This window comes from Patella vulgata, chromosome 2 (genome assembly GCF_932274485.2).
Source record: "Patella vulgata chromosome 2, xgPatVulg1.2, whole genome shotgun sequence".
NCBI classification, from domain to species: Eukaryota; Metazoa; Mollusca; class Gastropoda; family Patellidae; genus Patella; species Patella vulgata.
In genome coordinates, this window is record NC_065880.2 from 27800067 (window position 1) to 28088424 (window position 288358).

At 35.9% G+C, this 288358-nt stretch overlaps 16 protein-coding genes and 1 long non-coding RNA gene across 31 annotated transcripts; 10 read left to right on the forward strand and 7 right to left on the reverse strand.

Moving 5' to 3' along the window:
- Positions 1-1738: 1738 nt before the first annotated feature.
- On the reverse strand, positions 1739-10915 carry LOC126809825 (putative carbonic anhydrase 1). Its single transcript, XM_050534613.2, has 8 exons — positions 9649-10915; positions 6802-6987; positions 5763-5929; positions 5412-5504; positions 4450-4534; positions 3835-3969; positions 2629-2783; positions 1739-2327 (listed from the first exon to the last, which is right to left on the reverse strand). The coding sequence occupies exons 1-8, from the start codon at positions 10475-10477 to the stop codon at positions 2208-2210; spliced, it is 1770 nt and encodes a 589-aa protein (XP_050390570.1). The 5' UTR covers positions 10478-10915; the 3' UTR covers positions 1739-2207.
- Positions 10916-18822: 7907 nt separating this feature from the next.
- Positions 18823-23281, forward strand: LOC126811543 (uncharacterized). The gene is made up of 4 exons (XM_050537229.2): positions 18823-18966; positions 19965-20192; positions 21119-21265; positions 22086-23281. The coding sequence occupies exons 2-4, from the start codon at positions 19976-19978 to the stop codon at positions 22253-22255; spliced, it is 534 nt and encodes a 177-aa protein (XP_050393186.1). The 5' UTR covers positions 18823-18966; positions 19965-19975; the 3' UTR covers positions 22256-23281.
- A 2361-nt stretch (positions 23282-25642) lies between these two features.
- On the reverse strand, positions 25643-33819 carry LOC126812322 (uncharacterized). 2 transcript variants are annotated; one of them, XM_050538664.1, is made up of 3 exons: positions 33691-33819; positions 27076-28513; positions 25643-26682 (listed from the first exon to the last, which is right to left on the reverse strand). In XM_050538664.1, exons 1-3 carry the CDS (start codon positions 33700-33702, stop codon positions 26237-26239), a joined length of 1896 nt encoding a protein of 631 aa, XP_050394621.1. In that variant the 5' UTR covers positions 33703-33819; the 3' UTR covers positions 25643-26236. The 2 variants fall into 2 exon arrangements, with proteins under 2 accessions (XP_050394621.1, XP_050394622.1); XM_050538665.2 differs by having other exon boundaries at positions 33705-33784.
- A 4847-nt stretch (positions 33820-38666) lies between these two features.
- LOC126812320 (thioredoxin domain-containing protein 15) lies at positions 38667-50987 on the reverse strand. Of its 2 annotated transcripts, none has more exons than XM_050538661.2 (4): positions 50837-50987; positions 45765-46542; positions 42940-43070; positions 38667-41375 (listed from the first exon to the last, which is right to left on the reverse strand). In XM_050538661.2, exons 1-4 carry the CDS (start codon positions 50895-50897, stop codon positions 41164-41166), a joined length of 1182 nt encoding a protein of 393 aa, XP_050394618.1. In that variant the 5' UTR covers positions 50898-50987; the 3' UTR covers positions 38667-41163. The 2 variants fall into 2 exon arrangements, with proteins under 2 accessions (XP_050394618.1, XP_050394619.1); XM_050538662.2 differs by lacking the exon at positions 50837-50987 and adding an exon at positions 49213-49762.
- Positions 50988-51028: 41 nt separating this feature from the next.
- Positions 51029-53447, forward strand: LOC126812321 (elongation of very long chain fatty acids protein 6). The gene has a single exon (XM_050538663.2). The coding sequence runs from the start codon at positions 51129-51131 to the stop codon at positions 51948-51950; it is 822 nt and encodes a 273-aa protein (XP_050394620.1). The 5' UTR covers positions 51029-51128; the 3' UTR covers positions 51951-53447.
- A 9154-nt stretch (positions 53448-62601) lies between these two features.
- LOC126812319 (arsenite methyltransferase) lies at positions 62602-80065 on the reverse strand. 5 transcript variants are annotated; one of them, XM_050538655.2, is made up of 11 exons: positions 79917-80042; positions 79347-79494; positions 73929-74103; positions 71676-71826; positions 70884-71020; positions 68091-68160; positions 67516-67597; positions 66535-66666; positions 64609-64748; positions 63177-63266; positions 62602-62727 (listed from the first exon to the last, which is right to left on the reverse strand). In XM_050538655.2, exons 2-11 carry the CDS (start codon positions 79366-79368, stop codon positions 62650-62652), a joined length of 1077 nt encoding a protein of 358 aa, XP_050394612.1. In that variant the 5' UTR covers positions 79369-79494; positions 79917-80042; the 3' UTR covers positions 62602-62649. The 5 variants fall into 5 exon arrangements, with proteins under 5 accessions (XP_050394612.1, XP_050394614.1, XP_050394613.1 ...); XM_050538657.1 differs by lacking the exon at positions 79347-79494 and having other exon boundaries at positions 79917-80065; XM_050538656.2 differs by lacking the exons at positions 79347-79494; positions 79917-80042 and adding an exon at positions 78118-78328.
- Positions 80066-81991: 1926 nt separating this feature from the next.
- On the reverse strand, positions 81992-88279 carry LOC126811477 (elongation of very long chain fatty acids protein 1). Of its 4 annotated transcripts, XM_050537120.2 has the most exons (6): positions 88246-88279; positions 85954-86116; positions 85564-85680; positions 85103-85235; positions 84418-84565; positions 81992-83566 (listed from the first exon to the last, which is right to left on the reverse strand). In XM_050537120.2, the coding sequence occupies exons 5-6, from the start codon at positions 84556-84558 to the stop codon at positions 83003-83005; spliced, it is 705 nt and encodes a 234-aa protein (XP_050393077.1). In that variant the 5' UTR covers positions 84559-84565; positions 85103-85235; positions 85564-85680; positions 85954-86116; positions 88246-88279; the 3' UTR covers positions 81992-83002. The 4 variants fall into 4 exon arrangements, with proteins under 4 accessions (XP_050393077.1, XP_050393078.1, XP_050393079.1 ...); XM_050537121.2 differs by lacking the exon at positions 85103-85235; XM_050537122.2 differs by lacking the exons at positions 85954-86116; positions 88246-88279 and having other exon boundaries at positions 85564-85758.
- A 41-nt stretch (positions 88280-88320) lies between these two features.
- On the forward strand, positions 88321-110714 carry LOC126812262 (general vesicular transport factor p115). Of its 4 annotated transcripts, none has more exons than XM_050538553.2 (22): positions 88321-88432; positions 89894-89980; positions 90192-90256; positions 91135-91315; positions 91585-91743; positions 92803-92923; positions 93635-93825; positions 97838-97913; positions 98450-98514; positions 99298-99386; positions 100062-100216; positions 100481-100686; positions 101479-101589; positions 102277-102398; positions 102886-103067; positions 103599-103717; positions 104314-104452; positions 104602-104723; positions 105441-105650; positions 106714-106881; positions 107140-107305; positions 107790-110714. In XM_050538553.2, exons 1-22 carry the CDS (start codon positions 88355-88357, stop codon positions 107849-107851), a joined length of 2874 nt encoding a protein of 957 aa, XP_050394510.1. In that variant the 5' UTR covers positions 88321-88354; the 3' UTR covers positions 107852-110714. The 4 variants fall into 4 exon arrangements, with proteins under 4 accessions (XP_050394510.1, XP_050394508.1, XP_050394512.1 ...); XM_050538551.2 differs by having other exon boundaries at positions 107140-107301; positions 107783-110714; XM_050538555.2 differs by having other exon boundaries at positions 88321-88420.
- Positions 110715-112131: 1417 nt separating this feature from the next.
- On the reverse strand, positions 112132-120154 carry LOC126812261 (UPF0602 protein C4orf47 homolog). Of its 2 annotated transcripts, none has more exons than XM_050538549.2 (7): positions 119788-120154; positions 116977-117196; positions 116211-116348; positions 115065-115140; positions 114323-114505; positions 113739-113914; positions 112132-113047 (listed from the first exon to the last, which is right to left on the reverse strand). In XM_050538549.2, the coding sequence occupies exons 1-7, from the start codon at positions 119876-119878 to the stop codon at positions 113005-113007; spliced, it is 927 nt and encodes a 308-aa protein (XP_050394506.1). In that variant the 5' UTR covers positions 119879-120154; the 3' UTR covers positions 112132-113004. The 2 variants fall into 2 exon arrangements, with proteins under 2 accessions (XP_050394506.1, XP_050394507.1); XM_050538550.2 differs by lacking the exon at positions 115065-115140 and adding an exon at positions 115711-115786.
- A 66-nt stretch (positions 120155-120220) lies between these two features.
- LOC126812260 (double-strand break repair protein MRE11) lies at positions 120221-129205 on the forward strand. Its single transcript, XM_050538548.2, has 7 exons — positions 120221-120368; positions 123225-124264; positions 124824-124920; positions 125787-125890; positions 126522-126613; positions 127006-127541; positions 128351-129205. The coding sequence occupies exons 2-7, from the start codon at positions 123235-123237 to the stop codon at positions 128520-128522; spliced, it is 2031 nt and encodes a 676-aa protein (XP_050394505.1). The 5' UTR covers positions 120221-120368; positions 123225-123234; the 3' UTR covers positions 128523-129205.
- Positions 129206-133746: 4541 nt separating this feature from the next.
- Positions 133747-157912, reverse strand: LOC126812257 (ubiquitin carboxyl-terminal hydrolase 7). Of its 2 annotated transcripts, none has more exons than XM_050538545.2 (32): positions 157753-157912; positions 155606-155701; positions 154744-154846; positions 154210-154302; positions 153506-153579; positions 152945-153009; positions 152273-152361; positions 151716-151824; positions 150714-150844; positions 150408-150462; positions 150119-150199; positions 149529-149702; positions 147633-147742; positions 146920-147073; positions 146510-146654; positions 145751-145820; positions 144759-144890; positions 144141-144204; positions 143547-143648; positions 142839-142938; positions 142375-142467; positions 141399-141466; positions 140590-140744; positions 140109-140276; positions 139887-139995; positions 139381-139458; positions 138354-138460; positions 137906-138074; positions 136863-136910; positions 136014-136085; positions 135194-135296; positions 133747-134660 (listed from the first exon to the last, which is right to left on the reverse strand). In XM_050538545.2, exons 1-32 carry the CDS (start codon positions 157778-157780, stop codon positions 134554-134556), a joined length of 3252 nt encoding a protein of 1083 aa, XP_050394502.1. In that variant the 5' UTR covers positions 157781-157912; the 3' UTR covers positions 133747-134553. The 2 variants fall into 2 exon arrangements, with proteins under 2 accessions (XP_050394502.1, XP_050394501.1); XM_050538544.2 differs by lacking the exon at positions 157753-157912 and adding an exon at positions 157390-157713.
- Positions 157895-166069, forward strand: LOC126812258 (HUWE1-associated protein modifying stress responses). The gene is made up of 4 exons (XM_050538546.2): positions 157895-158261; positions 160728-160799; positions 161255-161548; positions 162797-166069. Exons 1-4 carry the CDS (start codon positions 158066-158068, stop codon positions 162997-162999), a joined length of 765 nt encoding a protein of 254 aa, XP_050394503.1. The 5' UTR covers positions 157895-158065; the 3' UTR covers positions 163000-166069.
- A 3041-nt stretch (positions 166070-169110) lies between these two features.
- Positions 169111-203612, forward strand: LOC126811548 (pre-mRNA splicing regulator USH1G). Its single transcript, XM_050537233.2, has 3 exons — positions 169111-169657; positions 200807-201032; positions 202331-203612. The coding sequence occupies exons 1-3, from the start codon at positions 169488-169490 to the stop codon at positions 203369-203371; spliced, it is 1437 nt and encodes a 478-aa protein (XP_050393190.1). The 5' UTR covers positions 169111-169487; the 3' UTR covers positions 203372-203612.
- Positions 203613-205774: 2162 nt separating this feature from the next.
- LOC126810332 (uncharacterized) lies at positions 205775-208604 on the forward strand. Its single transcript, XM_050535330.2, has 4 exons — positions 205775-206316; positions 206960-207055; positions 207574-207770; positions 208488-208604. The coding sequence occupies exons 1-4, from the start codon at positions 205959-205961 to the stop codon at positions 208566-208568; spliced, it is 732 nt and encodes a 243-aa protein (XP_050391287.1). The 5' UTR covers positions 205775-205958; the 3' UTR covers positions 208569-208604.
- A 17457-nt stretch (positions 208605-226061) lies between these two features.
- On the forward strand, positions 226062-233348 carry LOC126810342 (uncharacterized). The gene is made up of 5 exons (XR_007675180.2): positions 226062-226163; positions 227741-227950; positions 229377-229520; positions 231453-231685; positions 232417-233348. It is a non-coding gene; the product is annotated as an uncharacterized LOC126810342 (long non-coding RNA).
- Positions 233349-239787: 6439 nt separating this feature from the next.
- Positions 239788-241307, forward strand: LOC126809624 (N-sulphoglucosamine sulphohydrolase-like). Its single transcript, XM_050534293.1, has one exon. The coding sequence runs from the start codon at positions 239796-239798 to the stop codon at positions 241305-241307; it is 1512 nt and encodes a 503-aa protein (XP_050390250.1). The 5' UTR covers positions 239788-239795.
- A 5310-nt stretch (positions 241308-246617) lies between these two features.
- On the forward strand, positions 246618-276335 carry LOC126809623 (low-density lipoprotein receptor-related protein 8). The gene is made up of 19 exons (XM_050534292.2): positions 246618-246705; positions 248616-248696; positions 249288-249720; positions 250163-250375; positions 251572-251690; positions 255257-255393; positions 255628-255769; positions 256036-256179; positions 258205-258270; positions 259819-259996; positions 260542-260754; positions 261495-261613; positions 265851-265992; positions 266144-266287; positions 269635-269802; positions 271881-272103; positions 273084-273296; positions 274628-274746; positions 276157-276335. Exons 12-19 carry the CDS (start codon positions 261551-261553, stop codon positions 276333-276335), a joined length of 1251 nt encoding a protein of 416 aa, XP_050390249.2. The 5' UTR covers positions 246618-246705; positions 248616-248696; positions 249288-249720; positions 250163-250375; positions 251572-251690; positions 255257-255393; positions 255628-255769; positions 256036-256179; positions 258205-258270; positions 259819-259996; positions 260542-260754; positions 261495-261550.
- The last annotated feature ends 12023 nt before the right edge of the window (positions 276336-288358 follow it).

The window sequence follows — 288358 nt, forward strand, 5'->3', positions numbered from 1 at the left end:
AAACCGTGTCTAATAGTTCGTTCCGTGTAAACGTTGGCCTCAGGTCCGGTTGTTGGAAACATTTCGCCCAATTTCCCCAAATTGGGCCCCGCGCTAGAAAGGGGACTCATAGCTCACCAACTTAAAAAAATTTCTAGGCTATCTGGCAGCAGGGCTGCAATTGTGAAGTTCTGCATAGTTGGCCTTAAATATGAATGTAATACTATGGTCTTAGCGACCATATTGTATCTTTAACTAATTATTTGGTTCACACTTTCTATAATCAAATCACACGTACTCAAATGGATTGAGTGATGTATTTATATATAGAAAACAGTGATATTTTGGTAAAATATCTATCAAATAGTATCTTGTTGATGACATGTGTTTGGTGGACCAAATAAGGTAATATTCCCCTCCTGGCTTTTGGAGTATGGGGATGTTTATTTCATATTTGGGAAGGAAATTAACGCCAAGGTCAGTCTATGACGTAAAGAAATTAGTGGGTGTAGTTATATTTACGATGACGAAAGAAACACAACAGAGAAGTCCGGTATTTCTACATGAAAGGGTACAGGCTTAGTTAAAGTTATTCACATCCTGCAATGTATTCATATCCTGTAACTTCGGGCCCCGCATTTTCTACAACCAACCCTGGTTGGCCTGAATGTAAAAGACCCCCTGCAGTTGGAGTTCGAAATCAGAGTAGCCCGTAAAACCGCTCTTCTGGCTAAAGTTCATTAGTCCGGCCGGTTGGTGCAGAAAAGTAGGATGTTAAACCTGTTTTTATTTCAGTTTCGCTGTCGTGTAATTGTGCTTCTATAAAATAATATGACCCTAATAAAACAAAATCATATAGAGGTTTACATCAAATAACACGGCCATCAAAAAATATGTCATTTTGTTTTCCGCGCTACTGCCGTGTTAACGATTTAATGTCCTTTTTATGATGACATTTATTAACTGATACACATCGTGATATTAAAAGTCACGTGATTTACACTTTATAGACAGACAGCAGTTTAGTTTGATGTCTGGGTATTTATATTTACGAATTGTCCAATAATACTTCTGCTACTTTTCTAATCAAATTCGTGATCGAATGAAATGGGTTTAACATTCCTACTTTTCTGTACGGACACTGGGCTAATAAAGGCTGGCTAAGGGGTAAGTTTTGGCCGGGGCCGGGGAGCGGCGCTACGACCTACTCTTATTACGAATTCCAACTGTCAGTTTGTACACAGATCTAGTCAACAGAGGTTATAATGCAGTTTTCATCTTCATTACGTCATAAACATATTGCCCAACTAGTGACAAACACATACCGTGGCTTAGATATGCTACAGATATTCAACAGAGCTCAAAATGTGCCCCCCCTCCCCCGTCCAACATAAAGTACCTCCGATCTTAAAGGGCAACCAGATTCAAAGTCCCCAGATACAATAAATAGCTACTAGGGGAATGTGCCAAAGTAACTGGTGTTCCTGAGCATGTACTGCTATGGAGTGGGGCCATCAGCATCACCTTAACCCCGTTTGTTTTCCCCGGTTACTCTGGTGTCCTGCCACTTAGAAAGACCCCTATATTGAAATTATTTTAAAAAATAAATGTATCCCGGATTGGATACTGTCGAGTTGACGTTAAACTCAATTTTCATCCGACTTCCGGTATATATAATAAAAGTTTGGTGGGTCAGTCTTTATATATATATTATAATTATATACAAACAATCTATACACATTTTTTTACATACAGAAAGACCACGTCATACTAGGATATTTTTTTTTGATTTTAGAATCATTCACTTCTTGAGTGAAGCATGAAACTTTGTACAGGGGTACTATGATACCTATTGATCATAACAAATGGGTCATCGCCGCCATTCTTAGAATTGTGACGCCGTATCAAAAATCGAAGCCCGCCCGGCAATAGAACAGGCATATCGATCTTACTCGAATTGGTGGGGACTTTTGTTTCAATACCGTCATAGAAAGAACAAGAAGAAGAGTATCAAGTGCATTGGTATTATTTCAAATTGCGCCACTATTTACAACTAACAGGCACAATGCGTTGTACCAGGATTTCAGAAGGTGAAATCACATCAAATTAGACTTAATTTCACAAGTATGTTTTGGTTTTACTTATTTTATGATTAAATTATCAATAAACAAGATGAAATCTGATTGCGACTTAGTAAATACACACTCGTTATAAATTACAGCTGGCACCTAATTAAATACAACCCGTCTGATGTGTCGTCTTCCTGATTTCTGTAACGGTCTTATATTACCGTGCGTTGAAATAGTTTCTCCACTAATCCGAGATTCCATTAGCGAAAAGTATTCCAGCTGAAACAACAAAAAATAATATCTTTTCTCGCACTCTATACACCATTCCATTAAGCTTATATTTTTTTTTATTCCAGGCGGCTTTTTATTGTTATATTAATTTTAAAGGGCCAATCTCGATTATAGTTTGGATAATAAAACTGTTTAATTTTGTGTTAAAAGCTTTTAAAATCCCCTTCCTTAGGGTCGAGCAACTAAGACATGCAATATACGTAATATATTTTCAAACAACTTAAACCCGTCTGGAAATGGATACGGGTGTCCCAAACTGTAATGTACGGTGTCTGGATGGTAAACTTACGTAAATTGGATCTATTTTTGTTGGGCTTTCTGCAACTAACCAGATGACAGCTTCTGAACATGGTGGTACTGTCAAGCTTCCTTCATAGTATAAATATCGTGGTATTATAGGTAATAGTTTACCTGGATTAAGATGTATGTCTGTAACAACATTACCTACAACAAAAATAATATATTCTATATCATTGAACATTACCTACAACAAAAATAATATGTTCTATACTGTGATGATATAAAAATAATGACTTGGGTTAAAAATAATCAAAACAACACATCAGATCAATTAATTCAATACTTTATTTTGACCTAAATAATAGAGGCTTAGCTCGTTAACTTAATGGCTTTGTTTAGGAAGGAACATGTTTGGTAATTGGGCCAGAAAAGTATTTTTAGACTATTCCTTCCTAGATCATCAAAACCTCACCGTAAAAGTGTCATTTGCCCTTGTCATTTAATGAATATTGTGTTATTCTTTATTAATACGCTCTATTTTTAACACTGGCAGTTGAAATAGTTAGGATCCGCCCTTGTTTTATATACATGTGTATTACTAGTGAAAAATTGTGATGTTACCATGCATCAACACCCAGCGTCCCTGTCTACCATAATCGAAGTAAAATTTGTTTCAACAGACATTATTAAATCTGATAATTTTTAAAGATGCATTGGGTAAGAATAGCTAAATCTGCCTTTTGCGGGTCTTTAGTTTGGCTTCAAAGCTTACATAAATTATTATCTAAATATTTAAACATTTATCTACATGACAAGCCTATAGTCCACTCTTTAGACTATCGGGTAGCGGATATGTAAAGGAAACACGGTCGACATTTAATGATATCAAGTTCCATTATTACGTTAATAAACAAGCTATACCACATCTTGTCAAAATTTCAAACAGTGATAACTTCGCTCAGAACAAAGTAATTTGAATGAAATTTTCAATATATTCAGTTTGCATTATCTATTTTTGATCTATTATAGCAAGAACAGCCGGATCTTTATATAAAGTTTAAATAATGCATCTTTAATTAGCAAAGGGCACCAATACTGTAACACCTCCGTGTGCGTCATAAGCCCCGGAAATAAACCCGGGACGGAAGGGCGTATTGAGTAATCGATTTCCCTATTTCTTACTTAAATTCAAAGTTGACGTTTCCAATGTCAAGAAGACAGTGCATATTCCATTACTGTATATCTAAATACCTACCACACGCCGTTCGAGATGCAAATGTTGCACAGTTTTCACTGATTCTGTTACTTCTAATTGGTAGACATTTTGTATCAACCATACCATGTAATTTTAATAAAGCTACTCTGTTATTCTCTAAACTACAAGAATTTTCTAAAAAAAATAAAAATGAAATAAACAATGCACAGACTAATTTTAACAAAAAAACTCAACAAATTTATAAACAAAATTAAAACAAAACAAAATCCCCACAAATTTAGAACTATACTATCAATTCTTGTGAGGCCAAAGGACTGCAGTTCTTGTGAGGTCAGGCAATTGTCAGTTCTTGTGGGGTAAGAGGACTAGCAGTTCTTTTGAGGTCAGATAACTGTCAGTTCTTGTGGGGTAAGAGGACCAGCAGTTCTTTTGAGGTTAGATAACTGTCCGTACTTGTGGAGTAAGATGACTATAGCAGTTCTTCTGAGGTTAGAGAAATGTCAGTTCTTGTGGGGTAAGAGGACTTGACTAGCAGTTCTTGTGAGAAACATCTTAATTAGTGAGGCAGCGCCATACTTAACGAGGTCATACTTACTCACACGCTTCTATGACCAAATTGATCAAAAGTTATGTTTAATTGTACTAGATTCTTACCTCGTCCTGAAGCTGTGTATGGTATCACCTTAGAGACCTGACTAAGGATTTTATCAAAAGCACTATCCGTGTTTCCTTCAGTTGTCTATAAAACAAAGTACAAGATATACATTCAGCTATATATGTATGCGTTAAAGGAGAAGTGGTATGAGGTGTTTTTATGAACTAGATTTCATTTGAAATTAAATTGGATTGGGGAACAGGCCATGCCTATGTAGACCCCTCTCAAGTATTTACTTAAAAAAAGCTTAGGATAATTATATGGATATATACACCAAGATGATACATACACACACATAGAGAAACATAACTTATAATTATAAAACTAAATATTTAAAACGCAAACTAACATCTGAAACAAAAACTAATATGTGAAATAAAAACTCATATTTGAAACAAAACCCCATATTTGAAACAAACACATAACCATCGCCGTTTCGTTGATTATTATTTTGGACTATTCCCCCAGTTTTAATTTATGGCTGATTGGTGGTCTGAGGCCAGTGAGATCACTCAAAGCATAATATATGGCATATGCCCGCCTTTGTTATCTCAGTCGGTAGAGACCAGGTGAACGTTAAACCCAATTTCATTTTATTTTCATTTCGTTCCTGCTCCCCTTAGTCCAGACGGTGCAGAAAAGGTCAAAGTCTCCGCCAATTCGAGAACGGTATACATTGACCTCGTTTTTTTTTTGTGTCCCTTCCGAACGAATGTTACTACTATATTATTTGTTTTGTCATTCCCACCGTCAAGCACCACTGGTAAGGGGAAACCAGATGGAAATTTAATCCCGGAGAACCTTGTCCTGGATAGATGGTTGGCGCCTCCTGGAGCGATTCATTTACGTCATACAGCATAAGTTTGGGATGGAGCCATCGTTGTTCCTGATACACGGTACAAGGTGTTTTAGTAGTTTCTTTAACTAGAAATAAGATAATGCCTAATAGCCTTACACTTACCGATAAGAATACGGCCATTATAAGAATCCCATCTTCATGTAAACTGGCCTCTTGTAGATTGGAATAATCAGCATGATGATGTACTAGTTGGGCCTTAAAAGTAAATAATCAAGTTCATAATGCATTATAATGTAAAAGAAAGCCGCCACTCGTCAGGCAATATCCCATTAATCCACGGTAAATGTACTCATAGTGATTATTTAACATTTAATTAAAGTTAATATATCAACGGTTGATATTTTTCCGGCATGGATTGGATTCAATCGGATTAAAAATATTTTACTCATCTCTTATAGGTGACAATCGCATGTTTATATCGTCTGAGTAGAATGGTGAAAGGCCTATACATACCTCTGCATCAAAAGATCTCCCGTCAACTAAATGCTCTGTTTGTTTAAGACCACCTTTCTTGCCAAAATGGAAATTGATACTATCTAAAACGTAACCTTTTAGGTTCTGTGTTGGAGCTCCTTGAAGTACTGGTTTAGTACCCGTCACTGTAAATGTGGGATACACGCCTGCATAAAGGACAATATAATACAAATAGTAGTGAATATTTGAAATACTATTAATGAGGTATAGTATACTAGTTACGAATTTAAATGAAATGAAATGTGGTTTAACGTCCTACTATTCTGCACCGACTGGGCTAATGAAGATGGACATACGTCATGCAGTGTGCTGTGATGGAACTTTTGCCCGGAGCGGCACTACGGCCTATCATTATTTCGAATTCCAACTAACAAGCTTCTTTTACGTGTACACCAATGTGTACACGAGATCTTTGTTTTTAGTCCAATCCCAGCGACTGTACTATACGTTTCTTTGTGGCAATACTTTTACGAGTTTCAAGTGGCCTTGGATAAACATGTGCTCAGGAAGCCATCTGATTTAAGTTGTGCCACTGTCTAGCCGTACCAATGCAGATCGAAACTCCAGTTTGTTACAAAAATGATTTAATAAAGAAAGTGGAGATTCGTGAATATTGGAATATGGTCAATTCAGGGCGCTGAGCAGAATTAAGACAAAATAGCTAGAGCCTCTAAGCCCCTTATCAACATTTAAATTCACAACGAGAAAAGACCATATATCCCTTGATTGATTTGTTTAGTTACTTCCTTCAGTTGTAAATTGTTTTTGAATCCCTGAAAGAGATTTGAACTGAAAACTGGGAATAAGTCATACTCTCGAGCAATGTTAATGAGAAGTATCAACTTATCGGCTATTGAACATCAGCAAGACATTAATCATTTTGATAGCACATTTTGATTGTTTTCTTTGGTCTGTAAGGTTCGCTAGTCGACTTATCCAAATAGATGATATCTTCTGTATTATTAACCACTGCTTCAAAAATATGAGACCTATATACCACAGTCGTTATTATACGCACCGTTGTTTTCTAAGTAACCTGTTATAGATAGGCTATCATAGGTGAGAGTCCTACCCATTTCTTCTATTTTGCCTGGTACTCGAATATTGATGGGAGACTGGAAATTTCCGCCCCTGTTACAGCATCGATTAAGAGGATAACCATTTACTAAAAGATTATTATCAATCCCAGACCAACATGATGGTTCTAAAACAAACATAAAGTAACAATGTTATCAATCCCAGCCCAGCATGATGGTTCTAAAACAAAAGTACAGTAACAATATTATAAATCCCAGTCCAGCATGATGGTTCTAAAACAAAAGTACAGTAACAATATTATAAATCCCAGCCCAGCATAATGGCTCTAAAACAACAGTACAGTAACAATATTATAAATCCCAGTCCAGCATGATGGTTCTAAAACAAAAGTACAGTAACAATATTATAAATCCCAGTCCAGCATGATGGTTCTAAAACAAAAGTACAGTAACAATATTATGAATCCCAGTCCAGCATGATGGTTCTAAAACAAAATTACAGTAACAATATTATAAATCACAGTCCAATAATCTTAACGACTTAAAATGGACCAGCTCACGTTAATGTGTATATTAATGGTTAAACGATAAAATCCCCCTGTCATGTCGAAATAAGAGTAGGTCGTCCTCTTTATCCCGGTTGATACTGTTAAATAGTCATAAAAAGAGAGGCAAACATGTCTATACAATCGAATCAAATTAGGATTTAAATCGTACAATCTATCAAATCACCAGAAAACAGTGGAAAAATCAGAGCAGCAAGAGTATCTTCCCACAGAAAAAGTAAAACTAGATCAGAACATACCCCCCCCCCCCCAAAAAAAAAAAACAACCTATAAAACCGTTTCTTTGCTACAATAACGTTTATGATCAAAGCAATTATAAATGTGTAACTAGAACTGCGATGCAGTAATGACGGGTTTCACCGGTGCCACGTTACCCTAAACATATGTCACTTCCGGTACCATTAAACAGGTTTCCACCTCATCATTGCACACATCAAATAAAATGGACGCCGAATCAACCAAATCCAGCAATATCAATTCATTTTATATATTTGTTACATGTAAGTGTACAGTACTTCCGGTGATAATGAAAATATTCAATTAGTTTTATGAAATCAGAAATGGCATAAGGCATCACATGGTGACAATTTTATGTAAATCGAATAATAATTGCCACTTTTATAGAACAAAAACCTTAAAAAGTGACTTGTAGAAAACCGTCAATTGCTCTGCAACCATACAAGTTAGAAACCATTTTCTGGAATCTGTATGATCGTATGGGTTTATTCTATTTGTTGATTGGAATCAAATATCATAATTTTAAAAACATAACAACTCAGACTCATTTGAATAAAATATCTGTTTTGAAAGCTAAAAATACAGTTTTTGCCAAAATGACGTTACTTCCGGTGATAATGAAAATCTTAAATTACTTGTATGAAATCGTAAATGGCATTAGGTATCACATAGTGAAAATTTCATGAAAATCGAATAATAATTGACACTTTTATGGACAAAAAACCTTGAAAAGTGACCTGTTGAAAATTACCTATTTCTCTACAACTGAACAAGTTAGAAACCATTTTGTGATACCTATATGATCGTATGGGTTCATTCTATTAGTTGATTAGAATCAAATATCAAAATATTAAACAAACAACAAATACGACTCATTTCAATAAATTATTTGTTTCTAAGGCTATAAATACAGTTTTTACCCAAATTTCGTCATTTCCGGTGACATGGAAAATGTTAAATTGAGTTGAACTAGTCACAATTGACATTACGCATCAAATGGTGTCACTTTTATGAAAATCCAATAATAATTGACTCTTTTACAGACACAATAGCGTAAAGAGTGACTCATGCAAAATTGACCATTTCTCGGCAACTGCTCATATTACAAACTAATTTTGAGATAGATTCTCTTCGTATGGATTAATGCTACAAGTTTATGAAAGTTGCGAAGAAATATTTTAAAATATGAAAAGCCTGAATGGGTTGTAAATAGCTCATTTTTTCACCTTTTTTCACCTTTACAGGGCACACACTTTCAGTCATACCAGATTTGAAAAAAATAATATTTGCTTTCAAAAAGTGGTACCGAACTGTCAAAATTGTAGTTTTTGCTAAATTTACGTCACTTCCGTTGCCGAAAGGTAACTTTACCGGTAACAAAAAAAATGACATTTTGGATTACGGAGCATATGAACTTTGTTTTATACAAATCGAGCAATAAATAATTAATCCAGGACTGAAAAACTGAATTAGCCAATGGGAGTCAAGGAAATTTACGATGACAAAAAATGGTGTCATTTTTGGTCAAATCAGATGACTCTTTAACCCTGGGTAAAATACCACATTAAAATATTCATGAATAAAAAAGTTTTTTGTAAAAATTTAAATTTTCAAAATTTGGCGCCTAATATCTCCGACGATTCGTGGAAAATCAAAAATCTAAAGAACCGTGGCTATGTGCCTTGTCTCTGGCTATGTCAAAATGTATCCAATGTTAAAATCCGACGATTATTGTTAATATTACGGCAATATTTCAAAAATCGACAAATTCGACGATTTCGGACATTTCGCATTGTCGCAGAACGTTCGAAATAGCTTTAATCTCCAAGTCACACCCACTTTTCCAGTAAAACCGAAGACATCGAATCAATCCGACAAGTAGTTTCTGAGATACAATCAAATTGGAAAAAAAAAATAATAATAATAAGAAGAATAATAATAAGAATAATTTTAACAAAAACAATAGTATTTCACACAAGCTACGCAGTGTGAAACCCTAACTAACGATATTTAAGGTAGACTTACTGAGACCAGAGAAAGGGTTGTACTGGAAGCAGGATTTTCCGGTATCGGTACACAACAGCCGGTTACTTGTAGTCTCGTCATCAATATCTGAGTTAAAAGTGGAATTGACATTAGAAGTAACTTTGAACAGCTCGCTAGTTGCATTGCTGTCGGTCCTAACAATTGTTGGATTCTCCATCTCTTTGATGAGATTTCCGATGGGATCGTCAGCAAATGGATTGTTATTATAAATTGCCACAATACTATCAACGCTGATTGGTAGCGGTTTATTAACCGGGTTATCAATACGATCTTTGTCGTAAATGACTGTACCTTCCGCCACATCAATAATCATTGTTGGGTGGTTTTCAGTATCCTTTGGGAGAAATATGGGATTCGGGGAGTTTTCTAAAGCAATACTGCTGAGATTTAAAATTATAGATGTCAGGTCTTCTGTTTCAGATTGAGGATCATAAAGTATTATATTTGGACCACTATCACCACCGGGATACTCTGGTGCAGGACGGCTAACACTATCAATCGTTTCCCTATCAGAGTCGTCATCTAAATCAAATCTAAAAAGCTTTCGATAAGCGACTGTAATATCATCTTCACCATCATCGACATCTTCACCATCATCTTCATTCTCGTCTTCTTCATCGGTCTTTGTACTACTGATAACAGGATCCGTAGCACCCGCACCAGGGTAAGTCACGGTATCACCGGTGCTAGGGACAGTCACAGTATCACCGGCATCTGGGACAGCCACCTCATTACCGTTTCCAGGCATAGTCACGGTATCACTGATAACAGGGTTAGTCACGGCATCACCGGCATCAGGGACAGCCATGGCATGACCGTTACCAGGCACAGTCACGGTATCACTGACAACAGGGGTAGTCACGGCATCACCAGCATCAGGGGCAGACTCGACTTCACCATTACTAGGCGAAGTCACGGTATCACTGATAACATTTGAAGTCACGGCATCACCAGCATCAGGTGCAGCCACGGCATCCCCGTTACTCGGCGAAGTCACGGTATTACTGATAACAGGGGCGGTCACGGTATCACCGACATTAGGGACAACCACGGCATCACCGTTACCAGGTATAGTCACGGTATCACTGACAACAGGGATAGTCACGGTATCGCCGACATTAGGGACAACCACGGCATCACCGTTACCATGTACAGTCACGGTATCACTGACAACAGGGACAGTCACGGTATCGCCGATAAAAGGGGCATCATCATCATCATCATCATCATCGTCGTCGTCGTCATCATCATCATCATCATCATCATCATCATCATCATCATCAGAAGAAGAAGAAGAACCATATATTGACTTCACAACAAGGCTGTCGTCGGCATTTTTATAATTCGAAAATATTTCCTCACTACTTTCTTCGCTACTTGAACTCTCATCACTACCATCATCGCCTGATGTTGAAAATATATGAGCTGAGATAAGCAGCGCCAAGACAAGGAATCGTAAATAACTCATTGTCTTAACAGCTATAATTACCTAACGATACGAAATAGCTGGCCGTTGGCCGCACCAAGCAGTTGGTTGTTGAACAAATGAGAAAATGAATATGTCTTATTTTACTTTACATTAAATATACATGTAAATCACTACGTCGCCTGAGGATACGGATATAAATACAAGATATACGGTTATCGTACTCCAATTCTATTTACCGATAAATGTGCACGAATCTATTGGCGGGTCTACATTTTTTCGGCACTGAAGCTCGAAATGTTGGGGGGGGGGGAAGCTTAGCTGTAAGTATCGATGTCTACGTAACAATTCAATGGTAACTTAATTCCAAAATACTGATTCTACCTGGGACATTTCCCGGATACCCAGTTATGGTGCAGTATCTGCTGGTCCCTAGTCAGTGTTGTAAGGGAAGGGAGAGGGGTTTAATATAGGCTATGTCTGTTCCGCAATCCCTATTCAGATACAAATCTGAATAAAAATATTGCTTATAAAAAACTGTCGTAACGGAGCCCATCAATATATAGGCTATGTGGCCTAAAGTCGCTTTTGAGGCCCAGGGCTCCGAAATTAGGGACTCTGAAATTTGAAATTGAAACTGCGTTACTTTCATAGTACATCCGCACCTGCATGAACAAAAATTTATTTTGTACGTCATATGCGAACATAAACATATCAATGTATGTAAGAATGGTAATCTTCATACCATTTTAAACAATATTTTCTTTGGCCACAAATATGGATATGAAAGGGATACGCTGTCTAAAATTTATTGCTAAAATGACATACTCTTTGAATTCAGTCAGTAAGATCGTGTTAATTGTAGCTATAAATCATTGTAAATTGGACTGAATTTTTACTGTTGAGAACAAAACATCACATTACCCATGTCAATATAGAAAAGTAGCGCGTTGATTTAAACACAGGGGTTAATTAATTTTTAAGGGTGTCTATCAGAATTACGGCATAAATTTCAATATGCAAAGTCTGTTTTATTGTCGGCATGCTAACGACATTAATAGGATTTTCGTCAAGCGTTGTCTATGATATTTTGGATTTCTGCACCTATAAATTTTGAATTCAAAATGACATTTCTTCTCTTTGTATTTTTTGAAAAAAATAAATGGGAATTTAAAAGGCACGACAGGTGGTATTTACGTAACATATGAAATAAATTTATGTTATAGATATAGAAATAAAATAACTATATGTTTGTCTCAAAATGGGAGCTAAGGTGACCCATGCAGTGGGTAAGGCACTGGCCCACTAACTAGGAGGGTCCGGGATTCGATTCCGGTAATTTAATTTGATTAGATTTCTCTAGTCCCTCTGTATAAGGAGCCGCGGTGGCTCAGTGGGTAAAAGCACTGGCTTGCTAACTTGGAGGTTCCAGGTTCGACATAGTCGGTCGGATGAGACGGAAAAGCGAGATATCGTGTGCATATTGGTGTTGGAATTCGCCATACAGAAGGCCGTGGCACATTGCATGGATTGTTTCCGCCTTCGTTGGCTAGGAAGTCCCAGAAAAGTACGACGTTAAACCCCATTTCATTCCATTTCTCTCAGTGTAAGCATGTAAAGTACACCGCTTTATAAACAGCAATTTGACAAATTGTCACCTTTAAGTGAAAACAAGACTGATAAAAGATTTATGACAAAACTATGTTTTAACATATAATTTTAAATCCATGTTTAGAACAATTAATTTCTCAATTTCAAGTACTCTTCCCATGCATGCCATTCTAATTCTTGTTATTTTCTCCACACCCTATTATTATAAAATTATTTCACAGTGCATTGAGAACTGTGCTAATAGTTGAACCCGAACAGCCATATTTAAAAGACAAATTCAACAGTGCTGTAGGATCACACAAGACATAAATTTTAAATCCAAATATTGATGTAAATGTGTAGTAATATCGGATTTCCTTGTGTTTGTTTTCTTCGTGATCGTAATATATAACACTACAGGTTAAATGGTTCCTACAACTTTATTGTTAAGCTGGAATGGCTTCGAAGGTTCCGTCGTTCTCAATAAATAATAGCTGCTCGGAATACCTGGGTGAGCTCTGACCAGTCTCGCTTAACATCCTCCTTTATAGTCCCCACATTTCTGCACGTCCTAGATTGACCTTGACGTTAATTTCCACCCCAAATATGGAATAAACTTCTATCAACCATAGGTCAATAAACAGATAGAATTTGATAGATATTTTGACAATGGTTAGGATTTTATCAAAACATCACTGTTTTTTATATATAAATATATCATTCGCGTGTACGTGTGATTTGACCTTATAGAAAGAGTGAAGCAACAATTTTTCAAAGACCCAATATTGTCTTAAGGACCAAAGTGTTACAAATGGAAGAAAGAAAATTGCAATTTGTTTCGGATTGCCTCTGCTGTCACAGTTGTCGGTAATAAGGTGTGTTATTTTTAATTTGCTTTTCTATCCGCTTACGATGACGTAATAACACACACACAAGTTTCGCCTTATCTTGTTAAATCAATACTTTTCATTCAATGATATTTTTAATTTGCTTCTTACCAGGTTACTGATGCTGGTATACTTATTCTACTGTTGGCCTACTACGATATGAAAAAGAAAAAAATAGAAACAAACTTGAACCGTCACTATTTAGGGTGATCCGTGAATCCTGGACAATGTTCGCGTGTTTTACACGATAGATTGTTACCAACAAGAAATAGGGCTATCGACGACAAATAATTCTTGGAGCGCGTAAGACTTATTGAAACTTAAACATCTATCAGACCATGCTGTACACACTGTCCAGCAAAAACACAAAACAACACCTCAAATGAGTGATATAGGCTACGGCTACAGAATTCGTAAAATAAAATTTGACGAAATACCCGACTAACCCGAATGTCAAGATGGATACACAACCGCCAACTGTGAATCTGTTGCAGACGTCATTTTCACAGATAAATCTCACTGACAAGTGGTAGGCCTAGCACCCTATACCCATTAAACAGATACATCCCACCAATAGTTCCTGAAGTGAAAGAGTAAATACATCATATCTCCTACACGACATCCGTCTCATAGATGAAGCTGTCTGGGAAGTGGTATCAATTCCTGAAAGAGTGAATACCCCCTACCGACAAGTTGTATCAGGAGTCACAGGATTAACGACACTTTACCTTGTACACGACATACATCTCATAAATGACGGCGACTGGGAAGTGGTACCAGGGAGTCCCTGATTGAAAAGAACAAGGATGGAGTTAAACGTTTCAACAAATACACAAATACTTCGGCCATTTTCAATCAGACATACGATTAATTTTATTTACCATGGTCACATGTACGACTAATGCAGGCGCGGATCCGTGGGGGGGGGGGTGCACACCAGGCGCACGCCCCCCCCCCATTTTTTTGCGGTAGCGAACAATCTTTTACCCCAAAATATATTCTCGTGGGAAAGGAGAATAAAAGTACTTAAAAATGGTAGTGATCCCCGTTGTCCATGGAAATCGTAATTTACTCCGAAACGAGCCGGTTGGTGACTTGGTTGATTGCCCGTCATTTCTTACTCCCAAGTGGGGGAAGCACGCCCCCCCCCCTTCTGAAAATCCTGGATCCGCCCCTGGACTAATGGGCCTCGGGCCTCGGCTATTCCGCAACTATTACATTCATAACATTCATACCTCTCTATTATTTAATAACGATGTTTCGGAACACATACAGGTCACGTTTTCAAGTTAATGATAAATATCCATCTAGTCAGTCTATGCATAGTTTGGCTTACACCAAACTAATTATTAACCAGAAGAAACCATTAAAAAATTAAAGCAACCAAAATTAAAGAATTAACTATTGCATTGTCGGTCCTGCATCATTCTCCGGACAAGTGGGAACCGGGTAAAACAATAGGATTACCTGCGAAGTATTTTTAAATTCGGTAGTAATAAAAATATCCTGCGATTTTTAACGATACAAATCATAAACTAAATTTGTTGTAATAATACAAGTTAAAATATTCTACATTACAACAGTTTTATTGTTATATAAATGTATTTATTATCTGCATAACATGTTTATTTTTATCATTATACGTCACTATTGCTATTTTACTACGCTCCTGTTCCCCTTTATAAACGTTTGATGCGGTGTAAGGATGGTAGAACGGTCAGAGTTGTTGTGATGATAATTATTCTGGGATGTTCAGGGCGTTTCCCCTGAGATCCCCCCCCCCCCCAATGTTAACTGGGGGCAAATAGGTAGCATATCGGCGCGCTTCATTGCACATCAGACGTGTTCGCCACTGTTCCATAACGTAACCACACTTTTGATCAGACTTCAGTTGTAATTCTTACGGAAGCAGTTTGGGCCACTTGCGCACCTTGGTTGCTGTCGGTATTTGCGCATATCGGATCGTAACGTCCTGAATTATGCCCCCTGATTGTACGAAAAATCGTGTTTTTAGCTTGTGGTTCCTCTAGAGGTCACAATTATTATCTGATTTACAAAAACGTTCGAATATATCACTGTTACACCGTAATGTTGGTTGAGTTAGAATTTCGTGAAAATCGTACCCAAACCACGTCAGAGAGAGGATCACGAGAAACTTTCTCGCCCACGCCACGATCGAACCTTGCATCCTTTCCACTGAGCCACTGTGGCTCCACATTGTGGTTATAGGACGATGTTTATTTAACATTTTATCTCCCGTACAAAAATTGATTTATATCAAACTAAATATCATGACTCCCATCGAAGGCTAATAGGAATTAAAAAACCCATAATAAAGTGCTGAATTTGTGTTGATTTAATTTTTATTTCTATCAGCCCGTCTTTATTAGCCCGGTCGGTACAGAACAATAGGACGTTAAACCCCATTTCATTTCATATTTTATCAGTGATTTGACCAGCTTTAATTATTTCTAAAGGTTGAACGGAAGTTGACTTAATTACTAATTTTAGAATCATGGTTCATCTATATGGACGTGAAATTTTGAACAAAGATAGAATGTCATTCGACAAAACAAATCTTTCAACGATAGATTGTCCGTCAGTAGCGCTTATAAAACCGACCGATGATACGAGACTGTATATTTCACAGCAAAACAATGATTATTCGTACTCGACGAAAAATCGTTGACAAAATAATCTTCGTCGTGCGCAAGACTTTAGCTCATTATAATAATAATATATGTCAGCTTTTGTTAGATGTTTTTATATAGAGCCATTTATATACTGGTAAATAGATTATTCCTATATAATGATTATATCGTGTATTATCTATATAAATAGTAACCTTTGTGTTCGTGTTAACATAAAAAATAAAAACATGCTTTTTTCATTAACTCATATAATCGTTTTTCACAATTAAAAGATTATCCTCTATACGGCAATCATTTATAGAACTGATTCAAGCAATTCATATAAATCAACCAAGGTCAATTGTACCTTTAAAGGAACTGTCCCACATAGGCTAATGAAGACGGGCATATGCCATAAAGTGTGCTATATGAGGGAATTTTTGTTCGGACAAGGACATCTACGCCTATTAATCTTAGAAATCAAACTTGACTAACTTATTTCTTTCCTTGCATCTGGCTTTGTGTTTTGTTGGGTAGTGGTGTATATTCTAAACCTTGATATTTTTACTAAAATGTCGCGATACAGTTCTTGATGTTGGTCGATAAGAGCCACAAAGATGCTGTAAATCAAATCTCGTATTGAATGACGTAGCACCTGGTAATATCTATTGAAAAGCAATTGTTAAATTGCATAATAAAGGAAGGTACACACAACAAAATGAAATATATTTGATAAATGTGCTGAATAAATTAATGTTCTAAAAAGCGTGATTTGAATGTTTTCATTTGTCACTTCCGTCCAGTATTTACATACATATATATATATATATATATATATGTATATGGAATTGGAAAATTCACCGATTTATGCTGCTCGCTGTATATGCAAAAAGCCCGCCGCCATTTTGTTGTGTAAGAAAAATTAATGATAGGCCTGTACATTATGCAAGAGCTAAATCTGCCTATTGCAGGTCATTCTTTAGACTTGAAATGCTGTCTAAATTATAAATTAGACATTAATTAACTTATCCAGACCATAATCAACCCTCGATGTCATCGCTAGCCTGTGATGTTTATTGGATTAGTTTCCGATTTGCTGTTCGACTTCCATTCATGATTTAATCATGAAATGGATAATCGAGACTATGTTTTTTATTGTACCGACTTTAGTAATGATGATCAAGGCTAGCCCGAAAATTCAATCGCTAAAATCTCGATTCAGAGTTGATCCATTTGACTGAAATTTTCAGCAAATTCCCTTTATATTATCTAGTTTTTATAGTGAGAACTGCCAGCTCTTTATCTAATATCCCATAATGTATCTTTAAATGTTAAATATTCAATATTAATATTAGCGTGGATTAAGTTGTGCGAAATTTGATATTTTCGCGACAACTGCTAATGGCGCATCGTTACTTTAACATATTATACGTAAAGAAGAATTAATTGTTTGTCCCACCATCACTACTTAAAATAACACGTCAAATAAACTTGATTCAACACTTGATATGGACCTTAGTCAAAGACGTGTAGCACCTTTAACTTTCTGTCTTTAACTCATGGAGGATTTGTTTGGACCCACCCCTACCGCCCTTACACTTTCCCGGCTATTCCCATTACGTATTCCGATAGCCACGAAAACATTACATGTATATTCTAACTCGATATTAACGTAAAGGGTCGCCCTCTTTATACCTATTCTATATTGTGGCGGATTTGTTTGGACCCCCCACCCCCGCCTTTCCCTTTTCGCGATTTCTATAATATTTCGATAGTCACCAATTAATGTTGGTGTTAATTTGAAGGGTTAACGTCTTTAAAGGTATTATATATATTGAAATATAAACAGTATAACTGTACATACCAAGTATAATTTATGACTGTACCATGACAACCAGCCGCCATTCAATGTAAACAATCATAGATTTTATAGGAACGGCTTTCTATACGACTATTGACGTCTTCATCGATACACTAAATCACGCTCGATTAGTTTATGTGGACGACTTTCTACGCCAAAGTTTAAATTTAAATAAATCGATTCCCCTTTTCCCTTATGTACAAAAATTCATTATATTTTTTTTTTGCCGGTGAAACGAGATATTTTTTTTTCTCTCGCCACAATTCTAATTGTTAACAATATCCAATTAAAATGACAATATTACATTATGTGATAGAAATGGTTTAATTGCAGTTTCCAAATACAAGTGCAAATCTAACAAAATGTACACAAACATCCAAAGATGAATATGAATGCCCAATTATAGTTTCAGAGCATGCCGAATTGCCATTTGTAATCTTTGTGGCGGAGACTGTCGTAACTTTCAACAAATAAATAAAATCCTCTCTCTGATCTCGCGGCAGTCATTTTTTTTTACGAACTTTTTCTTTGGAACTGATGTCTTCTCTTAATCTAATGTAACATGTCTCTGTATTCATATCAGTGAGCTGAGAATCGTCCTTGTCTGCATTATCACTTCGGTAAAAGTGGACGTTAAATAAAGCTAATTCACACACACTGCTTTCCTTACTTGCCGTCATTTCCGATGAAAAAAAATGTAAGCAATCGAAAGTATCGAGATTTTGGCGTTTGATGTTTTCCGTACAGCAGAGTCAACAACGAATAACATTGGCGACAAAATGTGCTTAATATTATTACATGTTTACATCACGTGATAAGAAGAAGAGTTGATACGATATCATAATACGTTAAAGATCGCCCGTTAATCCGGGAACATGGTGGATATCAGTCGATAACTCTCAGGTTAGTTTTAAGTATAGTATTTTATGATTCGGAAGAATTGATTCGTGTGTCCGCCAGGTGATGGGGTGACTTGGGTGTCATTTAGTCAAGAGTGTACGTGACAAGGAGTACAGTCACTAGCCAAACCTCGTGGGTGTTCCCCGGTTCCCTTCCCTTGCTCCCCCCTCTCTCTCTCCCTCTCTCTCTCCACGTGTTATTTTAGAAAAACAGCATCGATAGGTTATTATTTATTTCGTATGGCCATATTATAGTATAGTATAGGTTTTAACATTTCGTTTAAAAACATATTGGCGCATTATGGACAAAGAATTGTGGCGTCATAACACAAATCGAAATCCGTCAATCGGTGCACAATTGTCAAAGGAACAAGCATGTCAAGTTGTCAAGTTAGGCCAAGTTACAGGATAACACCTTTTGGATTATCGTTTATTTGAAGTAGTTACTGTAAGAAGGCGGAACTCGTTACGTGTCTGAGAAGAACTGATCGTAAGAAGCGCCAGGATATTGCAGAATGTGACCGACAGAAAAAGATGTTATAGATATCCGTATGCTACATATCAATTTAAAAATAAAATAATGTCATACAAAATGGATAGAATTATGAATGAAAACTATATAGCTAACATTGACCGACATGGAAGAACTATAGCTTACATTGACAGGAAAGAAGCCTTGACAGTTGGAATTCGAAATAAGAGTAGACCGTATAGCACCACTTTTCTGGTAAAATTCCCCCCTTTTCACACTCCATGTACATGGCCTACGTCGGTTATCCCAGTCCGTGCAGAACAGAAACACTTTAAACGCCATTTCATTTCACCATAATTCTATTAGTAAGTGCTGGAGAACCACAGTACACGCATAACAAAATCGATAAGACAAACCTGCGGATACCGATAAGTAAGAAAGCATATTATTAAACGCCTAATGGATGTGTCAGTATTTGCCACAATGCTGGTATATTATATATACATGTATATCTAAACTTTATCTTTCAGGTTTGGAAATCATGGCGATGTGTAGCGATTCTAGTGGCTGGGCCAAGGCAGCACTGGTAACTCTTATAATAGGCCTGGTTTTACACATAGCTGGTTGGGCCACGTTAAATTGGATGGCCTACAGCACGACAGGCAATGTGTTAACGTACGAGATTGGATTATGGCAGATGACGTCATGCAATGATGGCGATTGTAAAACAGTTAGCCTACCAGAATCTTTCGTTACGGGTAATTAAAGAAAAAAATATGATTTTACAGTTTCGTTCTATTTATTTTTCTGATTTTTTTGTTTTTTTTGTTTTTTGTTGTTTTTTTTTTGTTTGGAGTACACGTCAAAACTAAACTGAAACGAAATTGACATTTTATTTTATACAAACTGACACATTTGCAATGAGTTTAGTTCAAATGGTGAAATGTTAAACCCAGTGGTGTTGAGTTGTGGTAACGCCGTCCCCTTACAATTCTCTAATGTATGGAATTTTAATTCTTTAACAATTTCAGTTATTGCTTCCACTTTTGTAGCATCGTCGTATACATGTTTTCAAGTTAATTCAAACCGGGATCATGGGACCCGGAGCTATATATAACAGTGATTCAAAGAAATGAGCGCAATTCATATTAATTCTCATGTAAGGAATTTTGAAGCAACGGTCCCTAATAAGTATAGCCATCTGATATGTAGGCTATCTATATATTATTTATGTTAAACAAAGATGGAAATAAAAGATCGAAGACATTCTCCGAAGAACAATCATTATATTGCCACAATAAGCAAAAATATATGAGCACTTTGTATTTTTTTAAAATTATTTTTGAATACATGTTTTAGTTAAAAATTCATTCCCATGATGGTATTTATAAAAGTATGGTATATTTGGTATACTTGTATATGGAAAGTAAAGATATATAATATTACTAGAAAAATATTAGATTCCCCGTTAAAAAAATTACGGCTCGGGTAGTTCATTTGGATAAAATTGTTTTCAGATAGATTTGGAGCAAAATTATGGTAGATAAAATAGTTTTAATATGTTTTAGTCGGTGAGATGATATCTTTAAATTTTATGAATTACCAGTACCTTCTTCAGTCATTTGAATTGATAGGAGGAATCTTATTTATGATCTTTAAATAAAAGTTAAAATTATATTTACAGGGTTATTTCAAGGAGTTCGTGCTATGGAGACATTGACATTTATTGGTCTATTTTTTACGACTATCCTGTCTGCGGTTTATGTTATGGTTGACGCAGCTCGTACTAGAAAAGTTGCTGTTGCTTTGCTCGCCCTTTGTATTGTTGTTGGTAGGTATTGTGGGAGAAATATTATATATTATTAGCGGCCCAAAATAAACCCATGATCTATATCTGCGAAATGTTGGTTTAAGAAGGCGGGGGCTAATGTTTAGATTCTTAAACTGACATTAATTTTGTGGGTAGGGTGCGTTAACAATTAAAGGATGGGAGACTCTTTTCCTTGGCACGACACTTGACTAAATGATATACTTACATGTATATAGAGGCTGCTGGAAGAGAACTAATTGGGGTAACCATAATGTTATGGTACATTTCATAATGTACTTGTGGGTACGGCTCTTTAGACGTTGTAGCAAACCACCGCTCTTTGACACACAAAACAACCCTAATTCATTGTGTGGCCAACATAATACATTTCAATTATTTACTTGCGGCTAAGCTTTTGTAGACGTGGGAGGTAGGCCTAACAACTAAACCCCTTGTCACTCCCTTGAGATGTTTATCATTATTAGAACAGACCAACTATATGATCATCTCCATTTTAATCAGGAGGGGGTGGGGTGGCCGAATGGTTATTGCGTCAGTGTTGCATCATACGGCCTATCATTGAGTCAACTGGCATGGTTTCGATTCCCCGGTTGTAGGTGACAAGGAGTAGGGTCGCCTGTCCATCCTCGTGGGGTTTCTCCGGGTCCTCCGGTTTCCTCCCACTGCTAAAGACCTCTACGTGCAAGCGAATTATTGAAAAAAAATTGAACCATGTGTTAGTCCCGAAATGACATGATTTATGTCGAGTGGACGTTAAACCCTCCCTCTCTCTCTCTCTCTTTCTCTCTCCATTTTAATCTTAATATAATTTCTGTTTCAGCCGTATGTTCATTTATTGGGATGATTTTGTTTTTGGCTTATTTTCCTGATCCTTATGTGGTGTCATATTCTATGGGACTGACTATTCTCGCCTTGTTGTTATTGCTCGTATCCGGGGCTTTTATGATTCCTGACGTCACAGATTTTAGAGAAAAGGAGCCGTTTTATTAAAAGACAAATTTTGTCATTGGTGACATGATCAAAACTATAATCTATTGATAGATAATGTTCTTTTACATGAAAAAAGAAAACAAAAGATATACTAAATAATAATCAGTTTCATTTCGTTTGTTTGTAGTTGTGCCACAGTGTTGTGTAAAAATAAGAAATTTAAACGAAACGGAATTGTTTTATAATTTTTAATAAGAAGCGGTTATTTAACAGATCTGAACGTCTTTGATTTAGAACGAAATAAATTGTTGTGTACAATTTTAATTACTGAAGAGAGAAGCGCTGTTCGGTTATATTTTGACATTCAGGTCACAAATTGTCGACTGTTGAACACACCATCCGTCAATTTTTAGTTCACAACATACCGACAGCAAATGAGGTTTTCCATTCATTAAAAATTCAGACGTGACACCGTCCCTTGATGTACGCGTAACATTTTTTCAAATTATAGTAGGGGGTAACGTGTTTAGCCAAACTTACATTATTTATACAGGATTGTGGAAATATTGCTATTTTCAGTTATTTAAAGACGCCGTACACTATCAATATATTATTTATGTCTCACTCCCGACCTTTAAATCACGTAGAAAGCAAATCAACATACTTACATTTTTCATCAAAACGACAGCGGTCGTCTCCCTTTACCCTTTACCTGAGCTGTTTATTATTTATCACCTGAGTAATGCAATATAAACTGGAATGGGGTTTAATGTCCCACTTTTCTGCACCGACTGGTCTAATGAAGACGGACATACGACCTACTCTTATTTCGAATTTCAACTGTCAAGGATTCTTTAACGTGCACGCGAATGATTTTTCGTCCATTCCGAACGACTATACGTTGTTCAGTAAAAAAAATAACTATGTACGTAAACATTAATATAGGGGAAAGCAATAAACCATGACAGCTTGTATATTTACTGTAATAAGTATGTAAGTTGTAAATATAATTAAACTTTTATTGTCCAGCCATAAAATAACCAAGTGTATCTTAAATATAAATCATATTGATTTTTTTACCAGGAACTTGTTGTTCTTTCTTCTTGTTATTGGAGGTGACGCTCTTCGGAAAGAGCCCCCGTCAATTTAAGTGCGGTTGATATGAAACTTGCCATGCTTTTGCATCGACTAACGGATTTCGATTTTTGACATGACGTCACAATTCAAAGATGGCTCTGGTGATGATGTCACACTTGGTTCCTGGTACCTGTTATTTATTTGTTGGTTGTTTTTATATTATTTTGTTTATGGGTTCATAAATAAATGTTTGCTATCAATTGAATAATTAAAATTTAATATCAAAGTCAAAATATCAATGGTAAATAACCTTTAGGCTTTGATTCATTCGGATTGAAAAGAGGTTCATCAAAGGATTTACCAGAACAGAAGTTTATTTACAACTAAGATCATATAAATGACATATGAGTGATAGGTTATTTACATATTTACAAGATGAAGGTAACTGCGTCATTGTAATACCTCAAATGGCGGCCAGTGACCTTAATATCTTGACAGCAGAAGGGGGTGAAACTTAAAGGGGCACATGTAAGTTTAGATAAATGAAATGAAATGAGGTTTACGTCCTACTGTTCTGCTCCGACACTGACGACACTACGGCCTACTCTTATATCGAATTCCAATTGCCAAGGGATCTTTGTCGTACAAGCCAATGTGTACACGACCTCGCTTTTTCGTCCCATCCAAACGAGGAGAAACCACGCTGCAATATCCCAATGAACTTTCTAGGCCAACACCGGAAGCGACCCCGCGACCCCCAGCCCAGTGAGTCAGCGTCTTAATCACTTAGCCATCGTGGCTACGTAAGATTTGGGTAAAGAGCTGATAGTTCTCGTAATAACAGTTAAAACTAGATAATGAAAAGAGAATATGTTGAAATTCAGTCAAATTACTTCAGTCTGAGCCGAGTTATCGCCGTAAGAAGAACAGCGTAGTCTCGATTGGCATTGCTACCGAATTGTTAAGATAATGAACAAAGTCTCCATTTTTAAATTAAATCATTTCAATCGTTTTTAAATCTGTTGAAAATCCCGAGCATCGAAAGTTGGTTATGGTCTTGCTCATTTAATTTATATAAAATTTAAGGCATAAAGAAAGACCTCCAATAGGAAGATTTAGCGCCTGTATAATGCCTGTTTAAGAAGATGTAAGTTGGATTCTACCTTCTTATTGATGTAGAAAATAGGCTGGTGCAACACTCGGAAAGGGGAGGGGTTGTGGTGCCGCAGTGAGTAAGGAGGTTACAGGTTCTGATCGTTTCCAGGTGTTCTGCCATTGCCTGTCTGGAAAGGAACATCGGCTAGTTATTCGCCTGGGACAAAAAACAAAAAAAAAACAAAAACAAAAACAAAAAAAAACCCAAAAAACGTTGTTGTGCACGGTGCACGTAAAATAAAATTGACAGGTGGAAATCGAATTAGATAGATAGAAATTCAAATTTATTTCAATAGGTCGATTTCGCTGAAAGGTCTTTAGCTGCAGGAGGAAACTAGAGGACCCATAGAAAACCAACGCGGTTGAGCAGGCGACCTTACTCCTTGTCGCAAATTCAAATTCATTTCGCTTAAAGTCGAATTCGCTTAAATGTCTTTAGCTGCAGGAGGAAACCAGAGGACCCATAGGAAACCAACGAGGTTGGGCAGGCGACATTATTCTTTGTCGCATAGTAACGAGGAATCGAAACCTCGCCAGTTGACTCAATGATAGACCTGGTGATTTCAGGAAATCGAAATAAGATAAGCCGGAGTTAACTCAATTTCATTTAAAAGTGTAGTCAAGTTACGAATCAATGTCGGGTGTTTATTGAAATTAACGACGAGAGACTCTTGAACGATATATATATGTTAGGGGAAGGTTTACCGTAAGTCTAACGGTTGACCCCATGCCATATATACACCAAGTCAAAATAAGCCGGCGTTAACTCAATTTCATTTAAAAGTGTAGTCAAGTTACGAATCAATGTCGGGTGTTTATTGAAATTAACGACGAGAGGCTCTTGAACGATATATATATGTTAGGGGAAGGTTTACCGTAAGTCTAACGGTTGACCCCATGCCATATATACACCAAGTCAAAGGTTCCAAGCCAATAACCTCACCAACATTTGATTCTGCGTACCACACCAATTTCAGTTTCGCTAGAATATGATATTTGAACACGGACGTGTGCAAGTGTTATTAAAGTTGAGTAAAGTTAGTAACGTTTACCAACAATAAAACCAATGCATTTAATATAATCTAATAAATTTATCAATAGAAAGATAACTAGATTATTTTATCTACACCATGTTTTATATATTGGTATAACAATGTTATAATATCAGCTAATAGATTAGGTACATACTTAATAAACCATATCCACACGTATAAATAATTTACGAGTTATTTCCCTTTATTTATTATAATCAACCTTACACAGAAAGCCGGAGCGTTGTGGAGCTCGCAGAATATAAGCGTAGGATTACCTGTTTGGAAGCCGGCTGTGGGCAAACGCATCGAAGGCGCCAGGCGCACCACCGAGGGGTCTGGGAGACCCGGCTTGAAAATTTTGAAAACTAGACGGCCGCAAATACGTTTCATTGATGTTCAAAGCCTTTGAGTACAGCAACTAAAAAGTGTTCCAACGGAAATCCCACTCGGTGGCCAATTAACCTGAATTCCAGAAATCAGGCTGTTACTGCTGGGACTCGGCTTATAGCTGGGATAAATGGCGGTCACTTTGCTAAAACACAGAAACTGAGATTTCACACAACATATGGTATACCAAATACATGTACTACGTTTTAGTGTTACTGATGGGATTTTATGAAAGCAAACAAATGGAAAATCAAAAACCAGACGCATACTGGAATATTGTGGTAATATTATTGGTAATGTTCTCGCCCCCGTTTTTCTTAAAACGTGTTGTACAGCATCATGGGTTTATACTTTACTATTATAAAGGCTATAATATCTAACAAAAATGTCAATAGAACTCTGCCACAGAATTCTCTCTTAATTCAAATTTTAATTTTCCCGCTGCCCTGAGTCGGTCAAATAGTTCAACTTGTTTTAGATAGGGGATAAGTTCCGGATCACGTGATGGTGCCATGTCCTCTAAGTCCTTTTCACTGATACTTTGATCAGGAATGTCAAGCTCCGCATTCACCATTTTCAAAATATCAAATCGCCGAATTTTCCTTAATCCCACTTTTAGGTCTTCGACCTTTGCTCTCGTGTGATGTCGCTGCCATCTATCCAATGCGTGTCTTGCGAGAAGTTCATCGCGATCACGTGATTCGTTAATTTGAGCGATATCTCGTTCTATGGTGTGATAACCTCGTTCTGGGTGGAATAGTAAATTTCTGTATAATTTCATCCAATCTTTCTCTATATTGTCAGATATTATCTCACATATTCTATACAGTGGTCCTGAAATTTAAAATAAATTAAAGCAAAATAACTAATATAATGTCTCGTCAACACAATACTTCGGTCATTTTTATACAAACATGTGGCAGTTTTACGTTTACAAGTCTACCACAGGTAGCTAACGTAGTAGTGGTGGTGGTTCTAGAATAAGGCCGTGCTGAGTAGTAGACATACAGTAGTGGTGAGCGGAGCTAGAGAAGGAAGACTGGGTGAGTTATAGACCTAAAGTAGTTGTGGAAGTCCGGGGTGGTGCTAGAGGAAGGTCGGTGGGTATTAGACCTAAAGTGGTGGTGGGGGCTGCTGGAGGAAAGTCGGTATGGGTATTAGGCCTAAAGTAGGACGGGTAATGTAGTGTTTGATTGATTAAGGTGAAAAATGACAGGCATCACTTACGAGAGCTATTTAATGATCCTTTGTCTCTATCAGATTTGGGACCAAATGGTATACTGTAGTAGAGTTTCTCGGCTGAATCATTCGTGTTTTTACACAGACTGATTCTACGAGCAACTTCCACTGCACGTGTAGCTTCTTCATAAAAGTCCTCGGCCTGTCTCTTCTCAAATTCAGCTTCTTTTAACTGTCTTGCTAAAGCCTTGCACTCTGCCGCGAGTTTGTCACGGGTGGCTTTCTTGTTCGTAAGCCATTGTATCTTGTACCGAATTCCAGACAGTTGTCTTTGATAAATTGGTAATTTGTCTTTTAAGTCTCTTAGATCATCAACAATTTCCTCGTAATATTCTGGTAGAAATTTGTCCGATTGGCTTTCTCTCTTTATCTGCACCATCTTTTTCTCTTTAAACTCGATCTCTATGTCGAGTTCGCGTATTTTGACAACGAGTTCTGATTCTTCTTCTTTTAATGGTTCCAGTTTATCCTCCAAACTTCTACTCTCGTTCGTAAGTTTCTGCAAATCCGCTTCCGATTGACTAAGTTTAAATGTCAAGGAATGATATCTGTCTTTCGCGTCACGAAGAGTTTTCGTTCTTTCCTCTTTTGCACGTTCCAAATCACGCGCATCAGCTCTGACGTATGATCCATAATTCTCATCTGTTTTCATCCACGACGTCATTAAAAGAAGGGCAGCTCGTATATTAGAAATGGCGTCTGCGAAGAGCACGAGGAAAAGGACATTGCAACAATCTGTGGATTCTGCAAATTCTCGAACTTGGGGACAAAGATGGGAAGTATCTAAAGATATTTTTTCATTGCCTTTAAATCTCATAAAACCGGTTTTAGCATTCGACATGTGGTTTTTGATCTCTTGACGCCATTTTCCTATTTGGACCTCAAAGTTGGCGGCTGACCCGATATATCCATCCGATGTGCGATTATAGAAACTTATACAATATTTATCTAAATTGACTAAAAGTTTTTCACACGAATCCACGATGTCAGATAATTTACCTGGAAGAAATGACTGAAGCTTAAGGTAAACTTCCTTCAATAAAATTAAGTCAGATTTATTTGGGCGGTATTGTTTTGGTTTGCTGGCTCGAAAGAAGGCTTCATCGATATTTGAAGCTTTGTTGAGATCAAACACTAATACTGCCCTCATTACAGATTTAATTGGTCGAAGGTACGTTTCGATTTCATCGTGTATAGTTTTGTCGGTTCCGTAATATAACCTCTCTAGTCGAATCAATCGTTTCGTCAGCATTTTAATCTCTGACCTCATCATCTTTCTGACATCACGAATATTACGTGGTGGTGAAGCCTCGAGATGGTTTATGCCTCGTGCTTTCGATTTAATGGTGGAGAGTCGCCTTGGTGACATACGAAATCCCGCCTTCCCTATCAATGTGGGCATTCTGTAGTCGGTCACGGGATTCAACTGAAAAGAAAAAATCAAACAAAAAGGTATACCGTTATTCTATTTATTTAAAAATAAAATATAATATTTAAAAACGAAATGAAATGAAATGAAATGGGGTTTAACGTCCTACTGTTCTTCTCCTAAACTGGGCTAATGAAGACGGGCAGTGGCACTACGGCCTACTTTTATATCGAATTCCAACTGCCAAGGTATCTTTTACGTGCACACCAATGTGTACATGGGATCTCAGTTTTTCGTCCCATCCGAACGACTAGACAGCTGTCCTTGTCAGGCCCTCCGTCCTACATCACTGACAAGGGGAAACCACGCTGGAAAATCGGGATGAACTCTCTCGGCCAATGCAGGGATCGAACACCCGACCTCCAGGCTAGCGAACCAGCGTCTTACCTACTTAGCCACGTGATCCCATATTTAAAAACACGGATTCACCCAAATCAGTGAGGGTTATAATGTATCCCTCTCTTTAAGTCAGATAATAATAATTTCGAGACTTATTAATAACACGATAGTCACGGTGGCTCGACGGGTCTTGCTTGAGAAGGTTCCTAACTTTCCCCCGTCAGGGGTGCAGGGGCAAGGAATCGGTACAAAGGGGTGTCGCTCGTGTTTAGTCCACAATTGGCAGCATTTTAAAGATCCTCTGACAGAATTCGAAATACGAGTAAAGACAAGGTTAAAGTGTCCCTTATAATACACAACATGGCGTATGACCGTCTTCGTCATCCCAGTTGGCACAGAAAAGTAAGACGTTAAACCTCATTTTGTTTCATTTAGTATTAACACAAATAAGTGTATAACACACAGAATGAAATGTTGGCGGGACTTTAACGGGATTTCAGTTCAATATGTTTTTTAAAAATGCATTTACAAACATATCTGTGGTATGATCATTTTTACGTTTGTTATGATATGAAAAAAATATAACTATGCCAATTAATGTATAAAAGAGCTGTGGGGTTCAAGGGGGTTTATACTGGCTAATTGAAAGCACGAATAAATATCGATAAAGGCTTAAATTGATCGTTCTATTCACTGGTGTCAATTTACTCTTGATTTCAATACTAACAATTAGGCCATGTCTACATAATTCCGTGAGATTATCAAAATAATATTAAGTTAATAAGATATGAAATCAAATAAACGGATTGTCAATAATAATATAAGAGGTCAAGTCCGGCCGATTGAAAAAAAATCAATCAGGATAATACTTTCTGAAAAGAGAAAAATTGTTGGATTTTCAACGGGCAAGGTTAAGCGTATGCCATTGAAATGTAATATACTTCATGAAAAGAGGGGGAAATGCTGGATTTTAAATCAGTATAGGGTCAAATCCATATCATTGAAATGATATACATAAAGAATAATGAAATTCAGTTTTAACTATAATTTGAATAGTGATGTGTATGTAATTGCCTCGATTAATCAGAGGTGAGATACACCCTAATTAGCCTTCGCCCTGTGATTGTGAAAGTCTTATGTATGAATTGCGCGCTTTTTAACTTGAGCGCTATGCCGGAACATTCTCATTTTATGAAGATGTCTTAGCCGTTGGCAAACTATGATATATATATTTATATATTTATACTTATTTCAAACTGAATGGAAGGGGACCCGTTTGAAACTTGTCAAGCTAGACAAAGGTTGGTCCTAATCGTTCTAAAGAGTCTCGGTAGTCAAACGATAAGGTACTGGTCTCTCGACTAGAATGTCTCGGTGTCGAGACGTACCATCCAAAGTTTTCTCGCCCGCTGTTCACTTGCCTAGTCGTTCGGATGGTATGAAAACCCGCGATCCATTCGTATACTTATTGATTTCCTCGTCAAGGAATCCGGAGCATTTGAAATCCGAAAAAATGAAATGGGGTTTAACGTCTTACTTTTCTGTACCGACCGGGTAATGAAGACGGTATACACCATGCAGTGTGCTATGAGGGAAATTTACCGGAGAGCGGCCCTAAGGTCTACTCTTATATAGAATTCCAACTGCGGGATCTTTTACGTGCACGCTAATATGTACACGGGGAATCTGATTTCCTCCCATCCGGACGACTAGGTAATGTTCTTACCAGGCCATCCGTCCTGCACCAGTGACAAGGGGGAAACCAAGCCGGAAAATACCGAGGAACTTTCTCTGTCAAAACCGGTAGCGAGCTGAGTCCTCCGGGCATGCGAGTCAGCGTCTTACTCACTAAGACACCACGGCTCTACAATTAGAAAAAGAGCAACTGGAAACGCCGTTGTCCGAGTACGGGTAACCATAGAACGTAAATGAAAATTGCCATACTATGTTAGTCTCAACACGTATTGTGTTGATGAGTCTTTAAACCCCATTCCATACCTAATCCATCAAGATAACCATTATAAAATCTGGATATTCCGGACTATCAACTTAGGTGGATTGTAATTGACGTTATAGTAATGTGTTTAAATATTTGTTCAACATTTTGTATGACAAATAAAGCAATAGCAAATATCAAAGTCCAAATTTGATTTACACAATCTTTATCAATAGAAATATAGCTAAAGAAACGTGAAATTCTGCCGGGCCAACTCAGTCCTAATAGCAATCAAAACGAACCGGAAAATTTCCATTTAAAATTATTTGATTTGATTTGGGCTAATTTATACTTAATACTTTTCGTTTATTATTCCGTTCCGAACGAAGAGGGGGGTGGGGGCGGGGGGTGGAGGGTGTACTGAATAGGTTTCCATCTGTCCTTCCGTCCCACTATCTTTTCCAGATCGTATCTCATAAATCGTTCTCATTTTAGTTTTGTCGTTACTTTAGCTGTTTATGAGTTTTGATTTATTACATAATATCTCTTACAAATGAAATGACATCATGACTTATTTCCTTGGTTCAACATAACCAAAGTAGAGCCTGTAAAGCCTGTGTACGTAAGCTCCTGCGAATGAAAAACTTTTAAAATAATTTAAAGACATACTCTAAGATTGATCAAAGATTGCAATAATAGCTAATCTATATTAAAAATTCAACAGTCTATTTAAAGGGCCATTTGATGGGGCTTTGGACATCATTACCGGTCTGAATAAAATAAGCCTGGGGTTTTATTTTTCATGCGATATTAAAGATTCATTACTGTAAGATTTAGATAAAGGGGTGGTCGTTTTTGTTATAATAGATAATGAAAATTAATATACTGAAAAAGTCAGTCAAATTACTTTATTCTGAGCGAAGCTATGAGTGTCTGAAGTTTACACTGGATAGTCTCGATTATCAAGTATCATTGCTAAGATAATAAACAATGTCATGATTATCCATTGTATCATTAAATTATTATTATATTGTGAGGCAGTTCTAATAGGTAAATCCAGCACTGAACATGGACCTTTAAATTTATATAAACTGTTTGGAAAACGTGATGATTATATATGTTGTTAATAAAGGAAGATAATACCGTGTATAGGTCAATAGATAAACTAAATAGAATTGTAGTACATTATACGAAACTTATGATATGTGTTTACACTACAATTAGCTCCGCTTGATAATAGACACGAAGCTAGTTGACCAACATTTTAATTCCAATTTCCACGATTTTAATCGAAAACACTAAGTATACTTCGAGAATTTTGAAAAGTAATTTATTCCGCGTCTATTTACATAATATTTATGTAATGAAATTGAACATGGTTATTTAGTCGTTAGGTGTATGAAAGGGATTAGAACCGCATAATTTATCAATATGTCGGCCATTCAGGACAGAGATCTATTCTCAAAGTTGATAGGTCTCTGTGTACAGAATGGCTGTACATATCACAACAGTTTTATAATTTGCTGAATGTATATATATACAATGTACTTCAACTGTATCTTGCTTATCTTAAAAAGGTTATAGATTTTATTTAGTATGTCAATGTATTGGTTTTAAATCCAACCTTATCTATGTGGATAGTGTAAGAGTCAAATAAATCGGGATTTAATTAATTTAATAAATTTAAAATAAATCGTTGCCTAGCTTTGTATCATTATTTTGAAGTTTATAATTTATCTACCTAATAGATGCATGTTATAAATAGCTGTATCGTTATGTATCTTTATGAAAACCATTTTATGTATTAGAAAAACTCAAACTGTTCGGCGATAGGACATGTGATTGATAAGTCATCTGAATGGCACGGTAAACTGTTTGTCAAGGACTTCTTGGAGAGTGAGCCATGTGCAAAAGGGTATGTTTCCTGTGCGCAGAGCAAAACGAGGCTAAAATGTTTTGGATTTTGCCCAACTAAACCACAAAATAAAACCCAGAGGAAAATAGGTCTTTGCCCTAATAGATTTATAACAAATACTTTTTTTTATGTTTTCTTTTATATTTACTTTTAATTCTTACTGGATTAAGTACATACAGTACATTTGAACTAAAATACACTCAACCCACAAGACATTTGAACGAAAATTCATTTAATTGATGTAAAAGTTGACTGACAGGACATTTGAACGAAAATACATTTGGCCGGCAAGAATTTGCACAGCAATATATTTGAACGTTTGGGGATTTGTACAAAGAAAATTGACCGGCATGGTATTTAGTCACGCGTTATTAATTTAGAAATTTTAAAATAAAATATATCTCAAATTGTGTTCCGTTATGACACAGATCCGATTTCATTTATAAGCCTATTTGTCTGGATCGCCGGAGACGCTTTCTAATTGATTGTAAAAACCGTTCAAAAATACCACAGTTACACCATTACGGCTGAGTTCAAATTCAAGGTTCACTTCTATATTAAATTCAGGTCTTTTCATACTGTATCTAACTGAATAGTTACTTGCGTGCAATAACCTGGAGAAAAGAGAACGTGTGGCCAAATTAGTGGGGGGGGGGGCAAGCCTCTTTAGCCCCACTGCATTCCGCCGGGCCTGGGAACAGGCGTAACAACCTGGCTATCTGTATTAATGTATGTTTTGTTAAAATGGTATTGATTTAGCCGATATTTTTCGGAAATGAAATGTGGTTTAACTTTCTAATTTTCGGCAACAACCGGGTTATATGAAGACTGGTATATTTGTGCTGTGGGGAAAATTTCGCCAGGACAGCGTCATTTTCGCTTACTCTTCATCGAATATAGTTTTATGGACCTTTAAAAACCATTAAAAAACACCCTCTTCCCCTCGCTGAAATAATAAAAAATGTACCAAAGTAAGCCACTTACCCTTAAAGACATACCTAAATCGTTAATTTCCCAATATTCTCAAACACAATAATACCATCGGTTTAAAGATACAAGACTCGCTCTCTATAACAACGATACCTCAAAATTAATCGTCGTTAATATTCTGGTCAATATACACGTACAATTATATATGTATAAATAATAATAAACACGCGGCTCTTTGACAACCAAACTCGCCCAGTCATTCGTTGTCTATTATTGAGAAAGGAGATAGGTCAATATTCATTTTGTATGAATTACATACATAGGTTCATATCGTATGCTTTATAGTCTGGAGACTATAACAATAATGTATATTTTCATAGCATAATGCTAACCCATTCATAAAATGGGGTTTAACGCACCAACGCAACTAATGAAATGAAGTGAAATGAATGTCGTATTTTACTTCACCGAGCTAATCAAGACGGGCATAAGCCACGTCGTCTGCTACAAGGGATATTTTGCCCGGACATCAGTGCTATGAAATACTCTTATTTCGAATTCCAACTGCCCATGGCTCTTTAACGTGTACCCGGTTTTTCGTCTCATCAGAAACACTAGACATGTATCTAACCTGGGACCCCCTGTTTAGTGAGCCAGCGCCTTACTTACTGAGCCGCCCAGCAACGGGTCTACACTATGCACTGTGCTGTGAGTGGAAATAAATTAATTTCTTTAAAAGTGCGGAACCAACGGTGTCTCGAAGAATAAGGCTTCCAACTGGTCAGTGATGCCGAACGGAGGGTCTAGTTAGAATACAATCAAGGTGGGAACGACGCTGTCCGGGCCAAATATCCCCATGGCAAACTGTATGTTCATCTTTTTTAGCCCCGTTGGTGTTGAACAGTAAAGCACTAAACCCCATTTCATTTCATTTAAATTCATTTCATTCAAAAAAAAAAAAAGAAGGAAAAAAAAAGACGCTGGATCGCTACTGTTGACCGAGAAAGTTCATCGGACTTTCCGGCATGGTTTCCCCTTTTCAGTGGTGAGGTAGGTATTCTAAAGGGTAGGTCGTATAGTGCCGTTGTCTGGGCAAAATTTCCCCATAGCACATCGTATGACGTTCCCGTCTTCATTAACCCAGTCTGCGCAGAAAAGTAGGGCGTTAGAACCCATTTTATTCTCCAAATCCCCCGGTAAAAATGTTTGAGGATCCGCGGAATATATTGTCTACATATATGTATTCTCTATGTATGTGAAAACAATCAATACAATTCAATAGGATTATATGACCGTATAATAATGTATATTCATGTCTAAGATATATGATTTCGTGGTACATTATACGAGTTGTAATATGAACAATAGAAACTCTACTAACGTACAATAACATAGTATTTTCTTTTCAATATAATAAAATATAATGTGACTAGTGTATAAGTTTATAAATCATAGCATTCTTGCATGCGATACATTTTATTTAGAAGCCGGCGTTAAAAATACATTTAAAGCTATTTATTCTAAAATATATCTACTTTAGGGTATATTACGTGTATTGGGATTACAATTACAAAGGCTTGGGTAAAAAGGGTACAGTTTTATTTTACTCTAGGTAACTCTAATCCCAACGTTTGATCTCAAATAAAGGGAGATAATTACAGCTTCAATTTTTTTTATGTGTGTAGCTACAAAACACAAGCAGTTTCAGACAACACTAGTGTTACCGGGGTAAAAAAAAAACATATCTACATAGATTCCGCTTACACCGCTTCGATATTTTAGTGACATAAGAATTTAACCTATTATATTCTAAATTATTTGTGTTTTGTGTAAAACTTTTAAGGCTGTTATCCGCACATAAATAATATTTTTTTTAAAAATAAGCTAACACTTAACACCTTAACTACGTACGATAAAGTGTTAACTCTTAAGGTAGAGTGTCCTATTGCAGCGGCCCGTGTAAAAGAGGGAAAACCTGTTTGAACTGAGATCAGTATGTGTAATTAAAAGTAAAAACAATGCGATAAAGTCAAAACAAATGAGGTAGTGTTAAGTTTCGTGGCAAAAAATTAAACAAAAGAAACATACGACAGAAATGAGCGTATAAAGTTATTAAATTCAACATTTTCGGCAACAATCATCCAAGCATAGATAGAATATCCAAATTTTTCTTTTGTACACCTTTTCCTGGCGACATACGGTTGGTAGATTTTAACCAATCAGACGATAGGATACCCATTATGCTTGGTCTTTCATCTATATCCGGGTTCAACATTTGGATTATTAAACTCTGGCAATCGGGGTCAACTATGTCTTTAACTTGGATAGGAACTGTAATGCTATGAGCCATTTGTTTATTCACCATACTTTTCAAATCTGATTCATCAAATGGCATCGATCCACAAACCATAATATATAAAATACAGCCTAAACCCCAGATATCATTCAAAATAGGATCATAAGGTACTCCGCACAGCAGTTCTGGTGATGCGTACGCGGTACTTCCGCAAAATGTTTTACTCAGCGTTCTGCTAGTTGTGTCGATTTCCCGTGCAAACCCAAAATCACTAACCATAACGCTACCATCATCTTTGAGCAAAATATTTTCACACTTCAAATCTCTGTGAGCAATTCCTATACTGTGAAGATACTGCACCGCTTCAGCAATTTGTCTGAACATGCTTTGCGCGTGCCCATTGGACAATGCTCCGTTATTTTGTATAAATTCTAAGAGATCGCCAATCTGCGCATAATCCATGATAATTATAGTGACGTACGGGAGAATAATTATCTCTCTGTATTCGGTAATGTTCGGATGACTCAGTTGTAAGCTAGTCGCCAATTCTTTTGGTAAAAACCTCTCTGAATAGCATTTATACTTTTTTCTATCTATTATTTTGGCAGCAAATTCTTTTCCGTCCGAAATTCGTTGGACCAATCGAACTTTTGAGTAGCTCCCCCTTCCAATCTCGTGCTCCAATTTATATCCCTTGTCAGCAAATATCTTCTCCTTGTCGTAAGCGGACTTCAATTTCAACGGTTTAGCTTTGTTGAGATCTTCAGTACAATTCCTAACATACTTTTTACTTTGCTGTCTAATCCGACTGGTTGAAGCAATATTGGGATTTAAATTCGAAAATGCTTTTACACCTTCACTCTGGGTATCTTCTTTGTCTTTTTCTCGGAACACCAGTCCAATTTCAGATTCTGTTTTTCGGCATCTTCGGACTCGCCCCGATCTTCTGATTGGCAGCGATCTGTGGAGATTGTTAAAGAACTTTTTAACACTACCTAATACTTTATCAGCTGTGGTTGGTTGTTGTCGCAGTGTGCGGTAATTGTTTAATACATCCCAGCTGAACACAGGGGGTCTCATTGATATGAGCCCCTGCCGTTTCTTTCTTTTATAATCTAGGACCAAAACTACTTAGCAATGATTGTTACGACATAGATAATATATGATGTCATAATACCCTGACGTTTTTGATTCGAAATTAAAAGTTACTCTTTTCTCATTAGAAATGAAATGGGGTTTAACAATAAAATCCTACTTTTATAAAGCAGAAGAGCTAATGAAGACGGCCACACGCCATGCTACGAAGAAATTTTGCCTGGGCAGCGGCATTTCCGCCTACTCTCCATCGAATTCCACACGTCAAGGGTTCTTTTACAAGCCACGGGACCTTGATTTTTTTCCCATCAAAATTTTAAATTGATGAATTGATTAGAAATTGGATACCAGAAAATAAATCGAAATGACGAAGAAACAGGAAAGTATCATGTTACCTTATCACAACAATGTGACAACGTGAACGTCTCGGAAATTTTCCTAACGGGAATTTCTCAAAGGGGGGAGGGGGGAAGGGGATGATTAAAACCGGACCACGCAACCCCCTACCTCAACTACCCACACACCTCTCAAGACATTCCGACTTTTTTTTTTGTAAGACCTGAGATTCTGACTTTTAACCTTTGCAGATTGTTTGGTTCGAAAATAACCCGTTCTGAAAGTCCAGGGCCCTGTTTCTCGAAATCTGAACTAAAGATAAAATACAAATTTTAGTAGATACTTCAATTTTGACTGGCTAAGCACTAAAATCAATCTAATATTATCCTATCAAATTACTAAAATTTGGATTTTATGTTAGTTAAAATTTCGTGAAACAGGTCCCCGACGGTTAATTCGCTTATATCTATGAATGTTGAGCTGAAGATGGTATCTATCCTAGATTATGTTTAACCGTCTAAAGAACATTTTCAGTTATAATTTGTGCATTTATAAGACACTAAAACAGATAGGACAACAAATGAAGTATATAGTTAGCCTCTAAAACAGTGGTCCTCCACCTTTTTCCACTTGTGGACCACAAGGCATATTTTACAAATTTCCGAGGACCACCAGACATTTAGATTTACTCTCTTCAGTCTTCGGGCAGATTTCATGTATAAAAGGCACGAGGACATAGAGTGCATCCATAACCTTTCTCATATGTCATTGATAAACACCAGACATGAAATATTTTGGTACCATCGTACATTGCTTTTTCTCCCCAACAACATTCAGCCTTATTTGATGGTAGATTCCTTATTATATGCACAGGGGCGGCGGAGCAACCAGAATCTTGCCAAGAGTATCCAGGGATAATATTTGGGGGCCATTTCTAGTGATTCTATGTTCCTACAATATTTCCGACAAAATGATTTTGAAGACATCGCTACTGAAATTCATTGTCTGATACCGATACCAACATTTGGCTATCGTTTTTCTCCCGATCCCCTATCTCTCCGCACCCCCCACCCTCGAGGACCTTTTGTAAAGTGATTAAGGGCGATGATTCTTTGAAATCGATAGGATTTTTTGTCTAATGAACTTAATAACCAGTATAAATTTTAGATTATAACTTTAGCCTCTAGAGCATTCATATTTCCATGTGGGCCTAAAATACAAGGGATGTATCACCAGTGTTTGAGACTAGCAACAAATAGATTCATACTGTAGGTAGACTGAACTCCATCAACACAAAATATAATCAAGTATTCAATCCAATTTTAATTAACATATTTATGTCATACTCATTTATACATTTACAAATGTACATGTAAATTAATTATACCATTCAAGGAACCATTATTTCAAACATTATTATATTCCATTATATGTAAATTATACCTTTCAATCAACACAACCTTCACATTAACAACAGGTTTATTTTATTTTTCATTTTACTCATTACATGATTATTAATTTAAAACATGTAATTATTACATTCCATTAACACTCCTCTAGAACTCTTTCTATGGAATTTAATCTATATTAAGTGCAGGAGACCATACATTAAGAGAAACCCAAAGGACAAACCAGGATATGTGCAAGTAATAAACAAAAGTAATATCAAATCGGGTGATTGGACTTTGCCTTAATTAGAAGGTAGGACTCATTCCCAAAGCAATGGCTATGAACATTAAGAGTTTATTTTAAATGGTGACATTTGATAGCTTGGCAACTGTTTTTATTGGTCTACTTAGTTAACAAAATAGTTTATACATCCTCTGGTGTTTTTACTTTTATTGACCATATATCTGTTATACATCACACAGACAGTAGTTAAACTTTAAGATAGGTTGCCAGACAATGAAACATGTGATAGAGAGAGAGAAATGGGGTTTAACGTCCACTCGACACAAACTATTTTATTTCAATAATTCACTTGTGTGTAGGGGTTTTTAGCAGTGGGAGGACCCGGAGAAAATCCACGTACAACCGAGGAATCGAAACCACACACCAGTTGAATGACAGACTTTATAGTACAGCGCGCACATGCTAGCCATACAGCCATCCAACCCCCCCCCCTCCCCCACGAAACATATGCCCAAAGCAGCTAAATCATCCACAAATTTATTATTTAGTAGATAATGGGGGCATTTACAAGACACTGATATCAATTTCATACATAGATCGGATGATAACTTTTGTTGAAATAGTATTCACAAGATTCTACAAAGTGAAACAAGGACCACAACTCTAGAAGTAATTAAAAGAAATTCCTAAAATTCGATAGGCTTTTTCGTTTCACTTACATGTATTTAAATATTGCATATAAAGTTGATACAGATTAAATGATGTCTTTTGTTAGAGAGTCCACAAGGTTTCAAAAAGTGAAACAAGGGACAAAAGTCTAGAAGCAATTAACGGAAATTCCTGAAATTCGAGGATTCTTTGTTTCACTAATTTAAATAAATCATATAAATTTCAAACAGATTGGCTGATAACTGATAAAATACATATGATGAACTCCGGCATACAGCAAACAGTGGGTTATGAAGGAAATTTTGCCAGTACAGTGGCGCTATGGGCTACTCTTATTTCGAATTCTAACTGTCAAGGGTTATTTTACGTGCACACCAATGTTTACATGGGACCACTATTTTTTTGTCTGATTTGAACACTGACCCACCACAGCTTCCCTTGTTATGTTGGTATAGGATCCAACTTAACATTGATGCCAGACTTTATTATCCATGACTTAGAAATTGACAACTCAGCCACCCTGCACTATTTTTTCTGTCTGCCATTCTGTTTCAGAGCATTCAGCTACTCTGCACCCCTTTCCCTCTACCATTCAGACCACTGAGCCACCCTCGCAACCATCCATCTACAATTTAGACAACTGAGCCACCCTCGCAACCATCCATCTACAATTTAGACAACTGAGCCACCCTCGCAACCATTAATCTACAATTTAGACCACTGAGCCACCCTCAAAACCACCCATCTACAATTTAGACAACTGAGCCATCCTCGCAACCATCCATTAACAATTTAGACCACTGAGCCACCCTCAAAACCATCCATCTACAATTTAAACCACTGAGCCACCCTCGATGTAGTGATTCACTAATAAATGAATGCCCAAACTGCTTATTCTAAATACATGAATAGATAATGTAAATTTTGAAATGTTAAATTTTATCACATTATAACTAGACATTAGGCCTTGAAATAACAGTTATACCAGAAGTTGTACCTGGCAAATATAAATTTATGTACTAAAAATATTGGTAAAAACATAAAAATAAGACCAGAATGATAGGCACCAGGAGAACTGTGTCTGACAAATCCAGAATTTGTGCCTGAGATTGTCTGTGATAGTTGCCCTATTTCAAGGCTTGGGCCCTAGTAGTGTATCACAATTTTTTGATTAACTCATTTTTCTTGAAATTCCTTCTATGTACATGTACTTCTTGGATCACCATGGTAGTTCTCCATTATTCCACCACTGTATCTACAAAACTACAGCCATATTGAATCATCATTTTCAAATTTAGAAATAGCACAACTCTTCTCCACAGCAATCACTGATAATAGGTTCATTGCTTTTCCTCCACTATTCCAACATGAGTCGACGACAATGATAGTCATATTAGATCATCATTCCCTTGTTCCTTAAAAATTTCGGAGGATCTACTCCAGTCACAGCCATGATTGATAATTGGTTTGTTGGTCTTTTGAAATTGTGAAGGCCACAACTATTCAATATGTTGATGTTCTTGCCATAAAGTACGAACTTTGTCTATAGCACCTTGTCCGTATCGACTGTTAATAAAAAGATGACTTGTACATAATAATATAAATATCCAGGCACACCATAATAAATAATCGGATTCAACAGTTGGTATACTACTTAATGGTCCTATAAAATCTTCTTCTTCTACTTCTATAGATGAATTAGCTTCTAAACCTGTAACAAAACAATTACATAATAAAAATACCAGTCAGACCAAACCAATTTATTTTTTAGCTCTTCAGGGTCTTGATCAATAAATAACCCATTCAATTCTTGTGTGCAATGTTTGGTAATATTTTCAAAACTTATAAGGGTCAATCTCGATTATATTTTGGAGAATAAAACTGCTTAATTTTGTGTTAAAAGCCCTAAAAATCCTTTACCTTAGGCCTGAGCAACTAACTCAATATACGTGATACGTTTTCAAACAACTTAAACCTGTAAGTTTTCAAACAACTGGAAATGGAGACCGGTGGCCCAGCTGTATTATAGAGTGTCTGGATAAACCGAGACTTATTTTACCAAAATAATGTTTAGGTGAAATTTAGCTTTCGTTATCCAAGTACAGCACATGGGTTATGCCCAGACCTCTGAAGAAACGGCAAAAGATTATCAGGTCACTCACCGAAAAAATTAACCCGAAATCTTAAAAGGGTTACATGTCTGGATAAATGGTTTTGACGTTCACGTCCAAACGACTCAATATTTTGAGCTGTACTTTCGAGACAAGGTAAATACAATATTCCTCTATAGTTTGGCACTTAAATTTCATACGTACACTGACTTTTATTTCTGAGACTCTGTTAAAATCGGGATGGTCCCTTTAAATATTTAGATCTAAAAGTACTTTTTTTTAATCTAAATTAGTTTGGATTTTTTTTTTAAGACTGTAGAATTTTAACAGGTTTTTACAGAACAGAAATTCAAATTGGTGTGGCTTGTTATGTAATTTTTATGCCATTAGTTGATTAGAGTCTTCATATAGATATATGTAGATAATTAGCCACTTGAGTCCCATTTCAAACTTAAAATACAGGAACGAAGAAGAAATGAGAGAGAGAGAGAGAGAGAGAGTTTGTGCGCACATGCTAACCATTCAGCCATACCCGCCCCCCTGGAAGAAATAAGAAGTGTCACACAATTACAACTGTCCCTGAGAACCCAGAACATAATGTGTTATCTGGTATAAGTCTGGCCTATTCAAGCACGGAGCTGCAGTGACTTGATGAGTAGGACTTTGGCTCATTAACCGGAATGTTCGATTTGAGTGTTGGCAAAGAAAAAGAAAGGTTCTAAGATTTTCCATTCTGGTTACCCCTTGTCAGTGGTTTAGGACTGAGGGACTAGCAAGGCAAAACATCTATTAGGATTAGTCGTGAGAGAGAGACTAACAAATGGTTCACTTCTATTTCAATAAATCGCTTGCACGTAGGGGTCTTTAGCACTATTAGCAGTGGGAGGCAACCAGAGAACCCAGAGAAAACCCACAAGGTTGGATATTACATGGAAATATTTGTAATCATTTGGATGGGAAAGACAAACTGCAGCCCGATGTATACCATGAACACTATGTTAAAGATCCCCTGACTGTACGCATTGTAAAATTCCATTCATATCATACTGCATGGCGTATCCCCATCTTCATTTGCCCAGTCAGTGTAGAAAAGTAAGATGTTAACCCCATTTCATTCATTCAATTCATTTATTACTAAATACATAATAAGATAAGCTATCATACCTGTAACATTAGTGACAAATTCAACAAGTTGTTGAAAACTTCTGTTGGTCTGATTGAATCGAACAGCTGATCTAGACTGATGAAACACCATTATATTAGGTACAGCTACTGTCCCAAACCTCGCATTTAAACTGAAATAAAAAACTTGAAATTATCAATCTAGTTTAAAGACAGATTGCCAGGAAACAAAATATACACCCGCAACAGCTAAGTCTGTCAAGCAATCCATAAGGTTGGCACATTTCTATTTTTTTGTAGGTACTGGATCATTTACATGTACAATACACAAAACTGGTTGGGGGCAACAACCCATGAAGTAATTATCAAAAATATTCAAAATTTAAAGGCTTCTTTCCGGGAGTAACTTAAATCAAAGCGGTAAATAGATTGCAACTAAGCTGTTCGATTTGAAAATCAATAGGATTCTCTGTCACATAATATAAACAATGTGCAGAAATTTCAAAACAATCAGAGGATATATCAAGGATAATAACTATGACTCATGAGAATAAACACTGCCGTATGAATTTCAAGTCAAACAGATGATAAATTTAGCCTGTTGTATTCCCACAAGGAATTGTGGACCCTGCTTCCGAACAGACAGACAAAGGTGGCGAAATGTACAACAACTTTTCGATGTGGGAGTAAAAAAAAAAAATCCTTTAAAACTGGGGCCTATTTCACTAAATTTTAACCAAGATAAAATCCAAATTTTAGTAATTTGATTGGATAATATTAGATTGATTTTAGTGCTTAGCCAATCAAAATTGAAGTATATGTATCTACTAAAATTTGGATGTTATCTTTAGTTAAGATTTCGAGAAACAGGACCCTGAGTTACAATGCTCGATTATTGCCTTGATATAGAATTTTAAGAGAAAGAAATGATTGAATGTACAGGCTTCCTCATGTATCATATAACTTGTCGGATGACATGTTTACACAGTCTGCTGACAAAGTTAATAATTTTTTTAAAACAGAAATATACATGAGCGCATGTACAACATGTTTTATCAAAGTTATAATAAATCAAACATATCTAGACCCACAGTTACAAGATTTTAAAAAACGTGCCTTCATGTACATTATATTGATTATAAATACACTAGGATATGTAATGTAATAAAATCTGGATAATTAGGAAAATGAAATTGTTTAATAATAACTGTTTGAAATAGAATCAATGAAACCATGTGTAGCTGTGGGTACTTCTATTCTATCTACTGGTAACAGGTGGCTGGCTCAACCCTTCATATTTTATGTCAACTCAGCAGGTATAGTCCGCTATATGTTTAAATGTAAATTAAATAATTAAATCAACTCAGTATGAATAATAATTATTGTCTGTTTGTGTAGTTTTGGTTGTTTTTGTTTGACGACCTCGCCAATCTTAAGAATACAGTATAGTATACAGTACTGAGTATACACTATAAATTGTAACAACAAACCTGGCTTCTTTTCTTAAACATACCGGCAAGAAAAATATCAAATATATGGCATTTTATACCCCTCCAAATTTTGATTTGATATAGAGCTATTAATAAGTCGCTGCTGGTTTGTATTTGAAGATAAATAGTTAAATCTTTTATTTTTTAATTAGCTTATTACTACCCTTACTGTAAATTTATACTAATCAACACCAGTCCCAGATTGATTTTCGTAATAATAATAATAATAATGAGGTTTTATATAGCATCTTCTCCATGTTGACACATGCTCAAAAAGCTTTTAGTAATGGCTCTACTGGTAAAACTGTCGAAACAGGAAAGTCTTTAATGCGGATTTCAATTGAATTAAAGTCTGTTGATTCTTGATCTGTTGTGGAAGTTCTTTCCATAATCTAGGACCAGCTGAACTGAAAGACCTATACCCATACACAATAGATAACCCTATTATTGATAACCCAATTGAATGATAATTAACTGAGTATGTGGATTAGAAAATATATTGTGACGTGGAAAAAAGTTATCACCAGATTCAAAGTTTAATCGCCAAAATTATATTTTTATCGCAATTGGCCGAAATGGTGATTGACAGTGTAAACATTGATATAAAGCATCCAGCAATCAAATCAAATACTCATTATCAAACTTTGTCAAGGTGTTGATGCAAGAAACTACACACACAGTTAGGGGGGTTGGATGGCTGAATGGTTAGCGTGCACGCGCTGTATCATAAAGTCTGTCATCGAGTCGACTGGCGTGGTTTCGAATCCCCGGTTGTGCGTGGCAAGGAGTAGGGTCGCCTGTCCAACCTCGTGGGTTTTCTCCGGGTCCTCCAGTTTCCTCCCACTGCTAAAGACCCCTACGCGCAAGCGAATTATGTAAATAAAATTAAAACCATATGTTAGTCCCGAAATGACCTAGTTTGTGTCGAGTGGACGTTAAACCCCATTTCTCTCTCTCTCTCTCACACACAAAGTTTCATCTCTATCACTCAATTAGAAACAAAAATCACAATTATCATGTCCCAAAGCATTGACAAAACAAACTGCTTATCTCGGCTTAGTGTAAGCAGGCAATGCTCACTATCAAACTCAAGTCAATATCTTCGCTTAATGAACATTACACAAAAAGAAGCAGAGCGATTTTGTTCCATACAATGTGATGGAGAGAGAGAGAAATGGGGTTTAACTTTTAACGTCCACTAAACATAAACTAGGTCATTTTGGGACTAACATATGGTTCAATTTTATTTCAATAATTTGCATGCGCGTAGGGGTCTTTAGCAGTGAGAGGAAACCGGAGGAAACCCACAAAGTTGGACAGACAACCCTTGCTTTCTTTGAAAGGCTGGGGACAATTTTGTACAGTTAATAAACATACTTGCTAAAATGAATAGCATCCACTGCTAATACATCTAGTTGTTTAAATGCTCGTCCCACTGCATTAAACTGGGCAGCTGTCTTCGCACAAAAGGGACACCAGGGGGCATAAAACATGATTAAAACACAATCCGTAGAATTGTTATTTTTATCAAAGCTTAAGAAGTCCAGCAGTGTGGTACTGTTAACAATACGAACTACAGCCGTAGTATTCTCAGTGACATTTCTTCCAGTACAATTAAACTTCATCTTTTTTGATGTATCTGTGATATTTTTTATGTCCTCCATGTGTGTTTCATTTGTCTGCTTGACTGTGGTAATCTGCGTGCTGTTTGATAATTCAGTTTCATTTTTATCTTTACCCAAATTCAGCCCTTCTTGAAATTCTTGTAAAACAGGATTCAACCATTTTTTAATAAAATTAGTTAATGAGAATACTTCTGGATTATTCTGGGTGGTGCCTTTTTCCTCGGATAAAACAGATTCAGATTGATCACCCAGAATTCTGACTTCCTCCGACATTTCTGTCTGATCATTTTCTGATTTACTTTCTTTTTTAGTGAATGTCTGAGTTTCACTTTTAACAATGTCATCTTTGTTGGCAGAATCGCTACTGTACGTCACTTCCTGATTGTCAAAGGTTTTATCTGTCACATGATGTATTTCTTCTGTGTCTTGAACAGAGAATGAACCTCCGTCAACTCCTTGGCTGCCTTCAACCATTTCACAGCTGACTGATTGTAGTAGACAAGCACACATCATCCACACCAACATCTTATCTGGAAAACAAATATGATTTGATACAATAAACCAATAATTTTATTCATTTAAAGGAGGAGTCACGGTGGCAAAGTGGGTAAGACGCTGGCTCGCTAGCCCGGAAGTTGCGTGTTCGATTCCTGTATTGGCCGAGAAAGTTCATCAGGATATTCCGGCGTGGTTTCTGCTTGTCAGTGGTGCAGGACGGAGGGCCTGACGAGGACAGCTGTCTAGTCGTTCGGATGGCACAAAATAAACGAGGACCAGTGTATGCATTGGTGTGCATGTAAAAGATCTCCTGGCAGTTGGAATTCGATATAAGAGTAGGCCATAGTGCCGCTGACTGGGCAAAATTTCCCTCATAGCACACTGTACTGGAAGTGAAAGCTGCCATTTAGTGCGAGTCATCGTGTCTTGGCAAGTAAGGCGCTGGGTCACTATTACATGAGGTCTCAGAGGTTTTTACGATTGGTTACCCCTAGCCAGTGATGCCCAATGGATGACCACCCAAGGAAATATGTACACTCATTCAGACAGGACAAAAAACTGTGGTCCACTTGGGTACTCATTGGCAGTTTCAATTTGATGTCGAGTACACACACTGGTTGGGGTAAGCCTGTCTTCCCTGACCCCGGGTGCTTCAGAAAAGTAGGTCATTGAACCCTATTTCATTTTATTTCTACCATAGAGTATTGACAATGGCTATTGATATCACACTAAGACTTGTGTGGTCGACATTTTGATTTGACCTTCAACTTTCTCTATAATCTATGCTTCTAGCACTTTACACCTCAGCCATGTGATGTCTCTCTTTATCCAATCTTTGACTAGTGATAAGTGATTGTCGTAATTATCACGTCATTCATACAATAGGATTTGATAAACGAATTACGTTACTCACTCCAGGTACCCCGATTATACGGAACTGAAAGTTTCAGATAAGTTGTTTGGAGTGGGTACATGCTCAATGTTGGTGTCTAAATTGTGTAGGGCCTAACCTAATATTATTAGCTGACATCCTGTGAAATGTCTGACTGCACATTTAAAAATATTGTTTATATAATACAGAGAAGTACTCAAGTAGTATTCCTGCGTGTTGTTTTATCTTTTTTACTTTATCTAAGTCCATCAATTGCCCTAATTTAAATATAACACATGACGTCAGCATGTAGAGCAGAGTAATATTGACTATTGATTTCAAATTATTTAAAAGTCTCTGTGCGTTACTTGCACTTTTCGTATTGGAAATATATTTTAAATATATTTGATTATTTAATATTTAATAAAGACAACATGGATTTAATCTGTTTAAAAAGAGGCCCATCAATCATTTGTAGCGAAGATTACACAAGGCCCTGGTTTTTGATTACATCACGTTTAGTAAATGAAACAGAAAGTCACAAATGAACAGTATTGATTGATATTCCTTTCAGAGATTAAACATTCAGAATATTGTAGGTTGCAACTATTGCAAAGGATTCACAATCCTTCAAATGACATTTGGAGAGTTTAACTTTATTTTTCAATTAATTTCTGATCACCCTGCATGTATTTATAATACAGTATATCTAGAAGACAAAAGGGAAAAAATGAAACAAATTTACTTACGACTATTAGGTCCATATTTTCGAAAGTGAATTAATGCTAATCAGACTCAGAGATTTAATCTCTGATTTTCTGAAAAGTCCTATTTTTAATGCCGATTAAATTTTAAACGAAGATTTTTGTAAGCTTTGATTAGCCAAATCATTGAGTTAATCACTGTTCAAGAATACCATAATAAATAAACTAGCTAGTTACAGATTACACCTAATTACCAATTATTTTCGACACGGTTCGTAAATATGGGCCTTACTAGTTACTATCGGCAATAAGGCACCAGTCACAGACTTTGTCAAGTACAAATAAGTAAGCTTATACAAGCCTGGTCGTAAGGCACCTGTTATAGACTTCGTCAAGATGCAAATTAGAAGCAAATTACAACATATATATTTTACTGAATAATAAAACATTGTGTGTGATTATTTGTGTCTGCCACTCAGTGACAAAGTCTGTCCTGTGACAGGCATCTTCGCTAGCCAAGGCTTACGATTCACTTCCCTTCTCTTCACCCTCGGCAGATCCCGAATACATTTTGAGGATTCATGGTTTAAGATTTCATTGGTTACAGCTATCAGTAGCTGTATCCAATCAGAAGACATATTACGCAGAGCACATGTATATTGGCGAAATGTAAACAAACATGGCAGTGGACATGTCGCCAATATACATGTGCTCTGCGTAATATGTCTTCTGATTGGATACAGCTACTGTCGCCTCTGCCACGAAATATTGCCTAAACGACACAGAAGAACCATTTTCGGAGATATGTGAAGCGTTGGGTTATATTCCCCAAATTCACATACCAATTTTTCTGTACTGGGTACGGCCATTTTCAACTCTCCAACATACGTATAACAAAACGATTCTGATTGGCTAGCGATGACGTCTATGTAAGGGGTACAACTGCGATATATCACCAAGTGGCATTGTGTGCAAACTCCAAAATGTATTCGAGATCTGCCAAGGGTGAAGAGAAGAAAATTGAATCGTAACCCTTGGCTTGCGAAGATGTGTGACAGGTGCCTTCTACTCTAGTCTGTCCAGACTTGACTATCACGACAGTAACATGCAAATGCACTTGGTCCAACCTTTGAATGTGCAGGTTTTTTTTTATCTTTGGCTGGTGTACAGTTGTTGATGATGCAAATGTAATTACTTTAGTACGGATGTCTGATAATCATAAAGGCTAGTCCTCATTGTTATTGTATCCCTATTGCCTACCAGGGCTGCCGACAACCAGTATCGCAGCGCAATTTGCGATACATATTTTGTCCGTTGCTAATCAAAAATTAAAATCTAAAGTTTTTGATTCGCAGTAACTGCGAATCATTAATATGCCTGTCATTTTGGATATTGACACAAGGATAATCCACATTTGAAGACTAGAAGGCTTTCTGAACACTTTCAACGTGTATAAAATGTTGAATAAAATTTTATAAACAAAACTGAATTCTCCGTGTGACATTTTTTTCTCGAACTACCCAGACACAATTCATTATACGGTACTATATAATACAGGGACATAACTCTATGAATAGGGACTATTAAACCGGAAATAGGGAATCAAGTAGTACCACTCACGTTGCGAGACATCAAGTAATTATATTATATTCATTTTGAAAGAAATAAAGCCAGTGTATCCCCCACAAATTGTAAATAAAATATAAAAAAATAAATATATGTTAACGTATTGTAAAATGATAAATCAAAGTAAAAATTCCCGTAAAATATCGCGTGTGTCTAGTTAATCGAGGTGCGCCCGATTGAACAAAAATAGCAATACACGATAAAAACCAGACGAAATCGTTTTCTAACGAAGATTTCTAACGTAACAAAAAATAACAATTAAAATGATTGGGGCCTTGGAAGTCACTGTTAAGAATTGGATTCAGACATAAGACCTAACTAAATGTCTACATCACATTCACAAACTGTCACAAGTACTTGTGGCAGTGCTAAAAAAATCTAAGAATAGTAAGAATGGAATCTAATCATATTTGTTATGAACTAAAGTAATATCTTGTTATTTAGGTTTTTATGTTGAAACTGAAAAACTGCTAATCAATTTTTAAATTTGCTAATCAAATTTGGCAAAATTGGACTTTTTGATTGTGAAAAATTACCGACAGCCCTGTTGCCTACACATGTAATATGATTAATATAACACTTTACACCACCTCAGTTCTCAGGCTATTTTGGAATTCTTACCATCTATTTTTCACACTGAAAATATTGTTCAATTATTATAAATTTGTGTCATGTATGTCGAGAAATGAATTATTAACTTTTGTGCTGTACTCTAGTGACTAGTCTCTCTCTACAACACAGCGAAAAATTAGACCGTAAAGATTCCAAAATAGCCTTAAAACTTAGAACCAAGGTGGTGTAAAGCGTTATTTTCATATTACAGGTGTTTAAAGCCTTTATCAGACATCGTTACTAAATTAACTAATGTAAAACTAAAAAAAAGGTGAATATTTTTTCTGCCGTGTATCTGTTGAGCTACTGGGTCTGGAAACGAACGTCTATTTCAGTGTCAATATTTGTTATTTGGAGTTATTCCCCTTGAATATATCGATTAAGTTGTAGAATAAAATTAGTTGTGTATTTCGGTTTAACTCGAGGGTTATATCTGTCGAAAGATGTCGATTTGTCTTCGGACCGCATCCGTGACTTAAAATGCAAATGTCATATAACTAATTACGGCCTCACCTATTCGCCCTAACAAAAACTGACCATGCTTTTGACAATCACTACATAACTGAGAAGCCATAATGAAGCCATCCAGTTCCGCTAAATCCCACGTGCCTTTTAAGTGACAAGCGATTTGATTGGCTTATCGGCCTCAGTTCATAGATCTAACCAATCAAATTTCCTAACATTTCATCTGACCGGCCTGTCTGACATGCCTTCTGATAAAATTAGACTTTAACGCGAAGCCGGCGAAGGGTCGATTGACAGAGCAGGAACGTTCTTTCGGTAAGTGGAATTAAAAGGGAGCAAGATGGAAATGGATCCAACGGTGGACGTGTCAGGCGTGGCTCATAATTATTCTTTTATGTTCCACTTCGAGAGGAATTGGGAAGAATCGACGTTTTGGAAATATATGATCGAACGATGGACCGACAGCTTTCTCTATTCGGTCATATACGTTGTGCTAATCTTTGGTGGACGACAAATTATGAAGCGACGCCCAAAATTCGATCTTCGAACGGCCCTTGCCATGTGGAGCGGAACTCTAGCTGTGTTCAGTATAGCCGGTGCCGTGCGCACCTTACCTGAACTTGTATCATCAATCAAGAACAACGGAATGCAATATTCGATATGCGTTCCTACATATTTCAATGGCGTGACTAGTTTTTGGGCGTTTATGTTTACCGTTTCTAAGGTGTACGAACTCGGAGATACAATATTTATTGTTCTAAGAAAACAGCAACTGATATTTTTACATTGGTACCACCATATTACTGTTCTGTGTTACGTTTGGTATAGTTATACAGACCACACCGCACCAGGGCGATGGTTTATGGTCATGAACTACACGGTTCATGCTGTCATGTACACCTATTATGCAATGCGAGCTTTGAAAATTCACGTTCCTAAACAAATAAATATGCTTATAACTTCCATGCAACTTATGCAGATGATAATGGGCTGTATTATCAATTATATGATATATAATATTAAGAACAAGGGTGAATTTTGTCAACAAACGTACACCAATCTACGATATTCAACGATGATGTACTTCAGCTATTTCATACTGTTCGCACATTTTTTCTACAATAGTTATTTAACACCGAAGAACGTTAAGAAGGGGCAGTAATAAATTAGCCTTGAGGTTGAGTGAATACATTAAGTAGACTACTAAAAGGAGGCTTGCCAGATAGGCCAAGGCTAGTTACTATTGCGAGTTAGCAAAATTTGTTCAAAATATGTGATTAAGTTATTGATCGTAGCCAAATTGCTTTCAAACTCAGGTTTCAAAAGGTGTTTAAAAAAGTGGTATAAGGCCATATTCTTCTGTTCAAGTGACATTCAAAAAAAAAAAAAAAGTAGCCAAGATCCAGTGGTTGTTACTAATAAGAAGTGTGTGTTGACTCACAAAGACAGAATGATTCCCTTTGGACTAATGAAAATTGATTAACGATCAATATTGTAATAGTGCTTTTTTTCTGTTGCGGTTTCAATATTAATAAGTACACAAAATTGTCCCATTCAAACTCTTCACGTGTCATTGATTCCCATAAGCTTACTGATTCGAGATATGACAATTAAACCCCCACGCTTCATAAACTGAACACAAGACTGGTTTTGGTGGAAATATGAATAACTAATCATCAATTCATTCGCAGGATAACCAAGAAATGTATTATTTCATTATTTACTTTTATCTTTTCGAGGTGACTGACTTACGGTATATTTCTTTATCTGTGTATTGGACCAGTAGTACAGTGGACCCGTCGTTAACGAACATTCCTTTTCTCCGAATATCAAGTTACTCCATCCAGCATTGCAGACTAGTAAGTGTAGAAGACCAGCACGACGCGTCAAGAGAAACCCAGAAGACAAATCCGCAATTAAAATAACATCACATACGGACAATAAAGTAATGAACAACAAAAGTTTTTAAGTACTGTAAAATCAGGTGAATGAATCGGGGGTCCGACCGTCAAAACGAAAACTAAACCGACAAGGGAGACAATCCACGAAAAACGGAGACGATTAAATAAACAAAATCGGATCCGATCCCCAAATTGAATAATTTTGGTGCATGCCATGAAGGGATGTGTGTTTACAAGATATCTCAATGCTAGAACAATGACGAAACAGATTTAGAGCTATTTAATTTTTAAACAGGTATTCAAAAGGGAGGACAAATGTGTATGGGAGAATAGTATATGTGCGAAGAATTGTTTGGGGAAAAAAGAATGCGGTATTGAACTGCAGACCAGATTTTGACCCCAGGTCATATTTCACGTGTTATATTACAGACGGTGATATGATTATCGTTAACTGATATGATCACTGAGTCGGGTTACCTGTACTAGGGTAAACGATACCAATAAATATATAACCTACCTTCATGATAAAGTCCCTAAAATGAAATAATTATAAATTAGTAGATGTACGCCCTTTAAAAAAATAAATAAATAAAAAATGGACCAAAAATGTACAGGTATTCGGATTAACGCGCACAAAGGATTATATACAGGCGATATTTTTTCTCCCCGACTGTTGAATAGTCCTTTTCTGCAGGCAAATCTACAGCTCAATAGATTGTCAGTGACCTGCTTCATTTGTGCAGTTGTTGCCAATGATAGATTCAATGAAGCCTTAAAGGTACATTATGTATGATTTAGAAAAGATGGCCGTTCTTTCTAGAAAATAATTCAAAAATAGATAATGCAAATTGAATATATTGAAGTTATTGGTGGTTTAAGATGTAGCAAGCATTGTTTATTATCGTAGCAACGGTTGTTGACAATCGAGACTTAGTATCGATTATCCAGTTTATCATTAAATTTTTAAATCGTGCGGTGGCTAATCATGTGAATAATGTTTGAATAATAGTTTGAAGCCAAAATAAAGACCTGCAGTATGCAGTTTAGTTCTTGCATAATACATCTTTAAGTTAAAGGACAATATTGGTGCCAGTCATTATCACATATGATAGAGCTGGTTAAACACATTCCAAATATAATTTTAACACAGAGATCATTGCTACGATAGCTGAGTAATACAGGTTTCCTGATTCGGAAGTGACGAACGCCAAAGGAAACACGAGTCATGCCTCTATATAACTGACTGATGTGACGAGTGATAACAGATACACGGCCGAATTTCTGCTCACTAATAATTCCTTCGAAGACCAAAAGTTGTTATACGGGACTGTAAGAGGATACGAGAAAAATAGAAATAGTCCGTACATACCCTTGTTTATATTCATTCTGTTTTTCTTTCGTGTTCTCTTATCTAGTGGCAGTCAATTCTTTTTATGAATTGTCAGATATCCTCTCACAGTCTCACACAACAACTTTTGGTCTTGGAACGAATTATTAGTGAGCAGAAATTCGCCCATGTATCTGTTATCACTCGTCACTGCAGTCAGTTATATAGAGGGATGCCTCGTGTTTTCCTTTGGAGTTCGTCACTTCCGATTCAAGAAACCTGTATTACTCAGGTATCGTCGCAATGATCTGTGTTAAAATTATATTTGGAACGTGTTTAATTAGTTCTATCACATATGTGATAATGACTGACACCAATATTGTCCTTTAAGTTATTTTAAACACGTGCCATAACGTCTTGTCAATCTCTCGGGGTAGATTTGCCGAATGATTATTCATACCCCCCCCCCCCCCCCAAAAAAAAAAAATCTCCGTCAGATAATCCTTTGTGTACGTTGACTTTTAGTGTATTAATGTGTTTAGATTGAATGAAATTTGTTGCACTCATGTTTTGTTTTGGTACATTGTTGTTATAAGAGAATGCTGTAGTTTTAATTTATTGTTAATGTTACGTTTTTCTGTAAATCTTGTACACAAACAATATTTGAATTGTGAAAATTTGTTTAATGTCAGTGAAGTCAATAATCAGGAGCCATGTTTGCGAAAAGTAATTTCATTGGCCAAGAGCTCAAATTTGTTCTAAATTTCCAGCCAGTGAAAAGGCCAAATCCTTAAAATATTTGCCTACACTGTTTAAAAGAACAAAAAAATATTTTAAATGCACATTTAACATTATTAAATGAACAAAACTGCCCAAATATAATGTAAAACTGTTTTATCTTCCCAAATGTAAAACTTATATGGAGACGTCAGTGTATAACTGCTCAATTAATATGATTTAATATGCAATGTTTTCAAGATAATGTTAGTACTATCTTTATGAACAGGTACAAAAATGGAACCAAATACCCATGGGATTATTGGAGTCATTTTTAAAACGTAATTATAACTACCCTGCCTCGTTTACGATACCCGTCGCCACATGATAAAGGTACTTAGAAACATCCTGCCAACCATTATACCAACAAGCTTTTTTAAACTATTTACGTATTACTAGTAAAGTCCTATAGTCATTTTGCCATGCGTAAGGCACATTAATTGTTATCTTTATATTATGATATATAAGCTTTTATACGGTAGTTTCACAACAACAATTTTAAGAGTCGGGTGTCAATTACGTTTCTCTTATTTTATCCCGACGTTATGGGAAGGGGTATTGAAATGGGCTTGATCCGACCTTCTGTCCCGTTTGGTGTCTATAGAAACATTGTACACACATCAACATGTTAAATTACGGTACTTGTCTTTTGCTAATTAGACATTTCATAGTTAAATATGCGCAAATGACTCAATAAAATTAAAGTATATCATGTTAGTCCTGAAATAGTGTTTAGCGGATTCTAATCCCCATTTCTCTTTCCCTCGATGGAAGATAAACTTATGTACCGAAACGTGATATATTGATGATTGAAGCTTCCCTGCATGTCTTGGTTCTTTAAAGTTTGCTTCCACTATAGTGATATCGCAGACAAGAATTAGGAGGACGATAGAAGATCTGCTCTTGCCTTCATAAACTTACATGGATGACTTCAGTTTGTACAGTTTGCCTATCGATTTTCAGTGTTATTGACATTTATCATTTATTAAATATGCATAAAGATTCTGGGTCACAAATACTTTAAGTGGCTGTATAAATGACATTCGAAATTGCAGAGTAAAATTATTTAATAAAATGAACTGAGTATACACAGGACACAATTCTATGGAATGCAATTACTGACTGGACTGTATACAACCCTGACGTATATTTATACTTCGTTTCGATTTATTTTCGTTCCTTTTTTTTTAACTTCTCACTTTATCATCCCTTGGTAAGGAGTACACTTTTTGTGCAGTGGTGTATTTCAACATCGAGATCTCGTCGAAATTATCCCGTTGGTAATACTGAAAGAAGGCGGGCAAACGATTGCTATTGTATGGCGTTGTTAAGTGTCCCGTTTGAGATGCCAGAGAAAATAATATTATCCCCAGTTTTACTGCTTTAAGAATGAAATCCTCCTTTTGTTGACCATGATAATTAATTATATACGGTATTATTTCGTTGTGTGATCTGTTATGAATTTTTATGTTTATAAATAATTAATGCTTCATTCTGTTCCATGGGGTTTTTATTTTATAGGGCAGGGGGTTATTTATTTAGGAAGAAAATATGTAAAAGTTCAACGTTGGATGCAGCATGTAGCCCATGGCTTGTTACATATCATTTTATAGGTATGATTGGTCTCTATGTGAATTGTATGACGATTTCTTTAATTTATTTTGATTATAAATTTTTGAAATGTTTCAATTATACATGTCGGTACCATATTATTTAAATGTTTTAGTCGACATATTCCACTGCGCATTAAAAATTAAAACTTTTATTCCAATCTCTTTCAACTCGGTGAATTGTACTGATTTTTTGATCTAATATTATAGAATGTATTTATATACTCAAATTTCATCCATTGTTTATTTATGTGTTTGTGAAGTAAGCTTAATAAACATTTTATGGTTAAAAAAAATGTATAAGCTGTGGAGATTTTCGTCGATCGGTACGCATTTATTAGCGTTGTTGGTGCAGAAAAGTAGGACGTTAAACACCAGATCATTTCGTTAAAAAAAAAGAAACAGATGTCCGGTGGGCTGGAACCTTTGTTTCGACCTTATGAAGAAAAAATTTGGTTCTTTTAATATATTATGTTCGTATACGTTAGCGACCCCTGGTACTGAGTTGGTCGTTACTCGAAGTGGGTTATTTAAAACAGCTTGCTCGAATTTTGGATAATTATGTGAATCTATATTAAGTATGAATTGAATATAATATGTAAATTTATATTAATTTTAATGTTTTTGTTAAAGCGCTATTGCCTCTATAAAGTTTAATTTTTTGATATTTATTTTATGAAAGGGGACTAATGGCCCTGTAAGACTATAACTTGCTTCTTTAAAATATTCATATGTCGAAACGTCATACTTCTTATTTATAATAAACCAGTGATTGTTTCCCCAATATTGTTCAGTTAAACACACTGCATGGAACTTAATTTTTATGTTCCGTTTATTGATTTAAAAAAAAAAATCAAGAAAAAGCACTTTGCAAACCATTATGGTTTTTGCATTAATTAGACTGTATGGCTTGATATATCTACTAAAATATGTAATTTTGGTAATCAACCAGTAAACATTTTTGTCTGGTATATCAATACCATACATCTTTTAGCGTCGCAAAAATACATTAAATGTTAATTGATAAATGAAGATGAATAATCTGATGTAGACTGACGGTGTTATACAAATGAGTAGTTTGATTGATTTGATAATAATGTTTATGTCCATCTGGACATACATCTGATCAAATACGATGGTTCAAAAATGCCTGTTTGTACGGTTTTGACAGAATAGTTAATTCGCGTTATATACGTATATTGAGGAGCCACGGTGGTCAATGGCGGTTGGTGCTCACTTACTAAAGAGGAAGTCCCAAGTTCGATTCTGGTGATCCCCTTAATTTTCCTGTCAAGTATTCCCCATTTCGGAGTAGCAAGTCGTTCGGTGGTACAAAAAACGAGTGCCATCCATATGGGTGTACACTTGGAATCCGACGAAGAATGGACGGAAAAGCAGCTGTCTTTGCAAATTTCCCTCCGCACACACTGCGTGGCGCATGCCTGTCTTCGTTAGCCTGGTTTCACATTAGTATTCTGAATAGTCTTGGTTTTGCGAGAATATTTCACGGATAACTTCATTTCTGAAATTGGTAACCAGCTTAATACGCTTGAAATAATCTTCGCACCGCTTCAATTTCTAAATGTACTTGCTCAGTTGTACCTTTTTTGATGTATATATGCGTATTGGCCGACACGTGTTTACGTCAGCCCTGTGTTCGACGAGTGCCAGGTAAAACCTAGCTAGAAGAATGCGGAAGTTTGTTTTGGAGTTTGTTGCTGTGTATTCATAAGTGTTCAGAAGTGAGTTTATAGTCATTATATTTCATATCGTATGTACTTTTTATATGTGTCCTGTTTATTTAAGCGTATCCAATGCTAATCTATTAACCGGTGTCAATTTTCGATCTCGTATTCCGTTGATTATTTATATCGACAAATTTTGTATACACACACGTTTTAACACCTACAATAAAGTTGAATCGTTAGGTAACTTTAGCTTACACACTGGGTGGGAAACAAGACCCATTTTTCAAGATCATATTGTACGGTCTTTTTAGTTTAATATATTTGTAACACCAATGACGTAATATGCAGGACAGGGATAGTGTTGATATTGTTTATTTTTATAAAATTTAAAAACACCCCCCACCCGCTTCACCGCCAAACTCTATTTCACGCCTATTCTGTATCTATTTAATGTAAAACTTATTTATTTCGTGTCGACGAATATCTGGACTTTTTGTTAATAAACATATCTTTGTAAAATAAGTGTTGTTACTTTGTATACGTCCAGATTGTCATTACTCCTGTCTGTTTGCCACCCCCACACCCCCACCCCCCTTGTCTTGAATGTAAACAAAATGGATTAGAACACTTTCGAGATTTTAAAATTTAACGATAATATGGATAGCCGAGATTTAGTCAGGTTTGTCGAATACGTATTATGCCGTCGCCCCTGTCCATCCTTACGTCTGTGGACACTCTACACGTCACAATTTTTATCCGATTTTGATGAAACTTGAAAGGTAAGTATCGGACCTACGGGATTATAGCCCCTGGTCGTACGAAAGATCACGTTTTTAGTTTGTGGACACTATAGATGTAAGAATTTTTATCCCATTCTGATGAAACTTAAAATGTATGTTTATAAGCCAAAGATCCCGGCTCTTTTCGATAATGGCGCATATCGGACCGTAACTTTCGGGATTATGACCGTGATTGTTCGAAAATTCGCTCTTTTAGCTTGTGGACCATGTAGAGGTCACAAGTTTTATTGTCCCCCGTCTTTCGAAGAAAGCACGGGACTATTAAAATGGGTATGTCCGTCCGTCACACTTTTTGGGAAACAATAACCCTCCTAATTGAGCTAGAACGTTCAAACTTGGTGTAGGTGTTTATTAGGTGAATGCCTTGAAGATGCGCATTTTCTGCTTAGGGTAAGCAGGGATAAGCAATTTGATTGGTCGAGACTTTGGAACACGATAACTTTGGTTCTATTGTGTGAGAGCGATAAAACTTCCGAGTATAGATTTATTATATCAATACCTTGACAAAGTTCGATAATGAGCATTTTTTCTGCTTGGGGTAAGCACAGCGATAATCAGTTTGAATGGTCGAGACATTGGAACATAACAACTCTCCTTCTCCTTGGTGTAGGTGTTCATTAGGTGAATGCCGTGATGGAGTTCGAAGATGAGCAATTTCTGCTTAGGGAAAGCAGAGATAAGCAATTTGATTAGTTGATGCTTTGGGACACGATAACTTCGATAACTTGGTGTATAGTTCCATCAAGTTCGATGAGCATTTTCAGCTCAGGGTAAGCAGAGCGATAAGCAATTTGATTGTTTGAGACTTTGAAGCGCAACAAATTGAGTTATAGTGACGCATTTTCTACTTAAGCAAAGTAGAGACTTCAATCTAATTGGCCTAGACTTGAAACACAATAACTCTCCTTCTGCTCCTGGATGAACTTTCTCGGTCAATACAGGGAACGAACACCCGACCTCCAGGCTAGTGAGCCAGCGCCTTACCCACTTAGCCACCGTGATCCCCGATTAGGAAAAAGCTCGCAAACTGGGGCCGGTTAACTTATAACGACTCTCGGATTAACTATAATCAGTCCGTTAGCTAACGGATAATGAAATTGACTTTCCAGCAACAAAAAGTTAAACGGATCGTTAATTCGTTTACAAACGACACGTTAGCAAGATAACGATCCGTTAGAGTTTGCACAACCGGGCCCTAGACATTAACACCACAATTCCTCAACCAGCGGTAAAGTTCTTTGCCCATAAATTTCGAGATAATGAACGTAATGGGCTTTAGTGAATACTACTTAATGCCAGGTTTTTAAACAACCCGCCATGATACAAGTTCTGATGGTAGCCGAGTTCACTCTATAGACATTGGCCTGCGCGTAAATAAGCCGTTCACAGTTTGAACGTCACTATCAATGCCAAATTCTTCACCACCTCGCCATACACCCGTAACCGCAGAATTCAAAATTACCATTGGGTCCACGAGGCATTAAACCCCATTCTATCCCACTATAATATATCCCGACCATGAATCGTTCTAAATTCCACAAGGGACTAGTAGTAACGTCTGTGTTGGCAATGTAAAGGCCTACGTAGTTGTATCTGTCTTTTCTTACTGGGGCTCGTTAAAAAAAAAACGAAAAAGAATCACAGAAGTCCGTAGTTTAAAATGTTTCTATTTCAAGCCTTTGTGTGCGTGACGCAAGATAATGATGAGTTATCTTGAAACCCAGCACGCTATCAAACAATAGGTTTTGAATTGAACGATAATACCATTAAGGTGAACCAGAAATATACAATGTAGAACTATATACATGATGATCAATAATAAATCAAGACGTCGACATAATATATCATTATCACATTTAACATTTGAACACTGTATACATAGCCTGTATGTGTATAAATCAACAGATCAACACGATCATACAGGTAATGGTAGATTATAATAACTGGCGTGGATGCAGAGAGGGTATATGAGTCCCCCACCACCCATTCTTTTTACTTACAATATTTGTGGTAAGCTTTCACGATGTAAGAGGAAGATAGAGAGCCCCCCCCCCTCCATTCTTTTTAATTACTATTTCGTGGATTAGATGTTAATAATATGATTTGACTGTCTTCGATTCGACCATATATATGCCAAATCTCTGCAAACCCTATCACTTATACATGTATTATACTTTTCAATGTAATTATTATCTTAAGAAAAATATTACACTTTCCTAGAATATTCGTGACTGTCGAAACAGTGAGATTTGAGGTTTGGCTAAAACTTGGGACGTGGGCCGATCATCATGTAATGGTTATCTAAGAAAAAAAAAACATTACCAAGTTTGAAAGAAGTTAAATTGTCTTTTTACATACTACCTTTGCTCGACCTTTACACAAGCAGTGCCGAAAATATTTTAGTACTGAGTTACCAATATATTATGTAAAATGTTATAAATGAAATGAAATGGGGTTTAACGTCCTACTTTTCAACACCGACTGGGCTAATGAAGACGAGCATACGCCATACACTGTGACATGTGGGAAATTGTGCCCGGAAAGCGGCACTACGGCCTACTGTCAAGGATTCTTTTACGTGCTCGCCTAATGTGCACGGAGCCTCGTTTTTTTTTTGTCCGAACCGTGCGAAGGACATTCTTCCTTGTCAGGACCTCCGTCCTGACGTCGGTAAATCCAGCGTCTTACTCACTGAGCCACATCGACTCCATTATAAAATATTATAAAACCTCAAAAAGTACATCATCACAATCTTTTATTATAATTAAACACGAAAAAAGAAGTATATTTGTATGTTTCAAGCTTCATTGAACTACAATAAGTTTATTTGGCTGGGTCAGCCTGGTTGACAGAAAGGTAGTCTTGGTCCTCCAGAACCCCCCAATCTTCAACGTAATATTCGTAGAATATTAAATATTATATTTTGTCGAAATGATAGAGACCATAAGAAAGGTCACGACGTATGGGTTATACACATATATTTCAAGTTTAAACCAAATCGAATAAAAATTGTGACCTCTACAGTGTTCACAATCTAAAAACGTGATTTTTCGTACAATCAAGGGCCATAATCCATGAAGTTACAGTCCGATACATGCCAAGTTTCGTTGAAATCGGATAAAAATTGTGACCTCTAGAGTGTTCACAAACAATTGTGGGCGGACGGACGGACGGGCGGACAGGGGCGACGAAAATATACGTCCACATGAAAATGTGGGCGTATAAAAAATGAAATGGTGTTTAATGGCACCCCAGCTCCAAATTAAATACAGACATTTGATATGTTTGTAATAAGAATGATAAGCGTGCACGTTTCATAATAAAAGAAAGCTAAGGCAGGGTCTCTTTTTAACTAGTAAACTACGTTACAATACAACCACGGAACCTAGAGTGATGAGCAAATTATCCACACTAGGTTACACAAGTGTAGTGCTTAAAATCAGCATGGATGTATGTTTTATATCGATCTGATGAAGATGTAATATGATCAATGATTTCAAAACGGTGTGATTTTTTTTACTGAAAATGCTTTGTCTCGTCAACCTCTCAGACATGTGCCAAACAGTACGAAATAATGACCGTTTTTCAAAATTTTCTCCGCCGGGGGAGGGGAGGGGTGGAGATTGTAACATAGTTGAAATCCTTTAAAAGAGGCCCTGTTATTAAGTATTAGTATTAGGTCCATGCTTAAATGTTTATAACAAGAATATTTGTTTTATTTTTTTTTTTTTTTAAACAAATGGGCGATAACTCTGTTTTTACTCCACACTGTAGGCATCAACGGGTCGGTTTCCTCCCGCATCCAGTTCATCCAAGTAATCAAATGGGTTTATTACCTTTAAAAAAATGGTGGTAGAAAATGTTATTATGTCGAATTAAGACGATTCTTCAGAACTTTACAATTGTTATTGTCAAACAATTTGACGAAGACCGTAACTAATGGAATATAACAGAACACGGTTTTTATGGGATATACAATCACTAGTTTTATTCTATAAGCACGACGTTTCAACAAGTATCCTCTTATCGTTATCAAGCCTTACGTCCCATCCAAATGATTAAACACTGGAAAATAGTTATAGTTGAAGTTAGTTATGTCATCCTTCAATGTTATATTTTGACTACGAGCACGTAAATTGAATACGCTCAAATAAAATAATAATAATAATCGTTTTCTATAGCGCTGAACATTCAGTCAGTCTGACTGCGCATATATCGCTGAACGTTGTTTACATATTTTCCAACTACATGTTATACAAAAATAACGACAAAATAATAAAGTTACCTGATTTTGAATGATTTTAAAGTTGTCTTTAAATCGACTGGTTGTTATTATTGTAGCGACTGTTCCATCAACTGGTCTTAATTCACCTTTCTGGAATAATTAACACATGAAGGTACGGACGGGTTGCAGTTATTTTATATACTATAGGCGAGCATATAGGCGTGGGAGCATGATGAATTGGGAGGGGTGGGGCGCACAAATACCCGACAATATTACCCGTTTCGAAGGCGGTTGACCGCGAAGGGTCCTCGCCCAGTATTTTCTTTAATTAGACGGCCGCAAATATGTTTTACTATACTGTTATGACCTGTGTGTACAACAGCTAAAAACTGGTCCAACCGACATCCCACTATATGGCCATCACGAATTCCAGACTTACTTTAGCCAACCAAGCAGCTGTATATTTATTTCGTGACGGCTAGAGGGGGACAGCTTCCAACAAATTTGGCCTACTAATCAGCAATTTGTTTTTCCTAGGCTGAACATTTTTTACGACAAGACTATATATTGTTTTGACGATTGAGCCTGCCCGGTTATTTTTGACCTTGCCACCACCCCCATCTTCTACGCGTATGAATGCGGTGAAGGAGAATTTGACATGGCCAATGGCGTGTGCTATCGTTCTTAAAATCCAAATGTCAAGTGTAGAAATGGTACCTCAGCTCTCGACTAAACTAAACCTGTAGCTTTAAAATCGTTATCCCCGGATCCCTCAACTGACCCATGCCTGTATTAGATATTTATCTATTAATCTGTCCATCATAGTCATCAGAGTCAGAAAATGTAGGTTCAAAAATAAGCGCCATGCAAACCTGGGAGAGAGAGAAAGAATTGCTGTAAACAGAAGAACATGTTGGACTAGTAATTCTCTCCAAAATTTCAGCAAATTACTCCTAGTCCTGTTTATACATCGGTCATTATGAAACTAAAATACGGTTATTTTGGTTTCTGTGTTTAGGTGTGCGTTGTTTACATTTCATCGTATTCCAACTGTCAACATGCACGCCACTGACAATGTGAAACATCTTACTTGTTAGTCCCACAAGGGCTACAGCACCGGGTTAAGATCCCGGGTTCTATTTTAACTAAGATAAAATCCAAATTTTAATAATTTGATTGGATAATATTAGGTTGATTTTAGTGCTTAGCCAATCAAAATTGAAGTATCTACTAAAATTTGGATTTTATCTTTAGTTAAGATTTCGAGAAACAGGGCCCTGAGACCTTCTAGTCAAGAGTCCAATGTTCCTTACCCTGTGTAAGCTTTAAAAATTAATTTGGAGATTAAATAGACCATTAGACGTAATGGCAGTATTCTTTCATTACTAACAGTACTCCCCATAAAATATTCGTAAAATGTATCCTCTAGTCAAAATTTGGACCTCGGACCTTAAAGGGTTAATGCTACCTTTAGGTGTGGTGAATTAATTACCTTAAAGATATTTCTAACATCCAATCTGAAGGCACTTTCACAACCGGGTATATCACCTTGATATTGCAGTATGGCAGATGTGGAAGTCTTGTCTGGTAGTTTAAACAACCTATATGTGGCTGATAAAAACCTTGCGTCACCTGAAAAATTTACATAACCATTCAAGGAATGGACTATTTTTTTATATCGTTTATCATATTTAGTTAAAAGATAGCCACGCAAAGCGCGTAAATACGCCCACACAGTATCTATGTCTCGACAGCCACTTATCAAAAAGGAAACTTGGATGTTGAACAGATTTGATAAGGATCCATTTCGCCTTCAAGAAATCCTATCGCTATCGAAAACTGCAGACTATAGGGTGTGTTCCCGCTATGCCAGCAGACTGTTAATCCTTTAATTGATCTTAAAACTATACTCTGTTTAAAAGTAGTCACTCAAAAACTGTTCTCTAGTGTTCAGTGTAGGGCGGTTTGCTGATTATATGACGGAGCAGTGGGTTGATAACAATCGCCGTAAAGTGTGGAACCATTTTGAAACAGGGCCCCGTACTACCAACCACGTAGAAGATTGGCATTCTAAGTTAAATAAACTGACAGCATGCCATCCTAATATTTACAAGTTCATTAACTTAATAAAACAAGAACAATCTTATGTCGAAATCACCATTTCATAGATATTATTTGGTGGTATATACCAAAAGGCCTCGAGTTAAGAAATATCGACAAGTTGATACAAGAAATGACCATTTGAAAACACAGTTATTAAATGGCACTTTAAGTGTAAATCAGTATGGAACAAATATTTCCTTTTTAGTGGGGCTGTAAAATGATTGTTATGTTGTAAGGTATTTATTTATAAATTATATAATGCTATTTAATAAAAGTTAAATGTGTAAATTGTAAATTATATAATGCTATTTAATAAAAGTTAAATGTGTAAATTGTAATGCATTTTTATATGTGTAAATTATTTAATGTTATTTAATAAATGTTAAATTTGTTAAAATCAATAAATTTTTATGTGTAAATTATTTAATGTTATTTAATAAAAGTTAAATTTGTTAAAATCAGTACAGTTTAATTCTTAAAAAAGATATGGACTATAGTTTATAACACCATTGTTCTAGGATTGACTCTGGATTAGCGGCAAACTTTGACATCAAAGCCTGCCGGCAAAGTGGGAACACCCCGACTATATCGCGTTCACAGGGTTTTTGGAAATGGAGAGGGGGGTGGGGAGGGGGGGCAAGTCCGGATTGGAAGGTCACGCATCGATGAATTGTTTGTAGGGTTCGACCTTTCATGATCACAGTGCTTCACACCCGATTCGAAACAAATCTATTAAAGACTGTATAGCCTCTTTCACATAGCCTCTATTAAGGTTTCGGGGAAAGCTGAATATAGATAGGGTTCGTCTTCTCACGACCCCAATACTTCTCACCAAATTTGAAAAGTCGTTGAATGGTGAATATCGATAGGGTTCGTCCGTTTATGACTACCTTCCCCAAAAAGTTGAAATGAATCCGTTTAACACTATAGTTTCTATCGCGTTCACAAAATTTCTGCATAGGGGGAAGGGGGGGGGGTAATTCTGGTTCGAAATAACTAAGGCAATCCAGCGGCTGCTTTTTAATTTTGACATCTTTATTTGTTTGAAATAATTAGAAAAGGAAATAAATCTAGTGGAAATCAGTTTTAATACAACCATATTGTGAGATTGTCACGTCATCAATATGAAAGACATAGCTCCTTACAAACCCAATGGTCGAAAGGTAGGACGTCAGATCCTATTTTATTTCATTTAAATAAGTCAGTAACCTCTTTTACCCGAATGGACTAGTTTTGTATTTGGCCAGTCAAAGTTGGGCTTCGATAATATCTTTTCACTTTTCACTCTATAAATAGTCTAAGTAAAAATACTAACCCAACAAATCTTTGTACTGTTTATTACAAATCGGAACGGGAGCAACCTCCACCAATCTCGGTTCACTGAATCCAATTTCTTTTGCCATATCAAATAACTTTTTCCACCACAATGTTCCCGCTATACACTGACCTAAAACATATTATAAGTAAACATTTTTATTAAAACAGATTCAAAATGTTGATAAAAGAATATAGAGAACATTTTTTGGGATTAATAAAGCGAACAAAATGATGATGATGTACGACTATATCGGCCATTCCCTCTGAAAGGATAATAATCCCTAGCGGAGAGGAAAGTAGCCACATACCACTATTTAGTACATGTATATAAAAGGCGAAAAGATGTAAAATTCTTGATTTTCTGATTAAATGTCGGTTGACAGAATACGAAATAAAATGAAATGGTCTTGGGTTTTTAAAACGTTTTACTTTTCTGCACTAAATGGGATAATGACGTATGGAGTAATTTTGCCCTCACGGCGCTTCCGGCTGTCAATGTCATACGCGGGAACTTGGGTCTCGTTCTATCGGAATAACAAGATGATTTTTCTTTTTAGGACCCCAAGCTGACAAGCGGGATTCAGATTTCCTCAGCCAAAAACCAGGATTGAAATCGGGAACGTCATGCAGCGTCATGATTACCAAGCAATCGTAATTCTTCTTCCGTAGGTCCGGGGCTCGAACCGGGTGTTGGCCTAGAAAGTTCCACAGGTTTATCCGTCGCGATTTCTCCTTGTCAGTAGTGCAGGACGAACGGCCTGGCAAGGATCGGCGTCTAGTAGCTAGAATGGGACTGGCGTGCCGTAAAAAGAACCCTTTATAGTTGGAATCTGAAATAAGAGATGGCCGCAGCGTAGCTGTCCGAGCAAAGATTCGACACACTGTATGGCGTATTCTTCAAAAGCCCGATTGGAGCAGAAAAGTTGGACGTTAAACCCCATTTCATTTCGTTATGGGCAGAGCTGTATGGCCAACTTACCCCATAGATGTTGATTTTTACGAACGTCATCTGATAATTCGGTTGAACAATACACATCAGAAAAATACAATTCACCTCCAGTCTAAAATATATAAAAAGTTTTTTGAACACATTCCCATATTGAACTACCCTGATGTAATTTTGAAAAATCCATTTCATATATAGGGTGAAGTCCACCTCTTCCTGCAATTCGACAGGTTAAAATATTATGACATACACGTCGGATACATTGACTGCTTTGGCCGGTACTTTTGTACGTCATTGCCAGTGGGCTATTTATAAAGCGTTCTGTTGATTCTCATACATCTTAAATCTTTATACAATATTCTCTATCGAAGCTTACATAGTCAAAGTATCGTTGACTTGTTTAAAAAAAGAAAAAGTACAGTCCCTAAACGTGTTAACTACCGCTCCGTTCGGTCTTGTATTTTCAAATAACCCCTTTCCATATTTTTACACGAAAATAACACATATCTTTGATACTCATTGCATAATAAATATCGCATTAGTGTGTCGATAGCAATTTTACCATATATGTTAAATATATAAACACAATCTATAATATCATATCGCACCTTCAAAACTCGATAAGCTTCGGCTAAAACGGCTTTCTTATCTGGAGTTAGGTTAATAACCCCGTTAGATCTGCAACATAAATAAAGAAAATTAGATTGAAGGTCGTTCATTTATCTGAGATTAGGTCATTAAGACGTGTACGTGTAGATCTGTAACATAATTAAAGAACTTGCATTTATCTGCATTTAAGGGTATTTTTTGCGCCCAACGGGCTAATGAAAACGAGCATACGCCATGCAATGTGCTTTGGGGGACACTTTGCTCTGACAGCCGTGATTTCCAACCACTAGAGGATCTTTAGGATGCTGCTAATGTTCTACACAGGACTACAGGTTTTCTTTACGCCTTTCATTGCCCGGCCACACGTCATGCACCACTGGTAAGCAAAGCCCTGTATAGGGAAAGTTACGACAACTCATTAAATTACAGGCGCCATTTTGGGTCCCAACTATGACGCCACAAAAACTATGACGTCATGGCGTCATATAGCTTTACTTAACCAAACGTTTTAATTTATCCTAAAAAAATTGCAAAAGAAACCAATGCAGTTTTGTTTAATGATAATATGTCAGACAAAGTCATACTCAAAATCGGCCATGGCAAAATTACACGATTAACATAATTCAATTTGGCGTTCTTCAGCAATTATCGAGAGCGCTATATCGTAATCAGTGTCTTTCAGTGGTGGAAGGATAAATAATTTATTTTTAAACTCCTCAAACACAGAGTGGTTATGCAAGCGAAGTGTGTCGAAAAATCGAATTTGACAAACATCAATTTAAAAATGTATTTTTCATTTGATGGCGGGCATTTCTTTCAAAATGGTGGAATTTTCATTAATTTTCATTTCTTTCCGTTGGGTATGACTTGTAATATGTGGTATATTAATCCCGAAATGACATGGTTGCTCTTAAATGAATATATTGTTAAAGCGCTTTAAACATCTAGATGCAATAGACAAGGTGTAGAAAATTCTAGCTACATTGAAATGTTGGCAATAAAGATCGAATCATAGTTTTAGTTATACACTGTTAACCACCCGTAGATGTTATAAATCACATAATTTATTCAGCTCGACGCAAGATTTAAAATGGATAGATTCGTTTCGTTTAACTATATCATGCATATATAGGACCTTTCGGTTGAATCATATCATAGGAATATCTTATTTGCATAGTTTTACGTATTTGTCGACATTTAGGTGTACGTGTTCTATTGTTATATTTATAGCCTATACATTTTCTTGTTTCACTTGACTAAACAAAGCATTGTGTAGGAATGTAGGCTTTTATAGATTGAACAAAAAGCTGATAAATGTTGAGATGTGTGGAACATGCTCGGGGCGATTTGTAAAATATCTCAGGCACGATATATTCTTCAAAAAAAGTAGGGGATATTAAAATGCAAATACCTATGCAGGTTGTAATATGATAAATAGTCATGGACACTTGACATGCTTTGAGAGTATGTTCACAGATGAAGAACTTATCGCCCCAACAGAACCACTGAGCTGCACATGCGACACGCAATAGCGCCATACATGTCAAATTTGACACTTCAAGGAAGGGCTAATGAAAACTGCCGCGTGCTGGTTTATCTATCCATGTTTGCTTTCCTATCGGTTCTTGCATAAGATTTACTGTTTAGCGTATCTTTGCTAAACGTGTGTTACGTTTAATTTGATCGGGAGACATGTTCGTCGACGTCAACGTCAACCGACAACACTGCAATAATTGACCGTGACACTGCAAGAGAAGAGGAGTGGGTCAGATTGACCCAAATCGTGATTGAACGGTTGATTAGGAGCATGCCACGACGAATTGCTGAATGTCTGAGGATTGGTGGAGCAATTACTCATTATTAAGACCAAAAATCAAAAACGTCCATTTTCATTTTTGACGGTGTATCTATTTGCAAATGAAATGGGGCGGTCAGATAAGCCGCCCATATTAAATGTTTATATTCATGTGTAGGGAATTGGCCTGTTATTAACATACACTGGTTACTTCTAATAAAAACAGCAGTGCATTTCCGCAGTTTTGTATTGTTTCTGAATATCCCCTACTTTTTTTGAAGAGTATATATTTGATACTAGTTGAGCATCAGAACAACATGATTATTTCATTGGAAATGGGCGCAAATACCCAAAGGTGTCGGACAAACTCTAAAGCAACTGCGTCTCCTTCCTTGGGCCCCTTCAATGTATGTCTACCTGTGGAATAACAGGTACATTATTTGTATCTGTTAAATTTGTGAGGTTTATATATTAGATTAATATTATTATTTACTCATGGGCGGGGAGAGATAACGTCTTAACCCAAACAAATTGCAAAAGACCACAGGAAGTTTCGTAGAGCGATATCTCGTCTCACATGTCACTGATGAAACCTATGCCCGAAACACATGTTACGCTAGACACCTTTTATTTAAAGGAGCTAAATCGCTAATATTTGGGACTTACAAATTGACACAAATGGGTCGCAACGTATATAATAATGTAATATGAATGTAAATAAACTGATTTACATTCAATCGTTTCCGTTTTTACTCTAATTTCAAAGCAGTTATGTTCGGCGAAATACGCCAGAAGTCTCAATCCAATGGCAGTCACTAGCATCTGGTTATTCCAGTCTACAGGTTTTTTTTAAGCCTGTATCCCCCTGAATAAGCCACCATGGCTCCGGCCAATAAAATAGCCAGATCGCCTTGACCAATAAAGAATTAATACTGATGTTTGCAGCTACGAAGATAATGTATGATTATGGTGTATGACATGAAATACAGCAACTTACACGAGGACGTCACACGAATCTCCACCAATACCTATCTCTCCTAGTTTTTCTATATAACCAAGTTTAAACTCCATGTTCGTTTTCTCTATACCATATTTCTCTTTATGATAATCTATATATTCGTTTGCTACCTTAACCTACAAAATAAATACAAACATTATTTAATTGACCATGATCTTAATATTGTGGAGGTTTTTTTTGTTTCTTTTGTTTTTTCCCCCAACCCGAACTAGAGGCTTTTCAAGAAACTGACCTCCCTTCCTGCATCACTGACAAGGGGAAGCCACACTGGTAAGTCCCGCGGAACTTTCACAGCCAACTCTGAATTTGAACCCCTGGGTCCCTCTGATTAGCGAACAAGTGCGTTAACCGAACCACAATTTCGTATAGAGCACATTATAGTCTGGGTGATCAAGCCTTGTTTTTTAAATCATTTATTTTTATCCGGTGCAGAACGGAGGGATATTGAAATTGGCTCCGTCTGTCTGGGCATATCTCATAAACTGTTCAAGATATCTTTATGAAACTTTATGCACACATAAACATGTTAGGGAGTTGTGTTTTTTCCTGTTTAGAAATTTCTCCTTTTTAATAATATTTTTTGTGTTTCCATGTAAACTAATTAACTTAGTTTTTGGCATACATGTCGATTACAATATTTTCTTGTATTTAGGACAAGTAGCCCTATCTGAATAATACAAAAGGAACAAGTTATTCCAGCCATGTTTACGCAGATTAGGGCTTACATTTGACAACGCAGGGTGTATTTTGATGAAATGTATAGAAACTAACCAAATCTTCTGTCATATCAATCCCTGTAACATGACCATTTGGACCAATCAGTGAGCTGATAACAAATGATTCGCGCCCAGAACCGCATCCTAAATCCAAAACATTTTGACCCTGTAATTTTTCTGGAACAGCAACACCGCAACCGTAAAATCTATAAAAAGAAAATATATGCAACATCTATCATGAAACCGATGTTAGATCAGGTGAACAAACCGACTAACCAAATTTTCGGTATTGGTTTCCAGCGCTTAGTTTGGTGGTGAATTATGGGAATTTAAAACCCATGGAATAAGACTGACTGAAATAAATTACCGTGTTAGCCTCAAAATGACCAAAGTGGCGTGTTCACGAAAGTTCTTTCAAATTTCAAGGCAAATTTTGTATTTATTTAGGGAGAAAATGAACAATTTTAAAATATGTGTATGGACTATTGCGACATGATACACGTAACCATTGAAAGTTAAGGACATAGACCCCTACCCATCACCTTAATCGTGTCAAGGTAGTGCGACTCCCGCCATGTTGTGGAATGGAAGATAAGATAGACAAGCCAACAGTGAGGCTGATCTCCCCCGCCGGAATGACAAAATGAAAAGGTCAGGTGACACATAATAATTAATCTCACATTTATTTTTTTCAAAAGTATCAAGCAATGAAACTGATTATCAACTATACACTAAGTTCCATCACTCTCTATCAGATAGAATTAAAGTTAACTTGTCCCAAAGCATCGAAGAATGAAATTGCTAAGCTCAGCTTAGCTTTAGCTCGAAATGTGTTAATCATTGAACTCAGTCAAGACATTCACCTAACGAACATCTACATCAAGTTTAAACATTCTACCTCAATTAAAAGCAGAACTGTTACGTTCCAAAGTCTTGACCAATCAACTTGCTTATCGCTCTTTAGCCTGAGCAGAAACTTCTAATAATGAAATCTATACTCGGAGTTTCATCACTCGCACTTAATTATAACCAAAGTTATCGTGCCCCAAAGCATCAACCAATCAGATTGCTTAGCTCTGCTAACAGTAAGCAGACCATGTTTATCATCGAACACCACCAAGGCATTGGCCTAATAAACACCTGCGCCAAGTTTGTACATTCTAGCTCAATTAGACGGAGTTATTGAGTTCTAATGTCTCGGCCAATCAAATTGCTTATCGCTCTGCTAACCCTGGAGCAGAGAATGCTCATGATCGAACTTAGTCAAAGTATTGATGTAATGAAACTATACATCAAATTTCATCACTCTCACTTAATTAGAACTAAAGTTATAATGTCCCAAAGCATCAACCAATCCAATTACTTATCTCTGCTTACCCTAAGCAGAAAATGCTCATCTTCAAACTCCATCAAGGCACTGACTTAATAAACACCTACACCAAGTTTGAACATTCCAGCTCAATTAGAAGAGAGTTATTGTGTCCCAAAAAATGTGACGGACAGACAGACAGGCGGAAAGACAGCCAGACAGACAGACGGACGAACCCATTTTAATAGTCCCCTGCTTTCTTCGAAAGGTGGGGGACAAATATATTTTATCGCATTATTACTTCCATCATGGCCACCATACAAAATTTTATATTTTAAGCCAGAGTTGATCATATAATTATAATATAACATTTAGGACAATCATGTGTACAGTTTATATAACAAGTCGGTGGTCACATATGTATACATGTAAACATTAACAGATTGGAAATCAATATAGAACTTAGCTGTGCTACTTGTCTTATCCACCGCTATACAGTGGAACACTGAAATCGTACGCTTATCTTACCGACAGAAATATCAAGTTGCCGTTGGATTTTAATAAATGTATGAATTTATGTGGCAAGTTTCACCTTTATTTCAAAGGGGGTTGGTTTATTAGTAAGAAAGTAACATTTTTGTCGTCAAGTCCTTAGAACGATCCACTACCGTGGTTGGAGCAAGACGGAAGACATCACTTGTGGAACCATTTCTATATAGAGCTATACACATGTAGAATTATCTTAACCAGCCTAGAAAGTAAACAAACAATAGCTATCTCGATAATTCACTACAATCATCACTATAAATGATGTAATAAACGTTTGTATTGAACCGGAGGGTTCAGAATGATTTATAGCAGTTGGTGCTCTTTCTTGAAGACATGAAACTCGTCGATGCACCGGAGTTTGCCACATTACATAAGTATTAATTAATATATCAATAAAATGTTGCTGTACAACAGATAGACCATGCACAGGCGTTTCATTTTATAGCCTACCTTTTGGTGATTTCTGGGTGAACAAGACTTAAAGCCTCTTTGATTTTATTGTCAAGTGTTCCACTGTAACCATATTTGAACTCAGAACCAGACTGCGACCATGCATTGTAAATATCCTTGACTGTGTTCAGAGTACAGGCTTCCGTTTCACAACTACTCATCTTCTGATTTAAAACTAAAATAAAAATAAAAAAGTCTGATATCTTCAATATTGTTGAAGGTACGTGTATATAAGCACCCGGAAATTATTCGTTGCATATGTAGTGCGGTCCTTCTGCACTTACTATTTGATATACATGTACAGTTGTACATGTAGTATACTGTTTGTATGAATGTATTGAGTTGTCTATGTAATATGTATTATTGAATGTATATGACTATGTCTAAGTGTATATGTATGCATGCTGTCCTCCATGGACGTTTTGATGCAATAAACTCTTATCTAAGTAGTCTCGGTCACCCAGAACCTCCTAGTCTTCAACTTTTTTTGGGTGATAGAGACTATAGTCCAAGTAACTAACTTCTACGTGATTTGTTAAGCATAGATTCAACAATCTAATTACAAGTGAAGAGAATTTCAGTCAAATTACTTAAATCATTAACTGCCAATTGTTTTAAAATCCATCGAAAATTAAAGCCTAAAGAAAGACCCGCATTAGGCCGATTTAGCTCGTGAATGATGCCTCTATAAAAGAAGATCCCCACAAAATTTGCATTAGATGCCCAAGTCGCCCACATTCAGAGAAAGATCTTTAGTAGAGTAGAAAAAGTCGGAACCTGGCATAAATGCATAGTACGGAATTCGTATATATTATAATGGAGGGAGGACCCGGACAAAAACCCTATATATAATTATTCCTTGTCACATCGAAGCTGGGAATCGACACCACGTCAGCTGACTCAATGACAGATCTTATAATCTATTGATATTGATAAGAGTACTCGTTACGCCGAAGATAAAAAGCTTTTCGTACACCAACCTTTAGAAATTCAAATGGTATTTAATGATGCAGATATAACAACCGGATGTTACTTGACAAATGACTCCCATTATCATTTTAGATCTAGGTCACATATATAAAATTGTTTATTTATATGTTGAATTTGTTGTTTCGTGACAATCTATCTACGTCCATAATTAACAGCGATTAAGCCCGACGGGACTTTCATGTCCCATCATAAAGTGAATACAATGTTGCAATGCATATGTGTATTATGGTCAGTATTTCATTATAAGTTAGTTTTAGGTAGGTCTAAGGTCGGGTTAAAGTAGTGCAGTCTTAGTGCAAAAAATATTGTAGAGTGGCATTTCAATGTCAAACAAAAAAAAACGGTGATCTTTTTTATAAGAAAATGTTTGTGCATGTTTGAAGATACGGAGAAAGTTCTAAGTAAGTAAAATGATTGTGAATTTTTTTCATGACACTTTATCCAAATCAAAACCCTTTCATAAAGTTTATATAAAAAATGGGCAATATTTGCATTTACTGTCGTATATTTTTTCAGTGGGACGTATCAGTCCCGTCAGGCAGATTGTACACCCAGGGACTCTGAAGTGCCAATGCGTTTTTTCCAAATTTATATGACTTTTCCTTTGCGAATTGATTAAAGCGGAAATTGCAAATTTTCTAAGAAAGTCAAAACGTAATTATTTCTATGTCTTTTGCTCAATAGGTTGTCAACTCACAATTATACGATCATAGGTGTCATTCTCACACTTAAGATTCATTTACACAGGAAATAATAACACAATTACCTCCCTTGTTTTCTATTCTCCACCATGGAGTAGCGATATTCAAACGTTTGAAAATGAAGAGGAAAATGATATTTTTGCCAATTTCTCAGCTGGCAATAGTGAATTATAGGATTAGTAGGATTATTCTTTAACAAGGTAGGACTGTTTATGGATATCATCTATATTCAGGCTTTATTTTAATAAATTTTAAAAATATAACTTAAAAATTTGCAATTTCCGCTTTAATATGCCGTCTAAATTTATCCTTTTATAACATGACAAGGAAATTTAAATAACAAATGGTCTGCGAAATGATATATGTTTTCATAAAATCGTGGCCAATGTGGGGTTTGTTCTAAGAAAAACATCAAATCTCGCCCTCAGAGTAAATGCGTTATATGTAATGTATTCTTATGCTGTAATAAATGAAGAAATTGTTTTCTAGATTTTCATGGTGCGGTTGGAAATAAACTATACATTTGAATTTCAAGTTAAAATTGTTCACGCCTTTAGTTGAATAAATTTAACTATGGATTATTGTTTCAAATTGTTGAGAAATTACAGTTTTCTTTGTTTGAGTTGTCTGTTTAGTGTTGTGGATTAAAGTTATGATGAAAATACAGATTTCAAGAATAATTTAAACTTTTTTGTCTTTTTTGTATTGAAAATAATTTACCCCTATGCCACCTGTCGGGATGTTCAGGTCCCACCCCCACCCGCTTCAGCAAAATTTGTAAAACTTAAAAATAATTTTGTGGATACCCTAACCAAACCCCAATCATCTATAAAATATCATGAAGCAAGAAATTATTTCAAAACTTAACCACCTGGGCCCGAAAGGGTTAAGACCCATAAAGTCACTAAAAGATTTTGGGTCAAAATATAAATAATAAAAAGAACATAAATAAACCGTCAAGAACTGCTTTTTTTAAAAAGTTTTATACACGTCATTATTCATTGCGACAAAGCAAGTAACAGTAGACAAAAACAGTAAAAAAACTAATTAAAAGTTCTTAATTAATTTTTATATATTTAAAATTTGTTATGTAACAAAGCTGAAATTATGTGGTGCTCCCCTTCCCTTGCCCCCATGATTTCTATACATTCAGGATGTTCGTCCAACTAATATTCTACGTTCTGACAACTGGAATGTTGCCATACATGTTACAACCATTCATGGTCTCACAACTGGAATGTTGCTATAGATGTTACAACTAACTATTCATGATGTCGATAAAGTCGCAATCATATAGATTTTGGGGTAATACATAGTTCATCACAATTAAAATATTTTACATTTGGATGGCTGAAGTAATTGGGTACCACAGACCGTCATTTATTGGTCTGAGGGGATCGCCTGGTTGGAAAACACTCATAAATTCGGCATTTTTTTAGTGTGTGTGTGTGTGTGGGTGTGTGTGTGTGTGTGTGTGGGGGGGGGGGGGTATAGACTATTCGTCTACACGTGTTTACGTCCGCTTTAATAACGGTAAACTCAGCTTGAAGAATGCCAATGTTTTGGGGTTATAATATGAATTAACTTTTAAAGATCTTTATTATAACAATAGTCATTTCTTAACCTTGTACCAACATATTTACACTTTGATACAAGTGTTCCAGTGAATCTTTTTATACATTTGAATAACATTATTTAATATTAGTTAAAGTATTATATATAGGAATTGACCTATGTCCGAATTAATTTGAATAATCTTTTACATTTTAACTGTTTGATTTTATACTTAAAGATGCATTATGTAAGATTTAGATAAAGAGCTGGCACTTCTCGCTATAACAGTTAAAAAAATAGATAATGAAAAGGGAAATGTTGAAAATGTCAGTCAAATTATTTTATTCTGAGCCAAGGTAGGGCTCTTTGGAGAATAGAGTAGTAACAGTAACCAAATCAACGATTAAATAAACATGTTCGAGTCTCGTAATGGCTGATCATTTCAAACGTATATTGTGTATGTTTTAATTGAAAAATTCTACTTGAAAATAGTGTCGAATTATTATAAATGTGTGTCAGCTGTTACAAGAAATGATTCCTTTGGCAACATTGTCGGTAAGATCCCAAAAACACCTTAGACCAGAGGTGGGGATGAGCGGTTTATTTTCATATTGCAGCTATATATAGTTCGAAGGGATAGAAACTGTCAGTGGCCATCGTCCGATCAGAGACAGTTCCTAAAGGATATGGTGTGTGTGGGTGTGTGTGTGTGATAGCTTTATTCAACGCCCGCTTCCACCGAGGTGATGTCGCATAAGGTCCATGGTTTATATATTATACTGTATATGCTGTAAGGGAAATGTACAATACCTGGTATACTAGGTGTTATAATAACGGTTTTGTCTGCCAGCTTTATGATAAAAACCGTTCACACCACGTTTTAAGCAAAAAATCTCAAATACTAGTATCTTTTCATAAAATCAATAAAGACAATGATTACTTACAGATTTCTAAATGTAAAAGGTCTTCGTTGTCTTCTTAAATCACAATATATAGTAACGGTTTCAAGTCTGGTTATAGTGTCTCCAGTAACCCGTGGCTCACTGTGATGTTTGCTTGACAAAGTAACCTATATATATTATGCACCTCCAATGAGTAAAAGTGCTGGTATAATAGTGTTGCTCCGACAGTTTGTTTTATAGACACATCCAATATTGTTGTTTGGACGATCATGATGACTTGTGAATTTTGTGAATGGCTAGTAGTAAGTGTTAGAAAATTCGGGAATAATAAATTGATATATGTCAGCTTTCGTGACTAAATAGGTCATCACTGAGAAGATAAGGTTATCTTAACATTTTAATTTGACAGTTGAGGGTTCAAGGTGACAGAGACCCTTAAGAGACCAAATATAGCTGTGGTTTACGTGTGTTTAAAATTTGCAGCTTTTGACAGATTCAATTATTGCCTGTGAGAACGGGATGATTAGTTGTGAATCAAGATTTTACTGCAAGTGGGTCACTTTTCAGAAATTTGGGAAATCGTCCCCCTCGAAAAATTTGGAAAAAATATATGCTATTGTACATGCAAAAACTAAAAACTGCAAAATTTGTGATCTGTAGCTTGAAAATGGAGTGAGATACGGGCATTTGAGTTTCATGAGTTATCAGCCACCGTAAAAAGATTTAAATTACCAAGATATATTAAACTAGGGGGATGGTTAGCGTATATAATAGAATAAAATATGTAGCAATAAAAATATATACAAAACTTTAAATATATACATAATATTTCACAATTAATGTTGTATGTATAGTTATAATTTAATGCATCACAGTCATATCGGATTTCCAACTTTTAGTGGATCTTTGACGTTCTACTAATAATATACATAATACACGACCCTCCGTCGGAATGTGTAAAATATCTTTCATGAACGTCAACCTCTTGTCGCGTTTGCTGACGCCAAAAAAAGATCTAAGGAGTGACTGGAGTGTTGACCGGTTTCACAATCGTTGAGCTTCTAAGTTTGTACTTTGACAACACGTCAACTGAACACCTCCCTCGCTCGTCCTGTGGGTAATGAAAATAACCGACATGCAGCTACCTTTAAATAACCAAGAAGTGGTCAGAATGGATTCGCGTCTACACACACACACACACACGGATGGCAGAAGTTTGAGACTGGTACGACGGGCTTCGGAATATACACCACTGAATCAAACTGACTGACCCGCATATGCCTGTGACATCATTCTGTAATTTACACGATCTTGTTGTTGAGATTTCCAGTCAAGAGCGAACAACTTTCGCTAAACATTGCCACTGCCCACTGGGCCTTTTGAAGTTTTGTTCTGACTTGGGTGTTCAAGTTACTCAACCTGCAATGTGTTGTTTCAGCTCGTGCAAAGGTGATGATTTGAGGAAAAGTCGGTGTTCAATTAGATGAACACAAACCCCGATATATATACTAACCGGTGATTGTGGAAAATAGACATAATGCATTTTCTATTAGTAATAACAAGAAATAAACACCATGTTGATTAAAACAGATAAATACATGTAGTTAACAAAATATAAATATTGATGGAAATAGCGAAATCTTTCTGTTCTCATATCTCTTTGTCGGGAATGCCGGAAATAAGAATGTCACAAACTGTTTAGCTGTAACAAATTACACTTTAGGTTTATTCTCGAAAAATTGGCAAGAAAGGGGTCAAATATTTATTGCCGCGCTTAGTTCAGCGACAAACTCGTGTACCCCACCCCCACCCCCTTTCAAAATTTCCGCCCCTGATCATACCTGTAAAATCCCCAAGTTAGTTACAAAGCTTGCCCCATACTCCTCGCTGTGTTTCGTTTGGTTAGACCTAATCCCACTTAAAACTGCTGTAATGGAAGCAAATTTCTGTTCCAAATTATGACTGGTCAATAGTCCGATTAACAACCAATAGCTAACTGCGTAACAATATCATTAAGCTTTAAACAGAACTCCAAATTGGACCAAATATGTTTACATAACGTTACGTCACGATTTTATTACGGCCAATTAACCAGTGCATTGCAGAATATTGTGGAAAAACTAATTGCGTGACAAACGAGGTTATCAAAACAAATACAATGTAAACATTACTGTTTGGAGACGAACAATACTTACACCGTTTTTTATACCTTAAATCACTGTCCAAAGTTTTAGGGAAGACCCCAGGTTGAACAAAGGGCTGTCATGTGCCTGTACTTAGGATTGGTTTGATTGAATGGAAAGAATAGACACACTCCCTCAAAAGCTCAAGTATCAGAAGCCAATCCAGCTATGGCCAGAGAGGGATTTCTCGGGCCATTGCTTCAGGAATATGCAAACGTCCAGACCTTCATATCGTAACGTGGTCGAACAAAAATCCCTCGTTCATAAACTGAGTTCCAATAACATGCCATGGCTACTATAGGGTTCTCAATCTACTCTACCCAGATGGATTCTTGTGTGAGGTTTGCAGTGCCGGATGAAGACACATTGGGGACCTGGGCCACTTAAACATACTTTATGCAAGAGTTAAATCTGCCTATTGCAGGTCTTTCTTTAGGCCTGAAATGTTATCTAAATTATTAATTAGACATTAATTAACAGGCCATTATCAACTCTGGATGGCATCAGATTTCTCCGATATAAAATAGATTAGAAAGGTTCAGCCATATTTTGATTTAATTTAAAAATGGAGGAGCAAGACTTAGCTTCGAACAACCAGTACGGTGGTTGAAATTATTGCACACATCTTGTCAAACCTTCAAAGGCTAATATAGTCGCTCACAATAGAGTAATTTGAATGAAAATTTCAAATTATTCATTTTACATTATCTATTTTTAAGCTATTATAGTAAGAATGGCTAGCCCTTAAAGGTCACCGGAAAAGGTTCATAAATTTTTTAAATAATGCAAGTAATTATGTCAACATATCCTTTCCATAAGTATAACACGAACCCGAATGTCAATATTACCTGCAACAGGTAAATTTCAACGTTAGCAATTTCCGCCATTCTCTGTGGGTAGTCGTAACTTTCCGTAAATTTGACGTCATTTTAGTCCTTCTGCTCATATTCTAGTCTATATTTCTATGTGCAGAAGGACTAAAATGACGTCACGGATTGCTTATTAACGGAAAGTTCCGACTACCGACGGAGAACGGCGGAAATTACTAATGTTGAAATTTACCTGTTGCAGGTATTATTGACGTTCGGGCTCGGGTTATACTTATGGAAAGGATATGTTGACATAATAACTTGCATTATTTTAAAAAAAATTGATGCTTTTCCGGTGACCTTTAATCTAAATCTTACATAATGTATCTTTTAGTAAATTGGGGTCCCTGGCCAGTCCTCCTCCCAAAAGTAGTTTTATATTGGGAATTGACTTTACCCATTGACTTCAATGTTAAATGGCTGTAACATCACAGACTGTAGCTATTTGCTCAACATTCCGTTGGTTCCAATCTTTATAGGCACAGTGGGGACGACATTTGGCAATCTCCTCATCATAATTTTGTAGAGGATTGACCGTTTTGTTATTTTGCTACGAGATTTGATGTTGACTGGGGTCAAAATCTCACTTCCGACACAATGATTGCTCTGCAGAAAGACACTTTAAACCCCCTATCCCTCCGCTGTAATATCGTCAGTATTACCCAAAACTGCAACGAAATTGCAAATTTGATCCCTTTTCTCTAATTCTAGTCCAAAAAGTCAACCAAAAAATGCAGGAAGAGGGGAGAAAAAATTAAGGAAAAAATTGTCTATTTATAACTCGCACTACTAGTCTGAGTCCATATAAACAAAGTTTGGAACACTTCAATTTTGCACACATTTATAAATTATAGAAAACCGGACTTGTCTCTTCAGACTTTACTGTGCTAAATTGAACAGTTGATATTTATTACACATATCCTTTTTTTTAAAATAGCATATACAAAAACTTTCACAAATACATTATGATCTAAAACCAAAATTATGAATATTAAAAAATAGTTAATAACAAATTGTTAGAAAGAAATAAAGACAAATTTATCAACAACATTTGGTTTGATTATGCATAGATAATTGAACTAAATAGAATACATTTTTCTTCAAAATAAATATATAAAAACAGCATTTTAGAAAATGTTCATCTGATCATGTGAGCTAATTCCTGAGAAGATCGATCAACATCAGGATCCACTTTTATGTTTGTGATTTCTGCGTATTGTGTCGTGTCCGTAAATTTATCTTGTGTACTTATTTGTGTGTGGTGCAGTCCCCCTGTACTTATTATATATTAGTATATCTAGTTGATTTTGAGACTAACATATAGTAACCCTAGTTTCAACAATTTTGCATGATTTTTAGGAGTAAAAAAATGGAGAATCCTGGAAAGGCAGGTGATCCTGCTCCTCCTACTGGTCATCTTCTACAACTGGAAGACAAAAACTGTAAGCACATGTTCGCACCTATTTATTTAACCTTGGAGGCCAAACTGTCAGTCCACAACTGCAACTGTAAAACTAAGACAACAAGCATTGTAAGTCAACCAAATGACCAGAATGTTTCTTATTATACAGTGGTAAAAATAGTTTAAGCAGCAGAGGCATAGGACTCGCAATTCGAATGTCTTGGATTTGAATCCCGATGTGGGTCGAGAATATCTACTGGGGGACTGTCCATGTACACATTGGAGTGCATGTAAAAAACAATTGAAAGCCGAAATTTGATGAGTATTCAATGGATTTTAAATTCACATAAAAAAGAAAACATATTGAGCTTTTCAATGTAAAAGGTTTAAAATACAAAACAGTAATCTCTAAAATTAAAGGTTCATAAAATATAAAAATAAAATTTGAAAAATAAAATATATGAAAATTTGAGCTATTTTAATTTTAATTTAGGTTTTTTGACATACGCATGATAATAGAAGTTTGAAAATAATACCATCATGGTGGAGTTATAAAATATACTATATATACAATAATGACCATTTGCATAACCATAAAAGGCAAGGACAAATCCAAAAACAAACTGAAGGATTTGAATTTGTGTCACTTGTTTTTTCCACTGTGGTGGGTTTTGAGGTCTAAGGGCAGATAATCCATAATACAGATATAAAACAACATGAACAAAGCTGTTTAGAGCAAGAATTGAGGCAATAGCTGGCCAATAGTAACTATTGTATGCAATGTTGCTAAGCAGTAGCATACTAGAATGATGGTAAACATGAAGAAATGAAATTTGACGACTTCTGTGCCGCAAAATCATAAATACTGTATCCAGTAATTCTACATTCTTCGTTGTCCAGTACAACCAAAAACACAACTTGAGAAAAGATGATGGCGTTTTGCTGTAGATTGAGCCACTGAGATAAACACCGTACAGGAAGCCACATAATGTAATTAAACTAACTAAACAACATCCAAAATTATGAAGAATCAAAAACTGAAATATAAAAAAACCATTGTCATATAATAATAAGGTACAGAGAAATGATATAAAATGGGATTTAACATCCAACTTTTCTGCTCCAACCAGGATAATGAAAAATTATGCTACATGTATGAGGAAGTTTGCTCAGTGGCTTTTCTGTCTACTCTTTGTTGAATTTGAACTGTCAAGGATTCTTATAAATGAACACCAATGTTAACCTCGAACCTAGGGTTTTTGTCCCATCCGAATGACTATAGATACTGTTCCTTGCCAGATCCTATGTCCTGCACTACTGACAAGGGTAAACCCGAGGAAATGAAATGAAATGAAATGGGGTTTAACGTCCTACTGTTCTGCTCCTATACTGGGCTAATGAAGACGGGCATAAGCCATACAGTGTGCTATGAGGGAATTTTTGCCCGGGCACCGGCACTATCGCCTACTCTTATATCGAATTCCAACTGCCAGGGGATCTTTTACGTGCATTCCAATATATACACGGGACCTCGGTTTTTCGTCTCATCTGAAGGACTAGTCAGCTGTCCTTGTCAGGCCCTCCTAAACCCGAGAACTTTCTTGGCCAACACCAGGATGGAACCAATGACCTCCTGGCTAGTGCCCCTTAATCACTACAGTGTATGTATCTATTTACACCACCAAAAGGCAATTATGCATACTGATATCTTGAAATAACCATGACAGGTAACTCATACTTCCACTTTTAATCCCATCCAAAAGACTAGGACACTTTCCTCGTTACCCTTGCTTGCACAACAGTTCACATGTGATGTCTGTGCATGCAAATATCTGAAGATTTTTCTCGGTCAACGTGTTCAAAATAAACGTATTGAAGGTTTACTTACTGGACGTAAATTTAAACGTGAGGTATATTTCTGCCACAATCCTGACAGGGCAATAATCAACAAATAACCACAGAATACTGGAAACGACTGTAAACTTGTTATATAATAAATCAGCCATAATATAGTTAAATACGACACCATCTTAACACTGTAAAATAAACAATATACATATAGAAATAAAATGAAATGGGGTTTAATGTCTTACTTTTCTACACCGACAAGCATACACCAACAGTGTGCTATGAGCAAAATTTTGTCCATGGCCTAGGTATTATTATTTCAAGGGTTCTTTTATGTGCACGCCATGTTTAAACAGGACCTCTGATTTAATCACATCCGAACGGCTAGATTTTGTTTCCTCTGTCCTGCACCAATTACAAAGGGAAACAACACTGGAATATACACACATGATGAAATGAGGAGATATTTTGTCCAGACAGTGTCACCACAACCTTCTTTTACATGCATGCCAACCCGTAAACAGGACCTCAATATTTTGTCCCATACGGATGAATAGGTATTGTCCTTGCCGGGCAATATGTCCTGCACCCACTGGCAAGGGTGAAACCATGCTGGAAAATTCTGAGGAACTTTCTCAAACAACATGCAAATATACACCGAATTTCATAAGAGTTATCATGTCCCATGGCATCGACAAATCACATTCCAAGCAGAAAATTCTCACCTAATAAACACATACACCAAGTCTAGCTCAATTAGAAGCAGATATCTTGACTGATGGACAGACAAATGCACTCATTTTGATAGCCCACAGTTTTCTTCGGAAGGGCGGGGGACAATAAGACACCATCTGAACACTTAAAAAATACCAAACAACATACATATAACCAGTAATATACATAAAGGGGAGGTATGTGGGGGAAATATTTTGTACAATGGAGACTCCACCGATGTGGATAAGATTAGCTAAAAGGGAAAAGATTTAACAATTTTGTTGTTTTTTGGGGGAAATTATTTGAACATTGATAGATCTAATATCTTCATATATCCAAGTGCATATTCAAAATTTTGACTGCATCATTCCAAGTTGATCAAGTGCACATACTCAAAATTTTGACTACACCCATCTAACAATTTTGACTACATCCATCCAAGTGCATCAAAAGAATATACACATGTACTTACCATTTGACTTGTTTGGATCTAAAAAAGTGGACCCCTATATCCTTTTTACAACTGTTCTTAACAGTATAAATATAAAACACTATTTGAAGACAGTGCAATGGTACAAGATAACACAGACTAAAAGAAACAAAACAGTAGTGATTTATCCCTTGCTACTATAGAAGTCTACTCTTGACACCAATGTTCTATTGTCAATCTATAAATACCTCGTTAGATAAAAAGGTCAGAATTACTATCAAGGTACCAAGCTTATCTTTATGAATTGAAAATACATTTACATTTGTATTCTTAAAATAAATTATATGCAATTCAGACTCAGATTTAGTATGCACTGTCATAAGAAAAAACATAATAAAAAATTATCATACAAAAATAATTATCAATACTGACCCGAAATAAATGCTTCACTGATCATGAGTCAGCTATTATAAGTAAATAGGATATGTATACTTTATACAGGTCAGCCTACAAAATATTTACTTAGGTCACAATAAGGAGATTTGTAAATAAATGTAGGTTATCCATGGACATTCTCTCCTGTACCATAATGTATCTGAAATCAGAAAAAAAAATAATTTAAAGGAGTAGCCATAGTGATAGAGACATTACTGCACACAATTAAAGTCTCTGTGGGAATTTGCATTTTATGAAAAATATCAAATACTCCAAGACTTTATCCATTTAATTTATAAAATAAAATCTAAATATCAACGCTTGATAATATCCCAGTTTGGGTCCAATCTGATTAAGAAAAGGCCCATCAAAAAAATCAGTGAAACTCATAGTTGAGAATCAATCAATCATATATATCGTATTGAACAGAAGTGAACAATTTTTGGACAAATATTCCTTTCAGAGATTCAACTTCTACAATATTTTAGTTTGCTATCGATTAACAATCTCTCAAATGAGACGTTAAACTCAAGTAGGCCTACATCAAAGATCTGCTTAAGACAATGATGAGTTTGCACATTTATAACATTTTAATTGGGTATTGACATGTATTCTGTTGTCAATCATAAATTTGGTCAACTATTGGACCCCCCCCCCCTTTTTTTTCATTTGACAGTAAGTATGATATATTGTGCAGGAAAATCAAACTATTGTATTCAAAATTCCACAATAAATTAATATTAATAAGTTTATTAATAATTAGCCAGTATGCTGTACTGCTGTACTAGTGTATGATTTACAGCATCCATACAATCATAATAAGAGTGATGAACATGTTGTATTATTCAGTTACTTTAAAGAATTAAGAAATGAAATACATGTATAATGGAGTTCAACTTCTTACTTTTCTGCACCAAATCGGCTAATGAAAACTGGCATAAGCCATGCGATGTGATACATGTATGACGGAAATTTTGCTCTACTGGGGGCGCTATAATGCCTACTCCTATTTACAACTGTCAGAATATTAGTAATGTATATTATTAATATATAAACTGATATAGTGAATATTGCATATTTAATGTTTGGTTTATTACACATACATTTTTACACTGAGTTACATGTACTGTTTCAAATTATTTCATTTCATGTAGTATGTATTATTATTCAAGTTCTTTTCTTAAAACTTCATCAGTGTGTATAGATTAAACTGTGTACATAATTTGAGATCTGCCCATCCCAGTGCATAGTAGCTATACACATTAGCTGATAGCCTACTGGTTTTCAAGAAAAAACATAAGAATGGAGTTTAAAATCTTGTTAACAGAATACTTTGAACTGTCAGTCCTTTTGAGAATAATATACAGTGCATCTACATGTATGTGTGCAATGTTAGAGAGGGGAATTTTGCCTGGACAACAGCATGACCACCTACACTGTAGTGTAGGCAAAATTACATGTAGGCCTAATCGGAGCCACGATGAAGTATATAAGTAGGCGCAAGTATATTCGTGATTTTCTGGCATGGTTTTCCTATGTGAGTGATGCAGGACGGAGAGTTTAACAAGGACAGTTCGGAGTTCACAGTTGTCTAGTCATTTAGATGGGACATTTTTTAGATCCCTTGACAGTTGGAATTCCAGTAAGTATCATTTGCCGTTGTCTGGGCAAAATTACCATCATTGCTTGCACACTTTGTGTATGGCATAATGTCTGTCTTCCGTTATCCCAGTCGGAGTAGGCCTATTTATTTGAAGTATTATTTAATTTCATTTACAATTAGTCTACATGTCATAACATAGGCCGTTGGTCGGGTGGCTGAATGGTTAGCGTGCGCGCGCTGTATCATACAGTCTGTCATTGAATCGACTGGCGTGGTTTCGAATCCCCGGTTGTACGTGACAAGGAGTAGGGTCGCCTGTCCAACCTCGTGGGTTTTCTCCGGGTCCTCCGGTTTCCTCCCACTGCTAAAGACCTCTACGCGCAAGCGAATTATTGAAATAAAATTAAACCATATGTTAGTCCCGAAATGACCTAGTTTGTGTCGAGTGGACGTTAAACCCCATTTCTCTCTCTCTCTCTCATATAGGCCGACACATAATCATATGATACGGACGTCTTTACTAGGCTGCATTGTTACATTGGGCGTGTCTGTCGGGACATGACATTCTTGATTTTATGTTTCATGGAATTCGGTTATTGGGCTGTAGAAACCTATTTTATTTTAATTAGCAGTTAATCACTACGCCCAATACTTCCAATATGAATTGATGATGTAATTTTGTTTACCTTTTCGCGGAAGTCGTGAAGAAGCCGGTGAGAGGGCGCTGTTTTTATTATGCCACGTCATATGCGCATGCTCGTGATTAAAACTTCCGTTCGACACGAAAGCAGAAAGATGGACTACTTGAGGAATATTATGGGGGCCCCTCAAGGGGGTGTCCAGCCTACTGGAGCAGAAACGGTATCATATAATGTGTGCAAAAATTAATAGACAATCTAATGACAATGCTTGAAATAAATCGTGTCCTCAAAATCTATGACAATGTCATTAAAACATCACTTGGTCTAGTGATAGATTGCATAATTTTGCATTTTATTTCACTTTTCATTTCTCAATTTAACAAATAGATCTAAATGTTGTGATTGTGAATGAAAAATTTGTGACATAATGCTCATACCGATAATCAAACTCGCTAGACAGCACATGAGAGGCAGGATAAAGCAATGTCTTTAATAGGCCATGGAGTAGACTCAGTAGAGCCTAGTTAGAGGGCTAGAAATATGGGAAGTTGAACATGTCTGTAATAACACAACACTCACACTCACTGTCAACACATATTATTATATTAATTAGTCGGCTGAAAGGTCTGTCTAATTCCTCACATGGATTTATAATTTTGGTTGTCCAGTTATCATGAGGCTTACTTATAATAGTGCATCAGAAGAAGGGAAAGTGGAGGAGACTAGCGCTGTCAAAACAATCTAAACTAAATGCAACTCACAACATGCATTATATGACACAATATATTTCCTTCAAAAATTATGTTCTATGGTATATATCCCAGGGTTGTGGGAGCATATTATAAGAGGTCGGGTGCTCGATCCCTGGATTGGTTGAGAAAGTTCATCCAGATTTTCTGGCGTGGTTCCCCCTTGTCAGTGATGCAGAACGGAGGGCTGGACAAGGACAGCTGTCTAGTTGTTTGGATGGGACGGAAATCAAGGTCTCGCGTACACATAAAAGATCCCTTGACAGTTGGAATTCAATATAAAAGTAGACCCTAGTTCCGCTGTCCGTGCAAAATTTGCCGCATAGCACACAGTATGGCATATGCCCGTCTTCATTAGCCCAGTTCAGAGTAGAACAGTAGACGTTAAACCCCATTTCATTTCAGCATATTATAAGTTATTAACACTTTTAATCAAAGACACATGCAAATTATTCAAATCTCTAAACTTTTATATTGTGGACGTTATCTTGTTTGTTGATGCTTTAAATTAATGCACAATACTGCAATGACAGTCACTCGGATTGTCACGTCTGCAAACAGGAAATTTACCAAAACCTACCAATAAAATACAAAGTCCTACAATATCATTGGAATGGTCTAATGCATGCGCTTCAGATCATAACGTCTCTCATGGAATCAAGTGGAATGGTTTTTGATTCCCAGCTTGTACATGTACATATATGTTGCAAGGGGTATGATCACATGTCAAAACTTGTGGTTTTTATCTGGGTCCTCTGGTTTCCTCCCACTACTAACTTAGACCCCTATGCACACGCGAACTATTGAAATAAATTAGAGCATATGTTAGTCCTGAAATGACCTGGTTTGTGTTGAGTGGACGCTAAATCCCATTTCTCTATCTTGCTCCTTATTATTTTCCAACATACATGTATTTATGACGATGAGCTAATATTGTATTTTAGGTTGAACGTTTAGTTGACAGAACTCAGTCTTCTACTTTATTAGATGATAGAAGAGATGCCGTTCGGGGGCTAAAAGCTCTTTCAAAGGTTTGTAAGCAAGAAAATGTATTATGCCTAGGGTTCTTAAAATATTTGATTTAATTAGATCACTATTAATTTTGTACCATACAAATTTATGTAAGTTAACGAACAACATCTTAGTAGTGGATGTAAATAATATGAAAATGAACAATTTATTATTTTACCATTCAACATTTCTTGACTTTTTAGCCTTTTTTTTTTTTTTTTTTTTTTTTAGAAATATCGATTAGAAGTTGGAACACAAGCTATGGATTGTTTGACAAAAGTTTTAGAAACTGACAGGTAAGTGAAGTATATAAATAACATATTTATTATACTGCAACAGAATCCAACATTATGTTATGCTGGGTTTATGCAGTATATATAGTATCAGAACATATTAAGATAATCATCGGAAGACAATCTGATTAAAACACAGATCCTATTACATTTTTTTTTTATAGTTCAAAATTTCGTTTTACTTGTCTTTACTACACTAGGATCTGGAAGAGTTGTTATATTTCCGGCGTTCTGGTTGAAGTGAAGGATTAGCCAATGAAACGGCCTGTTACGGCGAGTTCTTGGCGTGCGATGCACTAACTGTGGGTATACCACTAGAAACGTCAACGCTGATTGATTAATCAATGCCTGATGACCCCTGACACGACCTTCCAGTACAACCGGTCAGATCTTCATGCAGTGTAGGCCATCGAAAGTATAAAAAAAACGAAATAAAATATAGATCTGAATTTTAATCAGATTGATCAGAAGACTTCTATGGAAGACCATTTGTATTATTATGCTGTGATCCTCGTAGGCTCTTTTGCAAACCTGTAGCAAGGTTGGCTAAGTTGGCTCACTAACGAGGAAGTCCCAGCTTTGATCTCGGTGTTGGCCAAGGAATTTCTTCTGTATTTTTCAGAATGAAGAGCCTGGTAAGTTCAGCTGAGACTGAAAACCAAGGTCCTGTGTACATCTTAGCGTGGACATAAAACCTCCCGTGCCATTTGGAATTCGTTGAAGAATAAGTGAAAACGCTACTGTCTGTGCAACATTTCCCTCTTACCACACTAGTTTGCGTATGCCTGTTTTCAAATAAACAACTATTAACAAATAAGTTTGGGTCCTTGTGTTGTTTTGATTTAATTTGCTTATTGAATTGTATTTTATTATATATATAGAGGAGATGCTGAGATAATGGGATTAGCTTTAGATACATTGTGTAATGTTATGTCCGATGAACCAACAGAGGAAGAAGATTTAAACCCAGTTAATGAGATGAATGGAGATCTTGGTGCAAACTTTACAGAAATATACATCAAGAATCCAGAAAATGTTTCTCTGTTACTGTCATTATTAGAGGTATTAATTCAGAACGTACTTTATGTGTGAGAAGTCTTTTAGCTGAGTGACCCTTTGATAAAATAAAAAAACAAAAATAAAAACCTCACTCCTTCATCAGATTTTTGGTAAAGATTGTCTGAGAACCAGATTAATCTTTTTGTATGGTCTTGTTTAATAAATTTGAATTATTTATTTAGGTTTGCATGGATTGCTCTTAGAAATATATGATGTTTATGTGTAATATGCTAAAGTCTAACTAAAAAGTTTATTATTTTTTTTTTTCAAAGGAATATGACTTCCATGTAAGATGGCCTACAGTGAAGTTATTGACAATATTATTGACTAATAAAGGAAAGGGGATACAAGAATGTATTTTAGTCAGCCCGATGGGGGTATCCAAATTAATGGACTTATTATCAGATAGTAGAGAAATTATTAGAAATGATGTAAGTAAGAAAAAATTTGTAGCCACAGAATAACTGTTAAATTTACAGTTAATTACTAGAAATTGTACATGTATTTTACACCCAAACCACAAGGAAGCAAATTAATATGAACTGCTTTTGATTTTGTAGTCTATTCTTAATGCCTTTAAATTGTACAATATATTTGCAGTAAAGACTGTTCAGACCAAATTTAGAGTTATAAAACCACTCTAAAGTACTTTTATTGGAAAAACATTTTGGTCAAAAAATTATTCAAATCAGTTAATGCAAACATAGGCATTTGACTACAGAGTTCTGACGTCGGTAAGCAAGCAAGTGAAGGGCATGTCTTAAAACTGACTGCTGATGTGGTCAACACTTCATTTCTTTCTTGATTTATCCCTAATATTCCACCTCGTGGAATCAACAGAGTTATTGTCTGGATGTCCAACGCCTTCACTGCAAGGGGTTAAGTTATGGTCATTTTAAGTGTACATTGCTTTCCCACCTCAATGTTAACTCTATTAGATAATTATGGTAAGAATAAATGTGTTATCTTTCATATACCATCTTCAATAGAAGGCTTTAACTCTGTACGTCGTATCAAGCCCTTCAGGTAATACTCTGCATATTTCGGCACTAATTGCGATTGGGTACAAGCCCAGCTTGAGAGCTTATCAGATTCCTCGATCATCTGATCATCGCGAATACCAAGTCTCACACTTTCTAGCTAAATTGTCTACCTGTGATAATCGAGTTGCAAATGTCAAGGTTTCCGTGGTGGATGCTATGTTTGATTTGAGTGTGTTTGTGTCACAACCTCTGATTGGATGCGGCTGTTCACTTGTCTTCGGTAAAGATAAATAACGTAGCTATAATTTCTGGAATTTCTGACTGCTATAGCAACATAGTGCATATTTATGACGTTTCAAATATATTTGAAGGATCAGGTTGTTATGGCTTTAATCACATTAGCCTTTGCGTGAATACTGTGATGTACACTAGTACTAGAAAATTTCTACTAGAATTTATTTCTCATATCCATTGTGCCAAAATCATAAATATTTGTACATTTTTCAGGCATTATTGTTATTAATCCAGTTAACTAAAGGCAATGCTAATATACAGAAGATTGTAGCATTTGAAAATGCGTTTGAAAGATTGTTAGATATTATACAAGATGAGGGTAATAGTGATGGTGGTAAGTTTTAAACTTAAATACCATTAAGGAATTTAAAGTTTATTACAAATTGTTCGCTGAATCTCATCTTTCATGGTAGATTTCGTAATCTAAAGCAGCGGTTCCCAAACCATTTTACACAGGTGGATTGAACCCTTAGGACATTTTACGAATCTTAGAGAATCCCTTCAGATTTCATATATATGGGACATTAGGACCACTTTACACATAAATCTTTGATAAACCCTATCATGTGTGTCAGGCAGCCTTATGTTGGATCAATTCTCACTCAACTTTGTCTAGGTCTGCACACGATTCAACATCAGCATGTGTGAGTATATTCAATATGTGTCTCCATGAACTTCTTAAACCAAAACATCTGTTGGACGTTGTCACAGGTTTCCAACGAGAGTGGAGAAGGATCCCATAAGCAGTCATTTATGTCCTAATCTCTTTCATGTGGCAACGTTGCGAGGGGTGTGTCATTAACTAGAGGTAAACACACATGTTACTGACTTTGGATTTTTGACCCTTGTGTCTGTGTTTCACTGTAAAGTAAACTTGTTATGGTCTCCATGCGCTGTTGTTGATTTTCTTGTGTCGTGCCTACAGTCATGCCAAAAATCACATTTCAACTGCATTATGTTTCGGTAACACCTTCAGTCAATTCAGTTGTTCATTTCCATTACATTTAGTATATCAGAAATATATTTGTATATTTGTATTTTTCAGGTATAGTTGTTGAAGATTGTCTGTTATTATTATTAAATCTATTAAAGAATAACTCGTCAAACCAAAACTTCTTTAAAGAAGGCAGCTATATACAGAAGATAACCCCTTATTTTGATTTGAACTCTGACCCACAGAGGTCACAGGGTGGTTGGTCAGCTCAGAAAGTTACCAATCTTCACCTCATGTTACAAGTGAGTGCGAGTGTGTGCGTAGGCATGTGTTCATAAAGATAGGCATGTCATAAAAAGATTGCATTCATCTTATTCTACCACAAGGCAATATGTCTTGGATGGAAGGTGCGTAGTATTGCTGGGGTGGAGGGTGGAGGGTGTAGGGTACTATTGTCAGTATTAATTCATATTTCTGTTTTTGCCAGGAAGGTTTTTGCCGTCTGTAAATGTAATGCAATAAAATGACTAATATTTAAAAAAAAAAAAGTTTACATATCAGAGAAAAAAGTTAAATTTGAAAGATTCACTATTTCGAAAAAAAAAAAAAAGATGCAAAAATTATTTGAATGAACATAGTATGTGATGGTATCATGTAAGAATGCAATCTTTTTGATATTCCTCGAATTGAACTATTTACTAACACGCATCATAACTGTCAGAATTTGGGTGGAGCAAGTCAAATATATATTATTTACATTCTGAGTAATCGACTGAGTTTTAGCTATTGTTTTATCTTTGTAAATTCTGAGTTACTAACGAATATAGCCTAAAGTTTATTTCCTTCTTGAGATTATTCTGGTCCGTAAGATAATACCAGAGGATATAGCAAATATGTATTAGTATGTGCATGTACGTATAATGTTGGTTTCATGACAGAGATAGCACATAGGTATTTAGTACACAGAGGTGAATTGACAACAGACATAGCAAATAGATATTTTTTACATAATGTTTGACGACAAACATAGCAAAAAATATTTAGTATACAAGGTTGGTGTGACGACAGACATAGCAAAAAGGTATTTAGTATACAAGGGTGGTGTGACGACAGACATAGCAAAAAAGGTATTTAGTATACAAGGTTGGTTTGACAACAGGCATAGCAAAAGGTATTTAGTATACAAGGGTGGTGTGACGACAGACATAGCAAATAAATATTTAGTATACAAGGGTAGTTTGACGACAGACATAGCAATTAAGTATTTAGTACATAATGTTGGTTTGACAACAGACATAGCAATTAAATATTTAGTATACAAGAGTGGTTTGATGACATAGCAAATAGCTACTTAGTATAGATATGTGTATGTCTACTGATGATATGGAGCAGGTTGAAGGCAAGTTCCCTAAGATTGCAGATAGACTGCATTGTCCAACATGTCCACAAGGATTTCACAATAGTTAAAACTCAGCATTACTCAGAATATAGATTTCTGGGTTTGGGGCATGATAATGGGTGTGGTTTTTAAATTTAATTTTCCCCGGGTTATAGGGTATTGCTATTGTAATTTTCTTTATTTGGGAATGGAAAATGTTTTTGATTTTTTGATTTACGTGTGCGTAATGATGCATGAGAGTATGTTTTATATAAAGTTAAAATGATGAAAAGCTTCCAATGGGAATAGTTGCTTAGCTTGTTTCCATTATTCAGTATTTGTGCAGTACCCAATAGCCACATAGGGTGCTGCAGCAAGTTTATTTTATGCAGGGAGGTAAACAAAGGGAGTAGAAACTCGTTAATTATCCCTTTACTTATTTTATCTTTGTTTGGTCTCTAGATGTTTAACGTAACGTTTCGATACAAATATAAAGAGACGGGACGATGATAAAATTGGTTTTCTGATATCAGGGGCTACTTCCTTTATTTATCTCACCTAGATGTGTTAAATTTAATGGAATGTTACATAATTTTTGAGAATATATATTATTTTTGAAGCTGAAGAAAGTATGATATAAGCAAATTGATATCTTAATCATTTTACCAATTATGTTATAGATATGGGAGTTATAAGACTTTTTGTATTCAGAACATAATTCTTTTCAAAGTTAAAACAATCACTGTTAATGACAGAGCCTTCTGTGAATATATTTGTAGAAATTGCTTGAATCAAACTTCCAAAAATATTAGAATGAAATTGTTAATTAAATGATAATTTATTTTGGTATGAAGTTAAATGAATTTTGTATGCTTGTGATTTTAAAAGTGTGATTATATTTTGAATTTTGTTTTAAAATTTTAACGTTTCTTGGACAAGTTTAATTTTGGTTTTGTATTTAAATTGATGTCTTTGCATGCAGTGCAACAATTTTTATTTTTGTCCTAATTTTATCAGAGACACATACAGATTATTATAAATATGAAATTTTTAAATATGACACAGAAAAAAAGAATATAAAATCATAATCCTAAATTACATAGATTAGTTTCAGTGAACATGAATGTGAAATATCATGATTTCATCTCTTGTCGTCTATTAAAATTATAAAAAGCATCATCCATTATAAATTTAAGTGAGCACCAACTTGGACAGATTTATCTTTACCTATTCGTAAAACAATCATCTTTTCATTAATTCATATTTTATACACTCTTTTCTTTACTTTTCTTTCCTTCTACATAAAGAGCTTATTGTTTGGAGTCTTAATTGCATATTGAGCTTATTGCATCATATTAACCTTATCAGATGTATGTTTTACTTGATTGCTTATTGAGCTTACATTTCTTTATCACTGGCTTTAGGAAATGACTGCTGAACATGGTTCTCTTACTAAATACATTAATATCTTGTTTAATTCTCAATATATATGATGGCTAAAAGTATGTATAATCAAGTATGGTGGCTAAAAGCATAGTCTGCTTGTCTAATTCCTTTTGTTAAATGGTTATTTCCTGCATGAAAAGATACAATTAATAAGATACAATTAATTTGTATCAGTAGTTTCCCCATTAAAAGTGACACTGTGAGTTATTGCTTTCATTTAAACAATATTTAAGCTTAGTGCATACGGGCAAATTCCTTAGACAATTTTTAAGCCATTTTTAGGTGCTCCCTAGAATAAATCACCACTAATGACAGAGGATATCAAATTTGCCCAATATCAAAAAAGTTTAGACATTCAGCATTAGAAAAATTGCTCATCGTTTTGGAAATGTACTGCTTACAATCGTTATCTTGTGATGCAAGTTTTTGTTTGACCGATTTAAATATAAACCAGCATACATTTGCGAGAATCAGTGTCACTGAAATTATTTTTCTCACATTTATTTGCCCTTGCTTTAGTTTCCACCACGGTAAAGATCATTTTGTTCACCCTGTTTTAGCATGTTCCTTTTTTTCCAGTTTCATTTTTGTTTTTCATAAAGAATCATATTTCACGTTCCACTTAAATTCTGACCCACCCGCTGGTAGCATGGGTTGCTTGGTAACATCTAAGTTGCCAAGGTGATGAGTTGTGCCTAATGTTTGCATTGCTATGACAACCACTAACCATAGCTAATATAACCACATATTACTAATTATGTTAATATTATGCACAGCTAGTTACTTCATTGCTCTGACAAAATGCATTTTCACTAAATTTCACCATATGTTATGAAATGAACTGTCTTATTTTTCATCAAAAGTTAACATCAAAATTAATTTTGAAAGAAATTGGGTATTATATTAATTATAATTACTTCATTGTCTGTGTTGCTCTCCCTCCTGTTCTCTGAGCTGTGATTGCCGTTTGATTAGGACACTGAGCTGATTTCTTAGAATGTCTTGAGTAAATCCCAATATTGGCTTAGTTGAATATTCAAAATAACAGATTTATATAGCTTGATTCCGACTTGTGTTGGTCTAAATAAACAATGTTCCTGTGTAAAAGATTTTTCGTCAATTGAAATCAAAAAAGTCAAATTCCCTTGACTCTGGGATTAATCGATCATTTCAATCCATTCACTGCATAATTTTGAATCATAATGTATAGGAAATATCAAGGTTATTTTCACATAAAAAGTCAGACTACTTTCACAGCATTCCTTAAAATTCTTAGAATCTTTTTGTACTTGCATCATCAACAAATTACTTTGATTCAAACTTCTATTTCAAAGTGTGATCTGAAAACCTGTTTCTGTTTGCAAAACTTCAGTACAAAACTTTTGTTCCACACAGGCATACAAAGTTCAGTTATATTTGAGCTAGATGCATAATCTTAGAATTTTATGTTTTGAATTATCATGATTTATTGTTTGATTGTATAAAAACAGTTGGTTAGAACTATGGTTTCCCCTAACAACGCTCAACAGCAGACAACTTCCTGTCAGAAATCTCTTAATTATTGTGGTAAGTTTTTTCATCATACCCATTGTACACTTTAATCAAAGATTCCTGACAGTTGCAATTTTATTGATTCACTTTGTGTGTGAAAAATTACAGATTCCTGGAATTTTTATCATTTTTCAGATTTTAATTGTAGGTCATAAACTGGTTACAGAAACGGCTTCTGAGTGCCTAGGGATTCTTGTAGTCATGCATTAAGGGCACTTGAGCCTGGACTAGAATGTTCCTGGTTCAGTTCCCGGCATGGACTGAGAAGAACCTTCCAAATGTTTGAAGATAACTGAAGTATTGTGTTGACAATATGTTATGTTTCATTCCGCAGAAACAATTGAAAATTTCTTCCATGAAAATGCTTATCTGATGAAAGATTTGCCCATCTCGGGACGAGATTTGCTAAAAATCATGACTAAGAGTAGACGCTACCCTTCTAGTAATTTATATAATTGGTAAAAAAAAGTGTGCCTTATGTACTGAATAATACAGTATGTGTATATCTTTGTTGAAGACTATGCACTGGTTAAGACCTCTTTGTTTCCTAGGTTTACTACAGAAGTTATGTTCTATTTTAATGGCTAGTGGTGTTCCAGCAGATGTCCTTACAGAGGTACAGTATAACAATTCTATCTCAGAAGGGGGTTGGGTGGCCGAATGGTTAGCACGTGCGTGCTGTATCATACGGCCTGTCATTGAGTCAACTGGCGTGGTTTCGAATCCCTGGTTGTACGTGACAAGGAGTAGGGCCGACTGTCCAACCTCGTGGGTTTTCTCCGGGTCCTCCGGTTTCCTCCCACTGCTAAAAGACCCCTACGCGCAAGCGAATTATTGAAATAAAATTAAACGATATGTTAGTCCCGAAATGACCTACTTTGTGTCGAGTGGACATTAATCCCCATTTCTCTCTCTCTATCTCAGAATTCTTTTCCAAATTTGAAAAATCTTAAAGGCACAACAAGGCAGGTATACTGTTTTAATGTAAAAGCCTGTTTTTAAATGCACATGAAGAATATTCAAGCAGAATTATTAATACTATATTTAGCTAAGACACATATAATAAAGATTATAGTGTGAAACTAATATATGGTAAACATTGAATGACCAAAACAATATGAATCAATTTGAATTATATTTTTCAACCATGATTGTTTTTAATAGAAGTACTTTTGGTTGTGTAAACTATAATCTTTATTCTGGCATATTTAACTTGTTTAATTGATATTGGTTTACCATGTAATATTTGGTCTAGAATTTAAAATTTACAAATTTTACTCTGTAAAGAGGAATTCACCAATTACCCTCTGTATATGATATTTCTAAATGAATTTTGTATGCTTGCTATTTTGAAGTATGTGATTGGGTTTTTCATTGGCATTTTCAATTCTTATTCCAGACGATAAATACTGTATCCGAAGCAATACGCGGAAATCCAACCAACCAGGAATATTTTGCCTCAGTTTTAGCTCCCTCCAATCCTCCCAGGTTCGTTATGTCACATTATTTTTTGACACAATATAGCAAGCAATACATATATAATATTTTTAGAGTAAAACTATGATTTAAAGGTAGCATAAATATTTCACTACACAAAGATATGTACTGCTATCCTGCAAATTACCTTTATCAATTAAGAGTACAATTCATATTGATTGATTTTAGGTTTTCAATGAATCACTTGATGAATCGTTTAATTAGTATTTCTATAAAAAATTATTGCCCCTGACTGTTGACTAAAGGATATTGTAACAAAAATATGAGATTTAATGATTCTAAATGTCTAAACATGCACCCTCTGGTTTTGAACAATTCACAGCAAACTAATATAGTTCCTTTTGTATTAAAATGCAAAAAAAAAAAAATCTTTATGAATGATATTCATAATGAAAATTCACAAATAGTTAACATTGCACTATGCATAGATACTGTAAAAGGTTAGATTTTATTAATAAATTAAAGCTGATATTATAACTTGACCCATTATCCTTCTAACCGTTGTTATGGAACTTTTCAGTGACAGAGACAATAAGCAATAGGCCTTTATATCTTGCACAGTTTGTTCCCAATTTTACTGATAAGGCTGCTATAAATATTGATTAGGCCTATTAAGAAGTTGTCAGTTGTATAAAAAAAACTTGTTATGATAATTGTGTATTACAGGCCAGCTATTGTTGTATTGTTGATGTCCATGGTTAATGAGAAACAGCCATTTGTCCTGCGTTGTGCCGTTTTATATTGTTTTCAATCTTTTCTGTATAAAAATGAAGTGGGTCAATCCCAGATTGTACAAACTCTTTTACCTACAACAGCAGACGGTGAGTAGTATTATCAGTTCACTATTTATAGGCTATATCAGCATAATAGAATACCTCTAGACAAACAAAGACCAATTACAATACAGGAAAGCTGGACTTCAAATCACTGACAAAACAAACCATACAGTAATATATTATAGCACAGACAATGTGAATTTATAATACGATATTGCATAAAAAGTGAAATCCACTATAGATATAGAAAAATGACGGAAAATATAACCTTCAATAAATTATAGATCAAATATTTTTGGATCTTTTCAGTCAATACAATAACAGCTGGTCAGTTGTTATGTGGTGGGTTATTTAGTAGTGATTCTCTATCCAATTGGTTCGCAGCAGTAGCCATGTTACATGCTATATTAGAGAACAGAACACAGAAAGAACAGTTATTACGTGTACAGTTAGCAACAAGTCTTGGTAATCCACCAGTTTCACTATTACAACAATGTTGTAATATTTTAGCACAGGTAATCTTTATTTATTATAGTCTTCAATCGCCGCTTCAAAATATTTTTAGGGGAGCAAGGGTTCTGTATATGTAAGTGGGAAGTTGACATTGGTGTAGGCATGATTTTTTACAGTAACAATGTCAACAAACCCCTCAATCGATACCAGATTTAACTGTTTAAATGACCCAGAGGTTTGACGCCATATGTCATAAAAACCATGTCATAATTGTAATCTGTGATTAGGACAACATTTTTGTTTAGGCCTAGACAATATCACCGTTTTGTTATAATTTTTCAAGAAGAAACAGTACGATTTTTAACTGTCAAACAGGAAGTAAACAAAGGAGTGAATGTCGCCTGTTTATAAGGGAAGTAACTCTGATTATGCTAGGAATGTTGCATTTGGCTAACCTGTTTTGTCGATAAAAGTCAACGCGGATACTCAACGGTAACGTTATAGGTGTCAACGAAAGTCGACATGGGTCAGCCAAGAATTGATTAAATATGATTATTTCAGGGTGGTAAAATACAAACAAGTATATGTTTATTAATGTACTGTTTCGTAATCGAACACATTAATATAAATCAACAGTTTTATGGAAAACAATTACTGCATTATTATCAAGAGCTACAGTTTGACAATACATTTATTGTAGAAATTGAGCACTAACTAAGATGCAGTAAATGCTCTCCTTGAAGCTTTTGTGATTTATTTTACAAGATATGTTAATGTTGTTTATATAAACAGGGTGGTAAATTAATGTGGTTTATATAAACAGGGTGGTAAATTATTGTTGTTTATAATTACAGGGTGGTAAATTACAGACACGTATAGGTTTATTGATGTTGATGTGTGGTTGGTTAAGTGATTGTTCAATAGCAGTAACACATTTTCTATCTAACACAGCTAATGTGCCTTTTGTATCCTTTCAAATAAATCTGGTTTTGAGGCCTGTTTCCATTTGCAATGATTATAGCTTCTAATCATGTTTTATTGTTATTCACATCTTCATTAGCCCAGTTCGGAGCAGAACAGTAGGATGTTAAACCCCATTTCATTTCATTTTATCGTTATCAGTTAAAACTCAATGAGTAGAATGGATTAATTATGGATGTTGGTCAGTTTCTTTGAATGATCAAAAATCCTGGAACATAATGTTGAATGGCAGGACTGGTACAGCTTTAGAAGTATTATTAACCATAGATTGTGGTGATCATATTGTTTCGTCAAAGTCTTAGATTTTAGATATTACCCTTGTTAATCTCATATAGACTGACATGTTGAACACCATTTCTTTAAATTTGCTGTATATTTTGGGAGCCTTGTTAGCTCAATGAGTAAAGTACTGGCTCACTATGTTTGATCCGGGTGTTGACTGAAAAAGTACCACAGGGTTTTCCAGCATGGTTACATTAGTGCAGCAAGGAAGTGTTTCTTGTTGTTGGGATTGGAAAACACGTTGACATGCGCGTAAAAGAAGCCTTTATACCACTAGTTGGAGTGAAATTAAAAATGGGCCGTAGCGCCACTGCCCAGGAAAAATGTCCCCCATAGCACACTGCATGGCACATGATTTGTGTATATTTGACCTTAACAGTAATGTATAGTTAATATCACAAGTGTCGGCATCAGAAGGTGATGAACAGGAATTATTAGTACAAGGTTTATGTGCGTTTTTATTAGGAATATGTATGTTATATAATGATGATCAGTCAGATACATTTACCAAGTAAGTCCAATACTTTATTCTTATTGATGCAAATCATGGGTTTATTGACCAGATTTTGTTACTTGCTCTTGCACTGTGACCCGGGTATTTTTTAATCTTGTGTATCTAGCATTAATTTCGTTCACATTGGCTTAATATCAAGTCTTTGTTTAAAAATTCGTAAAAATCGTTTTAAATCACCAAAAATCATCTAATTTGTACTTGTGTCCAGTTTAAAGCTGACCATTCAATTTTGATAATGAATGTCCAATATACAAGGGTTTACTTTCTTGATCACTGTTAAAAAATAAACAAAAGGAGGATATCGTGCAGAAAATACCTCAACCACGACAGCAAAAACATGCTCACACTATATTGGGACCGTCTGAGCTTTGCCTTGACTGAATATCGTGTCATTTTAAGTAATAGTCAAAAAAGATGTGGGCTGATTATTAGGTCAATTATTTTATTTGACAATTAGATAATAATGTTGTATTTTTATTTTCAGAGCCTCATTAAAACAAGTTATAGAGAACAGAATTGGTTTAGAAACTTTTAACGATAAATTATCACAGATATTAAAAAATGAAAGTTATACCCGTGCAGCAAAAAAACCTAACCTACATTATAAACAGTCCAGTGAAGTTATATTTGATTACGCTTTTACCAGAATATTTAAAACATTAGAAAGTAAGAACATGTATTTAGTGATTTTAAGTCTATTTTTATCGTTTAGATTTTTGATGAATGAAAAAAAACTTTCTAGTATTAAAATGGCCGAAATCTAGGGGACTCAGTAAGACACTGGCATGCTGACAGGTGTTAGCTAAAATAGTTTGTTGTAATTTTTCCATGTGGTTTCTGCTGGTCATTGGTGCAAATAACTCAATGTTTAATAAAGAGGCCTCCCACTATTCCCTCCTTTGAAAACTTATTAGAGGTGACATGGTGGTTTTTGCTTTTGCTCACACCTGGTGTTGGTCGATAATGTTCTTCAAGATTTTCCAACTTGGCTTCTTCGTCGTAGTGGTGCAGGACGAGGGTCTAGCAAAGAAAAGCATCTAATTGTTTGGATGGGACACCTGTGTACTTATTGGCATGCAAAATATCCTCATGACGTCTTAGCCATGAAGAAGAGAAAAACAAAACCTCACTTCATTTAAAACTTATCAGTTTGCATTGTTTATAAGATATAATGCTTGATGTCAACTTGTTTTTTAGATGAAGTATTAAAATCTGTATCCTATGATGAGAATTCACCAGATCATAAGAAGAAACTTGCTAGTCTTAAAGAACATGAGAGTATTGTAGATCAATATAAAGAATTTATTAAAGAACAGGTATAACTTTCATCCATTCATAAAAACATCTCTTACTGACTGATAGTGTCAGTTATATGACAAACATACCATTTTTTACTGACTGATAGTGTCAGTCATATGACAAACATACCATCTCTTACTGACTGATAGTGTCAGTTTTATGACAAACATACCATCTCTTACTGACTGATAGTGTCAGTTTTATGACAAACATACCATCTCTGGCTGACTGATAGTGTCAGTTATCTGACAAACATACCAACGCTTGGTGGCTGATAGTGTCAGTCATATGATAACCATGTTTTGGGGGCAGGGGCGGAAATGTGCTGCTGACTTTTGTGCTGCATACTTTTATCCTATATAGAGATCAGCAGCACACAAAAGTCTGAGATTTAATGAATATTTAATAGGTTCTGCACACATAAGTGAGTGTTCACAGTTGTGTGGCTCTGTGACTATGGTGCTGGCTTGCTAACAGAAGATCTTGGGTCCGATCCCATTGTTACCTAAGAACCAGTCTCTGGATTTTCCTGCTTGGTTTCACTTTGTCACTAAAATATCCTGTCTGTTTTTTTAAAAGATTTTAAGATTGATAATTTTTTTTTGATTGTCAGGATGCGAGATTAAATGCCGCTAATCAAGAATTAGAATCACTTAACTCAACACATACAGAAACACTCAAACAAATAGAAGAATTCAAAAATACTGTACAACAACTAAAAGACCAAAATGCTTTATTAAAAGTTCAAAAAGGTAAGAGCCTTCTTCATTATGTCAAAAAGTTGATATATATAATTAAAAGTCATTCATAATATCACATGTACATTAACACTTAATAACAGATATGTTATGAATTTTAAGATAATGGTATTGTTCAGTTTTTGTGTTGTGTTATTTTACAGGTGCTAGAGGATCCCCATCATTACCAGAATCGACAACCGATGACACAACATCTTTACTCTCAAAAGAAATTGAGAATTTAAAATCAGAATTAAATGATAAAAATAAACAAATTGATAAATTAGTAAGTTTAATTATATTGCTCTGTGGGGGTAGTTCTCTCGTTCACCATGGATGACATGGATTAAAATCTATTGAATCTAAAAACCATATGTGAGATAGGCCTTGTTTTATATGGGATGTAACTCCCAAAGACTCCATGAAAGAACAAAGGGGAGGGAAGTCTTCCATGAAAGTTGGCATTACTATATGACAATATAGATCTTCTGATGTATATATATATCAAGTAAAACATTAACCCCATTTCATTTATATTTATGTATCTGTTTTTAATAAGGTACAGCTCTTTGAATCTGTTGTCCAAGGTGACATTAGTCCTTGGCGACGGATATCCAGTGACAGTTATTTTAATTGTGCACTTCTAATTTCTAACTTTATAGATGTTTTATTAAAGTGATACATATATATTTAGTCAGTATATAACTTGAATATATAAGAGTTGAAACCCCTGATCATCATTTGAGGTATTTTATTGTGAAATGTGAATCTATAAAGGAAATATTAGTTCAATACTGGTTAAATTCTGTTCAGTAGTTATAAAGATGTGATGAATTGGAAATTTTGCAACATTTGTTATCGTCGGCAGTCGTTCTAATCAAGCCAGGCCACTTACTTATAATAGAATTAAATTCAAGCCTGTACATTACTACCTTTGATATATTTTGGTTATGTTTTCTTAATGTAACTTTTCTATAATGTCGTCATTTAATCTGTATTTCAGAAAAATGATCTCACACAAGCAGAAGTACAAATTTTATCGCAGGAAAATGGCGACGAAAATAAAGAGAATAATCCAAATGAAGCAGCCGTTGTTCAAGCTACATTACAGAAAATGAACACAGATTTAGAAAGGTCGTTAGCTGATCGTGATAATGAGATATCTAGACTACAAGATTTGTTACAGGGCTGTAAAAAGGAAGTAGAACAAATAGTAAGTTTTAGTCCAAATTACTGGATTTCATATTCATGTCAGGACTTCACAAGATCGAATCTCTAGTGTAAAGATGGTGGTTTTGTAATCAAGGATGATTTGTGGGTGGACGGATGTTTCGGCCAGTGGACATTTCGGCCTAGGATAGTTCGGCTAGTGGACATTTCTGCCAATTTTACAATGGCACTCAGTATTTGTATGCAGTTTTGTGTCATCCAGGGTCGTGTATCAGGAGTTTTTGTTCCATTAGTGTACATACTTTTACAAAGAAAGTCTCAGACAACTTATGAATTAATGTTTCATTTGTTAGAGAAGCATGGTTGTGACCCATTAACTGTTATAATAGACTTTGAAGGGTCTGTAGATATTGCTCTTCATGCGGTGTATGGACCACAAGTACAGATTCAGTACTGTTTTTATCACCTTACTCAATCAACCTGGAGACACATCCAGCCACTAGGACTTGCAAACATGTACAAAAATGACGATTTCGAACAAACAAACAAAAAAAACAACCCAAAATACACAGCAAAGAAAAGATCTGTAAGGGAAAACCAACAAATAAATCTGGCTGAAATGTCCTCATTCTAAAAAAAAAAATAGTGTACGAAATGTCCTAGGCCGAAATGTCCACTGTCCGAAACGTCCTACATTCGATTTGTCGGTCTGTCGTCCAGTTATCAGTCAGTTTCAAATATACCTGAGGTGGAAGGGGAGTGAAGGTAATTTTAGGATTACATGTGAGCTTTAGATCATAAGGTCTGTCCTTGAGTCAAATGGCGTGGTTTTGATTCCCAGGTTTGTTCTTGGCAAAGAGTAGAGTAGTCATGCCCAGTATCTTCCACTACAAAAAAGACCCCTGAATATAGACCATTTATTGAAATTACAAATGAACAATTTTGTGTTGAGTGGACTTTGAACCCATTTCCGCCTCGCTCTCATTACAAACTGAACATTCTTTCAGAATTCTATGTTAAGGAGAGTATCACTAATTAATCCACAGTTTCGTATTTTCATGTGAGTGAATTTATATTATGATTTGACATGTTACCTATTTTAACAGAGAAGTCAACAATCACAAGGTAACAATATAACTACAGATGGTGATTCACAACAAAAACTTCAATCATTAAAAGATGAACTTAAAAAAATAACAGAAGAAAAAACATCGCTACAAGACAGAGTGACAAAATCTAACGAAGAAAATTTAAAAACGCTGGATAGAATACGAGTAAGTAATTGTATTTTACTTACAGGGAGCCGTTGTGGATCAGTGGGTATGGTGCTGGCTCACTAACCAGGAGATTCCAAGATATCTTTATGAAGATTTTGTACACAGATCAACCTATTATAGTAGTTAATTTGTTTGCTAATAAGAAATTTGACTCAGCTTTTGGTATTAAAAGGTGTGGGATATTGATAACTTACTTTTATATAAAATTCTTTATTATTAAATATAGTAATGATAAATATTGTTTGATTATTATAGAAATTAGAAACAGAAAAAGAAGAGATATTAGTGGAGAAACGAAATGTTGAGGAAGAATTAGATGTATTAAAGAAAGAACAAGATGATTTATTGGTATTATTAGCTGATCAAGAAGCTAAAATAGATAAATATAAAACCATGTTAAAAGATCTAGGTCAAGATGTAAGTAATATTTATTACTTCAATTGGTTAGATATCTTAGTTGACGTGGGTGAAAGTAGACACTTGGTTAGATATCCTAGGTGATGTGGGTGAAAGTAGACACTTGGTTAGATATCCTAGGTGATGTGGGTGAAAGTAGACACTTGGTTAGATATCCTACGTGATGTGGGTGAAAGTAGACACTTGGTTAGATATCCTACGTGATGTGGGTGAAAGTAGACACTTGGTTAGATATCCTAGGTGACGTGGGTGGAAGTAGACACTTGGTTAGATATCCTGGGTGAGGTGGGTGAAAGTAGACACTAGGTTAGATATCCTAGGAGAGGTTTCCTGCCGCTACTACAGACCCCTCTCTCCCTTCTAAAGTGTCCTGGGCACAAGTAAATCAATTGTATAAAGTTATTTTAGGCTTGAAATAAACTAAGTGTGTTCAGTGGATGTTAGAACTCATTTCATTGAATCAGTGTTACTTTTATTCCAGGTTAAAGATGATGATGATGATGATGATGATTTGGATGATGATGATGATGATGATGATGGGGATGATTAAGAAATATCAAATACTTGCTAGTAAACCAATTATTTATTAAATGGAATTATTTGGTTGATTCGGGATGAACATGAATACACAGGGTTAATCACAATATACCAAAATCATTCAATGCTAAGTCGGTGATTTTATAGTTGTGATAGGTTGAACGATGTTAAAGAGGGTACAGAGGTATTCCGTAAAGTTGAATACCTTCTTTATTGGACTTTTATAAATAAAATCCTATGGTAGAATGAAGATGGGAACATGCATTTTGATAAACATATGAAAATTATTGTAGATAAAAATCATCATGAAGCAGTTTGCGCTTTTTGTGAATCCATTTTGTAGGGAGAGATCATTCACCATCACTTCAACTCTGTGTGCCTATAGAACATCAATGATTTTTTAGCATTATTGTTGAATTTATTTTGAAGGTTGTTTTTTGTAATGGTTTGTTTTTACTGTAAAATTAAATATAGAAAGACCTTCATGAAGAAATGACTAGCTTGTACCTAAAATATAGCATAGCATAATTGTTATTATGGCGGTGCTAAATCATTAAATGTCAGTCACTGTAAGGTCTTTAATTCTATATTTATCTTTTGTTCCGTCATGTTTGGGTCTTCGGGAGTAGAAGTCAGAGCTTGAGAGATAGCAATTTACTCATGTATGCAAGATTATTAGTTAAAATTTCAAAATAGAGAATTAAATAGTGTTGTTATGTTTGATTTGTGTGGTTTAGTTTTCTTTTTATTTTGTTAACTTATATTTTGACAATTGTCCACTTGTTTATGGTTAAACTTTTGTTTTAGCACAGACAATACTATTACTGTGTATTCTTATTAATATGAATATTCATGACCTTTGAATAAATGAATAATAATGAGTTGCATGTGTGGACAGCCGCAGACTTTTTTTTGTCTTGGTAAAGCATGTAGTTGTCTTCTGTATATCTGAAGTGATAACATTTAATGGGGTATGTGGAATGCTAACATATTTTTCACCCAGTTCCTGTGAAGTGTCCGTGATACTTGCCAAGTTATCTCTGATTGCCCAAAATTGTCCCGAGATTCTAATTACACTATTTTTTCTGTTGGGACTGACGGTACTTTGTTCTCCCGCCCGCATGTCACTTGTTTGAAATTCTGTTAATTCAAAGCATTCTAGAACCAAAGTTGAGTTGTCCCACTGTTTATTTTTAGTACAGTACTTTGTTTTAGAAGGACACAAGTCAAATTTTTTGAGACTTTAGACGAGACTTTACTTTAGTTAAATATGATTAGAATTGTTTGTTTGTGTTATTTTTGTGTGTGAAGCTTTTATAAAAGCACCTGTTGTAGTTTAATTAGTAATTAGATGTAAATATTCCATATGCTATGGTAGAAAAATATTTTCCTTATAATTTAATGGTTAGAAGAATGTTGCTGTTTTAAAACACTTTAGCACTTGGTACATGTAAATATTGACTACCGTTATATTCATACTGGTAGATCCCAGGATAGCCGATATCTTCTGAAACTACTGCTCCCTGTACCGCTTCAAACGCCTAAAAGGAGTAATATGAATAGCTCTCTGTATTGTAGAACTGTATACTAGTTTAAGTACTTGTTTTAGGTGTCCCAAGTGTTAAAGGGGGTTAAATATGTTGTTTTGTATATTGGTGTAAATAAGTGTGGTGTTAATTCATACTTGATGACCTTTGTTTAAACCGAGTAAAATCTGGGTATATAATAAGATGTCATAAGTTAGTAATATAAAATATATTATGTAAGAAGTTATTTATCTCATTGTTTGATAATGTAAATAAACCTAATGTTATGTTAAACATTCATTTGTTAGCATTTAAAACCCATTGAATTAAGCTAGACATAAATATAAAAGGCTAAGTCATGTCGATTTTGAGCTCTTCTGGGTCTTGAATGAGGTTTTGTTCAAAATTTCAGTTTTAAAAATTAGAACTAAGAGTGTTTGAGAAAAGCATCCAAATACTTTTTTTTTTTAAATTATTTTTATCCCTAAGAAATAGGAAGCAAAATTTTAGGCGTTTCTGAAGAATTTTAAATTGGTACAACAAGTAATGGTCAATAGATTTCTACTTATACCTATATGAGGGAAAATATGTATATATGATACATTATCAATATCTGAAGACACCTATAGAGGGCAGATAGCTAGCCAATATGATTTAATGTATGTCAGAATGACGTAAAGTGGAGAATTTTTTTTACCTGGTCATATTTTTTATTTATTTATGTATATAAAAATATTACCAGAATATAGTGCAGTATTTTATGTGGTCTTACTGAGAAAGTCTATTGTCAAAATTGTTTGGGAATTCCAGCCTCCCCAAGACCTGGCAATAGATTCTACCAGTTATATTATGTCTATCATCACCTTTTTGAAGCATAGATTCATCTAATATTTTGATTCAGAATTGAATATTTTTATCACAGAACACTGTAATATACAGGATTGAATTTTGTCAATCAAGTGTATAATATCTTTGATTTGTGTTAACATGAGTTGAATACTAAATTTTCTAACTTGTTGTTTATTATTATAATAATATTCTTCAACATCTGATTGTTTCAAGTCGCACAAGTATCAGTTGTTTCATAAAGATATATCACAGCAAATGTTATTTGTTTGAAGAAGATGAAACAGAATTCTATCAAATTTATTCATAGAACATAGATTTAATCCTTAAGGTTGCAAAAATACAAGTAGAGTATATTGGATTTGGTACTCTTCACCTTCCATTTCACATTTGATATAAGGGACTAAAATCAGTCTGCCATTAGTTTAATGTATATATGTAGCTACTAATTTTATTATAAAGATGGATACATTATAAATAAAGATTATTTTCTATTGATAACAATTAGTTATTTTTAGCCCATTGGACCAGCGTCCTCAAAATACTTGTGTGGATACCAGGCGTAAACAGGTGTATAGGGTGTGATATATTGAATAATATTAGAGGGTATAGCGTGAAGGTGAATATCTCTTTTATTGGACTTGACGAATAGAAATACTATGTCGGAATGAAGATGAATACTAAAGAACTGTCACGGGACATAGGATTTAGATGTAGATTTGTTTTGAATTTAAAGAGCTACCTTAGGCCTAAGATGATAATATCACTGCTTGTTTCAGTCTTCCACTTTACAGTAATTGTTTATGAATTCAGTGCAGACCCTTATGCTCTTTCAAGAAGTTTCCTTAAACAATTTCTGATCGAAAAATCTGAGGAATTAATTGACAGAAATTTTACACAAGGTGGGGGGAAGCAGGGAGAGGATTTGTCACATTTTAGTGAGATTAAGAGATAATTTTTCTTCTACCAGGTTGTTATTAGTTATTGAGGTAGCTGCAGTGACTCAGTGAGTAAGGCACTGGCTTACTAATCGGGAGGTCCAGGATTCGATACTGGTGTTGGTTGAGAAAGATCTCCAGGATTATCCAGTGTGGTTTCCCCTTGCCAGAAGGGGGGCCTGGCATGGATAGTGTGTAGTTATTTGGATAAAATGAAAAACAAGGTCCCATGTACATAAAAGACACATGACAGTTGGAATTTGATATAAAAGTAAGCCGTAGTGCCACTGTCCGGGCATAATTTCTGTAATAGAACACTGTATGGCATTAACCCAGTCAGAGCAGAAAAAGCAAGACATTCGTTCAACCATTTCATTTCTTTGCCAGGTTATCTTGTAACCATCTGTCAGTAAATAAAAAAACCAGATATATATTTATTTACATTACCACACCATGTGAATAGTTTATTATATAAATATATATATTATATACCTAGTATATAAAAAATCATTGATACAAATAAGTTGGATTTTTTAAAAATACTTCTTTGGAATTAATATAAGCGGGATTTAATAATGCTGTTGATTTTAATATTTTACCATATAAATAACTGCAATTAGTGCCATGGGAATGATGACCACACCTTTTATACTTCTGTCTTATAAAGTCTGGTTTCACAATAACAGAATTTTCTTGGAAAAAAATTATATTGAGAATGTAAATTATTGTACAGATATTGTGTCGAAGCCTAGAAAACCAGATTGAAATTTTATACAAAATGTTAATATCTCAAAATCAGGTCATCGAAAATATATACGAAAATATGAGAAACAATGTAGTAGTTTATATTTAACACAAAATAGTATATAGTAGACCAAACAGTATTCTAATTGTTTGAGAAGACTGAAGACAGTGTATAGTGGATGCTATCATACTTTAAATAATTACTAAAACAAGTATATTAGATATGACAACATTAGATATTACAATGAATTATATTGGCAATGTACATTAATTCCCAGTGATGTGTGTATATAAATTTATATATTTTCTGTACAAAACAATTATATATTTACATATACACAACCAACATAATATATTACAAAAGTAACAATACATCACAAAAGTGACACAACACAAAAGTAACATAATAGTTGAAAACCCCAGATAAAATACACAGCTTGAACAATAATGGGAAAGCTAAAAACTCTTTATGAATTATGAATTACATTGTGTATCTCCTATTATTATTATGATTTACCATATGTTAAAGACATTTAAGATATTACTGTAAAGTGAAAATAAAAATTACTGCATGTATCAGTCTGTTGAAACAGGCATATATCCATTTGAAATTCATCTTTTGGGGGTTTTTTTACCAATAATTTCAGACACCCTGAACCAACATATCTTGAAGCAATAATATGATGGGGGTGCTCGATAGTATGAAACAGTACATGCGCTGTAGCCCAAAATCAACATTTTCTTGATTGTTACAATTTTTGAGAGCATTAAATTGAGTATCTCCCATGCTTACATGTAGTCAACAATTTTAATCCATTTTCAATAAATTCCATACATTCGTTGTTATAACCTTCAGTTAATTAAACATAGCCTTGGTTATTCTTTTTATTAAGCTCCTTTATAACTTCAATAGCAAGCCTTAATATAGGATAGTCTATTCCTTTTATTATTAGTACCGGGTATTAATTTTCTTCAGTAATATTATAAAGCTATATTCTTATGTTAAAAGAAAAATAAATGAATATATAAAAATGAATCTTCATGATTTTGATGATTTAAAAGTTTTTTTCAATATCAATATAAATATTTTAAATTTTTTAGCAGTAGGCCTATTAAACAACTGTCATCGATCTGAAGTTTTGTATATTGATCGTTCTGAAAATAATAAAAAAACTAAGTTAATTTAAATTGATGGCAAACAATAAGTCAATATTTCTGTCAAACAATGAAACGGTAAGTCAATATTTCAGTCAAACAATAAGTCATTATTTCAGTCAAAGTGTATGTCAATATTTCAGTCAAATAATAAGTTGAGATTTCAATTAAAAAATTAATTAACATTTCAAAGAAGTAATAAACATTTCAATCAAACAATAAGTAAATATTTCAGTCCAGCAAAAAGTCAAGATTTCATTCAAACAATAAGTTGATATTTCAATTAAACAATAAACAAAGATTTCAGTCAATCATTTAAACATAGATTTAATTAAACAATAGGTCATCAAAGATTTAGTGAAAATGCAAAGCATGTTTTGAGAATAGTATTCTTTATGGTTAAGTGGGTTGAGCGATTAATTCTGATCTCTAGAATTCCAACACTACCTGTATGTACAAGTGAGAATCAGGCTCATTTAGGCTTGTCTGAGATTTGAACACAGGACATTTGGATAAAGACTAGTTCAATGGTGAGGATGACAGTTCTCATGATTACTTCCGTGAGATGGAGAGACCAACATATGTGACATAGAGATGGACAGACAAGTGCATGTGATAGTGTGGCAAGCAGGCAGCTTCCACACAAGTAAGAAACCCTGGATGTGAAATGAAAAGAAGTAAAAATCTTTACCTTATAACATTTTGGTTAATAATAGAATTACATGGTGTAGATTTTGGTCCCTGTGATGGGGAGAATGTTTTACCACTTTTATTGACCACATGTATTGGTCGTTTATATTTCACGTTGTATGCATCAGACGAATGGGATGGATATGGATCAAATGTTCCAATCTTGGCACCAGCAGGCTGAAAAATTAAATTTATATAAATTACTGGTTCAGAATACATCATACAGTTAAAGTTTATGTGCAATTTCCCTGATTTGATATAATAATGTGTGCAAAGAGTAAATATTGATACAATTGCTAAATTGGTAATATCATCTTTTTAAGCCCAATCCCTAAACAACTAAATTGGTAATATCATCTTTTACCTCATTCCCTATACAATTGCTAAATTGACAATATCAGTTTTAAGTAAATTTACTATACAACTGCTAAATCAATATAGATATTATTTAAGCCCATTCACTATACAACTCCTAAATTATCAATTTTTATTTTATGCCCATAAATTAATATTAATAATATCAGCTTTATGTCCATTCTCTATACAACTACTAAGATAATTTCAGCTTTAAGTCAATTCTCTTACCTTTTTACCCGGAGAGCTTGGTTTAAATGGTTTAAGATCACGTTTCCCAGCAGATGAAACTTTACGTAATGGTGGAAGATTTTTATCAGATTTATATGGATTGTGATCAAAGTAGGCTTGTGGATGCATGTTTAGTTTAAAGGAGCCACCTTTCACAGATTTTCGATGAATTTCAATTTCTTTCTGTGAAGATAAAAGAAGACAATTCATTTTAAATTGTTCTAAAAGATGTTAATAACATAATTTTATGCTTTTAAATATTAAAGCCGCGGATCGTCTTTTCAGGAAATATGAATCCCTTTTTATTACAAATTGTGAAATTTGAATATCTAAAAGGAATATCAGTCCAAAAATGGTTCAATTCTGCTCACTATTTACAAAGATGTGAAAATCTAGCAACATTCAGCATCCTCTACAGACAATATAAAAAAGCCAGCCCCACCTGTAAATGTTGGGTAAAATGTTTGGATAGACTTAGTTTTAATCAGAATGAATCCCAGCAAGGATTTTATATAATTTTATAATCAATTTAAACACTTTTTAGCATGGATTAAGCCATGAAAAATTAGACATTGTCTAAAAAATTCATGATCAGGATCAGCAGCTTTAATAATCATGTGTGTGCAATAAATGGAATAAAACTTCACACTAATAATTGTTTACTGGTAATTAATAATAATGAATACTTAATTCAAATTGGTCTACTCTACTGTATATTTTAGTTTTATTTCAATTTTCAAACCTTTAATAATTCTCTAGCTCTATCATAGTTTTCACTTTTATATGGTGGATACCCACTGAGTGTTACACCAATATAGCTAAAACAAACACATGCCAAAATTTCAACAAAATGTTAATCAAACAAATTAATAAACAAACAAAACAAGTACTAAAAACTGGACTCTTTGTGTTTTTTTGTAATTTAAAATAAAGGAAGAAAATGGTAGACTAAAAAATTCATACGTATATTTGCTTTATTTCTTAAGATTTTTTAAAAAAAAATATGATAAATTAATTTACAGAATGTGCTTTCATGACATGACTTTTGACAGATTATTTAATTTACATTAACATATTGGTGCATTTTAGAATCCTGAGTCCAGTTTTTAAATTATTAATAGTTTTAAACATTACATGTATTTGCAATCTGATTATAAACATGTCAGATCTCTCTCTCTCTCTCTTGACATCAGGCCAACCTGACGTAATCCAGCTGCTTGTGTTCAAAGGGTTATATTAAAAAAACATTAACTGTTTAACTGTTAATATGAACAAAACATGTCAATAACAAGTAAAATAGAAAAGAGTTAATTTTAAAAATCAATTATGTATGTTAAGTTAGTTTGTAACAGAACAATCAACAAACAACTCTCAGCTCATGAACGCACCCTGGCTTTTTCACGATCATTTCCGTAAGATTCACTCATATTGTTAGGATATTTTCCTAAAGTAACTCCTACATATCTGAAAATGAAGACAGGTTATACCAAAAGAAATTAAAAGATATAAAAAGAAGGAAATAAAAAATCCCAAAATAATAATGTCTGACACATCAGGTAATTCTGTTTATTAAACTAATAAGCTTATCTTAGAAATAATAACCATTTTTTCAGCATCAAAGTAAACAAGAAAATATCAACATCCCATACCCATGTAGGCCTATACCAAAAACTAAGCGAAATTTCTTTCCAAGGAAATATAAAAATGATCAAATCTGATAAATCAATAATTAGCAAAAGGAACAACTACTCTAGATTGACGTGTGTACATGGTTTTATAAAGATATCTTGAACAGTTTAGAAGATATGCTCAGGAAACAAAACTAGGTGCAGCCATTTCGCTATATTCCTTTAACTACATTCAGCACATGATAATAATAAAAGCGTACCCAAAACCTGTTCCTTTCTTTCCAGGGTTTGTGAGAATATTTTTTCCTGGTGCTTTATATCCTTTTCCAGAAGCCGATGCTGGACTAAAAGCTGACACATTTCCTCCAAATGTTCCAAAATGACTTCCTAATCCAGACCTGTCAAAAGGAAAAAAAGATTTACATGTGTAAGTAATGTGATCCACAAAATCTAACTCTTATACATCCAAGCCACAATTGGTTTGGTATTGATAAATTGTGTTTTTTCAATATATTTATTGATAATGATATCTTCAAATAAATGTTCAGCACAAAGTTAAAAATGTCAGTTACTAGTTCATGTTAAATCATTATATTGCCAGCTAGTCCTGTCTGTTCTAGACACCATCTAAAAAAACCCATTTTTTTAGGTACTCTTAGAAGCTAGTACTGGGTATTGCCACTGCAGTCACGATATGAGATTGCGATTCAGGTTCTACAATATGATTCATACCATGATTCATAACAAGATCAATATTTACCAAGAAAACAACAGGATAAATGAATAATTGATATTTTTAGTCCTGTTGATGTTGAAGACCAAAATGAGGAACAAAACAATTAAAGTGTATACCTATGGATAATGTGTGACATGGATAATTAAGAGTGACAGTTTACTTACTGAAGCGACAAAAACAACAAAAAAGAATCGTGAAAAATTAATTCAGCATCTCACGATTCAATACGCAAAAAGTGAGAAGGTGAATCTTGATACAACGATTCAAGGATACAATCATATAAAACTTACGGTTTCTTATCACCATTACTTGGTAGAAATGCTTTTGATATATTTTTCTTTGATTCATCCATTCTATTAACTCTTCTCATCTTAATAGGATCACTGTATGATTCCCCTTCCAATACTCTGTTAAATTTATCACTAAAATATCCACCTTGTAAGGCTGATTTGATTTTCTCACCACCAGGTAACATCTGTCTACCTTTTGAGCTGGCATCATTGAAACTGACTGAAATAAGCAAAAATAAAAAGATTTATAAATATAATGTAGGACAAAGTAATCTCGTACCATTTCTGTAACATGGTACCAGTATATTTGATGGTTGACTTTAATTTATCAAACACAAAATCTCAACAGTTACTGGAGTGGTATAATTTTCAACATTGACAGTTTGCTATCCCGCAAAACTAATCAACATATAAAATCAAATTGTTTTATTTTTGACTCTAATAATTTATCTAGTCAGCTAATCAAAGTGGTCTAGCCTACTGTCTGAACCGGCATAAATTTTCAATGGATTTCTTCTATTATGGCTTAATTATGGCTATTAAAAACTTGCCTATGTGTTTGAAATCACCTCTCATTAAATAAAATCCATTGTACACCTAAATATCTCAACGATTAAAAGTTCTCTCATGAAAAAATTGAACTCATCACCAATTTAGACATCGAGATATAGGCCTACAACCGGGGTTTGCCAGGCAAGACACATTTTGCAAGAGATGGATAGAGAACACGCTAGAAAAAAAATGCAAATTTTTCATACATTCGGGGCCATAAAGATATCTTTTGAGTTTTATAAAAATCTGACATTTAGAGGGTCCACAACCTTCGTATTACATACAAGTCTTGTACACAATTTGCGTACAAGGAACAGTCATTTTAACGGGCAGTTACCGTCTAATTTTTAAGAAATTCAAACTCAATCATCATCAGGGTGTAACAATGAAATGCTTATTTAAACGATTTTTAAAATCGGACCAAAATTGCTATCTCTAGAGGATCACCAAGCTAAAATCACGATTTTTTCGTACTATCAGGGTCCATAATCTAGGAAGTTACGGTCCATTATGCGCGAATATTCTATATTTCAAGTTTCGTCAAAATCGGATAAAAATTGTGACCTGTAGAGTGTCCACAAACAAATTGTGGATAGACGGACGGGGGACGAAAATATACATCCACATAAAATTGTGGAGTATAAAAGTTACTTATCGGGATAGATCATTTAAGACAGGGGGTGGCAGCAAGTCTTGTCTATCGTAACGGTGTCTGGCTCTTTTACGACATTTCAAACTTTGTGTATGAATAAGCTATTGCTCTAGGACCCAGTAATGAATTTACTAATGAATTTAAAAATATAAATACACCTGTAGTCTGTTATTTTGTTTCTGTCTTGTATTAATTATTTGATTAGAGAGTTGGATGGGATTATTTCTTTTACACACAGGTGCAGAACAAAAAGAAGGACATTCGTTTTACGGGCCTTAAATCTCACCCTTGAATATCTTTAATATTTCTTGATGAACTTAAGCAGTCCTGTCATTTAAATTAACCTTGACAATCTGCTGTAGCTGAGGTAAATCCATAAATGCCGATGTATTTTACATTTTCCTTGGCAAAATAAAAAGCTGAGGCCATTGAATATGTATATAACAATATTTACAGTCCATTTTATTTTATACCAAAAATTATAATCAATAAATCATACTGCCCATCGGTTTAATTATCGACAGATAGTTCCATTTCTTTCTATTTCTCTTATGTTATTTCCGTTATGCAAAAACTATTCAAAATTTTATAATCGTGCGTCTCACATGACATATGCAATGTTGTGATAAACACTGTCGAAAATACAAGCAAATTGACTTTTCAAGAGATAATTTTTTTTTTGTTGGGATATTTAATTGTGCAATGGATTTTATTCAACGGGAGGTGATTTCAAATATGTAGGCAAGCTTTTAATAACAATTACTAAGTAGTTTGTTCACAATCAAAGAAATCTGTTTAAAATTTACGACGGTTCAGACAGAAACCTTTTAAAGGAGCTAAAATCGCTATGAATATTTGGGACCTAGAAATTGACACAAATGGGTCGCAATGCATATAATAATGTAATATGAATGTATAAACTGATTTACATTCAATTGTTTCTGTTTTTTTACTCTAATTTCAAAATACGGCAAAAGTCTCAATCAAATGGCAATCTCTATAGTGTTTGGTTATTCCGGTGTACACCAGGCGATAGTATTTATTGCGCATGCTCACCAGATAAGAATATGTGTCACCGTTTGACATGACTTGTGGAATATGTCTAGCCTCTTTCTTCGAGTCCCTTGTTAAGGTTACAAATTGCGCTAAAAGGGGTGCCAGTTAAATCGTCCACAAGCAAAGTCGTCCACAGTTAAGTTGTCCATGTCGTTTGGATTAAAAAAATCGTATTTCTACATCCCGAAATCAAATTAAATCGTGTGGATGAGTCAACCAATGCCGGGTGGACAACTCCACCAACAAGTGTGGACGACTTTGCTTATGGACGACTTGTTGACTGGCATTCACTGAAATGAAATGCATTTATGGTACACTGGTGTGCCACTGGTAAAAGGTTATTTTAATTTGTCTTAAATATTGGATATCAGAAGCCCATTTTTTCTCGGTAAGGTCACAACATCAATGTTGATTTAAATTGACAAATAATTCATGTTTTCAATGTTGAAGACTTTGAATCATATTGAGTTCAGTTAGGTATAGAGATTTTGGCTAGCTACCGCCACCGGTACTTTAATTATATATATAAAGAGGAATGAAATAAGTCATACTTCCTGGGGCCTTGTATTTGTCACCAATCGTCACATATCCCATTTCTTGGAACAGACCAACTCTCTCCATATCAGATTTTCGGTCACCCATCTTGCTGTTTTGCTACAACAACAGTTACTCAGGCTAAACAATTTATCAAGAACTTGCACCCCCAACGCGAAAATTAACACAAGATTTTCTCCGAACTCAGAAATAAATCCTTAAGAATATCTTCAGGTTCCGTTGGTAAGTTATCAACCTGTAAGTAAACAACTGTAAATGAGTTGATATCTAAAAACAAAACCGTTATACACCGTAAACAAACAATCTAAACTACAACAAGTTGACAAATTGACAAGCTTTAGCCTTCCATATTGTTGCCATAATTACTATGGTGATCATTCAACACGCATGCACATCCGGAAGTTGACAAACACTTCCGGTTGTCCTGAAATCTCTCCCGCGGTTATGATTTTTTTTACAGTTCGTTATTTAAAACAAGCAAAATTACAGAATTATGAAAAAAAATAGACATTAAACATTTACTAGCATTTTGGGCGACAACTGATTTATTCAAATAAACAACTGTCACAACATAAAGGTAGGTGGGATTTACCGAATCGGCTGAAATTTCGTGGGAGTTACTCGCTTATGCATCATCTCCCATTCACTTCAGGATACATACTGAATCAAAAGTGAAAGTAAATCCCAGTAGTTTCATTTCTTTGTCATAGAAAGAACGAATACAATAAATCAGTTAAAATATATTTGAAAAACTATTTTAATGCACATATTTCTGTGAGCACAAAAGATCCACTGTCGGCTATTAAAAGTAATATTTTTAACTTTTTTACTGATTTTTGCTCATTTGGCAAGGTGTTTGGTTGGCCAGCTTTAAAATATGTCCAGCACTCAGATTATCTGTATGACATTTCAGACTGAGGACCTTTGGGACTCGGGGAAATATGTCAACGTTTTGGACTCAGGCAGGTGACGTATCGGACTTGGGAATAAGTTGAAAGATATGGTTGAACATAAAAGTCAAATCAGTTATAACTAAAACTGCGATGCAGTGATGACGGGTTTCACCGATGCTACGTTACCCTTGAACTGATGTCACTTCCCGTACTAATGGAAACGTTAAATCCTAATAAGCCAAAAAACGATTACGGGTTCCGGTATATAAAAATAATACGTGCAGGTAAAATATACTATTGGTCATCAGTATAGGTTAATCACATACTGTATAGACCTAGAAATGGTTCCACTACTGATGTCTTCCGCCTTACTCCAGCCACAGTAGTGGCTCGTCCTACAGAGTTCCTTTGCGCAAGTTTTTTAGTGAAATCACTACAAAAAGGTTACTGGCCTATAGCTCCCTTGATTTACACATAAACTGACCCAAAACAGTACTGCACCTAGCTTAACATATAATAAATCATTTCCTATTGAAATAAAGGTGAAGCCTTACCGCATAATTATATGATTTGATGAAACCCAACTGCTACGCGAAATTTCAACTGGCTGGTGTCATGGCGGCTTGTGTAAAACGTCATTACAAGAAACATCGCTATGCAAATGTAGAACGCATAAACACAAAGAAAAACTGTTCGGTAACTATTTTAGTGGTCCAGTCTTCACTATTTGTCATAGAATTACTTATTCCAATACAAACTGTAATGATATGTGTTGACAATTGTATAGACCTACATAAGGAACAGCAATATTTACAATGTTGAATGTTTACGAAAAGAAATTATTTTTGAATTTCGACCTTTTTCCGAAATGGCACTATTCGGAACTTTGCAAGTTTAACTATTTAAGTCTGTGAGCTTGTCGGAATATACCACATAAACCTATCAAATGTGGTATCCTGATTTTACAACTTACGACTTGTACTGTTATATCAGCCTATTCTTGTACCACGTTTTTATCCATCACATGTTGTACTTATATCTCAGCCATATATATTCTATTAAACCACATTTTTACTTATTATTGTTGAGGGTTATGGGGACTCCCCAAGAAAACTTTGAAACTGAAATCCCACACTATGACCACCAGGATTGTAGATTATGGAGAAAGGGTACAAAAATGAAACGCCAAACATTTCACATTTAAGGTCCATGTATTCTAAGCGCGAACATGAACACGACCATACTCACCACTATGACTTTCATACTGAAATCAGCGATATGTTCAGCAACTTGAAAGTGGTCCAATATAGCCTGTAGTTTATTATACCAATAAATCTAAACAAATAAATGTAAAGAAATTATGATTCCCGAAAAATTTATGAAACAAATAAATGATCGATGCCTGTAGTGTAAAATGTCGCACACAGCCGAGTGGCACATGACAAAATGTTTTAATTCATAATCAAATGCAGTACAAATTCACTGTGTTCCAATTACGTACAAGAAAATGGAACTGTTTTATTATACATAAAAGTCATCAGATTTCGGCCCTTTATTTTGCCGACTGGAAAGCAAAATATTTTTTTCCCCAATTAAATTACCCGGTAAATAACATTCTTTTCCACTTTACCTGTCTGCCACAAAAAATTTGATTGCACGATAGTATGCCTATACTCTTGGATTTGTTGTAGTATTAGCCTTATATTGTATTATTCTACTTGCACCCATCAAACGTGGTACTGATGGAGAGTGATGAAACTTAGTGTATAGTTTTACTACTTCTAGTTCTACTAGGAATTTCAAAACGACTGAGTTTGATTGTGAACATTTTAAGCTTAGACAATCTGATTAAAACACAGGTCCTGTTTCATTTCGATTTTTTATAGTTCAGAATTTTGTTTTGCATGTCTTTACTACGCTAGGATCTGGAATAATTGTTATATAACCCGCATTCTGGATGATATAGGGGATTAGCCAATGAAACAATCTGTTGCGGTGAGTTTTGTGAGGTGCATGGAACTGTGGGTAACCCACTAGAAACATCAACGCTGATTGGTTAATCAAATGCCTGACGTCATAGGGTCAAAAGCCGCTTGTATGACCTCTGATGCGACGTCTCAGTACAACAGGTCAGATCTTCATGTAGTAGAGGTCATCGAAAGTATAAAAAAAAACGAAACGAAATATAGAACTGTATTTAAATCAGATTAATTCTTTGACTATGTATAGATAATCAGTTTGATTGCTCGATACTTTTGAAATTGATAAATGTGCAATTAATTGATATGTGTGATCTATTTATTTTGGGATTTTGGCGGTGGACATCAGCCTCACTGTTGGCTTGTTTTATATCATCCGGGGTTTTATTATCTCAGTCATAGCTGACCATTGTGAAGTTACTTTAGATAATCCATCTTGGGTTTAAGTCTACCCCTTAATATTGGGCGAATGGCTGTATAAAATACTACCTGGTCATATATCCATCAACCCTGCTTAGGCCTAATAAATTATTGTAATGAATATTTGGTTATGTTTTACAGATTAACAAAGATGGCTCCCCCACAGGAAGATGAAAACACACTGAAAATTCTCCTAGCAACAGATATTCACCTGGGTTACATGGAAAAAGATCCAATTAGAGGCAATGATTCACTTGTAGCATTTGAAGAAATTCTTGAAATTGCAAAGAAAAAAGAAGTTGATTTCATTTTACTCGGTGGAGATTTATACCATGACAATAAACCTAGCAGACGGACATTACACGGCAGTATGGCTTTATTACGACGTTATTGTATGGGGGACAAACCGATTCAGTACGAATTTCTCAGTGACCAGTCAGTTAATTTTTCACATTGTCAGTTTCCTCTCTTGAATTACGAAGATCAAAATTACAATGTTTCTATGCCAGTGTTTTCTATACATGGTAACCATGACGATCCCACCGGTACAGGCAATTTGTGTTCTTTAGATCTTCTTCATTCAGCAGGACTTGTTAACTATTTCGGCAAAACATCATCACTAGAAAAAATCCAGTTATCTCCCTTACTACTGGAGAAAGGAACGACTAAACTTGCACTGTATGGACTTGGATCAGTCAGAGATGAAAGACTGCACCGAATGTTCGTGCATAAAAATATTGCAATGCTTCGACCAAAAGAAAACAAAGATGACTGGTTTAACATTTTTGTTATTCATCAAAATCGATCGAAACATTCCGCAACCAATTATATTCCTGAACAATTCTTGGACGACTTTCTTGACCTTGTGTTTTGGGGTCATGAACACGAATGCAGAATCGATCCTGAGTGGAATGGAAATCAAAATTTTTATGTTACTCAGCCTGGAAGTAGCATTGCTACATCGTTAAGTGAGGGCGAGTCTGCTACGAAACATGTTGGTTTGTTAATGATTCGTGGTAAAGATTTTAAAATGACTAAAATCCCTCTAGAGACAGTACGACAGTTCTATATAGAAGATATTGTATTGAGTGAAACTACGTTAAGTCCTGATGATCATGATGTCAGTAAAAAGGTTGAAGCTTATTGTCAACAAAAAGTTGAAAATCTTTTACAAAAAGCAGGTATTCTATGTTAAAATGAATTTTAAAAAAAAAAAAATACCCATCGGTATATTCTGAATGTTTGGAAGTGGATGTCGGACAGCTAAGAGGCATTTTTTCAAATGAAAAAAAGAGCCTAATGATTTCACTGTCATATGTCATGATTTGACCGATGATACTTCTGAATGCTCACTCCAGTTTACGAAGTGAAATAAAATGGGGTTTTCTTCATCAATGCAGTGTGCTATGGAGGGCAAGTTTGCCTTGATAGCAGTGCTACAGCCTCCTCTAACTATGATTACAAACTGAAAGAAGATATTTAACATGCATCCTGTCAGTGGCTGTCACCCTCTGTCTTGCTTTCTTTTGGCCAACGCCAGTATCAATGTAGGGACATGCTGGTGAATCCCAGAGCCTTGTGCCTCCCAGATTACAACAGGTGTCATGTGAATGTAACTCAATGGAGTCAATACCAATAGATAAATGTATGGTATATATAGATTGTCTATAGAAGTAAGCCTATCTTATTATAATATAAACTGATCTGGTAATGAATAAATGATTTTATTTCTGTCAACAGAAGCTGAACACACTGGTAATGCTAAGCAACCTGATAAACCTTTAATCAGAATACGAGTTGATTACGCTGGTGGATTTGAACCTTTTAGTGTTTACAGGTAAGATGAAAATTCAGCTATTGAATTTCATGTAATATTAGTTACCAGTACTGTATTTAAGTTGGGGTTGAGTGGCTGAATGGTCTAAGGCGCTCTAGTTCTTAAGAGCCTGTTCTGTCATTAAGTCAAGCGAAGTGGTTGTGATTTCCAGCTTGTACATTTATTTGACAATGAATAAGGTCGTCTATCCATTTCTCACTATGTTAATACAATATTGACCTAATGGACATCAAACCCCATTTCTCTTTCTGGCCCACAATTAGTCTATATTGTGGAAACTTAAGACTACCATACTTTATTACAAGGAATTAATGCTACTTTATAAGCGGTACCTGGTAATAAAAATCATATACGTAAACAGAACATATCTCAAACTTTGATTAAGGAAATAGACCTTTAATGTCCTACTTTTTTGTACCAAAAAAAGCTAATAATGAAGACAGGCCTACCCCATGTTATGAGTAGTATGAGGGAAAGTTTGGCCAGACAGCTGTGTTTCGACCAACTCTTCTTCGATTTCCAACTACCAAGGATTCTTTTATGTGAACGCCAATATGTACACAGGGCCTTAAATTTTTGTCCCACTCGACCGGCAAGGGGAAACAAGGCTTGAAAATGTCAAGAAACTTTCTCGTCCAATACCAGAACCTTAACCTGGACCTCCTGCCTAGTGAGTGAGTGCCATACTCAAACCGTAGTAAAGTAGCTCGATTTGGATTAAGGAAATACTGTGTTACTGAATCATTTGGATCAGTACCTGAAAGTATATGCGTTCATATACATTGTGCCAAGAGTTTCATTATCTTCAGTTATATTGTTTTGTCTATGGTATAACCTCAGTGCGAATATATTTGCATATATTTCAGATTTGGTCAGAAGTTTGTAGATCGTGTAGCTAATCCTAAAGATGTTGTATTGTTCCAGAGAAAAAGGGTAAATACAGCTAAAAAGGAGGAAGGGGGAGAAGGGGGTAAGCTTGTATTGTTTTGTTTATTCATGGCCTACATTAATGGTGGATGGTAGACTAAAATATCAGTTATACCCAATCCTGAGTTGATTTGTTCATTTACTTATATTGTAAGGACTAAATAATTTTATGACCTGTTTTTTTTTTGTAGATGGTTGAATTATCAACACTAGACTTTGAATTTATATTACCTAAAAGTCTGTGTCATTTCTTGTAACTGTTAGGAACCTTAGGAGCCATGAGTGAGTATGGCGCTGGCTCACTAACCAGGAGGCTCAGTTCAATCTTGGTCCAAAAATACAGTAAACTGTGTCATTTCCTGTAACTGTTAGTAGCCATGAGTAAGTGTGGCGCTGGCTTACGAACCAGGAGATCTCAGTTGGATCTCACTTTTGGCCCAAAAAGTTCCTAAGGATTTCCAAGAGGGCCTGCTAACTAAAAGCATCCTGTTTTTCAGATGGTACCAAAAATGGCTGCATGTTAAAGATCCTCTGACATTGGAAATCGAAATAAGAGTAAGCCATAGTGCTACCCTCAGGGAAAAAATTTCTTTTATAGCACTCAGCATGGCATATGGCTGTTTTCATCTTGGACTTGGTTAAAGACATTAATCTTGCATTATTTATGATTTTAGATGCTGAATTGTTAGCCAATATTAAACCTCAGTCGTTAGATAGTGCTAGAGTAGAAGATATGGTTCGTGAATATTTTAATAAAGTTGATGGTGTAAGTTAGAGAGTTTATACCTTCCTTACTTTAGGTGCCCACTGTAGTCAAGTGGTAATAGTAATCCCAATGGGAGCATGGAAGAACTATCCAGATCTTTCAAGACCAGTACTCATTTATCAGATAGCACTTGTGGGACTGATAAAAAGAGCTTGTCTTTTATTTTAGACATTAACATGCATGTAAAAAAACCTTGACCATTGGAATTCGAAGAAGTGTAGGTGGAAACATCCAGTCCAATTTCTGCCTCTCGATATAACAATGAAAATAAAAATAACCATATGTTACTCTCAAAATGATTGTTTTGAAAAAGACATAAAATCTGATCCAATTATACTTTAACACATTTACAGATATTACATTTTTGTAATGCACTATTATATTATTTGCAGGCAAATCAACTTCAAGTTTTAACAGAGAAAGGAATGGGTGATGCTATTAAGGAATATGTTGATAAAGAGGAGAGAGAGGCCATATCTGAACTTGTCAAATATCAAATTGGAAAAACGCAGAAATATCTGAAAGATAGAAACGCACCAGAGGAGATAATCGACGTAGAAATTTGTCGATTTAAAGAAGAACGTAAACAAAAGAAACAAGAAGATGAAGAAATACAAGAAGCTCTTAAAATCGCGATAAGCAAACGAGAATCGCAAAATTCCACAGGTTACCAGGATGATGAAAATAATGATTCGATAATGGATTCAGATGAAAGTGAAAGTTCCTCTGTGTCATCAACAAGTCGTGGCCGAGGAAGGGGTCGAGGGTCAAGAGCAAGAGGGACATCAAATCAGAGTACAAGAGGTCGTGGTAGTCGAGGAGGTAGAGGAAAGAAAGCAGCTGTAGTTGTTGAGAATAATAACACTATAATGAATTCATTCTCTCGAGCCTCATCACAAAGAGCTGGTGCCAAAGCAGTAAAATATAAGTAAGTCATTGTTTTGTTTTATTCTGTTTCCATATATTTTCTGTTAGCCATCGTTGTCCTGAGTTCGAACAGTCTAGTTGTTTGGATAACATGAAAAACCGAGGGGCCATGTACACGGCTGACAGTTGAAATTCGACAAAGAGTAGGTCGAAATGCCGCTGTCCGGACACAATTTCCCTCATAGCACACCCAGGTCTTCATTAGCCCTGTTGGCGAAGAAAAGGAGGGTTTGAAGCCCAAAACCATTTTCAGATATTTTGAAGTGAAAACCTTGATTGACACCTAAATGACCTTGTTTTACTCTGACTAGAACATCTTATACCACTCATCAGTTTTAATTAGGCAACTCATGGACTGCTACCGTTTTAACAGTTTCCTATGACTTTCTAAATTTTAGATGTTGGTATGCCGAATGTGATGCAGAGAGAGAGAGAAATGGGGTTTAACCGTGTTTAACGTCCACTCGACACAAACTAGGTCATTTCGGGACTAACATATGGTTCAATTTTATTTCCATAATTCGTTTGTGCATAGGGGTCTTTAGCAGTGGGAGGAAACCGGAGGACCCGGAGTAAACCCACGAGGTTGGACAGGCAACTGATGCAGAGAGAGGGGTATAGAGCACCTGATACCACTTCTTGTTTGAGTCACATATACATAGTAGCTAATAACTTTTATTTGTACTTCTGTGTTGATAAAGATTTTTATTTATAACCAGTATGCTTATGTATACGGTTTTTATTGTATGGTTGGTCTCGGACCATTATATATTGAATAAACATATTATTTTTATGAATTTTATTTTACAGAGATTCAGGATCGGAGCCAGATGATGATACGTTTAATATTCCCTCCTCTAGTCGTAAACGTAAAAACACAAGTCCTGCTACATCTGCAGCTAGAACTAAAACCAAGAAACCTGTTACTTCTGATTCTGACAGTGATGAGGAATTATTCTCGTCTAGCAAAAGACGAAGATAAAAAAATTGTGATTAAAAATATTGTTTGTTGATTGTAAATCATAAACAAAATTCGTGTTAGCTTGCTACAAATTTATGATGAAAAATCTAGTTAGGCCGTGTTGAATTGATTCCTTGTTTCTACTCGCCCGCGCGCTTAGGTCGAGGACCCCGAAAATCGTGCGCTTGCGTTTTTAACACAAAAAAAAAAATTCAAAAAATCTAAATAAAATTCTACCAAACATCAGAAGTCAATTCTCGTTGTTTATTCCTCGTTACGAACTAAATAAGTAAGTGCAGGGGGCCGCACTACACGCAAAACAAAAATCTACAAGATAAACCTGCGGACAAGACAGAAAATAGGCATTGCACCGAATAAACAAATATCAAATCAAGTGAATGGTTCCGGTTGATAATACACATGTAGGGGCCCGCATACTATGGAATAAGTTACACTGTATATGATTGGATGAATTCCGCAAAATGGCGCGTGTAGCAGTCATTTCGGCTAATGAGAAAGCATATTATAAACTGTAAGACAATCGCTAATATTCAACCGCGAACCTGAATAATCAATTTTTTCATTGGCTAAAATTATAACACATGTCATTATTATTCAAGTATTACCCAATCATATCTTGTGTAATAAATAACGCACGCCTTACAAAATGGTGAGCTATGCCGGTACATAGGTAAATTCGCGTACCGGTCGGCCTAATTTATTGATGTTCAAGGAAATAATAGTGGCCCCGTTCGTTCGTTTCTGGAGTTTAACGAACGAACGAACAAACGGGACCACTATTATTTCCTTGAACATCAATAAATAAATTAGGCCAACCGGTACGCGAATTTACTTATCTCGACTCGACTTCGGTGGTTATTCCCAGCACTTTCACGTTCGATGATATTATCGAAACCATCTATAACTCAACAAGCAAATCAAATATCGTCTAACTGGAATGTTTCCATTGTATTTTAACACAAGAATACGGAAAATTTATATCAAAATATGGTTATTTCATTTTTTAAAAAGTTAAACAAAGAAGCCACTTGTTACCAAATTTTAGTTTGTTATTAAATTTATTTAATTAAATATTATCTGTGTTTTTATTCTAACCAATAATATAACTAGATTATTTATAATATTATTAAAAATGGTACATAACCCTCAGACTATATAGGTATTATGCCAGACCACTTTGTGTTTTGAAACCCACTTTGTGTTGTGTTTACCGCACTACCGCTCATGATTGCCAGAGTGGTGGCAGGAGAAACAAGGAATCAATTCAACACGGCCTTAATATCAATATGACATTTATTGAATTAAATTAAGTGAGTGCTATAAATAACTCTGTTCAAACAGCTTCTAAATACTACTGTAGAGAATTGGAATGTCTGTAATTAACAGGAAATAGAGCCCTGTTGTCAGTGGTGCAGGACGGTAGGCCTGGCAAGGAAAAGGATCTACGGGTTGTTGTTAGGATGGTACGAAAAACCAAGGTGTAATTGTTCGCGAGGACTTAAACAACCCTTGACAGTTAAATTTTCCCCCATAGCACACTGCATGGCATGTGCCCCATTTCATCTCAAAATACCATGATAGAGAATTTAGTGAATGCATCAAGTTTGATACAATGAAGTTATGATTGATGTGATCAGTGAATACGTATGATATTTAATATAACACATCAGTAGGATTTCACTTGATAGGATATTGATTGAAAAAGGTTAGAAATTCAGCTTGGTATTATTCATGTCTTGAAAGGTCCTTTTTGAGTTATGCCCCTTCGTTGCTAAACCTTGTTACACTCTAGATTCTAAAAATGATGATCATCTCTTTAGATAAGATTAGGTTGTTGAGTTGCTGATCTAACTGACTATGGTTATGTAAATAACTGTCAGTAAACTATATGGCCATGCAAATATAGAATTCTGGTTCCTAGATAATCGTTACCAAAGAATGGGCTTGGGTGGTTTCATTTTGGCAAAGATAAAAATCTTACTTGCTTGTCCTTTGTGACTAAATAACTAACCCTACATTTCAATGGTCTAGGCTTATGTTAGAATCTGTTAAATAAAATACAAATGGAGAGGAATTCCCTTTACTACTACTTCAATTCTTTGCAAACTGAGCTGGACTTTTAATCCCCAATTCACAGCCTTTCATGACAAGAATCAGCTTGAAGAAGCTCACAGGAAACCAGGGGTTGGTTTAAACCAGAGTCGAATTTGTTTAAAAAAAAACTGTAGGATTCAATACTTTGCAAACCGAGCTGGAATTTTGATCCCCAATTCACAGTCTTTCATGACGAAAATCAGTTTAAGGAAGCTCACAGGAAACCAGAGGGTTGTTTTAAACACGAGTCGAATTTGTTTAAATAAAAATGGGACACCCAGCTCCTTTCAGGTGACTGATTTGCATCTGAGAACTAGAATAGATTTAAAAGGCCTAATGTTATTGTTTTGTATGTATATTAAATATACAGTGTTCTTTCTGTTTGTTACAGTTCATTCACTTTATTACACAATAAATTTTTTTTAATAATTTTTGTTTCAGTTTTATCAGAAATTAACCTTATGGGAAGAGCTTGGGTTGCTCAAGTAACTTTGTCCAAAATATCCCCCTGAATTTCCAATATTTTAAATGAATGTGTATGGCCTTACTAAGTAAAAGTAAGTTTGATTATCCATGGACCTTAATCCATGCTAAAAAGTACTCAAATTGTTATATAACATAAATATCAATGGTAGCTAATCTTCCGGCTTGTTTTGGTCAGATTACAATGACACCCTGTCAAAAGATTACAGGGGGCACTGGCTTAAACATGCATTATGCAAGAGCAAAATCTGCTTATTACAAGTCTTTCTTTAGGCCATAAAGTCTTTCTTTCTTTAGACCATAATAAACTCTTGATGTTAAGGCTAGCCTTCGATATTGGCTGGATTAGATTCCTGTATGCCGCTAAAGGCTGTTGATAATTAAATTAAAAAAAGTAGATAATCGAGACTTGCTGTTTATATTAATGATTTTAGTAATGATGACCGAGACTATGCCAAAATTTCACAAGCTTCTTTCTCGGCTCATGGTGGATCAATTTGACTGAAATTTTCAGCAAATTACCTTTACACTATCTAGTTTTTAACTATTATAGCGAGAACTGCCATCTCGTTATCTTATCTCCCATAATGTATCTTTAAGGCTTTAAGTAATATCTCATTTATATCTGCTGTAAATGATGCCAAATGTTTGCAAGGGATTCCTCCATTCTTCAAATACATTTTAAGACAATAGTAGGTTACATTTAAAAGATCGACTGGGCTGTAGCACAATCTGGTGCTGTGTTATCTAGGTTTAACATAGCCATTATCTGTTAACTTCTTCCTCTGATGCAGATCTATGTGAATAGTGACCTCAGTGGTTTGAGGCTAGCCGATCTCGTCATTAGCTTATCCGGATTCATCTGCACATGTAATACTTGTATTATCATACACACATCCTTGTATTCCAGTGGTATCGTTCCGTTCTACTCCACTAACTGAGGATGTCATACATATTGATCTTTAATTTCTTTGATATTGGTGGAAATTTGAAATGTTGGGAGTGGTATCGTAGATTTACTCCCATTTTCATTTCATTTGAGAATTAAGCTTGCAAAGAAAAATTTTACAGTTTTGTGTCTTTATCAATTATCTGGAGTATTTGGAAATTGAAATACATTTAAGTTTAGCATAACCTTTTTGATTAGCATGAAAAAGTATTCATATGATGAAGTTTAAGTAAATGTTTGAAAAAGACAGATATGCCTGCCAAGGTTGTGATATAACTGATTTTGAGTTCCAGACGCAATGGAACAGAACCATTTTCCTAATCTAGATTAGTTGTATCTTACAAAATGTCATTTTTATACACCCACATTGAAATGTGGTTGTATATTGTTGTAGGTCTGGCGTCCACAATTGCTTGTGGAAGCTCTATAGGCTAAAGTTAATATCCGATTGACTTTAAATTTATACACAGTGTTTAAGGTCATGAGACGAGGAAGCCTATTGATTTTCAGCGATTTTCGATAATTACTGCCAGAGTTATGGCCATTGATCACTTTTAAAAATCTTGTGGACGCTCTAGAGGTCAAAGTTAATATCCAATTGACTTCAAATTTATACACAGTGTTTAAGGTCATGAGACGAAGACGTCTATTGATTTTCAGCGATTTCCGATAAATACTGTTAGAGTTATGGCCCTTGATCACTTTGAAAAATCTTGTGGACGCTCTAGAGGCTAAAGTTAATATCCGATTGACTTTAAATTTATACAGTGTTTAAGGTCATGAGACGAAGAAGCCAATTGATTTTCAGTGATTTCCGATAATTACTGCCAGAGTTATGGCCCTTGATCACTTTGAAAAATCTTGTAGACGCTCTAGAGGCTAAAGTGAATATCCGATTGACTTTTAATTGATACACAGTGTTTAAGGTCATAAGACGAGGAATCCTATTGATTTTCAGTGATTTCCGATAATTTTTGCAAGAGTTATGGCCCATGATCACTTTGAAAAATCTTGTAGACGCTCTAGAGGCTAAAGTGAATATCCGATTGACTTTTAATTGATACACAGTGTTTAAGGTCATAAGACGAAGAATCCTATTGATTTTCAGTGATTTCCGATAATTTTTGCAAGAGTTATGGCCCATGATCACTTTGAAAAATCTTGTGGACGCTCTAGAGGATAAAGTTAATATCCGATTGACTTTAAATTGATACATTGTTTAAGGTCTTGAGACGAACATGTATATTGATTTTCAATGAATCTTTATGACTTGAACAGGTAAATCCATGATGTTAAAAGTTTCGTATACTAAACGTTAGCATGGGGCAGAACTTTATAAAAACTAAACAAATTCTAATGGTTTTCTGATAATTAGTTAATGAGTTGTTACTTTTAATCAGATTTTGATGTATTATAGATGTTTCATTACTGAAAAAAGTAAAAATATGCGACAACTCTTGTTGACTACCCGGACGATATAGCTGGTGTGGGCGTATGTTTCGTTGCCTGGCAACCTATCTTTAACTTTGTGAAGGACATGTATTAAAAATAAAACTGAAAAAAGACAAATCTGTACCATACAAAATGACACACACCTGAAGAATTATGCCAGACAAAGCTTTAATTCGTACCTGACAAGGTCTGTGACAAGTGCCTAATTTCCAGGCCGGCTGATAATCAAATAACACATTAAAAATATTGAATTTAACTTTTTATTTTGAACTAAATCAAAGAGGTCCAGCGTCTTAAAGTAACCAACCTCTGTTGGATAAACTCACTTTGTCTGTTAAAAGAGACAAAATAAGATCCATCTAGTGATGGTGGAATACACAGTTATTTTATTCTTTTTTTTTTGTACAATAAAAACTGTCGATAATGACAGAACACTTAAATATAAACATAACATACAGAATGCCAGTTTTCATGCACCGTAAACATAAAAGTCACATTATAAACATCTGCACAATTTTAACCATAGAAACTCACTTATGTGGTAGGTACACGTTATATTGGTTTACTAGGAGTTGGCCAGCCGTTAAATATAGATCAATCAAATGTCTTGATACCAACTTCTAAATAATATCATTATCACACAACACAAGTTGATTGATTGGCTGTTTCTCAATTGATGAAAAAAGTTTAAAATTACTCAAACAACAGTTGATTGGTCGTCTCTCAATTGATCAAAAACGTTTAGAATTATTCAAATACGTGTGATATATTAAATGCTTCAGAACTGACGAGAACCTGTGAAGAATAACAGTGTTGATGGCAGGTGTTGTTTAAAGTCATTCTCTTAGGTAGGATTTGCTGCGTTCTGGTGGTGCTTGATAATTGGTTGCTCGACCTTATCTAGCTTTTCACCGATTGGTTTATTATTAGTCACAGTAACCAGGAGATGATTGACGGGTATCTTTTGTTTTATTTTTTAAAATTAAATGTGAACAGCAGCAATTCAAAGTAAAACGCAAAGAGAGCACTTATAATATTATTGGTCGATAATTTTCAATTGTGGATTTTGATGGCCTTTTCCTGGTAATTGTAGCGAGTTCGTTTAGGCATTTTATTAACGTGATCTAAACCCAACCATGGACGGGCCTGCATGCCACCTCCTGAAAAAAAAAAAAGAAAATAAAATCAAATTAAAGCCATACAAAAAAAAGTCAATTACAATTTTCCAGTGGAACTTACGACCATCAATAATATGTATGAAGAATCAGTTAATAAACTTACTTCCCTTTAAAAGGAAAATAAGTGGGCTGTTTTTGTTTTTTTAAATTTTTTTATTAAAATAACAGGCCATGCAGTCCTTATAAAAGGGATGCGTTACTTGGAGGGTTTAAATTAGGTTTTATTAATGTTATAATTAACCACCTAACGGGTACCGATAGCGCTAACTAACGGTCCACTGTCTATTAACAGGTTTTTATCGGTCACTTCATAGGGTTTAAATTTGTTTCGGATTGTTGGCCTTAAAGATCTGCTTCCATTGTGGCTGATATTCTGACAATGGTTTAAATTTGATTTTACAGGTTTGTATTCATCACTCTATTGAGTTTAAACTGATGACAGTTTTTATTTGACATTGTCTTAGGTTTATTGAGTTTTCATCCCGGGAAGTTTTTAAACTGAGGGAGGTTTTTACCTGGCATAGTATGGGGTTTAAATTGACTAAGATTAACCCGGAGATCTGATTCATCTTCTGGTAAATAGTCTTGTTTACCCAGCATTACAATAGCAAACTTATACTGAAATATATAAAATATCATTAGTATAATATAATGGCAAATAAAAGATATTACATTCTGACAAGAAAAAAATCTTAAATATCACAATTATTACACAGTTTGGACAGAGAAAACATCCATTCAACGGAAGTAGTAATTTGGTGGGTGGGTGGGGGGGGGGGGAATAACAAGGTGTATTTTTATATCATAAAAGTCACTTTAGTGGAGGGCAAATATCAAATAAAACTGGCAAGGTTAAACAGACGACTATTCCTAATCCATTACAATTTTGGAATGAAACTTGGGGTATAACAGCTTTATACTCTTTGACCAAACTCCTGATAGTTTCATATTTCAATTTTCATTAATAAACTTGAATACAGCCCCAATGTATATTCAGTCACAGTGGCTTGGAAAACATGGCACTAGTTCATTAACAAGGAGGTACCTGGTTCAATCCCTGTGTTGGCTGAGAAAGTTCCTCAGAATTTCCTAGCATGGTTTCTTCCTTGGCAATCGTGCAGGAGAGAGGGCCTGGGCACAAAAAAAAGTGTTCAGTCATTGGGTTGGTAGAAAAAAACAAGATCCAGTATTGATATTAGCAGCACATCTAAGCTTCCCTGACAATTGGAAACAGAAATAAGACTAGGCCACAGTGTTATCCGAGCAAAACTTTTCTCATAGCACACTGCATGGTGTATATCCAGCTTCATTAGCCAACTTCACTACTAAAATTACCTTTTCAAATTCTTTTTCTGGTACATCTAATTTCTTCTGTATTCTTTCTTTAACTGCTGTGAATGGTTCATTCTGTCAAAAACACAAGAATAATGATGGGCCAATTAATTAACATTCATTTGTATACCCATATAATCTGTATGTATGTCTATATTGTCACCCATGTCCGTATTTCACATTTTTTAAATACTAAATGCTCTACTAGACACAGTTTATGACTTTTTATTCAAATTTCCGAGTTGGGCATCGTTTTGACATATGGTTATTCCCCAGCCAACAAAACCATGTGAACACTCAACTGGTCAAAGATTCTACTAATTTGCTGGGATGGTTTAGTACATCTTTCGCAGGAAACCTTCTGATCATTTCCTAAACCTAGGATGATAGATGGTTAGTCCAGAACATCCCGAATTGACATATTTCCAATAGACATGGAATTGAGACCGGACACAGAGTAGACCCATGATGTAATTAACACAGTTGGCTGAGATATTTTCTTATGCAGACGGGGCATTGTCACTCTTTTGTGGGATTGATAGAATTTAATTCTGAAACATCAATTGAGTATCCCCCTAGTAAACACTTCCGTCAATGAAATCAATTCAATGGAGTTATTGCTCCTTTGACTTAAGATTACAATTTTTGTGATGACCTTTAAAAAGCTGGTGGTGGACTTATATCTTATGGTAGACAATATTGTGTTCCTTATATAAGCTCTAACATATGCATTGAAAGAGACGGACTAGATCTTGACACAAACCTGGGAACAATTTTCGTTTTCCAGTATGGGAAGTTGGGTTATAATGCAAGAGTGACACAAGGTTAGAATTAAAAACTGGTTGTACTTACATTTTTTATTTTCAATAAGAAAGGTATTCCAAACGTTGAGTAAATTTCCTGAAATCAAAATAAAATTTTTATATGTAGTGTACCAATGCATTGTATCATATTGTGACACCTGTGCAGGGATGCCAACAACCAGTATCGCAGCACAATTTGCAATACATATTTTGTCCGTTGCTAATCAAAAATTAAAATCTAACATTTTTGATTCGCAGTAACTGCGAATCATTATAATGCCTGCCATTTTGGATATTGACTCAAAGATTTATCCACATTTTGAAGACTATGAGGCTTTCTCAAAATTTTCAATGTGTATAAAATATCAAATAAAATTTTATAAACGAAACTGAATTCTCTGTGTGACATTTTCTTCTCAAACTACCCAGACACAATTCATTATACTATATAATACAGGGACATAACTCTATGAATAGGGACTATTAAACCGGAAATAGGGAATCAAGTAGTATATCAGTATTCATTTTGAAAGCAGTAAATCCAGTGTATCCCCCACTTATTGTAAATAAAATATAAATAAATAAATAAATAAATACATGTTAACGTATTGTAAAATGATAAATCAAAGTATTGAACAAAAATTGTAATACATGATAAAAAGCAAACAAAATTGTTTTCTAACGAAGATTTCTAACGTAACGAAGAAATAACAATTAAAATGCGTGGGGCATTGGAAGACACTGCCAAGAATTGGCTTCAGACATAAGACTTAACCAAAAGTCTACATCACATTCACAAACTGTCAAAACTACATGTGGCATTCCCCCAAAAAATCGAAGAATGAAATCTAATCATAATTAAAGTAATATCTAGTTATTTAGGTTGTTTTATGTTGAAACTGAAAAACTGCTAATCAAGTTTTAAATTTGCTAATCAAATTTGGCAAAATTGGACTTTTTGATTAGCAGTGCTGCTAATCAACTGTGAAAAATTACCGACAGCCTTGCACCTGTGCTGTATTGTTCCATCTGTTACAGTATACTATCATCTGAAGTAATATAACTATTTAGATGGAATGTAAATGAACAAACCTTTTGAAAATGAGCTACTGGTATAAGAAGTTCATCATCCGATAAATTATCTTCATCTTTAGGGATTTCTTCAATACGATATGTTTTAGTTCCTGCTGGGTTAAAACTTTCTAATGCTACATCCTCTTTCTGTACAGCCAATATTTTGTAACTTATAATATCTAATAATCTAGAAGAAAAACAGAAAACTTGTAAACTACAATACTATGAAAGCTGAATCTCTAAAAGCAATATCATTTGAATGGATCAGTCGTCCTGTTCGGAATTTACAAAGACATTTTGTATTATCTGTAGAGATATAAACAAGCCTGAGCCACATAAGTGCTGGGTAAAACCATTTGATGGTCATATTCATTGACAAAATATCTTGATAATCAAAGGCAAGCCAAACATGACAAATTTTGAAGTGAAAGATCTGGGATGCTCACCTCATTTTCGAACTACTAACCTTAGTTTCCCTGAGCCATGTTCTTTGGACAATTCTACCTGTTTCTTTGCTTCCTCTAATAAATCACTAACTCGACCATTTTTGTTTGGATATAACACCAACTCTTGCTGTAATATAAGTTTAGTTTTATTAGCAACATGGATAAATGTTTTGTGGCAACAGAGAATTTTTTCCTACTGCTATGTATTATTCAAGCAACAAACATACGGAACTGTTTCCATCAGATGACTGTCTTCATTGAGAAACATGCTGCGAACAGCATTGTTGATTCCGGTTTGTATATCACTAACAGTTTGACATCAACACATACTGATTCAAACTACAGTTATACCTAAATATTGAAATTCGCGAAATGAAATGAAATGGGGTTTAACGTCCTACTTTTCTGCTCCTAAACTGGGCTATTGAAGACGGGCATACGCCATACAGTGTGCTATGAGGGAAATTTTGCCCGGGCAGCAGCACTACGGCCTACTTTTATATCAAATTCCAACTGCCAAGGGATCTTTTACGTGCACGCCAATGTGTACACAGGACCTCGGTTTTTCGTCCAATCCTGCATCACTGACAAGGGAAAACCCCACTGGAAAATCTAAATGAACTTTCTCTGCTAATGCAGGGATCGAACACCCGACCTCCAGGCTAGCGAGCCAGCGTCTTACCCACTTAACCATGTGATCCCCATAAATAGTAGTAGTATTAAAATTCATATAAATTCTATTTATGCAATCATAAATCCAAATTAAAGAGATTTATATGGCACTGACAACATTCTCATGATAACTATACACACATTCTTGCCTATGGAGGCATCAATTCTTAAAATTAGTTGAAAGGCTTGTAAAATCCTGATGGTTATTAACACGAAATGAGACTCAAATCATGGACATCCAATTCAAGAGAAGTTGAGGGTCTAAATTATTACAGCCCCCTTTTCCTTCTACAATAGATTAATAAGTTGGCTTATGAAGTGGGACCATAGCCGATTGGTCATATTGTATTTAGGTAACAATAGATAAGTACATACCTCCTCTTTTAATTTACTATTCACCCAAGTACACTTAAACTGTCTTTTATTTTCTAATTCATTTATCTTTATACTTAACTAAAACATAAAATAAAAATAATACGGTACAACATTCACATAAAAATCTAGCAGTGAAATTGATTGACTGGAGAAACTAACCTGTGAGTCAATTCAAATGATATTAAATTAAAATTTCAAAAAATTTAATTTAAAACACTGTCAAAATTCTGAAGTGAAAAACCAGAGAAATGCAAAACTTTGCACATAGTTTCTTACTATTAATGTATTTGATACATTTAAACAATAAGTTTTATAAAGGGCTATATTTTAGTTAAAATAAGGCGAACAATTATGAGTAAATTCTCAACTTAGGTCTGAGAATGCTTTATGAAACTGGGGCTTGTCTCTCAGAGTGTTTTTGTAATACCTGAAGATGTACAATACACTGCTGTAAGATTTTCATGTGGTACACTTTTGAGCTACCGCTCTAATAATGATTGACCTACCTGCTGATAAAATATTTTTTTGGGCTGCCGTGGTTTTGTGTATAGTAGTAAATCTTTTAATGAACCTTCATACGTACATCGTACTGCATTACCGGGAATATCTCTATAACTAGATATAATAAACAAAATATTTCAAATAAGGACTTAACAAAAGCTGAAAAATCCCAACAAAAATTCTCAGCTATTACCTAGATCGAACTGTCTATATATAAAGTGACGTACCTTTGACATTTAAAAAACTGTAATAGATATGGATCTGTACCAATATGAGCAGCTACAGCTTGGGCCATCTGATCGTATAACATACGTTGAGATAGTTCCAGGGTGAAACCTGTATCATTTGGTTGTGTTTTATCACAGAAAGTAACTTCAACTCGATAATATAGATCTCTACAATATAGTAAAATAACATTAAAGCCACACTGATTGTCATTTGAGGAATTCCTAATCCCTTGCAAATATAATACTCTTCAAATTTCTAACATATAATATCTAATAATCTCGAAGAAGAAAAAAAATAACTGCACACTCTAATATTGTGAAATATGAATACAAATAAAATATTGTGAAATATGAATCTATAGTAGGAATATCGGTCCAGAAATGGTTCAATTCGGTTTATTATTTACAAAGATATGCTGAATTGAAATTTCATCAATCAATGCTGCTGCTCGCTATTTTTAATGATGTACGAATGTCTTACTTGAAGTAATCTTTAGCGGTAGGTAATTCGAAGGATTCTAAGTCTAGATCATTTCTCTGGTAAACAAGTATATCACCATCCATTAATTCATCTAATAATTTCTCTATAGGTAGACTTAGATCAACCAGTTTCTCCATTAAATTAGGTTTCACTTCCTACAAAAAAACATTCAAATTCTATGCAGATCTTGCAGGTCACTTTAAAACTAGACCTATAGGGAAAAAAAACATTTTAATTTCTAGTTCTTTGGGGTCTTCATAAATAAATAGCTACTCAATATTTTGCCAATGTTTAACAGCAAACAACACTGTAGTTTGGTCCCAAATTATTTCTATATTCTACAGGAAACCTATATGCATTCAATCCATGGTAGTTTTGTTTTAAAAAAAAAAAACACCGATTAAAGAGGCATTATGAGGTGATTGAAAAGGTTAGTAAAAACAAATAAAATTTCATTTGACTACACCGTTATATAAGCAAAATCTGAGACAACTCTGTCAGGTCATGGCTAAAATAAGCATGTTTTAACTATGAGTCATATATATTTTTTTATATTGTTTTCAAAATTAGTAAAAAATCCTAAATGGAAATTTAGTAGAAAATTTTGACAATTTTTATAAACAGATGGAAACAAGACATCAGATCAAGCCACTTTATTTGAATATACAGTTGTATTATTTTTGTTAAAATCTAGCCATCGTACATGAAGTAAAGCAATCCACTCTGAATCTTTTTTTTCAGTCAAATACCCAGCCAAAAGATTGACAATATATGCATATTAATTTTGTAATAAAAAAATGTATTCATACCTCAAATATAAGAAGTGGAGTTCCTGGTGCAAACCCAGCCCTTCGATTTAACTCTGGCTCTAATTCCACTGTAAAATATTCAAATATATATGACATTACGGAAGTACACATTTAGAAACATCTAAGTCAATACTTGTTTTTTAATAAGTTTAGATTGTTATAATCGACTACCAATTCATATCTTTGCCTGACTTTTTAAAACTAATTTCATATATACTGTCTGGGAGCCACACCACCACAATAGCTGTGATTATACCAGGCAGGTATGATTTTGTCTTTTCCCAAAAGTAACTAATTCAGCGTGCAATTTAATAATTTAACTTGCAATGGTGCATTCTGGGGCCACTTTTTGGTCAAATTTGGAGTAGCAGTATACTCAACAAGTGCCAGTTGAGTCAAAGAAATAAGAAACATAACAACACCCCCGACTTCCGTAGTTAATTTCCTAAAATCTACATTACAGTAGCCTTTTTCTGGTTGATATAATTTCCTAATGAAAAGGCCCACTGCTTTCCAGCCCACCTCACTTTCTACCTAACTCCATTTCCATGGATTCTTTACGTTGTCAATGCTCTAAATATCATTGATGAAACCTGATGAATTATATTGTTTTGTCGCTATTTTATTTCACAGCTGAGAAATGGGGCATTTCGTCTCATAGTATTTATTCATAGACTGATTTGTAGTACAGGTTTCATTTCCAAAGGTTTCAAATTTAATTTTAATATCTGCACTTGGCTTGGATGGCAGGATTATCAGTTTTGATATTAGTCTTGATATTGTAGTCTTGATTGTAAAGGTCTGAGTGTTTAATTATACAGGACGGTTATAATGGACAAGGGACTTGATAAAGAAGTGTTTAATTTTCACATCGAGTTTGAGGTGAAGGCCTGAGTTTTGAATCAATTTACAACAACTCTTCTCCCTCTCACGACTTTTTTTTTATCTGAAATGTCAACCATCTTTGTATACTCACCTACTTTAGCAGATATTGGCACATAAATATGACCACAATACGATAATGATTTAGTTCTAGGATCATACATCTTTAAAAATATTAACACATCACCTGTAACACAGAGAAAAATAATTACAAATATTATTTTAGATTTAGATATTTAATTTCAAATATCATGTTATATATCTAATTATAATATTAATTACAAATACTATGTTCTAAATACAAATATTATGTTCTAATTACAAATATTATGTTACATCTGATTAAAATCTTTATCATTACATGTAATTTAAAAACCAAGTGTTTAACTATCCTCTGTTAAAAATCACCAATCCTGGGACCTGTTTCACGAAATTTTAACTAAGATAAAATCCAAATTTAACATTTAATTAAAAACCAAAAATTTCAATGGGAGATAACCTCTTGGCTTGGATTCAATCAGAATAAAGAGAGTCCTTCAAAATATTACAAAAACTTACTGTCTTTATCAAATGGTTGTAATTCTTTTAAACCACTTTCCGGACTTAATGTTTCTACAAATACCGACCATGGACTGTCATTCTCTGCTGCTTCCATTATCTATAATATTAAAAACAAACCACAATCATTTAATGCAACATCATCCAGTTCTTCATATTTATAATACATCTGTTGACAGAAATGAAATGGGTTTAACGTCCTACTGTTCTGCTCCTAACCTGGGCTAATGAAGACGGGCATACACCATATAGTGTGCTATGAGGGAAATTTTGCCCGGGTAGCGGCGCTACGGCCTACTCTTATATCGAATTCCAACTGCCAAGGGATCTTTTACGTGCACGCCAATGTGTACACGGGCCCTTGGTTTTTCGTCCCATCCGAATGACTAGACAGCTGTCCTTGTCAGGCCCTCCGTCCTGCATCACTGACAAGGGGAAACCACGCCAGAAAATCTGGATGAACTTTCTCGGCCAATGCAGGGATCGAACATCCGACCTCCAGGCTAGCGAACCAGGAGCTTACCCACTTAGCCACGTGATCCCCATCTGTTGACAGAGATTAGCTTTAGCTTTTATGATTTGTGGAATATTTATAATCCTTTTTGTTGATAAGAGACTAGTTTTATCTTAAGTTTTGTTTTAATTTGTATTATCTTCTGTGGATCTATTTGTGGAATATTCTGTAAGGATTTCCAAACATATACTTACATTTTTATTGAGATCCACCTCCATATCGAGCATTGTTGGTCGAAACGTTTGATTCTGACGAGATTGAAATGGCCACAACCGTATCTGATTAATTGGGAAATTCTGCAAAAATAATAAATCAAAGATTTTATAAACTTTTCTTTTTCGTAAGAATACAGTCAATTTAGTCATAAGTTTTTTATATTTAGTTCTGTTGCTGATCGGTTGGGTGGATGAGTAATCTAACATGCATGCCTCAAATCTTCAGGTCTGTCAACCGAGTCAAGCTCAACCTCTTGGGTTTTCTTTCAGATCTTTTGGTTTCCTACCACTATAGAGAACTTGATTTTCTAATCTTTATTAGTAATAAACAATAATTAGTATCTAATTATGCTCAAGAGCTCTAACATCAAGTGAATTATTGAAATAAAAATCATCTATATGTTAGTCCCAAAATGACCTCATTTGTGTTGGGTTGGCGTTATCCCCTTCTTTTATTAGTTCTTGTTCAGCTTAATGATCCTACCACTTCAGTAAAATCCATGAATAAATTGTCCTTGATTGAATCACTTGTCCAATAGTATATAATCCAATTTTTTTAAAATAAAAACATACCAGGTTTTCAGATAACATCTCCATGAATTCCATAACTGAGAAAGATTTCTTAACTTTAAATATTCTGAAAGTAAAGATTTATAAAGAATAGAATACAAGAACAATATAAAGCATTTTTGGTAACCTGATTAGCTTTACACTTTTCTGTGTGGATTCCTGAAATTAATACCATATTTCTAAAATCTTATTTTCAACATATAAGTAATCCTACAATATCTTATATCTTACTTTTATGTGAAAACCTTGCTTTACAGTACACTTTCCTTTTATTAACCCTTACTTTTCAGTAACCCTTCCTTTTTTTTTTTAAATTTACTTTCCAGTAAACCTTGTTTTTTATTAACCTTAATTATAGTTTTTTATTAACTATTACCCTTAATTCATATTAACCCTTACAGTACTTTACATTAAATCTTCCTTTACATTAACTCTTACTTTACAGTAAACCTGGATTTATAGTAACCCTTCATTTATTTATATTAACCTTTCATTTACAATGAACCTTGCTTAACTGTAACCCTTCCTTTACAGTAAATGTTCTTTTACTGTAAACCTTGGTTATGAAATGATAAAGATACCATGAATAACTGAATTTCTGCTATTTCCACAAAGTCTTACCTATAATTTACTTTCTCTGGATCAAACAGATCATTGCCTTGATGACCGTAGAAGTGATCTTCAAGAAGAACTTGTACATTCATATATAAATAAGCTTCTGTTCTCTCTTTCCGTTTCTGTGCATCTAATCGTCTAAAGAAGACAAAACAGTTATTTAAAATTCAGTAGAAGAGACAGTAGTTTGGATTTGAGTCAAATTAACTATACCTATAACAATGATATTCTTATCAACTCATTCATTACAATGTGTACACATAGCATTGTTTATTCAATACCCTCTAAGTGCATCTAATTCTGGCTGGTGGTCTGTCTAACCATAGATAACGAGGACTAATGGGAATCAAATGGATTTTAAGATCTATGGTACTCAGCTGAACCTTAGCTTTCTGTCCCATCCAAAAGACTAAGTGAATGTTTTGGATTTTTTGTCAGGCCAGCAGCCGCTACACCCGACTAGTGTCAACAGGGCTAGAACAATCTGAAAGGCACTTAAACCCTGAGACATCCTATTTGAGAGGAGGGTGTCCTACCACTCGACTACTGTGGCCTCCTTGAACAATGGCTCAGTGAGCAAGACGATGGCTTGCTAACCTGGAGGTCCAGTGTTCAATAATTGCATTGGTCGAGAAAGTTCATATCAGTATTTTCCCGAGTGGTTGCTTCTTGTCAGTGGTGCAGGATCAAGGGTCTGGCAAGGGACAATGTACAGTCATTCAGATTGGTGCGTATTCAAAACTTCCTTCATAGCACACTATGGCGTATGCCCGTCTTCATTAGCCCAATTGGAGCAGAACATTAGGACGATAAACCCCATTTTATTTCCTTGAACAATGGGGTGAGTCTTTATCCAAAATATCTAATCTATAGGTAAATTCTAGTTTCTGTAAGGTGTTATCTTCACTGTATATGCCAGTGAATATCTGTATATCTCAACAAGAGATATTTTACAATCATTCAGGCATTTAAAAAAAGCCGAAAATATTTCAAATTACCTTTCTTCAGCTAATCTGATTTCTAATGATTCTGGAATGTCTAAATCTCCATTAGGTAGAAGGCATTCATCTACAACAAACCAAATATAACTATAACAGGGTTTTAGTATATTTACATTGTGTGTATCACAATATAGTGAAATAGCTCTCAATGTTTTTCATTAAATAAAATTTGTCATTTTATTTTTTTTTTTTTTTGTTTTTATAAACAATATTTTTATTCAGGATTTCTGAATGGGATTGGTGAACAGGCTTAGCCTATGTAAAACCCCTCTCCCTACTGATGTGCTTTAGCCTGACGCAATCAGAGAAACTGGACAGAACCCACAAGGTTTGGCATGTAACCTGGCATGTCAACCACCTTTGTTGATATTTTTTTGGGTAATTTAAAGCTGCTGATTGTCATTTGATTTTTCTGATGATATCTAATATATTCATGTAACCAAAACCAAAATATCAATGTTACATAATATTTTGGCTTGGATTCAACTCGATTTAATCAAAAGATTTTACCCAACATGTATCAGTTCTGCTGGCTTGTTTACATGTTGTATGCAGAGGATTTTACAATTCATCACATATCTTTGTAAATACTTAAAGGAAATGAACCATTTTTGCAGTGATATTCATATTAGAAATCCAACTTTCAAATTATTATAGAACCAAAATCCCCTAAATTACAATCAGCGCCATTAACAATGTCTGTGTCCTGCTTTGTGTTCTGTTTTCATGTATTTGCTATAAAGAGAAGAGACTTACTGATGAAACTTTCTCGTATGTAGACCAACATGTAAGCATTAGTACAATGTTTAACAGTCATATCATCATCTTGACCACCAAAATTATGTTCTATTGCTTCTGTCTTTGTACATTTAGATACAACATCATCGTCAAATTTACACCACTGAAATAAAACAAAGATGGGCATTAGTCATTGGTGTGTATTTTTAGGCCACCTGGGAGATCAGATCGGTAGTAGATGAGGCAGGTAGGGAAGAGATCAAGCAGGTTCGGTAGATCTGTCTGGTCGGGGAGGAGATGAGGCTAGTTGGAAGGAGATCTGGCTGGTTGAGATCATGTTGATCGGCAAATCAAGACTGTTGGGGAGATCATTTCCATACGAAATCACAAAATTAGAGCGATCAATGATAATTATGATTAATTTATACCTTGCCATCTCCTTTAGGATTAATATATACAACATAATGGCCACCGTGATTATCACCACTATGTACTAATACTCCATGCAATATATACGTAGCAGGCGTGTCTTCTTTCTTCTGTAAATACTCATCTAAATGTAATCTTTCAGGAAATTCAAATCTGCAAGAATCAAATCAATGTCACAGTTGAATATGAATAAAAAGACTCAATTATCAACTAGATCAAATTTGTTTCTAAATAATTAAATCTGAGAAATTTCTAGTTAGCAAAAGGCACAACTGCTGTATATGTTGATGAGTGTGAAAAGTTTTATAAAGATATTTTGAAGTGTTTTTGAGAAGTGCTCCGGAAACAACTAGGGTGGAAGGACAGAGTCCATTTCAATATACACTTCCAATTCAATTCAATTCAATTGGTGTGTGTAAATTAAAAGTTTTTTTTTTATCAATAGATAAATGCGGGACAAATATGGTGTTAAATATTTAAAATGGTTCCTTTTATTCAGAAGAACTTCTGCCAAGAGGGGGAAGGCATATATAGCTAGTTGTCTTCCCATTTTAGATGATTATTTCATGTTTTACACTTCATTAGAAGGGACAGAGATGGGAAGACATAATTGTTGATTTCTAACAATTTCCTGATGGCGTTCTCTTAGAAAGAGGTAAAACAAAACAGATTTATTGGGTAGTGAGTCCGTGAATATATTATTATGTTTTACCTGTCATTAATCTTGATGTTGGTATCTGTAACTGGGTCATACATAAACCTCATTAAATGAAGATGTAAAACTGGCGGGAATTTAATAAACACAACACCTTTCTCAGCTTCCTATAAAACACAAAATTAACTGATGTAAAATGAACAATATAAAAGTCAATGCTGTAGAAAAGGAATCGAGATGCAAATATTCATTACATGACTTAAAGGTCAACTGTGTTTACATGCCATGTGAACTTATTCATAAGTGGTAGGCAAATCATACTAAATAATAGTAACATAAGTGTCGATCATGTTACCTACTGGTCATGCAGGAGTTAATCATCTTACATAACTGAAACTGACGTTTCAAATGAAATGAACTGGGGTTTGACGTATTACTCCAACTGGGTTAATGAAGACGGGCATAAGCCATACAGTAGGCTATAAGGGAAATTTTACGCCGATATGTGTACACTGAACCTTGGTTTTTCATCCCATCTAAACAACTATACATTGTCCTGCACTACTGGCAATGAACTTTCTCGGCAAACACCAGGATCAAACACGGATCGAACTGACATCTCAAAAGACAATGAAATTGCATATCTCCTGTCAATAGTCGATCATGCCAATTACCTTTACGCAAAAGATCAATCGTGTATATAGAAATATGCCAATCATAGTCACGTCAAAGACCAATCATGTTAGATACATGTAAATAAAACGTCAAACCAGGAGTTATTCATGTCAGATAATGACAGTCAAAAGTCAGTCAGATACATGAATGTCAAATGACATTGTTAGATACATGCAAGTCTAAAGTCAATCCTGTCAGATACACAGAAGTCAAAGGTCAATCCTGTCAGATACATTCAATTAAAGGTTTAAACATGTTAGATACAAGCAATTAAAGGTCCAATCATCTTAGATACAAGCAATTAATATCAAAAATATTATATATATAGTTCTTTAGCTATTATTAGCTGGGATGTTTTGCTTATTTAATTGAATAAACTTTCCAATATCTGGGACGTTCAGATATTCATTAGAACTACATGTAATATTAAAATTTAATGAACTTTAGTAATAGCAACTGTCATTGCAAACAGATCAGTGAAATGTTTTATTTTCTGAAAATTTAATAATTATTCCAACATCACTGAGAAAATATGAAATAAATATTACTCATCCATCAAACGAGCATGCACTATATTTCCTTCTCGCGATAACTCGTAAGCCTTGCACATCAATAATTATTCGATAGTATCACTGAGAAAATATGAAATAAACAATTTGATTCATAACAAATAGAAATATTACTCATCCATCGATCAAATGTGTGCTATATTTCCTTCTCGCAATTTCTCGGAAGTCTTGCAACCCAAGTCGTTAAGTAAAATTGGTGATGTCAAAGATGGGATGTCAGCAGAGTTCGACATGTATGTACTTCCTTTCCTCTGATGGTTGCTTGGAAACTATATATTATTATTAATATCACCTTGACTGGGCCTGGGTGTCACTTGAGGGGCCCAAATGATTATGTTTCTACAAGTCCTGCGGGCCTGTGCTTAGAAAATGTTTGTTTTGGACACTGGCTGTCAGTGTGATCCAGTCTATTGATAAGATACGAGATTTGAAGATTGTAAACAATGGGCAAGATGTGAGCGTGAAAAAGGGGGAAAAACACATATTTATCAAAATATTTAAATGTAAATTTTTCGGACGGGGCAAGCGCGATTACAACGCTCCTATAAATAATTTTGGTGCACTCTGGTATATCTATCTATATGAAATTCAAAAGATAATTATGAAATTCTAATCAGTCATGTCAGATAAATGGATTTCAAGGTCAATCCTGTTAATTATATGCAAGTCAGAGGTCACACTTGATTGGCAAATCAAAGGGTCAACATACCTGTAAGCCGTATTCACCTGCATCATATTTATTATCACCGTCTAAAGTTTCTACAGTTATATATTCTTTGAAAGAGTCCATCACATTTTTTTTACTTTTAATATTTAACTGAATATCGAAGAAAGTTTCTTCTTTCTGTGAACAGTAATTTACATGTTTACATCGGATGTACGACTGAAATACAAACAGATAAAAAAATACAGTACGATATCAGGGAAAATTTACTATTTTTATGAATATGTTCAAAATTAAGAGAAGCATTGATGCATATATGTACAAAAAATTCAATCAGAAGCAACTATTTATTTGAAAAGAGCAGTGTCCAGTGCGTTTTTTCCGAGTCTTCCAATTTTCTCTTACTGTTAAGACAATGGTGTGCAAGCGGATGGTTGAAATAAAATTGAAATGAGCTATTTGTGTTTGGTGGACGTTCAATCCTGTTTCTCTCCCTCTCTTCCCCAAAATTCATATCAGAACAATTTTTTATCTGAAAAGAGTAGTTATGTACATTTGTTTAAACTTTAAGTAAGAAGTAAGTATCTATCTGATAAAGAATTTGAAATGCAAAAATATTTATAGAAAATACTTACGAGCATTTTTCCTTCAAATAATTTAGGTATCGTCCCTCCTACACACGTTCCTTTCATTTTAATTTCTATGTTGTCCAGCAACTGAAAAATGAGAATAATTATAAAGTTTTATTCAGTCTCTATGGTAACCATATCATCTCTTTGCAACAAGTTAACCCAACAAATAATAATGGGATCTGTGACATGTACTTAATTATAAATATTTTTGAATCAAATTTTGCTTAAACTATTTCAGCTATACCATTAGTTAATAATACTAATTACAGATCATAATAAATTTTATACTCACCACTCGACACAACTCTTGAACATCATGTTGCATAAATGAATCCAAGGTCTCCCAACTACAACAGACAATAACTTTATATTCTCAACAGTTTCATAAGAAGTTTCGTTTATCTGTGTTAAAGTCAATGGTCGGCAACTTTAATAATAGATTTTTATCATGTTCATATAATTACACAAAATTTGATCTGCTTATTAGAATTTGCTCCATTTTGCATTAAAATTACTTCGTCAAATTTTTTCCCATGGTCAAATATAAAATCCTAAAATTATGTCAAAAATGAAATCATAGCCGTAAATACTGACTTACCCGAATGACCTTGTTAATTTTTTAGTTCCTACTGGTTTATCACTGAATTGTAGTTCATAAAATACCCTTTGTAATGCCAATGCTACACTCTTTGTACAATCATCACCTTCCGTTGGCATTAGATACACAGCCTGAAAAATAGAAAAAAATCAAACTTAAATTTTATCGCACAATATAAATACTGACTGTAACTTACTAATGTAAGTGTCGGTACAGCAACACACGATCGATTATATTTAAACATTGGCTTTATTTATAGGTGTAAAAATGTTAGAGAAGACAGACTGATATTCCACAAATAAAATCAAAAAATAAAATCCAGTGAAATCAACAATTTTAATTGGGACTTGACTCCAGATGAGAGCATATTCCTGAAGCAATGGCCCGAGAAATCTATTCTTCCTGTTCAATCAAATCTCCTGTTTTTATTCATTGTATACTTAATAAAAACATGGTAATGCACAGAGTTTTCTGTTTTTCAATTACTTATTTGAATTATCAGATATTCTCTCACAGCCTCACTTAACATCTTTTGGTCTTCGAAGGAATTATTAGTGAGCAGAAATTCGCCTGTGTATCTGTTATCACTCGTCATTTTAGTCAGTTATATAGGATAACTCGTGTTTCCCTTTTGTGTTCATCACTTCCCTTTCTTGAAATCTTCATAACGCATCTATCGTAGCAAAGATCTCCTTGTTAAAATTATATTTGGAACGTGTTTAACCAGTTCTATCACATGTAATAACTACTGACACCAATATTGACCTTTAATGTTTTTCTTAAATGTAATGAGCTTTAACATCCTACTTTTCTGCACTGACTAAACTAATGAAGATGTGCATATGCCATACAGTGTGTTATGAGGGAAATTTTGCCCTCTTATATCGAATTGCAACTGCCAGGGGTTCTTTTATTTGCACGTCAATGTGTACACAGGTTCTCCGTCCTGCACCACTGACAAGAGGAAACCTTGTCAAAACGTTAAGAATAGAAGTTATTTACCTGTCTCAATTTATTAGTGAAGAATAAAGTTTGTAATAATGAATTCATATAACACGTAGCACCTTGATTCCTTAATCCAACAAAACCAGTATGTTTCTTAGAATCCCAGCTGAAATAAAAAAAAAATACCATCAATATAAGCATACAAATTTCATCTTGATAATCTTCAGACAATGTCGTAGACATTTTCCCTCAACAAACCAAATACAATACCTACATGCACAAAAGCATCTTTCTGGCTCCACAGAAGCAAGCTTCAAAAATATAAGATCAGTATGACAAAAGCCATTGATAGTTCTAAGTTGCAGCGGTTTGATTACTCTTAAATCTGGGATGTTTAGGAGATATGTCTGCATAACTTGAGAACCGTCTACTTGTCTCTAATTTTTAAGTCAATGTCCAACATATACATGGTATCCATACCAACAAGATGTTTTCATGAAGAACAAGATGTTTTCATGAAGAACAAGATGTTGTCATATTGGTATATGCCCGTACCGCAATCCCTTTTGATTTCTGAATGAAATATTGTTTAATGTTTTTAACAAATAACATACCTGACACCATGTGGAGCATCAGCTACGACATGAACTTCTAAAATAATTTTATCATCTTTTATATAACCTTTTTCTGGATCTAACATATCCTACAAATAAAACATTAAAACTGATTTTAAAAAAAGTTATAAATATTAACCGGCTCAGTGGTTAGCAAGCCAAACTTGTGACTAATCTGGTGCATGGTCGATGTTCTTTCCCTTAGTGGAGTGTTGAATCCATACATCCTTGAATAAAACACTATATCCTTGTAATCCAGACTACCCAGTTGTATTTGGCTAAGTGCAGGATACAGTGTATAAAAATTTAAAACTAATGTATCATAAACAATATGTTGCAAGACAGGGCTGTTAAAGAGAAATGATTTCTTATGGTCAATAGGACCCTCACAAAATGCTCTGTACACCAAGACCAGATTAACTAAATGGAAGCAACAAGGTGATGATACATGTAGAGACAAACATGGCACTAATCCCAGCATTATAGATACACTGGCCTTATTGTATTATTATTTCAGGTGGGAAGGGGTGGGTGCAAAGGGTTTACTTTCTTTTAATCATTTTTTGAGGTTGAGATCAGCAATTAATTTACCAATATGCTTAAATTCATTCATATAAAATGCAAATGTAAAGAGACTGATATTGTTTATAATAATTATAAAAGGATACTTACACTCCAGGCTAAAAAATGGCTAAAACCCCAATCATTTTCTTTACAATAAAATAAGTGCTGAATTCCTACATTAAACAAAGACAAAAATTTAAATTTTAGCAATGTATCAAGAATAACATGTAAATAAATGATATATTCATGATACAGGTATTGTAATTTTTGCATGGATCAAGAAACAGTGGATTCAATACAGGCATTGCTGACAGTGTTAAGAGTAACTGTAGGTAAACTTTATCTACAGCAGGCAAAATATAAAAATTATTGAAGGCGCTTAGCCGAAAACATGGTGTTTTGTTATCAATCTTAGTTACAGTTTCAACTATTGATAGCTGAATTAATTATTTACTGACTATCAAATGGCCATATTAAATGAAAAGTGAGAAAAAATAAGTCTTTCTTAAATCTTTATGGCCAAGTGAGTTGTTCACACCGAAGTATCTTGTTCACAAACCAAATTGAACGTAAATTTATTCAACAGATGTAACAAATGATCTTGAAAAAAATCCAGTTCGAAAAGCTTATTATTAATGAGTCTCCACAGAAAGTAAACAAAATACTTACTTCTTGAGAAAGATTCAGCTTCATTTTTTTGGTTGATTATCTTCAATTCTGCTACAGCATGACAAGACCATGACCTACATAAAGACATACATGTATCATATTCAAGTACAAATTGATCATGTTACAGGAATGGGGTTAAACGTATTGTAAACATAATACTACATACTACCGTGGCCCATCATTGTCTGGGTAGGTCAATTAGGTAAACTCTGACAAAACTAAGTGTATATGTATCTAAGCTATAGATTAAGCATGTCCCCATGATGTCATCTACATATGTACATGTATGTGAAACTGTCCATTTAAATTATTCAATAAAATTATTGGTTTTATCACACACTATTGGCCTTTCAAATCGTAAAAATAGCATTAATTTGAACTAACATGATTTGGACAACCCCTTATACATGTAATTGTTAGATCACTCTTTTAACATAAGCTGTGATTAGTCAAAAATATCACATTGCCTCCAATCAGACGAGTCAACAATTTATCTGCAAATTGAAAATAACCATTTAGCAGGGTAGTACTACTGCATACCATTCAGTTCCAAAGTATTAATAGTAATATCTGGTTATGAACATACTGATAATTAAAAAAAGAATTCTTTTCTTTAATTTTCTAGATGTGTAGCCCTCATTACTACAAATTACATTCAGTACCGGTAACTTGAAATTTTATATTTATTTTCAACACCAACTTACGTGGATTCAGCCTCTGCATTACATTGAAGAAAAAATCCTAAACTTTTCTGTCGTTCAGCATTCTGGTTAAAACGCACCATAGCCATAATTTTCCTGCAGAAAAAAATAACCATACAAGAGAATGTTTTAAAAAGAAATATATTATCAACACTACAGATAGTTACATAGTACAATTTACAAGGATTTCATAATTCTTAGGAATCATTTGAAATTAATAACAAAGTTTAAAATGATTTTCAACAATAAACTTGGCAAATGAATAAAGACTGCTTTAAATTTTGATGACATGATAAAAATCTTCCTGTTATCGTTACACAGTTCAAGCCCGTGAGCCGCGTTAATACAATTGTTCTGTGAATAGCATCTGTAGAGAAGAAATGTGTCCCAAAGCTCCAGAGTCACAGAATCAGTAACCAGTCTTTTAATAGTTCATAGTTATAGTATACATGTTACTCGAGAGGTATGATGTGCTAGAAGGTGCAGTAGTTTCTGGTGGTCCAGATGCTTGTGGGTTAATAATTCAGATAAACTTACCATGGTAAATTACGAACCATACAAGATGGACTGAGAGACGTATCTTTTAATTTACTAATGTTCTCAACTGTATAGCGGAATGTTGCCTCCGCTCTACTTTCATCTAAAATAATAGAAAATTTTGCATTAAAATATTTAAAAACACCAGATACAAAACTAATATAGATTGAAATAAAACAATATACATGGTACACCCAACACAAACTACTCATTGCTATAACCACACAGCTAACAAATTTAAACCGATGAAGATCTACATGTCTAAACTACCACACTGTTTCATTGGAACTACATGATACAGCTAATATGTGATATCATAATATCACAAGTGAGAGCTAGGATAAATGCCAGAGAGCAGAAAGGCAAATGGAGAGCACATAGAAAACCCGGGGGGGGGGCAAGGAGAAAACTGATGGGGCTAGGCAAACAAAGTTCTACATGAATGTCACCATAGCTTAGATTAGCGGGGGGTTATTAGATCTAAAGCTGAGTTTACTTCGAAGAGTCTTAGTATTTGAATGTTTTTTGACTATTCAATTACATTCATAGGATCAATTTTTTATTATTCTTTGTGAAGCATTTTCAAATTTCTAGAAATTGTAAATCTTTCGGATCATCAATTTTCTCATCAGTTTATTTACTTTGGAATATTCGTTGATTTCATTGAAATTAGTTATTAAGACTAAAAACACTTCCTACTGGAAAGAAAATCTGTTCAAATTACATTACTTATACCTGTGAACAAATAACGAATACCCAAAAAATTAGTTGGATTTGCCATGAAAAATAATTTGAATATTTATGTAATTCTGTTGAAATATTCAACCTGATGAAAAATTAAAACCATTAATGCTTTTCTTACCATCTTCCATGTCCTCTTCTTGATTGGTCGCGCCCGCCTCTTCCATGTTGCCATTGACAGCATTATTAACTGAGTCGCTTCCATTTTGACTATCCTCTGAAAAAATTTATCAACATTAGTAAATTTCTGCTTTACAAAATCCAAATTTAGTTATTTTCTGATGGAAAAAAAGGAACAAGTTATGCAACTTTGTAGTCAAGTCTTAATATTGCTAGACTACTTTGATCTCTGTAAAAAAAAAATGTGTTAACATGTTAATTTGTTTGTATTGGTTTACTTACAAAGAAAGAGTCAACACTGTGATATAACAGATTTTGTGTTACATGTACATGTATACTTTCAATATGTCAATTATTATTCAAATTTAAATTAGTTTTGTTTTATTCATAACTGAATAAAATGAAAATTGTAGTTTTCTCAGATAATCGCATCATTTTTTAACAAGTACATGTACCATATTGTATGTCAGCTTACAGAATATAGACTACATGTTTGTACATGTCATCAGCTGTGCAGTTGCATGCTGTTACAGACGATAGAACTAGATCACTGTTTAAAATTACCAACAATAATCATTCCAATATCTTCAAATAATAAAGTAGGGCAATAAAATGAAGTAGCCTACTGTAAATAGATCCCTTACCGAACCCCCCATCAATTGAAATTCTGCTACAAATCAATGAATCATTATGATGTCCAAGTAAAATGGCCTTATTAAAAAGTCAACAGTTTTAGACCTGATTAATTAACATTACATACATTTTATAGGTGCAGCTAAACAGATTTGCTAAACAATGCCCAATTTAATGTAAAATCAGTGTAAATGAGACAGAAAAAATTAATCACAATATTCTTATTTTAATTCACAACTGGTAAATTTCATAAAATTGTCTTTCTATTTTTTTCTTATGATTATCGTATTTTTTATATTAAGCCCACGTCGGGCACACATGGATTTTCATTTAATAGTACATTTAAACCATACTGGTACATGCACATAACTCCCATTACTTATTTTGTATTAATCTGACAACCAATGAACATTTAAAAGCTTGTGTACAGTATGACCATTAATCTGATTAAAATAGCAAAAAAGTGACATTAATTATCAGTTTTCCTGAATTAATATTCTTTTTTCTTTCATTTAGTGAACTTGAAACTAAATAATAATAACCCTGTATTAAATAAAGAACAGTGGTTGGTCTACAATGATCAGGTTCACAACAAATGATTATGAATCTGAACAAAAACACAACTTAAAATTACCTCTACATTTACAACGAAATAATAAACCTGAAATAATTCTTTGCAATGAAGTGTGAAACATGCAAGATCATTGATATTATTCTGTACAGGGACACAGTTCAATGTTATCTGTGATGTATGCTTGACAACCTCAAGATGCCAGAGTGTGGATCAATAACTCAATAGAGAGCAAAATACATCAATTCCAGCCAATTCACTTCAGCCTGCTCCTATAGCAACTCATTCAATGATTGTTGATATACATTTCAAACATGTTTACCAATAACGATTTATTCAACAGAGTATAAATTTCATTAATAAATAAATATTTATTATTTCAGGAATAATTTGCTTTCAGTCAAACCTTTTATGACAATAAACATGCCGGTATTTTACCGCCAACCATGTGACTGACAATACCAACTTTCGTGAGATCACACCGGTTTCATTGTGTCAACAAAAGAGAAGATGAAGTCAATTTTATTACATAACACACTCATTTAATCAATCTTCCTAATTAGATTATAATTAATACACACCCTTAATCTGGTCTGTTTCCATTTGTTCATGATCAGTGTGCTTTTCACTCTTGTCATTTACATGGTTCATCGTGCTGTTGTTCATATCATTAGAAGTGACCGTTCGATGGCGATCTCGCCCCGGAGTCTGAGGGCTTCTTTGCGAGACGGTCACTTTTGCGTGTTTACTCGTAATTCGCCCAATGTCTGTAGCTTTTACCCCCACAGTGGGGAAACTGCTACAATCAAATTACTGTAAAATTTCGAGAAAAATGTTCTGTGTTGCACTCGTCCCTCAACAAAAATAAACAAGATGGCCGCCTCTGTATAAAAGGGGAGTATGGGATCGAAGTTATTTAAACTGCTGTGTAAATCTATTCTTACCATCCATTGATGAAACTTTAGCGGTCATTCTTTGACACAGGCGACTTTCTATAACTTTTAGCCTTCAACGGCTACCATAAAACTCAACTAAGCCCAAATTTTGTCTCCGTGCTCATTCGGTAATTTTCGTCAAACAGTGTCAACAATGCGCGTGCGTCATCATGCCTTCCGTTAATGTTCGCGAAGGTTGAGAAAGAGGATCAGGAAAATAGGTCTGTGAGACTGTGTGAGGAAGTCTTCAAAACATCATAATTTTAAGGGCATTACATTGTTCCATGAGCCAAAAGGACTCCTTTAGTTTCAAATTATCAAAATGAACCCCGAAGAAAACCAAGAATCTGATCAAACGAATGAAAATTGGCTCAGTAACTTCGAAGATGAATGCCTGGATGAACTCGAATCTGAACCCAATATGGACGACAGACTGTCAGCTGAGAGAGAATACGCAGTTCAGAATTTATGGATGGTATTTCAAAACTCCGCGACGGCGATTGCTCAGTTATATAAAGGTATTATATGACTAGAATATCAAAATTAGTGATTGGCAATCAATACATTATTAATGTTTATTTTGGGTAATTATGAAATAGTGTTGTGAAATGTGTGGGTTGGTGTTATTTTTGTTTTTAATCTCAAGCCCAGATATAATTATGTCTGATAGTGATAACTTTATTTTTTTAAAACTTAGATCATAGGTTAGGCAAACCGTGTGGTTTGAAATAAAGACTTCATAATCAAAATTGGTTCGGAGTGATGTCAGAATCTGTGAACATAATTATAATTTCTAGCTACACGTAGGTTAACAGGTCGACCTTAGCCGCCTTAGGTTATAATTTTTTCATGACCAGTGGTCGGAACTATAGAAACCAAATGCGGAAGGTCCGAACCATCGTCTATTCAAAGATGGCTGCCCCCAGGGACATGGTGATGTCGCTTACATAGATTCAGACATAACATACAAGACAAACAATATCTGCTTACAGAAGTAGCAACCATTTAAAATTCTTCAAGCTTTCCTTTAAATCATATACTTAAAGTAGCTAAGTCTCTAACTCAATATCATCCAAAATCTTCAACATTGAAAACACGATTTATTTGTCAAATTAAATCAACATTGATGTTGTGATCTTACCGGAATAAGATGGGCTTTTGATATCCAATATTTAAGACAAAATAAACATTTTACCATTGGTACACGAATCGTGTACCATAATGCGCTTCAGCCCCAGTTGTAAAAAGAGACTCGAGGGACGAGGCTAGACACATTGCACCAAATCGAACGGCGTATGTATACTGGAATAACCAGACGCTAGAAATTTGCACTCGATTGAGACTGCTGGCTTATTTCGCCGAACATAACTGATTTGAAATTGGAGTAAAAACGGAAACCATTGAATGTAAACCAGTTTATATACATTCATATTACAGTATTATATGCGTTGCAACCCACTTTTGTCAATTTCTAGGTCCCAAATGTTAGCGATTTAGCTCCTTTAACAAAAATAGATTCTTTCTAAATATTCTACAATTTCGTTTCATTGACACCGCAATCTTGGTAATACCCCGACCATGCCAGAATAGCATGGTTCAGTATTTTCGGACTATGGTCCGGACGAAATGAAATTCGGATTCAGTTAGTTCGACCATAGTCAAGAAATCACGATAACCGAAGGTTTGAAATAAAGCCTTCATAATAATAATTAGTTTGGCTTGATGTCAGAATCTGTGAACCATAATTGTAATTTCTAGCTACCCGTAGGCCTACACTACAGCTATGATTTTACATGACATTTCGGTCCTGCGACATTTCTTACCGACAACCTTTCGGACTAAAAAAAAATATGTCCTTGATGTTTCAGACTTGGGATAGTGACATTTTGTACTCGGTAGGTGACGTTTCGAATCAATTGAAAGGACAGGTTGAATACAGTCGTCAAATCAGTTTATCAAAGCCAAAAACAATTTTATATAAAAAAAAAAACAAAACATGCAAGTAAAATTTACCATTCGTCATCAAATACAGTATGAGGATCACACACTGTATAGACCTCTAAAGGAACAGCAATATTTCCAATGTTGAATGTGTATGAAAAGACTGTTTTATATAAAAAGTGTTTCCTTGTGCCGGTATTATTTTTGTATTTGATAAGCTTATAAAAGAAAGTAGCTGATGAATTTGTTTGAAATAGGCCAATTCAAAACACAAAAGAAAATATTAACATGCAACACACGTGGTTACATTATTAAAAGGCCCACCAAACGATAAAACATTAGTTGCACTTTAAACAGTTCTTTGATAATTCATTTCCAGTAAAGGCAATATAAGCTTATTTAAAAAGGAATAATATGCTAATGAATTTATTTGAAAATGACCTACTAGAACATAAAAGAAAATATTTGTCCAACATGCACAGTTTTTACAAGTCCTTAGCAATTTTTTAACGGTAATCCATAAGTTGCATTTTGACTTGAAGTCCTTAACAAACTTGAAATAGAAGGCAGTACCAATCAAGAAATATAGTGCGTACACAAAGAATAGTCTTTTCGTAAAAATATTAGATATGGCAACATTCAAAGCAGGATAATTTAAGCTGATAAACCGATTATCCTGATGTCATTTTAGTATGTGCATGGATATCTTATGGTTCTTTGGTGGATGTTTCATTCTTGTACTGGAACCCAAGATAGCCATAAGTCCCATTGGGGTTAGACAATTTTTATATTGACCAATAGAGTTTTGATTTTTTAAGACATTAATAGTAGGATCTTTTTGCTTGTACTGGAACCCAAGATAGCCATAAGTCCCATTGGGGTTAGACAATTTTTATATTGACCAATAGAGTTTTGATTTTTTAAGACATTAATAGTAGGATGTTTTTGATTGTGCCTGGCCTTTTAGTCTCTAAGTACATGTATTATTTTCTTTTTATTCTGGAATATTCAGACTTCAATATAATAAAATTTGTGTTTTTCAGATCGCCAACAAGGTAACTCAATGTGGTTGCCTTTTCAAAATGCTGCAATGTCAGTCACAAGTTTGTACAAAGGTATGTAAAATTCATAGAACTGTCAAAAACGATGGATATCTGTATATTGCTGTGTAGGTTTTCTAGTTCTACAATAGGATGTTTGGTGTATCAATATTTTCACGTATTGTTTTCAAATAGACGTTTGATTATTTAAAATGGTTTTATTTTTACATAACCACACTTTCTTTTGTTTTTATGTAAAAATAAATTGCAAAAGCACTTTTATTTTCATAGAAAAATACTGATTTTAGACATTTTTTTTTACTGTATGGTCATACATGTATGTAAGTACATATTGAAATCTTAGTTTCTAGACTTTAAATCCCAAGTTTTATTTTAAAATATTGATAGATATACTGAAAATTGTTCACAATATATTGCAATAATAGATGTACTTTAGGTACATGTAGTAGCCAACAATACACCTGGTTGTAAAATTAATACACTGCCGGTACTCTGTTCTGTTTTTTTAGAAAGTCTTGATATGTTCACAAAGTGTGTAGATATGGGTGTTCAGTGTGGTCATCAGCATAGAACAAGAGACATTATTGCTTGGGCTCGTAAAAAGCGGCGTCATATTCGTCGCGAAGAATTATTGGCATACTTATGTGGTAGAACTCCACCAACACGTCACAGATTGGGCAGTTCTTCAACACGTCAGTTAGCTCGATCAGGAATCGAGAGATCTTCCCAACGTCTTCCGAACCCAGCACCTGTTGATGTTGATCAAGATCTTGGAGCATTTAGAGAAGCTATAGCTTTACAAGGTAGGTTTAGGCCACAGACTTTTTTTTTTTATCATTGACATCTTTGTGACGTCAGTATATGCATAAAATCTCTTTATTGCACACTTAACTGGTTAAAAAAATCTCACAAAGATATTGAATAAAATGGATGGATGGTGACGTCACCTTTTTGAGACTAATTACGGATTTTGTTTTTGCTATGGTCACTTGTGCAAGGGGATGGAGGAGAATTTTGTCTGTATGGACTGGAATTTGATTTTGTCAATCACATTTTTAAGACTAACAACAGTAACATATTATGCTTTTTATTTTTTTCTGATCACACCTGCAATATCAAGTCAAATTTTTTTTATGCTTAATCTTCCTCGTACATGTATTCCTATTTTCCAGCCATCAACTGGGTTTGAAATTCTCAGTCTATGCCAGGAATAGATTCTGGGACATTCTAGCGCAGTCCAGTGCTCATTCCCCTCGAATACAGCAGCCCCACATAAAAATATTACAAAGTTAGTGTCAAAATTGACATGAACAGTAAAGAATTCTTTCAAAATCGGGGCTGAATGGTTAATGCATGCGTGTTGCATCATAAGGTCTGTCATTGAGTCAAGTGGCATAGTTTCAATTCCTCGCTTGTGTATATGACGAGGAATAGGTCGTCTGTCCAGCCTTGTGAAGTTTCTCCAGGTTTCCTCCCACTGATAATTAGATAACCTTGCGTGCAAGCGAATTATTGAAATAAAATTGAACCATATGTTAGTCCCGATATGACCTAGTTTGTGTTGAGTGGACGTTACACCCCATTTCTCTCTCTGTTCCTCTCCCCTGTAAGATGGAGAAAACGATTGGTTGAAGATCACGAAGTAATCCAATGTGATGATGTTCAGAATTTTGTGCCTTGTCCTCTCATCATTACATCATTGTTGCATTAAACAAAACGAAGGATGTAAGCTTATGTATTATTTTACTGGTTTTTCTTAGGAACAAAAACAAATGTCACAAGTCTTTGATGTGACGTTTGCAAATTGCCTATTGAGAAATGCTGAAAGGGAGACAACTCCTATACCAGAATATAAGATGGCATCCTTATTATACATTCTGGAAAAGCCACTTTTTCTTTTAAAATCATGTGAATTCTGAAATGGTTATGAAATGAAGAGTGTATATTGGGTACCGAGGGACATAAATTCTGGTAAGGTAATAAAGAATTAATATTAATATTAAATAAACATCTAAACAGAACCAATTTCATGCCAATTTGTTTATTTTCAGGTTTAAATGGTGCCATGTCAAATGTTAGTGTTGGTTATTGTCCACATCCACCAACTCCTGCGAATTTATCTCGAAGCAATATAGAAGAACTAAATAGATTTATTCATGATGAATTCTCTCGATATAGTGAATCAAGAAAAAGAACCGGATCCCCAGACTTACGCATGGATTCTCCATCTAGGAAAAAAGGGAGATTTTTGTGATAGTGTGTACCATATTTAAAAACAATATAGACTTGAAAGAAATTAAAATATTAAAAAAAAAACAGAAAAAAATTTATTGAGAAATGAACAGTTAATCATATTCTTTAAAGATAATGAAACTTTGAAGCCAAATATTAAATTATATAAAACTAGTGAAGGAGGTGGTTATAAAAAAAAAAAATTACAAAAGATTTATTGAGATCCGTTGTTTATTTGTGGGCTTATCAAGATTTATAGTTCTGTGTTTTTTTCTAGGCCAAGAAGGCCTAGATCGTACAAAGGATGCCTTTAAATTTAAATATTTTGCTATTTTGCAATGAAGAGAAAGAGAGAGGGACTCTTGAATATTTTGTTAAATTGTAAAATACTGTTATTACATATTATGTATAAATGTGTGTATGAACTATGTGTGGCATTGTGAGTGGTGGCCTGCCTGGGGGACTCTGCTAGTGTTACTTGCAACGAACGAATTAATCCTTAGTACACGTAACATTATTTAGAATAGAAAAAAGTTTCACCGTTTTATGGATAAGTAAATTGTTAATTGCAAGATATCCATCTATCTCATGAAGATGAGACAGTTGTTTTCAAAAATGACAAAATTATTTTTCAATGGTTGTATTTTCATATATATGAAACTATGAAACATAAAGACTTTTTTTTTTTGCTAGTCAACATTTGATAATTCAGTTTGATAAATCTATGCTTCATACTGAAATATCAATTTTTTTGAATTAAACTGAATTAAATTACATTCAAGTTACTTTTTAAAAAATCAAAATCTTAATATTTTTTGGTTAAACAGATTTCATTTCTTAAAAGCTAGAAATAAACAAGAAATCATATGGACATCACAGATATTAAGAATGTGACCGTAAGTGCAAAATTGTAGACCGACAGCACAAACATCGGTCACAATCGGGCGAATTTCATAGATATGGTTATCAAAATGAACAAGACAAAATTAATGGCAACTGTACTGAACTAAAGGATATTCTCCCGTTTAATCTTAATTCTTTTTTAATGTTGAGGTAAACTATCATCTAACAACATCTTTAAGAAGTTTGTTTTCAGTGAGGAGATGCTTTCTCTGGGGCAATAATGGTTTTTATCAATCACAGTGATTCGAATCACATTAATATTTAAATTTGAAGAAAATAAAGGTCTTACTGATGCATTATGTAAAATTTAGATATAGAGCTGGCTGTTCTCACTATAATAGTTTAAAAGTAGACAATGAATATTGAATATGTATTACTTTATTCTGATCAAAGTTATGAATGTTTGAAATTTTGACAATATATAGCATAGAATAGCCTTGATTGTTCAAGTACCATTGCTACGATAATAAAGTCTTGATTATCCATTTTACTGTTAAATTATAAAATAGCCTGTGTTTAATATCTCTGCCATCCGATGGCCTGTAGAGTTGAGTATGTCTAAATAATAATTTATATAGCATTTGAAACTAGAAAAAAAGACCTGCAATAGGCAGAATTAGCTCTAGCATAATGCATCTTTCTCCTGTTATTACATTTTGTACTGTTCGAGTTGCAAAGATGTGTGCTTGGATAAATGCTGATAAGTTTGAAAGGTAATATGTGGTTCTTTTGTACAGGTTTATTATAATTGAATGATTCTCTGATTGATTTGATTGAATGAAGTTTAAAGAATTATATATAATATATTAATCAAAGTTTAGTAAGCTTATATCTTATTATGAAAATATAGAATTTAATGTAGAAATAGCTGGCCACTGTTAAAGAACTTTTTATTAATGGAATAATATTTACATAAATGTTAATAGGCACATCACATTAGAAAATGTGTTTTGTTGAAAGGATCTTAAACTGCTTTTGTTAGGTAAAATTAAGGGTTTGAATTTAGTTTATCTGTCGTATTATTTTGATGATCAACTAGATATGGTCAAACTGATTAAATTTTTGTTTCGAACGATGGAGTGAAAATCAGTTTGTTTTGACTGAGACTGTCAACCACTATAACAGATATAAAAGTATCTCAAGCTTAGCTGTATATGCAAACCTAAAATTTTAAATGTAAACATACATGTAGCTACTTCATAAAACTGTCATCTTTTAAAATTGTCACCGTGTAATAGGCACTGAGAGAAACCATTCTCTTCTTCGAATAACTTTTACTCAAGCTAACCATGTTTGAAGCCGTTGAACTTTTTTGACTATCAAGTTCCTTAACGTTTCGCGGGCTGTACACTGGGTTCCTGGGACCAAGGTCTACAATGTCTGGATGTAACCAAGTGATAGTTCATATTGTTGACACTACAATGTTGCTTTCTTGTTTTATCTCCAATATTCCACCTTGTGGTACTGTTGGTTGTTTTCTAAAATTTCAACATCTGGGCGTAAACAAGTGACTGTCACATCCAGAGGACCATTAGTGTGTGCTCTCCAGGTTCACATCTAGCCATCCAGCTGCTTGTATTCAAATGGTTAATGGTCTACACTAGTTGATATGTATTTTCATAATATAAGCATTTGCTTAGAAAGTTGGAGTCTTATTGTGTAAAAACCAGTTCATTAAAAAATAGTTTCTTGGTCATGTGGCTTAGATTTATCAAGAAAACATAATATTATAAATTTGGTTAGCAGTTTGCTATGAGCAGGGAGAGGATTGTATACTTTATCATCATAACATATACCATTCAATTTAACTTAACTTTCACCAGTTTCAACAAATCTCTTTAATACATTATCCCTGCCGAGAAATATGAAAAACAAATTGTTAAAAATCCTTCATTACAAAGACAACAAACTATAATTGATTCAAATTGACTTGGGTTGTTGTAACAAAAAACTGTCACAATTTATTTATTTTGTTTTTGAAAATGTGTATTATTAAGCTTTCATAAAGCAAGACAAAAAAAAAATGTGCTATTTCAAAAAGTAAAACTGAAAAGATAAATGTTAAAAATTGTGTCATTCCCTGATTAAATTAAATGAGAAGTTGATGTCCTGAATAATTAATTATTCTGTGTTTTATTATTATTATTATGTATATGTGTATTGTGTATTAAATCCAATGTGAATACAGATTCTATCTTATTTTTTCAAGCACAGTTTTGGGGTTCCACTGCTCTTGCAAATGGACTCTTATGGCTAGCCCCCAGATTCATGCATTTGATGGGAAGCCACAGTGGCTCAGTGAGCAAGAAGCTGGCTTGCTAACTGGGAGGTCCCGTGTTCAACGTTGGCCGAGAAAGTTTATCAGGATCTTCTGGCATGGTTCCGTCTTGTCCATTCTGCAAGACAGAGGGCCTGGCAAGAAACAATAATTTATTTGGGTAGGACGAATAACTTAGGTCCCATTTTACATTGGCATGCACATAGAATATCCCTTGGCAGTTGGAATTCGATATAAGAGTAGGCCATAGTGCCACTGTCCTAGAAAAATTTCCCTGTATGACATATACCCGTCTTCATTAGCCCAGTTGGAGCAGAACAGTAGGTTTGCTTTTTGTTATTGTTTATTCGGGGTCCCCTGTACTTATTATTCAACTAGTAGGACATTTGTGACACCACAGTCGATTAGGAATTAACTTTGACTTCACCTTGTGTATAAAACTTCAAGGATCAATTGACTCTGGAACACTTCGTTGGTTTACTACATGTATGTTTTTATATCTTTATAACATCCATAATGCAAAGGTTACAAACAGAAAACTACACACACAGCTATGACATTAAATATAAGGTATCTATCACTTAGCGTGTGTTCTGTTTCTCATTGTCACCCATTTGTTTAACCACTTTAATATATTAAACAGAGCACCTTTCCTAGAACTAAAACAAACCCTATAGTATTATCTGAAAGTACAAGTATTAACAATAAAATAACTCTCAAAACCATGATGATCTGAATCCAAATGGGTAATTGTAGTTACCTCCCTTCCGTCTCCATTCAATTACCCAAATCTTAGCGTCTTGTTTCTCGTCTTCGACAACGAGATATTGTTGGACAACAAAGTTTGGACGAAGCCGTACTTGACGGTGTTTTTTCCTCTCAATATTTTTTGGATACAAGGTTTATATGTTCATATTACGATTGTTTTGAACGAAATCCAAATCATTGTTATGTCGTTAATAATAGACATAACAAGTTCGATCTCGTCTGAAACCCCTCACATTTATCCCGTTATTTTAAACCTTGCACAATAGCGCAATTGCAATTTGTGATTTGGCAGCCCTTGTGTATCCGACCTTAATCAGCGTTTTCGTGGAAAAACAACAGTCGTATTGTATCCTTCTACTTACTTCACAACAGTCGTATTGTACCCTTCTACTGCCCGATAAAAACAACTCAGTCTGCGCGATTTTGCATTACAGCTACAAACCATAGGGAAAACAATAACCGTAAACACGGGCATTATTTTGTTTGGCCTTAAGGACTTTGGTCATATCTTGTATCACAAATACGACCTGTTGCTTTATATTTACGTGGGAGCCACGGTGGCTCAGTGTGTGAGACGTTGCCTCGCTAACCTGAAGGTCACGTATTGGATCCCGGTGTTGGCCAAGAAAGTTCACCGGGATTTTCCGGCGATGTTCTCATTAAATTTTGTGAGTGGTGCGGGGCACATAGCCTGGCAAGGGACAACGTATAGTAGTTCGGATGCCAGTTGCAATTCGATATAAGTGTAGGCCGTGGCGCCGCTGTCCGTGCAAAATTCCCCCTCATGGCACACTATGTATGGCGTTTATTGTCCGTCTTCAATAGCCCAGTTGGAGTAAAACAGTAGGCCATTAAACCCCATTTCATTTCATTCATCTATTGCTTTATAATTATGTATATATACCGTAATTTTATATATCTCACGCTTAATCTGTTATCAGTTGTCGCATATTAAATGTTTGCCTGTTTTTATCGATCAATAATAAGCATTGTTATCACATTTCCCTACCTTTCACATTCTCTCTAGCTACGTCTACGACTTGTTTGGTTTCTATTGGAATTTTTCTCAACAGTCACTATTGTTATAAAAAAGACAGCTTGGTCAACGTATAAAACAGCAGTCTACTGAATTTCCATTCTCGTTAACCAACTGTTGCAGGCAATCAATGGTGTACATGTGTGCAAACGATGCAGTGTATATTAGATGTATGTGATTTTGTCTAAATGAATGTGTTTGCACGATGTCCCTAATGGGCGCCTTGAATGTGTTAAGATTGCTTTTTAACTTGATCTTGTAATAGCTGATTAGTCTTGTAGCTATATGGGAATTTCTTAATTTGAAAGTGGTATCAGGTGTTCTAGAAAGAGTAAACACTAATCGTCTTATGTACAGCATTGTCACGAATTACAGTTAAATAGTGGACTGTACAACGTGAGTCTTTAGCTATATTGGAACTTCTTAAATGGAAAGTGGTATCAGGTGTTCTAGAAAGAGTAAACATTAATCGTCTTATGCACGAGACCGTCACTATAATTACAGCTGAATAACAGATTGTGCATGAATTTATTTGAATGTGGGGCTGTGAGATATGGAAAGTGTTGCCTACCGTTGGGGAAGAAAACATAATTTGATATGCACAAGTTTGAGAAATAAACATGTCGAGACAGCCATTTGATATGCATTTTTAATGTCGTTTATTATGTTCATGTTTATATTTCTATTATAAAGAATAATTGTGCCAGCTATTAACCTTGAATTATGTCGGTGGATTTTTTTTTTATTTCCGTTCGATATAAATGCATTGTAAACAGAAAAGACAATGGATATCTTCGCAGTCAAATTCAATGATTATAGATAAAAGTAAACGTTCGACGTTTGGAACTGTACATGGTTTAACACTAAAATCATGGCACCAAGTTTAGCTCTTGACCAATGAAAATGCCCAATTTTTAAAAAAAATTAAGAGTTTTCTGGAACATGTACCCGTTCTTCTGTTGTAACTGTGAGATAGTTTTATTAGCAAATATGTGACCCAAACACACAACAGTACCTTTTAACCCAAACTGCAAATTACGCAATAAGTGGATGATTCCCTTTAATAATAGGTCCGATACACGATTAATCCAACTTACAAACGGGTCGCATGGTTTATTGTGTGCGAAGATGACAAAAGTTGAAGCTTAAACAAGATGAGCGCATACCTGTCGGTAAGATCAAACAAACCAAAGCAGGTGCCCGATCGATCGAAGGTGTAACCAAACTAACACACCGTCTGATCAAGTATCGGCTAACACTCTTGGTGAAATAGCTATTTCTCTTACAACCCTCTTCTTCTATTGATAAAACACCACACATGACGTCACTTGTTGAATATTCATCAGATAAAGAAGGATTGTTTTACGTTTAGTTGTCGAGCTTAGTCTTTGGACGATAAAAGTCTAGAGTGTAGCGGCGAGGAGGTGTTGTAAGTTAAGGTTTGAGATAAGCTAGCTTGCGGTGTGGACGTGTTCAGTGATCATGGAGTAAAAGAAGTGGCGGTTGACACTATCGACATATTGGGATGACGAACGTTGACCGAATAATATCGGCGGCCCGGGACGGCTATCTTGATTTGTTACAATCAGGAACTAAAAGGGATTTAAATTCCATCGATGAAGATGGTAGATCGGCGACATTGTGGGCAGCCAATAATGGAAACCTGGAAGCACTGCGGTTAATAGTAGGCCGAGGGTGAGTATATATACATTAAACGATTATTTCGTGTCCCCCTCTCTCAATGATTGTATTTGTTAAGAGAATAAAATTGACACAGTGGGTATTTAACTCCAGTTAATACGGCTGTTGAGACAATAATTTGTGACATTATATTGTATTAATCTGTTAACCTTGTTGAGCAATATAAGATCGCACGATAAACTGTGTCCATGTGATATGGTGTTTAAACAAGTGCCGCGGTTTGTTCCGGTACCCAGTTTGAATCGACATCTTACCTTTTTTAGTTGCAACACAAGAGACCGAAAACATGACAGTTTGCAAGTGAAATGGTAGGCCCCACACAATATACACTTGAGTTCTTACAGTGCCTTCCCCCACCTTCCCCTTCCCCACCCCAAGTGGCCATAAACATTGAGGTTGTTGAAAATCAGAGAGATAGAAGGCAATTTAAAAAAAGCTACGCAAAGGAATAAACCAGTCTTTGACCAGGAAAAACTTCACGCGTGGCACACTGCATCGCGATGCCCGTCTTCCCCACCCCAAGTAGCCATAAACATTGAGGTTGTTGAAAATCAGAGAGATAGGAGGCAATTTAAAAAAAGCTACGCAAAGGAATAAACCAGTCTTTGACCAGGAAAAACTTCCCGCGTGGCACACTGCATCGCGATGCCCGTCCTTATTAGCCCTGACATTAAACTCCATTTCATTACCTTTCGTTATTAAATAGATTCCGTGTGATAAAGGGGAACCAAATAGATACGTAGCCTAACTGACGCGGGTTCTTTCTACTCTCGTGCTCAAGGAACCGAACCAATCCGGGTGCCCTGTCACACCGCGACAACAAGACTGTTATACAACTTCATTTTCACTGAAATTTAAAGACTGTACAAACTGCATCAGGTCCACTGTGTCATTAAGAGATGTAACCCTGGAATTTCTTTGATCTACAGCCTTTAAGGCACTGGGGGCATACCATCTGCAACTCTCATACATATCCACAATTTAATGTACCACACATATCAGTTTCAAATAGAAAATCATTAACACAAGTTAATAAAGCGCATATGATGGACGGGTATTGATGGCAATATAATATTAGACAAAGGACAACATGTCGCTAGCAGACAGCTCAATGTATATATCTGTATATCATATAGGTCTACACTGTGCTTTATTTTTACTGGATTTTAAGTCTTAATTAAAATGTACATCTGACGGCCAATCATGATTTAATGCATAGAACTAGAAAACTATGTTTAAATGCACCGAAAGCACAAACCCTGCCCGGAAAAACAGACGATTATAAAACCATTCTTTTGTTGAGTGATCGGGATTGACTGCGATATCGCCTTAGGTGGAAGTGGACGTAAAACTCTAGAAACGAACGAACGAGTGATCTGTCGTGTGCAAGCAATATTTGTGTCTTAAGTAGTAATTAAAACTGAATCAACTTTCGGTTTAATGGTTTATTGGAGATAATTAAAACAAAACTAGAATCCATACAGTCTTAAGTAGAACGACCTCTTTAATACTAAGAACCTTAAAGGAACACCATAGCAAACTAAGAGTAAAAATAAGAAATTTTAGACCATACGCAATGACAAGTATTCTAGACAGTGTAAGTGTTATACTGTCATTTGAAGTTTACATGGTTTTATTTTGATATTCCAGCGCCATACGTTTGCGTCTGTATTTATTTGAAATATTTGATTGGTATCCTGGACAAACTATTATATGACTTCCCAATTAATTACTAAATTTCAAAACTATTTTTTTATAATTTAAATTTACTCAAATGTATTTTGGCTCTTTATCAAATTGTAAGCTTTTGAATAGCCAATATACCTAGTAGTGGTGGTAGATAATAATTCAAGCCCCGGGTTGAAATGAATATAATGGTATTAAACTATTTATGACTGTTTTACTGGTTGTTTAAACATTGTATATTATGTGTTCGATAGATAACGGTAGTTTTATGGTACATGTACAACTTGGGACATGTGGTTATATTACAGTTAATATGGTTAATAGTCGATCGTTACACCCAGTAATGGTAATTTATTAATACTAAATCAACAAGTACAATAAAGATAGCTGGTTATGTGTTGTTAATTGGGGATTTAACGCCCGCTTCCACTCTGGGTTATATCGCAGATGAAACTTTATTTTAGTAAATTCAACGCATGTAGGGCGGTCTTTCCTGTGAGTGGAAACATGAGTATCGGAGTAAACCCACGAGGTTGAGGAGGCGCCTTATCTCCAAGCCACCTACGCCCACACCAGGGATTGAAGCCCAGAACGCAAGCCAGAGTTGACCGGGCATACCGCGAACCTTTTAACACATATGAAATTATATACGTTGATCTACCAATATCAAGCTTACCCCACCCAATGTACGATACCAGTTATAATAGCAGCAGAATTGGTCGATAATTAATATTAGGAAGTGATATCGGGTGATCGGAAACGCCGCTGTCCGGTGCAAATTACCCCCCCCCCCCCCACACACACACACACAACACGTTGCATGGCGTATGCCCGTCTTCATTTTCCCGGTTGGTGAAGAAAAGTAAGGCGTTAATCCCCATTTCATAATCAAGGTAAAAAAAACAATCAATTCCAAACAACGGGTTTTCGAAGATGGTGTGTGATGTGCCAGTAAACTATGTTAATTTCAACCAATTTAACATGCATTAGAGAATATTATGGGAAACTGTCACATCGGCTTTGTTCTGTTTGTTTTATCGCATAAAATCGCAGAGAAACTGGACGGATTGACATCCATGTAAAAGTTAAACAATACAGAGTCTAGTAAGATCGATTATAAAAGTATGGTTGCCAACCACAATCTAACTTGACAATTATCTTAATTCCCTGGAACAAAAAGAGGTAAACAGAACAAATGACAAGTGATATTGGATTTAAAGTCTTTATTTCTGCAACAACTGGGCTAATGAAGAAGAACATGCGCCAAACAGTGTATTGTGGGAAAGATGCAGCATTTAACAAATTTAACACGGTGGCTCAGTGAGTAAGGCAGTGACTCACTAACCAGAAGGTCCCATTGTTGGCCGGAAATATATCTCGGGATCTTTCACCGTGGTTTCCACTTGTCAGAAAACGGTTTCTGGTCGTTCTGATGGTCCCGTGTACACGTTGGCAATTGGCATATGACGAAGAGCAGGCGGAAACGCTAATATCCGGGTAAAATTCTGCCATAGCTCGCTGCCTGTCTTCATTGACCCGATTAGCACACGGTGGTCGTCGTATTCTAGAGGCAACGCCCGTAAGAAAATTGCAAGGCTCTACCAATTCGAGTATGATCAACATGATGCTTGACTTACTTGTTCTTTGGACATTTACTTTCAAGATGGCCGTGATGACGTTATGGATGGTTCCTGGTTCACACACTCATACTTGTTATCTAAACATTATCATAATTATTTAGTTTATTTTACTATTTTCCTGACTTTATTAGCTTGTTGAAATATTTCTTTCCTCCTAAGCAAATCAAATATAATCAAGGACTTCCCTGTATCATTTCCTTATAGTCTTCCCTGTTATTGGAAACAAGACATTATTCCCGATCCTAAAAAAAACTACGCGCAAGCAAATTATTGAAATGAAATTGTACCTTATGTTAGTCCCGAAATGGCAGGGTTTGTGTTGAGCGGACCTTAAACCCAACACCACATCAGTTGTTTAGAAAGTTCGGTGGTATTTTTGTTGCTGTTGCTGCAAAGGATTGACAGAGGAAATATTTATTATATGCGACCTTGGAGTATGAACTATGTTTAATCTTTAAACCAATCATATATTATACTGACACCTGAGCTGTCAGATAGGACGCCCGTCAACAGAAACAGCACATATGTAAGATAATAGCAGACCTTCTTCTTTTTATATCTTTTCTGAGAAAAACGATAATATCTTGACGATATCTCGATTAGCCTTTGTCCTCGGACTGTGAACGATTCAAGAAACTAATTTTCAATAGAGTGAAAAATATCATGCCACATTATTTAAAAGATCTGTGGCTATATGGCGAGCATGGCGCTGACTCACTAACCAGGAGGTCCTCGGTGTTGGCTGGGAATGTTCCTGAAGTTCCCTCTCGTCAGTGGTGCCGAGTGGAGGACCTAACAGGGAAAGGCATCTAGTCGTTCGGATGGTACCCAGAACGAGGTTCCGTGTAGCGCATTAAAGGTTCCCTGGCAATTGGAAATCTAAATAAATATCCGGACAAAATTTCCCCAACAGCAAAAGGTTCAGAAAAGTAGCACGTTAAACCCCATTTTATTTCTGTAACTGTATGATCACCCGATTTCATTAGCCCAGTCGGAGCAGAACAATAAGACGTTAAACCCCATTTCATTTCATTGTATGATCATGGGGTATCGATCAGATCGCTTGGCAATACCATGTATGTTTAGCGTCTATAAGCCGTTGTTGACTGACTGACTGACTAGTTGATGTTGGTATTCAGCTGTTGGAATCCAGGGTCACTAAAACTTATTAGATTACTAAATAATGTTGGAAATGATTTTTGATTTGACCAGTAGAAAGTAAGCGTGGATAAAATCGCCGTGACCGTTCCACAAATTTATTTTTTTCCAAAGCGCTTATAAATCTACAGCAATTAACAAAGAAAATTTACTAAGGTTAAGAGTTACGCTACTATTTTTCTTAGCAAGGATTGAAATAAAGATTAAGACGATGTGATTTGACAGGTGTAGACTACTGGTTAATGAATAATACATTAACTTAATCTAATTTAATCATCCAGTGATTAACAGGTAATTTTTTGTTGTGCCAGGACTGATGTCCGAGTAGGCTTAAGATTGAGCACCCCCACTCCCACCCTTTACCCCCAGCTCTTACGTTATTAGAGCCAGTAAATAATGGTTTGCGTAAACTTGATTTTTTTGTAGTAATGAATTAATTAAACCCATGTTTCGCGATTTGCTTTGTTTTTTTGTTTTCTGATTTTGAGATGGTAAATAAATAATTCATTTATTAATTTAATTCAATCGTCAGTCAAGAACAGATGTTGTTTGTTCTTGGACACGATGGCATCGTAGTATGTGTTTCAAACCATTCTTCCTGTTGGTAATTTATTATAAATGCTTGAGCCAACATATTAATACTAAACTGTTGATTAGCACAGTATTTGATTGGGTTTCAAGTTAAAGTCAACTGAATGTGCAGATCTAATTATTTTTCTAATTTAGAAGCTGACACATTATGGAAGTTTTGCGAAGCAAGACTGGTAATATGATTACGAGACTATCGATCACCTTGAGCACTTCATTAGCTTTTTATTTTGAATTGATATCGGTACTATGATGGATAATCCGTAATTGAACCACCATTTATTGCCCCATACAGTACGTCGGGGCGGGTGGGGGTGTTTATCTCCTAGTGTTATTTCATATGGGGGGGCGGGGGCGCGGTAGTCGATAGTCTAGTGCCCTGTCCTGAGAAGAATCAAGAATCTTGGGATTTTTTCAAACCGAGGTCTACCCTGGAAACATTGGCGTGCACGTAAAAGAACACTTGGCAGTTTTAAATTGAAAAGGGATGGGCGGAAACGTCTCCTTCTGGGCAAAATGTTCGCACTTTGCATTACACGTAACCATTTGATAGTTCACATATGAATTTAGTATTTGATAGTATAGTAAAAGGTAAACATTTCAGGTAGACTTTACTTTTGTTTCTCTTCTCCAGAGTTTGCCTATCCCCCACCCCCCGCTAACACAAATACGAATCGAGCTTCTTCTTACTATTAAAACACCTCATATCATATCATCTCTTATGTCTTAGATCACCTTTGTTGATATATAAAACAACTATTTATTGTTACATTTTCGTTATTCGTCAGTAAACTGTCTAGTTGGATCAATTAAATGACCCACATTAAACAATTCCCACAACTTGATTCACCCTGAAAAATATCAATAAACATTTATAACAACAATAACATATAGCTATCCACACTTTTAGTCACCCGATAAATTAAAACCTAGATCTATGCAGAAAATCAATATTATTCCGCGAGTAAAACGAGGATTATGCATTTATTTGTTAATTCTTCGTATGAAATGCCGACCGACCTATATAATTGTATGAATGAATGAACGAAATGGGGTTGCACGTCCCAGTTTTCTGCATCGATTAGGCTAATGAAGATGGGGCTGTGCGATGAAGCTAACGAAGATGGGCATATACCATGCTGTGAGCCCTGGGGGAAATTTTGCCCGGATAGTAAAGGAATTTTAACTGTCAAGGGTTCTTTTAATATCTACAAGAGATACTTTAAACAGTGAATATTAGATTTGTTATGGTTATTATAACAGTCTCGGGATATTTCACTTAAATTTAAAAAAAAAAAAAAATCATTGCCATTGGTTGCTAAAACTGAGCATTCTAGAATTCACTACAATTCGGTAACGTCAGATATCACCAACACAACAAACGTTATGCCTAAGTTAGATTAACATGGCTTTGCCCAGTGATATAAAGTAACATTATTAGTGTTACATTGCTTCACAAATTAGGGTTACAAGCTTGAATATGTTTTAAAAAAGATTATATTAGACTTGTACGAACACACTGACCATATACAATTACAAGTTCCTTGTATTTCGGATACAGTCGTTATCTTATATTTTCGCAGGAATTTATCTCATGGATGAGTTTAGAGTTAATAGACACAACGTAATGTACACCGCTAATGGTATCTTATAAATATTCATAACCCTATTGACCAAGTCTTTAGTTTCATTATTAGTTAAATATAATAGACTTATATGTTTACATTATGGATATGTAATGTGATTATGATGACACTTTGGAACTTTACTGTACACGAACTGTTTAAACAACATGGTTTTGTTGAGATCGTCTATCGTCGCTTATGTCGCAATGAAAAATAAATAAACTGTGGACTTAGGGCCAGGGTTGGTATGGGTGTAAATCCGACAGGCAGCAGTTTTCAAATTGACAGGTATAGTGTGTAATTATCCCAGGCAAACAGAATGGTTTCGAGGAACTGGATGTGCAAAGAATGTTCTTCGAAAACTTGCTGAAACTTGTCTTCTAATAACAAAGGCGTGGGTACTGAAAGTACGAGAATGCCCCCGAGAAGTATATTATGTCAATGCTAGAGCTTGAGTACATTCTGCTTCATCAAAGTCTCTGAATGTCCTTTCAAATAGCACCTCTTGTTTAGATTGTATTATATTATTATGTTTCAAACTGTCAGAAATGATTAATGATATCAAAATTGCTAAAAGTTGGCACTCATTGTAAAACTAAAAATTCTAAATTAAATTGTTACAATATATATTATTCTTGAATAGAGCTCAAAGAATGATTGTTCGTAATAAAATGTCAGACATTATGAAATGAAATGAAATGGGGTTTAACGTGATACTGTTCTGCCCCGACTGGAATAATGAAGAAACTAATAATACCCACTCTACATGAAACTGGTAATAAAAGCGAAATGTAAAATATATAAAACAAATGGCATTTAACACCTCTACACTTGAATGTAGTTCTGAAACCATCGCGATTTTTCAAATTTGGTTCCGGGTTGTTGTTTAGTGATGACGCTTACGTGGCCAAGAGGGAACGGGAGTAGGGAACCCAGGGTCCACTGGTATACACAAGAACGTGCACATAGAAGTACCCCTGACAGTTGAAATCGAATACTGCGGAAACACCGCTATCAGGCTATTTCTTTAACCACCAGTCTTAGCATTGTACACGTATGCATAGAAGTTTGGTTTTTACCACGTAGTCTAAAACCAATGGATGTGTTGCATGGGTAGTTTCTCCCACATTTTATTTTTAGCTGTGCATATATAAATTCCCCACTCTTAATACATAACTGACAACTGAAATGAATTTATATTTATATTATTGATTTAAGATATATTGTTGTCATATTGGGAGATAATATATTAAAAACAGCTGCTACTGTTAAATTGTATTCTATAGTAGAGATATTTGCTGGGTTATTAAAAGAACATTATCTTTTTTAAAAGACAAAGTGTGTTATTAATGCAAGTGACAAAATGAAATGGGGTTTAAAGTCCGACTTTTTTGCTCCAACTGGAGTAATGAAAACGGGCACTCGCCATGCAGTTTGCTACGCGGGAATTTGCCTAAACCTCCAAGGGTTCTTTTACTTAATGTCTACCGTGTACAAGGAACCCGGGTTTATTGTCACTTTCGGACGACTCATTATAAATTGTAACATGCTTAAAGGTGAATCTTGCGTTTTGATTGGTCAATTAGACACTGTCGATTGGACAATAACACCCCTCTGTTTTAGTAATTTCTTTTAAAATGCTAAATTAGCATGTTACAATGTCGATAAACACTTCCTGTTTCGCGTCTTGGGTCCTAATGATCTCAGGACATGTCTATTGCACAATAACACCCTTCTAAATGAGAAACAGGAAGTGTTTATCTCCTAATTATCATTTCGCTCTCTGAGGTATCAATATATTTTGTGTTGTGAGACACGTGGTCATCTAACTTATCTCAAATATTTTTACATAAACATTTTTTAAATCACTGTTTGGTCTATTCTCTATAAAGAAGTCACACAAAATCTAGTTTTCTTGATCTGGTCTTTTTTAAAGGGGCTAAGCCCCTAACTTAGTATCATTCCTAATATTCGAAATTAAAAACATTGGCCTATTTCAATCAATACTGATGTCGTTATCTTACAGTCAAAATATGGATCCTTATATTAAATAATTAAGACACAATGAACATTTTAAAATTATTTCACGACGTCGTGTACTTTATGGTTCCAATAGTAATTCAAAATGGCTGATTCACAAACGACAAAAAAAATAAAAAAAATAAAAAATATATAAGCAGGCTCAGAAGACTGTTTTCACCAAGCATAATATTTTTTTTAGTTAAAATATCATACACTCATATAACATTAATTAGCCTAATATGTGCTTTTAGAACCATGTTCGTATATTTTAAAGGTATCAAAGAATAGAGCTGTACGCCCTTTAAGATGAACCCATCCTTATCTAGCATGTTAATCAGTTCGGTGACTTTGCATCTATTTAAAGTCACCTTATCCTATAGTGTCACGAGTATTTATTATTATTTTTCAAATCAAAGTGACGGTTTACCGGTAGGCCTACTTAAAATCAGTTCAATTTAACTGCCTGTGCAGGTCTATCAATACAATGATTTATCATTTATTTAACATCACCTTGGCTTCACAGATCACGGTTAAGTTAGGCTTTATTGAGAATCGTATTATTTAGTTTAATCTAGTTCTGAGATTAAAGGAATGTCGACCTTACATCATTTTAACTGTCTGCGCTTCGGCACAGACGCTGCCAAGACCATTCCTAAACAAAAGCAAACCAAAGCTCGTTTTCCAAAAGCTTGACAAAGAGGATAAACAGTCGTTATTCTACATAATTCAATTGAATGACATTTCGCAACAAACGGTGTTTACTCTTTTACGACATGACAGAAATACCTGATAACGGTATATTTAATCACGTGATTCGATTTGACAGTCCTTTGTTGCCAAGCAACGTTGATCGGTATTGGGGTTATTTGGTGGTTTGTTGTGACAAGTCGTGAGTTTATTTAGACACAAGAACGGATTAACAGGGGATTGACCACTGGGTTTTCATCTTATTTGGTCAGTGTAAAGTACGACCAAAATTTTGACCATTATTTCTATTGCCGTCGCCATATTGTTTGATCAAGAACTAGGTCCACTTGATAAATTGTAGCCTATTGTGTTTTCCAAATTTAGACCAAAAAAAAAGGAGCCTAAACACCCTAACCAATATAAAAAAAAAGTGTTATAAGGTTTATAGTTGGATGAAGCTAGAATCAGGTGTTGGTGTTCTTTTTTTTCAAAAAGTCTAGACCTAGCCTCCCAAATTGATTGTTATTGCCTACCACTGACGACACTGCCAACTTAGTAATGACCTTACATCACAGTACTAGATATATAATATATATAAACCCAGTTTACTCCTCTATTTATTTTACGCTGATAACTCACAACTCTTAACAATTCTATTTCACTTTACTCTGATAAATCAGAACTCCTAGCTTACTCTATTCTAACTACGATAATCCACAACTCACAAGTTAGCCTAAGATTGACCAGAAGATAATATTCTATTTCATTTTACGCTGATAACTCACAACTAATAACAATCGGCCAGAAGATATTATTTTACTTTTTACGCGGATAACCCACAACTCTTAACAACTCTATTCCATTTTACTCTGGTTCTTATGTAAGAATTAAATCCGCCTATTGCATGTCTTTTGTCTGGCCTCAAATTTTATATTAATTATTATTTAAAATTTATTAACATGACAAGCCAATACTCAACTCTCTGGGTAATCGATTTTAAATCGGCTAAACCTACAACCCAATATTTTCAATAACAGACAGCTCTTTATCTAATTCTTGCATAATGCATTAGATAAAGAGCTGTCCATTTTACTCCGATAACCCACAAATATTTTGACAAGAATATAATTATTCTGGCCCATCTTACTCCGATATTCTGACCCATTTTACTCCGATGTTCTGTTCCATTTTACTCCGATAACTCACAGCTATTCAACAATCGGCTAGATTCCATTTTACTCCGATAACTCACCACTCTTTTGGCAAGAATATATTCTGTTCCATTTTACTCCGATAACTCACAACTCTTTAACAATTGGTTAGATTCCATTTTACCCCGATAACTCACAACTCTTAACAGATGGATTGAAAAGATTTTACATCAGAAATTCATTATTTTTTAATTTAAGTTGGATATTTAGGTGGTTACCTTGTTGAAATTTTAAGACTTTGATCGGTAAGCCTATTTGTTTAATCGATTGCCTAAGAATAATGTGTATATGCACAATTTCTTAAATCTGGATCAACTCTAGGTCATGATTGCCTCAACACTAAGCCCCTCTTTGCGTGTAGATAGACACAGGTGAAATATCTAAAATAGATGTTTGGGGATTTCTATAATCTCTGCTGGCAAATCAGATAAAATGACACAAAGAGCAAAAAACTATGAAACATTTATTTAAGTTGATTTGGTTACAGATTAAAACATGATAGAGTTGGAAGACACTAACCATTTGAATAAATAGAAAATAAATGCATAAAATCCCCATTACCGATATTGCTACCAGAAGAGGACATAATAAGAGGGTACACTAAACATGTCATTTATTCATGGCTTGTTACTAATCTTTTTACAGTGTATATCTTAGGGTGGCTCAGTGTCGAACACAAAGCTTTTTGTTATCTTTGTACGTAAAACGTTAGAATCCAGGAAGGGATCGCCTGCCTAACCTAGTATAGGTCGAGTGAACTTCCGATTCCTCTCATTGCTAAAGACCCGAAACGCCCAAACGAATAATTGAAATAAATATGTTACACGTTGGTCTCTAAAAATCATCTACTCTGTGTTGGGTGAACGTTACATCTCTCTCTCTCTCTCTCTCTCTTTCTCTCTCTCTCCTTGTCAGCATGGGCATGTTTCGTTCTGTTTTACCCGGAACTTTATTTCCAACACTATGTCTGCACAGAGATTCATGTATTGAGTCGAAAAATATGTCTTCTGTTTTCTTTGATAATTAACCTGAATATTTTATCAATAAAATAAGTAGCCCGTGGTATTGTCAAGTGTGCAATAAATATTCATATATACACGAGGTTATGTGAGTCCACCCATAGCCTTAAATCTAACATTACGATGTGTGTTGTCATCAGATAACATGATTGTTCACAGTGTCATATAATATGGATAAGACGTTAAGTAAATACTCGCTTTGTCATGTACCTTTCTTTATGGCCATATATAGCAATAATACATCACACATTAAATATTTGAAACTATCATAAACTACACAACATAATGCACTTGGAGGTTTACGTAATACCCCCAGACTTGACTTGACTTAACCCTGTACATTTGATGATAATTATCTCGCGTGGAAGAGCATAATTTATTCTATACCAGGAACGACAGCGACAGCTCTTTAAAATCAAGTACTGTTCAGTTATGGTACTGTTTGGAATTTAAAATGATACCTTTTAAGACCTGACTTGACCCGGTACTTATAATGATAATCATCTTACCTGGAACGACAACTCTTTAAAATTAAATAATGTAGATTAATACGGTACAGTCTGGAATATCACTAGGATAGTCTTGATATTTTTGGGAGTGATTTAGAATGTTTTGTTTTTCTTTTCCATACAATTCCAAATTCTCTTTCGTTATTTTGAATTAGACAATAACAAATTTCCCGGTATGACGCTGCAAGGGTATTAGGGAATTCATGAGGACAATCTTGCCATTTTTGTTTTTGGGCACTGATTTAGTACAATTCTGGATGTGACGTCGCGAGGGTAGGCTTACTCCACAATAAAGACTATCACAATTTGTAAGAATTTAATTCCAAAACACTCAATCAAGTATTCTCCAAACGTTGAATTTAAATTTAAGCGTTGTGCAAAGTCAGTTTATCACAAGGTTGACAAAATTTACGATCCTAGTTTTTGCCTATTTCATTTTTAATAAATTCTTGAAAATGTGTGTTTTGGGTTTTGTTTTAGGGGAGTGGCCCTTTAAAAGTACTCAAAGCAACGTCTGGTATGTGGTTGAGTCTAAAATAGTGACCGTCCAAAGATCAGTGTTCAAATTTAACCCACCAAGCTTGTAGGCTTATATATAGATATTGAAATATTTATTATATATGATTAGATTGTAATTTGATAACCTTACATTTCATATCATACACGTGTCAATACAAATCACGTGACGATCCGCCCACAACAGAATGGAACTGAAATACTGAAGAATATACGGATAATCACATTTACCAAATTTTTAGAATCAGTTACAGGAATGTATTTTTACGTTATCTTGAACACCCGACGACACTCCTTATGTGGAGATCAAATTGCTATCAATTATGTAACCATACCTTGTAAGAAAATAGAATATAAAATGAACTCGGGGAACAGGGGGCCACCGTGGTGGGTTTGGTTCGACCACGGTGTTGGTCGAGAAAGATTTTCCAGGTAATTGCATTGGTTTGAGCGGAGGTAAAATCGGGGGACCCGGATAAAATGTTGATCTATTATAACTGGAATTTGAAAATAACGTTCTAATTATCACTTTACAAGAAGTTTTAATAGACTTACAAACTTTTGTATATTTTAGTAGACAAAATGACATGTAATGTGATTAGAGTACTGTTTTCAAATCCCAAACTCGTGATTAATGTATATACCATGATAAGGTTAGTGAGGCTAAATAATTCATGGATTAAGACGGAACTTAGAAGGGAACGTCGAGCAATCATTTCCAGCATTTGATTTTCGAGAAAAAAGTTTCGATTTGTTTATTATTATCACGTGGATTAAGAGATTTATCCTAAAGCATCTGTTTGACTTCTCACATTACATACAAATGAGAGCTGAAAATGTCTTATAGTCTTCAAATGTCGTTTTAGTTGGCCTACAGACCAAATTTTAAGTACTTTATTTCGAATGTCAAAGGTTACTGTACATTATCAACTGCCTTGGGTCACTCTGAAATCAAATGGGATTTCAAGTCCTATTTCTCTGCAACAACTGGGCTAATGAAGACAGGACGGCGGCGCTATTATGGTCTACCCTTATATAGAATCCCAACTGTTAGTGGTTCTTTTACGTACACGCCAACGTGTACACCCTGATAAAGGTGTGTCATTTTTCAAACGTATATGCAACATAATCTCTTTTTATTAAATTTTTAAAAACTCTGGCATGACTAAAGTGCCTTACAAGTTCTCGGAGAATATGTTAATGGCTTATTATAGGCCTCGTTAATGAGATTTTGGAATCTACATTAAACGCCCGTGTCAGATTGTTTATAGGTGTATGTTTATTCTGAGCACGTGTGTAAGTACATTAAGTAATTCTTCTAGTCGTGTTTAACTGCTAGTCACACATAAGACAGGGTAAAGATCTGACTGACTTCATTCTATTATAGTATTGTTAAAACACTCCCTTTAATTTATTTTACACCCAACACGCATGTGTCGTCAACCACCTGCATTTAAAGATGCATTATCTAAGGTTTAGATAAAGAGCTGACAGTTCTCGCTGTAGTGGTTTAAAAATGGATAATAATAAAGGAATGTATTAAAATTTCAGTCAAAGTATATAATAATTAATTCATTCTAAGCGAAGTTATGAATGTTCGAAGTTTTGATTGTCATTGCTACCATTGTTATGATAATAAACAAAGTCACAGTTATCCATATTTAAACTATATACATTGATTGTGTTTCAATCCATTAAAAATCACGACCATCTGATGACTAGAGAGTTTATAATGGGCTTGTCATGTGAATAAATGTCTAATTAATAATTTATATATCATTTAGGGCCAAAAGAAAAACATGCAAAATTAGCTCTTACATAATGCATTTTTAAAGAGACGACAGTAAACGACAAATATAAACTGTTACAATTCGATCAATTGTAATGTAAGTTATTACAATATATGTCGTGTTGTCTCTTTAGAAAAATCCATTTGTATTGGTAGTCGTTCAGAATGGACGAAAAATCAAGGTCACGTGTATTGGTTGGCGTGCAAGTAAAAGAAACATATTGGCAGTTGGAATTCGAAATAAAAGTAGACCGTGGCGCCGCTGTTCGGGCAAAATGCCCCTTGTAGAAAACTGTATAGCCGTTATTCTGGCCTATGGTTAGTGTTGGGGTTACCTACCTCTCCCCTTGCCCCACCTCGAAGCCCTGTGGTGTCTAATTCGGCGCGTGGATATTTCCAGCCTCCCCGAATTGGTCCGAAAATATCCCAAGGCTAACCCGTCTCTACATCTTCGGTTCAGGACCCGACACTCAAAGATACGAAAACAAATTATATAACTTGACCAATTCAAAGAGGTCACATGCTTTAAAGCTTTGAAGTCATTTTGCCTTCAGACAAAATTGCGCGTTACGTGATCGGAAATATCCGTAGAATTTCTGCTTTACACTTCCACACTGTAAGTTGTTACCTTTGTTGTCACAGATGTAACATTTCAGACAGTAATTGATCGTTAAAAAAAAATATCTGGCCGGTTGACAAACTAAGTTTCAAACGTAACTATTTTAATGACTGTGGGCGCAGGTTAAAAGCCCCGGATGAATCTTTAAATCCTGTATTTCCCCCAATGAAATCATGAGATGGCGATGGTTTGTACGGTGTACACCATTAAGACGTGTGTGACTGTCGACATTGTTTGAGAAGTGACATGAGTATGTTACATGCTTCAACAATCTTTGTTTATTTAAACTCAACCAATGAAAGTCGTGTATAACAAAAAATTAAAGACACGATACTACGTTTAAAAAATATTAAAGACGCGATACTACGTTTTACAAAATTCAAACACTTTTTGTCAGGTCCCCCTTTCGAAAACTTGTGAAATAAATGAACAGCATGATATTAATCTACAATTTTCAGCACCTATATTGTTGTGTTGATAATCCGAAAGTTTTCTAGCCTTTAATAGGTAATTTTTGACGGATAGGAGTCAGTTTCAGTCAGACTAATAACAAAGGGTAGGGTAATTATGATTCACTTCCGCCACCCCTGGAACAATAAACCGCACAAGGAAGCCGAAGTGTGTTTCTTTAGATAATCGAAAGAAGGTCATATCCCACATATTATAATGTATTATAAGGCCCATGGTTTAAAGCCTTCATCATTTATTACCCCCCTCCCACCCCTCGACCAACCCCAACTATCCTCGCAAAACAAAGGATGTTCATTTCTACAATTGATTGACTTGGCCGATGTAATTTGTGAAAGCCGACATTGTTGCTATTTCTATGTCTAACCGGAAGCTTTGTAATATGGACAGTCTGATTGTGTTGTTTTAATACCACCTGACATGGTTATCTGTGTTTCGCTCAAAAGTTCGGGCATAAATAATACCAACGCCACAACGGTTTAAACCAGTTTTAGGCAAAACGAAGTAAGGCATCAAATGTAACGATACGAAAGTGTAAAATGATTCTTAGGGTATAAATCTGTGGCAGACGGTGGATCACTGTGTATATCGCGTCCTTAGTAACCACGAGGTACTGGATCCCGGAGTAAGCTGAAAAAGTTCCACTGGATTCTTGACTTCGTTATTACTTGTTCAGGACGGGAAATTCGTCTAGTCGTTCCGATGGAACAAAAACTCCAGGCGTACCCGCATTCTAATTTGCATGCACGTAAACGTATCCATGGCAGTGCGTCTTAAATAGCCGGGTTGGCGAAGAAGAAGTGTAGGACGTTAAATCCCATTTCATTTTTTGAAACTGTTGATCTGATCTTTATATCAACACGAGAGGTCGTCGTTGTATTACCACTTTATTGTGTGTATACCCCCGTCATATATTCCAAACTCCGTAACTATTTAAACCCATGGTTTTTTTTGTTTTTTCTTTTTAAAAAAACTAATTCAAACCATGCATCCATTATCATGCCAAAAATTTGTTGAATTTCAAACAAGAAATGAGAAAAAATTATTAAAATTTTTGTTACATGGTTTCTATTACAACAATTAATGTTCTTTTCTTTCTCGTTGTTTTTATTTTTAATGTTTGACATAAAAAAAAATCTCGAAGATTGTTAAGCACGTGAAATTCTTCAAATATGTCTAGGTTTTTGTTGTGTCTGGCGAATTTAATAGATCAAGCTGTATGGTTAACAGTTTATATCTCCCACTTGAATCGTTGGCTTTGGTTCGCGAGAGGTCTAACGCGTTGGCTAAAACCACGCGGTCTCTCATTGAGTCAATGAAATGAAATCCTACTTCTATGTACCGACTGAACTAATGAAGACGGACAGACGCCATACAGTGTGCTATGAGAGAAATTTTGACGGCAACGGCCTACTCTTATTTCGAATTCAAATTGACAAGGGTAGTTTTATGTGCACGCCAATGTGTATGTGGGACCTCGGTTGTGCATCCCATCCGAACGACTAGACACTTTCCTTGCTACTGACAAGATGAAACCGCGCCGGTCAACACCGAGAGCGAACCCGAAACCTCCTGGTTAGCGATTCAGTGTCTTACTCACTGAGTCACTGCGTTTCACCCATTGAGTCAGTTGTTGTGGTCTCACTCACAGGTGTGTTTGTACAAAGGAGTATGGTCGCCTGATTAAACTGCACCGACTTGGCTAATGAAGACATGCATACGCAATGAGGGATATTTTGTGCCCTAGCCTACTCTTATTCCGAATTCCAGCTGTCCAGGGTTCTTTTACGCGCCAATGTGTACAAGGGGTCTCTATTTATCGTCACACCGAACGACTAGACACTGTCGTCGCAAAGCCCGCGGTACTGCACCACGCCGGAAAATCCAGAGGAACTTTCTTGGTCAACACCGGGAGCGAACCCTTCAATCACAATCACGTGTTGGAATACTATAAATCAATCAGCTAGCCGATAATCCGGATCGTGGAAACGAGTTATTCTAATCAATTTCTTGTAATGCCTAATTGGATATTATTATTTTAAATTATATTATACCCATGTGTTGGAAACGTAAGAACGAGTCGAATAGCGACGATTCTCGAGTAAGAAAACGGTCTGCCATTTTGTTTTCATCACATCCACAAAATGCTCCAAAGTCAACGGCCAATCTGGTGTAAGCCCTATTCCTGAAGCTATGTTATGTAAAGGAGGATTTTTTTAAGTTGTTGTATATTACCGGTACGTGGTAATTGTTTTATAATACCCCCGTCAGACCGGGGTGGCGTCCTTGCTGCGACGCTACGGCGACGGAAAATGGCCGCAAAGCGCGTCAAGATCGCCATAAGCTTGGTAAAAGCGTGGTGGAAACCCAAGATATCGTGCTGTGGTCTCCATGGTCGTCAATGATCGCCGAGTCACGGCGTTTGTTTTAAGCATGTTCAAAACAAACGCCAAGGTCTGCGATCTGAACTGGAAAGCTGTAAGAACGCGTCTTTTTTCAAGTTTATAATTTTTTTGGACATTTTCTCGTGTTGTGTTTACCTTTGCCGGCGACCTTGTGCCTTTTTATGGTCGCTGAACGGTCGCTTCTGAGCAGTAAGGACGACACCCCGGTCTGACGGGGGATTAATGGCTCTACCTGAGAAATAAAATTGTTACATGTTGTCTTGTTTTATCACACATTTTTGGCAGAATAAATATTCCATTTGGCGAAAACATATATGAACATTTTTCTTATATCAAAATTATTATCCATTCTGGCTGAAATAATTTGAAAGCCAGTGTGAGCCCGGATCTAAGTTCGGCGTCATAAATTATATTGATGTCCGAAATTTCTAACAAAAGTTAGTTTGATATATACTCTTCAAAAAAAGTAGGGGATATTAAAATGCAAATACCTATGCAGTTTGTGATATGATAAATAGTCATGGACACTTGAGAGGCTTTAAAGGCTCAATACCACTCTTGTTGTAACTGAATAATATGTCCCAATCTTTACTCTGGTCAACAAAATGTACTATTTTACAATATTCCAATTAATTGATGATACAAATTTCATCTTACACACCTAATCTTTACTCTGGTCAACAAAATGTACTATTTTACAATATTCCAATTAATTGATGATACAAATTTCATCTTACACACCTAATTTAAAAAAATGGAAAAATTCAATTAAATGAATTGAAAAGCCTGACGTAAAGCTTTTCAAATGTGACTTGGGTGGACCCTTTGGACAAGTAAAATAGGATTTAATCGATAATTTACACAACAGGTAGGACACTAACACATCTAGTACTTAGAATAACTTAATAATAAGGCTATTTTTTATTTTCTGGAGCTGTCAAGCCAGCAAGAGTGTTATTGTCCCTTTAAGAGTATGTTCACAAATGAAGAACTTATCACCCCAACAGAACCACTGAGCTGCATGTGCGACACGCAATAGCGCCATACACGTGGGAGGGGGTCATTGTCAAATTTGACACTTCAAGGAAGGGTTGATGAAAACTGCCGCTTGCTGGTTTATCCTATTTATGTTTGCTTTCCTATCGGTTCTTGCATAAGATTTACTGTTTAGCGTATCTTTTATTTAGTGTGTTACGTTTACTTTGATCGGGAGACGTGTTCGTCGACGTCAACGTCAACCGACAACACTGCAAGAATTGGCCGTGGCACTGCAGAGGAGTGGGTCAGATTGCCCCAAGTCGTGATTGGACGGTTGATTAGGAGCATGCCACGACGAATTGCTGAATGTCATTGGACTGTTGATTAGGAGCATTCCACGAGGAATTGCTGAATGTCTGAGGATTGGTGGAGCAATTACTCATTATTAAGACAAAAATCAAAAACGTCCATTTTCACTTTTGAAAGTGTATCTCTTTGCGAGTGAAATGGGGCCGTCAGATAAGTCGCCCATATGAACTGTTTATGTTTATGCGTAGGCAATTGGCCTGTTATTAACATACACTGGTTACCTCTAATAAAAACAGCAGTGCATTTCCGCAGTTTTGTATTGTCTCTGAATATCCCATACTTTTTTTAAAGAGTATATAATTCGATACATGCAGTTGATAATTAATAAATATAGATTGAACCATTTGTTTGACTGATATTTCTTTTAGAGATTCAACTTTCTCTTCGAATGACGATTAGTGGCTTTGATTATACCACTGACTAGTTAAATAGAACCACACTTGATAGCTAAATTAGTGGTTTTCATTGATAAATTAATGTAAGGGATATCGATATCGCGGACATTGTTATGCTAAGTAAACAGTTGATATATTTTCCTGTACTACCAGGACGGTTTATTATCTTGTTTGATGTTTAATATTCGAGACAATTTTATAATATTGAGTTATTGACATAAACTCCTGTCCATAAATCTGCCTGTTTGTTCTATATTATAAGTAAAGAAATATTGGCTGGACACTATATACAGGATTAAACTTCAAACTCAAATAGACCTCTGTTATAAGAATTAGAACTGTAAAGATCATAGAGTTAAAACTAGTATTGAATATTCTTATCGGTAATTTTCCTGTTCTTATAAGTACATAGATTATATTCAGTAACATTCTAAGCCACCAGTTGACATTTCCTCAGTAAATCCGTTGCTCTAAAGTGCCTATCTTATCTAGATAGAGGGTATTAATGACAACCAAGCTACCGAGACATGGGTATTAACACCTAAACTGAAATTTGCATTTGAACTGATAAAGAATTGTATTTTGGAAATTGATACCTTATGCCAACTTCCATTTTCACCAAGCACCCACCCCACCCCACCCCTTTTACGACTGGGGTAATGAAGACGGGCATACGCCATACAGTGTGTTATGAGGGAAATTCTGCCCGTACAGCGGCGCTATGCCTACGCGTATATCCAATTCCAACTGCCAAGGGATCTTTTACGTGCACCCCGGTTTTTCGTCCCACCCGTCCTTCACTATCCATTTTACAAATCTCTTTCCCATAACAATGATTATATTACATACGTACTATACACACTGTGGAATCTGGGTTAATAAACATGGATTTAGTACTATGTTAAAAACGGATCTGTGGTTTTATGGAAGAAACAAAAGAATGGAGAAAACGGAAGTTCGGTTCTATCTTATTAAAAATTAACGCTTGATGAATTACGACTAGAAAATGGCGTTGATTAAGATCTAGAGAAATGGCGTGTGGAAATTATTACTTGTACGTTCTTGGGTGATTATTTATTCATTTCATACTTTAACGGTGGGTGTTTTTACGTTTGACACGAAATCTAAAATTTAATTGAAAAAAATCCAATACCATTTTCGTGTTTAAAATGATTACTGGCGACCTGGGAGTTGATAAATATTTCATATGAAGCCTTCATCTCGTATTTTTTACAATTCAGTCAACCTTGCAGATTTTCATGTTTCCTGGCCAGCAACGTAGTGTTGATATCTGAAGTTGAATTAGCTGATAGGGTGCTGCTATGATGTTATAAGGAAAAGCTTGCCCTGCCACATAGTCTTGTGCTGCCAGTGGTATTCACGAGGTGTTTGCTCCATCCGAACGAATAGACGCCTTTTCTTGTCAGGGCCTCCGTCCTGCACAACTGCCAAGGGAAACCTGGCTGGCAATTAATAAGAAACGTCCTTAGCAAACACCGGAATCGAACACGAAACCTACTATTTAGTGAGCCAGCGCAGCACATACCCTAACCACCGTTGCTCTCAACACACAACATAACATGAATAGCGATTGTTGATATTCAATGATTGATTACAGGCTTATAGAGTATTTAAACAATCCTACAATTTGTCATTCTTATATCAATAACTCAAATATAAATCAATATGTTTTATCAATAAGTTGTATAGATTAGTCCTTTGTCTAGTTTTTTTTAAAGATCTCGACAACGGTTGTCAGAATTACCTGAACTAGTTTCTTTTAATAATCAATAAATTTATTTATTTATAGAATTCGACATGTTTAATCTGTGATACTGTTTTTTTTTTAAGAAGCTCAAATATAGTAGTCAATAGTCTTGGGCTTTTTATGCGTATTAATAGTTATATTTAGCTGATTATTGTTCATTACTGAGCGACGTTACGTCTAGACCTCTTGTGGACGTCCTAGAGGCTAAAGTTAATATCCGATTGACTTTAAATTTATACACATTGTTTAAGGTCATGGGACGAAGAAGCCTATTGATTTTCAGTGATTTCCCATAATTGCGGCCAGAGTTATGGCCCTTGATCAATTCAAAATATCTTGTGGATGCTCTAGAGGCCAAAGTTAATATCCGATTGACTTTAAATTTATACACAGTGTTTTAATGAATGAATAAAATGTTGTTTAATGGCACGTCAGCTCCAACCGGGCTATATTGCGCCAAACATATGGTGAGGTTACTTGAGACAAACTAGAAACAAATAATCACAATATTATCATACATATACATAAATAAAAACACATATCACAGTAAATATCAAATAAAAATTAATATAAACTTTATGTATATATATATTTAAAACATGAAAAAGAAAACCAAATATATACAATTAAAATTTCCGATAAAACTTTGTCTCTTTTAGAAAATCTAGCGCTTTGCAATATAGACGCGGTTGGGCCACAGTGTTTAAGGTCATGAGACGAAGAAACCTATTGATTTTCAGCAATTTCCGATAATTACTGCCAGAGTTATGACCCTTGATCACTTCAAAATATCTTGCGGATGATCTAGAGGCTAAAGTTATCATCCGATTGACTTCAGATTGATACACAGAGTTTAAGGTCTTGAGAATTTTGATAACTTGAACAGCTAAATCCATGATATTAAAGGTTTCATATACTAAACGTTAGCGTGTGGCAGAACTTTATAAAAACCAAAAAAATTTTGATGATTTTCTGATAATTACTTAATGAGTTGCTACTCTTAATCAGATTTTAGTGTATTATAAATGTTTCATTACGGAAAAAAGGAAATATATGCGACAACTCTTGTTGACTGCCCCGGACGATTTAGCTGCTGTGGGCGTATGTTTCGTTGCCTGGCAACCTATAATTCCGTTAGGTCTGCGATGGAATAAAAACACAAATTTAACAAATATTTCTTGTATTTTCGCCATATTCTGTTCCTGGGATGAAAGTGGTACTGTTTAGCTATACAGCGTACGGTTTCATTATTGTAAATTTAACAAGTTTTTCCTCTATGCACAGACTGCTGATTTCAAATTTATAAGTTCCAAACCCTGCATGAATTAAAAACTTAATAAAATATAAGATTAACAGACATACAGCTTTAATGCAACCAACTTCCAACGCCTTAAATGAAAAGTTGCTCTTTGCGTATTGTAAAGAATGGTACATATTTATTCCTACATCTATCCACGCCTTACTTAGTTATTTCGGCACTAACATACTGTTCAATTTTATTTGAATAATTCGTTTTCGCAGAGGAAGAAAGCTGGAGGACCCGGTAAAACACACGAGCTTGGACAGGTGACCCTTCTCCGTGTCACGTCCATGCCACACTTGACTTAATGACATACCTTTTTGATCTAAATCGCACGCATCAGACCATTCGGCCATCGCCCCCCCCCCTCTATTTTTACATATCTACTCTATTGATAGATTATAATATATGTGTGCTGTACCTCTTGTAAGGTATGTATTTCCCAGAACTCCTCTGAACACTTCCCATTGACCTAAAAAGTTTCCATTTTTGTCGTAATGGTGCCTGCACAATTTTTTCTAGAACACTATCTATAACCTAATAAATCGAGACCTTTTCTTTTTTTTTCGCCCTTAATTTGATATCTATATATATTTTTCTATTTATTCAGATCTTACCCTCGTGATAGAGTTAGATAAGATAATAAGATATTGTCGACTATAACAAGGATAAAGTAGACCATCTATTTAAAAATATATATAATCTCCAATAATTTGTTACTTAAGGATTCATGTACTAACATATGGTTAACTTTTATTTCATTAATTCGCTTGCGCGTAGGGGTCTTAAGCTATGGGAGGAAATCGGAGAAAACCCACGAGTTAAGCAATCGACGACACTTGATTCAATGATAGACCATTCGCATCCCCTTTCTCCTCTTTAGAAAAATAGCTTTTATTTTGTATATATCATCAACAGTTAAATATCCCTGGCTGGGGTTTTTTTTTCTCAGAAAAGTAGCGCATTAAACGCCGCTACATTTCATTTCATTTCAAATGGTACAGGAAGTCAAATTATAAACAGCCTATTAGTTGCTTAAACATATTTATTAGGGCATACCCTACATGATGCACGTCACTATTTGTAGGCGTCTGGAGTATTTCTTCTAATTTTACTGGTACCCAATTGCATGTATATAGGTATTTGATATATATGGGCACAATGGATGTTAATCAATATCGTTTGCCAATTTCAATAGGAAATTAAATGGGGTTTAACCCCCTATCTTTGCACCAACTAAGATAATGAAGACGGATGTAAGCCATTCAGTGGACTATGGGGGATATTGTGCCATGTTAACCTGTACACAAGATCCATTTTTTGGTCCACCCGAACGACTAGACACCTTTTTTGCCAGGTCCTCCGTCCTGCATCACTGACGGGGGAAACATGGAAAATCCCAAGTTATTTTCTCAAACAAAATCGGGATCAAACCCCGGATCCAATGGAATTCCAATGAATAACACAAAAATTGATTAAGCCTTCTAATTTTAATAGGCCTCGAATTCTAAATCAGATCTTGGGATATTTCCACACCAGCTTTACCATCGCTATAACCCAATGGAAATTATAAAATATAAACAATAGTTGTGATGTCAACCTTTATATTGCACCCGAATATTCCGTCCACGACGGCAACTATGCTTAAAACTAGAAAAAAGGTCCTATACATAATGAAATCAAACATAGTTTTTGGTTACGCTCTCAAAAAGGTTTATTCTCTTTTAAAATAATTTTAAAAAAATGTACCCCGTGATATATCATTAAAAAGATATTTACCTTGTAGGATATAAAACACACGGCAAGTTGTCATTTCAGATTGTAATATTTATTCTCCGCTCATATTCTCAATTCTTGTTGTTCTCCGGTCAATATTTATGTTTCAGATCAATATAAACATGCTGGATAAACAAACATATCGACACTTTTATCAAGAATTATAACAAACCGTAGGGGAATATCACCACATGGGAAAACCAAAATTCACTGACAGCTAGGATTCTGTTGGAGCAAATGACCTTTGACTGCTTGAGTCCTTTGACTGCTAGAATTCAGTCCAAGCAAAGATGTTTCGATTGCTAAACTTCAGTCCGGGTAAAGATTGCTAACTTCTGTCCCAATCTGATTAAAACACAGATCCAATTTCGTTTCGTTTTTACAGTTCAAAATTTCGATTTTACTTGTATTTACTACTCCTTCGAAAGTATAAAAAACGAAACGAAATATAGATCTATATTTTAATTAGATTGCTTCTGTCCGGGTAAATATCTTTTGATTGCCAGACTTCTGTCCGAGTAAATGGCAAAGAAACTTTGACTGCTTATAAAAAACTTCTGTCCGAGTAAAAATCTCTTGATTGCTAGACGTCTGTCCGAGTAAAGATGCCTTGACTGATAGAATTCTGTCCGGGCCAAGATTCTTTGACTGCTCGTATTCTTGTCTATCAAGGGTCATTTACAGCTAGAAGGAAATGAAATGAAATGAGGACGGACCTTAGTGTGCAATGAGGGGAAATTTTGCGCCACGGGCTACTCTTAATCCGAATTCAAACTGTCAGGGTTCTTTTGTTCCCCGGACCCTTGTTTTTCTTCCTACCCGAACGACTAGGCAATGTCCTTTGTTTGTAACACTTGTAGCCACAGGAGATTTTAAAACATATAGATGAGAGTTTCACAGACGATACACATAGTAGTTGGACCATCTGTAAAGTTATTTGTACGACCTATACCCAGAAATTTTTTTTAAAATTATGGCTTAATTAACAATCATAATATGGAGTTTTTATATAAAAGTATGACAAAAAGAATTGTTATAGTGACGACAAATACCTCTAAATATTGAAAGAATGTCACATTAGAAAAAAAACCCCAAAAAACATTACACGTAACTACAGATTGCCCCCCCCCCCCCAAAAAAAAAACAATTAAAAAAAACAAAAAACAAAACAAAAACACACCCTAACCCAAACCATCCGGAAACCTGATACTACTTCACTATATATAGAGTATTCGTATTTTGATACTTTCTCTAAAATTTAGGTTCATCTGTTTTTATTCGAATTTCTCTTTCGTTTTTTTTCCGGTGTTTTTTTTTTGCGTACAGTATTTGTATTAGCCAGTAGCACGCTCACAAGGAATTTGAAACTGGCCATGAGACACAGGTTACGACGATATACCACCATATTAATAAAGAAATTGTTTGTACAGTTTGAACCACAACTAAAAACATACTCTATTCCAACATTAATTTAAACGTTTTCCCAATATTCGATATTTTGGATCGAACACAGCGCTCTTATTTACGTTAGCGAAGCAAATACTATAGAAGCAAAATACACATAATTACATTATCTTTAATTACTGAATGTCAAATATTTTTATTCTGAAATATTCATATTTATAAACAATCTTATACCTGTGAAATTAAAAGACAGAATTCACTACATTGCATTTAGGCCGAGAAGCCATTCGGATTTTTCAGTCGTGCAGGACGGGAGGCTTGGCAAGGAAAAACATATCATCGTTCGGATGAGACGAAAAACCAAGGCCCCGTGTACACGTTGACGGGAAATCAAAGAATTCGGAAAAAGAGTAGGTTCTCGAGCCTCGCCGTGTCGTCAAAATTACTCTTATTATAGCACACTGCATATACCCGGTTTTATTATCCCGGTTTGTGCAGATACGTAGGACGTTCAACCTCGTTGCATTTCACTGCATAAAACGAACATTTCAGTATAGTTGTGTAAAATTAAGTTTAAAACATATTTTGCAACAGAAGAATATTTTATTCTTTAATATGCTATTCACAAGAACAAGGCGTTTGTAGTTCTGTCAACAGGTATAATTCTTTTTATCTTACAGGTAAAAGGCCAGTGAATGTTTATCCATCATGGCTAGTTGTAAAGCATTTGCGTCAGAACAATCAAACAGTTATCTTGAATGGAACTGATAACTATGCAGTCTATTTGTAGGCTATTTATCGTCCTTTAATATCGAGAAGTTTCTATTCAATATGTCCTGTTACATATATCTCAAGTAGACTATTTACTGATATTTAAGAGTTAGAAATGTCTATGTAATTTATAACAGCTATTTAGTACTGACGTTTCTTCTACTTTAAATACATTTTCAATGGGCTTTCTACATTTTGACATTTTTGTAGTTTCTTTTTGTAATTTTATAATTGAAAATGTTTAAACTAAATTATACGCGTATGATTCACCCTTTCCCTTCCATTTATGTGTAATTTGACCCTCAATTGAGTTAATTACTAAATTGAATAGTATATTTGTATACCATTTGTTTTTATATTCCTAGTATTCCCATGGCTTTGAATCACGACGGGCGACGAGAAGAACACCGGAATTTTCTTACAATTTTCCTCCCGGGCTGCCGAGGAAGGTGTTATCTAGTCGTTCGAATGGGACGAAAAATTGGGTACACACTGGTGTACACGTTATAGCAGAAGCCTTGATATTTAAAATTAGATGATGAGTTGATGGAAACGCCGCTGTCCAGGCAAAATCCCCCCCCCCCATCCCTTAGCGATGTACATGTAAGCATAGAAAAGACGCTCGTACGTGTCGTTGCTTAATTGGAATTTAGTTCCATCTATAATTACAAGACGGGAAAGGACCGACTGGCGCTTCCAAAACATGCGGTGTCCCTTTGTTTGAACGATAATAATACGTGGAATCGTGGACTTAAGGGGCTCTAGGTTACCTAGCTAGATTTATCTTGAAGCGATGTCGTATTTTCAAAGTCCAGCCTATCGTTCGATGTATCAATAACTAACAGTGAATGCAAATTTAATGAAATGGGTTTAACGTCTTATTGTTCTGCTCCGACTGGGCAAACAAAGACTGGCATACGCCATGGCATGTATGGAAAATGTGCTCGGAGCGGCGCCGTGGCCTACTTTTATTACAAATTCCAGCTGTCAAAGGTTTTTTTTTACGCGCACGATAACTTGTACACGGGCCTTCCGCCCTCCAACACGGGGAAAGCACTCTGGAAAATTCCGATGAACTTTCTTGGCCAACGCTGGACCTCCTGGTTAGCGATTCAGTAAACCACCGCGGCTGCCATGTATCGTATTGACTTTAGTTAATAGGTTGATAAAGTATCCATAATCAGTGATTGATGATATACAGCTGAGTAAATATTGAAAAATCTGTTGATGAATATTAAAGATATAACAATACCAGTACACTTTAAAATGATGATGTTCAAATTAAATATTTAGAGAAAACATGCACACTCACAAAAAATAAAGATAAAAATAAAATACTTTGAATATTCTATAGGATAATAAATATCTGAATTGTTGTATAGCTATATAATCCTAAAGACTGTACCGCTTGCTCAGTGGTGGGGTTTCCCGTCCAGATTTAAACACTCTCTTGTGATTGATCTTGTATGAACGCACTAACTGCTAAATGCAAGTCTGAACGACGGGTTTCAGTCGGGACTGTCAATCATTATGCAAAAATTCCCCCTCAACCCCTCCCCCCCAAAAAAAACCCCCAAAAAACCCTTATGTAAAAGTGTACTGATTGCCTACCTGTCTAAATGTAACAGCTTATTTTTTTTTATCATGTCACTCTGTAAAATAAACCAGGTAAAATGATATACCTCTCACAAGAAATAAAAACATAACCATGCTAATATTGATCTAGGATTAAGTAAAGGTGGCTCTGTATGACGGACAGCTCAGAAGGATCAGTATCAAAACTTATATATAGATTCAATTTATATCGCTTAGTTATGACGTTAACTAATAACTAACGCGCAAATATCAGAGTACGAACGTATTATGTACCGTCTTTGGTAACTCCAATATACAGTTGAAGTTAACGGTCCGTTTTGGAAATGTAATTCACTATTTAGTCATTCGGCGTTACAAATTTCCCATTACGCACCTGCACATTATGACTTCCTGAACCAAACTTCAATATCCACAACACTAGTGGTAGCCGCGGTGGGTTGGACGTTCGTGTTCATTCCCGGTGATTACCGAGAAAGTTCATTTGGGGTTTTCCGGCCCCCCCCCCCCTCGTCAGTGGTGCAGGACGGAGGGCCTGGTAAGGAAAACGTACACATTTGCGTGCACATAAAAGAACCCTTGACAATTGGAATTCGATATACATGTAAGTGGAGGCCGTAGTGAACTGCCCGGGAAAAACTTTCCTCATGGAACACTGCATGACATATACCCGTCTTCATTGGCCCAGTCGGAGCAGTAGTATGTTAATCACCATTTCATTTTTATTTCAAGACAATTATAAAGTGATTTGTTGTTGCCTATAACGAATTATGCAGTGATGAATGATAAAGAATGATAAATAATCACAAAAGATAAACTTAACATAAATTTATAGAAAGAGGTTTCGCTTAATTTAAGAGATTTCATTTTGTCATAAATTTATAACCTGACAAAGATTAAGTGATTAAGAAGGAAGTATGGCTATGGCATAAATTGATGAGCTAAAAAAACCTATATGCTATAATAAGGAAATTACGCTGCAATAATTCAATAATAATCCATTTTTCAAATAAATGTAAATAAACGGATCCGTTCGCGTAATTTTGTTATAAAATATTTACTTTTCCCACATTATGGACAACCAAGACGTTAGTTAACTCCGCCAGCTAGGTTAGGAATTACCTGTTCGCCTCGATTATCCAGAGGTTATCAAATATAACTTTTCCGCACACATTATAGGTGTTAGTCACAGCTGTTTTATATGGCAATGGCCCTTTAAGCCAAACGAGAGCCATTACACCCCTCCCCTTTCCATTCACCCCCCACTTCCCCTCTCTATAACCACTACTGCCATATTGGATTAAGACAATTTAATTAGGGATAGGGGTGGCTGTAAGGTATATACGCATACAACCCTTCTTTACTTCTTGTCAAACGTGAACTAATGGGCAGTATAGTGGAGGGGGTGGATCTCCCCATGAAAAATTTCAAAATACTTAGACAAATATGCGATTTAGAGTGTGACCTGCGTAACGAAGAAGTGAACATCATCAGAAATTGGGGAAAATTGACCCCAGGAGCTAGCTTAGATTTGTCTAGTTGTGCCGAATGGGGGTCGCCCTTACTGTGTGGATTAGAATATCTTAATATTGATTACTATCGACCTGGCATAATACACCCTGTCTTGACTAAAACAATATTTACATAGAATATTAGCATTACATAAAATATAGGCCAGATTATATTCCATAAAGTAATGATATATCTCCTGTGAAAATATTTGTTGTTACTAAGCAAACAAAACCCATATTACATGTATAAGAAAATAGGTTTTTTTTGCATAAACTTGACTATAAAATATGCATAATAGACTATAAAATCCATAGCTAAATCTATAAAGATTTTTATGTAAGGGCCTTTAAAACAAAATTCATAGGATAATATGAAATTATGGTATATATATTTATTTTGTGTACGTTTTTTTTTTGATTATATCACACCCACAGAAATTTTTGTTCCCCTAGCCCTTCTTCCCATTTACAAAATATTAAGTGTAATAATATTTTCTTAAAGATGCATTATGTAAGATTTAGATAAAGAGCTGGTCGTTCTTTTTATAATAGTTCAAAATCTCTGTCATCAGATGTTCTAGAGAGTTGATTATAGGCTTGCCATCTGAATAAATGTCTAAATTATAGTTTATATAACATTTGAAGCCAAAATGAAGACGTGGAAAAGGCCGATTTGGCTTTTACACAATGCATCTTTAATATTTGGCTATGTTTATTTGGTATCTGTACAGAGTTGCCATCCCTCCTTAATTAATTTGATTAGTCTCCAACTTAAATTTAAAGTTGACGAGACTCATAGGCCTAATCCATTCCATCAAATAAGCATGGAAAGCTGAACCTTTTATATATCCACCAGCAAACCATACCATTAAACAATCCTATCAAGTTCACCTTAGAAATTTAAACATACATTATGCAAGAGCTAAATCTGTCTATTTCAAGTCTTTCTTTAGGCCTGAAATGTTATCTAAATTATTAATTAGACATTGATTAACCTATCCAGGCCATAATCAACTCTAGATGGCAGCGCTAGCCTGCGATCTTTAGTGGATTGTAAGCCGATTTACTGCATAACTTTCCTTCTCTAGTAAACGATTAAATGAATAATCGAGGCTATGCTGTGTATCGTACTGACTTTAGTAATGATGAACGAGGCTTATGGGAATTTCAGTCGCTTAGTTCTCGGTTCATAGTGGTTCAATTTGAATGAAATTTTCACCAAATTGCCTTTACATTATCTAGTTTTTAACTATTATAGCGAGAACTGGCAACTCGTTACCGAATCTCCCATAATGTATCTTTAATTAATGGGCATAATATATTTTTGTCTTTCTAGGGGTGATATCGAGAAAGCAGATTATCTAGGATCTACAGCACTCCATCTGGCGGCCAGGGGCGGTCACTTGGATGTAGTGTGTTTTCTGGTGAATTGGGGATGCAACCTTTACGCCATGGACAATGATCAACATACAGCATTAGATATAGCAGAACTGGTGGATAAACCCGATATAGTCAAATTTTTAGATAACGCCATAGCTCAACAAATGAGAAAAAACCCAAAGGTAAGAAGCAGTTTTGTTCAATTATATAACCGACCTTTGTTATAGTATTTAGTGTACCGCACACCATCGACTGTAAATTCGATACTTGCATATCAATATATATTCAAGGGTTATATCCGAAGACAGAGACTTTGATTTTAGTTAAACCGAAAAGGAATTTGTGACAACACAATGAGTAACGAATAAGAATTTTAAAATCCCGAACATAATTGATAATGTCAAATCCCCAAGCAAACTCTAGCAGCCGATAATTTACGAACCAGAATTCTTAATTTTTAAACAGCGAGCAAAATTCTAGCAGTTGTATTTTTAGGTTGAACATTATCCCAAGATATGGAATACAGTCTAGCAGTTGTATTTTAAGGTTGAACATTATCCCAAGATATGGACTACAGTCTGCTCTTTAATCGGATGATGGTGCTATGTCTATGCACAATGCACCCCCGAAAAGAATTGCCGTCACTGTAAAATAACTATTTTAAAATAGAGCCCAAAGTTTAATTTCAATATTGATGTATTTTCGAAAATAATGTACGTGGGGCTTATACTGGGTGGAGTTAACTTTATATAACAACCGGTGACTTACGAATTGGTATTTTCAATTTCACAAGCAAACTCGTAGCAGCCGATAATTCACGAACCAGAATTCTTAATTTTTAAATATCGAACAAAATCGTAGGAGTTGTATTTTTAGGTTTAACATTATCCCAAGAAAAAGACTAAGTGGTGCTATCGATGCCATTGCAAAATGCGCTCCGAAAAGGAATCGTCGTAACCAGTAAAAGAACTCGGAGTTCAATTTTAACATTGATGTATTTCCTGAATTACGGGTGTGGTGCTCATACTGGATTGAGCTAACTTTATATGACTCTGTTTGTAACAAAAGATGAAACGGTTGTATCTACTATATCAATTATTATGCGCCCGTCAGGCCGGTATGGGGTCCTTACTCCGTCTCCGTAGCAGCGCAGTAAGGACACTACCCCGGTCTGACAGGGGTATTATACATCACCAAGTTCCTTTGCACATTCGTCTTTATAAAATACGAGACGCGTTGTTAAGTGATGTCCTAATATCTTTCCTAAAACAAGTAAGTGGTGCTTATTATGGCTGAAGTCAACGTTATGACTTAGTTGTAATGGTGGGTCAAACGGCTGAAATGTCAGTATCTATAATACACCGCCAATTTTCCAATTTACTTGGCACACACGTCTTTATAAAATACAGACGCTTTGTTCTGTGAAAACACGAAAACAATTCTTATTGACAATGTTAATAATTGTTCTTATCATTTTTAGAAAGTCCTCAAATTAAAAGAAGACGCCATCAGGGCATCAGACAAGAACCGGAAGTTGTACGAACGTCTTCAGGAGGAAGCTAGACGGAAAGCGGAGAAAGACCAAAGACGCAGAGAAGCGGAGACTAATAACGAGTTTCGACCTCCAGGAAAACAGTCTTTTATAAAAACATTAACCATGAGAATCAAAGGTAACACGTACAAAGGAAAACAAGGTAGTGTAAGAAATCTAAATTATTCCAATATGGCCGGCGTTGCCAAAAAAGTCTCACAAAGGAAATCAACAACGTCGACTGAAGATGGATTTAAAGTGAGTGAAATGGATGATAGTGGCAACAGAACAGTCCGGTCATTGAAAGGTGACCAAGGTATCCGGGGGAAGTCATCGGAAGTTATGTACATGACCAATCGCGAGCACCCTGGTGCTGACGGGTCCTCCAACCGACCAGCATTACATAACGTGTTCGGAGTGAAACCAGGTGCAGCGTGGAAATCCAAAAGTGAGTCCGATCTTTTGTTCGATTCGGGGGTTGAGGATAGCGCATATAGTGACCCAGATGAAGATCGTGACGGGCCCGGGTTATTTAATAGACCAGGGTTCGGCAACACGGCTTTTCTTGGCAACAGCGCGTTCATAAATACCATGATGCATTCTTTTGAGACAGGTAGTGAACCAGTTCTAAATGGCAACACAGATTTGGATGACATAGATTCGAATAACTTCGCGCATGGTGAGCGACATAAACACTCTGAAATGAATTATCTCCCTTGGGATCAAGACGAGGTAGAAAATCTGGACGATGACGAAGACGAGACGGAATATTCAGCTTTAGAAACCTTTTTAGTTGCTTCCGGATTACATAGTTACATCCCTTACTTCACGCGAGAAGAAATAGATTTAGATATCCTCATGAAATTAACGGACAATGAATTAAAAGAACTTGGCTTACAATTCGGTCCAAGGAAAAAGCTCCAAGAGGCCATTAGCCGACGTAAACAATACATGGAGGCACCACGGTGTATCTCGGATTCCTACTTATAGAGTATCTGTGATTGAACTAAATGCGAATAGATGATAAAATTTAACAAAGATATAATATTTTTATTTTTTATAAACAATATATAAATCATATGCAATTAATACTGTGAATATGTATGTGACCGATGAACAGATAATTTATAAATATATTGTATTATTATTAATATTATTATAGATGATAAACACGACACTGATAAGATTTCTACTGATTTTACAAATTTAAACATAAATATGTAATTTATTTACCTCAAAGTAAAATAAATCCATTGGGAAATTAATTTGTATAAATCCGGGCTCGATTGTCACTATGACATTAAAGGCTGAATGGGCTTGGGGATGGGTGTGGGGTTGGTTCCACGGCGACAGCCGCCCCATCTTCAGGCCCTGTCCCCAAAATTAGAAGCTCAGTATATTGAATATGTCATCCGCCGTGGTATTATACTAACTGTCACAAAACTGGCAGAATTGACAGGCAGGTCTCGAGATTCTGTCCCATTTCTGATTTTTCAGTTCACGACCTCACCCCCCCCCCCCCACGAATCCCCCTTCAAGGTGCTTGCCCCCTCACAAAAATCCTTGCTACGCCACTTATAGAAGCTACAAGATGTACTAAATATAATATAATAGAGACCCCAGACTTGAATAGACTTGGATATCCCGTCAACGATTGACCATACCAAGTATTAATGTGCAATGAGCTATGGGACATAATTATTCTAGGACTGCTGCCTTCTCTGTCTGCGGTAGAAGAACTCAGTCGGCCCTATTTGATTTGGGTTGGGGCGAGTGATCTATCGTGTGCGCTGTAGATCAGAATTGGTCATTGGTACAAGATTCGAGTGTTCGTTCCCACGCCTATATGACAAGTGTTTGGAAGATCTATACACAAACCAGTTTTGCTGTACGCCCGTGACAAGTCTCAGTGTTTCAGAACAGTAGTGTCTGGATACTCATGCCTATATACATTATATATATCGGGTCATTTATTCCATTGAAGTAATATTAGTAACCGACATATTGACTTACAAACTGTACAATATGCATCCCGATCTTCCTTTAATTTGTTTATTTATAAAATAAATAAAACGAGTGGTCTAATGAAGACGGGCATGCGCCATACCGTATGCTATGAAAGATGTTGCCCGAACAGCGGCACTACGGCCTACTCTTATTTAGAATTCTAACTGTTAAGTGTTCTTTAACGTGCCCGCCAATGTGTACACAGGACCTCGGTTTTTACGTCCCACCCACCCTGCAACACTGACAAGGGGAAACTACACTGGAAAATCCCGAGGAACTCATCAAATTAAACCACTGGCGTAGCTGATGATAGTATTACTATTTATTTAGTTATTTGTCTAAAGTGAACCAGTTGTTTTTCTATATTACATTACGTGCACATGAACGAATTGACGTCGGTTTTTTGCATCAGCTGAACTGTTGCCTGCCCGATCCCCCGTCCTGCATAAGGGGACACCCGGGTGAAACATCCAGTGGATCATTCTCAGTGAGCCAGAGCCATACTTATCGAGCCACCTTGCCTTCATATTCCATTAGGTGGCAATAATTGAAGTAACAAAAGAGAAAACTTAAACTTTTACCTCAATAAAATTTATAGCTAGTCGTATTACTATCTAAATATCTCAACCGAACGATCGGTCTCTTTTCACCCAAATCAAAGAAATGGTGCTCATTAAAAACTAACGTATAATGCTTTACGTAAGTGTTCTTGATATTTGCTAATAATAGGTCATGTTGTATTTACCCGGTACTCCATGTTGATATAGCTAGCGTTATTTCAATCGGTGGATGTAGAAATGAAGGACGCTAAATCCCATTTTATTTCTATAAATTATAATGTTAAGACATGATGTAAGATGTAGGTTTGTCAAGCAACCTTTTGGATACATATACGTATACATGTATATCAATAACACTTATGCTTACAAACACGAACAACTCAGCAATACTAATATTAGATATCGGACTTTGTCAACTTAGTATCAAGATTGAGAGATATGACGGCCACAAAGCTGGTCAATTACCCACTAACTTATTGACTAGCTAGGTCACGTGACATGTTGCACTATGTTATAACCTCATGGACGGGAAACTTGAAAACTGACATTTGATTAGTCAACACATAATAAGTGGATGTACTAATATCAGGCTACCATATAATTGTGATGTGTTACTATAAAGGAACAGATTAAAATAGTAGCTCCCTTTCGGTTCCACAGGGCAGCTAATCTGTGCATGTTTGATGTTCTAGATGGTTTTAAAAACGATTAATCTGGGTCTGTTTTGACGTTCTGGCTGTTTTTAGGAACATGTTATCTGTTTCTGTTCTCTGGTTCTGATTTGTTTAAAGAACATCTAACCTGTCTCTGTTTTGAAGTTATGCTTGTTGATTTTTTTTGCAGAGCATCTAATCTTTGTCTGTTTTGAGGTTCTGGTTGTTTTTAAAGAACTTCAAATCTGTGTCTGTTTTGGATTCAAGTTATTTTTGCAGAACGTCTAATCTTTGGCTGTTTTGTGGCTGACGTTATCACAATTGCTGTCAAATCTCCACAGTGTTTATTATACAACAATGAATCGCGATAAGAGCAGGGATAAGAATATGTCGCGGACATTTATTGGAAAACGGGGATGTTGTTTTATATGTGTATTCATATTTCTTTCTATGATAGTCGCTGTTTATTTAACTTACTTCCGACATCCGCCGGCTGACGAGCTGCTTCGTATGAACAACCACAGATTTTCAATGGATTCATCTCATAATGTAAAATCAGAAAATCCGAATGCCAAACAATCATCTGAATCAGATGCAGAAAATGATACAAATGTTGCGGACTTACCCGTTGCAGAAGATAAAGAGAGAGCTAAATGGGAAAAATTTCTGAGAGAGAAAAATTATGTTTCAATCGGAGAGGTTTTTGACAGTTGTGGTAAGCCAAGATTTAATTTAACTTATTCCCCATGACCCGCCCTTGGTTCGTAGCACTTTTTTATCACCAAATACGCCAGCCATCATTCTGATTTAAATAACCCACGAATGGTACATCATCAAACAGTAAAGTCTCGATTATCCATTAATGAATTTAATTATTAAATGGCATCGCGTTTCAATCCATAAAACATCACACGACCATCCGATGGTCTACATCAGTGGCTCTCAACCTTTTTGCCAACGGCACACACTGGAACGCATGAAAAGTAGCGGCAAACCTGGCTAAATATAATATATGAAAAATATTTGAATTTTGCAAAATAAAAACATGGTAAGTCAGACGGCATACTGTAGACAGAGACTAGTCATAGACACATTGAAAGACTCAAACTAAATAAAGACAACACAGTTATGAACACCAGTGAATACTAAATTGGGATATCACGTGGTTTTATGCATTTTCTTAGTCGCCGTTCAAAATTTCGTGGAAAACAGAGGAAGATCTCGCGGCACATGGCACACTGGTTGAAAATCACTTGTCATGTGAATAAACGTCTAATATAGAGGCCAAAAGAAATACTAATCCATTTATCTGTATACCCATACAAATAATCTATTATTATGACATAAAATTATTACAGATGCTAAAAGTAGAAAAATGGTTGGACAGACAATTATGTTGAAGGATGAAAAACACGGAGGAGTCAAAACGCGAACATTTTTAAATTTTACAACAGGTCAGTTACTTATCGTCATGTATAATACATTATTTTCCGATAGTGTACTTTTATTGGTTTGTGGAAATTGATTTAAATAGATAAATAGATGTAGTAAAGATCGAGCCTGGCTGATTGTCGTATATATTTTCTGAAATAAAATTCTAAATAACCTGTATTGCATATAATTGTGTCATGTGTTATACATTTGGCTATCCGTTAATGTACAAATTTCATCGGGGCATTGCTGCTTTCGCGGTAAATAAACCGTTCCAGATGTATTTGAGCAACGGCAGCGTTTAATAAGTTTTGGAAAGTATGGCTGCAAGGAACCTAGACAAACGTTTCTGGCTCATTTGTTGGCTATCGTAATGAAGACTATATTTAAAGCAGCCAGATATTTTGGACCACTTGGTACCTTTAATAGATATACATAATGTAAGCAGTATGAAAAACTTCGAGGAATATTATGACAAAGCAGACTGTGCATAGTGGTTTAAGCCAAAGAGAAATACTTAACTTCAATTTGAATTTTACAGAGTACAATGTAACTGGAGGCGAGTTTTTCATCGACGTGAAATATAATGACAATGATTTATTTGATAATCATTGGGAGGTATGTGGCCTTACGTATTACAATGATGAAGGTGAAGAAGAAGTGCTAGCTGATTGTCCTTACCCTAAAGGATTTCACAGTTACACAAAAGATAGAAAAATCCCGGACTATTTACCAAAGGTATGTTTTTTGTTATTTTATTAATCTATGATACCTTGGCTTTGAAGGAGCCAAAGCTCCATTCTAGAACCTAAAATAGACGAATATGGGTCGAAAAGTGCATATGAATGTAATATGGATGGATAGGAACTAATCTATTTTCAATTTTTTAATTTTTATTGTAATTTCTAATATTTCAGCGAAATATTGTATAAAGATGCGTTATGTAAGAGCTGAAACTGACTATTACAGGACTTTCTTTATATAAATTATTAATTAGACGTTTATTCACATGACAAGTCCATAATCAACTGGTCGTGATTTTTAATGGATTGAAACATGATCGCCATTTAATAACCTAATTTAAAAATGGATAATCGAGAGTTTGTATTTTTTATAGTAACAATGGAAGGAATGAAAATCTAGACTACACTTTTCTTATCAAAGCATTAAACTTCGCTGAGAATAAAGTAATTTGACTGAAATATTTAATATATTCCCTTTTCATTATGTATTTGTAAACTAATATAGCTAGAACTTTCAGCTTTTTATTTAAATATGACATAATGCATCTTTAATGTGATTGTTCAGTTTATGTTTAATGTATGGCTCTTAAAGCTTGGGTTCTCATTGGAATTTGTAAAACCTTGTTCCTTGTCGATATTATAGATCTTTCGCGGACGTGTCAAATCAGAATGACCCACAACTCACCATCATATATTTCCTTCTATTCTTCAGGGCAAATTTGAAACGAATATATGGATTACAGATCAAAACAAGGAAGCTGTACTATGTGGCCGATCAATCTTTGTTTTATGAGCATTTATGAAAATATAATTAAATTATTTAAAATCAGATTTTCAGTTTGATTACATGATGATATGATGTGATATGATGTTAATGGTATCCAATGTTATAGTTAATATCAAAGCTGTGAATAGACGGCGGGACGATTTACCCAATACTACCCAATACCACCCGAATACAACTTCAATATCACCACATACAACCCAATACTACAACATAATGGTGCAAAATTACCATATTACTTGATTTGTTTTTCAAAAATAGTGAGATATATCGTGGGAAATGTACTTGATGATTACTTTGAATACATTAGGAATAATTTTTTGCGTTGTTCTTTGGACTTTCCACATGCTTTTTATGCGTCCACATTGCCGTCACCCCTCTGTGTGTGTGTGTGTGTGGGGGGGGGGGGGCTTATATTCATCTTTAACAGAAATAATATCAGTCCCTGAACCCTATATCTTTGCGCTTACATCAGCTTGCCTCTCCATTTACTAAAGATGCCACAACATGTGCACCATCCAACCCATGTATTGCGAACATTTGCTGTAGACTTTGTTAGAACTATACGACTGGAAACTGACATTGTGCAAGTCACACAAACCATTCATTTATAACACTTGTTTATATACAACATACACACACACATTGTAATTAGGGTTTTATTACAAAATTCAAAAGCGTGTAAAAACTATAATCTTGTATAAATTTGACCCAAAATAAAATATATATAATACCCGTATATAACCTAAGAATAACTATGTATTTTTATTACAAGAGTCAAACATTCTTGCATATATGGTTTATTGTATGAAAATTAAAATATAACGTATTGTAAATTTCTTATTCCAAAATGATAAATAACTACATTACCCCCTCCCCCAACCCTTAATAAGAAAATTCCTCCTCTTCGTATCCTTCTCTATTTGAATAATTTAAAACTTTCTCTATTTCAATAATTTAAAACTAATTCTTTGCCCATTCATCCAAAACCAGTCGTGACTGGTACTTACAATATTAATTCATATCACACAAACAAGATATAGTTGAATTAACACCTACAACATCTTTCAAACACGCTTATTGACAAATATAGCGGTTAAAGTAACACTTAACAACAAATTCTTATTCATAAATATATACATTACATTCACACTTAAAACAACCATAACCCATTCGTATTCACAACATACAGTTGAATTCACAATTAAATTGAAACAACTCTCGCACAAACATACAGCAGAATTCACGTCTGATGCAACTCTCTCACAAACATAGTCACAATTAAGTTAAATTAACAGTTGATGCAACTCTCACAAACATATTATTCCCAAATAGTCGATAAACCAAATACAACATCCATAAAATATGATTTGGCGTTGATTCTGTGTCTGTTAAAATACAAGTTTCTGTTCATCGCCCATTCTGGTACATCAACGACTTCATCTTAAGAAAGATCATCAGCCCAATTAACAAAAACTTTTGTCAAGTTTTCTTTAGCATCGCCACCTAAACCTGTTACTCGAGCAGATCCTACTTGGCTGGTTTTAGTAGTGACATTAAATTTAAAATTGGGAATCAAAGCCCAGCTAGGAATGTCTACGGCTCCTTCATACACAGGCTCTTCAGCCCAGTTGACGACAAATTTATGGTAGATTGGGTCAAATTCTCCAACATTTTCTTGGGCGAAAGAATAGATATGGCGGTCGTAATCTAATCCAGGTATCAATGCCCAGCCAGGGACATCTACGGGTCCATCATACACAGGTTCGTCAGCCCAGTTGATAACATACTGATGGTGAATTTGATTGAAATCATCAGTATTGTCTGTGGTAGAGTAATCATCTTTAGCATGTCGATCAAAATCTAATCCAGGTATCAATGCCCAATAAGGAATATTTGTTGGTTCTTCATATGAGATTTCGTCAGCCCAGTTGATCACTGAATAATGTTGGTTTTGATTTAAGTTCAGCTGACAAGTGTCGTCTAATTCTTCGTCCAAATTTTTAGTACATGTATCTCCATTGGATGATACTGATGATAGAGATGATGATCTTGGAACTCTCATTTCACAAATCTTCTCGTATCCCTGGTTGGATTTCTTATAGTAAGATACAACTGAAAAAGTGAAAACATTTTAAGGAATGAAAATAAAGTAAAATACAAATAAATAATTGACCCTATATAATAACTAAATGTTGAAACCCACTACAAGTACGTAAAACACAGGTCTTCGTGCATAGTTTGGTATTGCACATCAGTATATTGCTTGGCAGTTGCAATCAAAGAGTAGGCGGCGAAAACGCCGCTAACCCCTTCCCCATCCCCGTATTCCACACGTAAGTACCGTACGTTCGTGTCAAGCGACAAGCCGACAACAAATAAATAATTCTAATCATTTTATTTGTGTGATTTAATCAACTGCATGTTGATTTTGATCGTACTGTGAACGGACACCGTAAAAGTGTTCAGGTTTAATACTAATAGCAGTAATAACGGCAGGGTTGATTAGTAACGCGTTAGACTTACTAGAAGTATTTTAAAACTAGTGTTGACCAGTAAAGTGCTAGACTTACTAAAAGTATTAACTGTAAAATTAACGAAAAGATAGTTATACTTACTAGAAGTATTAACTGTAGAGTTGATCAATTCTTCATCAGTTAATGTAACAAACATGCTATTATCATCATATATCATCTGACTTAATACATCACCATAGTCTAAACTACTATCACTATAGTCTGGTATTTCTCTGGAATAAATAATACAAAATAAAAGTAGACGTAAGAGAAAGTAAAATACTCTTTATAATTCAAATTTCTTTAATTTAAAAAAGCAAAAACCGTATTCAAAACATATAACAGAGAAAATCAGTTATCTATTATTTGTTTTTACCTGTTCTCAACTCGACTACGAAAATATTGAAAACTTATTTGAGATTTTAACGGGTTTTTTTCTTTCATTTTTTAGAATTCTTTACAATATAATTAAATATACTTACAATACAGTCATGGTAGATGTTATACTTTCCTATCTGGATTCACAAAAAAACCCAGAAAATATAATTAATTTCAGAGAATTATCACAGAGCGTCTTTCTCTTAGCAGATAAAATAGCTCAATGAAAGAACAATAAGATGACGTTTTACCGATTGTGACGTCATAATTAAAAGACGTCAAAAGTTTTGTTAAATTTCCCCCAAAAAAGAAATCAAGATTGACCTTTGAAGCTCTTTCCCGACACTTATTATTTTTTGTCGAAATTACCCCCCCCCCCCCCAAATAAAAAAAAAAATAAAAAAAATGATATTTCCTAACCGATTCACAGATTATTGTTTTTCCAATTTCAAAGATTCATTCTTTTGTTTCTAATACCGTTCAATATTTTTAATCGAAAAAAAGATAATGCAACCCCCTGCCACGAGAATCTTTTTTTTATCAGCCTTGTTTTTCACGGGACTCGATTTAAGGAGAATCCAGCTTTATCTTATATTCGTCGTTAGTCGCTGTCTATTTACCATCGAAGCCTAAGTAAATTACTGGATTACCTTCTGCAAACTTCTCTTTCCGACGTTTAATCCTCTCAACGTTCTAATAACCGTTAGCCATTACAGCATTCGAGGAGACGGGCTGTCCGTTAGGGATACCCTAACATTTTGTGTCTTGCGCGCGCCCCATGGGTTTTTGTCAGGGAATCCAGTGTATTTCTAGTAAGATTAGGTGTCTCTACATTATATATTGCTATTCTTTTATTGGATATAACAACCCGATAAATACCTTCGTGGGAATCTACCTTTAAAGTAGTGGTTTCAGTTTGATAATGCTCGGAGCTTCGGATGCATGGCTTGAAAACGATTTATGTAGCACAACTGTATGTAAAATATCCATGTCTATATCGAAATACCAAAAATAGTGATTTGCAATCCCGAACCCCACCCCCAATAGCGTTAAATGAACATAACAGTATCTTTAGGCGCAAATTGTTAAAAACAACCCCTATGGACTAGAGTTAAGAGCACTGTAATTAACAGTATAATGGACTATTAGTACATTAAAGAGATGTTGATACCTTATAAGCTATTTCTACATTCTAAGATAATCCACACAATGAAGGAGTGTATGTGTGTGTGTATATGTGGTTGGAGTGGTAGTGTCGGGGGGTTGGGAGGGGGGGGGGTACGTGCAAAAATTCTGGCTGCTGACTCGAAAAAAAAATTACATTTACCTTTTTGGCCAGACTTCTTTTGCAATTGGGCTTGCTATAATAATACGCTAATTAGTTGTCAGCCACGACTACTTTATCTTTTCTGAAAACCCCGTGAATGCGATAGCTGTTACACTTTTTTTAACAAATTTTCGAATTTGGTATGAAGCATTGAGGTCATGAGAGCTGGGACAAACATATCGATAATCAGCATTCCACAACCGCCCATCCGAGAGTTACACCCCCTTTCCCTAAAACCTTGTGCATATCATACAAGGCTGCAGTAATAACAGTAATGGGGTAATAACACAGGATGAATCCTATATGTATCGTTCCGCGACCTTCCGTTTCGGAGTTGCCCCGCTTTCTCCAAACCCTGTAAACACGATAGAGCTCACAGAGAGAAAGAGAGAGAGAGAGAGAGAGAGAGAGAGAGAGTGAGCAGTGAAATATTTTGATAATTTTCCTAAATAAGCAAAATATCAATATGTCAATTTACGTGGTATTCTGCGGGCAGCGTCTCGGTAATAAAGTTATAGATTATATGCGAATCCACACAAATAAGTTATTTTTTCGCCAAACCCTGTAAACACGAAAGAGCTCAGAGAGAGAGAGGACCTTGTGTATAGTTTTATTACACAAATACCTTGATTAAAATAAGTTTGATAATGAAAATTTAATTTATAATCAATTTGATGGTTAGATAATAAGAGGGGTTTATCTATTTACTTTGGGATTGATGCGCATATCGGACCGTAAGCGTATTATGGACAATGATTGTGATGGAACTTAAAATATATGTTTATATCCCAACGATTACAGTTCCTGTCGATATTCACGCATAACTTACAGTAACTTCCTGGATTATGACCCCGGATTGTAGGAAAAATCATGCAGCCATTTCATATTTCATTCTCTTCATTTTAACAAGCGGCTGCCAGGCAGGATACGACCACATTTTGCAAGAGATGGATAGAGAACAAGTTAAAAACAAACGTGATTTTTTGTACAATCAAGCGCAATAAATCAAGAAAGTTATGGCCTGAAATGTGCAAATGTCAAAAGGGACAGAGATCTTTGGGATATAAAGATATGTTTTAAGTTTCATCAAAATCGGATAAAAATTGTGACCTCTAGAGGGTCCACAACCTTCGAATTACACACTTCTACACAATTTGCGCACAAAGAGCGGCCATTTTGTCGGGCAGTTTCATTTCGATTTTCCCGAAATACGAATTCAACCTTCATTATGGTGGAATGGTGATGTATATAAACGGTTTTTTTAAAAAATCGGAAAAAAATTGTGACCTCTAGAGAATGCGCAAGCTAAAAATTCGATTTTACGAACAACCAGGGACCATAATCCAGGAAGTTAAGTTCGGGTATCCGCGATTATCAAAAGGAACCAAGATCTTAGTGTGTAATGGTGATAATATATTCACACGTTTTTTTTAAATCGGATAAAAATTGTGACCTCTACAGGGACCACAAGCTAAAAACGTGATTTTTTGTTCAATCAAGGGCCATAATTCAGAAAGTTACCATCCAATATGCGGGAATATCGAAAGGAGCCAATATCGTTGGGTTATAAACATGTATTTCAAGTTTCATCTAAATCGGATCAAAATTGTGACCCCTAGAGGGTCCATAACCTTGATTTACCAGATGTTTACACTATTTGCGTACGAGGGGTGGCCATTTTGTCCGGCAGTTTTGGGCTGATTTTCACGAAATTCGAACCCAACAAACATTACGGTGTAACGGTGATATATTCGAACGTTTTTTTTTTTAAATCGAATTATAATTGTGACCTCCAGAGGGACCACAAGTTAAAAACGCGATTTTGCGTACAATCAGAGGCCATAATTCAGGAAGTTACGATCCAATATGCGCGAATATTGATAGGAACTGAGATTGTTGGGTTATAAACTTGCATTTTAAGTTTCATCAAAATCGGATCAAAATTGTGGCCTCTAAAGGGTCCACAACTTTGATATACCAGATGTTTACACTATTTGCGTTCGAGGGGCGGCCATTTTGTCCGGCAGTTTTGGTCTGATTTTGTGATATATTCGAACGTGTTGTTAAATTGGATAATAATTGTGACCTCTAGAGAGACCACAAGCTAAAAACGCGATTTTTCGTACAATCTGGTTCAATAATTCAGGAAGTTATGATTAGATATGTACGAAAATAGAAAGGAACCAAGCTATTTGGGTTATAAACGTGCATTTCAAGTTTCATTAAAATCAGATGACAATTGTGAAATCCAGAGGGCCCACAACCCTGATACACAATACTGTGACACTATTTGCTAACGAGGGGAAGCCATTTTGTCCGCCAGTTTCGGTCCGATTTTTACGAAACTCAACCATCCTTAGGGTGTAACGAGGATATTTTCAAACGTCTTTTTAAATTGGATAAAAATTGTGACCTCTATCGGGTCCACAAGCTAAAAACTTGATTTTTCGTACAATCAAGGGCCATAATTCAGGAAGTTATAGTCCGATACGCGGGGTTATTTCTTATAACACGAAGAACACCCTTTTCATTTCTGAATTCTGATCCAAGACAATGTTATAGACTGCCAGTTCATTCTTTTGTTTGTTATGCCTGTGCCAGAAACTGGACGCCTCGGGTCTCTGCTATCAAACATTTTTCGGGCATTGATCGTTATTTGTTTCATCAATTTTTCAGAAACCTTTATTTTTTTAAATTGACTTTACCCTGGAGTTAATATCAGAGACAATTTTCATTTTCAACTGACAAGCACACATAGTTATGTTTTGGTGCAGTCTGGATAACCTAGTCCCTAAGCAAATGTAGGTCACAGTGCCTCTGTCCGGGCAACTTTTCCCTGTAGCAAACTGTAAGGCGTATACACAATGCTTCACACCAAATTTTTAAAAATCTATAATAAAACCCATAACCTCTATCGCGTTCGTAATGCTGGATGAATGGTCACGGAATGCAAATTATCGTTTATCTCGTGACCTCAATGCTTCGCTCAAAAAATATGTTAAAACTATATATATAGCCCCTATCGCGCTCACAAGGTTATCGCAAAGGTGTGGGGTGGGGGTACGGGTAAGATAATCACCACCTTCTAATAACAATTCAATAGCCTGGTTTAAAATCAATAATCTTAAACTGAATTAAACAAATTAACTAAGTGAACAGTGATATATTTTGATAATTTTCCTAAATAACCAAAATGTCAATATTTCAATTTACGTGGTCTTCCGCGGGCAGCGTCCCGGTAATAAAGTTATAGATTATATGCGAATACACATAAATAAGTTAATTTTTCTGTACATATATTTGGTTGAATAAAAAACACATCCATGTGCAAAATATTACTTGCATTCCATTCTTTGTATTTTGGCGATATGGGTCGAGCTTGTAGAAGCTGCCAATTTGAAACAGGGAAGAAACTCATCAGAGCTGAAATTATCCTGACCATCCAGACACATTCTTTTGACTGGTAAATTCTAATTTTGTGTACTATATTCAATAAATATTTTATGTTTCGGGACTATTTTAAGGATAAAGGGAGGTAATCAGGCTTACTATGTATGGACTCTCCCCATTGACTTCAGTGTTAAATCTATTATATTTCCTGACCATATAACATTCCGACCATCTTAACCTGTATAACAAAACAGAGCCCAACATGCCATACACATTTGATAAAATATAGAAGGGGGGGGGGTGACCAAATTTGCTGGGCCTGGTCAAAGGAATCTATAGACAGTGATCAAATAACGCACCGTGATGTCATTTTAACAGACAAGTTTCATTAAAATCAGATGACAATTGTGAAATCCAGAGGGCCCACAACCCTGATACACAATATTGTGACACTATTTGCTAACGAGGGGAAGCCATTTTGTCCGCCAGTTTCGGTCCGATTTTTACGAAACTCAACCATCCTTAGGGTGTAACGAGGATATTTTCAAACGTCTTTTTAAATTGGATAAAAATTGTGACCTCTATCGGGTCCACAAGCTAAAAACTTGATTTTTCGTACAATCAAGGGCCATAATTCAGGAAGTTATAGTCCGATACGCGGGGTTATTTCTTATAACACGAAGAACACCCTTTTCATTTCTGAATTCTGATCCCAGACAATGTTATAGACTGCCAGTTCATTCTTTTGTTTGTTATGCCTGTGCCAGAAACTGGACGCCTCGGGTCTCTGCTATCAAACATTTTTCGGGCATTGATCGTTATTTGTTTCATCAATTTTTCAGAAACCTTTATTTTTTTAAATTGACTTTACCCTGGAGTTAATATCAGAGACAATTTTCATTTTCAACTGACAAGCACACATAGTTATGTTTTGGTGCAGTCTGGATCACCTAGTCCCTAAGTGACCAAATTTGCTGGGCCTGGTCAAAGGAATCTATAGACAGTGATCAAATAACGCACCGTGATGTCATTTTAACAGACAATTTTCGTAATTCAGCCTCGAAATCATGATTGCTCCCCAATCATTTTCCGATAAGGCTAAGCATAGACAAGCAATTTGATTCGTCGACACTTTGAAACAGGACAACTTTGATTCGATCACGAGAATTTTCTGCTTAGCGTAGGTATAGATAAGCAGCTGTATTGATCGATGCTTTACAAAAAGATAAATGTACAGTAAATATTCGTCATCTGTTTTTTTTTGGGGGGGGGGGGGGTGGAAGCGGGTGATAATCAGCTTTGCTCTTGGACTATTGCAATTTGTTTGGATAATTTTTGATCATGTTGTATTTGCAGCAGTAAGACCAATAATATATACATACTTAATGATGCAGAAAATACTTATCTTATATATAGATAACTTTATATCAACTACTGGACGTTGTTATCTTGATTGAGAGATACGACGGTTACATTGGCGGACTTATGGACATACTTAAGATGCTAGGTCATATATTTAAAGGTCTATTTGACTTATTTAACTATATGGTTATAACCTGAATGGACGGTTGACTTACTGAAAACTGACATTGTATTTACAGGAAAGAAAACCAACAAAATAATGACTTATGTGTACGGTCTTTTTACTGTTGTTCCGGTTTGGGTTAAGTTTCCATAGAACGTCTAAAGGGTGCCTGCCTGTTGGTTTAAAATCTGTTGTCACACTTACCTGTATTCTCCACAGTGCAACGCGAGAAGAGCCAGCATAAGATTATGCTGTGGACATTTATTAGAAAACGAGGATGTTGTTCTATATGTGCCTTCATATTTATTTTCATGCTCTTCTCTGTTTATTTAACTTACTTCCGACATCCGCCGGCTGACGTGTTGCTTCGTATGAACAACCACAGACTTTTAATGGACTCATCTTATAATGTAACATCTAAAAATCAAAATGATAGACAGTCATCTCAGTTAGATACCAAAAAAGATACAAATGTGGATTTACCAGTAGCGGCCGATCAAGACAGAACTAAATGGGAACACTTTCTGAGAGAGAAAAATTATGTTTCAATAGGAGAGGTTTTTGACAGTTGTGGTAAGACACGATTAATTTACTTGATTCCACTGACGAAAATACAATAACAGCCTGAATAGGGGCGTATTTCATCCGTTACACTATATGACATCACATTATTACAGATGGTGAAATTAAACAAATGGTTGGACAGACAATTATTATGGAGGATAAAATGAATGGAGGCGTCAAAACCAGAACATTTGTAAATTTTACAACAGGTCAGTCAGTTACTTATCATTATAGCACACTATTTCCGATTCGTTGTAATAGCACGGTGGTTTTGGGTGTCCGAATGGTTTAATGAGTGCGCTTTAGCTCATAAGGTCTGTCATTGCGTCCAGATGCTACGTGTTTCCTCCAGGTCCTCCAATCTCCTCTTACAACACCAAAAACCCCTACATTCAGGCGAATACAGAAATAGAATTAAATCATATGTTAGTTTGTGTCGAGTGGACACTACCCCCGCCCCCAGAAATGAGATGTGAATTATACTAACTAAACACATACACAGAGAAAAAGATATTCGCACCACCCTCGGTGGAGGGGTGGGGATATGTATTGTATTCCACCCAAAATATTGTGAAATTCTTTTGTAGAAACGATGAAATCTGACGTCTTTTGAACGGTAACCATTAAAAAAACATCAGATCAAAATGCAACACAGAACACTAGATACAATAACTAATTTAGTGCACTTTGACCTATATACAGATTCCCTCTAAAGGAGTGAACCATGTCAACCCCGGAGGCTTGAAATGATAAATTGCCGTAATACGTCGTAAAGGGCAGTTGGCAAAACTGTAGGGGAAGCGGGACAATTACCCTATGCTTTAATATTATTGTGCCAACTTTTATTTATGACTAGCGGATGACCCGGAAGCTGCACGGGTTAAAAGTAGTATAACTCCGAAACCGGAAGCGGTAGTCCAACACCATCTAGCCCATGTTACTTCCCGGTCCAAACTACCCCTAAACACCACAATTCAGCCTCGGGGGATCTCAATTGAAGCGGGCAGTTACAGTGGTCAGAAGTTAAACACAAAACTTATAGCTTCAGGCAGTTGGCAATATGTCTTAACAGCGAACCCCGAGATATAAAAATGTACATTGTCACTTTTAATTTTGCAGAACATAGTATAACTGGAGGCGAGTTTTATATCGATATAAAATACAACGATAAGGATTTATATGATAATCACTGGGAAATCTGTGACATTACCTATTACAAAGATGGCATCGCAGAAGAAGAACATTTTATTGCTTGTCCTTACCCTATAGGATTTCACAGTTTTACGAGAGACATAAAAATCCACAACTACTTGCCGAAGGTATTAATATATGTCGTATTGAAGCATCTTTTCTAATTTTTTGTCACCTCATCAAGCAGTAACTAACAAGAGTTTGATTACCAATTAGTAGCAGACATTTATCGTCTACAACTTGATCAGCATTTTCATTTGCTGCCTCCCCAGTCAAATGGATAAATATTTAGATCTTCCCATTACCGAATTTTATATCCCACTAATAACTACATTAATATTGATTATATGTAAAGAGTACAATGTACAAAGTCATAATACCGGTAATGATAAAGTCAAAATACCTCTAAGGCAAGAGTTAAATTTAAAACGTCAAATGTTAAGTGTTAAATGACAAATGTTTTGTGGGAAAATGCTTTTTTGACGGGTCTACATTTTACATTTACATGGAAGGGTATCGCTGCCAATATTAAATGCTCTGCGACAATGTCGTTTCCATTTGTCCTTCACGCATTCTACATATAGCATGTTTCGCACAGCATCAACTTGCATATGCAAATGTAGGATATCGCGTGACTTATTAACATATACGGAAACCTGGCACACTATAAGCCAGAACAAGGATATTCACGACACTATAACAGGAAATCAGCCTAGCACACAATAAAAATTTACTCACCTTGACACTTTGGATGGCACTTTATGATGATTAAGGGGGTGGGTGTGGGGGCTGTGCAATGTCCAAATACGAAAATTCAGGTATCATGTTACATATTAGTGAAAATCACATTCATTTCTGTTTGTAAATATGTAAAAAGTTTTCTGGTACAATCGTATTTTCATAATTTAAATCCAATAAATATCACACTATTAAAGGGGTATTCAAGTAAAAAATACTGGTCTAAATACGAAATTCCAGATACCATGTTAAGTATCGCTGATTGCTCTTTTCAAAAATGCAAATAATTTTCTGGCACATTCATATCAAGATTAAAGTTGAAGTGAAGGAAGGGGGGGGGGGACTAAACTAAACTAAAATAAAGATACAGGGCTTAATCAAAAATTCTTTATGTCCATACTAATAATATATTATTTATTTGTTGGGCACAATGCTTATATATTGTTGTTTTTTTAATGGATCAAAGTAGGCTACTCAACTCTGTTTATAGAGAGACCAGAAAGAGTGGGGGTGTTTAAAATATCAAACTACGGGTATTAATACGAAATTCCAGTTATTGTGTTATAAATTACTGGAAAGTATGTTTCTTTGGCTGCTTGAACCTATCAATTATTTCCTATTTTCTTATAGTGTGCTTGTGCCGGGTTTCCATATATGTTAATAAGTCACGTGATATCCTACATTTGCATATGCAAGTTGATGCTGTGCGAAAGTTGCTATGTAGAATGCGTGAAGGACAAATGGGATGTGGCAGAGCGCAAATGTAAAATGCAATGAGAGAAATGTAAAATGTAGACACGTCAAAAAAAAGCATTTTCTCACAAAACATTTGTCATTTAACACTTAACATTTGACGTTTTACATTTAACTCTTGACTTAGAGGTATTTTGACTTTATCATTACCGGTATTAGGACTTTGTACATTGTACCTTTTACATATAATCAATGGAAACGACATTGTCGCAGAGCATTTAATATTGGCAGCGAAACCCTTCCATACTCTAACTCAGTCTCATCCAAAGTCTTTGAAATTGAAAACACGAATTATTTGTCAATTTAAATCAACATTGATATTGTGATCTTACCGGGAAAAGATGGACATCTGATGTCCAATATTTAAGACAAAATAAACATTTTACACGAATCGTGTACCATAATACGTTTCAGCACCATTTTGTAATAAAGGACTCGAAGAACGAGACTGGACATATTCCAGAAGTCATGTCAAACGGTGACGGAATATTCTTTTCTGGAGAGCATGCGCAATAAATACTATCGGTGTAGACTGGAATAACCTGATGCTTGAGATTGCCATTCGATTGAGACTTTAAGCGTATTTCGCCGAACACAACTGATTAGAAATTACAGCAATACAGAAACGATTGAATGTAAATCAGTTTATATACATTCATATTACATTATTATATGCGTTGCGACCCATTTGTGTCAAATATTAGCACCCCCGTCAGATCGGGTTGGCGTCCTTACTGCGCTACTGCGACCGTATGGCGACTAGAAAATGCAGAAGGTCGCCAGCAAACGTGAACACAACGCAAGAAAATGTCCCAAAAATTACAAACTTGAAAAACGTTTCGTTCTCACAGCTGTCCAGGTCAGATCGCAGAATCTTTGCGTTTGTTTTGAACATGCTCAAAACAAACGCCGTGACTTGGCGACCATGGAGACCACAGCACGATATTTGGCGTTTCCACCACGCTTATGGCGATCTTGACGCGCTCTGAGACCATTTTCCGTCGCCGTAGCAGCGCAATAAGGACGCCACCCACGTCCGACGGGGGTATTAGCGTCTTTAAGCCTCGCCTTGAAGATTCGCCGAACTTCTATATAACCAATAGGAGGGATGCCTTTGTTTTGCACCCCCTTTCCTCTCTTTTATATACGATGCAACTGACTGATCGGAACAGTCTTACGTGGTATGCCAAACTTGTTTTCTTTTTGTCCCCCGCCTTTCGAAGAAAGCAGGGGACTATTAAAATGGGTTCGTCCGTCTGTCTGTCCGTCTGTCTGTCCCGTCTGTCTGTCCGTCACACTTTTTGGGACACAATAACTCTCTTCCTAATTGAGCTAGAATGTTCAAACTTGGTGTATGTGTTTATTAGGTCAATGCCTTGATGGAGTTCGAAGATGAGCATTTTCCGCTTAGGGTAAGCAGAGATAAGCAATTTGATTGGTTGATGCTTTGGGACACGATAACTCTCTTCCTAATTGGGCTAGAATGTTCAAACTTGGTGTATGTGTTGATTAGGTCAATGCCTTGATGGAGTTTGAAGATGAGCATTTTCCGCTTAGGGTAAGCAGAGATAAGCAATTTGATTGGTTGATGCTTTGGGACACGATAACTTTTAATTGAGCTAGAATGTTCAAACTTGGTGTATGTGTTTATTAGGTCAATGCCTTGATGGAGTTCGAAGATGAGCATTTTCCGCTTAGGGTAAGCAGAGATAAGCAATTTGATTGGTTGATACTTTGGGGCACGATAACTCTCTTCCTAATTGAGCTAGAATGTTCAAACTTGGTGTATGTGTTGATTAGGTCAATGCCTTGATGGAGTTCGAAGATGAGCATTTTCCGCTTAGGGTAAGCAGAGATAAGCAATTTGATTGGTTGATGCTTTGGGACACGATAACTTTAGTTCTAATTAACTGAGATTGATGAAACTTGGTGTATACCTTGACTAAGTTTGATAATGAGCATTTTCTGCTCAGGGTAAGCAGAGCGATACGCAATTTGATTGGTCGAGACTTTGGAAAACAATAACTCTCCTACTTTGATTGTCCCCCGCCTTTCGAAGAAAGCAGGGAACTATTAAAATGGGTTCGTCCGTCTGTCTGTTTGTCTGTCTGTCCGTTCCGCTTATGGTCAGCAGAGATAAACAATTTGATTGGTTGATCTTCGAATTGAGTAAATGTTCATGCTTATTGTCCCCCGCCTTTCGAAGAAAGCAGGGAACTATTAAAATGGGTTCGTCCGTCTGTCTGTTTGTCTGTCCGTTCCGCTTAGGGTAAGCAGAGATAAACAATTTGATTGGTTGATGCTTTGGGACACTATAACTTTAGTTCTAATTAAGTAGATAAACAATTTGATTGGTTGATGCTTTGGGACACTATAACTTTAGTTCTAATTAAGTGAGAGTGATGAAACTTGGTGTATAGTTTCATTACAGTAATACCTTGACTAAGATCGATAATGAGCATTGTATGCTTAGACTATAAGTAAAGATATACTGTTTGATTGTTCAATACTTTGTAAAAGATAATTTGTGATAAATTTATATGTGTCCTCTAATTATTTTCCTATTTCGGCGGGGGACATCAGCCTCACTGTTGGCTTGTTTCATCACATGTCGAAATGTAACCTATATATCCTTCAAAACGAATCACCGAAAATCTGATTATAAATTGATTTGTCTTGATTTGATGTCACGATTTTATTCAAACATATCGGACATTACTCTAATATATCGATTCCTTGGCATTGAGTATAGATGACTTTGTAGCGGGTCGGCGTATAAGGGGATCTAATAATGCCCCGTTGATGTCACGATTTTATTCAAACATATTGGATATTCCTGGCATTATGTATAGATGACTTTGTAGCGGGTCCGCGAATAAGGGGGTATAATAATCTCCCGTTAATGTTGTTATTTTTATTATCATTTTAGGGCAAATATGAAATTAATATATTGGTGACAGATCAAACCAAAGAAGCTATACTGTGTGGCCAAACAATCTTTGTTTTATGAAGATTGTTTTGATATTTTAATACTAGTTTCAGTTTAATTAAAAATGATATCAATGGCCCCGACCAGCCCCTGATATGATCTTTTGTTGTAAATTCCTGAATTATTCTCTACCAAATTCGCTTTCCACAGTTGAATCGTATAGTCTACTGGAGGTAAAATGTTCCCACAACCGTTAGCCATATAAAGCGCCCATGTCACAGACTGTCATTTAGGGATATCATCACATTTTCAAGGAATACAGTACTTTCCCAGTAAGATCGCAGCTCTCTATTTTTCATCGATACCAAAATTGTCATACTTGTATTGGAAGTAACTACCCGATAAATACTTTCGTGGGAAGGTATCTTTAATTTAATTTTTCAAGTGGCCAGCGAGGATAGTTTTATATGAATTATAATATCATGTAACATTTATTTATCTTTAAAAGCATTTTAACTTTTAATATCATATTTCTTCTGTAATTTCTGACCCATTCGCTGTTGATCTTACACTCTGATTATAGCAGTATACTACTCCATATTTGTGTTGTCTATTAATTAATTGGTTTGATCTTCCATGTAAGCGTGATTTTCATCATTGGCACCACTTAAAAAGATAGCTTTCTAAAATGTAGATCACCTCAGTAAGAGAGGGAGGACCAGATACGGCAATTAGTCATGAGTTTTACCTTTAGAAAAGCTGTTAGACCATATCTTCCTCTAAATGGTTAAGCTACGTGCTTAGGTGTAGCGACGGGTGGTGTGTACGAAATACAGACTTAACTTAACCGGATGAATACTTACAAATTCTCGTTCGTATTACCCAGTTACACTCCTCGATGCCTAGCACGTAAATAATTACCACCGTTATATACGAGATTGCTCAGTGATGTGTTTTAATGCTTTAGTCCTAGACGAATTGTCTCCCTTGTTTTTATTTACATGAATAAAGGTTTACCAAAAAATGTTACATGTCACCAAAATAATTGTTTTTAAATATATTTAATCGGTGGGGTCGAGTAATTCGTAACCCCTATACAAAATAATGTATGTCATCTATGCAAGTATCCTAGTTTAGCTCCCACGCTTGAACGGGAAAAGTCGTAGGTTCCACAATTAAATATATTGCGCGCCAGTCCGGAAGTGAAGTAATTTGTGTGGAAATAGAAATGAAGCAGGTAATGAGAGATAATTACAGCTAAGATCTACCACAGCTTTCACTAACAATATCGTACCCTTTTGACAATTCAAAACCTGTGATACTATACAGATTACCAGTTCACTGCCAAATATGGCAACCCTGCCACGATTTCAAAAATGTTAACTCAATCTATGAAATTGGTCATTCGCACACCCCAGCTCTCTGCCGTTTCTTAGAATTGGCCAGCCTTCTCAGGAAAGTACTACGCATCTATTGCTTTAGGCAGTTTTTTTTTTTAAAAAAAATTATAGATTAGTCCCCATCCCCCTCTAGTAGGCAGCCCTCCTCAGATATGACGTAGCTTCTCATAAGCTAGACTGTAGTTTACAGATTATATTTGGTCTCTAAGGGTCATTATGAAGGTTTCTTGTAGTATGTCCCAAATTATGTTCCAAAGTCTTGGCCAATCAAATTGCTTATCGCTCTGCTTAACCTAAGCAGAAATTGCCCATTATCGACCTTAGTCAAGGTATTGATGTAATGAAACTATACACCAAACACCAAGTTTCACCACTCTCACTTAATTAAAACTAAAGTCATCGTATCCCAAAGTATCAACCAACTCCATCAAGGCATTGACCTAATAAACACCTATACCAAGTTTTAACATTCTAGCTCAATTAGGAGAGTTATTGTGTCCCAAAAAGTGTGACAGACAGACAGCCGGACGGAAGGCGGGGGACATATTAATATTGAGAGCAAATTTACTTTCCCCGATGCCATCCCTAGTATCAGTAATATTGGCAGCCAATCGAATTTTACTGCTGATTAGTTTGCTGTCCGAGCTAGAGCTGTAATCCGATACGGGGGTTTAAACACACTATATTATATTACTTTGTTGACTGTGTTGTGTGTCATCGATAAGGTATTTTTCACGTGACCATTTTAAGATAAAATACCTGTAACACCACTATCATATCAAAGGGTGTTCTTTCATTTTATAAGTTTTAATTTGTAACAATGAATCGTTTTATAAAGTTTGTGATTTTGATTCAGATGGGAATAAACATCGTCAACTCTTACACTGGTATAGGTGAGTCCTGTGTGTATGTGCATAGTCAACTATTTTTTTTTTATCTAATTGTATAATTGTGTACTTTATGGGAGTGGAAGATACAGAACAAAAATGGTGATTGTTTCAGTAATATAATAGATAACCTACATATTGCAAAATAATGTCCCATCTTTAGATTTCATCTAATAATAATAATTATAATAAAAAGATCTATTTCCACGAGCAATATAATAACAAGTCACAAAGCATTTGCGTAATCCACAAAAATACACCGTAAGGTTACTCTACAATCCAGCTTTAAAATTACCTATATTTTGATCCAAACCCTTGGTATTTGTTTGGACTTAGATACTACTTTCCGTGCCCTGAATTCATAAATACAAAGGAATAAAAGACAAAATGTATATATAATCTGCGTATTTTTCACCATAGGTATGCACATTATGTATAGATGCATGTAAAAAGGTTTTAGGTTTTCTTTTGTAATTCTTTTTTATTAAGACTACTTTTATTTTTCTTACTGCGTATAATACAATCAAATGTTATTTATATTCATCTTATTAACTACGGATTGCGTGGATATTTGTTACCACCCCCCTCCCCGCTGCGCGCGCGCTTTTGTAAACAAAATGTCCATCCCAAACTTAGGCTGCCTGTCTACAGCTAGCCCCGCCTGAGAACAGGCCCGAAGCTAATTACCCGGCATTTTAATTCCTACATCGACGATTTCAGTCGAAAACACTGAGTATGCTTTTAGTAATTTTTAGAAGTATTTATTTCTCTTCTATTGTCATATTGAATGAAATTAAATATGTTTATTTAGCCGCTGTGTGTATGAAAGATGTCAAACTAATCAAAGCCAAATCACAAACTAGTCCTCTAATTATTCAATATGGCGGCGCCCATAAAAGGTAATTTCACAGAGGTGGTTTTGTTTGCGAAGACAAAATTAGGAGTATCTAACCTTGTTTTGAAAGATAAACAGATTGAAACTCTAAAGACAGTTTACAATGGCAAAGAATTATGGAAGACCAAATGGGACAATATTCATGATTATTGTTTCTACGTTCCAGTTTGAACATTAAGACACGAACGCAACATTCTAAACTAATGATTCTTGTTTCTACATTCTTATGTCAACATTTCATGTACAAAATCAACATTTTAAACAAAAAATTGACTTTATGTTTCATTTTCGGCGTTTTATCAATAACTTTTATATATCATTAAATATTAAAATTGAAAAATAATTTCTTAATTTTACACGACAAAGAAATCAATTCATTGGTTTCTGAAAGTATCTAAAAAAAATCTGGAATTTGAACTCTTAAGAAAATATTTTCTACGTTTCAAAAAGTCTTGAAGTTAAAATCTTGAAATAAAAATGTCCAGAAAAATATAATGAATTATCAACATTATTACACCAGAGGGCGTTAGCGTATGTGTACAAACAAGGGGTTGAATGTCAATTTCATTTGGCTTTATTCTATAGTGTGTGACAGGCAACTATTGTGTGAAGTCCAGAAAAAATTCAATTGAAACGAAATTATAATCTAATAATGCTTATTTCCCTTTATTAATTTATTTTATTTCAGAATACATGAACACAAACTGTGGAGAAACCGTTTATGTATTTGATTCTAAAATCATCAAACTGCAGCCATATATGATCGACTACATGGATGACGATTGTGAAGTTACCGTAAAAGTTCTTGGTTCATCGGAAATCCAGTTATCTTTTGTAGATTTTTACGTTCCGTGTGATGAGGGATCAGTGGTAATCGGCGGATACAGTTATGGTCACGGTAAGCATATCTGTTTAAATAAACAGAGAACAGATGTAAAAGTAAAAAAACTAGAAAAGGTAGTATGTGCTTACATTAAAATTTTTAATTTTGTGATAATATAATGAAATTAAACAAAGAGTCTAAAGATTAACTTTGATATAAGGTATATTAGCTATATAGCTAAGACAAACATGTAAGAAAATGGTATATTTGAAATTTCATGTTAAAACACTCAGACAGTAGGAAGCGATTCCCCAAAATTGCGCCAGAAACGGCCCTTTGCTGATGCCCCTCATCTTAAAAATAGTCAGAAATGATCATTTGAAATGGCTTAACTCCGAAACGGACTTCTCAGGTGTCCAATCTTTATCCAGATAAATACGGAATGGCGTGCAGAGATGCGTTGATTACCGCACACTTCTAAAATTATACAGAGTGTGGGAGACCATATTAATTGAGTTATATAACAAGCGTCCGTAGTAATTGACTGAAAAGATAACTGACCAATTTAATTGACTGGAATCCATCTGTAACAGTACAGCTTATGGAGCCACCACGGTGGCTCAGGCTCAGTGAATTGGCAGAAAACGTTACTCGGGATTTTCCAGTCTTGTTTCCCCTTGCCAGCGGTGCAGGACGAAGGGCATGAGAAGGAAGGGTTTATAGTCGTTAGTATAGGACGAAAAACTGAGGTCCATAAAGGAGATTCATTGATGTGTCGATGACGTTTACTTAAAGATACATTATGGGAGATTAGATAAAGAGCTGGCATTTCTCACTATAATAGTTAAAAACTAGATAATGTAAAGGGAATTTGCTGAAATTTTAGTCAAATTGATCCACTCTGAACCGAGATTTTAGCGATTGAATTTTCGGCCTAGTCTCGATCATCATTACTAAAGTCGGTACGATAAAAACATAATCTCGATTATCCATTTCCTGTTTAAATCATGAATTGAAGTCGAACAGCAAATCGGAACCTAATCCAATAAACATCACAGGCTAGCGATGACATCGAGAGTTGATTATGGTCTGGATAAGTTAATTAATGTCCAATTAATAATTTACATAACATTTCAGGCCTAAAGAAAGACTTGCAATAGGCAGATTTAGCTCTTGCATAATGTATGTTTAACGGCCCATTACGACTGAAAAAGTATAAGACGGGACCGCCGCTGTCCCTGCGCAAATGTACCTTATAGCATCGCTATTTGTCGTTCACGTAAAATAACCAGTGACACCTGGACTTCGACGAAAAGTAGGCTGAAACGCCGCAGTCCATGGAGAATTGCCCTCATAGCATTGCCTGATGTATGGCCAACGGCAATGACCCGACTGGAGAAGAATAGTTAATTCATAGTTTATTTGATTTTCACAATTGGGTTGCAATTCCCTGTTATAGTTTATATATCCATACCCAATATCTTTGATTCTTCAATTTCAGTGGAGACAGAAACGTGTAGTCGGACAAAACCTACACAGACTTACAAATCTTTTGGCGATTCTTTGACCATCAAATTTAAGAAAGAAGATGACGTTAGCGCCCCAACGGCTCATTTTCAGATTCTGGCGACTGAGATGCACACTGGTAAGATAACGTTGCTATTTGTTTTATTAAAGACTGTACTACCAAGGTATTTTCCTATTTGTTTTATCGTAGACTATACTGCCCAGGCGAGTTTCATATTTGTTTTATTGTAGACTATAATGTCACGATAACTCTTATTAAAGTGGCGTTATGGAAGATTAGATAAAGCGTAACAGCTCTCACTATAACAGTTAAAAAGTTAAAAAAAAATTAGACAAATTAAAGCGGATATGCTGAAGATTTCAGTTAAATTACTTCACTCTAAGCCGAGAAAGTCTCATTTTAATATCACTGCAGCCTTGATTGTCATTGTTACCGTTGTTACGATATTAAATAAAGTCTCGATTATACATTTTTACTGTTAATCATCAACGGCCGTTAAACCGCAGATCGGATTCAAATTTGTGGAAATCGCATCTATCAGATAGCATCGAGTGTTGATTATGGGGGTCTTGTCATGTTAATAAATGTCTAATTAATAATGTAGTTAACATTTAAGGCCTAAATAAAGACCTGCAATAGGCATATTTAGCTTTTGTATAATGCATGTCTAATTAATACTTTATAGAACATTTAAGGCCTGCAATGGGCAGATTTGGCTCTTGCATAATGAATGTTTAAGATATAGATCATAATGCCCTGGAGGCTATTTTACTTTTTTTATTATTAAGAAATAGACTATAACTTGTTTTGGGTAACACTGATCTCAGGATATGTCTATATGGCTTTATTTTTCTATAGTTTTATACAAATAATGAATATAATCCTTATAAGACATATAGAAATAGATTTCACAAAATAAAACACTTGTATGGATTTACTATTTCTGAATTTTAATAACATGCTACGTTTCAATACACAAACAGGTGTCGTTATCAAGCAAATATTTCTGGAGTTTTACGCCCACTTCCACCAAGGATGATATCGTAGTCAAATCTGTTAACATTCGTTCGTTCCTGGAGTTTTACGTCCACTTCCAGGGTTCTGTTAACAAAAAATGTGGTGCAATATATAGGTAACAGTTGGAAGCCACTTAGCAGACAAAACAATCACTACAAGGAAATAACAAGATGAACGATATAATATATTGATAACAATTAGAAACCATTTAGCCGATTAGACAAGCCTCGTTGACTTTTATCCTTTCACAATGAGAATATGCTAAAAATTGTAATATTACCGGTATATATAATTTTAAGTAAGACAAGTAAATTAAAGGGTTCTTATTATTACTTAAATCTGAAAACCTTAAACTCCCAATTCTGCAATGTATCATGGACAGAGCAACATTATCTTACACATTGTAGTCCTGTATAGACAATGTTATAAAATGATACTAAAGTAAAACACTTTATTGTATCCCTGTGCCAGAATATCTACACTACGCACACTGCAAAACCATTGAACTTTCAATAAATCAATATATCGCAGTTTGTAAACTTTATTGACAGTATTTTTTAAACATTAAAATACTGCAATAATCTAACGTCCACTCGACACAAACAAGATCATTTCGGGAATAACATATGGTTCAATTTTATTTCAATAATTCGCTTGCGCGTAGGGATCTATAGCAGTGGGAGGAAACCGGAGGACTCGGAGAAAACCTACAACCGGGGAATCGAAACCACGTCGGTTGCCTCAATGACAGACTTTATGATACAGCGCACAGGCGCTAACCATTCGTCCCCCCTCTCCCCTCCCCCTTCACCCCAAAGAAGGAATATTATATTTTATCTAAACGTAAGCTTGACCATATAAGCTGTATGGTATTGCAATAATAGCAATATATTGTGGGTTTTTTTTATCTTTTTTTAAATTTATTTTGGAATGTCTTTGATTAATTTTCCGTAAATGGGAATTAATTGTGGATTTAATATAATGCTACGTAAGAAATATTATAAATTGGCTGTTTATATTGTATATCTGCAGGATTGTGTGCCAGTTATGAGTTTGAGTGTAATAATTATAATTGCATAGACAAATACAATCTAGCATGTGATGGTTACGACAACTGCGGGGACAACTCGGATGAAGTTAAAGGTTGTATTTTAGAACCCGGCGCTATAGCTGGGATAGTTATAGGATCATTGGCGTTCCTGTTTTTGGTTTTCATCATATCAGTCGCCATATGTAGAAAGAAGCGATACGGATCTGTTTTATATGTAAGTTGTACTTCACTCAAAAAAATCCTTCGCGGCACCCATCACGCCGATTTTTCGTCACAGACTTTTTGCCGGCCGTTGTATGTTTTAAAGTTGAAAAATTAATGTATGTACTTTTTTTCATCCAAAACGACAACACACAAGATAAGGAAATTTTTAATTATTTCTGTTGATTGTGTTACTTATCCATGTCATATTCAAAAGCGTGTACGGGAATTTTGAATTTATCTTGGGGGGAGATCTCATGGAGCACCCATCAAAGGCTTAAACTAGCCATGGAATTAAGGCTGTACAATACTAGGTAAAATGTATCTAAGGATGCATTATGTAAGATTTAGATAAAGAGCTGACAGTTTTCGTTATAATAGTTAAAAAATAGGTAATGAAAAGGACATATATTTTGATAATTTCAGCCTAAGTACTCCATTCTGAAGGAGTTATCGCCGTATAAAAAACAGCGTAGTCTAGATTGTCATTACTGCCGTTTTTACGATAATAAACAAAGTCTTGATTATCCTTTTGTAATTATAGTATTGACCACCGTACGTTGAAAGTCAAAACCATTCGATATGCTAGAGAGTTGTTATGGACTTGGCATGTCAATAAATTACGTATTAATGATTTATAACATTTGGGGGCCAACGAAAGATCTGCAGATTTAGCTCTTACATAATGCTCCTTTAATGAGCTTTGCTTTGTTATTAATAAAATATTCTTTATTTCAATTGCAGACTAACGGGCCAACAGCAGCTGTCCATGTCAACACGAATCAGGGGATCGCTCAGCCTTACTTCATACAGCCGCCTACATCATATCCCCTCTCCCCTCCTCAGTACACCCAACAACCCCCACAATATTCACAGGAAACCCCACAATACAGCACACAACCAACAGCATCGTCGACAACACAGTGCCCGCCACCAGCTTATGAATTTTCTAGATTCCCCACAAAAAGCTAAAGAGTCATATCAGCATACGACCGACGTTGCTGGAAAATTATCGTGTTTGTAAGGAAATATATTTAGTTGCTTATAATTACACCAGAAAAATGAACTTGTAAATCTAATAACTTGCAAATTAATGCCAACATATGATGCAATTAAACATTAGGAGATTACAGCCATCTGTATTGTTTTAAGATGGCAAAAATATTGGTATTCAAATATTGGATACTTTAAGATAATTGACATCATTTGATCACTTTTTATTTGTATATACTAATTAGCAACCATATTACATTAAATTAGAAATTAACAAAATATTGTGAAAATGAGTTATTAAACACCAGCCAGCAGTCTTGTGTTGTTATACGCCCTCACAATGCACACGTATATTGCGAAATCTTTACATGACCGGACCATAGAAAATATATATTACGCTGATCTACCCATTTACATTCCACCCAATACACCCTCGTAGACGAAATAGGCCATGGGAAATATTGACACTTGCCTGAATAGTTAGTCCGTTGGTGCGTACTGGAGAACACTACCGAAATTCGTTTGGATATCATATCCCAAACACAGACAAATAAGGTTGGGATTTTATTAGTTCTCGATGCGCGGACGACTTATTCTGTTGGTTACTATATAAGGGGTTACACATTTTATTTTTATTTTTATAAACATTGTACGGTCTACAATCACAAATATATAAGGTACAACATGTGTAACAGTATTGGTTTTTTATGATGACAACACTGGTTGTTCTTCAAACATATCAAGTACAAAACTCTGTAATTAGCTTATGTCGAGGGAGCCATGGTCCTAGCTTGGCTTGGCACCCTCGGGTGCAAACTCCCAACTAACTTACATGGCCGCTCTTCGGTCTTAACTGGAGACCTGTCTGGCCCAAGTTAACTTTCTATAAGTTAGATCTCTGCTTATAATCCCTTTCTGGACAAAGGATGATCGAAGAGATTATGCAGCTTGCTATATTGCATCATACCAGATTAAACGTTCAGTACATATTGCGTTACAAGATAAAGAACATTACATAAACCGGGACAGCTATAAGTTTATATTATGGTAATGACTATAGTAATCAGTGTCATCTGGACAACCATGGGTGTCAATAGCCGACATAAGGATATTTTAATCAATTCCGCTTTCATGTTTCAACATTTTGTAACACATGCAAGAGGGTACACATATTATATACATACTATTTTAATGTAAAGACATGTAGTAAAATATAACAATGGTGAAGAATGTACTAGCTATCTCAGTGCGCAACCAATAAAATTATAATGTATACCTTTAAGGACTATACCTTGGGTTACATTCTAGTCCGGCAGCAGGTCAACAAACCTGGAAATATAGCCAACCTAATGTTTTTTGATGGATTATATATCTTCAGTATGTGTAGATTCAGAATCTGGATGATGCCACCCTGGGGAGAATTTAAATATTCAAGATGGCCGCCCTAATTCCCTTGTGCGTAGGGGTCTTTAGCAGTGGGAGGAAATCGGAGGACCTGGAGAAAACCCACGAGGTGGGACAGGCGACCCTACTCCTTGTCACGTACAACTGGGGATTTGAAACCACGCCAGTTGACTCAATGACAGGCTTTATGATACAACACGCACGTGCTAACCATTCGGCCACCCCCACCCCACTACTATTTGAAGTACTGGACAAAGTCTTGCTTGAAATGAAAATAAGAATTAGGGACAATTCTTGGTTATGCACATCCGTCCGTGCCCTTTCAAGGGATAATGAAAATGTTTTAAACCGTGAAACATTGATGCCACTACATAAGAATCTTAAAGTCCACATTCCGTCAGCTGCGGAACTTCAAGTCAATAAGTCCTTTTTGCAGGACAATGTACCAGTCCAAGAGCATCAGGATTCGAATCATGTCCTGAAGGAATAGTACCATCAAAAATGGCTTTTCCTAAAGTATATAAACTTATTAATACGGTAGCATCATTTGGTTCGAGTAGTGCTGTACGTGAGAGTGGATTCTCTGTCCTGGGTTGACTGGATAAACCCACTAGAAGATGTATTCTCCAACCGAGAAAGGCAAACCTGGTCCTCCTTGCATTTGAATCAGAAATCACTGAAAATATTGATCTGGACATTTTTGTGAATAGATCCACCCACGCCTTTTGATGGAATAAATAAGTGTATATGAATATAATCTGGCTAAAAATAGAAATAACTATAAATCTATATAACAATAAGTCTAGAATAAGTAAATCGACATGGGTATCTATTATGTTCATTATACTATGGATATGGATATAGAGAAATAAAAAATTATTAATAAATATACATCTATTATTAGAAAAGTTGAATGTACCTACAAGGCCTATTTTAATGGTCATGCAATGAGCAAGTGCGCCATCAGCAATCATGTGATTATCGATTACGTCATTTTGCTTTGTTTCGAAAAACTCGTGTTTTGCAATTTTTGCATGAAAAAGGTCTGAAAACAAAGTCAGTCGACGAACCATGCGACGCACTACCCCCGCCCAAAGCACGAAAATTGACAAGATTTCTTCGGTGTGAAAGGGAGAAAGACGTCAGGCGCGGGTAATAGTGAAGGTCCGTCTGCATCATCGTCCTCGATTGATGAGGCTGTCCAGTGTGCAGGAAATAGCGTTTCCGGCAGTCCAATTTTGAAAATATTTCTCGAAGCCGGGGGGGGGGGGGGTCTCTCACTATTTCGCCCTCCCCCCCCCCCCCCCCCCCGAACCCTGTATATACATTGTCCGTCAGTTTTACAATACCTTGAGAACACTTGCCGCCGCCGCCCCCTCGTTGCTTTGAGCTAGTTACGGCCCTGGGTCCGCGTAAACATTGACGAATTGCTGTCAGAAACGTTGGCTTTTACTTACAATGAACCAGGACACAGTTGTAAGATTAAATATACTAAACAATACGATTTCAAAATCAGAGAGGCAGTTCAATCAAATCATTCTAGAAAACGACTTACTAAATGGATCAAAGCAATTTTTGTGAACAGTATGTTGACACATTAGTGATTAATTCATCACAATCCCAAGACATTACGAGAAGGTTTAGAGTTTGTAGACAGTCTGTCTATACATCAGTATCTGATGTGTCCACCGTGAGTGTCAAACACAGCAGCGCAGCGTCTGTAGATGGAGCGGACCAGACGATTGATGAACGCCATTGGCATCTGGAACCAATCTCTTAGAAAAGCCTGGCACAATCCATCGGCTGTGTTTGGTCTCGGTACGACGTTATTAAGTCTCCTCTGAATTTCATTCCAAACATGTTCAGTTGGGTTTAAGACCGGACTAAGTGCTGGCCAGTGCATAACGTTGACATCGTTTTGCTATAGAAAGTTCCGAGTAACTCTGGCGAAATGGGTACGGGCGTTGTCATGCTGGAAAACGTTGTTTCGATAACGTGCGAAATGTGGTATGACGTGGGGTTTGAGAGCTTGATCGCTGTGATGCCGCCTCCTCTCCCTGGACCAAGATTTTGGAACACCACAGGACCCACTCTCTAGTTCAGGACGATTCCATCCCAAACCATTAGGCTTAGAACCCCCATGAGTCTCATTCCATGACACAATGGTCAGAATAACGCTGGCCACGTCGACGCCATATTCTGGTTCTGCGATCTGCAGTTAATACGCAATACCTACTCTCATCTGTGAACAGAACTGTTCTCCATTGCCTATGTCGCCAGTTCTGGTGTTGTTGGGCAAACTGTACACGTTCACGTCGATGGCGAGGGGTGAAGATCTGTCCACGGTAAGATCTACGGCAATGGATGTTCTCTCTGGTGAGGTGTCGGCGCACTGTATGGGTACTGATGGGTCTTTCATGTGTTCCAACTGTCTGACGTGCTGTCTCAGATGCCTGTGTGAAGGGATTCTGCACGTGCTGTCGCACAACATGGCGGCCTTGTTGTAACCCTTGGTCTACCAGTTCGGGGGCGATCATCCGTGGTCTTGGTGGCCCGACAGCGTTGCTGGGGCCTGTAGATGGTCCGAACATTGACCTGGAAGTGATTGGCAACGGCTTGGTCAGTGTGGCCAGCGTCCAGTGTTCCAAGCGCCTGGTTCCTCTGAGCTGTCGTGGGTCGTGGCATGCTGCTGACTTTGTATTGTCGGGATAAAATGCCGTGATGTCGGGTTGTCTTGGTTTCGGTTAAATTGTCGTGACGTCGCCTTATGAAGGGCGACTCCACGACATGATACCAATCAGCCACCATACCTGCCTTTTTTGATACCCATATTGTGCACCCGCGGACTAGTGAGCCCCTCTCCTACTATCACTAGATATGGGTTAACATTCGTTTCCATTCAGCGTTATATCGCAGATTTTGATATGACTATCATATGTTTCCAAAGTCTCGACTATACTATTACTATTATACTATTACAGAACTGAACAAAGAACACGGTTATACTTTATGATTGTCAATTAGTGATCGTGAAGCTAGGGAGTCTATTTTGGTGTTCAATTGTAAAAGCTATAAGAGGAGAGGACGCTGATATCATGTTGCATGATATGTGACTTATGTGAGACATATTGAGAGAGCAGGTCGAGTAAGCTCGGCCGTTTCCGTTTACTATATGATTCTATTGCACATAATCATATGGATAAATTTTACCCGTATGCACAAAATAATATTTTAATAATATGACTGTTTGAATGTTAAACCACACCTAGCCAAGAGAACATCAATGGTGGAACTGTAATCTCGAAAATGAACAAGGCTATTGGTTCTGTTGGTAAGTCACATCAAAATTAGTGTGTATACATAACAATCTTACGATGTATACATAATACTAAAGGACACTATAGCGTGATCTTATATTTTAGGTGCTTTAATAACGTTGGGCGATTTAATCCAGAAGGAAGGGTGGCTACGACTCCCAAGTAATACAACCCAGACTGCTAGAATCATCGGGGGGGGGGGGGGGCTTCCACAGAACATTTATGGTACAATATTTTAATTTAGGGTTATCTGTTTAGAGTATATATAACTCAATTGTATCAAATGGTGCACCAGTATACCACTAGTACATCAATGGGCTTGGCAGAGAGTTCTTTTGTGTCGTCATTAAAACAAGCATTAGATTTGCCAAAGTACTTTTTCTAAATTTACTGACCTTGCGTTAAACGTTTGTAATGGTCCCTGTTGTTTCTTGTATATCTATAAAATCATGAATACATTTTTACTGTACTTTACAATAGGTGGTAGATATTATCAACCCAAAGATGACCACAAAGAAACTGCCAACAACCACTGGGGCCTAAACAACCACTGTCATTGCTGTTCGGGTAAAACTACTAATAGTCTTATAACCGATTGTGATGACAGTAGTCTATGCAAGAAACGGGGTGACAACATATGCCAAACGACCATGGGGAATGACAATGTAGTTCGAAAGAAAGGGTGGTTTGGCAATCCCGGAAACCATTGCTGTTCAGCACAATTGATTCGACGTTTGCCGGCGAATCTTTTAAATGATGTCGACAGAGGTAACTTAACATTTTATTCTGTAAAACGAATACGCGCTTATTGACATTTATATGTTCCCTTGAATCAATAAAAGTATGTAATATCACGAAAGCATGATGCGGTATAGAAACAGAAGTGTCGGCTCCAACATCGCATATATTCTGGCAGTCGCGGAATCGTTGTCTGGCAACTTATTTATGCATCATTTATACATTTCAGTTTTTGGGCTTATGAAAATACAGGTAACACATTTATTTACTTTATTATTTTGTTGTTGTGCCCACTACGCAATCATCCAACTTTTAACCTATAGATCGTATGTAAAGCAGTGTAAACAATCTTTCAACTGATGTCCTCAAATTTGCCTATCTAGCTAGTAGTAGTTCAGTACGTAACTATTTGTAGGTAAATGACTAAAAATTAAAATCCACTTAAACTGGCGTTATGCAAAAGGTAAATCTGCCTATTCCAGGTCTTTCTTTGGGACTTAAATTAGCTATTAGACATTAATTACCTCACCAAGACCATAATCAACTCTCGATGCCTTAAGTAGATTTAATACATTTTGCGGTTACCGTAACAAAAATGGATTATCGAGACTTTGTTTATTATCGTAACATCGACAGTAATGACAATCGAGGCTAGACTATAATTGTATCGCCGATAGCTATACCCAGAATAAAGTAATTCGACTGAAATGGTCAACATATTCCCTTTTCATTATCTATTTATAACTACTAGCTCTTTATCTAATCTTACCTAATGCCGCTAGAGCTTTAACTGTGTTTCATACACTGTTTGTGTCTCCTTAGTTTTATGTTTCATTGTCTTGTAGAGTACGTTAGCATTGGGACTCTGTCACAGAACACGGACGGGGCGGGCACTGTAACCATTATCTGACACTAGACCATTAATTGACAGTTCAAATTGCCATTAAACTATATGTGATTCTGTATTTAAATGATGAGTGTAGGACATCTAGGTGCAGTACATTGTAACCGTGTTAACCCGCCCCTGATTCGAATATAACGTCAAGAAAAAGATAATTAACTATTCAAGGTTATAGATATGATAATCATCTATTAAAATAGATAAGAAATTTTATAAACAAAACAATTTTGATAAGCAATTTTTACGCAAACGGATTTTTATCAATACAGATTTGGCCCAACAATTGTAGGCTACATGACAAGGCCTTTGGACTCCTGCCTCCACATCAACGACATTGATTAAATGAAATTCGACTTTAGTCGAACGGTAACGTCTGATATTTATTTCGAGAGCGAATCTACTTTGTCGAACCCCCGGTAGGTCACGTATAGCGTAGCTCAACCGCGTAAGGCTGTAGCCTTTTCATAATGTGAAATTAACACCTCAAAACGCCAATTTGGCAAATTGAACCCACTAATCTATTATTAATATCACTATTAGTAACGCGTGTACTAATATGCTACTTGTTGCTGTGAATTTTGACCTTTTAGATATATGATAATGATAACAAGGTTAGTGTGAAGTTAATTGTGCCTATTTTATCTCCTACTAAATCAAGCGTTCCGCGAAGGTGAAATTGATAATAAGATGCGTATGACTCTGAAGCAAACAAAAACAACACACAGTAGATTACATCAGGTTATTGAAAGGGAATCTTCGAATCACCAACCATGTATCGTGCTGCAGTAGCCAATCTTGTGATAATTTTGAGTCTTGTGGGAGGTGTATCAACCAAGACCAAGAACGACCCAGGTCGAACCAACGTGCTTGTAATACTTGGCGATGATGCTGGACTTCAGATGTCAGCCTACGGTAACCATGCCATCAAATCGCCAAACTTTGACAAACTAGCTGCCAGGAGTGTTGTGTTTAAACATGGCTACACCTCCGTAAGTAGCTGTTCACCAAGTCGATCAGTTGTGTTATCAGGCCTACCGCAACACCAAAATGGAATGTATGGATTGCACCAGTTCCCTAACTCTTTTAGCTCTTTTGATAAAGTTAAAAGCTTGCCAGTAATGTTGCGAGACAAAAACATCAGGACAGGTATTATTGGGAAGAAACACGTGGGCCCAGATTATGTTTACGGGTTTGATTTTGAAGAAACGGAAGAAAACAACAATTTGAATCAGGTCGGTAGAAATATAACATGTATGAAAAACTTTGTGAAACAATTTCTTAGCAACAACGACACTAGGCCATTTTTCTTGTACATTGCATTTTTTGATCCTCATCGCGGCTGCGATGGCTTTTGCGAAAACTTCGGTGATGGGCGACCAGGCAACGGTGTTATACCAGATTGGACACCAACATATTATACCCCTGATGAAGTGAAGGTCCCTTACTTTATGCCCGACACGCCTGCTGCTAGACAAGACCTGGTAAACTTTTATAAAACTCTCAGCAGAATGGACCAGGGTATAGGCTTGTTCATGAACGAGTTGGAGAGTGCGGGTTTTGGAGACAATACATTGGTTCTGTATTCCGCTGATAATGGAATCCCTTTTCCTAATGCAAAAACAAATCTGTATGAATCGGGAATGATGGAGCCCTTCATGATCTCGTCACCCCTTCATAAAGAAAACTGGGGAAAACAGACGGAAGCTTTAGCAAGCACAATGGATATCACCCCGACTGTTCTTAACTGGTTCAATGTTAGTGTTCCTACCAACTATTTTAAACTAACTGGACGATCTTTACTTGGTGCGGTCGCGGATACTGATAGTCCTGATTATCCTTTCGTATTTTCAAGTCATAACTTTCATGAAGTGACAATGTATTATCCAATGCGAGTGATCAGAACGACCAAATATCGATTGATACACAATTTAAATTATCATGCACCTTATGCTATTGCTACAGATTTATTCGCGGCTCCCACGTTTCAAGATTTACTGAACAGGAGTATCGCAGGTCAAAGTTTAAACTGGTTTAAAACATTAGATCAGTATTATCACAGAACTGAATGGGAGTTATTCGATCTGCAAGCTGACCCGACAGAACTCAATAATCTTGCCGACAATCCTGATTATAGTCTTATTCTAAATCAACTTCAGACTCAGTTAATGAACTGGCAGACGGAGACTAGAGATCCATGGCATTGTCTACCAGCAGGTGACTCTTATATGGGTCGCTGTGTAGACTTGCGCAATGGAGAAAAGTTCAACAATACATCGCTGTAATAAAATACAATTACTAGAAATCATTTTATACGTTTGTATCAGTTGTAACAAATGGTACACTTGTATTGCGGTAATAAGCTTAAAAGGAGGGTCCTTTAGTAATGGGAAGAAACTGTTCCATATAGGATTGGCAATTTTTTTTATCAATGCCAGATGTACAGCACACACCCCAAACGACTTCACAACCGCCGATGGTAAAATGTCCCCTGATTATTAAATTCTTTTGAATTTCACCCCCACCCTACTTTCCATTCAGTACAAGTTGCTGAATTCTACAAGTTCATAATCGAAAGTAAATTGTACAATGCTGCTCAAGACATATTATACCAAGCCATTAACGATTGATATATGACGAAAATGGGAAGAAATAACTATAAAATGAAAACACGGAATTTCTAACGGGGTCGCCTACTGCTGTTACCCTGTGAGCAACACGGTTACACCCATTGATTGTGAATAATTTCTGAGTTACCCTTCATGACTCAGGAAACCAAAATATTATTTCTTTGTGTCTTTATTTTTCTGAGGATCGCCACTGCAGAAGCCCTAAACGTCTTGATGTCGACTGCGTTATGCAGCGGCACCATAAGGGCGTTCGCGCCCCCGTGTAGCCATGTCAGATCTATACCGACCCTTTAATGTCCCTCTCCCCCTCCCAAATATATGACTACTTTCAGTACAACTATCTTGCTTCCAAGGATTCTATTAGTAGACGGGATCCACGGTGGGTAAGGCGCTGGCTCGCTAGCCTGGAGGTCGGGTGTTCGATCCCTGCAATTGGCCGAGAAAGTTCATCCCGATTTTCCGACGTGGTTTCCCCTTGTCAGTGATATAGGACGGAGGGCCTGACAAGGACAGCTGTCTAGTCCTTTGGATGAGACTAAAAACCGAATACACGTAAAAGATCCCTTGGCAGTTGGAATTCGATAGTGCCGCTGCCCGGGCAAAATTTCCCTCATAGCACACTGTATGGCGTATGCCCGTCTTCATTAGCCCAGTATAGAAGTAGGACGTTAAACCCCATTTCATTCATAATAAAAAATCTTACAATTGATCTTCCTGAAACGCATAAAATTTAAAATTTCTGTGATTTTAGCTTAAGTTTTTGTGAAACAGGACCCTGAGCCCAAATGCTGGCAATCGTAATTACTTTACAAACCCTCACCATGGGACGAGGGTCCTTATGAGATTTGTGTTGTCGTTACATTTAATGCATTTTCGTAACTTTTGACTGTATAAACACTGCATGATCTTTATCATTCTCGTGAGGAATTGAGACTATTGATATCCGGGATCTTAGAAACAAAAGTTTACAGCTGTCAATGGACATATGTTTTGTTGCTTGACCCTGGGGGGGGGGGGTCTGATAGACCATGTTTCTTCCCCAATTCAGATAAAAATTTGAATAAAATAGTATTTACATAAAAAGAACATGTAGAAAAGCAGGACGTTAAACGGCACTATCATTTCATTGTTTGATTAGGTATTTGATAAATGCAGTTTTGACTGGTAATCTTTTTTTCGATTATATTCAGGTCAAATCTACGCCGACATATTTTCACTTTAAAATTTAAATAAAGAGTTCACGCCCATTTAGTTAACGAAGCAAATGAAATAATTTTACGGCTTCAAATAAATGGGGCCAAGATCAATGTTCGTTGGAAGATTTTTTGATGCAAAATAAGCCCTTGTGACCTCATCAACAGTGCTAGCCCGTCTATGCCACATGGGATTATATGTTAAAATGGGTTAATTAGCGTCATTTAAACATACATTACGCAAGAGCTAAAACTGCCTATTGCAGGTATTTCTTTTATCCATACAATAATCAGCTCTCGATGCCATCGCTGATATTTACCGGATTTGAATACATTTTGTGAAGGATGATTTAAGGCGAGACGCAGGTCGAAAATATAAAAAATCAATAAAATTTTCACTTTTGAGTTTTGTGTTTTATTTACCTTATCAACATGTCCTCTATCCAGTGCCATACGTATTTTAGCCCAAATAAAGTAATTTCAATGTAAAAACTGCCGTTTAGTAGGGGCGGGTGATGCCGAAAGAAAACATTTGGATACAAATTTATCCAAATTGTGCTGTTTTCTAGTCTAAATAACTCAACAACCGTTTCACGGTCGGCCATGTTTGAATACTTGCCGGAAAGCTGACAGAATGAATTGCATGATGGTAATAACCCCTTATTAATTCGTCCCGTAAATAATCGGCAATTGTCGGTTAAAACACGGTCTAAATGTTAGTTAGTTAGTTGTATTTTACGTCCGCTTCCACCGACCCCTATGATTTCATAGTGCGCATGCGCAATTACAGATTGTTTGTTCCGTATGCTAATTTTCAGCATTGATTATCCAGACGTAAAAAATGTATGTAGTAAAGCGTTGCTGTGATATTCTAGTCTGTCTTATGCTGTTGAGTATAAATAGACTGATTGAGGTCATCTCAATTAAGGGGGTTGGGATGTCTAGATTGTCACGCTTCGACCGCTAGCTGGCCGGTCACCTCTGGCTTGCGGTTGTGGTTTCGATCCCTGTTGTGAGCGTATGTGGCTTGATAACAGGGGTAGAAAGAAGAAAGATGACAGGTCTACTACTAGTACTAGTAGAAGTACTACTCGATCTGAATCTAATAATTCTATTTCTACAATTATTATTTCAGATAATAATTTACCTGAACCTAGTTCTAGTGCCTCAAGCAGGAAATTAGCATACTACCATTCTCCTGTAGATACAAGTACTAGACCTAGTAGCAGTAGAACGTCAGTGGCAGTAGTAGAGTCTGATAGTGTAACCGCTGCCAGTACTTTACATGCTACACAAGGGGAAGAGAATGAGCCAATCCCTATAGTTCCTCTACACCTAATGCCAAACTCAAACCTGGAGATAATGAGTATTGTATTGTTCAAATTGGTCAGCTGAAACACCTCCTACAAAATTGCAACATCAGGTGTCAGTCATGTTAATTGAAACACAAAGCCAACTCTATAGATGTCGATACAGGCAGATGTTTAGGTTACTCTGTTACTTCAACTTTATTGCACCAATTGCTCAAAAATTATATTTAAAGTTTGGAGTAGTCCACAGCTTCTTGATAGAGAGTCAAACCCCACAAGATCTCCACATGAGATAAATAGAAGAGCTGTGTTGGCTATGAGTGAGGTAGGTGTTGGAAACATTGGCCTGAATAAAATAACAGGTATTATGCATATCTATGGAGGCCTACATCCCAAAACTTATAATGCGGTAAATAAAGGCTCAATTCATCCTGCCATCGCACAAAATTCCTCTATATCAATTTTGAAGGAGGCACACTTCATTGTTCGCAGAGTATATTGTGAAATGGACCCTTCTCTTTCAGACAAGGCAATACTTGATATAGCTGTAAGCTATGATGGAAGTTGGCAAAGAAGAGGTCACACTTCAAATTATTGAGTGGGGTTTGTTATTGAAGCTCTAACCAGTTTAATTTTAGATTATGGCATCAGATCTAAATATTGTACCGAATGCGAGCTCATTGGAAACAAAATCGAAGATGAACACGAGAAACAAATATGGCTAGAATCACATGTTTATGAAAAAAATTTTGAAGGCCCCTCTGGAAATATGGAGGCAGACATTGTCCTAGAGCTGTGGAATCGCTCTGTAGAGGCTTGTGGTTTTCGCTATGTAGATATGATTGGCGATGGGGACTGTAAAACACTTGACTTGCTGAATGAGCAGAAGGTGTATGGGGATGATCTGCAAGTCAATAAAGAGGAATGTATAAACCACATTCATAAAAGAATGTAAAAGGGTTTAGCAACACCCCTGATAATCCCTCCAAATTTCATTAGATCATCTTTTTTTTTAAAAAAGTTATCGCCAAAACATGGTTTTCGACCACCCATCGAGTCTTTGTTTTTTTATCGTACCGACTTTAGTAATGATGATCTAGGCAAGCTAGGCCTAAAATTCAATTGCTAATATCTCGGTTCAGAGTGGATCAATTTGGGTGAAAATTTTAGCATATTCTCTTTACATTATTTAATTTGTAACTATTGTAGCGAGAAGTGTCAGCTCGTTATCTAATCTCCCATAATACCCCTTTAAATATGTTGTTGACTTTGGTCAATGTGTTATTTCGATTGGCGATGGAACTAGATCGTTTAATTGTGATTTCGATTTATGAGACAGAATTTCTGTTTGTTTATTAAATTAAATCGCGTTGTTTACTTAAAGATGCATTAAGTGAGATTAAGATAAAGGTCATGTCGTTGTGGCTATAATGCTCTCGTAGTTTAATACGGGTGGTCAGAAATGCATACATGTACTTTGAATATTTCAGTCAAATTACTTTATTCTAAATGAAGTTATGAATATTTGAAGCCTTGGCAGGAGTAGCGTAGTCTCGTTTGTCATTGCGTGGTCTAATCCAAGTAACATCAAACCCCCCTGATCATCTGATTATGGGTTTGTAATGTTAGTAAATGTCAAAATGATAATTTAAAGATATATTATGAAGTGTATACAAGTTCACCTTTATTTCGTCACCGTCTGTCCAACCTAAGGATCTATTTAAATGCTGATAGATACTTATACGCTTCGAACAGATCGACACCTCGGATTTAATTAAATCGGTCCTGATTTTATACCCAATTAAACATATCTTGATATTTTAACCCACTCCCGAAAATACATTATGGAAACCCTAATTTATGCTTGTACATTGTTTACACAATATATCCCTTACGTGGCTCTGATCCGGAGTAAAACTTCGAAATTATGGAAATTATCAGTTACATATGTCAAATTGCTCAAACAGAACCATTCCCTAATTAAAAGTGAAGGAGACCATTCAATTTAGCTACTCCAATCTGTTTAATTCTTGACCAGAGTTGGGGTTTAAAGTCCAATCGATACAGACTAGATCATTGCGGGACTAACATTAATAATATGGTACAATTTTATTTATATAATCCGCCTGCCCGTAGCTGTCTTTGGCATTGGAAAGAAACCGGATCGCACGGAGAAAACACACAAGGTTAGACAGGCGACTCCCCCGCCCCCAGTGTGTGATATGAAAGGATGGTTGCAGAGGTGCTTATATTCTTTCTCACACTAGAAGTTTCTCAGAATTAAAGATGTTTATAATGTACATATCTTGCCGTTATGCATTCTTTCTATTACCTCATTTTTTATTTACAATTTACAAATCCGATCAAAATATTTCCGGACACCGGACTGAGTTAGATGAGATAAGTAGAGTACGCATCCGTTAAAGCTTCAACATGACACACTTAATGTCAAATGTAGACACCCGGTGTCAGAAGTACTCTAACTTCTAACACGTGGTCGACTGGTAAGGTAAAGCGTTAACAGGATCTATCTCGGGGACGTATTGGCAGGTTTGTTAATTTTGTATATAATCTATTTTGGACAGAACCAATTAACATGGCGTAGCTAATTGATCACTCGCCTGTCCAACTTCTAGGGTTTTCTCCGGGTGCTCCGGTTTTCTCCCACTGCTAAAGATCCCTGCGCGCAAGCAAAATATTGAAATATAATTGAACTATGTGTTAGTCCCGAAATGACCTAGTTTGTGTCGAGTGGACGTTACTCTCTCTCTCTCTCTCTCGCTCTAATTGATCACATTAGAAATCCAAAGAACTTCAGGGCATCCCTGCGAATCCGCGTCAATAATAATAGTAAGTACACTATATAATTGGTAAATTATACAAACTATTCCAAATGCACTCTTATATTACCCAAATATTGTGTGTTTATTCCTTTGATAGAGGCTTTAATGGGTGTTTGTATTAATTACATTAACACTATTTAGTTTTGTAGTAATTGTTAAAACTTTAATAATAAAAAATGTGTTATTGTTTTGAGAGATACAACTGCAAAAAGATACAAATGATCTTTTACGTGCATACCAATTTGTACAAGGGACCTCGGTTTTTCGTCCCATCCGAACGACTAGACAGCTGTCCTTGTCAGGCCCTCCGTCCTGCATCACTGACACGGGGAAACCACGCCGGAAAATTTGGATGAACTTTCTCGGTCAATGCAGGGATCGAAATTGAAATGAAATGAAATGGGGTTTAACGTCCTACTGTTTTGCTCCTAAACTGGGCTAATGAAGACGGGCATACGCCATATAGTGTACTATGAGGGAAATTTTGCCCGGGCAGCGGCGCTACGGCCTACTCTTATATCGAATTACAACTGCCAAGGGATCTTTTACGTGCACGCCAATTTGTACAAGGGACCTCGGTTTTTCGTCCCATCCGAACGACTAGACAGCTGTCCTTGTCAGGCGCTCCGTTCTGCGTCACTGACAATGGGAAACCACGCCGGAAAATCGGGATGAACTTTCTCGGCCAATGCAGAGATCGAACACCCGACCTCCAGGCTAGCGAGCCAGCGTCTTACCCACTTAGCCACGTGACCCTCCACAGGGATCGAACACCCGACCTCCAGACATCAAATCTTGCGGCTTGCTATCCTCGTTATCCCTCATGAGATATTATCACTGTAATCAATAAAATTTCAACTATCTATAAAATAGTATTTACGGCCTGCTGTCCCCGTTATCCCTCATGTGATAATAGTGAGATTGCGCAACGATACGATGCAGTTGATGGTGTTCACAAAAACAAAAAAGGCGGCCAGAGCAAAAAAAAAAAAAAATATATAAATAAATAAAAAAAATAAAAAAAATAAATAAATTAGTGAATTTCTTTTCAGATTTAGTACACTTAATCGAATTTTTGTCAACAAAAACATGTTCACAAAATAGAAGAAACACTCTAAGATTCGAAATAACTCAGTTTCGAGGTGATTTGAGGGAAGACGGTGTGAAATAATAGACGAAACGTATTCGTGTTGCACTTAAGATTATCTCGCGTAATACGATTGAGGTCAGCACATAAACTGAAGACGTATCCGTTTCGATTGCGAACCCCTGTACGCCATTATATAAATCAATAACATGACAACTTCAATAAAATTATAAACACCCAATTACCAATTGTTATTTAAATAGAATTACAACCAATTATCAATTTATTTTTAAGATATTCACATTTATTTTTAAGATATTCACATCTGAATCATAAATTTAGACCTTAGATTTTTTTCTATCTTCGATTGGTGTAAAACACTACCTTCCCCTCCACTGTCCACATGTCTTCTCTGCCATTTATAAATGTGATGATCGAACCTCAACATTCGTAAAACCAAAAGGCCAGATGACATTTTACATTAACCATTTTACATGCATTGTAGTTAACGCTTCTCTATTTCGTTTCAGGTGACTTAGTTATTGTAAATATGAAAACCAAGCTGTTGTTGTTGTTATTAGTATACGCGGTGACGGTTTGTAAACCTACAGGTGAATATAGATTTAAAATACAGGAAGAAATAGAAAAACAACTTATAATTTGTATACATCCATATTTAGCAAGAATATACATTATACTCTTGTCAGTTCTAGCTTTCTTTTGTTTCGTAGAAAATAGTCATGATTATCCAGGCCTGCCAACGAGCCGGAGAACGGTCGGTAGACTAATTTGAAACCAATTTGGCCTATTTTACACTATTGCCCGGATGTAATGGTACACATGATTTGTAACATATTACTACAATCTATCAAATTTTCCTGTGATTTGGTTTCTGATAATATACCACTGTATCTGTATTTTCAAATTCATGTTAAATGAGCTATTCGTCAGTAACAAAAATAATAACCAACAAAATGTTATGTATTATTTAATCTTATCGACTAAAACTTGGGGTTATAACCAAGTATACCCCACCTTTCCGGGCGCTTTCTAAGCCACCGTTTTAACATGTGTTTTCAAGCTTGTGAACAGATAGAGATCAGGTTTCGTAAAGGCATAAAATCCTTACAAATTCGCTCAGCTCGGATAAAATGCTTTTTACGCTTTACGTGGCTCTCTTTTAAAGTTTATTTCTGTTGCAGAAATGCCGTGTGCTGTTAAAAATGGTGGTTGCAATCAGAAATGTGTGAATGTAAATTCAACAAATCATAGGTGTGAATGCCGAAAAGGTTTTGAATTTCTTTCGAATTCCACAACATATTGCCAGGATATAGATGAATGCATCTCAGTCTGGTCCTGTTCTCAATTATGCACAAACCTTGAAGGGGGTTACTCGTGTCATTGTTCAAAGGGTTATACACTTGTTCGCAGAAAACACTGTAGGGCTAATGGTGGTAGTACTGAACTTCTGTTATCAAGGACCATTAATATTGGATGGATCGACATTGAGAATGGGACAAAGGCTAATACTTTTATACCGTTAACTGAGAAGAAGAACGTGGGCGTTGCTATTTTCTTGGATTATGATATTCGTGATAGTAAGTTTTATTGGACTGCCTTGACACAGATTCGAAGGTAAGACTCTCTTCAGATTATGAACTAAGTCGATGCCCTGATTAAAAACTAATTCACGTTTCCATAATTCTTTATCCATGTTTATGTGCAACATGTGATCAGAAGGTATATGTTGTCCACATTTTTTTTTCAAATTTGTATTTGAAACTTTCTTGCGTTATTCAAAAGAACCAAAATCTCGCATCGATATTTCGCAGATTTATTACTCCTGTGTACTGATCCAAACGCGTTGAAATGGTTAAACCAGTTATCAGAGATGTTTGGACCCCGAACTGGAACCCAAACTCTGCACATCGTGCTGTTCTTGGTTGCGACGCTCTACCATAAAAAAGCTAAGGCTCCAGTATTGACATGGTCGGTTCTTTGTCCATATAGTACTATTCGTAGGTATAAAAATATCAATATTCAAACAATATTTGGTGATCATGGACATGTTTTTCAGTGTTGATTTTAATGATACGAAGAAGGTTACAGTTATAGCTAACACCTCTGGTAGTGAAGGTATTGCAGTTGATTGGATCCACAAACATTTGTACTGGACTGACAAGAAACTGAAACAAATCGTAGTTTCCTCACTTGACGGTCAAATGAAACGTGCGTTAATTACCAGAGATTTAGATCAACCAAGATGTATAGTGGTTGTACCAAAGACTGGGTAAGCATTTCATTAAAAAATGAATTTTGCAGCCGATAGACGATAAACCATTTGTATTATTATATTTTGATGCCAAAATACTTTTCCCATAGACGGAGACCATTTGAATAATTCATAAATCACGGTGGCTAAGTGGGTAAGACGCTGGCTCGCTAGCATGGAGGTCGTGTGTTCAATCCCTGCATTGGCCGAGAAAGTTCATCCAGATTATTCGGCGTGGTTTCCCCTTGTAATTGATGCAGGACGGAGGGCCTGACAAGGACAGCTGTCTAGTTGTTCGGATGGGACGAAAAACCAAGGTCCCGTGACCCGTGTACACATTGGCGTGCACGTGAAAGATCCCTTGGCAGTTGGAATTCGATATAAGAGTAGGCCGTGGCGCCGCTGCCCGGGCAAAATTTCCCTCATAGCACACTGTATGGCGTATGCCCGTCTTCATTAGCCCAGTTTAGGAGCAGAACAGTAGGACATTAAACCCCATTTCATTTCATTTCTGTATAAATAATATATAATAATAATTTTATAAGCGAACAAGACAAGCTTAAAGGTATCAGATCAGGCAACGTTTTTAAATGTTGATTGGTATATTACTTAGTATTCAGAACTTACTTAGTTTTCCAAGCTCATATTTATTCACACATCGAACCTTTTATTGGGATATGTTTATAATAACGTCCTTGATAGAAAGCACCCCCTGGTAGTGATAGAATTAGTTTTGTCAAATGTCAACATTCCATCCGTCAAAGGCAACAGCTTATCCTAAACAAGTCTTACCATATACGCATAAATAAAATAATATACTAAGGAATTCGAGGTAGAGGTTGCATATCCATCGATATTGATGGAAATAAAGTATTGGGTTAGGCTGAAGTGTTATTTCTATAAGTGGGTTAGCTGTGTCAACTGTGAGACACTAAATTGAGTATATCTTCACACACTGGTGTTTCGTACAGATGTAATTGTTGATGATAGAGACAGATTGCCATGTCTCTAAATAAATAAAAATATAAATTACAATTTTAATTTTGATTTAAATAAAAAAGTTCTCTTCATTTTAGCATATTGAAATTTGAATTGCAGGGAGGGAAATGAGTTTCGACAAAAGCTCTATGCAATCACTTGTTGTAGTTGTAATCTCATAGTTATAGCAATATTTTATAAAGATTCATTTTTGCTTGTTCTTATTTTGTCTCCAGATACATGTACTGGACTGACTGGGGTAAAAATCCTAGAATCGAAAAATGCGGACTGGATGGAACCATGCGCAAAATCATTGTTCAGACCTATATAAAATGGCCAAATTCAATCACAGTTGGTGAGTATATCGGGTGAATAGGCCTTTTAATTTCAATGCTTCTCACACCCCTACTTTTGATATCTCATCGGTTTTTTAAGGTATGATGCTTCATAGTTGTTTGTGGGGTGGGGGTACAAATGCTGTACACAGGTTTAATCGAAGTGAATTATGACGACGCGGACAATGTTCATATGAACTATCTTAAAGCATTAACCAGGATGTGTAGTTCCAATTAGTATCCAATAACCACAATTCGCAACCCATAGACACACAATAGTCGACACTTTTCAGAACGAGGCGAAAATACGGTTAAATCTCATACACTAATAAGCAGGTGCCTCACCCTTTGCAGAAAATTAAAAGGGATAATCGATGTTGGGTTTATGTTAGGCCAAACCATTTTAATTTTTAGTTCATCGAAGTATTTCGAACTGAATGCTTTTTAATTCGTTTTCCTTAGAAATTTAAGGCTTAATTTTTTAATACAGAAATTCAAATTGGTGTGGCCCGAGTTTCAGTATCACAAAACTTTCCATGATCCAATAAGTTTTGAAGATACAACTTCCCCGAATTATGTCAGTTATTGCCACCATGTACATTTAAATTCATAATTCCCTTCCCCATGACCGATCTGGAAATGGTTCCTGGTTTCACCTCGCTGGCCTCGAAATGATTCTACCTCGCTTTCATCCCATAACGTTCGTCATGAATAATGACACTTGAATTCTACCTTGTTTCTTTACGGTCCAGAAATGACCTAGTTTGCGTCGAGTGGAGTTACCCCCTCTCTCTCCTGATATCGCCCTCGTGCTGGAACCAATGTTCAACTCGATCTATCCCTCGGCGTCGTCCCAGTGCTGTCCAAAACTTCCTCAGCACTGCCACACAGCGTTCCGTATTCACCGTTTCGGCTCTCTCATTTTCGTCTTCGAACCAATATGGGGCGATGAGATGGCTGCCCATGCTGTGCACTTTGCTGAGTGTAACGACCTCTGTAACACATCCTCCGGTGCGGCTGTACCCCAATAAACATTATTTGGGCTGTTTACATGGCCTGGCAGCAGAAAGTGCGCGTCGTCAGAAAATCAGACATGATCCAAGAAGTTTGGATTTTCTTCGATTGTGTTATAAAACCATTCACACATAGTTATACGTTTTACTTGTCTGCCCCGGTAATTTTTTGCTTTATTTGGATCTGGTAAGGACACAATTGAAGATCTGATTTAAGAACACGCCTCAGATAATCTCGAGAGATTCCCAACTCCCAACTCGTCGAAGTGATTTTTTTGGACTCCGCACCACCGAGCCCCTTACAGCATCAATGTTCCTTCCTGTCCTAGCACTCAACCTCCGACCAGAATAAGTGTCCCTCAGACCTTTAGAATTTAGATTTTGCACAGTCCTATGGTCTCTGAACATCACGTACAACCGGAGAATCGAAACCACGCCAGTTGACTCAATGACAGACCTTATGATACAGGCGCACTTGCTAACCATTCGACAACCCCCCCCCCCGCTTTCATCCTTTGGGGAAAGGGGGTTTTACTCTTCCGGATATGTTATCTTCGCCGAAGGGCATTATACTATACTAAACAGCTAAAAAAAAACCCCAAAACGTCAGTAAAATTTCAAAATCAGAGAGGCGCTTTAATCAAATCATTCTAGAAAACGACTTACTAAATGGATCAAAGCAATTTTTTTGTGAACAGTATGTTGACACATTAGTGATTAAATCATCACAATTCAAAGACATTACGAGAAGGTTTAGAGTCTGTACACAGTCTTTACATCCGTATCTGGTGTCTCCACTGCAAGTGTCAATAACAGCAGCGCAGCGTCTGTACTTGGGAGTGGACCAGACGATTGATGAACGCCGTGGACACCTGGAACGACACTCTCAGAAAAGCCTGGCGCAATCCATTGACTGTGTTTGGTCTCGGTATGACGTTATTAAGTATCCTCTGAATTTCATCCAAAAGATGTTCAATCGGGTTTTTGTCTGGACTAAGGGCTGGCCAGTGCATAACGTTGACACCGTTCAACTGTAGAAAGTCCCGAGTAACTCTGGCGGTGTGGGCAAGGGAGTTGTCATGCTGGAAAACTTTGTTTCGATGACATGCGAAATATGGTATGACGTGGGGTCTGAGAGCTTGATCGATGTAGCGTACTGCTTTGATGTCGCCTCCTCTTCCTGGACCAAGATTTTGGAACACCATAGGACCCATTCTCTGGTTCAGACTGATTCCACCCCAAACCATTAAAATTGGTCCTCCCCATGAGTCTCGTTCCATGAAACATTGGTCAGAATAACGCTGGCCACGTCGACTGCATATTCTGGTCCCGCAATCTGCAGTTGATACGCAATACCGACTCCCATCTATGAACAGAGCAGTTCTCCATTGCCTGTGTCGTCAGTTCTGGTGTTATTGCGCAAACTGTAGACGTTCACGTCGATGGCGAGGGGTGAGGATCGGTCCACGGTAAGGTCTACGGCAATAGATGTTCTCTCTGGTGAGACGTCGGCGCACTGTATCGGTACTGATGGGTCTTTTGTGTAGTCCCGCTGTTTGACGTGCTGTCTCAGATGCCTGTGTGATGGGATTCGGCTTGGGCAGTGTGGCCATCGTCGAGTCTTCCAAGCGCCTGGTTCCTCTGAGCTGTCGTGAGTCGTTGCATGCCGCTGACGCTGTAGTGTGAATGATTCAACCAGGTATGGGGGTGCATTATATAGGGCTGGGTTGGTACAGAAATTGTTTGAATTTTGTCACTGTTATTCCACATTTTGACGTTTTTGTTTTACTTTTCACCTGTATCCTTCAAGATAGTTAGCTGACATTAGATCTATAGTTGCAGTTATGTTAAAAGGCGCTAAATGGACACAAATGGGTCGCAATGCATATAATAATGTAATATGAATGTACATAAACTGATTTACACTAAATCGTTTCTGTTTACTGTAATTTCTAATCAGTTATGTTCGGCGAAATACGCGAAGAGTCTGAATTGAATAGAAGTCATTGGCGTCTGGTTATTCCAGTCTACAGTATTCTCCTACATGGGATATGTTTAGCCTCGGTCATCGATACAACTGGCGCTGGAAAGCATTCGGAGACACGATTTGTGTGCCTATTTTAAATCTTTCATTTTGTCTTAAATATTGGATATCAGAATCCCAACCTTCCATTATAAGATAACCACATCAATGTTAATTTAAATTGACTAATACGTTGTTTGCAATGTCGAAGACTGTGTATTATATTCAGTTAAAGACTTGCCCCCTTTTAAACAGGGGGTGGGGGGATGGCTGAATGGTTAGCGTGCGCGCGCTGTATCATAAAGTCTGTCATAGAGTCGAATCCCCGGTTGTACGTGGCAGGGAGTAGGGTCGCCTGTCCAACCTCGTGGGTTTTCTCCGGGTCCTCCGGTTTCCTCCCACTGCTAAAGACCCCTACGCGCAAGCGAATTATGTAAATAAAATTAAACCATATGTTAGTCCCGAAATGACCTAGTTTGTGTCGAGTGGACGTTAAACCCCGTTTCTCTCTCTCTCCCTTTTAAACAATTTATTGTCTTTTCTATGACAGACTTGGTGGAGGAACGTTTATATTGGGTTGACGCAAAACTTGATTACATCGCTACTGTTGATTTTGATGGTGGAGATCGTCGGATAGTCTATCAGACTCAGTCGAACACTCACTCATTTGGGATTGCTTTATTTGAGGTAAGGTATTCTGTATGATACTAGGCTGGCTCTAGATTATTCATGCTGTCTACAGCAATTATACCCGCTCTCAACTAATCTGGCTGGAATGAAAGGTATTTGCATCGTCAGTTGGCATGGTTTCATTATAGCTGTTTATTTGAAACACAATTTTGTAGAAAGAATTCTAAAGGGTTATTAAACCCAAAGTACACCATCTAATAAATGCTTAATCGAATTTATTAAATTTTGTAGGATTTCGTGTATTGGACCGATTGGATGACCCAGTCCGTTTACAAAATGAGTAAATCCGGAGGAGAGCCAGTTGTAATTTTTTCAAATAAACATCCACAATTCAGGGGCCTACGGGTCTTCCAAGAATCCAGGCAACCTTTATGTAAGTAAACAATTCTTGATCTTATGGCTCAGTAGCTGGGATGATGGCATCCTTTGTATCTCCAGTTGTATCGTTTCTTTCTAACGATATTACTGGGGATGTCGAGGATGATGATGACAGACAAAGCCCGTTAATGTAGTTGCTTTTGTTCATCCAGAATTTGTAATCGAGTCATCGATAACAAATCAAAGGAAACAACTTAAAAGTTTGCGAGGGATGTGCACTGTGACTAGCAATATAATGTAATTATGTACCTTTTATTACAGCTAATAATAAATGTGGTACCGATAATGGTGGCTGTTCGCATTTCTGTCTTCCTTCCCCGGAAAGCAACAATGGTCGTGAGTACAGCTGCGTGTGTTCAGACAATTTTACACTTTCTTATGATGAAAAGTCGTGCGTAGAATCAGGTTTGTGGATTCCATTGTTTCTAATGTTCTAATCAGAATTAATTGCTATAGTATAATTAGTTATTCATCCAAATACTGAACATATATATTTATCGAATCTGCCCATAAGACATTTAATTACATACTCTGTCTGTGGTTATATATACAAGTTCTTTAAGCTATTAGGATTTAAAGGGTAAGAAAGAGATGGCACGAAGTTTAGGATGTACTTGTCAACCACTTCCGAAAAATATATTCAGAACAAATCCCCCCATATATTCCGTATCCAAAATACAATTAGAATGGCAGATTTGTTACATACAAGTTATTCTTATTCTAATCCTAAAGTAGTACATATGTTTACCAATAGACTGTCGCTGATGGTAAGTGTAGATAGAGTATGTGGTCATCATTTGAGGTATTTCGAATGACATGCTAACTGCAACATGGTGCCAATTGAATCTTTCTCAAGAATATCAGTCAAAAATGGCTTACTTCCGTTCAGTATTTACTCTTTACAAAGATATAATAAATTTTAAAAATCCACAACATGTCGGCATCCTCTTTACAAGATATAAATGAGAGATTAAAATGACATATCGTTATTATTATAAAATTAATATTGTTTTTCTTATGTATCTGACTAGTCAACAATAGTCTGCCCACGTAAAGTATTTGGCTTGATGTGTTCGAACGATTACATCGGAAATATGCGATGACAAACAACAAACATTCGATACACAGTCTGACCAAAACATTGTGGGCAGCAGATAAGGGTATATTCAACAAGAAACAAAAGTCAGCTTTTAGACCATCTGATAGCAGATCTGTCTGTATTGTCTGTATACGTGGGTCTACTTAAGGTCCCACGGGGCATCATATTACCAAAATCAAAGTATGGTGCCAAAACAGATTTCGTTGTTGCAGTGTTATGGTTTGATCGGCCATCGTAACACCAGACAGACATATATTATGCACATCCCAGAAAGCTTAATTGGTGTTCGCTACTGCAACTGCTCAGAATTTCAGTACTTCAGTGGCAACTTAGATGTAGTTCCTCGTGTACGGCGATGTTACCCTGAGCATTAAATGTTGCTGGCTGTCAATAATTCATAGTTTATAGGTACCGTAGTTATTAGTAACGTTCGTATTATAACTATTATTATATATACAGGTTACAATTTTATGGAATACAATTACTGCATATTACTGAGCGACGTTTCGACTAGGCTTCTCTATAGTCATTATCAAGCAATGATAAAAACGTGAATCATTGCTTGATAATTATTAGAGAAGCCTAGTCGAAACATTAGTAATAAGCAGTAATTGTATTCCATAAAATTGTGACTGATTATTCCAGTTCAATTACTAAATGCTATTGATATCATTTATTAAACGCCCAATTTTTCATGGCCGCTGATTGAAAAAAAAGTCGCGTTGTTAGCGTGTGGTCCCTTTAGAGGTTTAAAATAAACGTTCGAGTATATCACCGTTACACCATAATGATGGTTGAGTTCACACACCGGACCGAAACTGCCAGACAAAATGACCGCTCCCTGTTTACAAATAAGAGTTACAGTATGTAATATCAAGGTTGTGACCATATCTAGAGGTCACAATTTTGATCCGATTTTGATGTCCCAAAGATCTCAGTTCCTTTCGATATTCGCACATATCAGACAGTAACTTCCTGGATTATGGCCCCAGAATTTACGAAAAATCCGATTTTGATGAAACTTAAAATGTCTATATCCCAAAGATCACAGTTCCTTTCTGTATTCACACATATCAGACAATAACTTTTTGTTTGGATTATGCCCCCTGATTGTACGAAAAATCACATCTTTAGCTGGTGGATCCTCTAGAGGTCACAATTTTTTTTATCGATATTCACACTTTTCAGACCATAACGTCCTGGATTATGGCCCCTGATTATGGCCCGCGTTTTTTTCTTTTTAATTTTCTTCTCTATCCCTCTCTTGAAATATGTGGATGTATCTTGCCTGGCAACCGCTGGTTATTATATATATGACTGTATATTTTCAGAATTTGTTCTAACCTCCGGGAAACCTCCACCCATACCCAGCACAAACACAGTGGGAACAACCGATAGTAAGATTGATATTATTATCACGTTGTGGTGTGGTAGTCGAGCCCCACCACGCCTACAAAAGGTTTAATGCTTGCAGATTAACGTCTCGACTGTACACAATTAATGATTTGTAGCATCATGGGTCATACTTTCAGTACTTTCAATACACGGTGTATATGAATTGCAACTTACCATAAGGAAGGATTTTTCACATACAAAATGACAGACAGCTTAATAGATAACATTTACTACATAAGTATATTAACTGCAACGTTTCAATGAGGGCAGCCTGTCTTTATCATTATCAAGCAATGTCACGGTGATTAATTGTTGTTTAAATTCCTTATATTGTAACATGAGTTGTCGATTTAGGGTTTACTTTTTGTTTATTTATTGTTGTTTTGATGTGAATTGTAGATCTTCCTTCTTACTTATTGGGATCATATTAATTATCAGTTTTCTTAGTTCTGACTAATGTTTAACACCATCATGGTATCTTTGAATGGCTCCCTTCTGTTCATTTGTTAATTAGATTAATTTTATCCGTTTGCATAACCTGCTGTAATATGTACCATCACTGAAATCAAGAGAATGTTATGTGACATAGTGCCCCATAACTTGTATCATATTAAGACTATATTTTATACATGTACAATACTTATTTAGATGCATGGAACCAATCTGAACCCTACATGTGCGAACCCACTGAACATCACGTTATTTTAAAATCTGTGATATAAGCTGTACTGTCCACTGCATATATACACGCCTACTACACATATACCCGCGTATTTAATTACGGACTTAATAGTTTCCACATGTAGTGACAATGCTCGTTATTAAATAGCTATACGAAGGTATATAAATAAGACCCGCTGTTAGAGACTTAGAAAGGAGAGCGGAGACGAACGTATGGACTTACCCGAGTTCAGCCGCTGCCGTGGCAGAAGGCGAAATGTTTGTCTTAAGGTAGCAATATACCGTGTTTATAGTTATAGTTATTTATGTTCCTGTTGTATTTATGTAGCTGTTTCATATTCTGTTCCCGGCGTAAATAAATCCTATAATTAAGAAACTTATCACTGTTATCACTAATATTGTTACAGTTATCTATAAAGCTTTCTGTTAATATATATTGCTTTCGCTAAATGATTTTAAAGATATTTATCTCATAGTGTGGTAGTTATTTCGTTTCGATCTTAAATGCATACTGTTTGAGATTGATAACAGTTAGCAGGTCGTTGCTTAAACAGTTTAAACAATCTTTACCTCGGGCTGGGCAGTTTTGCATACCACCATCATCATGCTCCATGTCCCAAGTAATCTGTTGTAAACCATGTTTGTCACACATTGTAGGATCGCCTGTCCAACTTCGTGGGTTTTCTCCGGGTCCTCCGGTTTTGTCCCACTGCTAAATTGAAATACAATTGAACCATATGTTAGTCTCTCTCTCTCTCCCTCTCTCTCTCTCTCTCTCTCTCTCTCTAATCGCATAATCATACCCATGAAATATGGTATTAACTTTGTATGTATATATTGTAATATCAATTTATTTTTTGCATCATCAGGTGGCAGTGCTAAACTTTTGGTATCTAATTCCAACAATATTGGATTGATCCATATTGAGAATGAGACACATGAGATTTTGCTTGGGAAGAAGGATGTAAGACGTGCTGTTTTCCTGGATTATGATATTCGTGATAATAAATTTTATTGGACTGACATGGTGCGCGACCAGATTCTAAGGTACAGTACTCTTCATATTATAGTGCATCTTTGTCACTATGTCCTGGGCCCCCTGTTTCCCAGTGAGTAAGACTCTGGTTCGCCCCTGGTGTTGACCCAGAAAGTTCCTCGGAATTTTCCGGCGGGATTTCCTCCCTTTTCAGTGGTACAGGATGGGGGAGGGGATCTGGCAAGGAACATTGTGTGGTGGGATGAAGAATCGAGATCCCGTGTACACATTGGCGCTCACGTAAAAGAACTCTTTGACAGTTTGAATTCGACAATAAATTGTCCAGGGAAGTTCCTGTCACAGCACTCTGCATTGCGTATGCCGCCTTAATTAGCCCAGTTGTTACGTTAGGGCGTTAAATATCATTTCATTTACATAATGCCCTGATTAAAAAATGATATTTTAAAGTCAAAATCATAAGGTATGTCATTCAAAAATACCCCAGAGTTTCGCGAATGTCTTTCCGGTATGTATAGATCGAAAGCGTTTGAGATTGCAAGGTTGGGGTATGAGATTTTAAATATCCATATTTTGTGATTTTGTACATATTTTCCAGTGTTGATTTTAACGATACGAAGAACATAATGGTGATAGCTGAGAATATTGGTAGTATTGGTATTGCAGTTGATTGGATTCACAAACATTTGTATTGGACTGATGGAGATCTTAAACAAATTGCAGTTTCCACACTTGACGGCCAAATAAAGTATGCGTTAATTACGAAAGATGTGGAAAACCCAAGAGCTATAGTGGTTGAACCAAAGAGTGGGTAGGCATTTTATATTCGATTATCCAAACCAAAACTTTGTAGACGAATAAATTCGAAGGAAACAGAAGGTGTCACATTTCTAATTGATTATTATATATTGCTTAGTCCTGAAGCTACTTATATTGTTGTCGGTGTTGTTTTTGCTCTTCGCCAAACTGTTTAAGGCACCACCAATTAAGATGGCTGCGATGAAGTTATACTTGGTTCCTGGTCCATATAGAATGGTCGTAATTGTATTATCAATTTTCAGCTTGATACCACTCAATGTTAGGAAATTAAAACAAGTTAGCATCAACGATGAACACATCAACACAAAAAAGACAACAAATTTATAACATATACGGCGTTACATGCGTTATACCTCTTTAATTTAATTGGTTTTATCTAATAAGCTATTTCGATTAATGACATGGGGCAAGTTGTGTACCACTAAATGTTTATTTACAACGATTTCACCACCTTTATGGAAAGTAGAACACAAAATCGGTTATTTCTTTACATTGATTTTATCTACAGACCTGTTTGTTTTAGCAAAGACCAATTGTCACCCATATAGCAAATAATTATAATGACTTGATAAAATCGACAATTTTATGTTTGACTAAATGAGATCTGGTCTTTTGAGCATAATAAACATTGGGGCTTCGGAAAGAAATAATTAGGCACCACGCAATAGCCAATTATAATTGTCAATGATAAAACAATACATTATTATGACAGTGTTTTTCTTTTATCTTCAGGTACATGTACTGGACGGAGTTGGGTCAAAATCCTAGAATAGAAAAATGTGGATTGGATGGGACATTGCGGAAAGTCATCGTACATACCGACATTGAATCGCCAAATGGACTCACCTTGGGTGAGTGTCTCTACATGTAATCGTTTCTGTTAATTTCGGTAGAAAACCCCTCCCACCACCGTGCATTTTGCATTACTTTCTGGGGTTTAAATTGGATAAATTCCGAAATTGGGTTAATCATTCAAAAGACGGTATGGTCTAGGCATATGTCAATAAAATTATCCCGAAACCTATAAGATAAATACTAACTATTTTGAAGTACAAGAGATGTGGTGTTCACGTATCCAACAACCACATTTCCCAATCCACGGATTTTGGATTATTTTCTGGTAGGAACCATTTCAGAAGATCCAGAAGAATATTCTACGAATATTTAAGGCTGGACGCGTTGTTAACATGTGAGAATAATAGGTTATTGGCTAGATTATCCGGTCTTTTTCATTATCATAAACACCTAGATTGGATAACCTGCTCTAATACGTCAGGCTCGCTCCTACGTCACTCCTTTTCTGACTTAAAATATAGAGACAGGTAGTGGGCATCCATGCTTTGACGTAGTGTTACTACACGGGTATCCCTAATGATGGCGTTCAGCGTTAAAATGAGTAAGCTAGAAGATTTGTTAAAGTAGCTAAGTCCGTAACTCAATATCATCCAAAATCTTCGACATTGAAAACACGATTTGTTTGCTATTTAAATCAGCATTGGTGTTGTGATCTTACCTGCAAAAGATGGGTTTCTGATATCCAATATTTAAGACAAAATAAACATTTTACCATTGGTACACGAATCGTGTACCATAATGCGTTTCAGTGCCATTTGTAACAAGGTGCTCAAAGAATGAGGCTAGACATATTCCACAAGTCATGTCAAACGGTGATATCATATTTTTATTTGGAGAGCATGCGCAATAACCAGACGCTAGAAACTGACTTGCGGTTGAGACTTCTGGCGTATTTCGCCGAACATAACTGATGGCAATTCACAGTAAAAAGGACACGATTGAATGTAAAACAGTTTATATAAATTCATATTACATTATTATATGTGTTGCGATTCATTTGTGCCAATTTCTAGGTCCAAAATATTAGCGATTTAGCTCCTTTAAGCTTTTCTTTAATGTCTAAGATTGCTCTAGCCAAAGTAAACGTTGATCGTGCGACATGCTGCATTTAATTGCTGTTGACATCTTTATTGCATACTTCAGCGTCCGATCATGTTTTTGTTTACATTGGCAATGTGCGCAGAAAGAGATGCGCACTGCCGGGAGGAATTCCTCCTGGCAAGATTGCTGCCCGCTACCTGTCTCTATACAATCTCCCAAACAGAGTTGTCTTCCATAGCGAGACTTGCGTGGAGAATGGTCTCTATTTTGAAGTCAGAATAGCGCAGTGACGTAGGAACCAGCCTGACGTCATTTAGAACAGGTTGTCCAGTCTACATAAACACCGTCTAAGGGAGATAACTCGTTCTAAAACAAGATAATGACGCCAATGAAATTAATTTAAGAATGTCATTTCAAATAATCCATTTGATTTCATGCCAGTTCAATATCCAACACTCATAATTTTTTTTATTGTAAAATTTCTCTCTTCATGGGCCATAATCTATGTGTTTTTTTTAAAATTAATCCTAATTCGTCGTCACGATTCATGTTTCTTTATATTAATGCAAGAATTATGGGATTTATTGCGGAAAGGGGCGCAACTCTTTACTTGACTTGGCCAAAGATACTGGATAATTAACCACATTAAAAACCAAATTACCGGTTACGCATGGGCAATGGACTTTACGTTAAATATTGACAACGGTCCCAGACCCTCCGTACGTTGAATACTAGGAGGTTCTGAGTGACCGAGACTACTGTTACCAGGACCGGGCATATTGTTCATAGTTAAGTTAATTGGATATGAACTGCCTACTACTGAATTAAAACTGGTGAGATTTCCAGTTGAATGCTACGAAAACGAGTTATTTCATTGGATATTTGGTCTGTTTGTCACGACTCATGATCACTTCCAATAACGAATTTTTTTTCGTAAAATAAATACGCTTAGAGAAAGTGTATGAACTATTAACTGCATAACAGAAATTCTAAAATAGTTCAAGGACAATAACTCATCATAATCAACTTCGCTTTAACATTAGTTGGAATCAAACTTGATTGCAGGCGAAATATAGCTAGCCAATATCACGATTTCATTGGTGAACATCCGTCTTGAAAATATCATTGTATAATTTACAGACATGTTATTTCAAGTTATTCGATATAACAGTTATATAGTAAATGTGTGCATACTTAGAAATGGTCAGCAGATGCACTATGGTTAGGCTGATTTATCTTCTTTTTTAAAAAAACAGATTTTGTTGATGAACGTTTATATTGGGTTGACGCAAAACATGATTACATCGCTAGTGTTGATTTTGATGGTGGAAATCGTCGAACAGTCTATCAAGCACAGTCAAACTCTCATTCATTTGGGATTACTATATTTGGGGTAGAGTATTTATATATACTGAGCGCCATGGAAAACGCATCACTTTTTTCCCCAAATATTTTATTCCCAAACGCAAAAAATATCGGCCCGTGTGCACCAAAAAAAATTGCACGAGATGCACATGAAAAACGTGCAGCATTATGTGTGAGCCCTTTAAAAGCATGTTTTCAACTTAATGTGCAGTACATGAACTGTGAAACGTCAATCTGTCGTAATTTGTTGTTGGACGTGTGAAGGAATCGAGCTAGAGATGCCGAGACTTACTGAAAATCAACGGAATGAAGCCATGGGAATGTCCAGGGCTGGCATGTCTACACGTGCTATTGCCAGACACTTCAATTGTCATCAGTCCACTATTGTAAGGTTGGTGGAACGTGTTCGAGTTACTGGATCAACGTCCTGGTCCACAACGCGTTACAACCCAGGCTCAAGACCGCTACATCCGGGCCACTCATCTGCGTGACAGATTCCACCCAGAGACTCGAACAGGTGCAGCAGTCGTCGGAAGACAAGAACCAGTAAGTGCCAACACCGTAAGACGTCGTCTAAGAGAAGCAGGACTTCGTGCACGACGACCGTATGTTGAAGCTATCCTCGGGGATCGTCAGCGGCGTTTGATATGGGCTCAAGGACACCAGACATGGAGAAGAGTAGACTGGCAAAGTGTGCTCTTCAGTGATGAGAGTCGCTTTCATCTTTATCACGCTGATGGCCGTCAACGTGTGTGGCGACGTCTTGGGGAACGTCTTGCAGACTGCTGCGTCTTCGAAACGAATCGATGGGTTGGTTGGGGGAAGTGTAATGGTGTGGGGAGGCTTCACATTTCATCACCGGACCGCCCTACACATTTGCAGGGGTCGCGTTAATGCTGTAGCCTACCGTGATGATGGCCCGTGGAGGACACACGCGCTACTGACATCTGTGTCGTACTTTTGGTTTTGACCCCTCTGACTTTGTACCGTTGATTACAGATTAAACATCCATAAGTGTACAAATGTGTTGTTATTGATGTGTTCCCATTTGAATATTGTTCACAATAAGAAGCAAAATAAATAAGATATGTTTACACGATCATTTTGTTATATGAAAAACTAAGTGATGCGTTTTTCATGGCGCTCAGTATATTTGTATATGTGTTCAAGTACTTCTATGTTTACGGTAGATAAATACATATATAAATAAAAGAATACGTCCAGGTAAAAAAAATACCACTTTACTTCATTATGATATATACCAAATCATAAGCTAGCTGTCTGCATTCTGTAGGTGTCTTCTGATGTTAATAATGTAATAAATAATTAACATTCAGCCATACATATATACGTGTATACAATGCAAGTCTCCCCACAAGTTTACCCCCCCCCCCCTTCACTCAAATCCAATTATGATAGATGTTCAGCCACAATACAGTATAGTACCATCAATTCAAAAGTTGTATAAAATAAATCCGTACAATTTATCGAATTATTGTATATGTTACAGTCAATGTCTACAATCAGGCAATGTGTAAAATGCATTTTTAACCCTAGCCCTAAACCTAACCCTAACCCTAACCGGCAATGTACACATTGACTGGTATATTTCAGGCATTTTACACATTGCCTGATTGTAGACATTGACTGTCACATATATAAGGCTGGTTCCAGATTTAACTTGTTTCTTTCAATCCAATCAAAATTTACAAGAGCTGTTTAGCCGAAATATAATATTATAACATGTATTCTGAAGGGCTTTAAAGAAATATAAACCAACGAATTAATCCGTCGCCTAACTGAATGATTAAAAATTTAACTTTGTAGGATTTCATGTATTGGACGGATTGGATAACTTTTTCTGTTTACAAAATACATAAATACGGTGGATACGCACCCGAGGTTGTTTTTACTAGTTTACGTCAACCAAAAGGTATCCAGGCCATCCATGAATCCAGGCAACCTTTATGTAAGTGAACCATTCTTAATATTATGTTCCAGCAGGAGATGATGATTGAGACATTCCGGTAAATTAGTTGTGTTAGTTCGCCAATAACTAATTACAACAAATTGCATCGGCAATAAGACAAAGCAATATATGTATGTATGTTTTATTTCAGCTGAAAATAAATGTGGTACCGATAATGGTGGCTGTTCTGATTTGTGTCTTCCCTCGCCTGTGATTGACAAAGGTCGTAAATACAGATGCGTGTGTCGAGACAATTTTACGCTTTCTTATGATGAAAAGTCATGCGTAGAATCAGGTTTGTGGATTCCATAATTGCTAATTTTCTTATTAAGAGGTAATTGCTATAGTATAATTAGGTTCTTGGAATAGTCTTTGGGCATGTAATAGTTGACACTTCCGAAAACATACCAAAATTAAAGCAGCAACTCGCCCTCGTTTAATAACCAGTGTATAACCAGCATGACATGTTAACCTTGGGTCGACACCTTACCTGAATCTAGGACCTATCGGGTAACAATAGAACCGATGAAATTTACCAAGAATGTTTATGTTGGTAAGTATAGTTAAAAAATGAAAAATATGTTACCTAAAGTAAAGTGAATGCATTACATAATAAAATGTATTTATTGATAATGTTAATTTTCAGTCAGTATTTGAGAGAGAGAGAGAAATGGGGTTTAACGTCCACTCGACACAAACTTGGTCATTTCGGGACTAACACATGGTTTAATTTTATTTCAATAATTCGCTTGCGCGTAGGGGTTTTTAGCAGTGGGGGGAAACCGGAGGACACGGAGAAAACCCACGAGGTTGGACAGGCGACCCTACTCCTTGTCACGTACAACCGGGGATTCGAAACCACGCCAGTCGACTCAATGACAGACTTTATGATACAGCGCGCGCACGCTAACCATTCAGCCATCCAACCCCCCCAGTCAGTATTTGACATTGCGAATGTTATAGTCAGATATAGTGGATTCTGATCTTCAAAGTGCTATAACCGGAAGCGAACAAAATAATTTCTCCCAAATGTAAATTATGAAATGAAATGGGGTTTAACGTCCTACTCTTCTGCTCCGAACTGGGCTAATGAAGACGGGTTTACGCCATACATTGTGCTAGGAGGGAAATTTTGCCCGGACAGCGGCACTACGGCCTACTCTTATATCGAATTCTGTCAAGGGATCTTTTACGTGTACACGGGACCTCGGTTTTTCGTCCCATCCGTACAACTAGACAGCTGTTCTTGTCGGGCCCTCCGTCCTGCATCACTGACAAGGGGGGACCACGGCGGAAAATCTGGATGAACTTTCTCGACCAATGCAGGGATCGAACACCCGACCTCCAGGCTAGCGAGCCAGCGTCTTACCAACTTAGCCACTAAATTATGACTATAAAATATCTGATGGAATCTAGAAATTCGTTTTTATTAATTACTTTAAATGAAGGAAATGAAATGTTCTTGTCCGACTGGGCTAATGAAGTCGGTCATATGCCATACAGTGGGCTATGACGGAAATTTTGCCCGGGCAACGGCACTATGGCCCACACTTATATCGAATTCTAACTGCCAAGGGATTTTTTACCTGCACGCCAATGTTTTCGTTCCATCCGAACGACTAGACATCTGTCCTTATCAGGCCCTACGTCCTGCACCACTGACAAGGAGACACCATGTCGGAAAATCCCGATGCAGGGATTGAACACGCAACCTCCAGGCTAGCAAGCTAGCGTCTTACCCACTTACCCACCAAGCTCATATTTTCTTTAAAGAGGGAAAACTCTCATTGGCCTTCTTATGTCAAATCAAACATCCATAACTCAACAATATATGTTCAATATGATGGCACCGAACCCAGAGGGCAACCAAAGTCCGTTGAAAATTGGTTTGAGTAATTTGTAAACTTTACCAATAAAACGTTTCAATTCAACATACGTTACAATTTCAAAGTAGTGTCAGTAGTTGTGGAAAACGTACGAAAATCGTAAAAACCCGTTCGCTCAATCGATCGACAGTATACTGGAATAATGTTTTTGGAAATGTAGTAGCCTTCTAATGGCACTAATGATAAATGTAATTCTCAAATCACGGGGAGTAACTCTGGAAATCGTCCCCAGAAGCTATTCTAAATCAAACAACGTCCCAATAAATGCTTTAATATAAAGACTGACCATTTAGGGTGTTGACAAAATGTTGATGGGCGGACTGTCAACAATTAAGCTACTAAGTTAAACGCGTTCACTGTAACTGTTAGTAGGAAAATGTTCATCGAGAGAGAGAGAGCGAGATATAGAGAGATGGAGTTTAACGTCCATTCGACACAAACTAGGCCATTTCGGGACTAACATATGGTTCAATTTTATTTCGATAATTCACTTGCAGTGAGAGGACCCGGAGAAATTCCACGATGTTGTACAGGCAACCCTACGCCTTGCCACGTACAACCAGGGAATCGAAACCCGTCAACTGACTTTATGACAGACCTTATGATACAACGCGCACGCGCAAAATATTCGGCCATCCAAACCCCAATGTTCTTCAAGAAGGAGCAGACTATACGGAACGAAACAGTGTCATTGACCTCCGAGAATAGATGTCCAAGCGTAAGCATTTACGGCACGGGACATTTTGTCACTAAAATATGGTGCCAAATGAATTCAATAAGTGGATATATTTAGGGCGGTGGTGTTATGGTGCGGGTGGCCACCTCTTTTACGTTCCATAAAACATGCGGCCACCCTTCACTCCTTTCATAAACCAACGTAACGCCAGAGCATATTTCTAGCACTGAATGAGACTCCAGTATTTGATTCGATGACAGCCCTTATGATCCAACGCGCAGGCGTTAACCATTCGGCCATCCAACCCAGCTTCAACCATGCATGACTAGCAATTCCACAGCAAAAACAACATTCACACTCTGCATGTCAACAAAAAGACAGCGAGATTTGTATTGTCGTTTCATTGTAGTATTATATTATTATACACCCGACAAATTATATTGTTGTATAAGAATATTACATATTTGGATTTACATGGCTATAGAAGAACGGAAGCTGCGGTGGTTCAGTGAGTAAGGCGCTGGCTCGCTACCCAGGAGGTCCCGGGTTCGCTTCCGGTGTTGGCCCAGAATGTTAATCCGGGAATTTCGGACAACGTTTCCCACTCACAGTGGTGCAGGACCCATAACCTAGGTTCCGCGTACACACTGACAGTTGGAATTCGAAGTAATGAAATGAAATGGGGTTTAACGTCCTACTGTTCTCCTAAACTGGGCTAATGAAGACGGACATACGTAAACAGCGTGCTATGAGGGAAATTTTGCCAGGGCAGCGGCGCTACGGTAAACTACTCTTATATCGAGGAATACGAAGTAAGAGAAGGCCACAGTGTCGCTGTCCGTACAACTTTTCACTGTAGCACACTGTAAGGAGTATGCCCATCTTCATTAGCCTAGTCACTGCAAAAAAGTAGATCTTTAATCCCGATTTCATTTCATTTTACACTATAGAAGAAAGGCCCCGTCTCGAGGTTATAATGGTTTGTAAATCGTCGATAAGGTCGACAAAATAATGATCAGCTGTGGTAATTATATGGGATTTAAGGTTGACGGGGCTTTTTCATCTTAAATATATTTGTAGATTTCGAAACGGACGTGTTAATAGCCTTGCATACGGTAATAGAAAATCAAAAGGAAGGTCTGGTCCTGTTGAGAGAACTTGTAAATAAAGAGGGCGATGGACAGGTTTTAGACAAGACAATTTCTGATAAAACAGAGATACTTGTAGAAGACCATAAACAGAATACTCGTGAGTATATATGATACAAAAAATATAGGTTCTTGTTGCTCAAGTGTTGTCATTAGTGTAAATGTTACGCCCCCATCTTGGCGACTGTATGGACATTGCCTATATTATTATCGTTGTAATTCCAGGCCATGATGGTACATAAAGCACGTTTAGTTTTAATCGACTAAAGTACTATTGTATAATAATTTACACCACCTTTGTGTTTTTCTCTAAATCCGGAAAGTGTTTATTGATCTTGATTTTATGTTTCCATTTAAGCAATCATGATTTATAACAATGTACTTCAGTGACCATTTCAACCCCGTTGGACGTGCAAGGCCATGTAACCAAAGCATCAGATATTGCAGCAATTGTTTAACACTCAAAGGGGCCCAGATAGTTCATTCTTTAGAGAGGTGGTGACTGTCACTGATTCCTTGACTTTTTCAACTCGAACAATTTTTTTAATTGTTATAGCTTACTCCACATAATATATGGACTTTCTTAAGAAGAAAAAAAATCTTATCAAGAGGAGAAGTCGAAAATGTAAATGGTGTTTAAATAATATATTTAAAAAATATCAAATATACGCAAATGTGCTATAGCTGGCACTCGTTAATGAATAATGCAATTCGTACACTCAAAAGTACACGATATATTGTATTTGATATGAACAAATTTCATCTAAAAAAAACAGAGCTTGATTAGTTTTAATGTAGTCAATATAGTATAAATTACCTTATAAAACAAGGACCTGTTTCACGAAATTTAAACTAAGATAAAATCCTAATTTTAGTTATTTGATTGGATAATATTAGACTGATTTTAGTGCTTAGCCAATTAAAATTGAAGTATCTACTAAAATTTGGATTTTGACTTTAGTTAAGATTTCGAGAAACAGGGCCCGGGGTACTAATCGTTGGAGATCATTAAAGTTAATGGTTCAGTGACACCGTATAAATACCACAACAAAAATCAATTGATTTTTGGTGATATATAAGGGATTTTACAACCCATATCTGACAATACAAAATGTTGGGTACCAGACATCGTTTGTCAACTATTTGGGAAGAGTTTCTTAGTGACACCTCACTATACCACTGTAAGAATGCATGTGCCAAAGCCTCCTATCACACCAAAGCACATCCTAACGCGTTGTAAAACTGGAGAAGGTCTTATTGGATCGCGAAGGTCGCCATCATGTCTTGGTGAATCGGGAGCAAGTTTTGTTGACGAGTGTCCGTGACGGTCCAGATCGTGCGTGATTCGCGTTTGGGGCATGGGAAAGTCAGATATGTTTCGAGTATGAAGAGATGCGTGTTAATGTCGAGCTGATCGTGTTGGTGCCGTGTTCAGGTCGAGTTGGATCGTGAGAGAAGCAGGTCGACAAACTCGCTTCTATCCAGAAATCCACTAGTACACTTTGTAATTTATACCACGAGACCAGCAATCAATCTAAAAAGTAATCACTATTTGTACTATATGCACGAACCTCACAGACAAATGTGGATTTAAAATAGGATTCTGAGCTTTAAATCTGTGAGCAGATTAAGGTCTACTTTGTCGGGAAGGAATCTGGTTGGTCGAGAGAGGATCTGATCTACATCGAGTTGATCGTAAGCTTTTCTTGTTGCATTGCATAGGAATTGTGTTTGGTCGAGCTAAGGTCTTCTTGGATCGCGTTGGTCGTGTTGAGAGCGTGTTAGGGTCTTATTTGATCGCATCGACGACGCGTAGGTAACGATTCTATCGGTCCCGGAGACTTATTGAAGCAATTTCATCAAATTTGTACCGCGATTATACGTGACCTGCTAAAAACTATGAGTCTCCTTGGATCGCCTGAACTGCATTGTGCTTTTGTCTGGCAGGAGGCTTTAACGAGCACGGGTCTGTGAAAAGAACGCTGTGTTTTTATTTGCTTTGGTATAATGCTTAGAATCCCGGTGTACACGACATCTATTTTCTGTATGAAATATTTGGAATTTAAATTTCCACTGTCGAAATGAAGCAGTGTACATACAAAATGTGGCGGGCGAGTGGTAGTTTAATTTGAAATGTCTTTGAATCAATCATTTGTGATGAAATTATTTCCATTGTAGACAAACCTTGTGATGTTCATAATGGTGGTTGTTGGGCTAAAGGTGATAGTGCTAAACTTCTGATATCTAATATTTCTAATATTGGATGGATCTCCACTGAGAATGAGACGAAGACTAATAATTTTGAACTGTTTATTGAGAAGGACCATTCTATTTTCCTGGATTATGATATTCGTGACAATAAGTTGTATTGGACTAACGTGATGCGAGAACAGATCCTGAGGTACAGTACTCTTCAGAATACTATTGAGCTAAATGTATCGTTTTGATAAATTGTGCGTCTTTGCTACAGCTCCTGATTGCGTACCGCATGCGATCAGGGGATTGTGTACCCAGTGTGATCAGGGGAATATTACCACATGTGATCAGACACGCTTTTCCAAGAGCACCCAAAATATTGCGAAAAGTAACCCACAAGGAAAGATAATATATAATGTGCATATTTTACACATAATATGCTAAATTTTAAAATTTCATAAAAGAAAAATAACTAAATGTGAAATTTTGCTAATCACGGACAGGGCGGATGTTATTTTTGTTGTGTGTCCAATTCAGTGTTGAATATGCGTATCTAGTATCTGTCTTCGTCGATTACTTTATGTGATAGGGGGGTGGATGGTCGAATGGTAAGCACGTGCGTGCTGTATCATAAGGCCTGTCATTGAGTCAACTGGCGTGGTTTCGAATCCACGGTTGTACGTGACAAGGAGTAGGGTCGCCTGTCCAACCTCGTGGGGTTTTTCCGGGTTCTCCGGTTTCCTCCCACTGCTAAAGACCCCTACGCGCAAGCGAATTATTGAAATAAAATTAAACCATATGTTAGTCCCGAAATGACCTTGTTTGTGTCGAGTGGACGTTAAACCCAATTTTTTTTTTCTCTCTCTCTCTCTCTCTCTTTCTCTCTCTCTCTCTCTCTCTCTCTCTCACTTTATGCAATACATTTTGTCGGTGATTAGCAAGACCGTTTGTGGCAACATTTCATTTATCTATGATCTTGTCGGGCCTGTCGGTGATAAGTAGGACCACTAAAATGCATCTGTTGATTCACAAACCATGTTTTGTATTTGAACCTTTCTGAATCTACCGAGAAGGGCTGGGGTTTCTCAAAGTTGATTTACATATTAGATTTATTGTGTGCAGACCTAAAGTTTTTTGCGATTGTATTAAGATTCTAAATGCCGATAGCGTGTACATATTTTCCAGTGTTGATTTTAACGATACGAAGAACATAATGGTGATAGCTGAGAATATTGGTAGTATTGGTATTGCAGTTGATTGGATTCACAAACATTTGTATTGGACTGACAGCGATTTACAACAAATCGCAGTGTCCACGCTTGACGGCCAAATGAGAAGTGCATTAATTACCAAAGATGTAGAAAAACCAAGAGCGATAGTGGTTGAACCAAGCAGTGGGTAGGCATTTTATTTTAGATGGTTAAAAGAATTGTAGGCATATTATATGTTGGTGACTACCAACCGTATTTGCAGTTGGATATTGAGTCAGATAGATCGAAGCAGGGAGTGTTTTTATTTGTAAATTGGGGTGAATAGGGGTGAAAAGTTTTATCTCTCAAATAAAGCACTATTACTGAATACATGTAGTTAATTGATCTCTCTCTGAAGACTTAAAGACAATCCAACCCATAGTTTAAAAGAGTGGGTGGTTTCCACTAGAGGTAAACTGTTATTGAATGGGCTCGTGGGTAAAATAACATTATATTGTTTAGAAGTATCCGACGGTGTTCTATTTGTTACTACTGATTGCATATAGATTAGTTTTCCGGGATTATATTGTTGTATTGGGATATTTTAAAATATTTACTGGATTTACTGTATGATCGAATAAGTATTGTCAATGTTCAATATTTCACTAATAATTGATTCTCAGATAAACCTTACCTACAAACAATATTATAGGCGGCGGGAGTCAAGGTTAAATGACTTCTCAAAAACATCATATTTCAAGGGACTGCATTTACATGTACATCATCATGTTTATAGGAATGTACGATTATCCAGTATCATCTATATTTGTCATTAACATGTATCGGGAGCCTGTGGCACATTTCTGGATTAATTCAATTTTTTTTATAGAGATGCCTCCTGTAATCAAGATATAAAGAATTGCGTGGGGTAGTTAATGTGATCATTTTTTTTTTCGAAATAAGAACGGGTCTTGCGTCCCCTTTTAAGTGACCTGGCATTATCACAGAAGCAGAATATTTTTTGATATGGCTTGACAGTATTAAGAATTTACGGTAAATAAGTCAAAAATAAAAAGTAAATACGTTAACACAAATAAAGCGAAAGTGCATTTGATAACATATCCGTTGTTGTTACATGTTAAAAGGGTTAATCCTCTATGATTTGGGTCAAAATAAATCACTGCGAGAGATTTATCTTGTGTGCTATTTTGATTACTGATGGAGTAAGCTCCACATGATAAAGAGAAATCGGCTTTGTGACTTATTATGTGGACAATGGAACATAAAATCAGTTAATCGTTACAGTGGCTTTATCTATAGACTGATTGTCATCCCACTAAGCCAATCAATATATAATATACAATGAAATTGACAATCTTATTTTTGGCCCAATTCAAGAGGTCTAGTCATTTCAGCATAATACAAATTGAAGCATGGAAAAAGATATAAGCAATTATAAGCTTGGTTATATAATTGTGATCTTAGAATTATCAGTGATATAAGCATTATTCGGATTCGGATTTTTTCTTTTGTCTTCAGGTATATGTATTGGGCTGACTGGGGTGAAAATCCTAAAATAGAAAAATGTGGACTGGATGGAACCATGCGCGAAATCATCGTGCAGACCGATATTGTATGGCCAAATGCAATCACAGTGGGTGAGTACATCGAGTAAAGAGATCTTTCATGTTTATTTGAATCTTCAACAACTTCCTCAATCAGGACCAATATTTTCTTTTGAACGATCAGATGAACGGTCATAAAAGGAGTTTTATTCTGTACAAATATTTATTTTATTTGTCACGATCGGTTCCTATATTATATTTAGCAACAGGCCAGACTGATGTTTTTAGAAATAAGTACATGTTTGGAAAGTATATTGATTATACTCGACTTGGTTTCAACATTAACAGAAGGTCATATACAAATGGTGGACGTTCATTTCTAAACTACCAGTGTATAATGTACAGAAACCTTTTAGATGAAACAAGGGGATATTGGGGTCAGATTATAAATACTTATCTCGATTCAGGAGCCGTGGTGGCTCAGTGGGTACGACACTGTTGGCCGAGAAAGTTCCCGAGAAAAAGGAAATGACAAGGGACATGGTCTAGTCGTTCGGATGGGACGTAGAAATGACGTCCTGTGTACACATTTTCGTAAACTAATGCTTGCCAGTTCGAATTCAAAATAAGTGTAGATCGTAGTGCCGATATTGGCGTATGCCGGTAGTGATAGGCCCTGTCGGAACAGGACGTTGCACCCCATTTCATTTCATTCATAAGAACTTCATCAAACAATTATGCTAATTATGCAGAAAGGTTCATTCTTAGATTTCGAAAAATGACGTAAACAGTTAACGCATATACGCCTGTTATGAAATATTTGCGGAGATGGGTCAACCCCTGCTTAGGTTAACTAAAGAAATGAAGCATTGACATTCCTAACCTTAGTAAACCTTATGTACATAATTTTAATTCATAATAGAGAAGGTAGTTAACCTTACTGCATTTTTTAATTTTTTTTTTTTTTTAAATTTTTTTTATATATTTATTTGATCTCATTGTTGTTCTTGTTGTTCTTATATTGTTTTGTTATGTTTCAAGGGCAGAATTGTCAAAAGGCCTGGCCTAATTTCTTACCCTAATAAAGATATTATTATTATTATTATTATTATTATTAAGCGTGTGCAGGACTGTGAATGTTCAGTTCACCAAGTCTGGACTATGTCATTGCTCCAAAATTCACCGAATTTAAATGTAAATTATATTATTTGTCAGTTAGCTCCTCCGAATCAGTTTTCTGGAATTTTTATATCAGCCCAAAAATGATTTAAATTACTTTATCACAGTTTTGACAAGGTGTGACGTAGATTGTTTATTTTCGTAGCAACTTTACTACCATCCACCATTTTTAAATTAAATAATTAAACGACGACCGTGTTTCAGTCCGTTTAAATCTCCGTCACTCGATGGTGTTGATTATAGGTTTATCGTGTGAATAAATGACAAAATAATAGTTTATATAACATTTGAAGCCAAAATAATGATCCATTTTTTGTTTTACAGATTTTGTTGATGAACGTTTATATTGGGTTGACGCAAAATATGATTACATTGCTAGTGTGGATTTTGATGGTGGAAATCGCCGAACAGTCTATCAAGCACAGTCAAACTCTCATAACCGTATAATTATATTGCATATGCTATGTAAGGCTGGTCCCAGGGTTAGCATGTTTTCCAATTAGAATGCAGTTATCTTACAATATATGTTTTAGCCATAATACAATATTATACCTTGGGTTCTTTTGGGATATATAAAGACACATACACCAAGTCAATAAAGCAACAATCACCAGTGAATTAATCCATGCACGTAATCGAATGGTTAAACATACATTATGCAAGAGCTAAATCTGCCTATTGCAGGTCTTTCTTTAGGCTTGAAATGTTATCTAAATCATTAATTAGACATTAATTAACTTATCCAGACCATAGTCAACTGGCGATGCCAGCGCTAGCCTGCGATATTTAGCGCATTGGAAAACATTTTTGAAAAATAATTAAAGGTAAAAATCGATAATCGAGACTTTTTTTTTTATCGTATCTCGGTTCAGAGTGAAGCAATTTGACTGAAATTTTCAGCGTGTTCTATTTACGCTATCTGATTTTTAACTATTGTATCTAATCTCCCATAATTCCCCTTTAATTATTTTACTTTCTAGGATGCCATATATTGGACGGATTGGATCACTAATTCTGTTTTCAAAGTGGGTAAATACGAATCATCCGAACCAGTGGCTGTTTTTTCTAATTTACGTGAACCAATGGCTGTTCAGATCATCCATGAATCCAGACAACCTTTATGTAAGTTAACAATTCTTGATATTATGTTTGATTACGCCCACGACTGATTACTAGAAAAATCATTTTATTTCTAACATGTCAAAGGAAGCCTCTTGAAATCTGTAAGGGATGTGTACAGTGACTTGCGATATATGATGTGTATGCTTTATTACAGCTAAGAATAAGTGCGGGACCGATAATGGTGGCTGTTCTGATTTGTGCCTTCCTTCCCCAATAACCAACAACGGACGTCAATACAGTTGCGTGTGTCGAGACAATTTTACACTTTCTTATGATGAAATGTCGTGTGTAGCTTCAGGTTTGTGGATTCCATAATTTATTGTTCTATTTGATATTGTATAATTAGTTCGTTGGAATTGTCTTTGGGGATGTACAATGCCCTTCAAACTTGAATTGGCATGGCAATAAATGATTTCCAAAATGTAACCCACCATTGTTTCTCGGTGGGTCAGTGGGAAAGGCGCTGCCTCACAAACAAGGCAGTACGGGGTTCGATCCCGGTTATGGCCGAGAAAGCCCGCCGGATTTTCCATAGTGGTTTCCCCTGTGGGGTGAGGTGGGGTGGCAAGGAGAGTATCTAGTCGTTCGGGTGGGACGGAAGCCCATTTCCCATGTACAAGTTGGCATGCACGTAAAAGAACCCTTGAAAGTTTGAATTCGAAATAAGAATAGGCCGTAACACCGCTTGCCGGGTAAAATATGCCCGTCCTCATTAACCCAATCGGTGAAAAGCACTCAGGGCAAGAGGGTCACGTTGGCTTCGTATTGCGTTCAATGGGCAAAGGCACCATTAGGTACGCCGATTTTTTCCAGGGAGGCAGCTGTCCCTCTTGCCCCCCCCCCCCACACACACCCACGCTAGCTACGGCCTGTTAACTCTGAACAAAATTGTTCGAAATGATTAAAAATCATAGCTATCGTTTTCATATGCTCAAAAACTTATTACAAATTAAATATCCTTAGATTTTGTTGATTGTAGGCTGTAGCCATGGCTATATATTTGAAAGAACAGTTTATAATTTTTAAGCGATGTTTATTTGAACTTTTAGGATCTATTGTATCGTCCAGAAAACCTTCAACCATGACAAGCTCTACCACAGCAAGAACAACACCCACACTAACTATTGCTGCAAGCATGCAGACAAACAGTAAGATCTGTATTGCCATTGTAGTGTTATAACTGTAATGTCTTCTACAACTATCATTAATGCTTATTAACGTCCCGAATCATATACCTACCTGTATGCTTTTAGGATAGGGGAAACACGGTGGCTAAGTGGGTAAGACGCTGGCTCGCTAGTCTGGAGGTCGCGTTTTCACTTTTCGATCCTTGCAGTGGCCGAGAAAGTTCATCGGGATTTTCCGATGTGGTTTCTCCTTGTCAGTGTAGTGGTGCAGAAGTGAGGGCCAGACAAGGACAGCTGTTTAGTTGTTCGGATGTGACGAAAACCCGGGATCCCATGTACATTGCCGTGTACGTAAGAGATCCCTTGACAGTTGGTGTTATATATATAAGAGTAGGTCATAATTCCACTGCCCGGGCAAAAAATATCCCGCATAGCACAGTGGTATGGCGTTTGCCCGTCTTCATTAGCCGAGTAGGAACATAACAGTAGGACGTTAAACCCCATTTCATTTCATGTTGCTATTAGGAGAGCTTATGTCATAACAATAATATTGAATTTCATTAAACTCCGTGTATAATACGTTTTCATCTACTCTACTAATTTGAAGTTTCAATGAATATTTTACATTCACAAGTAGGGGGGACTGGCAAGGAATAGCATCTATAGTCGTTGGAGGTTTTCCCCTGTCAGTGGTGCTGGTGGGACGACGGGCTGGCAAGGACAGTAGCTAGTCGTTCGGATGGGACGAAAACCCAGGTCCCATGTACACATTGGCGTGCACGCAAAATAAAACCCTTGATAGTGGACGTCTAAATACGAGTAGGCTCTAGCGCCGCGGTCCGGGCAAAGTGCCCCATCTAGCATACTACATGGCTTACGCCCGGCTTCATTAACCCAGTTAGTTCAGAAAAAGGAGGACGTTACATTTCACACTGCTTCCTCTAGAAGTGACACTGACCCAAATAACGCCCTTATATAGCAAATGATATGTTTCACACATGAAATGTTTAATAATTATTTTATGAAATTAAAGATGAGATGGCAGTTTTCGAAAATGTTAAATCTGACAAGCAAATATATTTGTAGGTTTCGAAAAGGAAGTGTTACTAGACTTAAAGACAGTAAAAGAAAATCAAAAGGAAAGCCTGATCCTGTTGAGAGAACTTGTAAATAAAGAGGTCGATGGACAGGTTTTAGACAAGACAATTGCTGATAAAACAGACTTACTTGTAGAAAATAACGGTAAGTACTGGACCATATAAGTAATTCCCGGCCTAGTCCGCACTTGTTCGTATTCAAACGAGGTTCAGTATTTCAACACTGCGACATTGGTATTGTACAATTTTGGACTGACAAATGCATTTTGGACTGTGAACATTCAAATAATAATGACACCGCTATTCTTCCATAGGTTAGGGGTTGGGAGTGGTCGAATGGTTTAACGCGTGTGTGTTAGATCATAAGGTCTATCATTTATTCAAGTGGCGTGGTTTCGATTACCCGCTTGCACGGCCTTGTGGGTTTTTACCACAGCTAAAGACGCCTACGAAATAAAACTGAGCCGTATTTTCGTCCCGAAATAACCTAGTTTGTGTCGGATGGGCGTTAAACCCCATTTTCCTCTCACCCATTCTGGTTTCATCGCCATTGTTGGACGATTTTCTTTTTAATTGCAACCGAAATAGGCGGTGTACTCAGATTGATTCCACCAGTAGATTGACTAGGTAAATTGTAGTCTAAAGGAGGCGGATGTCGACTTTGCAACTCAAAGCAACTCAGCCAGTTGCAAGTGGGCTTATGTCGATCATATCAGCAACTGAGAACAACTGAATTCGGAGCGCACATGCCGACTCGGAACTGATAGAGATTGCACGTGACTGTTAATTTATTCATCACGTGGTCAGCAAAATGGCGAATAGCTTAGACGAAACACCCCAAAGGCATGATCGGTCTTGCCCCAATTCTATTAATATATTATTGTTGACATCATCAACATTTGAAAAGTGGGTGTCTTCGTTCGCTTCAATTGTGCTTATTTATAAAATCACATGACACGTCTCTTATTACGTGAGGTTATTTCCATGGAAACGAGTTGACGCCAGTTGTAAGAACGGTCATGTCGACTGCAACTAGTTTCCGCTATCTGCAGCGAGTTGTAGAAAGTTAAACATGTGCAACTGACTGCAATTAGTTGCTTTGAGTTGTAAGAGGTGCTCAGGTCGACATTTTTCAGTTGCATTCAGTTGCTTACAGTTGCTCCCAGTTGCCGAAACACTAGTTGCTTTCAGTTGCAAGGTCGACACCCCACCCCATTACAATATAAATATTGCTTTTAAAAACATTCGTTTCCACATTTATCGTGTTTTCACAATAAAGATAAATTGGTATTTTAGTATTGATTTTTCTTTACTCTTGAAGATAAAGCAATACGTATACGATGGGCACAATGAAATGTAATGGCCTAAAATGATTCCTAATTGAGAGCTCAAAAGTTTTATGTTCCCCGATCATAAATGACAAAAGAGACATTCAGATGTGAAAAATCTGTTAGAGTAGATGAAGCTGTGGACCTAATCCTAATGGTCGTGTTTTGGCGAGACGTTTTAAGCTAGCTAGTTGGTATATTATTGAATAGTGTGGGCGGTGACCTATTTATTTCTTAAAAATCATCCCGGATTACTGCTAAAAATATTATAGGAACTAATCGTGACATATTAAATGTTATTTTGTTAATCATGTTTTCTTCTGTAGGGAATGGTAATTAACACACCAAAGACAGGAACAGATTGTGAGGGTGGGGTGTATATCCTTAGAAACAAACAAAACAGCAACCGTAATGGTTATCCTTGGCATTAATTATCCTGTGTTCAAACAGATCACTGTAATAGTTCAGACGCGATGTGTGTGGGAGGCGGGGGCGAGACGGGATCCGTCTGCATACACACATAGCTATATAGTATATGGAGAATGGTTTATAAGAATTACTTTAATCTAAACCAAGCTTCATTCATTAATAAAATATTACAAACGACAAACACAAGAAATACAGAGTACCATACACATGATAGCAGAATATAGTACAGTACCAAGAGGAAAGTTTATAATGACCCCCAAGTTATTCTAATTAGTAACACAAAGATTAATGTTTATTAAATATTTGTAGCATCATCCAATGGGAGTTATTTGTCTCCTAGATTACAAAATTTGTAAGTGATTTCGAGGTTCAACTTTTGGTTATGTTTACAATAAAATTCAGATTATGATAATTATTACATTGCGTTTTGAACAACCAAACTGATGCTATTGTATGTGTCGTCTGTTTCTTAATAATAAAAATATCCTACCAATTTAGAACAATCTTATTTATTTTTTTGTTTTATTGATACAAGTAATTAAAACAAATATCAATTTCATGGCGATATTCCAGCATGGCTTTAGACAAAATGAATAAACCAAAAGTGACCAGATCAATATAAAATCAGGGCCGGATTACAGGGTCGGGGGTGACTTGGCTGCAGTCAGGGCCCGAGTATTAGTTCTAAAATATTGTATCACAAATCGATATGTCATGTGTTATGTTGTAAACGTTTGTGCCAAATAAATATATCTACAGATTGCAGATAATATCTAAAATATGCCCCATTTTAACTGCTGATACAAGGGCCAAAGTTCCATTTTCAGCCGGGAGTCCCATGTAAGCTTACTTCAGCCTTATTTAAAAGTAGCTACATGCAATAACTAAATATTAATCTCACTAATTTATATGACCGGATCAGTGGGTCAAAAACCAATGCTGACTGCCCTATTTTCCATTGATATCGCAATATAGTCCATGTATATTTAATGCTTTGGTCGAGAGTGTTCATTGGGATTTTCCAGCGCGGTCCTTCCTTGTCAATGGTGTAGGGCCGAGGGCCTGGCCAAGGGATAACGTATAGTCGTTCAGATGGAAGAAAAAAACGAAGTCCTGTGTACAAATTGGCGTGCGCGCAAAAGAATCATTGACAGTTGGAATAAGAGTAGGCTGTACAGTCGCTGTGCTGGCAGAAATGTAGGAGCAGATAAGTTGGACTTTCCGTTCCATTTCATATTTAATACACGTAATTTAAGCAACCAATACCCCAGTAACCTTTTGTCGGTACCTAGCCTTTGTATTGTATAAATTGCCATTAGCCTCGATATTATCTTAAATCTTGAATAACTCTTCTCTAGTGGCCAGCGGTTATTTTCTACTCTGTTTCTAATATTTCAGGTTAGAAGTATAACATGTAGGGAAGATATCAAGATGTTAATAAGAGACACTTAAACATATTCATCTTATAGCAATAGCGTCTAATGTGTACGTGTATGTACTTAAGTCAACCGTTTTTGATGCCAGCTGTTATTAAGGGGGGGGGGGGTATCAAGATATTAATAAGACACGCTTAAACATATTTATCTCTGCAATGTAGGGTGCCCCACCATAAATAAATATCTCAAAATATCTCGACAATTACACCACAATATCTATATATACACCAAGCCTTAAATCAGTTTCAAACATTTATAGTCACTAAATAAACGGTCATGTTGTACTTAATAAGCTATGACCATTTAATCATCCATAAATAATACGCTAAATGATGGTTCCGAGTGTCGGCCATAACATCCGATCACATGTGAGTAAAAAATAGGTTACGTGCCCTTGTTTTGAAAGTAGTCTCGCTTAACCAGTCTACCGACCATTCTACGTTTGATTAACCGACCGGGATAATCAAGACGACTTTTTTTACGAAACATAACAGAAAGCTGGAACAATAAATTGAATTTAGAAACACGCACGTTGGGCAACTCAACAATTGTTTTAAGAACCTTGTAAAAGTAAAATGAAACTACTGCTAGTATCATGTTCTTGCCCAACGCAAGTATTTCAGAGATATTATTTGTACTAAACCAAAAGATGCCGCTCCTAATGGTACAGTTAATGATAAAGCAATTTAAAAAATAAAACGAACGTAATTTCTAAAGCTGTTGTAATAACCAATAAGCTAAATATTACTGCTATTGAGAATCGTCAACAATAGATTTTTTACGGCTGCAATAGTTGATAGATGTGTAGAGAATTGCACGTGCGATGGCTATTTATAGTATCATAGACTCTACCGCCGAGTATTATCATAGTGCGTAGTAAGCGAGAAATCACTTCGAGATATGCCACTGACGCGTGTACATTCGCCGTGTCGAGACCAACTTTCTGTACGGAAAATTTTGGGTGCACGGGTCACCCTAGAATAGTGTCTAATGTGTGTGTATTTTTGTAAACAGTTTTTGCTGCCAGTTATTAAGATCTTCACACCACAGACTCAGAAAATGAACAGTATAACCCGCAATTAATTAGGATGTACATACTGTAAAAGGAAGCGAAACAGGTTAAAAAGCTGTGTTTTATGATTAAATCAAGGACGACACCAGCGAGAAATGATTTTAAGAGTTACTACAATAATTAACTAATAAATTGAAAGAGATTACAGATAATTTATATAATGATATTTATTGATTAAGCTATCAGGAAGAAACGACACTGAAATTGGATCTGTTAAAGGATAGCCACACAAAGCGTGGAAATACACCCCACAGTAACTATGTCTCAAAAATAGACCTACCTTATCTAAAAAGAAAACTTGGATGTTGACCAAATTTCATTGTCTTTAAGAAATCTGATATCTATCTATCGTGTCCACGAGCTTTTTCAGACATGTGCTATTTCTGTGGGACAGAAAAGCCTAGAATACTGAAAGTCAACAGGGTTCATCTATTCCCCCTCCAATGATTAACAAAAATCACCCTCTCAGGACACGGCAGGACACTGAAAATTCATGGGATTAATGTGTTCGGAAAATAGGGGTAACCCTGGAATGGAAGGTCGCGGAACACTGCATATTGATAGGGTCCATTCTCTCAAAACCCCAAATACTGCACACTAGATTTCTTTAAAAAAAATAGAAATCTATTAAAACTTGTAGCCTCTATTGCGTTCAAGGGTGTTCGGCAAAGGTTAATAGGGGTAAGGGTGGGTTCGTAGATAATTTCAGAACGAATGGCCGTGGAACACTGATTGTCGATAAGGGTTGTACGCTCATCACGCAGAGGCTTCACACTAAATTTGAAAAGCAAATCAGTAAAAACTGTAGTTTCTATCGCATTCACAAGGGTTGCTGATTAAAACACCCAAACTGAAATGTGCGCGAATAAAAAATTCCACCCAGTCAGATATTTCAAAATGCTGTATGACAATATGTGAGGTCCCCTCACGAATCCAATGCTTCACGCAAAATTTGTAAACAATCTGTTGAAAACTAGCTAACAAATCCGTGGACGGACTGACATGGGTAACGACATAATATTCCCACCCTTAAATGTGGACATATACAGATTTAGCAATTCGCAGAACCCGCAACCCTATTAAATGTGAATCTATTTTTTAAAAAAGAAACAACACGCTATCCCGTATTAGTTCACTGTTTCTTCAAAAGTCATAAACGCCTGGTAAAACAGATCACTCATGTTTTTAAGGTAATTAGGTAATGACCTAAACTAGTTTTGTAAGTAACTGTTACAAATTAGGAAATATTTATTTTAATCTGGAGAAGCATCTCCTCAAAATTACTCGTCTGAAAACTCACGACAGTTTAGGTATAAATGAGACCCGGCGTAGGCCCGTTCCACAAACCTCATTCTGGAAATACTCAGTATTTATATTTTCTTGTACGCTAACTGCAGTGTTTTGAACCTGAGCATAACTGTTTCTAGTTTGAGTTCATGGTCACAAAATAGTTAAATCTGGTCACTTGCGCGAAATCTGTGACTGTTAAGTTACCCGGATTAATTGATCAACGGTAATACAACACAACCGGAAGTCCACATGACATGAATTTTGCAGATGATACATCATAAGTCCAGATTTTGTACTTTTAGTAATAATATCGGTTCCATGCACTACACCATCGGAACAAAATAACTAAATACAACTTGAAGTGGCATTTAACACAACACATTTATGAATATCATCGACTACTGCTGGTATGATAAATATGTTGTGTTACAACTAAGTACAATACAATGTAAACCCAAATATATTATTTGCACATACATGTGCACTACAATATTATACTGACAAGGGGAAACTACCCGAGGATCTTTCACAGCCTACATCACCTTTCACAGGAACACACGACCTCCTGGTTAGCTTATCCAGCATCTTACTCACTGAGCCACCGCGGCTCCCCAGAACAACATGAAACTGATTATCAAAGTTATATATTAAGTATTCTGTAGATGTACTCTTTAAATAGAATAGAGATTATAGTGATTTAAAAGCGGACACAGGAATAGTCTGTGTTTATTTTGATCCCATTATTCAAATTCCAGACATATCACATAACATGAGCTTACGATCTTTTGATCTATTTAAATGTAATATCCGTATATATCCCATACGTATTGATCGTCTGGAAAAGAAATGTATTACATGTTTTGGTGGTGGTAATGAAATATAGAGGGTTGTGTTGTGGTTGTATTTTATATTCAAGCGACGATTTAGATTCAACCTGATAGGATCTCAAACTTGGTTAGAGTAAACCCGTCTGTTCAGAAGAGTCGTCGATATTGTTGAAATACTATTCGATAAACAATAATTCAGTTTTTAAGTTCATTAAATTGATTGAAAAGCTGAATTATTGTAATAAGATACACACCCCTGATGACTGAGTTCTTAAATACATACTTCTCATGAGCTGGAAACATGCGCGATCTACGAGGAAAATACAAGTATTACCAATACCTTTCCAAAGATGCTCTCCTACCTGAATGTACATATTTAGGTTCCAAGTTCGACCCCGGTGTTGACAGAGACGGTTCCCACGAGTTTCCTGCATGACTTCCTTTCTTAGGGGCTTGCCCATGACAGTTTGAATTCGAAATAAGAGTAGGATGTACCGCCGCTGTCCAGGCAATATGTCCCTTATGTCACATTGCATGGCATATGTCCATATTCATTATTCCGGTTGGAGCAGAAGAATGTGACGTTAAATCCTTATTCATTTCACGGTTTATCAAACCCTATGTATGTACAAAACAAATTTGATCTACCATGTATCGATGTTTAAACGTTGCACATCACATGGATCAAATAAATCGTTCAAAGTGTAGGATAAGATCTCTGTTAAGGAAAGTAATTACACGTTTGTTGTCAGCCTTCAGAATAGCCATACAAAAGGTTGTGATGGAGTCGGTACATTTTAGATTTAATATTGTGTAAAATGCATAGAATATGAAATATTAATATTAAATATGTAAATAAAAATATAAGATACATGGCCTCGTTCAATTGTTTTCTCATACAAGTATATAAATCGCAAATTTCGGCAATGAAAATTATTTTGAAAGCAAAGTTAAACATTGCATGTCTTGAGGGTATTAAAAGTTCGTTTCAAGTGTCCATAAAGGATCTTGGTGGTAGGTTCATTACATAGCAAGCAAAAGCGAAGATTACCTGAAACAATCAGCTCAACTATCTCGTAATTCGTGAATGTCGATATTATGCCAATGACTATTTTCTTCCATTATAGATTACTTACGATAAAGGTTATTTCCAGCAAAGAAAATTCCGAGTACATTAAATACACATATATGAAAATGTTTAACCTGTGAGAGAATATTATACGGTGGATGTCTAGATACTAGATGTACAACCGAACACTTGGGACAACCAGTCAGTTGTGATTAGCTTATTTACAGAAGCTCAAACACGAACTATTTTTTTTATTATTTCCTATTTTGATTTTTAAATTTGAAAAGTAATTTCTAATATTTTTATTTCTATATTTTAATTTTTAAGTTCTGACGACTAGTGTTGAGGATGGGGGTGACTGATGTAACGCTTGTGCTTTAGAATAGATGATAAGATCTACCATTGAGACAAATGGCTTGGTTTTGATCCAAAGCTTGAACAACCCTTCACTTTCTGCGGGTCTCTCGCCCCCCCCCCCCCCGGCTGCCAAGGACCCCTACGCGCAAGCGAATTATTGAAATAAAATTGTACCATATGTTGGTCCCGAAAAGACCTTGTTTGTGTCGATTGGACGTCTCTCTCTGGATAAAAAAAATATTGACATTAACATAGGTTTGGCATTAACATAGATATCGTCAACCAAATCTGAAAAAATTAAAATCGAAAAGATTATTGCAAATATAAAAACCATTTTAAGCCAAGAATTGTATTTGGGGGTTAACATAGACCAAATTATAAAAATAAACATAACAGAATTACATCTTAAAAAACTGGTTTCCGTTAGATAATCAAATAGGGTTTAATGTTCAACTATTCTGCATCAAACTTCTAATAAAAACAGGGTTGTTCAGACATAATCAAAATATTTGTCCTATTTCTACACTGCATAATTGTTGTATTATTTCAGACTTATTTAATTCTCGAGTGTAACCAGTATAAAATAATTCCATTATTTCGCAACCTATAAACCTAAATCCCATCAACTATGTAATAATTATGTTCCCTTTTAAAATTATTGGCGAATCTATTAAATTTGTCATGGCATAAAAAAGACATTCTGTAATTTGAAGTCACGGAACTAATAATCGAATAGATGTTTTGTAAACCCCATGAAACTTCTCAATTTAAATGAAATGGACAATTTCCATTTAAAAAACAGATATATTTTACTGTACATCATTTTGTTTTACTTGGTTGCCACATTGTGAATTGATTGGTTATTAGTTTTCTTGTTAGTTTTATTTTGTGATGTGCGTTTCAATTGATTACCAATGTGGTGCGCGGCCCTCTGTACTTTACAAAGGATTGTATTTCAAGGTAACGTGACACTGTATTAGAAGTTTTGAGTTAGCCTGGAACATCATATTTCAATTTAAATTTACCCAAAATACAAAATTTTACAATAACTCTCTCATCCAAAAAACTGAGGGAATGTTTAAAACCCGACATGTTGAACAACCGGTTTTCAGAGAAAAATAAAATTACTGCTCGCCTGCTTGTCTTTTAACTATTATTTTCGTAGTTGCTGAGAAAATGACTGGCTATTACAATTCGATCAGCTGGATCGCTGGAGAAGACTTTCAACTGGGAAAAATGTTGTGTAACATTAATAAAATAAGAGAGCAAACTTAACACCGCAAATTTTAAATATTATCGACACCTATTCTGCAGTTACCGCGAAAACGAGATTTAGAAAACAACCAAAACATCTCTATTACAATGCGGAAAA

Coding starts and splice junctions, on each gene's coding strand:
- LOC126809825 (XM_050534613.2), bottom strand. CDS start 10,477: ATGGCTGTCCCTGATGCCGGTGATGCCGTGACTAACCCTGTTATCAGT. Junction 6,988..9,648: donor CAACCCTTTCTCTGGTCTCA/GTAAGTCTACCT, acceptor TGTTTGTTTTAG/AACCATCATGTTGGTCTGGG. Junction 2,328..2,628: donor CAAAAATAGATCCAATTTAC/GTAAGTTTACCA, acceptor TTGTTGTTTCAG/CTGGAATACTTTTCGCTAAT.
- LOC126811543 (XM_050537229.2), top strand. CDS start 19,976: ATGGCGATGTGTAGCGATTCTAGTGGCTGGGCCAAGGCAGCACTGGTA. Junction 20,193..21,118: donor ACCAGAATCTTTCGTTACGG/GTAATTAAAGAA, acceptor TTATATTTACAG/GGTTATTTCAAGGAGTTCGT. Junction 21,266..22,085: donor CGCCCTTTGTATTGTTGTTG/GTAGGTATTGTG, acceptor TTTCTGTTTCAG/CCGTATGTTCATTTATTGGG.
- LOC126812322 (XM_050538664.1), bottom strand. Junction 26,683..27,075: donor AGGATCATTAAATAGCTCTC/GTAAGTGATGCC, acceptor TTTAAATTTCAG/GACCACTGTATAGAATATGT.
- LOC126812320 (XM_050538661.2), bottom strand. CDS start 50,897: ATGGCTTCTCAGTTATGTAGTGATTGTCAAAAGCATGGTCAGTTTTTG. Junction 43,071..45,764: donor GATGCTATTCATTTTAGCAA/GTATGTTTATTA, acceptor TTTTTATTTCAG/TTTAAATGCGAGGTTTGGGA. Junction 41,376..42,939: donor ATTTGTCACTAATGTTACAG/GTATGATAGCTT, acceptor GTTTTGTTACAG/GTTTAGAAGCTAATTCATCT.
- LOC126812321 (XM_050538663.2), top strand. CDS start 51,129: ATGGAAATGGATCCAACGGTGGACGTGTCAGGCGTGGCTCATAATTAT.
- LOC126812319 (XM_050538658.2), bottom strand. CDS start 74,666: ATGTGGGCGACTTGGGCATCTAATGCAAATTTTGTGGGGATCTTCTTT. Junction 71,021..71,675: donor TTGATATGACAGAAGATTTG/GTTAGTTTCTAT, acceptor TTTATTTTGTAG/GTTAAGGTAGCAAACGAATA. Junction 62,728..63,176: donor TTAAAATCATTCAAAATCAG/GTAACTTTATTA, acceptor ATTTTTTTAAAG/GTAATAAACCCATTTGATTA.
- LOC126811477 (XM_050537121.2), bottom strand. CDS start 84,558: ATGGTGTCGTATTTAACTATATTATGGCTGATTTATTATATAACAAGT. Junction 83,567..84,417: donor CACGTTTAAATTTACGTCCA/GTAAGTAAACCT, acceptor TTTATATTTCAG/TTTTTGATTCTTCATAATTT.
- LOC126812262 (XM_050538551.2), top strand. CDS start 88,355: ATGGACTACTTGAGGAATATTATGGGGGCCCCTCAAGGGGGTGTCCAG. Junction 93,826..97,837: donor ATCTTCACCTCATGTTACAA/GTGAGTGCGAGT, acceptor GTATAAAAACAG/TTGGTTAGAACTATGGTTTC. Junction 104,453..104,601: donor TTTATTAAAAGTTCAAAAAG/GTAAGAGCCTTC, acceptor GTTATTTTACAG/GTGCTAGAGGATCCCCATCA.
- LOC126812261 (XM_050538549.2), bottom strand. CDS start 119,878: ATGGGTGACCGAAAATCTGATATGGAGAGAGTTGGTCTGTTCCAAGAA. Junction 116,349..116,976: donor AGTAATGGTGATAAGAAACC/GTAAGTTTTATA, acceptor TCCTTTTGACAG/GTCTGGATTAGGAAGTCATT. Junction 113,048..113,738: donor ATTAACCAAAATGTTATAAG/GTAAAGATTTTT, acceptor TATTATTTTCAG/AACGATCAATATACAAAACT.
- LOC126812260 (XM_050538548.2), top strand. CDS start 123,235: ATGGCTCCCCCACAGGAAGATGAAAACACACTGAAAATTCTCCTAGCA. Junction 124,265..124,823: donor AAATCTTTTACAAAAAGCAG/GTATTCTATGTT, acceptor TTCTGTCAACAG/AAGCTGAACACACTGGTAAT. Junction 127,542..128,350: donor GCCAAAGCAGTAAAATATAA/GTAAGTCATTGT, acceptor TTTATTTTACAG/AGATTCAGGATCGGAGCCAG.
- LOC126812257 (XM_050538544.2), bottom strand. CDS start 157,474: ATGAACAACAGCACGATGAACCATGTAAATGACAAGAGTGAAAAGCAC. Junction 150,200..150,407: donor TTCAAGAGTTGTGTCGAGTG/GTGAGTATAAAA, acceptor CTCATTTTTCAG/TTGCTGGACAACATAGAAAT. Junction 138,075..138,353: donor CATGGCTCAGGGAAACTAAG/GTTAGTAGTTCG, acceptor TTTTTCTTCTAG/ATTATTAGATATTATAAGTT.
- LOC126812258 (XM_050538546.2), top strand. CDS start 158,066: ATGAACCCCGAAGAAAACCAAGAATCTGATCAAACGAATGAAAATTGG. Junction 158,262..160,727: donor GATTGCTCAGTTATATAAAG/GTATTATATGAC, acceptor TGTGTTTTTCAG/ATCGCCAACAAGGTAACTCA. Junction 161,549..162,796: donor AGAAGCTATAGCTTTACAAG/GTAGGTTTAGGC, acceptor GTTTATTTTCAG/GTTTAAATGGTGCCATGTCA.
- LOC126811548 (XM_050537233.2), top strand. CDS start 169,488: ATGACGAACGTTGACCGAATAATATCGGCGGCCCGGGACGGCTATCTT. Junction 169,658..200,806: donor CGGTTAATAGTAGGCCGAGG/GTGAGTATATAT, acceptor TTGTCTTTCTAG/GGGTGATATCGAGAAAGCAG. Junction 201,033..202,330: donor AAATGAGAAAAAACCCAAAG/GTAAGAAGCAGT, acceptor TATCATTTTTAG/AAAGTCCTCAAATTAAAAGA.
- LOC126810332 (XM_050535330.2), top strand. CDS start 205,959: ATGAATCGCGATAAGAGCAGGGATAAGAATATGTCGCGGACATTTATT. Junction 207,056..207,573: donor ATTTTTAAATTTTACAACAG/GTCAGTTACTTA, acceptor TGAATTTTACAG/AGTACAATGTAACTGGAGGC. Junction 207,771..208,487: donor TCCCGGACTATTTACCAAAG/GTATGTTTTTTG, acceptor TCTATTCTTCAG/GGCAAATTTGAAACGAATAT.
- LOC126809624 (XM_050534293.1), top strand. CDS start 239,796: ATGTATCGTGCTGCAGTAGCCAATCTTGTGATAATTTTGAGTCTTGTG.
- LOC126809623 (XM_050534292.2), top strand. CDS start 261,551: ATGGGACATTGCGGAAAGTCATCGTACATACCGACATTGAATCGCCAA. Junction 261,614..265,850: donor GCCAAATGGACTCACCTTGG/GTGAGTGTCTCT, acceptor TTAACTTTGTAG/GATTTCATGTATTGGACGGA. Junction 273,297..274,627: donor GTGGTTGAACCAAGCAGTGG/GTAGGCATTTTA, acceptor TTTTGTCTTCAG/GTATATGTATTGGGCTGACT.